This window comes from Chlorocebus sabaeus, chromosome 29 (assembly GCF_047675955.1).
Source record: "Chlorocebus sabaeus isolate Y175 chromosome 29, mChlSab1.0.hap1, whole genome shotgun sequence".
NCBI lineage: Eukaryota > Metazoa > Chordata > Mammalia > Primates > Cercopithecidae > Chlorocebus > Chlorocebus sabaeus.
Genome location: NC_132932.1, coordinates 22,854,561 through 23,123,894, shown reverse-complemented (window position 1 = coordinate 23,123,894; position 269,334 = coordinate 22,854,561). Strand labels below are relative to the sequence as shown.

Sequence of the window (269,334 nt, the reverse complement as noted above, 5' to 3'; positions counted from 1 at the left end):
GCACCAGGACCAACTGCTGACCCAGGTGCCAGTAAGTCACTGCCTCCACTGGAGCTGGGTGGTGGTATACGTTGGTATAACCTCCAAGGTGGCTCCCAGTGGCCAAGGACAATGCTCCAGGAAGGTATCAGCCTTTAGCTGCTGCACCAAATATGTGCTGGGGAGAGGCGTGCCTGCTGGTAGAGAAATCGGACAGGGCATCCTCCCCAGTTGCATCTGCCATGCCTGGTTTTCAGGATGTATCCCTAGTCCCACACAGGAAATATGCTCAGCTAGCACTGATGGTTTTCTGACTAGAGTGGGTCCTTCTTTTGAATAGAAATTTGCTATATAAAATTTGTTCAAGTCTTCGTACTGTTGCTCATAAACAAGAACAGCCATTGGGAGGGAAGTGTAGTGACAGGAAGTGTTTCTGCTGAGTGAGGGGCTCTGTGTGCTTTGGCAGAGCCTCAGTTTTGGTCTTTCCCCTCAGACTTCATTTAGATCCCAGGTCTTCGGGAGCCTTAGAGGTGCCAGGTCTGTGATTTCAAGTCAGGAGCTTAGGAATTAGTATTGCTGCATCACTGGAGGTCTGAGCCTATCAAAATCTCTGTCAGGAGGGTGAAGGTGGTGTTGGACAGTCTCTTTCTAGAAAGTCCCCAGTCTTTAGGGTGGGGCAGGGAGAGCTAGAGTGCCCTAAGGTTCTGTGAAGGATAGTGTTGGGGTTTGGTGAGCCTTCCCAGGACCAGCAAACTCTCCAGACCCCAAATCTGAGGCCAATTCCCCTCTGGCCTTCAGGGCTAGGAAGGTGCTGATCAGCATGCACGTGTACACATGCCCATCTCTAGGCAGATTCCACTGTGGAACACGAGCAGAACACAAATACTCTGAGGATAATAGGTTGGCTAGCGCCTTGGGACTCATCTCACTCTGCCCTTCACAAGACCCTTGTCTTCCCCTTAGAGGTGCAAGGCAAGTGTAGAGAGTACTGGAACTATAGTCGGAAACTCCAGTTCCAGTGCGGGCGTGGCCACAGATTGAGGGCTTCTAGGCAGGCCATTTTGCCTCTCTGAGCACCGGCTTTCCCTTTATATTGTGAAAGTATAAAAGTTAGAAAGTTTTGGCCAGACGTGGTGGCTCACACCTGTAATTCCAGCACTTTGGGAGGCTGAGGCAGGCAGATCACGAGGTCAGGAGTTCGAGACCAGCCCAACCAACATGGTGAAACCCCATCTCTACTAAAAATACAAAAATTAGCCTGGTGTGGTGGCATGTGCCTGTAAACCCAGCTACTCAGGAGGCTGAGGCAGGAGAATCACTTGAACCCAGGAGGTGGAGGTTGCAGTGAGCCAAGATCATGCCACTGCACTCCAGCCTGGGCAGGAGAGAGAGACTCCATCTCAAAAAAAATAAAAAATAAAATAAAAAATAAAAAGTTCCTTCTGGTGTAATTTGTGAGGTTGTTTTATACTTTGCTTGTGTATTACAGCAATACCTTGCAAATCTAGAACTCAACCCTGGAGGTCTCTCCTAGTTTCACTACAACCAGATTGGTAATAGAAAACACCTCTCAGCATCCAACTAACATCACAGATTTGAGCATATTGCATATTAGCAAACATTTAGGTCTCAGTCAAGACTACTGATTCTTACTTTGCATGCAATTTTAACAATTTTACTCTGAGTTTCAAGAGTAAATCAGAAGCTATAAATTAGAAAGGGACAAAATGCCTGCTAAAAGGCATATTGACAGGATAAAGGTGCTACAGAAAAACATAAAAGCACCCAAAAAGTCAAAAATCACCATTGTTTGGTGCAGCTTAGTTCACCTCAGTGGAGCCTGAGAAGAAGGCACAGTACTGTGTTCATGCTCACGAAACCAGGCTATGAACCCATTTGTCCATGAGATTCTGTTTATGAATGTGTGAAAGTACGTGTTACATTTTAGAAAAATATTCACACGCAAAAGAGTTAAATTTAAGAAAAGGAAAACAAAAACCAAGTAATACATATTCCTGTAAAAATTCACCTTGGTTTACCCAAAAACTCACATGGGGAACATCATCTCTGACAACTCTAGATCACCAGGATTTTATTCCAGAATTAATTTGAGCAAAAGAGCAGAGTGTAAAGTAAGAAATCTTATTCCTCTAAAGACAGCACTCTTTATTGTTTAAAAACGTGACATCGGTTTTCTGACAAATCATCAAGAAGAGTCACGCATGAAAGCATTTTCTCTGGTGCCGCCTTGCATGTCATTCCCTATGCACCACAAAATGAGACTCGCCTGTTTAGTCCGCTTTCCTGTGTTCCTTACACTCTCCGCTTGGCAATATTTGGGTTGGAAGCACCAGAAAGGAATACTTGAAAAGTATTTTTTCAAATATAAGTTCAATAAAAACATTTCTATGTATTAAGTTTTGCAAAACACATTAACTTTGGGAGGATTTTGATAGCCAATTAAGCCTTTCTATCCCTTCCTTTCCCAGACTCAGGCAAAAATGTTCTATGGATGAGTGAAGAACCAATTTTCTTCAGACCCCACCTGCATCTGGTCAGCTTTAGACCTAAAGAACAATTCAATTCAACACAATATGATGCAGTACATATTTATTGACAATCTACCTTGTGTCAGACATGTGCAAAGTCTTGGGAATACAATGACATAACAAGAGATAGCACCTGCCCTGCAGAAGCTAATGAGATACAGTGTGATAAATGTTCTCAGAGGTTTAAGGGCAGGAAGCTATAAATGCACTGGGTAAAACAGCAACTAATTCAGTTGTGAGGATATTAGACGTTTCTTAGGAAAATATTTCAATTCAGAACTAAAATTTTAGTATAAGCACAGGGTTTTATCATTAAAAATTGTATTCTCCTTCTGTGATTTTTCTCCAGTCAAAACAATCTACAATCCCAAATACATGTTTTAAAATAATATAAATGGGCCAGGCTTGGTGGCTCATGCCTGTAATTCCAAAACTTTGGGAGGTCAAAAGCTGGAGGATCACTTGAGCTCAGGAGTTCAAGACCAGCCTGGGGAACATGGCAAAACCCTGTCTCTACAAAAAAAGAAAAAAACATTAGCCAGGTGTGGTGGTGCACACCTGTAGTCCCAACTACTTGGGAGGCAGAGGCAGGAGAATTGCTTGAGCCTGGGAGATGGAGGTTACAGTAAGCCAAGATTGCACCATGCACTCCAGCTTGCGTGGTGGGAGTAAAATCCTGTCTCAAAAAATAAATAAGACAAAATAAATGGCTGGGAGGTGGGGTATGTCTAGGAAAGAATGAATACATTTATCACATGTTCTAAAACAAATCCTATCTGCCCACTTTCATATTGTTCCCATATATGGGTTTGTGTGCACACACCTTCAGCCTAATAAGGAACTGAGGGAATATTATAGGGTATCTGTGGTAAACAGATTCTAGCGGGGCCCCAATGACTATCACCTCCTGGTATTCATACCGTTGTGTTTAGTGTGGCAGAGGCAAAGCAAAGTGTTCACCAAATCTCTTTGGTATGACTACTTCCCAGATGCTTTAGGAAGATTACAATTCCCAGTCTTCTTGCAGTTAGGCAGAGCCATTGAGTCCTTCTAGCCAATAAAATAAAAATGGAAGTGACATATCACTTTCTGGTTGAGGCAATGAAAAGCTCACTGTGGATTCTCCAGGCTCTCTCTTCCCCTTGGGCAGTTAACACAGAGGCTGTGGGTTGGCATGCAGAGCCACAAGATCAAAGAATCCTGGCTCCCTGAACCACCCCATGAAGGACAGTTACTATGGGCAGTCAGCCAACCTATGCCAGATTTCACACACATGAGAAATTAACTTTATCTGTTAATCATCTGAAATTTTTATTTGTTACTGCAGCATAAACCTAGTCTGTGCTAATGCATTTGAATCACAAAGTGAAAATGGAATTGGCAAAAAGTAAGTAGACAGGCCAGACACAGTGGCTCATGCTTGTAATCCCAGCACTTTGGGAGGCCAAGGCAGGCAGATCACTTGAGTCTAAGAGTTCGAGACCAGCCTGGGCAACATGGTGAAACTCCATCTCTACAAAAATACAAAAATTAGCCAGGCATGGTGGTGGGCACCTGTAATCCCAGCTACTCGAGAGGCTGAGACATGAGGATCACTTGAGCTGGGGAGGCAGAGCCAAGATCACACCACTACAACCCAGCCTGGGCAAAAAAAAAAAAAAAGTTAAGTAGACAGAGGTAGGCAGTAGGCAGGGGCCAAGTTTTAAAGGCCATGTATACCATGCTATCGGGTTTCAAACTTTACCCTAAGAGCAAAGGGTTGCTTAGGATAATATTTGGCAGAGCAATGACATAATAAGACTAGCCCTTCAGAATGATTACTCTGGCTGTTTTTCTAGTAATATAAGCAAGAGCTCATGATAGCCTAACCTGGCATGAGTGACAGTGGGAATACAAGAAAATAGATGGATTTGAGAGTTACTAGAAAGGTAGAATTGATAAGATGTGGTGATTGATTTAAAGAGTAGGGCACTAGGAGAAGTTCAGGCTGACTTCTTGATTTCTGGCATGTGAAATGGACAGCTTGGTGTCATTCACTGATATAGGGTATGTAAGAGGAGGCTTGTGTTAGGTAGGAGGGGGCACACAGAGATCATGGCTTCACTTGGGGCATTTTGAGTTGGAAATGCCTTTAGATCTAGAACCAGGAAGATGCCTGGTCTGGAGATGTATATTGATGACTCATCAGCACATATGGTTGATGCATGAAACCATGGAAGTTCATGGTGTGGGTAAAAATAGCTAGCTACCTTCATCTGCCATCTATTCATATGTCTATCAGGAAAGGAATTTCTAAATGTTATGTAATGTGCCAGTAATATATGTATAATTCCCCCCAAATAGTGAAAATATCAACATTTATTTCTGTTTCTCCAAAAACCAAAATCAAGATTTTGCAATTCATTCATTGTGAGCCACTTTTGATTTCAGCCTGGGTCTTCACCATTTGCTCATATAGCTCAGTGACTCTGGCTTGAAGGAAGTTTTTCCGGCTCCATTTTTTTGCTCTTCCATTGTGAACTTCAATTTGAAAGATACATCCAGAAGCCCCTGATTCCTCCAAGGCAAATTTGATATTTAATCTGAGCCTGGGTCTCTGGTTAACCATCAAAGCAAGAGTAGGACTTACTCAGCATTTCCCATGAAATTGGTAAATGCTGTTTCATCAAATGTGTTCCAGAGCCGTGTATTTTTATTGTTGTTTTTAAAGACTAAGAAAGAAATCAAAAGACTTTATGAAAAAAGTATCCCCAAATTCATATATGGGGCCAGGAAAATTGAGAACAAACTATCCAGTGTTCTGCAAAGCCTAAATAAGGAAAATGGAAAAGAAATTTTAAAAAACTGATACTGACATGAAATTTCAGGTCACGTGGAGACTTCTGATCCCAGAGGATGATTTGAGCATTAACATTTTACTCAAACCAGCCATTCCTCACTGAAATTATCAAATAGATAAGATAAAAAATTCCATATGAATGCTGGAAACTGGGGAAGATGATCATCCCTAGAACTGCAACTCAGGGAGGGTTGATGAGATACAGCCCTGGTATTTCTCTGGCAGCAGTGGCTCTCATGATGACAGAAGAGAGCTGTGCACTGTGAGTGTCCTTCTTTGACTCTACCAGGAAGGTAGGGAGAGCACTCTGAAAATAAATAGTGTAACAAGTATTGAAATAGAGAGAGTAACTAATACAGGTTTACAATATTGCTTTTTCCTTCTGCCTTTAAAGATAGAATGATTCTTTACTTGTTCAATCAGCCATGATACTTCTCTGATTAGAGTGAATCAGATTAATTTCTTACTTAAAAAATGTATGAAATCATCTAAAGAAAAAAGGATCTAGGAGACCAGAAAAAAAGAGAAACAGCCAGGCAGCTGAAAGCAGTCTGTAGAGTTTGAGAGATCAGAAGATCAGAGGAACAGTTGCTGTGATAGCTGGGATTTTGCAAGGAAGAATGTGAAAAGACAGCTTTAAGAAGACTTGAGAGAGTGATGTTAGCAATATGGCAGAATGGGAGGTTCCAGCTCTCTTCCCCTAACAGAATACAGGGTTAGGCAACTATGCACAGATGAGAATAACTTTGTGGGAGCCCCAGAGCATAGCCGAGGTCCCAGCACCCTGGTGGAGCAAAGAATCTGTGCATAAACACATTTAAAAGGATAAGAACAGTTTCACTTTGTCTGCATCACCGCTCCCCCAAAGTGGCACAGCTTGATGCCAAGAGAGGCCTTCTTGACCTGTGACTTCTTCCATAGGGGAAAGGGAGAATGAAGTCAGTGCTCAGCTTCCCCATCCTTGCAAAATGCTGCCTAGGAGGCCCACTTCTATCTGCCCCATCTAGAACACTGAGGGGATCTGCAAGACTGAATTGTCTGTGGACAGCTAGAAGCCAGGAGAAGGGGAGAAAGTGCAGAACAACTGGCACACAGTCTTAACAGCCAGTCATGGATCTTGTGAACCAACACATAAACTCTACCAAGCAGCCCTCCCAAGACCCCTCCAGGACGACTCACTTGAGGACTCCCCTGAACCAGCCAACACACTTCCTGAGCACCTCATGCACCTCCCCATGGATGGCACCCTATGCATCCCTGTGCACAGCCTGCATGAGTTCTCACAAGCAGCACAAATATCTCAACAGCAGGTGTGGATTTTAGCAATCATCTCAACTTCACTGGCTTGGGTGAACCACCACAATCTTGATATTTCAGGACACTGCCCTAGAGAAAATAAACAGGAGAATTTCAATATAAAATGTAGCGCTGCAGGATCAAGAGAAGATACACAATCCTAAGGCTTGTCATCTAAGAGGGAACAAGAGGAGCAGTGTGGGTATATCCATAACAAAGAGATCTAAGATACCCCCAATATCTTTAGCCAGGCTCACTGGTGAAGTAAAGACTGGAAGACATGACTGCTTCTTCAAATGCAAAGATAGCAATGCAAAGCTTCAATGAATATGAAGAATCACAGAAATATACTACCAAAGGAACAAAATAAAGCTTCAGTGGCTGACCCCAGTGAAATGTAGATCTATGAATTGCTGACAAAAATTGAAAATAATCATCTTAAGCCCAGTGATCTACAAAAGTACACAGAGAAACAACTAAATGAAATCAGGAAAACAGTATATGAACAAAATGAGAAGTTCAGCAATAAGATAGGAATCATTTAAAAAAGAACCAAACATAAATTCTGAAGCTGAGGAATAAAATGTGTGAAAATTTCAATAGAAAGCTTCAATAGTAGACTCAGTCAAGCAGAAGAAAGAATCAGCAAACTCTAGGACAGATCATTTAAAATTATCCAGTTCAAGGAACAAAAAAAAGAAATAAACTTAAAAAAACTGACAGAATTTATGGGACATTATCAAGTGAATCAATATAGGCATTACAGGAATTCTAGAAGGATCAGGGCAGAAGAAAGGAGTGGAAAGCTTATTTTTTAAAAATGGGCTGGGCATAGTGGCTCGAGCCTGTAATCCTAGCACTTTGGGTAGCCGAGGCAGGCGGATTGCCTGAGCTCAGGAGTTTGAGACCAGCCTGGGCAACACACTGAAACCCTGTCTCTACTAAAATACAAAAAATTAGCTGGGCATGGTAGCATACACCTGTTGTCCCAGCTACTTGGGAGGCTGAGGCAGGAGAATTGCTTGAACCCAGGAGGCAGAGGTTCCAGTAAGTCAAGATCGCACCACTGCACTCCAGCCTGGATGACAGAGTGAGACTCCATCTTCTCCCACCAAAGAAAAAAAAAAAAAGATGACAGAATATCCCCCAAATCTGGAAAGGAAAATGAATATTCATCTCTATGAGGCCCAAAGAACTCCAAATAGTTGAGCATCAAGAAGTTTTTACTGAGACACATTATGATCAGGTTTTCAAAAACCAAAGACAAACTGAGAATTTTGAAAGCAGCAAGAGAAAAGTGACATCACATAGAAGAGAACTGCCACCCACCCCATTAAGACGATAAGCAGATTCTCAGCAGGTCAGGACAGTGGGATGATATTTTCAAAGTGCTGAAAGAAAAAAACTGCAAACCAAGAATACTATACCTGGCAAAATTGTCCTTCAAAAATGAAGAAGAGATAGACTTTCTTAGACAAGCAAAGGCTGAGAGCATTTATCACAAATAGATCTGCTTTATAAGAAATATTAAAAAGAGCTCTTCAAGTTGAGACAAAAGGACACGAATCAGCACCATGAAAACATATAAAGGTATAAAATTCACAGGTAAGTTAAGTATAGAGCCAAATTCAGAATATTCTAATATTGTAATGGTGGTGCATAAATCACTTTTAACTCTAATATAAGGTTAAAAGACAAAAATATTAAAATATGCAGTGATTTGTTAATGGTTACACAATGTAAAAAGCTGTAAATTGTGACCCTAATAACATAAAATTTGGGGGAATAAAAGTGTAGGGATTTTGTATGCAATCAAAAATTAAGTTTTCAGCTGAAATACATCATTATAACTATAATATGTTTTATGTAAACCTTATGGTAATCACAAAGAAAAAAACTAAAAGCTGGTTTTTTGAAAAGATAAACAAAATTGACAAACTTTAACCAAGTTAAGAAAGAGATGACCCAAACAAAATTATACATGAAGGAAGAGACATTACTATTGAAATTACAGAAATACAAAGGATCATAAGAGACTATGATGAACAATCATATGACAGCAAATTGGATAACCTAAAAGAAATAGATAAATTCCTAGAAATATACACCTACCAAGAATGAACCATGAAGAAAGAGAAAATATAAACAGACCAGTAATGAGAAAATAAGTTTAATCAGTAATCAAAAATTTCGAAAAAAACAAAAGCACAAGACCAGATTGTTTCAATGTTACCAATCATTTGTAAAGAATGAATTCCCATTCTTCTCAAACTCTTCTAAAATATTAAAAATGAAGGAACACATCCAAACTAATTCAAAGAGGCCAGCATTACCTTGCTATCAAAGTCAGCCAAGGACACTATAAGAAAAGGAGAGCATGGACCAATATTCCTAATTAATATAGATGCAAAAATCCTCAACAAAATCCCAGCAAACTGAATTCAACTGCCCATTAAAAGAATCATACACCATGATCAAGTGGAATGGTTCAACATATGCAAATCAATCAATGTGCTATATCGTATACTGCTGCAACTGCCCTGGCCAAGGGACCAAGTCCAGCAGTCTAGGCAGTTTGCCGATGGCTGACCCACCGCCCCCTCCCTTCCCACCTCCCTGAAGCCACCTGAGCTGCCACCTAGAGCCACAAGACTGCTGCTGCTGCAGTGGCTCCATCTGGATATCCAGCCTTGGCAGTCTCTGGGTGCTTGACCCACCACCCCACTCCATCACCCCTCCCTGAAACCACCTGAGCTGCTCCTGCCATGATCCCCCTAGCCCAGGGTCTCACCCTAGTGGCCTTTGCATTCTCTAGGTGCCCAGAACCACTCTAGCTGCTGCCTCCATGGGTGATTTGGTCCTGGGACACAGCACAGCTACTACATGTGTGCCTGCAAACAACTCCAAGGCCCCCCAGCACAGGGCCTTATCCCATTGCCATGTGTACCATAGGCTAATCACTGCAGCCAGGCTACTGCATGCTGTCAGCCCTGGCTCCACAGCTGTACATGCATAAGCAGTAGCCCTGTCCCCTGGCTTCTTCCCCCATTACTATGTTTGCACCCACAGCTAGCCCTTGCAGCTGCACATGCACATACATATCCAGTGTGCCTCCCAGATGCACCCTTCTACACACATAAAGACAGCCTCCAACCCCTTTCACCAGCTTGCACTTGGCCCCTGCACTTTTGCATGTGCAATCTGCCAGCCCACCCTGCCATCTGTGCACTCATAGTTGGCCCCAGGCCCTTCCTCTTACCCCAGTTCTTGCCACCATGCATGAGATGAGCCTGCAACTGGCCTCTGCTGTCATAGATGTGCCTGCAGCCAGCCACCATAGCATAACATGTGCACACCATTGGCCCTGGCCCCTGGCCACTGGACCCAGAGGTGCCACTGAGGAGCCTAACAGCCCTCACAGCCTCAACATAATTAAGGATAAAAATCATATGATCATCTCAGTAGATGCAGAAAAAATTTAACAAAATTCAGTATTCTTTAATGATAAAGACACTCAATGAATTAGGTATAGAAAGAATATGCCACATCATATATGGTAATAAAAATCATACATGATAAGCCCAAAGCTACCATTACACTCAACAGTGAAAAGCTGAAAACTTTTCCTCTAAGATCAGGAAGAAGATAAGAATGCCCACTCTCTATTCTATTTAACATAGTACTGGTAGTCCCAGCCAGAGCAATTAGGCAAGAAAAAGAAATAAAAGGTATTTAAACTGGAAAATAAGAAGTAAAATTGTCTTTGTTTGCTGATGACAGAATTTTATACATAGACTACACACACTGTTAGAAATAATAAATGAATTCAGTGAAGTTGAGAAATGTGAAATCAACATACAAAAATCAGTTGCATAATATACACTACCAAAGATCTATCCAAAAAAAAAAAAAAAAAAAAAAACAAGAAATTAAGAAAACAATTCCATTTGCCATAGTATCAAAATGAATAAAATACTTAGGCATAGATTTAACTAAGGAGGTGAAATATCTCTACACTGAAAACTATAAAACATCGATGAAAGAAATTAAAGTCGACACAAATGAAAAGATAAACCATATTCATGGATTAGAAAAATCAATATTGTTAAAATGTCTGTATTAGCCAGAGTGATCTACAAATTCAATGCAACCTCTATCAAAATTCCAATAGAATTTTTCACAGAAATATAAAAAGAATCCTAAAATTCATACAGAACCACAAAAGACCCCAAATAGCCAAAACAATCTTGAGTAAGAAGAACAAAGCTGAAACAAAATAGAGAATTCAGAATTAAGCCCACACATATACGGCCAACTAATTTCTGACAAGGGCACCAAGAATACACAATGGGAAAAGGATAGTCTCTTTAACAAATGGTGCTGAGAAAACTGTACATCTACAAGCAAAAGAATGAAATTGGACCCTAACCTTACACTATACATAAAAATCAACTCAAAACAGATTAAAGAATTAAGTGTAAGATCTAAAACCATGAAAGAAAACATAGGAAAAAGTTCCTTGACATTGGTCTTGGCAAGAATTTTTTGGCTATGATACCAAAAGTACAGGTAACAAAAGCAAAAATAAGCAAGATTACATCAAACTAAAAAGCATTTGCACAGAAAAAAAATGAAAAACATATGGATTGGGGGAAAATAGTTGCAAACCATATATTGCATAAGGGGTTAACACCTAAACTATATAAGGAACTCATTCAATTGCAAATGGCTAAAAGGTACAAGGAAAGGTGCTCAACAACACTAATCATCGTGAATGCAAATCAAAACCACAATGTGATATCACCTCACACCTATTACGATGGCTATGCAGTGACAGTGCACTTAAAAACAGTGATCATGCCACAGATCTCTTAAAAAAAAAAAAAAAGACAAGAGATAACAAAAGTTGACAAGGATGTGGAGAAAAAGGAACTCTTTTATACTCTTATTGGGAATGTAAATTAGTACAGCCACTATGGAAAACAGTATGGAAGTTCCCTCCGAAATTAAAAATAAAACTCATATGATTCAGCAATTCCACTTCATATCCACTCAAAGGATATGAAATCTGTATGTCAAAGAGATACCTGCACTCCCAGGTTCATCACAACATTATTCACAATAGCCAAGATGTGGAAACAACCTAAATGTCCATCAACAGATGAATAGATAAGGACATTACAGTATATGGCATATACCATATGGAATAGTATTCAGCCATAAAAAGAAGGAAATCCATGGATGGATTATGTTAACTTAATGTTCACTTAACATAAGTGAAATAAGACAGACACCAAAAGACAAATACTGCATGGTCTCACTTATATGTAGAATCTAAAATAGTCAAATTCATAAAAGCAGAGAGTAGAATGGTAATTGGCAGGGGCTTGTGGAAGGGAGAACTAGAGTGGTGATGGTTAAAGGGTGCGAACTTTCAGTTATGCAAGATGAGTAAGTTCTGAAGATCTACTCTGTAGCGTAGTGTCTATAGTTAACAATATTGTGTTGCACACTTAAAATTGCTAAGAGAATAGATCTTGTATTGTGTTCTTACCAAAGCAACAATGCTACTAATAACAAAGGGAATGGGAGGAAAAAACACGTAGTGAAACAGAAAGAGTAAGTAATTATATCTAAATATGTTTGAAAAATCAGTATGTGTTAAAGGTGACATTTTAATTCAGTAAGCCGGGCGAGGTGGCGGGCGCCTGTAGTCCCAGCTACTCCGGAGGCTGAGGCAGGAGAATGGCGTAAACCCGGGAGGCGGAGCTTGCAGTGAGCTGAGATCCGGCCACTGCAGTCCAGCCCGGGCTACAGAGCAAGACTCCGTCTCAAAAAAAAAAAAAAGTGTAAATTGTTGGCTAGATATTTAGTGGGAAATGTTACATATCAACTTCTTTCATTTCTATAAAATAAATTCCAGATGAGTTAAGGATTAGTTTGCAAGAAGAAAAAAAGTAAAGTAGAAAATTCAGTGATTTTTTAATATTAGAGTTGAGAATAATGCTAGAAAATTGGAAGGAAATGAATGATCAATTTGATTATATGTATTTTAAGAATATTGGTATAATAGGCAAACAACACACACACGTGCGCACACACACACACAAAGACAATTGACAAACTGGAAAATATATTTTAAATTCACAGAATAGATAAGGGATCAAAGATAGTGATAAATAACTCATTAATCAGAGGTAAATGCTAATAGAAAATTAGGCAACGAATACACTAAGAACTAAAAATTGCCAATAACTACATGAAAAGATCAGCGTCACTAGTAAGCAAAGAAATGCAAATTAAATAATAGGGGTATATCTTTTTATCTGTCAGATGGACACATTTCAATAATTATTTTTATCCAGAATTAATAAGAATAGAGCAAATGAATATCCATATGCTGATATTAAGAAATATAAACTGATGTAACCATCAAGAAGTTCAAGTATAATATGGAGGAGGTTAATTAATATACAAATTTAAATATATCTAAGTTCAATATGTTTGTCATTTTGACACATTTTTTTCTATTTCTAGAAATGTATCATAAGGAAATAATTGAAGTTATATATATATAGATGATTGTTACCGGTTCTTCTATAATGTAAGAAAACTGGAAACGTGTAACAGTAGGAGGTTAGTTAAATAAGTTATGATATAGACATACAATAAAATACCATGTAGCCAATAAATCATAAGACTTAGATCTACAGTTATTAATATAGAAAGATACAATTACGATATGGAATTCTCATTTGTGTGAATGAATATATATAAAAATACATAAAATAGATATAATTATGCAAGGACAAAACTGGAATAATATAATGAAAATGTTGATAATAGTAATTATTTTGAGGTTGTGGGATTAAAGGTGATTTTCACTTTCTTATGATTTTACATGCATTCTGAATTTTTCTACAATATGTCTATATTACTTTTATAATTAGAGAAATAAAGCTATTTTAATTTTAAAAATTGTTTTGACATCTAAAAAGTCATGGATATATATTTTGTCCGGGTGCGGTGGCTCGTGCCTATAATCCCTGCACTTTGGGAGGCCGAGGTGGGTGGATCACCTGAGGTCAGGAGTTCTAGACCAGCCTGACCAACATGATGAAACCCCGTCTCTACTAAAAGTACAAAAAATTAACTGAGCATGGTGGTGCGCACCAGTAATCCCAGCTACTCGGGTGTGTGAGGCAGGAGAATCGCTTGAACCCAGGAGGCAGAGTTTGCAGTGAGCCGAGATCACGCCACTGCACTCCAACCTGGGCAACAAGAGCAAAACTCCATCTCCAAAAAAAAAAAGTCATGGATATGTTTTACAAAAAAACATAAAATTTGCATGATTCTTTCTAAAGACTGAAAAAAGAAAGACTATTTAATTCAAGTTGTACAACAAACTTTTGGATGTATGAGAGCCTTAAGGCAGGATCACACAGTGCAGTTTTCTTTATGACAGTTTGTTGGAAGTCAATGGGTGCCAACCCAGTGCCAGGAACCAGGCTAAAGATGCTGCCTGTGACCTTTTTCCTGGGTATCTTGTGGAAGGTTCAGCATCTAATCATGCTAGATGAAGCCCTAAACTAATATCTACAGCTGTAGACCTAGATTATCGACCAGGTCTTGAAGCAAAAGTTGACCGCCCTGACTCTGGAGAGTATCGCTACTAACGGTTACAGGCCTGCCTGTTTTCAGAGTTCCAATCGTCCTGCAATTGTCCTGGTGACAGAATAACTCTTACCAGGATATTTTTTCTTTTAGTCAGAGTCTTAAGCATTTCTATAAATTCTGCTTTCTCCTGTTGCAGGCAATCCTGGCGGCAGAGCTTGTGGCTTTACAAAGTGAATAATGTCATCATTTGACCTCTGGAGAGAGCTCTGGTCTCATCTAATCATGTTTGGTTGCCTTTGGTTTCCTGGAGTTTCTAAAATTTTATCAACCCAATTCTGTCTATCCGTCTATCTTGGCCATTTCCCTTGGGGCTGCTCTGATCTACCTATTTATCTATCTATCTATCTACCTATTTATCTATCTATCTATCTATCTATCTATCATCTATCTATCTATTCTTTATTCTAAACTATAGGCATGTAGCTAGGCATGAGCTATATATCCGTTTCTTATTCTGAACTATAGGCTAGCCCTATCCTCTCTCAGTTCACAGGTAAACACATTTTCAACATATTTGTATTTCCAAAGTATTTCTCCAAATTTAGCCTAGTGGAGTCAGCTACAGAAAGACAGAAGTAAAATTTACAAAAGTAAAAATTCTAGGACTGCCAACAGCCTCCATTGTTCAGTCAGTAGAGACAGTCTGCCTTTCTCTTTCTGAATTTTATCTAAAGTGTGGTAGAGATGGCAAGGGGCCCCCTAAAATCTGCTATTCCTTTCTTCTAAAGAAATAGAGTTTGAGCTGGGTACCTGTTTTCCCAGTAAGACTAGACTTTCCAGACTCACTTGCATTTAGGTGTAGTGATGTAACTAAGTTCTTGCCAATGAACTGTGGGTAGAAATGATGATTCTGTTTGCAGATATGATGCATAATTCACTGAATGTACATGAACTTGCTCTTCTTCTCCCCAGCTGAAATGTTGATATGACAGCAACCCAACTTTGACCATGCAGATGATGATAACATCTTGGAGAATGGTAAGAAGAAAGGAACCTGAGCGCCGGAATGACTACATGAAGCAGTTTAGCCCTCATATCTGGATTGCCTGTCAGGAGAGCAAAATGAAGTTCTATATCTTTTAGTAGAAATATGATTGAATCTTTTTGTTACAGCAACTTAGCTTTTACCCTTGCTAACATACATAGGCCATAGGTTTCTCTCAGTCCCACATCTAGCCCAGACCTGCCTGTCTCCCCTCTAGTTTGAGTCATCCCATGACAGAAACACAGGTTCAGTTGCTCACCATTTGTAGAGTCCAATTAACAAGAGTAAGATCTAGTATAAAGAAAGTAACTTTTTATTCCAAAGCTAGGTTAGGGGGAGAAATACAGGCTTCCTGCCTTAAGGGAAACACCTTGCTTCTAAGGCACAAAGCAGGGGCTTTTAAAGGGGGGACTTGGCATGAATGGCATACAGAGGAAATGGCAAGCAGGTGGGGGCCTCCATGATTTGCTTTGGTGCCACTGGGTGGTTGAACTGGCGCCTCTGCAGGCAGAACTAGGTTGTAAAGGTGGCCCTTGTCTCCAGATACTCTCCAGGTAAGACAGAGTTTCACAGCGGGCATACTATGAGTTGTAAATTGACTCTTGTCTCTAGAGGCAATCTCCTGGTGGAAGAGGTTTCTGCTCTGGAGCTTCTAAGCACATGATTAGATAGCTTGCCCTGTAGGGAGTGTTTGATGAAGGGAAGGTAAAGGGTCATAATTGCATTTATAAAGAGCTAAGTAGGAAGTAGAGAACAGGGGAAAAGGAGGAAAGAGAAAAGAAGAAAAATAATTTTTAAAACATTAATTCTCTTTCTCTTAGAAAAATGGGGATACTCGGTTACAATCGCTTAGCATCCTAATCCTACTAATTTCTTACTATGTTCCCTCATAGCCCAGAGTGATATTTGCATTTTCTGTAATACTAGATCACCTTAAAACCTGCCAATAATACTTTGAGTATTTTGCATCGGTTTTCCTATCTTCCTTTTCATATCCATTTACATTGTGGCATTTTACATTGCCAGCAGTGTATGAAAGTTTCAGTTACTCCATTTCCTATCCAATACTTGGTATGATAAATCTTTTCCATTTTTGCCATTTTGGTAGGTGTGAGGATTAACTTGTGATTTTAATTTGCATTTTTCTGATGATGATTAATGATGTCGCACACTTTTTCATGTGCTTAGTGAACATTTGTATATCTTCTTTTGTGAAGTGTCTCTCCAGATCTTTTGACCATTTTAAATTGCTTATTACGAGAATTCTGTATAAAGTTGGTTCAGAAGTCTATTGTCACTGATACGGTTTGTCTGTGTCCCCACACAAATCTCATCTTGAATTGTAGTTCCCATAATCCCTACATGTCATGGGAGGGACCCAGTGGGAGGTAATTGAATCCTGGGGGTGCTTACCCTCATGCTTTTCTTATGACAGTGAGTTCTCACAAGATCTGATGGTTTTATAAGGCGCTTTTCCCCAACCTTCGCTCATAGTTCTCCTTCCTGCCACCATTTGAAGGACGTGTTTGCTTCCCCTTCCACTGTGATTGTGAGTTTCCTGAGGCCTTGCCAGCCCTGTGGAACTGTGAGTCAACTAAACCTCTTTCCTTTATAAATTACCCAGTCTCAGGCAGCTCTTTATAGCAGTGTGAGAACAGATTAGTACATTACATTGGTACTGCAGAGAGTGGGGTGCTTCTATAAAGATACCAAAAAATGTGGAAGTAATTTTGGAACTGGGTAACAGGCTGAGGTTGGAACAGTTTGGAGGGCTCAGAAGATGATAGGAAAATGAGGAAAAGTTTGGAACTTCCTAGAGACTTATTGAATGACTTTGACCAAAATGCTGATAGTGATATGGACAATGAAGTCCAGGCTGAGGTGGTCTTGGAGATGAGGAACTTTTTGGCAACCAACATAAAGGTGATCTTGCTATGCTTTAGCAAAGAGACTGGTAGCATATTACCCCTGCCCTAGAGATCTGTGGAACTTTGAACCTGAGAGAGATGATTTAGTGTATCTGGTGGAAGAAATTTCTAAGTGGCAAAGCGTTCAAGAGGAAGCAGAGCATAAAAGTTTGGAAACTTTGTAACCTGACAACACAATAGAAAAGAAAAATCCATTTTCTGGGGAGAAATTCAAGCCAGCTTTAGAAATTTGTATAAGCAATAAGGAACCGAATGCTAATCAGCAAGACAATGGGGAAAATGTCTCCAGGGCATGTTAGAGACCTTCATGGAAGCCTCTCCCATCACAGGCCCATCACAGGCCCAGAGGCCTAGGAGGGAGAAATGGTTTCATGGGCTAGGCCCAGGGCACCCCCTGCTCTATACAGCCTCAGGATGTGATGCCCTGAGTTTCAGCTGCTTCAGCTCCAGCTGTGGCTAAAGGATGCCAAGGTACAGCTCAGGGTGTTGCTTCAGAGGGTGCAAGCCCCAACCCTTGGTGGCTTACATGTGGTATTGGGCCTGGGGTGCACAGAAGTCAAGAGTTGAGGTTTGGGAACCTCCACCTAGATTTCAGAGGATGTATGGAAACCCCTGGCTGTCCAGGCAGAAGTATGCTGCAGGGATGGGGCTCTCATGGGGAACTTCTGCTAGGGCAGGGCAGAAGGGAAATGTGGAATTGGAGCCCCCACACAGAGTCCCCACTGAGGCAGTGGGAGCTCCTAGTGGAGCTATGAGAAGAGGACCACCATTCTCCAGACTCCAGAACCCACTGACAGCTTGCACCATGTACCGGGAAAAGCTGCAGACACTCAACACCAGCTGTGAAAGTAACCAGGAGGGTGCTATACCCTGAAAAGCCACAGGGATGGAGCTGCCCAAGGCTGTGGGAGCCCACCTCTTGCATCGGTGTGATTTGGATGTGAGACATGGAATCAAATGAGATCATTTTGGAACTTTCAGGTTTAATGACTGCTCTGTTGGATTTTGGACTTGCATGGGTCCTGTAGTCCCTTTGTTTTGGCCTACTTATCCCCTTTGGAACAGGTGTATTTACCCAATGCCTATACCCATTAGTTACTAGGAAGTAACTAACTTGTTTTTTATTTTACAGGATCATCGGTGAAAGGGACTTGCCTTGTCTCAGATGTGACTTTGGATTTGAACTTTTGAGTTAATGCTGGAATGCCTTAAGACTTTGGAGGACTGTTGGAAGGGCATGATTGTTTTTGAGCTGTGAAGACTTGAGATTTGGGAGGGGCTGGGGCAGAATGGTATGGTTTGGCTGTGTCCCCACCCAAATCTCATCTTGAATTGTAGTTCCCATACTGCCCACGTGTCTTGGGAGGGACCGGGTGGGAGGTAATTGAATTATGGAGGCAGTTACCCTCATGCTGTTCTCATGATAGTGAGTGAGTTCTCACAGGATCTGATGGTTTTAGAAGGGGATTTCCCCCCACTTTGCTCATACTTCTTCCTACACCCATGTGAAGAAGGACATGTTTGCTTCCCCTTCTGCCATGCATGTAAGTTTCCTGAGGCCTCCCCAGCCCTCAGGAACTGTGAATCAATTAAACCTGTTTCCTTTATAAATTACCCAGTCTTGGGCAGTTCTTTACAGCAGCATGAGAACAGACTAATACAGTCACAGATATATATTATGAATGTTTTTTCCAGTCTGTTTATCTTTTTATTTTTCTAAAGTATCTTTCTTTAGAGGAGCAGAAATGTTTAATTTTAATTAAGTCCAATTTTATCTTTTGGGGTTAGTGCTTTTTATGGCCTAAGAAATTATGAAGATATTTTCCTATTGTGTTAGTCCATTCTCACACTGCTAATAAAGACATACGTGAGACTGGGTAATTTATAAAGGAAAGAGGTTTAATTGACTCTCAGTTCTACATGGCTGGGGAGGCCTCATAGTCATAGCGGAATGCAAATCAGGAGCAAAGTCATGTCTTACATGGTGGCAGGCCAGAGCGCATGTGCAGAGGAACTTCTTTTTATAAAACCATCAGATCTTGTGAGAGTTACTTACTTTCAAGAGAAGAGCATGGGAAAAACCCACCCCCATGATTCAATTACCTCCCACTGGGTCCCTCCCATGACATGTGGAAATTATGGGAGCTACAATTTAACATGAGATTTGGCTGTGGACACAGCCAAACCATTTCACCTATATTTTCTTCCAAAAGCTTTAAGGTTTTAGCCTGTATGTCTAGGTCTATGATACTTTATTTTTCTTTTCTTTTTTTTTTTTTTTGAGATGGAGTCTCGCTCTGTTGCCCAGGCTGGAGTGCATTGGTCGATCTCAGCTCACTGCAAGCTCCACCTCCCGGGTTTATGCCATTCTCCTGCCTCAGCCTCCCAAGTAGCTGGGACTACAGGCGCCTGCCACCACGCCCGGCTAGTTTTTTGGGTTTTTTTTTTTTTGTATTTTTTAGTAGAGACGGGGTTTCACCATGTTAGCCAGGAGGGTCTCGATCTCCCGACCTCATGTGATCCACTTGTCTCGGCCTCCCAAAGTGCTGGGATTATAGGCTTGAGCCACCGTGCCCAGCTGATACTTTCTTTATTTTTTTGAGATAGAGTCTTGCTCTGGCATCCAGGCTGGAGTGTAGGGTTGTGATTATAGCTCTCTGCAGTCTCAAACTTTTGGGCTCAAGTGATCCTCCCACCTAAGCCTTTTAAGAAGCTAGTACTACAGGTGCATGACACCACACCTGGGTAATTTTTAACTTTTTTGTAGGGATGGGATCTCACTGTATTGGCCAGCCTGGTCTTGAACTCCTGGCCTGAAGTGATCCTCCTGCCTTGGACTATCAAAGTTTTGGGTTTACAGGCGTTAGCCATGGCACCCAGGCTATGATACATTTTGAATTAATTTTTATGTATGGTGTGAAGTAAAGGTCAAGGTTTATTTTTACTTTGCAGAAAACAACGTTTATTTCCCCACTGAATTACCTCAGTACCTTTGTTGGAAATAAATTGACCATGCTTTTACATGTAAGTCTATTTCTAGACTCTTTGGTTCCACTGAACTATGTAACATAATGCTAATTCCACACTGATTTGATAACTGTGTTTTACACATTAGACAGTATAAGTTGTCTCACTTTGTTCTTCTCTTTGTTTTGGCTATTCTAGGACTTTTGCATTTCTGTATAATTTTAGAATAAGCTGGTCAATTTTGAGAAAAAACCATGTTGAGATTTTTATTTGAATTACATTGAATGTATATATCAATTTAGGAAGAATGGATAGTATAACAATATTGAGTATATCTCCATTTATTTAGGTCTTTATTTTTTACATGCAATGTTTTCTAGTTTTCAGTATAAAAGTCTTGCATATCTTTTGTTGAAATACTTTATAAGTATTTTGTACTTTCTGAAGTCATTGTAAATGGCACTGCTTTTTATAGTTTTAATATTAAATGCTATGTTTAATAATTGTTCCTGGTACATAGAAACATAATTGATTTTTGTATATTGACTTTCTATCCCATGACCTTAGTAAATTTGCTTATAAGTTCCATTAGTTTTTTGGTTTTTTTTTTTTTTTACAGGTTCTTGGGATTTTCTACATATTCTCTCTCTTGTTTTCTGCACATAAACACAGTTTTATTTCTTGCTTTTTTTTTTTTTTTTCGAGACTGAGTCTTACTCTGTCAACCAGGATAGAGGACAGTGAATGGCGCGATCTTGGCTTACTGTAATATCCACCTCCTGGGTTCAAGCAATTCTTCTGCCTCAGCCTCCTAAGTAGCTGAGATTACAGGCACCTGCCACCACACATAGCTAATTTTTGTATTTTTAGTAGAAATAGGGTTTCACCGTGTTGACCAGGCTGGTCTCGGACTTCTGACCTCATGTGATCCACCTACCTTGGCCTCCCAAAGTGCTGGGATTACAGGCGTGAGCCACCACACTCAACCTATTTCTTGCTTTACAATCATTACTCCATGGATTGCTTTTTCTTGCTTTATCCCACTGATGTAAACTTAAAAAGCAGAAAAGCAGTTGTAAAGAATATGTCTTATATGTATATATATATTCCTATATATATAGTCCTATATATATATAGTCCTATATATATTCCTATATATATTTTCCTATATATATATTCCTATATATGTATTCCTTTTTTCCATATACATATATTCCTTTTTTCATATATATATATATATATTCCTTTTTCCCTGTCATATAGGTGTATTTTGGCCTCTGAAAACTTGAGTCTTCTCTGAAGTATTATATGTTCCTCATCTTCATTCTCCAGAATTAGAGACATACCTCTTTCCCATTCTTCTAGTTTCTATAAGGAGGGTTTTTCTCTTAACATTTCTAGCTAGTTGGATAGGTGGGTGGAATTACTTGACTTGTGAGTTGGCTTAGAAACTGGGCATGTGTATCATAGCCCCTTCCCCCACTTAGAAGCAGGGCAGCCTGCAGAAAATGTGTGTGTGAGTGCCCTGAGCCCCGTGGTAAGTTCAGTGTTACAGGCTCTGTCCCTGTAGGAAGAGGCTGTGGTAGTTCAGTTCTTTTTGGAATAGGTAGGTATATCTGATTACTTTGGGGTTCATTTAGTAGAGTCTATAGGCTGTCATCCTAAGTAGCATACTGTAACTTAACATTTTACAGCTCAGATCATATACTGACTGGCATTTGTTCTAATCCTTGTTTTATGCCTCAGTTTGTTTAGAACTCAGATGAAAAAGAGGGGTGGCTTTATTGGAACAAGACTCTCAAAGTCAGTACTTCCCTATTGTATTGCCCAGTATTGCCTAAGGCACCATCCTCTGTTTATCTAAAGACTTTTTCTCAATCATGGATGTACCTTAGGATAATTTGAGGGGCTTTAAAACATACCAAGGCCCAAGGCCCTAGCCTCTCCCCAGTAAATTAAATCAAAATGTAGGGGTTAGGACCAGACATACTATTAAAAAAAAAGTTGTCTAGATTCTAATGAACAGGAAGATCTGAGAACCACTCATCTAAACCATTTAAACTCTTCTACAAGGCCTCTATCTCTACTTTAGATCCTTGTATAGTTTTTGGGTCACCCTAATTTCCAACAGTAGGACATATGAAATACTGCCTTTTTATAGTTAAGTAGAACATCCTTTTCTTTTTATCTGATAATAAAGTCCACCACATTTCTATAGGTAAAGCTATAATCTACATCTTCAGGACTGATAAGTATAATTTAGCATCTGGGAGAATTAAAGTCACAGAGGGAATGTTAATACAGAAAGGTCATGATATTTCTGGATCAACCTGTCTTAGACCTGAATGAAAATCAGTGTTTATCATCCAGAAGAGAAAAATACCCTAATTGTTGATGGGCCTAACTGACAAAACACAATAGAGGGAGTAAAAACTGCTCAACTTGTATCACGTTTGACAGCTGAACACAGAAGCTATTCCAAAGTGGGCCTTAATGGAAATTACAGAAAGCTGTCAAGGACAAAGAGACAAATGCCACATGCTAATGTCCAAAGACACATGCCCAAGTCCCACTGTGAGGCTCTACCAAGTGCTACTCTAATCCCTGAATTCCCTCCTACTTCGTTCTCAAAGTTCCTGCACAAACATGCCAGTTGTTAGCATTTAACAAGGCCCCAAATTAAGAATCAACTGAGAAGTAAGACAAAAGATAAGAAATCTGGAAACCAAAATATCATCTCATTCCTGGAGAAGCCAATAATGGAAAATGTGACTCAGATCTCTTGGCAAAGGGGCTTCCATATTCTGAACCTCAGAAACAGGCAGACTTACCCACCCAGTCATCAAAGGCTTCAGACCACCCCGGCTTCACCCACAGAGCAGAATCTTTATCACTAAAGTCATGACGTGGTCAGGAGTGATTCAGAACATGAGCTCTGCAAGTTAGAGAAGAAGAGGAGAGGAAGTGACTGGTTGGCACATGATGCTCTCTCTAAACCAATGAATCAGATTGTTACTTCTTCTGCTCCGGGATAGAGTTAGTGGGAGATGGGGAGAAGCAGGAGTCTTGCGGTAATGGAGCTCTTTAGGAGAAAAATCTGGAACCTCTTAATGGTAAGAAAAAAAGTGAAAGTCACACAGTGTTTAAAAAACAAAATATTGGTTGGGTGCGGTGGCTCATGCCTGTAATCCCAGCGCTTGGGGAGGCCGACGTGGGCAGATCACCTGAGGTCAGGAGTTCAAGACCAGCCTGGCCAACATGGCGAAACTCCATCTCTACTAAAAATATAAAAATTAGCCGGGCGTGGTGGTGGGCACCTGTAATCCCAGCTACTCGGGAGGCTGAGATAGGAGAATTGTTTGAATCCAGGAGGCAGAGGTTGCAGTGAGCCAAGATCGTGCCACTGCACTCCAGGCTGGGTGACAGAGTGAGACTCTATCTCAAAACAACAACAACAGCAACAACAAAAACCCAGAAAAACAAAACAAAACAAAAAATTAATTCCAACAGAAATAATTTTAAAATTTAAGAAAAATAAAATTTAAGTGATGGAAATAAAGGCTAAAATTAGTCATTATATATACCTAAAGAGGGGAAAAAATGGATAAAATTCCAATAAAATGACTTAAAATAAAAGATAACAGTAGATAAGCTATAAAAATAAAATATAAAATTGAAATTTAGGTAGTTAGGTAAAAGAGAACAGAGGGAAAAATGCTGGAATCAAACTTGGAATGATTATATAATCACAACAGCAAATGGAAAATTCTAAATTCCCAGGAAGAATTTGATTGGCCTTCTCTGGTTTGGCTGCATGTCCTTGGTCCAATTAGCTGTGGCCAGTGGGGTAGGGCCACAATGTACAATGTGACTGATAGGTTCCATCTACAGTGGGTAAAGTAGAAATTACATGCAGAGCAGACACTACAAAAAGGTAAATATGACAGAACGATAAAGTGGTACAGAAATAGCATGGCCTTTAGAGCACAGTTCTGATATTCGTCAAGTTGCTTAACATCGCTAAGCCTCAATTTCTTCACCTGCAAATAGAAACATTATAACCTGACTTACAGTGTTAGTAGGTATATTAAACAAGAAAATATGTATAAAGTAAATAACACAGCTGCTCTAGGAATGTGCTGTCTTCTTCTTATTTTTTTCTTTTTAGACAGAGTCTCGCTCTGTTGCTCAGGCTGGAGTGCAGTAGCATGATCTCAGCTCACTGCAACCTCCACCTCCCGGGTTCAAGCAATTCTCTGCCTCAGCTTCCCAAGTAGCTGGGATTACAGGCGTGTGCCACCATGCCCAGCTAATTTTTGTATTTTTAGTAGGGACAGGGTTTCACCATCTTGAACTCCTGACCTCGTGATCCACCCGCCTTGGCCTCCCAAAGTGCTGGGATTACAGGCATAAGCCACCGCACCCGGCCTGGTGCTCTCTTCTTATGGAAGCGAACATAACAAATACTTCCTTCAGGTGGAGTGGGAGATGAAAAGCAGCTCCTAAAAGGAGCACTTCAGGCCTGAATCACTCCAAGTCCAAAGGTTCCCAGGGTTCCTTGGTCCCACAGCAATCCCAGAAGTTGGAACAACTGTTGCTTGCACACCACCATGCCTGGCTAATTTTTAACTTTTTTGTAGGGATGGGATCTCACGATATTGCCCAGCCTGGTTTCAAAGTCCTGGCCTCCCAAGGAGCCTTAACATCCCGGATATTTTATTCCTAGACCCCTGCCCTTGGCTTACCTCTGAAGCAGAGAGGAATCTTTAGGTCAAAGGCCCAGTAATTCAGCATCTTAAAACACTAGTGCTTCTTTCTACTAGACCCACTTCACCGTACTTGTCCTCAATCAGTCCCCTGCCTCTATGCTCTGACATCTCTTTAATGGTCCTGCTTCTGCTCTCTGCAACTCACCTTGATTTAATATTTGTCCCCGTTAGCTCATCTCTTGTTGTTTCTCATATAAATAGGTTTTTATCCTTGCTTCCTGCTCTTCGTGCTTTCACCTTCGTCAAGTAGGATCACACTCTCCCTATCAGCCCCTTGAGCCGAACCCTGGTGTTGCTCATCCGTCAGATCTGTAGCTAGCCCTGCTCAGTGCCGTAGGGGGAGATTTGAACAAAATCCAGTTATAAACTGGGGCCAGGCATGGTCTCATAAAGACAGACACTGCATGACTCTACTGGGACCCAATCTATTTGTCTCTATAGTAAAACGAGAAAGGAGAATTGGAGAAGGGGGTGCGAAGGTGAGGGATTGCATACCAATTTGAAGCTAAGCAGTGCCCATACTGACAGTCAAACACATCTGGCAACATATGTAGAGCTGGAAAATGTGCCCGTCAAGAGCCTATTTGGCCTGTAATCCCAGCACTTTGGGAAGCCAAGGCGGGCGGATCACTTGAGGTCAGGAGACCAGCCTGGCCAACATGGTGAAACTCCATCTCCACTAAAAATACAAAAAATTAGCCAGGTGTGGTGGTGGGCACCTGTAATCCCAGTTACTTGGGAGGCTGAGGCAGAAGAATCGTTTGAACCCAGGAGGCGGAGGTTGCAGTGAACCAAGACTGTGCCACTGCACTCCAGCCTGGGTGACAAGATTGAAACTCCATCTCAAAAAAAAAAAAAAAAAAGCCTATTTGTTTGAGGGACAGGAACCTCAGAAGAGAATATATCCTCAAGGAAGGGGAAGCCAGACAGACAAGCTTTATGGGAGAATAGCTAATGGCTATTCATATTAGAACTGCGATACATTCATGTCCCTACTTCTTTACCCTTTACCATGCAATGCTGAAAAACCCTCCCACTCCGATGCTGGGCCCAGCCTGTGAGATGGTAGCAGGCTGGATGTAAACAGGGACTTGAGTAAACTTTTTGACCTTTCCACCTGTGCTTTTGTTAGCTCTGCCTTCGCCTTGAGACCATGCCCAGGCTAGCCTGCTGGAGGGAGAATGTGGAGCAGAACTGATTCACCCCAGCCAACTCCAGACCTGTGCAGCTCCAACCAACAGCCAGCTATCCCCCAGTCCTGTGAATGAGACCTGAAGAGCTACCCAGACTACATCACCAACTGCAGACTTGTGAGCTCAGTAAATATGTATTATGTTAAGTCACTGATTTGGGGGTGGCTTTTTACACAGCATTATGTGCCAATACATAATTGAAACAGTAGCACGATCTTATGAGAGAAACAGTAGCACAATCTTATTAAGGTATAGTGATATCTACCAACCGTATTCATTTTCTGGTCTAGCTTCTACCTGGACTCATACTTGAAACCTATATTGAGGATGTTTTTAAGGCAGAACCAACAGAATTATTGGTTATTAGTCTAGGGGAAATAGCAGAGGATAAGCAAACTTGCTCTGGGATCCCATCTCCAGGAAGCAGTGCAGGCAGCAGGAGGGGCGTTCTGCACTTTCCAACAGAATATGGTGTTGCTTTGGTGTGTCAAAGCCTCCATTGCCTCAGGTGCAATGCCTGTGGGCACCAGTCCATGCCCAACAGAAGGGAGAGGAGGCCAGTAGGAGAGGCAATGCCAGAAGAAGTGATGTGCAAGGGTATAATGGAATTAGGAGTAGTAGAGCCGGGTGAAGGGAAGACAGTGGCTACTGCCATGTTGCAACTGGCCCAATTTTTCCCTGAGCATGTGTGAGACACTATCTGGGTGCAGACTCTGTAGAGACAACATCCTGCCCTATAGCTGAGGCCAGAAGCCAGGGAAGAAGCACTGTACATACAAACACTTTCATTTACAGTTACTGCCAGGTCATGATCCTTGTATCTCCTCCTTGGCAGGTATCTGTCAACAGACACAAGTCTCATTTCAATTCCATGTCAGTAATCCGATGTAAATTGCTGAACCTTTTTGTTGTTGTTATCATTAATCTATAGCTCCCAATAAACTTCACTTACTATTTATTAACCAAACAAGACAGCTCAGCATATCATGGGCATTGAGAATAGTCCTGCATTTCTCATGCCCCTTGGTAAATTTCTAATGTGACATCTAGAGAATGAATGCTGATGGAGGATGGAAAAAGGCTGCTTTGTGAATATACATGAACACACACACAGTGGGATGTAGTATAGCAGAAAGGCAAAGACCATGGGCATGAGAGGGAGACTGGGTTAGAATCCTAGCTCTGCCACTTGATTAACTGTATGACTGTGGACAAGTTACTCAGTGTTATGGCATTGCCTTTCCCTTATCTGAAAAACGGGCATAAGATCTGCCTCAGAGGATTGTTAATGAGAATTAAATGGGTTTATTCAGGCAAAATGTTTGGAAGAGCACCTAGCACATAATAAGCCTACAAGAGTTAGGTATTATTATTATCATCATTATTTGGTTACAGACACTGAATGTACAACTGTTCTGGAGAAGTGGGGTGTGTGTGTGTGTGTGTGTGTGTGTGTATAGCTGGCTGGAGGGGAAGTATATTGTCGTGAATTTACTGATGTACCATGGAATCAGAAGACGGAGAAACCTGGCTTAAGTCACCTGATTTAGGTGATCAGTCTGGCTTCTGGGCATTTGTTACAAAGTCAATGAACAGCAGTGCATTTCCAAGTGACTTGGGTGAACACTTAAGTGTGCAGTGAGGTACAGCAGACAATCTGATCTCAAACTCTGCCTCTGCCACAACAGGGATGCCTCTTTTCATAGCACTTCACAGATACTGTGATTTTTTAGAAAGGTTTGTAAAATCTTTGAAGGTTTGTGGTAACCCTATCTTTATCTGTGTTATTTTTCCAACAGCATGTGCTTTCTGTCTCTGTCACACTTTGGTAATTCTTACAATGTATTAAACTTTTTCATTACCATATCGGTTATGGTAATCTGTGATCAGTGATCTTTGATGTTACTATTCTGTTTTGGGGCGCCACTAACCATGCTTATATAAGATGGTGAACTTGATTGATAAATGTTGTGTGTGTTTTGACTGCTCCACTGCCTGGCCATCCCCCCCCTCAGGCTTCCCCATTTCCTGAGATACAACAATATTGAAATTAGGCCAATTAGTAACCCTACAATGGCCTCTAAATGTTCAAGTGAAAGAAGAGTCACAGGTCTCTCACTTTAAATCAGAAGCTAGAAATGATGAAGCTTAGTGAGGAAGGCTTTTTGAAAGCCAGGGTCGGTTGAAAACCCTCTTGCATCAGTTAGCTAAGTCGTGAATGCAAAGGAAAAGTCCTTGAAGGAAATTAAAAGTGCTGCTCCAGTGAATACACGAATGATAGAAAGTGAAGCAGATTTCTTGCTGATATGAAGAAAGTTTGAGTGGTCTGATGAACAAACAGCTGCATTACCTGAAGCCAAAGCCTAACCCAGAGTTGAGAGCGGTGAGAAAGCTGCGTAAGAAAAGTCTGAGGCTAGCAGGGGTGGATTCATGAGGTTTAAGAAGCCACTCCCATAACATAAACGTGCAAGGTGAAGAAGCAGCAGGTGCTGATGGAGAAGTAAGTTACCTAGAAGATCTAGCTAAGATTATTGATGAAGTTGGATACAATAAACAACAGATTTTCAATGTAGGCTACAGCCTTACACTGGAAGATGTCATCTGGGACTTTCCTAGTAGGAGAAGTCAATCTCTGGCTTCAAAGCTTCTAAGGATGGATTAACTCACCTGTTAGGCGTTAATACAGCTTAAGTTGAAGCCAATGCACACTGACCATTCCAAAAATTTTAGGGTCCTTAAGAATGATGCTAAATCTGCTCTGCTTGTGCTCTATAAATGGAACAAAGCCTGGATGACAGTATATCTGTGTATAGCATGGCTTTCTAAATATTTTAAGCCTACTGTTGAGATCTCCTGTTCAGAGAAAAAGATTCCTTTCACAATATTTCTGCTAACAATGCACCTCGTCATCCAGGAGCTCTGATAGAGATATGCAAGGAGATGAATGTTGTTTTCACACCTACTAAAATAACATCCATTCTTCAGCCCACGGATTAAGAAGTAATTTCTATTTTCAAGTCTATTACTCAAGAAATACATCTTGTAAGGCTACAGCTACCGTAGATAGTGATTCTGTTGATGGATCTGGGCAAAGTAAAGTGAAAATCTTCTGGAAAGGACTCAGTATTCTAGATACCTTTAAGAACATTTGTGATTCATGGGACGAAGTCAAAATAACAACATTAACAGGAGTTTAGAAGAAGTGGATTTCAACCCTCTTGGATGACTTTGAAGGGTTTAAGACTTCGGTGGAGAAAGTAATTGCAGATGTGGTGGAAATAACAGGAGAACTAGAAGTGGAGACTGAAGATGTGACTGAATTCCTGCAACCTCATAAAAAAGCTTGAACAGATGAGGAATTGCTTCTTACAGATGAACAAAGAAAGTGATTTCTTGAGCTAGAATCAACTCTTGGTGAAGATGCTGTGAACATTATTGTCATGGCAACAAAGGATTTAGAATATTATGTACACTTAATCGATAAAGCAGTGGTAGGATGAGAGGACTGACTCCAATTTTGAAGGAAGTTGTATGTAAAATGCTATCAACATTGCATGTGACAGAGAAATCCTTTGTGAAAGGAAGAGTCAACCCATACAGCAAACTTCAGTGTTGTCTTATTTTAAGAAATTGCCAGACACCCCAACCTTCAGCAACCCCACCCTGATCAGTCAGTGGCCATCAATATCAAGACCTTCCAGCAGCACAAATATTACCACTTGCTGAGGGGTCAGATAATCATTAGCATTTTTTAGTAGTAAAGTATTTTTAAATTAAGGTGTGTATTTTGTTTTTTTAAGACATGCTTCTACACATTTAATAGACTACAGCATAGTGTGAACACAACTCTTCTTCTTTTTAAGTTCCAGGGTACATGTGCAGGATGTGCAAGTTTGTTACATAGGTAATGTGTGCCACTATGATTTGCTGCACCTATCAACCCATCACCTAGGTATTAAGCACGACACACATTAGCTATTTTTCCTGATGCTCTCCCTCCTCCCCTCCCCCAGCAACAGGCCCCAGTATGTGTTGTTCGCCTCCTTGTGTCTATGTGTAAACACAACTTTTCTATACACTGGGAAACCCCCAAAATTTGTGTGACTTGTTTTACTGCAATATTTGCTTTATTGCAGTAAGTAGCCTGGAACAGAACCTGCAATATCTCTGAGGTGTGCCTGTGTGTGGTCGTTTGATCCTAGGTAAGTCAGTCAATGAGCCTCCTTCTTTTCAAATGGGAAAGAATACCTGCCCCTTCCCATAATAGGATTGTAGACTCCAGTGGGCCAAAGCATGTGACAAGTGGGTACTGTAGGCAAGGCCAGGCGCTGGTTCACTGAGCCTAAGAGGATGTTATTGGGGACTCAATCAACTCTTGACCATACTACTTCTTGAGCATCCATAACACCACTTGCTCAAAAAACCTATCCAAAATGTGGCAGCAGCAGAAGCTTGATTTGGGGTCTTCCATAAATAAACTTGAAGGTAGGCAGAAGGGCTTTCCATCCCCCAACTGGAAGGAGGATGAGTGTCATGTTTGAATCAGGTGGAAAGTGAAGGCTCCCATCAGGAGGCATCATCTAAGCATCCACGCTGTGACACTTTGGTTGGCCATGGGGTGTCAGTTTGCAGCTGGAAGACTTAAAAATCAACAATTCAACTTAAAAATAACCAAGGCCTTTTGCCAACACAGTGTGTCATGTTTATTGGGCTATTCACAGGTAAGCTTAAAATACAATGAAGAAAAAAGACCAGATGTCATCAGGAATGTCGAGAAACAAAATATTTAGCATTTCTTAGTTTCAAATGTTACCATTTCATTGCAGCTGAGGAATACAGGCCATTCATTGACATAACTGCAATGGGTGAGACTTATTTTTAGTAACAGGAAGCAAATACGTTTAACCAATGACTTTTAGGACAAGAAGCAAAAAAGAAAACAATATTTTCATGTAGCAAAGACAACAAAATCATTTATACAAACTAAAGTGATACAAAATACATTATAAAGAGAACACACATACAAAAGTCATTAAGTTGGTCAAATAGCAAAGGATGTCACAGAACACCACACTGAGAGCACATTGGTGTGAATTCATTTCAGTTATGAAAGTATGTCCAGAGTGTGTTACACATTTACTGAGGTAAAGGCACGATCACTTCAACATAATTAATGGGGAAGAATCCGGATTCCCCGTGTATCATTCCTTCATACCAGTTTTCATCTATTTGATTGGTTAGTGTAATGATGTCCCCTTCTTTAAATCCTAATTCTCCTTGGTTTTCTGGCTCAAAGTCATAGAGACCACGACAGCAGGGCTGGTCCATGGGAATGTTAGAACCTGTCCGCATGATATGGAGACAAAAAGTACAAGTTAACATGATAGATTATCCATGGGAAATTGGAAATGTGGAAAAACTTAGACAGACCCTTAACAGCAGGCCCTGCTTCCTTCCCACAACAAGGCCAGCTCCACCCAGCTCACGGGTGCTGTTTGTGGTCTCTGGCTGCCTCAGCTCTCCCAGTTGCCTGCGCTGACCCCATAAGCCCAGTGTCTGTCTTTTCAATACTCCCAGGCAGAGAAGTCATGCCCAGCCCATCTCCCAAAAGCAGTCACTCAGCTCCAACTGGAGTCCTAAGGGAGGGACAGAGGAATCACAAGGCCCACCTCCTTCTCTCTGGGAGCTTACAGTTTCTTTGTGGGGATTGGAAAATACACGAGAAACTTTTATTATTTATCTATCTGTTTTTGAGACAGAGTGTTGCTCTGTCGCCCAGGCTGGAGTGCAATGGTGTGATCCTGGCTTACTGGAACCTCTGGCTCCCAGGTTCAAGCAATTCTTGTGCCTTAGCCTCCCAAGCAGCTGGGACTACAGGTGTGCTCCACCACGCCTGGCTAATTTTTATATTTTTAGTACAGGTGGGGTTTCACCATATTGGACAGGATGGTCTCGAACTCCTGGCCTTAAGTGATCTGCTCACCTTGACCTCCCAAAGTATTGGGATTACAGGTGTGATCCACTGTGCATGGCCAAAGTACTTTTAGAGAACAAATATGAAGTGTGTATCACTCATGGTTCAGGAGCTCTGGGGAGAGGGTAGCAGGGAAGACCTTGGTGGTCAGCAAGATCTTCCTAGTGCATGGGCAGGATGAGGGCTGGGAGGAGAGAAACCAGGACAAGAAAGGCAAGAATATTTACAGACCAGAATTTACAGACAAGAATATTTACTGACGTCTATTCCCAGAATAACATCAAAAACAATTTTTTTCAAAACAAAAGCATGCTAATTGTAAAGAAAAAATACATGTATGCAAAATGGAGAAAGAAAAATCAGAGCTGTAACCCATTACCCCAGAGATAACTGGGCTAGCTTTCAGATTCCAGATGTCTTCATGATTACATTTGTGCATATATTTACATATAGTTGTTTTCATAAAAGATTCTTCTTGTACACACTAGGGTGAATATATTCCAATTTTACTTTTAGTTACTGACTAGCTGTCAACTCTAACAGTGTAACATTTCTTCAACTAGTCTCCTGTTGTTGGACATTTATGGTTCTTCCTTCTTTTCCTTCCTCCTCTTCTTTTCATCTCTTCTTTTCCTTCCTTCCTTCCTTCTTTCCTTCCTTCTCCCTCCCTGTTTTTCTCGACTTCTCTTCCTTTTGCTTCATTTCTTTCTGTTGTCTCTTTTATTCCCCCCTGGCTTTTATAGACAATTCTTTGGGGGGAAAAAAAAAAGCTTACACATAAATATCCACAAATGTGCACAATTAGTTCCTGAGGATAAATTCCAAGAAAAGGATTTCATGGTCATAGAACATGAATTTGTTCTAAAATATCTGACATTTAGTGTCAATTTATTTTTCTATTAGGGTTGGTGCAAAAGCAATCACAGTTTTTGCCATTACTTTCCATGGCAAAACCCATAATTACTTTTGCACCGACCTGATATCACTATTTTTCTTAAAATGTTTAGAAGTCCCTTTACACTACACATATTTACCCTTTATCTGTCATTTCTGGTACAAACATTATTCCCAACTTATCATCTCTTCTTGTTTTTTTTTTTTCTCATTTTGTTTTTGAAGTTTGTGCTGGCGGTAGGGCAGAGAAAGGGTTTCTGTTCTGTTGTGGCATGAATGCACAAATTTAAGAGTATAAACAGTCAAACTAATCACACTCCTATTCATGGTTTATTCTCCACAGTTCTATATAAATACTCAACTAAATTTTATTCTAGTATTTTTATTTATTTTTCATGTCAGAACTTTTACTTTTATAATCCATTTGGATTTTGGCAAAAAGAGGTAAATATCATATGCAGTTATACCAACATAATTAAATAATCCATATTTTCTCCAGTGATTTCAAGTATTGCCTTTATCTTTATCACATATTTAATTATCATGGGACTTAGATCTATTTTTGGATTTTCTATTTTGTCCCACTGACTCATTTTGGTAACAGTACCATATTGTTTTAAATACTGTAGCTTTATAATAAATGTTAATAGGCCAGGTGTGGTAGCTCAACACCTGTAATCCCAGCACTTTGGGAGGCCAAGGTGAGCAGTTCACTTGAGGCCAGGAGTTTGAGACCAGCCTGGCCAACATGGTGAAACCCCATCTCTAAAAATATAAAAGTTAGTCAGGTGTGGTAGCACATGTCTGTAATCCCAGCTACTCAGGGGGCTGAGGTGGGAGGATCACTTGAACCTGGGAGGTGGAGGTTGCAGTGAGCCAAGATCACACCACTACACTCCAGCCTGGGTGACAGAGTGAGACTCCATTTCAAAAACAAAAATAAATAAATAAATAAAATGTTAATAACTAGTAAAACTAGTTCATAGTCATTACTCTTATATTTCAATATTTCCTTGCTATTCTCATGAATTCATTTAACTAGGTATATTTTAGTATTAATGTGACATGTTTCTCTCACAAAAATCTCACTTCAGTTTTGACTGGTTCATATTTTTTTTCTTTGAGTATTAATAAGATTAATCTTAGGAGTTTTTTTTCTTAATAAGTGACTTTTGCCATCCTATTTGATGATTTCCATTTTTATTTCCTTTTTCTGTTATAAGACATTTTCCTCCCTCTAGACTTCAAGTGAGAATTGAAGCAAGTTCTGCCAGAGATTATGTTCTTTCCCCACCAAGTCTTCTAGGTCCAAGTAAAGAGAGAAGGTATGGGGTATTTCTATGGCTATCCAAATGAGATGCCCATTTGTCCTAGGGAGAGGTAGAGAGGTGACAGCATTGTGGGAGGAGGAAGAGAAGGATTGGGGCAGTGGAGATTCCTGGTGTGAGAAGGATTATATTATGTTTGTTTAGACAGCTTGAAATTCACAGAGTAGCGCCTGTTTCTCTAAGGAACAGGGCACTCTAAGGAGCCTTCATCAGCGAAGTTCCACAGGTTGTACCAAGGTGGCTTCCTGTTGCCTTCCTGTGGCAGTGGTTCTCAACTTGGTGGCACACTAAACAGCCCACTGCCCAGGTTGAACCCCAAACCAATGAAATCAGAAGCTCCAGCATCAGTATTGTTTGTTTCTCAGGTCCTTCCAATGTCCAGGGGAGGTTGACAACTACCAGTGAAATGATCCTCCCCTCTCCTTCCCCCAGGGAAGCGTTAAAGGTTAAAGAGACTCAGCTGGTGAGGAAAGGGAAGGGGGTAATGGTAGGGGAGCTCTTCTTCCTCTTCAGGGAGGCAGCTCCTGTCCCAGGTGATGACTTTGAAACTCTGCAATATAACCCCACCTGCAATATAACCTCTACGATCTACATGATGTTTCTAGCCTCTGGATGGCTCCTTCCATGACAGACCCCACCCCTCCCTAAGTCTGTGTATTCCTCTTGTCATAATGATGAAAGCTAGGGGGTAGAAGGCTGTAAATATCGGGGTTGAGTTTACTATTTTGAATTTGAACAGAACAACATTCAATGATTTCAAACAAAGCATAGGGGAATAGAGGGCTTACAATACAGAACTTTTCATTTTCCTTGGGTCATGGAGTACATATATGGGTGGATAGGCGGGGGCTGAGCACTGAAAAGGGCAACCTGAGCCATGAGTCAAAGTCTACTTTATTAATGTATACTGTTTTAATGTGGATTATAAAAATAATTCTTATTCTTTTAGCATTTCTCCCACTACTAGTTTTTAACAGAGTCAGGTACTAGTTTTTAACAGTCAGGTGCCAAACCACATGGTAGTCTTGGGAAACATTTCCTTGAACACAGAATGTTAATGCTAGAATGGAATTTGGCCGTCCTCCATGAGTCCTCCCCTTTTCAAAAAGAAGCCATCAATGCCTCTGAGAAGTCACAATGGCCTGGCCCCAGGGCTACTGGCTGAGCCAGAAACAGGAGGGCTCCAGGCCCCAGGCCATCACCTACCTTGCTCCATGTCACCTCCTACATGATACTACTAAGGGTTGCCCAGACATTTCATAGGCTGATACACTGACTACAGGCCTAATGATTGGTTGATTGATCGATAGATAAGATACATTTATATATTTCCCTCCTATTTACTCTATAAGCCACCTGTAATGACCAAAATGCTTAGTGGCAGGCATACACTCGTCCAAGTGTATGTACCACCTCCATGTGTAAACCAGGCCACCACCTCCATGTGTAAACCTGTTCTTGCTGCACACACACACAAAACAAATCATGGAAAAGCTGCATTACTCAATTCTCATGTCATTCATTCTTGGCAAGGAACCACTGCCACATTGCCCACTTTGATATTCTGAGAGCTGGAAAGAGACCAGCATTCCTATCACACTCCATCAGCACCTAAACCCAAGACAGGGCATCTCTCCAGAGACCACTGAGTAGAAAGACCCTGTTCGAGAGCCCCCTGACTCACGCAGTGCAAGTGCACCTGGCCCACCAGCCACCACTGGGCTGCCTAAAACACTAAGAGCAATTGGCACTTGCTAAGTAGGCACTTGGTAAATCCACCCCAACCAGAGCTCAGACTGGCTGCCCTGAATTACACATGCAGCCAGATGATATTCTGAAGTATCAATGCCTTTTTCATTCTGGGTCATTTCTGTTGCTTGGGGCCCTCAACCCAAGGAGCTGGGGCTTGCCTCTTTTACTTGAGGAGGAGGGTAGAACCCAGACATGAACAAAGCAGTCCATGTTTAGCTTTTAAGTTCCCAAATAAAACCATTTCAGTTGTGACACATTGTGAAAGCCAAGGCTTTTAGGCTTTCATGCTAGAGCCAGGTAGGCTTTTATAAGATTTAAGAGTGAGAGCGATAGAGAGAGAGGGAGAGAGAGAGAGAAACTCCTGGGTTCCAAGGAACTAGAGTTTGAAGAACTCAGAGCCTAGCATTTTGATTACAAGCCATGGAGAAGGAGGAGCTGTTTCCTGCCATCCAGAGAAGAGATACAAGCTCTTCCTGGAGGCAAGGAAATAGGGAAGGGGCCTGGAGTAAGAAGAGGATGAGCAAGAAAATTGAAATGCTCCTTGGATGCCACCCTGGGGAAGGGGGTCTTAGACTCCACTTTCCACAGAAATTCTGGGAGAAGGCAGCTATCAAAGTTCTCTGGACTAACACGGGGGCTGCAGCCCAGTGGAAACCATGTGGTGTCACTAAGTAGAGATGGGGCCTGAAGGCTGGTGGCTCCCTGTGAACTGTGAACAGTGAACAAATTCCCTCAAGTTCCCAGCAGGAATGCTGAGGGGTCACTGAGGCCAGAGACAGCCTGGGGGCAGTGACACAGTGTTCCAAATGCAGAGATTCAGCAACCCAGAGAAGAAGGCCTGGGCCACAGATGTCAGCAGGTCCTGACCCAGGCCCAAGGCCTCCTGGGACGAGTCACCTCAGCTGTGGAAGCGAGCTTCCCTACCTGACACCATGATGTTCTGTAAACTCCCCTCACATCCAGGCAACATCTTAGGACTGGATCAGTGGGAGGAGAGAACCTTCAAGAAAAACCAACAGCCCTGATAGGGAATTTCTACTCTGAATTGACTGTTTAAATCCGGAATCGCCTAAGTCATAAATGGATAGTCTACGCTTTCTATTGGAAGAGACTGAGCTACCTTGAAATGGCAAGGTTGTGCTTTTTTCCACCATTAGAAGAAATGGAAAAAAGATTTTAAAACTTTTATTTTTTTGGTCAACAGCAGAAATGGAAAAAAGATTAAGTTGTTTCCGCCATTGGTCAGGCTTGCAAGCAAGTTCAGTTCAGCTAAAGAGAAATTAAGTTGCTGCCCGCCTGAGTGACAGTGTGTGAATTTTCCCTTGACACAAAAGTCACCACGGATGGAGCCCCAGAGTCCAGGCAGAATGGGCTGGATTTCCTCAATGGAGGCTTTCCAACTCTGTTAGATATGAGCCTCTCCAAGAGAGCTGAATGCCTGGTTTCCCACCATCAGAAGCCAGCACCTCAGCTGAAAACATCTCGTAAGAAAAGACTGGTCCTAACCAGTGTCCCATCTTTGTTGACAACCCCCTCCCCTTTCCCCTGTGGTCCTGCAACTGGCAGTTCCTCGTCTACCTCCACCTCCTTGCTCTGTCGCATTCAGTAGCTGGCACCTGGAATCACTGGGCATAGTTGCACAGGAGCTCCCAGCTGGCTGCTGTGGATCTGGGTGCCCTTGAACAGGCGGCTGAAACCCCTGACTCTGGGCCGTCCAGTGAGACGGCTTCAGCCAGGGTTGCCCTCCCCAAGTGGCCCTGTGTTTATTTTCTCTTACTCCTGAGACCTGACTTCAACCAAACGTGACAGCCAAGGTGGGAAAACACAGTCTTCCTTGTTAAAGTATTGAAACAAAGATTATTTTAACAGAGAAAAGGGAGTGTCCCTGTTAAATATTTATTATTCAAGCTCTGTTCCACACCATTAGGAAAAAGAGAGAGAGAGAGAGACCCTACCCCAAGAGTTTAAGATGGCTGGTCAGTAAGTACTGTATCAGTAACACAGTAGGAGGTAGGAAAACTACGTTCCCCCTGAAATAAACTGAACTTCCCTCTTGGCATTAATATGGTTCAGTCCCTCTTATTTTAACAGCAGGAAAATTATTTGCAGTTCCCCTCCCCCAACTCCACTAATTTTTTTATATATATATATATATATGTATACACACACACACATATATATATACACACACATATATATATATACACATATATATATTTTGGCTAAAGTCTCTGCTGCTGCAAAGGGTTACTTGCATATGCAGAAATGCTGAGCACATTTTATTAAGGTAGAGGCAGTCCAGTCTACAATTCCTCAGCCCCACTCAGCTACAGGGATGAAATAATAACTCTCAGGTGTTAGTGTTTACCATGTGCCAGGACAATATTCTAAGTGCCTCAGAGATATTAGTGGATTTACGGATTTAATTCCCAGAGAAATTCTATGAGTAGGTACCACTATTTCCCCCAATATAAGGGATGGAGAAATTGAGGCATACAAATTTAACACAATTAAGCCACAGCACGGAGACTTGACCGTGGGCCAGGTCGAGAGTCCGTGCTCTTGATCCCTATGCCATATACCCCTCTGGAAATGGTTAGTTTGTGGTTTTATCCCTACTCTTTTTCTTCCTGTTTTCCTTTTTTTTGGAGACTGTCTTGCTCTGTCCCTCGAGCTGCAGTACAGTGCCCTGCTATTGGCCTGCAGCCTTGACCTCCTGGGCTCAAGCAATCCTTCTGCCTTAGCCTCCTAAGTACCTGGGACTACAGGCACCATCATGCCCGGATAATTTTGGTATTTTCTGTAGAGGTGGGGTCTCACTATGTTGCCCAGGCTGGTCTCAGACTCCAGGGCTTAAGTGATCCTCCTGCTTTGGCCTCTCAAAGTGCTGGAATTACAGGCATGAGCTACCACGCCCGGCCTTCTCCCACACCATTTCTGAGCCAACTCCAGCCAATGGGGTGGCCCATCAGCTGGGCTTGGAATGAGCCTTTGGGTCCTCAGTTTGGCATACCTCAGGATGCTCCCAGGCCTTGGAAGGATCTCTAAGAGCATTATCTACCTAAATCCTACCCAGATCCCCAGGAAGGTCTGTCCATGTCCCACCTAGCCTTGCCTGTCACACCTGAAGGATAACTTCCGGGCACTTAGTCTCTATCCTGTCTTCTTCAGCCTGAGTTCCAGCTTCAAAGTGAGCAGCTCAGGCTTCAGTTAAAAACAGTGCCCACTCCAGGTGGTGAATTAGACACCAGAGTAGAGATGGCATCAGAAGGGACTGGCATGTCTGCAGCCTGGCCTTCTCATTTTCTCTCTCTCTCCCATATGCCAGGATCTGGAAGCCTGTTCTCCAGGGCTCCACCTCTAACCCTGACTTTAAGGGAGGTGAAGGTGGAAGGACTGGTCAGTGGTGAAAGGGGCGTCCTTTTCTCTGTTGCACTAAAAATCACAGCTCTTTTGTGGAACTTGGGTTCTTTTCAGACCACCGAAGGAGCCCACTGTGCTCACTCCTTTGCTGGCCTTGACTGTGGGGACTTTGTGATCTGGAAGCATTCGGTCAGAGCATCCCCACTGAAAGGCAAACTATGACCCACCCCCACAGCTATTTTGAGGGGCAAAGGGGATGGAGAGAGAAGTAATTCACACAGTGCTGTCAACATAAGTCGCTGTTGGGGTACAAGGTATGGAGTCTCCCAGAAGCTACTGACCTGAGAAGGGCTCTTTGTCTTTTAGTAAATCCCCCAGACTGTTGTGTCTTTTGAGTGTTTTTGTTCCTGCTTTTTATAGTTTTTCTCTTGCCTCCCTTGTAGTCTGGCTGCGACCTGTCACTTTTTCCTGCCGTCAATGGCCTTCCCGAAGCAGTCCCTTGGGCCTTCCTAATCTGCTGGTTCCAGTCTGCTGTAGGCTGGGAAATCAGATAACCGATTATGTAACATTAACAGTGCTGCATTGTGGGCTCTTACTCTGTACCGAGTCCCTTGCCCAGTACCCCTAATTCACAAGATCCAATTTAATCCTTAGAATAATCCTGTGAGGTACTAATGAGAATCCGCATTCGTTAGATGACGAAATTGAGGCCCAAAGGTATGAACTGAGACAGGATTCGGGCTTCCCTCTGACTCCAAAGCCCACTTTGCAGTAAGGCAGGTAACACCCCTTTGGGCTGGGTGGGCTCATATTCTGCTCACTTCCTGGCCTGAAGTCAGGAAATCCAAACGTGTTCCCTTATTACTTACACCAGTTGTAGAGCAGCTGAGGAACAGACAGGAAGGTGGGGGGAGTCCACACCCCCGTCAGGAATGGGACCCCAAGTATCCTGGAAGCTTCGGTTCCAGAACCCAGGTGACCTTGAGGTTTGACTGTACCTGCACCATCCGACTACAGAGTTCATCTCCTACCATGGTGGGGTAGAAACCTGATTTGGAACTTTCAGGTTTATTTCTGGTTCCAATTCATTTTCAAACTCTCACCGAGTGTTTGAAAGCATGGAGCCGGGAGCATGGAGCCAGGCACCATGCTCAATCTGTGAGATACCATCTCCTCTGAGTTCAAACAGGCATATCTGGTTCAAACTCCCTTCAAAAAGTTTCTTTTTTCCCATTTATAATCTCAAATTGTTATAGCAGAATTCGTTTGAAGCACATACTTTCTCGCTATGTAACCCAGACACAACACTGGTGTCCAATGCGATAGATACCACAGACACTATCTGGTTCAACATCTCTAACATACTGTTTTTCTCCATGGGTAAGAGCGCACTGGACAGAAGCTTCAGATCTCTGCATCTTTGCTGTGGATTAGGTCATCTTTGGGTCCTGATTTCCTTATCTGGAAATTTTAAGTGTTGGTCTATGATGGTTAAGTTGTACACTACCAAGTAAAATCTAGTAAAAGTCTATGAACTGTCTTTCTAGAAATAACAGCCCTGTATTAATCCACAGGAGATGTGATTTATTGAAATTACTTGTCAATGGAACTCAAGCTTAACCATTAAAATCTGTAAAAATAAGCATGTGTGCTTCATGTTAAGCTTAATGCCAATCTTCCTCAATTTACTCGGGTTATATTAGATGGGTTTAACTAATAAAGTTGTGCCCTCCTCCACCTTACAAAACCATGACTTGTCTACTGAGATGACTTTTGCAGATAAATATCAAAACCTGCGGCCCATTTATTTATCAAAATAAACTTTCTGGCAGGTGACCCCTCTATTGCAACCAGATCCAATGTGTGTGGTTTGTTTTTGTTGCTGTTGTTGTTGTTTGTATTATTATTATTTTGCCACTCTGAGTTCTGGAAAACCAAAATGCAAACAGCAGCCTTCATTAGAGTTGGCTTTCTGGCCACTGGCATAGTGATCAGCTTGCAGATGATGCCTTGTCTGGCCTGCTCCTTGCTTTTTCACAATGTGGATTAGTTGCCAACATCTAAAAGTCAGGAGATGTCACATAAACATAGGGTTTCTGGCTAATCTTGAAAAATCAGAAAGGCTAGCTATGATGGGCCCACATTCTCAGGCAAGGGGCACTTGTCGTAGACTACTGGCCACCCCCTTCAGAAAGAACAAGTGTTTTCTAGTTGTTGAAGGACACACCTCTCTCTGTCATGATCCTGACTTGGAAGCTTAGAGTCAGCCATTTATCACCAGCCTTGCACTACCTTCTTACACTTTTCCTATGTCTCTCATTCCTATAATCTGGCATTCAAGTTTGCACTTGCAGCCACATCCACTGGATAACTCTAGGGGGTGTCATTCATATGGGTTCAGAGTCCCCTGGATGGTGCAACACCATTGTTGCCTGGTTTGTAATCCCAGGAAACAACTGACTTCTACTGTATTTTTTAAAACAAGTACATAAATTAATATTTAGATGATGGTATTTTACATTTTAGCTTACAGATCAAATGTATCATTATAAAGTATATGTTCAGATTTTAAAATATGCAGCAATTGAGATCATTTCAGCAAAGTCAAAATTCCCACAACTAAGTCGGAATTTATGTCTTATGGCTTTTCAAAACTCTTTTTACAGGCTATTTAGAATAATTGCAGAAAATCATTCCCTGCAGTGAGGAAAACTTCCCTCTCTAAATCTCCCTTCAGACTGGAAAATAACAGAGAGACTCTTCCTGTTCACCTCACCAATGGCTACTGATCAGCAATAATAATCATATTTCACACTTTAAGTTTTAAAGTATTTTTTAAAATATAGAAAATACTAAATGTTCAACCTATCCACGTTTCAAATTATTAAGAATGCTAAGTACTCACAAAAGATAACTACTGCAGCCACAGAATTTAGAGCTAGAAAGTACCTTGGAATGTATTAAGTCCAATCACTTCCTCTAGGAACAAGTTCAAATCGGTCTAGAGGTGCTAAGAAACTCACCCCAACTGATACAACTAAGAAGTTCCAGAATCTGAACTACAACATGGGACTCCTGTTTCCTTGTTTTTTTCTCTCTTGCCAATAACTCTGACTCTGAAGCACTACTGATAATACATAGAAATGGATCTGGGGGGAAAGCTGTTAGTGGGGAAGGGGAATAGAAGAAAAGAGGTGGAAGGAAAGAAAAGAAATGTAAGAAACAACCTGCTGACCGAACAATCACCATTGTCACTGCTCTGTGAAATTTTAATTTCCTCTACGGAAATGTAGGTTAAAAAAATTGCATGTATTTCTATTTGTAAAGTGTTCATCATCTTTAATTTTCAAACTTCATATTTCACTTTTGAATAAATATTTATTTTCTAATGTAATCCTAGACATTTTGTGCCAATGAGGGGAATGACTTAGGCTCAAGAAATTACTTCCAAGCTGCCTTAGAAGTGTCAAGAAATTTATAAAAGTCTCTTTTATACCTAAAGAGAGTTAGAATGTCTTAATACAAGCCATTTGGGAGATTTATTTCACCTCACTCTGATGTGCCTGTAGCACACATTTGGAATGCATATTTGTTAACTAATTTCAGTCTCCTATATGTTTAAAGCAGGTCCCAGTTTGGGGTATATTAACCCTTAGTTGTGATTACACAAAGTGGTACCCCTTTTAAGAGTTTCGGCAAGAAGAAAAAAAAAAACTTCATAAAAAATGAGTTGATAAAATACACTTTGTCCTCTAGTCTTTAAATATATAATTCAGGAGGTGACAACCTGGGACCCAATAAAAATTCCTCACGGGCGGGGAAGATACTTGAGCATGGGTCACAAGTTCCTACACTATTTTCTTCAAAATCAGTGGTTTTCTGGGAGCTACACAGGCACACGTTTCAGCTCAAGGATGTTTCTTGGCCTCCTTTTCTCTTTGGGGACAGAGGGGCAGCTTACACTGATGAAACAGCATGACCCTACACTCGTGGGCTTGAACAGGCAGTCGTTTCTCCCAGCCAGGACCTAGAGTTGGATTTTGTCTGCAATCTGTCATTTCAAGATGTGATTCTCCCCCTTCTCCATTTTGGCTCACTTTACTCATTTTCTTAACTACCTAGCAATGATATTATCAAAGATTCCATCTCAGTCCCACGATGCATTCTGCTTAATTGACTTATGTTCTTTCATCTCTCTCTTTTTCTCTTTAGAAAGAAGAAATGATGAAGAAAATGTTCTTGGAATTCATTTCTGGCAGTCTCATGAGCTTTGCTTTCATTTGTTAGAGAAATGCTTGACATTTTTCCTTTACTTTATAAACACTATGTGCAAATCATTCAGAATCCTAATGGAAAGTAATTTCCCATTAATGCAGGCTATAAATGTCATTTTCTTTTGAAACTGTGCCTCAAAAACAAACAGTACAGGACCCCCTTTACACTCACAAATCCTACCCACAAATCAAGGAAGCCCAGTGCTAGGTGTGTGAGATGGGGACTTGAAGCTACCACTGAGGGAAACTTAGAAGAGGCAGCCTAGGACAGGCACAGGCAAAAGACACACAGTGGCACACAGTAGAGTTTGCTGCAGTGGAGCATATGGGACACTGAGCCTTCTTAAAAGCCAGCTTCTGCACATCTGTGATCTCTGTCTGAACATCGCCCTTCTAGGAACTTAATCAGTCTAGGGACCCAGCTACTGGCCAAGAAAGAGGGGACAAAGTACTGACATGCGCGACCTCAGTGAGGAAGCCAAAGACCTCACTGTCTTCTGTTTTTCCCTTCCAAGTCAGATGCATTCAGCGGGCTCCCTTTGCAACCACTTGCTGACCACAGATTCCCCATAATCATGAATCTTGGAAATAAATCATTCCCAATGCTCCTGGCCATTTCATAACATTCCCTAGTATTCCTTCTTAATGACATAACATTAAATATCTATAAGGTAAAATGCCCAGCTCTGCTACTTCCTGGCTCTCTGGTCTTGAGAAGATCTCACTTAACCTCTCAGAGCCTCTACTTACTCATCTGTAAAATGGGGACTAAAAATAGTACTAGAGATGTATACAAAGTATTTATACAATATCTAACCCATAGTAAGTAGTCAATAAGTGTAGTTGCTATTATCACTATCTGTTTACTACTTTTTTAAATTATCACTTCCTTGGAGTACTGTTATGAGGATGAAATGAGTTATGTCTATGTCTACACAGCACCAAATACTAACTCCTGGCATACTGTTGGCACTCAAATGCTAGGTCCCTATGACCTTAAGGGATACTTTAATTCAAATACCTTTTCATTTTTATAAGGCTTAACATACTCTACACTGCCAGTCTGTGAGCTCAATCAAAGGAAAGTTGAGCTCTCTCTTTGGTGGCAAATGAGAGAATGGTGTCTTGGGAGCTTGACCTGAGGTCCTATCTCTAAGAACTACTCGGTTGCAAGCTGGAAAGGTAGAGACAATGGGGCAAGGACTGAGCCCTGGGGTTCTGGGTTCTCCTTTCCTACTGGCATTGAAGGAGGGAAGCTGAGGTTGAACTCACTGTGAAAAGTTTTAGTTAATTTGCTTATACCTAGCTGCTGCTGCTTCTTTTTTTTTTTTTAGACAGAGTTTCACTCTTGTTGCCCAGGCTGGAGTGCAAGGGTGTGATCTCGGCTCACCGCAACCTCACCGCAACCTCTGCCTCCCGGGTTTCAAGGAATTCTCCTGCCTCAGCCTCCCAAATAGCTTACAAATAGATTACAGGCATGCACCACCATGCCTGACTAATTTTGTATTTTTAGTAGAGATGGGGTTTCTCCATGTTGGTCAAGCTGGTCTCAAACTCCCGAACTCAGATGTTCCACCCGCCTTGGCCTCCCAAAGTGCTGGGATTACAGGCATCAGCCACCACAACAGGCTGAAACCCAGTGACCGTTAGATTATGGCAAAACATTTGAAAAACTTTTTGCCTATAATAACTCTGGAAGCAGACCACATACCAGCAGCGCTAATGAAAGAAGGTTAATAAAATCAGAAGGCTGGATGTTAGCTAAACCTTGGTATGTGTAGCAAGTTATTATAAGAAAGACAAAAGTTGCCCAGTCTGCAAGCAAAGATAAAAGAAAGAGCAGAGGTTGGTTCTTAATGCATTAGAAAAGCAAACTGCTTCTGTACCCCAAAGAAAACAAGATAAGCAGATTGCTCTTCCAAATCATTCTCAGAGACCTCCCTAAACCAAAGGAACTCAGTTGTGTGGCAAAGATGCAATGAAAGGTGTCACCTTCCTACTCAAATCTGCTGTCACCTTCCTACTCAAATCTGCTGTTTCAGGTGGTCTCAAGGTAGCCTCTGTAAGTTAAGAAAGTGAAGCATGGGTGAGACAAGGAAGGAAAGAAAGAAACGTTTTAAGAGCTATATCTAAGAAAGAACCTTGAATGTATTTACAGGCACATGGAACTGCCTGGAAGTATATAGATCAGAAGATCACTATGTTTTTTAAGAAATCAAGTTGTGGACAGTGTGGTGACTCACCTGTAATTCCAGCAGTTTGGGACGCTGAGGCAGGTGGATCACTCAAGGTCAGGAGTTCAAGACCAGTCTGGCCAACATAGTGAAGCCCCATCTCTACTAAAAATACAAAAATTGGCCAGGTGTGGTGGTGCATGCCTATAATACCAGCTACTTGGGAGGCTGAGGCACAAGAATTGCTTGAACCTGGGAAGCAGAGATTGCAGTGAGCCAAGATCCCACCACTGCACTCCAGCCTGGGTGACAGAGCAAGACTATCTCAAAAAAAAAAAAAAAAAAAAAGAAATCAAGTTGTGATAAGAAGTGTAAACCTAACCTGAAGACATCTGTATCTACTAAACTATAAGGAACCCACAAGGTCCCTGAGCAGCAATAAGCACAGATGTCAAAGAAGGCAGCCCTCCAAAGACCACTTACAATGTGGTCTTGGAAGACACATTTCTCAGAAAGCAAATCTAGGAGCTCACAGAATAAAAGACAAAAGCATCTCCCTGATCCAAAATCCAGAGAGCAGAACCAGGGTCTAATCAAGACACTTTCTTTACTGCCAGGGTAGGGCGTCCTTGAAACTTCTGTCCAGCAGGAGTCCATCATTGTTATGGACTGGTGTATGCAGTGTATTTCTATTTGCTATGGCCTGAATGTGTGTGTTCCCCCAAAATTCATCTGTTGAAATGTAATCTCCAATGCAATAGTATTAAGAGCTGGGACCTTTAGGAATTGATTAGGTAATGAGAATTAGTGACTTGGGGGTGATTAGGTCATGAGTAGGATTAGTGCCCTTATAAAAGGGACCTGAGGGAGCTCATTTGCTCCTTCTGCCATGTGAGGACATAGCTAGAAGATGTCATCTATGAGGAATGGGCCTCCACCAGGCACCAGTTCTGCTGGCACCTTGATTTTAGACATCTCAGCCCCCAGACTGTAAGTAAAAGCTACCCAGTCTAAGGTATTTTGTTACAGCAGCCCAAACAAAGATGCCATTACAACTGGATAGCAGCTGCCTAGCTAGAGGTTGTACTTCCCAAGTTGCTTTGCTACTAGGTGTGGCTGTTTGAGCGCTCATCCCTGGAATGTCTGTGTCATTTCCACCTGTGGGTATAAGAGGAAATATCTAGCCTAAATGTTTGTTCCTTCTCCCCTTCCTGCTGGCTTGAGTGGCAATAACTAGGAAGCCATATGATGAAGATGGCAGAGCTGCCATCAGCCTAGACCCCTGAGAGACTTTATGCATTAGAACCACCTATCTTCTTGGAATATTCTCCCTGGACTGTGGCAGGAGTGAGGAAATCCTATTTTACTGCATTTCGGTTTTGTGGGGTTTTTTGTTTTTTTTTTTTTGAAACAGAAACTAGTGTTAGCATAATACAATACAAAAAGTCTTTTGGACCAATAACAAGCAGCAAGAGAAACCTGAATGGACCAATAACAAGCAGCAAGACTGAAATGGTAATTTAAAAATTACCAAAAAAAAAAAAAAAATGTCCAGGACCAGAAGGATTCACAGCTGAATTCTATCAGACATTCAAAGAAGAGTTAGTACCAATCCTATTGACACTATTCCACAAGATACAGAAAGAAGGAATCCTCTCTAAATCATTCTAGGAAGCCAGTGTCACCCTAATACCAAAACCAGGAAAGGACATAGGAAAAAAAAAAGAAAACTACAGACCAATATCCCTGATGAACACAGATGCAAAAATCCTTAACAAAATACTAGCTAAATGAATCCAACAGCATATCCAAAAGATAATCCACCACAATCAAGTGGGTTTTATACCAGTGATGCAGGGATGGTTTAACATACGCAAGTCAATAAATGTGATACACCATATAAACAGAATTAAAAACAAAAAGTACATGATCATCTCAATGACACTGAAAAAGCATTCGCAAAATCCAGCATCTCTTCATGATTAAAAACCCTCAGCAAAATAGGCATACAGGGACATCCTTAATGTAATAAAAACCATCTATGACAAACCCACAGTCAACATAATACTGAATGGAGAGAAGTTGAAAGCATTTCCTCTGAGAACTGGAACAAGACAAGGATGCCCACTCTCACCACTTCTGCTCGACATAGTACTGGAAGTCCTAGCCAGAGCAATCAGACAAGAGAAAGAAATAAAGGGCATCCAAATCAGTATAGAGGAAGTCAAACTGTCACTGTTTGCTGATGATATAACTGTATACCTAGAAAACCCTAGAACCCAAAAGACTCCTCCAAAAAGCTCCTAGAACTGATAAATGAATTCAGCAAAGTTTCAGGATACAAAATTAATGTATATAAATCAGCAGCTCTGCTATATAACAACAGAGACCAAGCTGAGAATCAAATCAAGAACTCAACCCCTTTTATAATAATTGTAAAACAAAAACAAAAACTTAGGAATATACCTAACCAAAAAGGTAAAAGACCTCTACAAGGAAAACTACAAAACACTGCTGAAAGAAATCATAGATGTCACAAACAAATGGAAACACATCCCATGCTCATGGATGGGCAGAATCAATATTGTGAAGATAACCATACTGCCAAAAGCAGTCTACAAATTCACTGCAATTCCCATCATCAAAATATTGTCATCATTCTTCACAGAACTAGAAAAAACAATCCTAAAATTCATATGAAATCAAAAAAGAGCCCGTATAGCCAAAGCAAGACTAACCAAAAAGAATAAATCTGGAGGCATCACATTACCTGATTTCAAACTACCCTATAAGACCACAGTCACCAAAACAACATGGTACTGTTATAAAAATAGGCACATAGATCAATGGAACAGAATAGAGTACCCAGAAATAAACCCAAATACTTACAGCCAACTGATCTTCGACAAAGCAAACAAATGCGTAAAGTGGGGAAAGGACACCCTATTCAACAAATGGTGCTGGAATAATTGGCAAGCTATGTGTAGGAGAATGAAACTGGATTCTCATCTCTTACCTTATACAAAAATCAACTCAACATGGATCAAGGACTTAAATCTAAGATCTGAAACTATAAAAATTCTAGAAGATAACATCAGAAAAATCCTTCTAGACATTGACTTAGGCAAAGGCTTCATGACCAAGAACCCAAAAGCAAATGCAACAAAAACAAAGATAAATAGCCGGGACTTAATTAAACTAAAGAGCTTCTGCAGAGCAAAAGGAACAGTAAGAGTGTACAGACAACCCACGGAGTGGGAGAAAATCTTCACGATCTATACATCTGACAAAGGACTAATATCCAGAATCTACAAGACATGAATAGACAATTCTCAAAAGAAGATATACAAATGGCCAACAAACCTGGAAAAAATGCTCAACATCACTAATGATCAGAAAAATGCAAATCAAAACCGCAATGCGATACCAACTTACCCCTGCAAGAATGGCAATAATTAAAAAATAAAAAAATAATAGATGTTGGCGTGGATGGGTGAAAAGGGAACATTTCTACACTGCTGGTGAGAATGTAAACTAGTACAACCACTATGGAAAACTGTGTGGAGATTCCTTAAAGAACCAAAGGTAGAACTACCATTTGATCCAGCAATCCCACTACTGGGTATCTACCCAGAGAAAAAGAAGTCATTATACAAAAAAGACAGTTGCACACATATGTTTATAGCAGCGAAATTCGCAATTGCAAAAACATGGAACCAGCCCAAATGCCCATCAATGAGTGGATAAAAAATCTGTGGGGGGTGTGTGTGTGTGTGTGTGTGATACACACACACATATATTTGCAGCAACCTGGGTGGAATTGGAGACTATTATTCTAAGTGAAGAAACTCAGGAATGGAAAAACAAACATCATGTGTTCTCACCCATAAGCGGGAGCTAAGCTATGAGGATGCAAAGGCATACGAGTGATACAATGGACTTTGGGGACTTGAGAGAAAGGGTGGGAGGGGGTAAGGGATAAAAGACTACAAATTGGGTTCAGTGTATACTGCTCGGCTGATGGGTGCACTGAAATCTCACAAATCACCACTAAAGAGCTTACTCATGTAACCAAATACCACCTGTTCCTCAAAAACCTATGGAAAAAAATTAAAATATCAAAAAAAATAAAGAAAGGAAAGGGGGAGTGTTTCACATGGAAAGTTGAATCTCTCCCCCAACTACAGAAATATACAGGGTGAAAAAATAAGTAAATAAGAAGAGATAGAAAATTGTTATGGCACCAATGAATTCTACCTTGAAAACATATCTGCTTCATTAAAATCTTAAAAAACAAACAACAAAAAATAGTCTTCAGAGAATTGTAGCTGAGTATCCTCTTGATACATTTTTTATAAAATCAATTTTATTAACCTTCACTGAAACATTACATCAAAAAATGTAAACTGAAAACCAGTACCACATGCTATAAAGAGACTGTAACCATGAAAATAATTATGGAATAATATAATGGAAAATAGACAATTTTATTACATCCAAAAGGTACATTCTCTAGTCTGTAAATGACTTTTAACCGGAGGCCTCTCCTCTCTGTTAAAATTGAGCATTAAAAATACTCCAGCACAAAACTGTAGCTTATCTTCTTGAAATTGGAATGAATAAAAGAGAATTGAAAACAAGAATATTTTCTCATCATGTGATTTAAGATTGTTTGCCTGTATCCATTCAGCACCTAAAGCCATCTTGGGGAAGAGCAAAGATGCAACCAGTGAGATAAGTGGCATTGAATGTCTTAAGGGAAATTTCCATTAATATGGCACGATGAAGTACAAGACTGCAGCCTTCCTTTCATGTATCAAATCCCTATCACTTATAAAATAGGACTTTTTAAGGTTGCAAATAATGTTGGAAAATGAGACTAAATACTGCTGGTAGACCAGAAATTATGAGGAACACAAGAATGTCTGGAAGACGGAAAGCAGCAGATGGAGGAAATGAGGCTCAACATGGCTCCCAAAGCGGAATGCCATGACAGTGAAGTCTAAGGGCGCCCAAAGCTCAGTGTTAGTGGATCCTAAAAGCTGGCTGGCTTTCTGAGAAAAGAGCAGCCAGGTGAGTCCATTCATCCTGGGTTTGTACCAGTGCCGGGAGCCCTGGCAACTGCCTTCAGGAAGGTGTACTGACTGAGTGTGGGCACCTGAAACAGAAAGTCAGGGCAGCGCTGAAAACCAGAAACCAGTCCACTGCACTCAACAGAACATCCCTTATTCCCCCTTAACCACAGGAGGCAACCTCATAAGCACTCTCAAATAAAAAATTGTGCACAGAGCCAAGAATCATCAACGTATGAGAAACAACTTCATAAAGTAGACCCTAGATCCCAGCAAATACTCAAGGAGATAAGAATTAAGAGGAGATTTTTTAAAAAGTATAATTAAGGGCCAGGTGTGGTGGCTCACGCCTATAATCCCAGCACTTTGGGAGGCCGAAGTGGATGGATCACGACGTCAGGAGTTCACGACCAGCCTGGTCAACATGGTGAAACCCCGTCTCTACTAAAAATACAAAAATTAGCCAGGTGTGGTGATGGGCACCTGTAATCCCAGTTACTCAGGAGGCTGAGGCAGGAGAATCACTTGAACCTGGGAGGTGGAGGTTGTAGTGAGCCAAGATTGCACCATTGCACTCCAGCCTGGGTGACAAGAGCGAAACTCCATTTCAAATAATAATAATAAGAAGAAGTATAATTAATATTCTCATAAGAATATGAAGGGTCTAGTTACTTGTAAAATTTTTTTTAAATGTAAATTTGAACACTTATCATGGTAGGCAGAGCAGTAGCCTCCCCCAGAGATGTCTGCTTCCTAATCCTCAGAACCTGTGGATATGTTACCTTACACAGCAAAAGGGAATCTGAAGATGTGATTAAGTTACAGATTTTGAGATGGGGAGGTTACCTGGGTTTATGTGGGTAGGTTCAGTATAATCACAACAGTCCTTATAAGGGGGAAGCAGGAGAATCCGAGTTAGAGAAGGAGATCTGACAATGGAGGCAGGGAGATCTGAAGATGTCATGGCACCAGCTGGGAAGCTGGATCAAGGGGCAATGAGGCAAGGAATGCAAGCAGCCTCTAGAAGTCAGGAGAGGCAAGAAAATGGATTTCACCCTATCTGGAATGCGAACACCTTGATTTTAGGATTTCTGACCTCCAGAACTGTAAAATAGATCATACATTGTGCTATTTTAGACCACACAGTTTGTGGTATTTCATGGCAGCATCAATAGAGAACTAATACAATTGGAGTAAGAAATTCAATAGATATGCTAAATAAATAAATGGATCAAGGAATAAAGTAAGAAGGTGAAATGTCCTCAGAGGGCAGAATAGAAAGACAGAAGTACATAGAGCAAGGAGGAAAAGACGAGGCAAAGGAAGGACCAAAAGTTTCAACCTCTAGTAGTTGCTTACAAGGGCAAAAAGAAAGGGAATAGAGAAGGATATTTAAGGCATTAAAAAAAAAAAAAGAAAGAAAGAAAACAACAACAAAAAAACCCGCCTATAATCCTAGCACTTTAGAGGTCGAGGTGGAAGGAATGGTGAGCCCAGGAGTTGGAGACCAGCCTGAGCAACATGACAAAACCCCGTATCTTAAAAAAACAAGCAAACAAACAAAAAAAACCACACACGCTTTCCATGTTTTAAAAAATGCAAGTAATCAGACTAAAAGGGTCAATGAAAATGAGGAATAGGGAAGGGAATGTAGCCCACTTCCCATACTTCTGGATACAATTGCCAGGAGAAATAGACAAATCCATAACTATAATCAGAGATTTTAATACCTTCTGCCACAAAATTAATAGGAAAACATAGACGAAAAAATCAGTAAGAATATGGAAGACCTGAAGAACGCTATTAAATAATTTCACCTAATTGACATTTATAAAACACCCTACCCAGCAAGAATAGAACACACATTCTTCTCAAGTGTACACAGATTATTTACCAAGATGGATCATATTCTGGCCCATCAAGCAAGTCTCAAAAAATTTCAAAGGGTATGATTCATACAAAGTATGTTATTTGATTTTAAAAAAATGGAATCAGGTCGGGCGCGGTGGCTCAAGCCTGTAATCCCAGCACTTTGGGAGGCCGAGACGGGTGGATCACGAGGTCAGGAGATCGAGACCACCCTGACTAACACGGTGAAACCCCGTCTCTACTAAAAAATACAAAACACTAGCCGGGCGAGGTGGCGGGCACCTGTAGTCCCAGCTACTCGGGAGGCTGAGGCAGGAGAATGGCGTAAACCCAGGAGGCGGAGCTTGCAGTGAGCTGAGATCCGGCCACTGCACTCCAGCCTGGGCAACAGAGCGAGACTCTGTCTCAAAAATAAATAAATAAATAAATAAAAATTAAAAAATGGAATCAAATAGAAATCTAAAACCGAAAGAGATCTGAAAAATATCCACATATGTGGAAATGATATATGACACATTTCAAAAGAAACCAAGAGTTAAAGAGGTTATCAAAAGTAAAATTAGAAACAATTGTAAAAACGATGAAAGGGAAAACTCAGCATATCAGAGTGCATGAGATACTACTCAAGTGGTACTTAAGGGGAAATTGAGGGCACTTAACACATCGGAAAAGGCAAAAGGACTCAATGACAACAGAGAAAAATCAATGAGACAGAGAGCTGGGCTCTTTAAGAAGATTAATAAAACTGATAAATCTATAGCTAAAATGATTAAGAAAAGAAAAAGACAAAAATTACCAATTTCAAAAATGATTGAGAGAAGTAAATCACTACAAATTCTCTATATCTTAAAAGGATAATAACGGAATATTACGAACAACTTTATGCAATAAATTTGACAACTTAGATGAAAGGGATAAATTCCTTGAAACACACAAACTTCTAAAGTTCACTCAGGAAGACACGGATAACCTCAATTGCCTTCTATCTATAAAGATGTTGAATTTACAGTTTAAAGCCTTCATGCAGGAAAAAACAAATAAACAAAAAAAAGGAGTAACTTTACAGAGGAAAGCTGACCACTATTGCCTCAGCCAGCTGACCTAGGTCAGTATCAGCAGTGATTAATCTTGTTGATAGGGCATATTGTTTTGTTTAACGTTTCGGTTCAGGTGTACATGCACAGGTTTTTTACATGAGTAAACTGTGTGTCATGGGGATTTGGTGTACGGATTATTTCGATACTCAGGTGATCAGCATAGGACCGGATAGGTAGTTTTTCAATTCTCACCCTCTTCCCACCCTCCACCCTCAAGCAGTCCCCACTGGCTATTATTCCCTTCTTTGTGTCCATGTGTACTCAATGTTTAGCTCCCACTTACAAGTGAGAACATGCAGTATTTGGTTTTCTGTTCCTGAGTTAGTTCACTTGGGATCATGGTCTCCAGTTCCATCCACGTTGCTGCAAAGGACATGATCTCATTCTTTTTTATGACTGTGTAGTGTCCCATGGTGTATATGTTCGTCTTCTTTATCCAGTCTACCACTGATGGGCATTTAGTTTGATTCCATGCCTTTGCTATTGTGAATAGTGCTGAACATACACGTGTATCTGTCTTTATGGTAGAACGATTTATATTCCTTTGGGTATATACACAGTAAGGGGAACGCCGGGTCAAATGATAGTTCTGCTTTAAGTTGTGCGAGAAATTGCCAAACTTCTTTCCACAGTGGCTGAAGTAATCTACATTCCCACCAGCAGTGTATAAGCTGTCTCGTTTCTCTGCAGCCTTGCCAGCATCTATCATTTTTTGACTTTTTAATACCAGCCATTCTGACTAGTGTGAGATGGTAGGTGATGGGAAGAGAATGGCACTTTACCTCTGTGATCTTCTTCCCAGAAACCCACAACTCCAGTCTAACCATGTAAAGATATCAGACAAATCTCAATTGGGGGACATTCTACAAAATATGTAAACAGTACTCCCCAAAACTGTCAAGTTCATTAAAGATAAAGAGAGTCTTAGAAGCTGCCACAGCAAGAGGGGCCAAAGGAGATGTGATGACCAAATGCAATGTGCTATTCTGGATAGGATTCTAGAACAGAAAAAGCACAGTAGGTAAAAATTAAGGAAACGTGAATGAAGTATGGACTTTAGTTAATATAAATATATGTTCATTATTTATAGTAAATGTACCATACTAATAAAATGTTAATATAGAAGAATGGAGGAGTATATGGGAATGCCCTGTGCTATCGTCACAACTTTTCTGTAAGTCTAAAACTATTCTAAAATTTAAAATTAATTTTTAAAAACTTTCCCACAAAGAGTTTATCCTAGGGAAGAAAGGTTGATTTAACTAATAATGTAATTCACCATATTAACAAACTGAAAAAAAAACAAATGATCATCTCAACAGATACCAAAAAAAGGCATCTGACAAAATTCAAAGACTGTTTCTCATTAAAACTCTCTTCAAACTATTTATGACTAGAAGGGAATTCCCTCAATCTGATTTTTAAAATCTATGAAGGCCAGGCCTAGTGGCTCATGCCTGTAATCCCAACACTTTGGAAGGCCAAGGCAGGCGGATAGTTGGAACCCAGAAGTTCATGAGCAGCTTAGGCAACAGGGAGAATCCTCATCTTTACGAAAGATACAAAAATTAGCCAGGCTTGGTGGTGTGTGCCTGTAGTTCCAGCTACACAGGAGGCTAATGTGGGAGGATTTTTTGAGCCCGGCAGGTTGAGGTTACAACAAGCCATGACTGTGCCACTGCACTCCAGCCTGGGCAACGGGGCAAGATGCCGTCTCAAAAAAAAAAAAAAAAAATTATATGAAAAATCTACAGCTAAAATCATCCTTAATTATGAAGTACTGAATGCTTCTCCCTTAAAATCAGAGACAAAGCGAGGATGTCCACTCTAACCCTTTGTACTCAGCATGTTCTAGCAAGTGAAAAAAGGCAAGAAAAACAAAGGTATGCAGATATCAAGTAAAACTGTCTTCATTTACAGAGGACGTGAACATCTATGTAGAAAAACTATGAAATTTATTAAAAAACTACTAGACCTAAGATGTAAATTTAGCAACATGGCAGGATGCAAGATCAATATACAAAAATCAGTGGAATATTATGAATGCTAGAAACAAAAATTCAGAAATGGAAATTTTATTAAAATGCTATTTACAATTGCATAAAGATATAAAATACTTAGAGATTGATGCAAAAATTTAAAAGACCTGTATATATTCTAAAAATAGTGAAACACTGCTGAGAGAAATTCAAGAAGACCTAAATAAATGGGAAATAAAATAGATTGTGTTCAAGACTGGAACACTCAATATTGTTTTTTTGTTTTTGTTTTTGTTTTTTTGAGATAGAGTCTCGCTCTGTCATCCAGGCTAGAGTGTGGTGGTGCAATCTTGGCTCACCGCAAGCTCTGCCTCCCAGATTCACCCCATTTTCCTGCCTCAGCCTCCAGAGTAGCTGGGACTACAGGCACCTGCCACCATGCCTGGCTAATTTTTTGTATTTTTAGTAGAGACGGGGATTCACCATGTTAGCCAGGATGGTCTCGATCTCCTGACCTTGTGATCCGCCCGCCTCAGCCTCCCAAAGTGCTGGGATTACAGGCGTGAGCCACCGCGCCCGGCCTGAAACACTCAATATTGTTAAGCTATCAATACCTCTTAAATTGATTTACAGATTCACCCAATCCAAATAAAAATCTGAGCAGGATTTTTTTGAAACATTGAAAATTTGATCTCTAAAACTCACATGAAAATGCAAAGTAACTAGAATAGTCAAACGATTTTTAAAATGAAGACCAAAGTTAGAGGACTAACAGAACCTGACCTCAAAACCTACAAAGCTACAGTCATCAAGACAACAGCAATTGTATAAGAATAGAAATGCAATGATAGTATACTATGTGATACTGCTGTGAATATTATTTCTGTGCTCATGACATTGTAAACAAGTGTTAGAGGATAGAAAAACGGAAGTTTTGGATGAGGCCCCAGAACTGTTTTTGTTTGTTTCTTTGTTTTAACTGATATGCAGAAGACAACTTATGCAGGATTTGGAAACAAACGAAAACAGAAGAGATGAGGGAAGCCAATTTTGTAACTTTCAATCCCAGCCTACATCTATGGCATAAACAGGTCAGAAGATGGACATTAAAAAGGATTTTTAGAAAAATGTTTGGAGAGAGTGTGGAGGAGGCAGGATGTGTTGTGACCTTTTCATTTCACACCAAATCAAGAGAGAAGGACTTTTAAAAGATTCTTCAGGGAGCTTAAAATACATTCTCTGGGGACTTAAGAATAGAAGGGGTAGATGGGGAAAGAGAAAAAGCCAAAGACAACCTCTTTCCTGACACCAGTGTTCCCACTGCAACAGGCCAGAGCTTGGGGAGGAGTGAAAGCCAAACTTTAAATCAACATGATAGCTTTGACTGTGACATGGGTCTTAGCATTTTGACTACTGCACGAGCCTGCACTTACACACTCAAGTGACTGGAGAACTTATGTGACCCAAGAGTGGTCAGAGAAGCCATGGAGACTGCTCACATTTTCATCCAGAAGCAGGCAATTCAAAATAAGAGCAGGGAAAAAGGGGAGGAGGGCATTTTAAGAGTCCCACATGATGGAAGTGATGGTTATACAATGAATATTTATTTAACAATAACAGTGATTATAAGTAAATTGGAAGGGTGAAAGGAGGGAGAAGTCTATGGAAGACCAAGGGTTACGAAGCTAAGCCTTTATCTTCCATATCAGGAAATCAATACATTTATCCAAAACTGAAAAATCAAGAAATTGTAAAAAACAAGCATCATGAAGTTAAGTACCAAATAAATATGTAAAAGAGTTGAAAGTGTTTCCTCTGAGAGCAGAAAATAAGCACTGGGAAAGGAGTTGAAAGGGAAACTACCATTTCTCACGAAAAAGCTTGCACCATGTTTTTTTTAAAAATGTATACACATATGATAATTTATAGTTTTACTAATGAGAAAATTCATGGGGCCTGCCCATGTTTTCACACAGAGGTAGAGGTAACTACATTTGCATTTTTAAAACCACATACGCATATTACCATTTTCTTTTTAAACTACATATACGTATTACTCTGATAATTTTTGTTTTTAAATGGAAAAAAAAAAAACAACAAAAACCTTTAAGGATAGCAATAGGGATGGAAGAAAATTCACACTGTGCAGCTTATATGAGCAATGTGTGTTTGAAAGGGCAATTAGACACCCCTAGGCAAAATAAATGAATCTCAACTTAAGTCTCACATTTATACAAAAATTAACACAAACTGGATCACAGACTTAAGAAAAAACACAGGAGAGGCCGGGCATGGTAGCTCAACAACTGTAATCCCAGCACTTTGGGAGGCTGAGGCAGCCAGATCATTTGAGGTCAGGAGTTCGAGACCAGCCCAGCCAACACAGCAAAACCCCATCTCTACTAAAAATACAAAAATTAGCTGGGCATTGTGGTGTGCGTCTGTAGTCCCAGCTACTCGCGAGGCTGAGGCAGGAGAATCGCTTGAACCTGGGAGGCGGAGGTTGCAGTGAGCTGAGATTGCGCCACTCTACTCCAGCCTGGGCTACAGAGTGAGACACCGTCTCAAAAAAAAAAAAAGGAAAGAAAATAGAAGAAAATCTTTAGTATTTAGGGTTAGGCAAAGAATTCCTAGACTTCACACAATCTATAAAAGTAAAAATGAATACACTGGACTTCATAAGAATTAAAAATTTTGATCTGTGAAAGACCCTGTTAAAAGGATAAAAAGATAAGCTACAGAGAGAATATATTTGCAAATCACATATATAGAAAGAACTTGTATTTAGAATAAATCAAGCATTCTCAAGACTCAACAGTAAAAATGTAAACAATCCAATTAGAAAATGGACAAAAGACATGAAGAAACATTTCACCAAAGAGGATACACAGATGGCAAATAAACACATGAAAAGATATTCAACATCATTAGTCACTAAGGAAATGCAAATTAAACCCACAGTAAGATTCACTACACACCTATCAAAGTGGCTAAAATAAAAAATAGTGACAACACCAAATGCTGGCAGAGATGTGGAGAAACTGGATCACTAATGCATTGCTGGTGGGGATGTGAAACAGTAGCACAACTCTGAAAGATAGTTTGGGAATTTCTTTTCATTTACAAAAATAAATCCTCATGATAAAGATCTAAATATTAAGAAAAGATTATTCAAAGTAGTAGAAAACTATAGAAGAGTAACTCCAGGGATAGGAAGACTTTTCACAACAGGGCACAAAATGTAAAAGTCGTAAGCAAAAGACAGATACATTTGACTACATCAAAATAAAAGCTTCTGTATACTGGAAGAAAAACTAAACAAAGCAAACAACAGCAAAAGTAACAAAGAGACAAGGCACTCCATAAGCAAAGTTTAAAGATAAATGACAAACTGGGAAAAAAATTATTAATATCCCCATATGGAAAGAACTTGTATAAAACAACAAGACAAAGCAAACTACCCCCAAAAAACACAAATAAATGACATAAACAGACAATTCAGACACAAGGAAATACAAATTAAAATACAGAAAAGAAGGTTCACCCTCACTAATAATCATGGCAATGCAAATTAAGACGGGATACCATTTTTTTCTCATGAGTGCTTGGCAGAAATGGAAGTCTACTGGCATGGGTGTGGAGAAGCAGGTGTTCATGCTTTAATAGTAGCGTAGCCAGCACAGTGGATAACTGGAAAAAACCTTAATGTCCACTAATAGGGAAATGGTATAATAGAAAACTATGAAGCTGTTAAAACAGTGGGATAGATCTATATGCATGATATGGAAATAACTCCAAGAAACAGTGATACATTTTAAAAAGAAAACTGCCGAACAATATGCCTAGTATAATCTCGCATTTAAAAAACAGCAACAAGGCTGGGTACAGTGGCTCATACCTGTAATCCCAGCACTTCAGAAGGCTGAGGCGGAAGGATTGCTTGAGCCCAGGAGTTGCAGACCAGCCTGGGCAACAAAGTGAGACCTTGTCTCTACAAAAAAGAAAAAAATTAGCCTGGCAGGGTCACATATGCCTGTAGCTCCAGCTACATGGGAGGCTGAGGCAGGAGGATTACCTGAGCAGGAGGTTAAGGCTGCACTGAGCCATGTTCATGCCATTGCACTACAGCCTGGTGACCTTGTCTCAAAAAAGAAAAGAATAAAAAACAGAAAAAAATCCAAAACACTGTATTTATGTGTATATCTATGTACATCAATAGATATGACAATAGTTATACCAAATTTTTAACAGTGGCTACATCTGGGAAGTGAACTGGGATAGTGTGGGTAATCACAAGAGACTATAGAATGACTTACACCATTAAATCTTTTTTCTGTGTGACTATTTTACCAATTTTTTTGTTTGATTATTTTACTAAAAGACACATTTGCGTCACTTGTTTAATAAAAAGTAATGATGCAGCACTTAAGATAGTATCTAGCATATAACAGTTGCTCAAAAATGCTAATTTCAACTTAAAAATAAATTAAGAAAATATTTTCAAAGAGTTAAAAAAATAAAGGATGATGTAGCAATAATGGTTCTATGGCCAAGGTTCTAAATGCCACATTATGTAAGTGATAGAATTTTTCCCCAGGGAACAGAAAAAAAGGGGCACTTTTAGGGGAAAAGGGAACTTACCAAACAACCAAAGAAAGATATCCAGGGTCTGTGTGTATTCACCGACCCAGAAACAAGCGTAAGTAAGTGTTTCTAGAAGTGCTTTACTAAAGGCACACTTAGCATATTAGAATGGTAAACTTACCTGTCGTCTTCACTACAGAGGTGGTGGAAACCCCATTGAGCTCACTAGCACTCCTTTTCACAGGCCTTGGCTTGTATTCTCGTCTGGGGACACTGGATGCAGCTGATATTCTGTAACACACATCATAAGATGAGCCAGACATCTGATGTTTAAAGCTTTCCAAACACACATTCTCTCTGCCTTGTTGAGTATAGGAACTTAGGTTACAGCCAGTGGTCATGAAAGGGATGATTTTTACAAACTGACTCTTGAGTAGCCGAAAGTGATGGAGGTGATATCACAAATGTAGCTTTTCAACTCTCTATTTGAGCTTGTGAGTGAAATTCATCTTGAAGAAGACTAATTGGGCCAGGCATGGTGGCTCATGCTTGTAATCCCAGCACTTTGGGAGGCCAAGGCAGGCAGATCACCTGAGGTCAGGAGTTCAAGACCAGTCTGGCCAACATGGCGAAACCCCATCTCTACTAAAAATACAAAAATTAGCCTGGCGCCTGTAATCCCAGCTACTCCGGAGCCTTAGGCAGGAGAATCTCTTGAACCCGGAAGGCAGAGGTTGCAGTGAGCGGAGGTTGCAGTGAGTTGAGATCGCACCACAGAACTCCAGCCTGAGCAACAGAGCACGACTTCATCTCAAAAAAAAAGACTAATTTTCTTCATCAAGTCTCTGAGGCATCCAGCAAGTTCCTGGGACGCGGCCAGCATCCAGTGATGGGAGCTGCCTTCTCCCTCACTCTACTCTTATAGATTACAATAGAATTATGAAAATACACTCCTGTGAGTAATAGGTAAACTATCTGCCTGCAGAAGTGGATGTTTCAGGGACTTAACACATCTTTGTCTTCCCTGTGTAACTATGTCATTGATCTACGTAAAAATCCCTCGAAATTTATGCATTACCATAATCCTGTGTAAAACAATTTTCTGTTATCAAATCTAGTTTAAAAACAGGGTATTTTTAACCCAATATTCTAATAAGTAGGGTTGCCATGCAAACGGGGATACGATATTACTAATTTTCAGAAAAGTATAGACTACATCTATTATTAAAGTCACAAGGAACACAGAAACCTTTCTTTGATTGTTAAGAAAATATTTTTGACTCTTTCAATACCTGTCAATATTATGAACACAGCCTGAAATTTGTCAATATTTTGACTCTTTCAATACCAGTCAATAATATGAACATAGCCTGAAATTCATATTGGTGAAGTGAAAACATTATCTTTTTTTAAAAAACAGATATTTACATATTTTCCATAGAGCATCTCACTTTTTTCCATAGCTCTGGATGTTTTCCAACTCTTTGTGAATGGAGAGCTAAACTCTCATCAAATCAGCAGTGAAGCCAGGGTAGTTCTGTAGGAGTTGATGTCCCAGGTGGGAGAGCAACTTTGGTTAGTTGCCCTAAACACAGGTCACCAAAAAAGGGATTTAATGAAAAGAAAAAGGAGAAAAGCTGCCAGGTCTCTTTTCCCAGTTTTACCCTATTGGCCAAAGCCAGTACTTATTATCTCAGTCCCATCCCACATCCAACCATGAAAGCCAGTGAAAGAAAATTCAGAACAGAATGAGGTGGGGGAAAGGGGAGATGGAGAGATGGAGAGACAGACACATGGATTTCAATAGATGTTACCTCCACAGCCCTTGGCTTGTAAGAAACGTGGAGGCGCTTACCGCATCTGTAGCTTGCTCTGCAGCTCCTGCAGAATCTCTGTGGACTGTTTGTGATAGTCTAATGCTGCCTCTATGAACACGGCCAACTGGCTGACTTGTTCTACCTGCAGCAGAAGTGGAAAATTACTCCATGGAGGCCAGAACCTGTGTAATGTCCAGAAAGAGAGGAGACCAGCAACAAAGACCCAGCTTTGCAGGGAAGGCCAGCGTCTGCCTCGGCTCTGGTCCATTTCATTTAATTTCATCTAGGAGCTCTGTATAATAATCATATAGGTCATGGTATGGAGCTATAAATGCTGGAAAAACATGTTCAAAATTATTTGTGATTATGAATTTGATTTAACTCAATAAAATGCCTGTTTTTCCAATTAGATGATGATTTTTCTCAGGAGATTTTCTTTGCTATAAAGCTCATGGATCTGAAAACAGAGAGATAAAGCTCTTCCAGTTATAAATGAAGCCAACATTTAGCAAAGGAACTGCCTACTTAGTCAAGTGTCTCTACACGCACTTTCTAGCTAAGCCAAATCAAGACATTAAGTAAATTAAACAGTTAAGAACTGTAAATGAAACAGATAAGAAAGGGGGCTGGGAGCAATATGTGAATGGGGGTGAAGATTTCCCTGTCCCCTATACCCTTTTTGTTGCTATCCACTCAACATATTTTCCCTGAAACATAGAGCTAAAGGGAATGAACTATAAAGACACTGGCATCTCTGTTTCCCACAAATCAAGACATTCATGAAATTAATGACTAACTTACAATGAATTTTTTAAAGCTGTGTCTTATAATAAAAACCTGGATGATATGGGGCTGTATAATTTGAGGAAGAGCAATCTGAGGAAGGCCTGAGAGCTTTTCTGCTCCCCCACGTGTCTGACGGGCCGCTACAGGAAAGAGATTAAGCTTATTTCTGGAAGCCCCAGAGGCAAGCCCCAGAGGGTTGAGGTGATGGGCCTCTCCCAGCAAGAATCCAATCAACTACAGAGCTGGACAAAGACACAAATCAAAATCAATCCTACACTTCGCAGGTTTCCCCAAAGCCTATGCATCATTTCCATACTTCATTTTCTACTCAGCTTTAGGGCAAAGTCAGCCTGCTGATTCATTCACACAATCTCACCCTGCCTAACCAATCATGGACTTGTCAGCCTTCAAAGATCCAAGCTACTTTCATTTGTAGTTGCAAATCATTCTTTAGTTGCCTGTACTTAAATTTTTCTTACCCACTTATGCTATTTTAAACACGGGCTCAATATGCATGTAAGGTATACATGGAACTCCATGTGTGCCAAGCTGCGATCAGCATCCGAACAATGAAATCCTGTCGAGTTTCATTTACTTTACTATGCTCTGTGGCTGGAAAAGCAACAAGCCTAGCCTTAAATTTCCAAAAACCCAATAAACAAAACAAAGACAGCCTGGCCCCTACCAAATCCTAAGGATTTCTTAAATTTCACGTCTTTGGCTTTTACACATACTTTTAAATAAGTCCAGGGCCATGGCCTAGCACAATCAGAGTAGAATTTATTATAGAAACAATTTTTCTTCCTTACAGTGCTAGAGTGGTGTGCTTGGTAAAATCTATGCCATGCCTCTCTGCCTTTAGTAAAATTTATTTGTCCTGTCTTATTACCCACTTTATAAAATGCTTGTATTTTATAATTTTTAAAGAAATTGTGAAAGATAACTAAATGAGTATTTCTTGAAACATATTTGGGGTTGGGGAACGGGAAGGGGGCAAAGGGATTACGAGCTATCCTCTCTGTCGTGGCTAAAACACAAGGTGATATAATCTAGAGATGCATTCGTAACTGCTCATTGGGTGGCTGACTCTGGGAAGGAAATGAATCCTGAAAGCCCTTAAACCTTGGGAAATAATGGCAGCACTGCCCAATGCCTGCACCTAGTAGGTGCTCAGTACAAGTCCTGAAGGGGTGGCTACTAGGCTGTAAGTCTCTTGTTGACCAGGTGTGCTACGAGTAGATTATTTTCCTCCTTGAAAAAAATGGAAGCTTCCAACTGTCCCCCAGATCATGAGCATTGAGATGTGTGCTGTGGACCACGGGGACCAACACAGGTGGACTGAGCTTCCCAAACAACGATTAGAAATAAATACCTAGACAGGCAGAACCGAGATAAAGCAACAAACTCAGGCCTAGCAAGAGCCAAAACCTGACCAAAAGGTAAAACATTTCTGCCATTGTTGGAATTTTATCAGTCCATCTGTTGAATCAGAGAAAGTCACCTGGGATGGGAAGAAAGGCTTAATTCCACTTCTAGGTTGACACCTGGGCTGACACTTTGCTGGTGCCATCTATTCAGAGCAAAGTGTGACCTCACCCATGAAAATGTTCACATAATATATGCCGAGGAACTGGATTTCCAGAGAATCCACTCCCTTTTCTGAAAGTGAAGCACTCTAGCTCCTACAGATGGGCTCACACTCAGCTGATGTTTGAAGTGAGAAACTCATAATGCAAGCAGACTTCCACGTAGGTTAAAGGTCAAGGAGGCACAGGCCTTGGTGGCTGACATATGTGTGAAGTGAGGGCTGTGAAGCTACCTGGGAGATGCACAGGACCGTAAAACCAGAGGGGGCCTGAGGTAGACAGAATCACGGAGCCTGAAAAGATGTCCAAATCTTCATTCCCCAAACCTGCAAATATGTTACTTCACATAGCAAAAGGGACTTTGCAGTTATGATTGAGTTAAGGATCTTAACATGAGATTATTTTGGAATGTCTGAATGGCTCAACGTAATCATGAGGTCCTTTAAGAGGGAGACAGGAGTGCCAAGGTCAGAGAAGATGTGCCAATGGAAGCAGAGGTCAGAATGAGGTATGTGAAGATGCTGTGCCACTGGCTGTGAAGAGGGAGGAAGCGAAGAATGAGCCAAGAAATGCAGGTGGCCTGTAGAAGCTGGAAAAGGCAAAGAAGCAGCTTCTTCCTCCAGAGCCTCCACAACAAATGTGGCCCTACCCCCACCTTTATTTTAGGACTCTAGGCTGGAAGGCAATAAATGTGTGCTGCTTTAAGCTACAGTTTGTGGTCATTTGTTATGGCCCCAACAGGAAACTGATACAGAGCTATTTTAGCCCATCCTCAAACTACGCAAAAACCTAACAATGAGATTAGTGCTGCCCAGGGTCCCCCATTCATGGTGATGGGAGTTGTTGCCTGGAGACACATAGGAACCAAACTCAGGGGGTAATGGACCCATCGTGACTGGGCCTGGGGACTTCGCTGTTGGCTTGGCTGTATCCCAGGGCTTCTCACTCTCTTCTGAGGGATAACCCCAAAACAGGAATTAACTCAATTTACCTCCCATGGCAGACTACACACAATGTACAATCCACAAGTGACATACATGTGTCCTCTGTGGATACATTTCATTCCAAACCTCTCTTTAGCTGGAAACTAATGGATAATTAGCAGCATATATGGCCGTTGGGAGTACTTTAGTCCTGAGGATGGAAACAGAGAATAGATGTCCCCAACTACAGTGGACTAAGGATACTAAAAGTTTCTAGGAGTTGTGGAAACCTCAGGGACACTTGCATAAGATCTGAGCCATTAGCCTGGCCTTGAGGGCCAACTGCAAAGGGCTTAGGCTGTACCCAAAGGAAGAATGGCTCAAAGGACTGCATACTGTAACAAAGACTGTCTTAGGTCAACTCTGCAAGAGGACTATGGAAACTGGGGTGGCCAGAAGGAGCAGGGCTGAGAACTCTCCTCCTCTGACCCTTTAGCAATCACTTACCAGGGGACTTGGTGAGCAGCCGGGTGAGTAAGCAGAGAGTAGCACACCCTGAAGCTCATGGCGAGGACAGAGAGAGAACTGTGCTGTGAGCAGCTGGTGCCTGTCCAGACGCCTGGGGTCTGCAAGTGTGCTTGGCAAGCATGAATAAAGAAGTATACATCTTCAAAAGACAACAAGTCCTTCTCTTTAACAACTGAAAAGGCACATTTCCCATACAGGTCATCTTCAATTTACAGTTTAATAATACCAGTAATTTCTTGCTGTATCATGTCAAAGACCTCCATTCTCTGTGGATTCCTCAGAGAAGCTATGGAAAATTTCTCATGAATTTTGCAGTCTGGTTATAAACAGATGCATTTTCCAATGGGGCAAAAGCCTTTATTCAGAGTTTCTGAGAAAGTTTGAATAAGGCAATTAAATTAATAACATGGATAATAATCCCTTACACTTTTATTCTCCACTTTATCCTTTTAAAGAATTTCTCAAATGCAGTTGTTAATTTGCCTGATACCAGTCAGGTGAAATGATTTTCCCAGAGGCTTAGCAGAAGCAAAACTGGAAACAGAATTCAGGTATCTCACTCCTTGCTGGATATGCTTTCTATGAGTTCAGTACCTCCTAATGTATCTTATTCCACACATTACAGTCTCTGAAACATTAGTAATAATATAATAATGTGACAGAATTCTGTGGTCAAATAAGTTTGGTAAACTGCCAACTGTATTTTCTCTTAGGAATTAATCTTTCTTACTATCAAATAAAGACTCCGAAAAGTCTTGTGATAAAGAAACTCTGTTTAGTTTTATTTAACCCAGGGTTTCCCAAATGTGTTTGATGACAGAGACATTATTAATGCAAAACACACTAACATCCCATGGGATGGATTTTGGAAAATGCTACCCTAGACCAGTGGAAAGACCCCAGGAATCTGGAATCTAGTAATTCCATGGGTCTAAACCCATGGATGGAGGGAGGGTCCTGTAGCTGGGGAATGTATACCAAGAGAGCCAGGACTGCAGGTGCCTTTACTCACTGGACTGAAATAAGCATCTTCTATGGAATAATCTCTGATTTCTGCTAATGTCAAAGACCTACATTTGCTAATGGTAAGTTGTGAGGAATAAACTTCTCTGCAAAGACAGAAGAGGTGATAGTATATTAACAAACCTATGGGTGATATACTGTTCCCAAGACGGCAATGAAGGCTGGTAACCAGTCTGCTGACTTTCCCACACTTTTCTCCAAGACGGGGGCTGCCCTGGGTACCTCTCAGGACCCTGCCAGGCCCAACTTGGCCTGGCGAGAAATTAGTCATGGGACTGCCCCTCCTGGATCCCTGGAAAGTTGGAGAACTAAAACACCTCCTGGCTTGCATCACTGCCTATAGAATAATGATGCTGTTCAGCCTCAGGCAAAATGTGAAGAAATGCTCCATGTCTCCAATCCAGCTGCCACTCACAACACAACCAAAGGCTACAGTGTGGGGCCAAAGGAGACTCTTCTTCATTCTCCCATTCCCAGTTCTGCCAAAAATAGATAAGAAAATAGATACAACTTCTGCTTAGGAATGTTAGAGTGAGCACATCATATCTCTCCACCTCCCCTTCCTTTGGTGATTCATCTAACTGGTGAGATTGCAGGAGTGGCACCCACTTGGCCCTAATAATCAGGGTATCTGGACACTGCAAGGAAAGGCAGTAGGGGCCTGGCTGTGGGCTCCGGATTTCTCAAGAAAGTGGGTTTGTGAAGTGGCCACAAGATCGTGTGTCATTTGGCTTTGTGGTCTCTGCACCCGCTCTCCCTGCAGGGGCTCCAAGGTCTAGACTTCAGGCCAGGAATAGCTCACTGGACTTCTACTGTGGGCCCAGGCCCAAGCTGCCCCTTCCAACATGGCTTTCTAGAGAGCCCTGCTCTCTGAGCAAGGGGCTGGCATGTGATCCCATGTGGCTCCCCCGGTTTGTTTCTCAGTTGGGAGAATGCAGAGGTGAGGACAGATGAAAGACCACACCCTGGAAATTCCTGCAAATGGCCTGTTGGCCAGAAAACCCTAGGAAGTATTACATCTGGAGACCCAGGAAAGACCAAGTCTGTTAACTCCAGTCAGGGTTCTCCTCACATCAGACAGAGCTTTGGCAAACAGTTTCTTTTGAGGCATTCCCCAGTGAAGCTTTTATTGTGTCTAAGGCAGGACTAAGAGACATGAGGGCTAGAGAAGGCACCAGCTCTTCCCCCAGGGTGAGATTTCGGTCTTTGAATGGTCAGTGCCAAACAGAGATGGGCAGGTAGCACCAGAGCACCAAGCACACCCATCTCAGAGGATTTCCCTTCATTCGCTTTTCTCTGCTTATTCACTTTCTCTTTGGAGTGAATGCTTCTAAGTCCTCTCACCAGGCCCTCCTCCTCCTCCTCCTCCTCCTCTCATGGATGAGGCTGGGGATGCTCCCTAGTTAGTAGGATGGGCTGCTCTGCCTCAGTCACTGGCTCTGCAGGGTTGCGGCCAGCAAGGCTCCCACTCACCCAGCTTCAGCGTCTCAGGCTGTGTCTAGGTGGTGAGACAGGCTGGCTCTCCCCTAGAGCTGGCTGTCATCCACCGAAGAAGGTGCAAGGAGGAGAAAGTGTCATCGGGACTTTACGTCTAGGCCATGTCCTTCAGCAAAGTTGACCAGGAGGTCTGTATTTTACAACTTTCAAGTGTTCTCATCAGTTAAAGAGATGTCCCTTGATTCCAATCTGGCTTTTTTGTCACTTCCTCCATTGGTCAGAATCCAAAGGGTGAATGGCTGGGACTGATATCCCCACGGATATCTGATACTGTGATATCCCCACAGTAACAGAAGCATGTTCTACTTGTGTCTGGAGGAAGTGTCAGGGCCTCCGCTGCCTGCCACCAGGATTCCCTCGCAGCCACTTATTTGACAGTTTGTGCACCTTGTCTCCAGCAGGTACTAGATCAGGTGGAAACACTGTCCAATCCATCAGGCAGCAGCACCCAAAGACCCATTGTGTTTGACATGGTGATTAGAACAGGTCCCAGCCATCTTTAGTTTCTGCCAGGAAATCCAGCCCTCCCCCGCCACCCTGAAGCACAGCTCCTCATGCAGGACTTCCCCACCAGGAAAGGAAGCAACATGGCAACAAGAGGTTGAGTGACCAAGTTTGGACGTGCGGGTGGTGACTCAGAGGGAGCAGGAAGCCAGAGTCCCATGGGCTGCAGAGCCACCAGCTCTGGCCTGGTTGTTGGAGATGGATCAAACGCAGGGCCAAGGATTCAAGTACGCCCCATCCACCATGTATTGGCATTTTGTCTTTCTCCCAGCAAGTCACATTCTCTGTTTATCCCCAAGCACCAGGCAGTATTGGCATTTGCATGTCAGGTCCAAGGAGTGACCCGGAGGAGATTTTTCTCTACCTTGCCTGGTCAACAGGAGAGGACGGTCAGACCACCTGGCTATGGCACAGACACACTGACATGGGAAAGGCTGAGGTGGTGCCCTCTGATCTAATGTTGTTTACCCCAAGAAGAGAGTAAGATGGGCTTCTGAAGTCTACACAATCACTTCTGAGTCTCCTCAGCTATAAATCTGGGTAGGGGAAAAGGTAAATGCAAGGGCGCCATGACAGGGACCATCAGCAGCACCCCTTTAGCCTCTTTATCATGGGGTGTCAGTGAATGGTAGCTCTTGTCATTGTCATCATCATTATCACCATCGCTATCACCACCATTACCGCAAGAACCAGCAGCCAGGGCACCCCTAGTAGCCACCGCAGCTACAGACAGCAGGAGGGAGGGAGAAGGGAGGAAGGAAAGAGCCTAGTTTCCAGGCAGCCTGGGCGGTCCCTCTCCATTTCATAACACTGGTCTCCTCCCACCTCAATGGCAGAAGTAGAAGCCAGAAAACCCCTCCTTGTGAAGGTGAAGACCCCAGTATCCAGGCTGAGGGAGCAGCCCCGACTCCCCAGAGCTGAACAGGGGAAACCTCCACTCACCCGCAGGTCAATTTCCCACAGGAAGCCTTGGAGGAAACATGACAACCAGGCCGGAGCAAGGCCAGCACCAGGGCCCCTGCGGAGCTTGGGCTAGGAACCAGCTCTTACTTCTGCCGGGGCAGGGTGGGAGGGCTTAACCCATCTGTGACAGACAGAATACGTGTCACTGTCAAAACATGGACAAATGATTGAGCTTTTATAATGAAGGGATCCTTTTTGACTTTTGACTGACACTGAGGGGGAAAACTGAGGTCTCTTGAGTCAACTGCTAAGGCCAGCGTGGCTGAGACAGGCTTCCCTCAGGGAGCACTTTGCAAAAACCCATCATCGTGGTTCCCGCATGAAGGTAATAAATGGCACAAATGGGTCAGACAGCACATCTGACACAAGACACAATCTCAGAGTTTAAGCCATGAATGGGCCTGGAGCCAGCAGGGCAACATTCCATATGGCCCCTCAAGGAGTATGTGATACATGTCACACTTCAAATTACATTTTATAAAGACTTCAAAACAATATGGCAATCTGAAACAAAACAAAATAGCTGTTGCTTAGGGACAATTTCAAGAGGAAATTCATATATTTAAAGAAAAACAGAGATACCGAACTGTCACACCTCCTCCTATTCCCCCTCCTCCTAAAAAAAAAATTAAAAGGAGAAACACAGTAGAGTACTTTTCAGGCCTCAGTGGTTTAATGGGCATGGGAAATTTCAAATTGGCATATCCAGTTGGGAGAATTCATTCTCCAGGATGAATGTCTTGTCAGTATTGGACACAATCCCTCCACACATCACCATGGTAAATAAAAGGTGCTTAATGCATTTTGACTTGACTCAAAAGAAGAACTCAGTGTACCTTTAAATAAACTGTTACAAGTACAGCATGGTCTTGAGGATAAATAAACCTCCTGACTTGTTCCCACAGGTTTAAAAACTTAACAATTAGGTCCCATGCTAATACTGGGGCTGAGACAGCTCCTGGCATTGCTGAGGCCAGGCTGAGGGCAGGGGCTCAGGAGGGAGGCAGGTGGCTGACACCTCTTCCACTCAGGCAGTCAAAGTGCCAATGGCCCCTTAAACCCAAGGCCGAGCAGGGAGACCACCCCCAGCTGCATGTTGCCTGGTCAGGAGTCACCGTCCTCCTTAATTTCATTTCATTTGACTTTACTTGGACAAATAAAATCAAAGCAAATGGCAGGAACCACAGTACAATAGAAGATTGGTACTTCTGAGGGATAAGATCCAAGACCTTCACAATTCCCGAGCCCACAAGCACCACTACGGAACAGTTGAAAAATTTAGGTGCCTTGAATGTGGGCTATGACAGGTAAAGGCGTCAGAGAGCTGGGGGATGACAGCAGCTCTCCCCCACCCCCTCCACCAACTAAGAGAGCTGCTCTCCCTTAAACATCTGCCTTGCCAAGTACTTTTCAGTCTTAGCAAAATGGTAAATTACCACATGACCTGGACTTTTCATTCTCCTGTGAAACCACAAATGCTATGGCCTCACATACAAAAGTCAGTCTACTTCGCAATCTTCAGAGACAATCTCTGAAGCAATCCTGGGATAAACAGGACTCCTCAAGATTTAAGATACTGAGCCAGGGACTGGGCATGGTGGCTCACACCTGTAATCCCAGCACTTTGGGAGGCTGAGGCAGGTAGATGCCTTGAGCCCAAGAGTTCATGACCAGCCTGGGCAACATGGCAAAACTCCCATCTTGACAAAAAATTATCCGGGTTTGGTGGCATGCCTGTGGTCCCAGCTATCCACGAGGCTGAGGTGGGAGGATCACTTGAGCCTGGGAGGTCGAGGCTGCAGTGAGTCACAATCATGCCACTGCACTCCAGCCTGGGCAACAGAGTGAGACCCTGTCTCCAAAAAAGTATGTGAGTCAGGGCTTGCTGCATGTCTGAAGCAATCTCTGAGGCAGGACATGGGAGAAAATTCTGGAAACTTGCATAACAGCTAAGGCTTTAGAGCACGTTTGTCCAACCTGTGGCCCACAGGCCACATGTGGCCCAGGATGGGTTTGAATGTGGCCTAACACAAATTCATAAACTTTCTTAAAACGTTATGAGATTGGACAGGCGTAGTGGCTCACACCTTTAATCCCAGCACTTTGAGAGGCCGAGGTGGGCAGATCACTAGGTCAGGAGATCAAGACCCTTCTGGCCAACATGGTGAAACACCGTCTCTACTAAAAATATAAAAATTAGCTGGGTGTGGTGGCGCGTGGCTGTAATCCCGACTACTCAGAAGGCTGAGGCATGAGAATTGCTTGAACCCAGGAGGTGGAGGTTGTAGTGAGCCAAGATGGCGCCACTGCACTCCAGCCTGGTGACAGAGCAAGACTCTGTCTCAAAAAAAAAAAAAAAAAAAATTATGGAGTTTTTTTTGTGATTTTTTTTTTTTAAGCTCATCAGCTATTGTTAGGGTATTTTATGTGTGGCCCAGGAAAGACAAAAAATTGGGCACCCCTGCTTTGGAGCTTTTCAACATGCTGGTCATAGTCATATATTCAATGTTTCATTCATTTACATTAAAATCTCCTGTTTGGTTTAAATACTTACATCATTTTCTAAAAAATTAAACATGCTTCTTTCAGCCAACTCCTTTGACTCTTCAAATTTTTCTACCGCTTGTCTGACTTCTTCGTCTGGTATCTTACCTACTCGTTTCTTTTTATAATCGTAATCCAGGCGGCGGCCTTCCAGCTTTTTCAGGTGATGCTAAAAAAAGAGAAGGGAGTCCCTCAGAGAGGCGCTACATTCAAAACCTGGCACAAAAAAATTATTTATATTAAAATGGTCATTGCTTTTTCTCGGCCTAGATTCCAGAGGGCAGGAACCCACCTTACACTGCTGTTGGGAGCACCTCAGCACCTGATGGAGGCTCTCCTCACTTCAGGTGCTCAAAGAATATTTGTGGAATGAATGAATGAATGAATGAATGAATGAATGAACAGATAGGTGATAGAATAAATGAGTGTCTGTATGGAACATAAAGATGCAGTAGCCATGCTCAGATATTCTTTTCCAATGTTCTTTATACGATCCCTCACTTCAGCCTTCTCAATGTCCAGATAATTTCTAACCAGGTTAACCAAACAAAACATAGTAGGAACATTTCTTTTGGCACTATTGTCAACTCCTAAGTAGTAGACTATAAAATCACAAACTTCGGCCGGGCACAGTGGCTCAAGCCTGTAATCCCAGCACTTTGGGAGGCCGAGACGGGCGGATCACGAGGTCAGGAGATCGAGACCATCCTGGCTAACGCGTGAAACCCCGTCTCTACTAAAAAATACAAAAAACTAGCCGGGCGACATGGCGGGCGCCTGTAATCCCAGCTACTTGGGAGACTGAGGCAGGAGAATGGCGTAAACCCAGGAGGCGGAGCTTGCAGTGAGCTGAGATCCGGCCACTGCACTCCACCCTGGGTGGCAGAGCGAGACTATGTCTCAAAAAAAAAGAAAAAAAAAAAAAATCACAAACTTCTACAATCCCTTAGAATATTAATGGATCTCCATAAAGTTCCCAAACAATCAAGAAATAAGTTGTATAAAATGCTGTTAATGAATGCAAAGGAGAGAGATTCACAGACAACCTCTGAAATGGGAAAAACTCTAAACAATATTATAACCCCTTTAACAAAATCTAACAGAACTGTCTACTCATGGAACAGGCTGCCTTGCATAGCAGGTTTCCCATCATAGTTTGTGTCCAAGCAGAGAGACCCCGTGTCAGAACAGTGTCGAGTGGGAGAGCTATACAGGACAAGGGAGGGGTCCCTGGAGAGTTTATGGCTATAATCCTCAGAAATCAGACACTGGGTATCAAAAGTGTATGTAGAAACTGATCATCCCACTGAAGCACGAGGATAGCTTGCACTATTCATTTTAGCAGGAAGCACTGCTTCTAACTTTCATGACTCGGTGAAAAGAGCACCCAGAGAGTCAGAAGCATCTGTCTCCTATGCTGTGACTTTGGGCTGGTCCCTAATCCCTCTGTACCTCTACATGAACACCTGAAAGTCAGTCATATGTCAAATGAACAGGCTCCCGACCCCTGATTTCTGAGCGACATGGAGCATAGGCGAGACTGTGAAAGGCTTCCTAAACCTTGGACTCTTAACTTTCCATCATCCACATAATTTAAGTTTAGATTTACAGTTCTATATCAAACAGCATCTGAGTAACAAAATGGCATTTAGAAAATTATTTTTTGCATAGGGAACTGCAACATTTCAGAATAAGTGTATTTTACACATTTCACCCACTTACTACTCAGGACCACATATGTGTCTGTGGTTGGCCAGGTGGAAGAGCAAGGCTGACTTTTCATATGACCTTCCTCCATGATGACCACACAAGAAGAAATAAAACTTGCTATATGTCAGCAAAGGAGACATTTGGTTTTACAGCTGTGCATTTGGGGGAGATGTTTTGGCATCCCCAGAACCCAGACTGTCACTTCTCTAGAATCAACCATTCAAAAATAATTTGGAAAAACATCTCCTGTACCCAACCAACAGATACACCTACTAAGTACCCACAAAAATTAAAATAAAAAAAAATAAAATAGGCCAGGCGTAGTGGCTCACACCTGTAATCCCAGCACTTTGGGAGGCTGAGGCAGGCGGATCACGAGGTCAGGAGATCGAGACCATCCTGGCTAACATGGTGAAACCCCGTCTATACTAAAAATACAAAAAAATTAGCCAGGCGTGGTGGCGGGCGCCTGTAGTCCCCGCTACTCAGGAGGCTGAGACAGGAGAATGGCGTGAACCCGAGAGGTGGAGCTTGCAGTGAGCCGAGATCATGCCACTGCACTCCAGCCTGGGCAACAGAGCGAGACTCTGTCTCAAAAGAAATAAAAAATAAAAAATAAAATAATGTGTGAGCACAAACCATGTGGCAGGCTTGTGACTACAGGGAACAAACCACGATCCCTCACCCCAAGGAATGGACTGCTCAATATGAGCAGGAGGTAAGCAACAGTGCTCATGGCACAGGGGCACAGAAGGGGTACCCCACAGAGTCTAGCAAAAGAACAAACAGCTTCCCAAAGGAAAGCACATCCGAGCTAAGGGGTGAGGTGGCACAGCCAGGAGATGGGGTGAAAGGACAAAGACAGCAAATAGCGAGAAAGCACAAAGCAAAATGTCACCAGGGAGCTGGAAATGATTCAGTGAGGCTGGACGGAGTTCACATGGGGAAGGGGTGGCAATAAGGCCACAGAGGAAAGGAGGGGCCAGGCTGTGAAGGGCTGAGGGGCTGTATCTTCACCCCACCTCCGGTGGGCAGCCAGGAAGGTTTGCAGCTCAGGAAGGATGCCCTTGCTGTGGGCTAGAGAATGGACAGGAGGGAGTGAGATGTGACGCCAGGGGTCAAGGGCAGCTGTGCTGATGTGCGTAAATGTTAACAGGAAGAAGCCAACAGACAGAAAGGGAAAGAATGAAGGTACAGCAGAGAGGACGATGGATGTCACAACGGCCCTGAGGAGGTGAGAGATGACAAACCCGGCGGCCCAGTAGAGGACTTGAGAGCAACAAACATGTCCCTGGCTTGACAGCAACAGGAACATGTTCCCCCTGAGATGGAAGAAGAGGATGGTATGCATGACGGGGCCAAGGGCTGTGAAGGTGGGGAGTGGGATGTTTAGGGAGCTCCTGAATGGGTGCTTTCATTTCTCACTCAGACTTCCTGAATTCTCCCTCATACCCTTTGCTTTCAGCAGAAACTCTAAATGCAATGCCTGGACAGGCATCCAGGGCTTTCCGTGACTCTCAGTCTTTCCTCTCTCTATAGCACCTCTGCCCCTACACACCCTATCCCCTGGCCATACCACACAATTGAGGTTCCCGAGCCTGCCTGCTCTCACAGCCCTGGCCCTCTGGTCAGCTTGTGCTGGATATTTTGCCCACCTGAGTCTCCCAGTCTGCATGGCCAGCTTCTCCTCCTCTGGGAAGCCTTCCCTGACCCAGCCAGGCTGAGGGAGGTGCCTCTCCTTCATGTCCCTGGGCTAATCTCTCCAACAACTGTCAAAGTGCATGATATCTATTGACTTGTCTCTCTACCCTACACCTGTGAGTTTCACAAGGGCATGCACCTGGTCTTGGTTAGCCACATATGGCCAGTGCCCACCACAGTGGCAAGGCACAGCAGGCCCTCTATACACAGATGACGGATGAATAAATAAATCAACGAATGAACAAAGGAAGAACCAATAATCTGACATTCATCAGTTCCTTCTCTGGCCCCTGGAATATGAAGCCATCTCAAGGCCCACGGTCCAAGCAGGGAAGGCCACCCAAGCTCACACATCCCATCAGCCTCATCTCTGTCACACAGGCTAGACCAGTGGGGGTTCACACTTCCCCCTCGGGTTCTGGAAAAAATGGGCTAGAACGGTGGTTTTTGAACATTAGTGTGCATCAGAATTACCTGGAGGACTTTATAAAACACAGACTTGCTGGGCTTCACCCCCAAGATTTCTGATTCAGGAGGTAAGGGATGGGGCCCAAGAATTTGCATTTCTCACAAGTGATGCTGATGTTGCTGGTCCAGGGACCACACTTCGAGAATCAATAGGTCTGAAGAAGGGAAAACAGGATATGCCCAAGGTTCAAATGACCTCCAAGTTGAGATCATGCTGGAAGGTACCCGGAGGAACATCTTCTGTACATATCCATAAGAACGTGCTTGTACCTCCAGAGTAGAAGTCCCTGGTGGGGTAGAAGTCTCGGGGCTGTTTTCCCACATCTACAAAAATGCCACCATGCAAGTGGCATGCAATTATCTCCAGGTACCTGAAAATTCCCATGCATATCATTTTTAACAGTTTTCCAAATGAAAAATTCAGTTTCTAGGTATTGATTTTCTTGAGAAGTAATAGAAAATAATGACCACCAGGGCAATGCATCAAAATATGCAACTATGGTATGATTTTGATAATAAGAAATGCACTACAAAGTTATGTAATTACTTTGTTATGTGATAAATGGCTGCAGAAATATGGATTTTTAGCCTGGCTTTGAGCTGGCTTCAACTAGATACAGAATTTCCAGCTGAAAGAACATGCTTACATTCCCTCCCATTATCCTGCTTCATCTCCAGGGCAGACAGATCCTGGCACTCTTTCCCAGTGAGCCCAGGAAAATAGAACTGGGTTATTTTTACCCTACCCACAAGCATCGTAAGATGATGCTTTCAGTGAGTCCCTGCTGAAACATTCTAATGATTTTAAATATAAACATCATCTTAAGTAGCAACAGGTATATTTATAGCCTGGAAGACTTACCCCAATCTCTTTTAAATCTTTATCTTGTAGTAATTGAAGTGGATCAATAAAAGTTTGCTTTACATTAATATCAAGAGAGTCTTTCACCTCAGCCATTAGCTTCATGGATTCACCAACTTCTATCAATGCATTGCCTTGAATAGAAAACATAAATACAAAAGGTTCTTTGGGAGACTACTCCAGGTTTAACAGTGCTATTTATTTCATTCTTTACCAAAAGTTTGTGGATGATGGTGTAGCAAGGTCCTTGCTCCAGGACCTCTGAATCCTGGAACAGAATGAAAAAGAAAAAGCAAGGCTTCCTATTTTCTGCATTTCTTCTCTATGTTCTGCACGTTCACCACCACAGAAAATACAACTGAGGCTAGCAGACCGAAGTACTTACCATTTGGGCCACTAGATGGGGATAAAGATCCTTTTTAAGAAACTGGTAATTTGGGAATCTGGCACAGAGGGTTCCTTCTAGAAGCTTAAGAATAAAATCTCCTTATAAACAATTAAAGGATTCACTCATGGGGCTGTTAACCAGTAAAAATTACAATAGAAATAAACCAATAAAACATCTCAGCTTCTAGCTGTGGGATCTTCTCAAGGCTACTCCCTGTATCCTTCTAGAAGGTTCTAAGGCTCCCTGCCCTCTCTGATGTCAAAGAAAGCCTGCTGGTGTCACATGGGACATCCTGTCAGCAGGGTGGGATGGGGGTCTGCTGGTGCACTAGAGCCCAGGCCAGCCTTCCTGGCTTGGGTAGTGACAGGTAGTTTTTCCTGGATTACAGTGTGGTATCTCAGTCCAGTTAATCGGCAGTAATTTGCCATATTATTGCAGACCACGTGCCCTCTAGTTCTCTGTACAATGAGGGTTGCAGGGTCTCTAGAAAACATCCCTGGGAAATGCTGCACTAAAATGAACTATTTTTCCTATATTTGAGTTTTTCCAAATTGATCTTGTAAAAAGATGGAGATTGGGGTTGCTCAATTCCTAGGCTTAAAGAAAACTGTAAAGCCCAGCCTAAGTCTGACCTTTGAGTTGTTTCACCCACCAGGCGAGGGCATGGACAACTTATTCACCTGTAAAACAGAGATGGCAACATGTGCCTCACCTCCCTTAAAATAAAAAAAATAAAAAAATAAACGGAAAGATACTAGATAGGACCTTGCAAAACAGAAGTAGGAACCATTACTCTAAACTAAGGCTTCCCAGGACTCCACACGGCCCCAGTGGTAGCTTCATTCCTCCTCGGAAGCTAAATTTCATTAGCTCAACTCTCCAAAGTGTGTCTAAATAATTCCTAAATGAAGATGAAATATCCCTTCCTAGCCTGTGGACTATTTCCTGCCCAAATGGTGAGAAATGATATTTCTCACCATTTGGGAGCACAGTGTCCCATTTGGGTGATAGAAATGGTCACCATATACTGACCCCACACCCAGCCCCTCTGCCACCAGTGCCAGTGCCTCACAATGTCAGCTCATTTCACCTTGACAGAAACATTTTCAAATACGTTGGAGACTCCAAAGATGATGCTCTGAACATGGGCCGCCACCTCCCTGGAATCGACATTCCCTCTCCTTGCCTGAGACTTGCGCTGTCCAATTCCACGGGTGTGGGGCTCAGCCTCCACCCACTGAGGTTTCTGCACTGTAGGAAGTCCCAGCATGTGGCCCCCCCAAAAGAAAACATCCAACGGCACAGCCTCTTCCTTGGAACAGCAGAAATCCATCTGTTCCTGATGCCCTGCTGACATCAGCTCTCTTCCTTACCCCAAGTTTCTTTAGGTTGCTGGGCACATGGGAAGCTACCAAATTGTCTGGCTGTCACCAAGGCCAGATGCACGGCAGGAGTGTCCTTGGATGTCAGGACCTGCCTGGCAGTTTCACCTGCTCCCTTCACTGATGTGCCTTCAGAGTAAGAGATAGGCCATCTTGTCCCCATTGGCCCTTAGAAGAAAATAAAATTCACATTATACTGCTCTGAGGAATAATGCTACCCTTTGTCACTAATTAATTCATGTTTTAATGCTTGAGTTTTAAACATTTTTTCCGAAAGATATTTCCTTCAATTTCCTAGAATGATTACTGTGGCCAAATATTTGATTTCTCAACTTCCATCTCCTGCCTTGTTACCACTACATGAATAGCAAATATGCCAAATTCTTTTGGAATACTTAGTATATTAAATCCAATTAATCCTCAATTTAATTTATTAATTTAAATGAATCTCAATCAAAATGTAATGACTTTTTAAAATAAGAGGTACTTAAGTTTCACCTGGAAAAATAAAACCAGTAAGTGTGTCCGTGAACTTTTTGCAATACAACACCTAGATAAATTTTTAGTAAAATATATTAAAGTATGTTTTAAAACTTTAGTACTTAAAACAGTATGACACTGAATCAAAACAGGATATAGATCAAGAAACAGAAGAGAAAGACCATAAACAAACAACTTATAAAAATTAGTTTATAACAAAAGAATCATTTCAAATCATCAGGAGAAAGTTGGACTTTTCAATAAAGTACTGAAACAGCTATTTATTTGTTAGAAAACAAAATCAGAACCCTATTGCACTGTAGCTCCAATAAATGCAGGAGCTTGGAAGTTTAAAGAAAATATAGAATTCAAAAACAAGTATAAATAAATATGTATATCATTTGCCAGGGAGTGGGATGAAAAAGATTGTCTAAACATGATTCCAAAAAGCTAGAAACCATATAAGAAGACTAAAGAACTTCACTAAATAAAAAATAAAAATATCTCTCCATTGAAATGACCTTCATACACAAGGTCCGAAGGTAAATGCTTACCTGGGACAAAATTTCATCAACATACAAGACAGCCAATGAGCAAATATCCTGACCATTTAAAGAGCTCATGAGACAGGAGGGGGAATAATGGACCTCCTAATGCAAAAGCAGGCCAAGGACACAAACACACAATTCACAAAAATAATGACAAACAAATAAAAATTCCACCTCACACGTGATCCAAAAGATGGAGCTAAAACAGCAATGAGATATCATTTTTGTATACTACATATCAAATGATCAGTCATTTAAAAGTAAATTAAAAAGATAACCTCTAGGGTTAGGAACTGTGTAGGGAAACACCCTCACTCACTCCTGGCAACAGTGTCAAATGGGTGTAACCTTTCTGAAGGTAGGTTGGGACTATGCTTTCAAAACCTGAAAAATAAGCATAGCCTTTTTGTTTTTTTGAGACGGAGTCTCACTTTGTCGTCCAGGCTGGAGTGCAGTGGCGTGATCTCGGCTCACTACAATCTCCGTCTCCCAGGTTCACGTCATTCTCCTACCTCAGCCTCCCAAGTAGCTGGGACTACAGGTGCCCGCCACCACGCTGGCTAATTTTTTTTTGTATTTTTAGTGGAGACGGGGTTTCACTATATTAGCCAGGATGGTCTTGATCTCCTGACCTCGTGATCTGCCCACCTCGTCCTCCCAAAGTGCTGGGATTACAGGCGTGAGCCACCGCACCATGCCAAAAGAAGCATAGCCTTGACTCAGCAATTTTATACTAGAACTGTTATCTAAATTATGTCAAAGAATATAATTTTGGATATCCCCAAAGATTTACCTAGGAAAATAGTTATTGTAAATGCTATGTAAAATGTTTTTACAAAAAGAAACATTTATTTAGTAAATGGGATTGACTGAACAAACTATGATACATGGAATATTATGTAGCCATTAAAAACAATATCATGGAAGATTAATTATTTTATGATATGGATCATTATATAGTCAGTGTTACCGAAGAGTATATGTACTATAGCCTTAGTGTGGTTTTTAAAAGTACATATGAATACATTTAAGAACAAACAAGGCATAAAAGATACACAACAAGCCGAGTGCAGTGGCTCACTCCTGTAATCCCAGGAGTTTGGGAGGCCGAGGTGGGCAGATTGCTTGAGGTCAGGAGTTCAAAACCAGCCAGCCAACATGGTGAAATCCTGTCTCTATTAAAAATACAAAACATTAGCCAGGCATGGTGGCTTGAGACTATAATTCCAGCTACTTGGGAGGCTGAGGCATGAGAATTGTTTGAACCTGAAAGGCAGAGGTTGCAGTGAGCCAAGATCGCGCCACTGCACTCCAGCCTGGGCATAGACTTTGTCTCCTTAAAAAAAAAAAAAAAAAAAAAAAGATACACAACAGAGTTTAACTGGGCCTATCAGTGAGTATGGGATTATGGGTGATGTTAGCATTTTTCTTTATTTTACTTACCTATGTTTTCTAAACCTCCTGCAATTAACATGTATTACTTTGGTAATATGGAAAAATAATAAAGGTTGTTAAACTGAAGGGTTTGTGCATAACCTAAAACCATACTGGAGGAGTTCTCAGCTCCCCGAGGTGATCTCTGAATAACTCACCAAAGGTGGAGTCTTCCCCAAGCTCCTTCCCGTATTTCAGCATACAGTCCCCCAGCAAGCCTTCCGTCTGCGGGTATCCTGTGGTCTTCACCTGCCCTCGGATCTTTGACACAGTGTTCAGCATTCCTAGCTTAGCTCTGTATGCTTAAAAACATTGTCATTTGTAATTCTTTAAAGTTACAAGTTGGAGTGACAGGTACATAGCATTTAAAAAATGCAGCTGCCAAAATTGAGGTCACCTTAAACAAAATGCCAGAGACCTGAGGCCTGAAACAATTGTGTGTAAACTATTTAATTTTCTCACGTAATTTTCTAGGTTCTTTACAAAGGTGGGTGCTAAGTGCGCTGTTCCACAGCCACGATGAACCATAGAAATGAAGGCGCACATCAGCTGGGCGCAGTGGCTCACACCTGTAATCCCAGCACTTTGGGAGGCCAAGGCGGGCGGATCACCTGAGGTCAGGAGTTCAAGACCAGCCTGACCAACATGGAGAAACTCCATTTCTACTAAAAATTAAAAAAATTAGCCAGGCATGGTGGCACATGCCTGTAATCCTAGCTACTCAGGAGGCTGAGGCAGGAGAATTACTTGAACCCGGGAGGTGGAGGTTGCAGTGAGCCAAGATCGCCCCATTGCACTCCAGCCTGGGGGACGAGAGAGAGACTTAGTCTCAAAAAAAAGAAATGATGGCGCACATTGCTGACTTCAAATAATAGTGACCAGGCTTTTGTGAGCACCACCCCTTGAGTGAGACCCTTTGGAAAGCTTGCAGCTGCTAACACGTGAAGTCAGACACTGACACCTGTGTGACCCTGATATGCTTTTTTTTTGTTTGTTTAAATGTAAACAAAAATGGAATTGCCGAGGAGGATATTTCAAACAAGCAACCGGTCATTAACACACACCACATGTGCGTGCACGTGCGCGCACACACACACACACACTGTGCTCCCAAGGACTGATTCAGCCTAATGATTCTCAGTATTATGGGAGGCAGGTGCTGCTGTTTAGGAGGCAGAATCATAGGAGGAGACAGACCACCCACCCTTAGGGAATGCTAGCCTTGTGTGGCTGGTCCCAAGGTGCAGCTCAGCCCCTGCTCCCTAGGGAGGTGATGGGCATCACTGCGTCTTACCTTCCTTTCCTTCCTCTGACTCAGGCACTGAGTATTTACTCATTGTTGCAATGGGCCCTGTGCAACAACATACTGTGCTCATTACCGGGACTCCAGAGACAGCCTTTGCCCTCAAGGAGCTCAAAGTCTAGCTACTGGGAGGCAGAATATACAGGACGTAATTATGAAAATAAAGTCCCGTGTGGTGCAGGGCAAGGGAAAGGCAGCAATATGCTGAAGAAAGATGGAAAGTACAGAGAATAGTACAGAGAACAGCGTCAGTAACGTGTAGAACAAGGAATACTGTGGCATAATCAGTAGACAAGGCGAAGGCTTGTTTGACCTAAAAAGATATTAATACAGGACAAAGTGGGAGACAGCTATGGGAAAATGTGACTATGATTGAAAATGTGACTATGAAAATGTGACCAAGCTAAGGATTTGAGATTTCATCCTGTACATGAGAGAGTGAATCACATACTAGTTTGTGGTATTTGAGATACTTTTAGGTAGTCAAGAGATACATTTTTTTTCCTACTTTAATAATTTTGTACTTATTTTTAACGTATTTTAAATCAGTGCTTCTCAAATTTTTAATGTGTACGTAAATAATCCAAGGATCTTGTGAAAATGTAGAGTGATTCCCATTGGTCTGGATTGAGCTTAAGATTCCGCATTTCCAGCAATAAACCGCACTGTGCATAGTGATATTCACAGTGCCAGCTGTGAATGCCACTTACATTCACCTGACATTCACAGTGCTAGCCTTTTTTGTTGTTGTTTTGAAACAACAACTGTTGCCCAGGCTGTACTGCAGTGGTATGATCACGGCTCACTGCGGCCACAAACTCCTGGGCTCAAGCGATCCTCCCGCCTCAGCCTCCTGAATAAATAGGACTACAGACGCATTACCACATCTGGCTAATTTTGAAAATGTTTTGTAGACATAGAGTCTTGCTACATTGTCCAGGCTGGTCTCGAACTCTTGGCTTCAAGCAATCATTATGCCTTGGCCTCCCAAAGCGCTGGGATTACTGGCATAAGCCACTGTGCCTGGCCAGTGCTGGACTTTTGAACCTCACATTTATCCTCAAAGTATTTATCCTCCAGGTCCCCAGGCCCAAAGGCTTCACTCCCACACACCATACACACACTCTTTCTCTCTCTCTCTGTCTCTCTCTCTGCCCATCTTTCCCGCTGTTGGAGTGGGGTGTGGGATGCAGCAGGCATATGGGTGAGAGCCATTACACTGGATAAGAGATTGCTAGGGCTGCCTCTTCTCTAGGAATAACCAGAGACCTCTAGCCAGTGGACACTTTCATTGTTGGCCAACACCTCCTTTTCCCATTCAAGAGTCAGCTGGTTGAGGGTGAAACATTTGTTTGATTTCATAGTGTATTCCAGCACCCCAAAATCCTCTAGTGCAGAGAAAGCACTTAATAAATATTTGTTGACTGATATATCAGGAAAAGCAATCTGTGTGGCTGATTTCAATCACTCACGTGGCCAGGGAGGAGAAGATACATTTTTACGGTTTTCAAAGCTATTATCATCAACACAATTGTAAAGAACTTTAGACCTGCCTGGATACATCTGATAAAATTTATATTCTTAAATTTTTACTTTCTCAATTTTCAAATGGTTAGGTTTGTGCTGATTCCTACAGTCAAGGGAATCACAGGAACTCCACGCAAATAATAAATTCCTAAAAAGGAAAGGCGGCTTCAGAAATCCACAGAATTCAAGGCTTGGGCGCCCTCTATTGGTTCTTATAATTTACAACCTGGGAAAATCTCATCAATAGATGCTGCTTGGGGACCTAGAAACCCAGACCTTCAGTGGAGAAGCTGATGTGACACTGGATTTATGCAGTCTTTCGTATTCACTACATCTTGTTTCTCCAGCATTTAAGCCATGAAGAGAAAGCTCTTTCAAATTAACATATACCTCTATGTATATGGTACACAAGGGCAGAATTTTAAAAAAAAATTATGAAGAGGAATAAAGAGGAAATAAGGGAGTAAGAAAATATTTGCCAAATGTTTAGTGACTTTCTGAAGCAACTCATAAAAAAACCTTTGCTCAGTGCTCCCTTGTTGCTACGACCAGCACTCCATTCTGATGACGTCAATTGAAGTTCACAAATATAGCTGTTCTGTTTCTCATCGATAGGACTGAATGCAACTACCTTTGGTCACTGGAGACTCAGCTTTAAAAACTGAATTTCATTATTGGGACACAGATGACATTGTTTCTACATTATGTCAACTAAACACCAAGTAAACATGGATTATTGTGACAGCAAATGAACAAGAGAATATTTCAACTTTACCTGGATTTGGCTGAAGATATTCAGTGGTTTTTGAAAGAATTTCTGCAACAGCTTTATTGGTAACATCTATTTTCTTAAAAGCAAAATTTTAAAAAGTTAGTAAATGACAAACTCAATAAATTCACAAAAGAACAGAGGAGTAATTTTCATTAATTTAATTTTGCTAACACCATTATGATGATTTTAATCCAAATGAACGTTTTCAACATTTTTGGGAGATGCAATATTTTCTCACTTTCTGATTTTTGGAACATCACTTCCTTCCAGTGATGTTGGAGAACATTAATTTACTTTTCCTTTTAACATTAAAATGAATATTAAGGTAATATTTAGAAAATCTGGAAAAGTTATTATGCTCCACTAGATTATCAGATACACTTGGAAGTCTCTCAAAACCAACACTACACATGAACCAAACTCTCCTTATCTGCTGGGTGAACTTGAATTTCTAGACTTATATAAGGATGCCACAATAATGATCCATATTAGCAACTGCCCCAGTAATCAACAATAAAAGAATCATAATCATTAGTATTATAATACAATGAACATACTCATTTGTGCTAGGTCAGATGTTAACATCAAAGTTTTCTACAAACGTTCCCCGAAAGTTAACCCTTTCTGGTTAAGACTGAATCTTTCCTTCTGCAAAACCATTCCTGGACTTTCTGGTTCTTAGTTAACCAGAGGTCTAATATGGGAATAAACAATAAAGTTAAAATGCAAGTTGCAATAGCTTTATTTATACCATCAATAGGCCAAAAGAAAATGTAAAGAAAAATATCTCATTCATAAAAGCAATAAAAATGCAATAACAAAGAATAACCATTATGAGAAATTCACAACACCTATTTGAAAAACCACATTCTTAGATGGGAAAACTCAATTTTGGAAAGATATGCATTCTTCCCAAATTAACATGCAAAATTCATTCAAATCCCATCATAATTTCAATTTTTTCTTTTTTTTGTTAAAATTTGGCAAAGTGATAAAGTGAGTCTTGATACTATATACATGATTTAAAATATCAACCTAAAAAAAACCAGACTATAAAACGACTAACATATAGAGGACAGTATTTTGAAATACTGGAGTGGGAAGAAACTTCTAACCAGGACCTGAAATTCAAATGTCATAAATAAAAAGACCAAAATTCCGACTCCATAAAAACTCAGAAACTGAACATGAAAAGATACAGTATGTGACATTTGCCAAAAGTGGCAAACAAAAATATACAAAGGACAAAGGGTTAGTATCCATAATATTCAAAACTCCCGTTTAAACAAACAAGAAAGAAGGAAAAGGCCAGGCATGGTGGCACACACCTGTAATCCCAGTACTTTGGGAGGCTGAGGCAGGTGGATCACCTGAGGTCAGGAGTTCAAGATTTGGCTGGCCAACATGGTGAAACCCTATCTCTACAAAAATGCAAAAATTAGCCGGGCATGATGATGGGTGTCTGTAATCCCAGCTACTCGGGAGGCTGAGGTGGGAGAATCGCTTGAACCTGGAAGGAGAAGGTTGCAGTGAGCCGAGATCACACCACTACACTCCAGCCTGGGCAACAGAGCGAGACTCCATGTCTTAAAAAGAAAGAAGGTAAAGAGGAAAAACACAAGCTGCCTACAAAGATTTGAAAAAAATATTCAGAACTGTAAATAAAAAGGAGATACTTTACATTCTCCAGATTGATAAAAGCATTTTTAAAATCAGTTATACTCAATATCAGGTATTATATGGGTGTGGAGTAATGGGTCATTTCATACACAACAGGAATGCAAAATGATATGTTTTTGGAGGTCAAGGGAGAAGTTCTTATTAATGGACATATTAATGAGCCAGGTATTATACTTCTAAGGATTTAACCTTTTAGAAACACACCAGCAAATTGCAGTGAAGGAAAAACATGTTTGTTAGGCCATCTTATGTAATATTGAAAATGGAAATCAATAGGAGACTGATTGGATACATTATGAAACATCCAAGTAAAGGAATACTCTTTCATCATAAGGAAAAAAAATAAGGAGGATCGACATTCAAAGTACATACAAAGGAAGAAAGCAAGCTGCAGAGTGATTTATAATAGAAGACAGATCATTTTTGTAATTTAGAGAACTATGATCCTGCCAGGGTCACAAGTTTGCAAGCAAGCAATCTTATCCTGCCTGAAATCGCATTTGTTCCCCTTAGCTAAATACATTAATTTGGACTAAATAAATTAATCTGGAGCCCCAGGAAAGTTTTAAAAGACAGTATAGAAATGATAAAAAAAAAAAAAAAGGAGTCAAACCTATATTACTGATACGCGTGTGCTGTGTGTGCAAGTGGGCATGTGCGTGTGCGTTTGGCCTAGTAACAAGTTTTGTGACTGAGATCTCTTTGGTACGTTCAGCTATTTGCCAAGATCGTTAAAATGTTTAAGAGAATCCGATAACCTAGACATTTATGTCTTATTAGTCACAAGAAATGTTAAGGGCTTAGGAAAATGCTGTTAATAGATTTTATGTGAAGTTTGAGGGAGTCCTATACATTGCCTTTGTGATTATAGCTTGAAATGTCTAAGGGAATTTACTTAATTATAGAACTGGTGGTAAATATTTAAGGATTGAATCTGTTACGCTTATGTGTTAATTAATGCAACCTTGAATGAAAATTAACTATAATGATTATCATCTTATAGCAAAATTACTAAATTTGGAAATAAGATTCGTAAGTTCAGCTTAAAGCTTAAGAAAACTGAGGATTTTAGATTTATAATGTAACAAATTAGATATTAGTTAAAACATAGTGTTCCCTTTGATATATACAACACTTTTTGGACATGAAAAGCCATCAGAAAGCTGAGTCACTTCTGAAAGAAGATGATGATGATGATGATGAGAGGAATTAGAATGGGGACATTTTCTACTTCAGATCTTTTTTTATATCTTTTGAAACAAAAAAGCCCAAGAAACAAATGACCAAAAACTTGCAAGGGCCTCGTAGGCCCTGACATGCACATACTGGAGCTGCCTCCACACCAGCTCAAGCATCAAAACTAGAAATAAACCCTTTACAAATTGAAGAGTAAATATGCTGGCTAATGTGGAGTCAAGATGAGCATTAAAAACAAACAAACAAACAAAAAAACAACAAAAACTCATGTAGCTTAAAAACAAACAAAATCTCCCTCCTAGAATAACTAAGGACACTATTTTGTGTGTGTGTGTGTGTGTGTGTGTGTGTGTGTGTGTATGTGTCTGTTCACATCTACCAAATGCTATGAAAATATCTTGCCAAACCATTAAGAAAAATAGAGGAAAGCAGAGTGGTAAAAATTATTTTTGTGAAGTCAACCTGGTATGGCAGCATCTTGGTTAGTTAAATCTGGAATTTCTGTTTAATGCTGGCACCCTGCCCATGAGGTGTCCCAAGGGCTGTGCCACTGACTCCCTCAGGCCCAGCCCCTGAGTAAGACAGCTGCTAGCAACTCACATTTCTGACACTTATATACGGCATTCTCTTTAAAAAATGCTATCAGTGGGCATATCCTCTTTCTTCTTCTTTATGTAATTTATTTGTGTTTTTCCTTTTTCTCCCTCTTGGCCACACTCGGTAGAGGTTTGTTGCTTTACAGTTTTTCTAAAGCTCTTGGCTTTGTAGTTTCGATCTTTTGTGATTATTGTTTTCTATTTTATTAATCTCTGTTTTTATCCATATTGATTTCTACCTTCTACCTAGAGTAATTTAACTTGCTGTTATTTTCCTAGCTTCTTGGATTGCATGATTTATTCACTTTCTCCCAACATTTATTTTCTTTAAATACATTTACAGTTTAGCCACATATCACAGGCTTTGACATAAAGAATTGTCACTCATGCCTAAATAACGTCATTTTACTTTCCATTTCCTCTTTAAACTAAGAATTACTCTTACATATTTTTAAATTTCCAAACATCCAGAATTTAGAAGCTCTACCTTCCCTTATACTTCTTGTGTTCTATGGTATCACTTGGGGAAATTTATCGAGTTTTTTTTTTTCTATAACCTAGTACATAATTGATTACCGTATTTGTCCCAAAGGAATTTGAAAACTATGCACATTCTCCATTTGGGGAATGCAGATATCTATATTTATTTATAATCAAAGTTATTAATCATATTTTATGCAAATCCTCCATGAGCCTATTGATTATTGTCAGTTTAATCTATTATTTTATGAGAGAGGTATGTGAAGTCTACTTATATTTTTATCAACTCTCCATTTATTTCTGACAGCTTCTACCTTACAAATTCAAATGCTATGTTATGTAGTGCAGAATGGTTCATAACCATCATAATTTCCTGATAGACTACACTGACTGTATCTTTTTATAATTAAAAAGCTTTTTAAATTTAGTGCTTTTCTTGCATCAAATTTTATTATGATTTTACTATTGCTCCTCTATTTTTATATTGTTAGCATTAATTATAGAATATTTTTTCCCACTACTTTGGCATTTCTGTATCATTTTTAGGTGGGTCTAATATCATCTAATGCATCTCTTCTGGAAGGTTTTTAAAACTTCTGGTCATCTATTATGTTTCCATACTTTTCACTGCTGCAATAAAACAGATAATAGACTTTATGTTTCTTCTGTAACTCACTGGGGTTTTTGGAGGTAAAAGCAGGTAAGCAAGAAGGATCTCAATCCATTAACTGAAACTAAAACTCTTGAAAAATGCTTTAAAATTTAACATTTCAACTAAATCATTTTGTTAGTAACAAAGCTATACATCACATATTTGTATATTAAGAGTTTTTTAAAGTAATTTAAGGTATGTCAATGGTGTGAACATGTTTCCATGGTTTAAAGGTTCAGAAATTAAGTTTTTTCAAAAGCAAAAACAAAATAAGCTTTTCCCCCTCAAGGCATTAACATTTCTAAGGCCGGGCGCGGTGGCTCAAGCCTATAATCCCAGCACTTTGGGAGGCCGAGACGGGTGGATCACGAGGTCAGGAGATCCAGACCATCCTGGCTAACATGGTGAAACCCCGTCTCTACTAAAAGATACAAAAAAAAAAAACAGCCGGGCGAGGTGGAGGGCGCCTGTAGTCCCAGCTACTCGGGAGGCTGAGGCAGGAGAATGGCGTGAACCTGGGAGGTGGAGCTTGCAGTGAGCTGAGATCCGGCCACTGCACTCCAGCCTGGGCGACAGAGCGAGACTCTGTCTCAAAAAAAAAAAAAAAAAAAAAAACATTTCTAGACACTCAATAGCTCTCATCCAGAGAACAGAGAACTCCCTGGAAGATGAGCTGGCCAGAGCCAAGGTATCCTGAGGAGATACTCTCCCGGGCGGTGGACAGCCTGGGGCTGGACTTCCTCCCCCAGTACCTGCTGACATCTCTGCTACCTACTGTGTCTGCAGCCTTGATGTTACACCTGAGGGTGGATGCCTTGTGTCATTTCCTCCCTCTCTCCTTTAACAGAGGGGGCGGGGCGGGTGTCTTAATTATTAAAACAAGGCTATGTTTAAAGGGTCCAGACAATGAGGAAAGAAACAGTATGTTGTTAATACTGGTGGTTCTAGTTCTGCCTCCACATGGGCAACTCCACACAGCTGACTGGGAAACATGTTAAGGGACAGAGACGATACCATTTTCCTTTGGAGCATGTTACAATCATTTCTGTCCCACGCCCTTCATATTTTTTGTAAGTTATTTCAAATATGTTAATGTTTGCATAATTCTCACAAAATCCATTTGAGACAAGCAGGGCACACTTATCATCTCTGTATCAGTTCAAAAAGATGAATTCACTTATCCAAGTTCCCACACTCTGGTTCTAGTGGCAGAACCAGGATAAAAGTTGTTTGCTATGCAGCTCCTGCAACACACGGGAGCAGAACCCGAGTCTTCCACATGGTAAATAAATCATTATGCATTTGAAAAATCTTGTCCCAGAAATACATTTTGATTCTCCAAAATATATACTACCAATTACTTTGGCCTTGCAGTAACTGCCAAGATTGCCCATCTTTTGCACATTCAGACTTCTGTCCACTAGAGGGTACCAGTTAGCCACATCGATCTCATTACTCGACCTGCGCAAACTGGATATAGCTACAGGGGGAGGATCTGATTTGGGCTGGGACGTGGGAAAGCATTGCCTCGTAGATTGCATAATCCACACCTATATTTAAACATCCTAGATTTCCACTCGAATATCCTTTACAATAGCAGTATATCTCATATCACAATGAAAGTCAGTTTCTAATCAATTTACAAATTAAAATGCTCTCTTACCCTTTCCATGTCAAGAAATTCATCGTCTAGTTTAGTTCCTTCAGCACCACTTATTTTTTCACTAAATAGCTGCAGAAATAAACATAAATAATTGCACTGTACAATGATTTCTCGTCACAGTTTTTTACCTAAATTATTAAAAACAGAAACAAACTGGGATTCAACTTGTTGGATTTTTTGAACTAAGTCCTTTAAGAAAATTGTTGGAAGGGGTAACCATATCTAAAGGCATAGGAAGACATACATTTCTCATGCAGTCAACAGATATTTATTGTGTACCTACTATGTGTAAAACACATGGTAAGTGCTGTAGGACAAAGACACGAGAGATACTTGTCATCAAGGAACACACAGTTCACCCAAAGAGTCAACACACATTCAACTAAAAAGCAAGGAAAGAATAAGAACCATTAAAAAATAATAGTACTAGAGACAAATTATTGTAAATGCACTAAGTGGTAGTCACTTCAGTGATGCACAGAATGGACTTTGAGAACCCACAGCACTGGGAGTGAGTTCATGCAGGATCTGTTTCCTAGAAGATGTGGCATTTGAGCTGGCATTTCAAGGACAGGGAACATTTCATCGGGCAGCATTGAAGAAAAGGCCTTCTGGGATGAGGCACCATGGAAAAAAGAGCCAGGGGCAGGAATGGATTCGGCAAGTTTTCTCAGCCCCGGCTCTATTGATATTTATAGCAGATAATTATCTGTTGTGGGGGCTGTCCTGTGCACTGCAAGATGTTTAGCAGCATCCTCGGTCTCTACTTGCTAAAGGCCAGTACTGCAAGCATGGACACACACACACACACACACACACACACTTGTAACAACCAAAAATGTTGCCCAAGAGCTGAGGACAATTTGTGTATGGCCAATGTGCTCAAAAAACATCAATAAATTGTGTTTAACTGTGAAAACTAGCACACAAGGGAGAATGGACGAAAATAAAATCTGAAACTCACGCAACGCCCGGAGCACACAGATTCTCAAATGCCAAGCTAAAGGGTACAAGGTAGAGATCCCTAAAGAGTCTTCATCAAACACAGAGAAACCCTTTGAAAAGCAAGTCTGCCACCAGTAGGGTTGGATTAAAGAACAAGGAAGACAAATTGGAAGAAAAAAATATGTTCAATCATTTTCTTTAGCAAAATACATTAACATAATCTACACCTTTAAAATAGTAATATGAATATTCAAATTCATAGTAAGGGAGGTGCCATCAATTAATGGTGAAAAGATTGCAGGTTGTTTTAAATGCAAATGTAGTTACTACTACTATTACACACATGCGGTATTACTATTTAATAGGAACAATATAAGTGGAGACGGTATTTTACTTAAATTCGAAGTGTGAGAAGGAATTTCTTGAAGACAATAGCTAAGAAGACTACAAAATTGGCCAGCGTTCTCCATCCTCCCTGTCCTGCGTCTTTACAGTTTCTCCCAGCTAGAGTTGGAGTCTATCTCCCCACCTAGTAAATCTGGGCTGGGCTTGTAACTTGTTTTGACCCCACAGAAACAAGCCTAGCTAGGCAGGAAAAGATCTTGTGCGCTTCCACTCACTCTCTAGAAACACTGTTGCTACCCTGTGAACAAGCCCAGGCAAATTAACTGAATGGAGAGAAACAAGTGGCCCAGACACCCGCCAAGGTACAACCAGTCCACCCTCAGAATCAGAGCCACTCAGCTGACCTGCAGGTGACTGCAGTAACGTGAGAGACCCCAGCCACGATCAGCCCCATCTGCTGAGGCATGGGAACAGGAGTCCAATAAACGGTATTGCTTTAAACCACTGAATTGGGGTGGTTTGCTACATAATAGAAGTTATCTGGTACACTGGACAAGAATCCTTACTTTTCAGATTGAGTACAGAAGTCAGAGAGAATTATCCTAATGCCTTGACACAAGGCATAACTTCCAATAGAAAAAATCAAGAATTTCATTTCCACACACCAAGCAGTGTTGTAACAGATGTATCCATCAGCAGTTAACTCTCCTAAACATTTTTGTTGTTGTTATTCAGTAGTGAAATCATCCAACATATTGGTTCTTAACTTTGGAGGTAACAGCCTGAGAATCTAAGGAAAGTTACACAATCTCTCCTGGGGTGAGGAGTGGCACCTCCACGTTTTGTTGCCATGGTAGATTGCAAAAGTGGTCACAGGCTTTGCACCTCCTCCCATTAAGAAGTCTATTTTTCCACCCTTCCACTTGCTTTGGCCAACAGAAGAGTGTAAACCACACTGTATAGCTATAAAGTCCCAATCAGTACTCTACAAAGAGGCTCTACAGATACTTCTGCTCACTCTGTGAGGTCCACTCTAACTACTTCCACCTAAGTCTGGGCTGCCTTGTTGGAGAATGAAAGATCATGTGGATCAGAGATCAGCCATCCCACCTGAGCAACCTCAGACCATCATGCCCTCAGCTCACCTGGCAGCTGACCGGCAACAGGTGACTGAACCCAGCAGCGATCAGCCACACCAGCACATGCACCCACCCGTGCTCCCAGCCCAAATTGCTGACCCACAGAATCATAAACTAAATGAACATTTTTTTTGTCTTAAGTCACTGTGTTTTGGGATGGTGGGTTATATAGCAAAAGCCGACTGATACAGAGGCCTGCCATTTCCTATGACTATTGAAACCACAGAAGCCCACACGTAGATCCACGTTTTAAAATAACTATTTGAAAATCCCTTTGGCTTGGAGAGTTAGACCCGAAATCTCTTTAATCCGAACCAGTTCTCACTCATTCAGGTTTTACTTGTTCTATTTTCAGAAACCAAAATGTCTAATAGAAGGAGTAGTGTTTCTACTTTCAAGAACAGAAACTAGTGACATGAATATATCTTGTTTGAAAAGACAACATATGGGATCATTTTCAACAGGAGTCACAGGTAAGAGTCATCATTCGTTTCTGCTTTTCCTGAATTTCCCAGTGATGTTTAGCTGTTTTGATACATTAAGTATAAATACACACATAGCATTAGCTGTTTAGGCCACTCAATTACATTTCAGAGGTCAGTCAAGGAACAAATATTGTTTGTTGAGCATCTACTATGTGCAGGGACATGACTGGTACTTGGAATAGAAAGATAAAAAAGAGACGTGATTCCTACAGGGCACCTGGCCTCATTCCAGGGTTACAGGGTTATTTCCTTTAGGTGCGGGAAGCTAAATATAAATACTCAAGCTTCTATTTCTGGTAAGATGACTATTCAAATTCAACTCTGATGCACTCCCTATGCTCTGAATACAAATCAAGGATAGCTTAAATATCAAAATATGTACTCCTTATGCCTTCAATATGTAGCAAGGATAGATTAAATATCAAAAAAAAAGAAAACCAGAAAGATAAGCAATGCTCAAAACCAGAATAAACATTTTTGTGAACCTGAAAATGAACAGAAACACAACATGATGAACAAGGTTGAGGCCTCAGGCCTGCTGGGCTTCTTGCCTGCACACAGGCTATGACAGCCAGCAGTCTGGTTCCCGCTGAATACAAATCGATCTAAAATAGTGCTCCATGAGACCACAGTCTGGGTTCAAGTTCTGCTTACAGCTGGGGATGGAAAAGCAAATGAGGCTGGAAAAAAAAATTCGGATGTAAATCTCTGTCTGATGCTACCACATGTGGCAATCTGCAGGTCCAAGGAGACTGAAGGACAAAGAATAAGTCAAGTCACACCTCCTCCCCACTCCAGCTCTGTGACTGGATCCAGATGTCCCCAGCATCACCACAGAATGGAAACCACAGTTTTGTACTGGGGCCTTGGAAAGCTGGGTGGAAGAAGCCACAATCACTAGACCGAAGTGAGCACAAAAGAGGTTAAAATTAAAATTCATCCTAGATCTAAATTCTAAGGCACATGAATAAAATATAACACCAAGAAAGAGAGCCAACAAAATCACATAACATAACATAATATAACATAACATAACATAACATAACATGAATTCACTTCTAGTGAAAACGATTTTATGAAACAATGTAATAAAGACTTTTTAATGTATGTTTAGGATATTATTAAAATGATAAAGGAATAACTTCTATTAATGAAGAGCAAGCAATTATACAAAAGGACAGAAATTTTAAAGATAGACATAAAACATTAGAAACAAAAAGTATTGTATAGCTGGGCACGGTGGCTCGCACCTGTAATCCCAGCACTTTGAGAGGCCGAGGTGGGCAGATCATGAGGTCAGGAGATCGAGACCATCCTGGCTAACACAGTGAAACCCCGTCTCCACTAAAAATACAAAAAATTAGCCGGGCATAGTGGCGGGCGCCTGTAGTCCCAGCTACCTGGGAGGCTGAGGCAGGAGAATGGCGTGAACCCGGGAGGCCGAGCTTGCAGTGAGCCGAGATCGCGTCACTGCACTCCAGCCTGGGTGGCAGAGCGAGACTCCGTCTCAAAAAAAAAAAAAAAAAAAGTATTATATAGTCATAAAAATGAAAAACCCAATAGATGGGACAAACTCCAGCCTGGGCACAATCAGGAAAGAACTGGCAAGCTGGAAAATATTAAGGAATTTACTCAAAGAACATAAACAGAGACGAAGAGTTTTTTTAATGAAATATCAGTTAATCGATATGAAGGATAAGTGAGAGATTCCAAGATATATCCAACAGGCGCTCCAGAAAAAAGAACAGAATACAGGAGTATCAATATTTACAAGTAAAATGGCTCTTTTCTCTTCTGTAATTGAAGGAAGTTAGGAGTCTACAGTTTGGAAGTACACTCAAGTACCATGCAAGATGAATATTAACTCACACCCAGACACAGCAAAATCTCAAGAATAAACAATCCTAAAACTATCACAGGGGCAAAAAACATCCAGAGCAACAATAAGACTGACAGCAGATTTCTCTTCTGCAACAGCAGATGCCAGGGACAATGAAAGAACAGCGTCAAAGTGCTAAAAAGAAATCAGCTAGGCACAGGATTACAGATCATGCCTATAATCACAGCACTTCGGGAGGCTGAGGCAGGTGGATCACCTGAGGTCAGGTGTTCGAGACCAGCCTGGCCAACATGGTGAAACCCTGTCTCTACTAAAAATACAAAAATTAGCCGGGTGTGGTGGCGCAATAAAAATCTAGAATTTTGTCTCTCCCTAAACTGTTGTTGAAGAGCAAGGCCGGGTGCAGTGGCTCACGCCTGTAATCCCAACAGTTTGGCAGGCTAAAGTGGCATATCACATGAGGTCAGGGGTTAGAGACCAGCCTGGCCAATATGGAGAAACCCCGTCTACCAAAAACACAAAATTAGCTGGGCGTAGTGGCACATGCCTGTAATCCCAGCTACTCAGGAGGCTGAGGCAGGAGAATCGTTTGAACCCGGGAGATGAAGGTTGAGGTGAGCCGGGATCACGCCATTGCACTCCAGTCTGGGCAACAAGAGTGAAATTCCATCTCAAAAAAAAAAAAAAAAAAAAAATCAGCTGTATGTGGTGGCACATGCCTGTAATCTCAGCCACTCAGAAGGCTGAGGTGGGAGAATCACTTGAACTCAGGAGGCAGAGGTTGCAGTGAGCTGAGATTACACTACAAAATAAAGACATATTCGGACTTCACAGATTCAAATAACAGTGATGCTAAAGTATTACATCAAGGAAATAAAAACCAAACTAAGAGGGAAAGTATGGACCATAGGAAACAATGGTGAGAACAGAAATTGAGAAACTATGGTGGTAAATTTATCATTGAGTAAAGACAAACAAACAAGCAAAAACCAATGTGTCTGAGTTTACACAAGGGTAAAATTAAAATCTTAAGCAATAATAACACAGAAATGGGGAAGAGTGTTGAGTGAATATTTCAAGCACACTAAGATTCATGTGTGTTCAGAAGGAGTTGAGAAATGGGTATAACTTTAGACATAATTAAAATAATGCACAGCAGGTATCTGTGTTATATAACTAATGGTAACTCCTAAAAACACAAAACTATGATACCCATATAGTACTATGCATGTTATAACATAGTATCCATACCAGCACACTGTTAGAAAACCAGTATTTTTCAATCCAAAAGAAAACAAGGGAGAATAGAGGGAGAGGGAGGAAGAAGGAATGGCAAATAGAAACCACAAAATCAGATAGTAATAAGTCTAAATAGATCAGTAATGATTATCTATATAACTGGATTAAATTCAACATAACAATAATAGAGTGAATTTTAACAAGCTAGTTATATATATCTTATAAGAGTCACAACTAAAACACAACACATAGAAAGACTGAAAAGACAAAATGTACATACTGGGAAAATGCTAATCAAAATAAAGCCTGTAACAATAATATCAGACAAGAACTACCTTTCTTTGTTTTTTTGTTTGTTTGTTTGTTTGTTTTTGTTTTTGAGACAGGGTCTTGCTTTGTTGCCCAGGCTGGAGTACAGCGGTGTGATCTCAGGAATAGCTGGGACCACAGGGCACACCAGCATGCCTGGCTAATTTTTGTATTTTTGTAGAGATGGGATTTCTCTATGTTGCCCAGGCTGGTCTTGAGCTCCCAGGTTCAAGCAATCCTCCTGCCTCCACCTTCCAAAGTGCTGGGATTTCAGATGTGAGCCACTGTGCCTGACCTAAGAAATACCTTCCTAAGGCAAAGCATTAATAGGAATAGAGACTCAATGTAATAATAAAAGGAGCAATCCACCAAAATTTTTATAATAATGATATTGTTTCCACTAATAGTATAACCTCCAAAAAATATAAAGCAAAACTGAAATAGTGATACTGATAAACCCACAATTACAGCAGGAGATTTAATACAAACAACTCCATCAGAAAACTGACATATCAAACATGATAAAAAATTGAAAAAGATATGGATTATCTGAATGACCAAAATAATAACCTTGGTCAAATATTATGCACATATACATATATCCCCTCAGCCAATAAATTTAAAAAATGTATATTCAGAGAGAACATTACAAAAACTGACCATATATTATGCTGCTGCAAAATATTATAAGTAGTGGCAAAAACCACAATTACTTTTGCACCAACCTAATACTAGGTAACAAAGTCAATCAATACCATATAGAGCGTGTTTATTAGGTTTTGGGGTTTTTTAACCATAATGCAATTAAATTAGGAACCAACAATAAAAATAAGTATGTCAGCACAAAATTTTAAAATTCTGTCCTAAATAACAGATTAAAAAGAAAACTCCAATAGAAATTACCAAAAAATTTAACAATAAAAATATTATACATCAAAATCTGTAGTATGCAGCTAAACAGATTAAAAAGAAAACCCCAACAGAAATTACCAAAAAATTTAACAACAAAAACACTATACATCAAAATCTGTGGTATACAGCTAAAGCTGTATTCAGAAATCAACATATAACCTTAAATACATTTCAAAGAACACCTCAATTTAATGTTTCAAACTGACACCATGTCATCCAATCTAAGTTCTAAAACATCTAATATCTCAAGTTGGAAAGTCTACCAACTGTGCCAATTTGCTAGAGATGCAAAGATCAGTCACTCTTACAGGCCCATTGGAAAGCAGAAACACAAACAGCAATCCACAATGAGATCAATACTATTCTGTAATAGAGATGCAGAACTTGCCATTAAAACCCAGATGGAAGGAAGCAATTATATAAATGAGAATGTGCCAAGAAAGTTCCAGAACAAAGCCTAGAAGGATATACAGAGTTCGACAGGGAGATAAGAAGAAAAGTGGCAATTCTAGAAAGAATAGCATAAGCAAATAAATGGTTGATTAAAAAATAGAGTCCAAATTGATCAGTAATGATTATCTACATAATTGGATTACATTCAACATATTAAATAATACTAGAGTGGATTTTAAAAATCCAGCTATATGCAGCTTCTAAGAGATGCATACAACATAACAGGAAACAGCATAATAATTCAGCAAGGGTAACGGATATGAACGACTCAGCTTAAATGAAAAGGAGCAGACAGGCATACATGCAGGGGCCAGACCAAGGGGCTAAACTTAATTCTGGGGACAATGGAGACTTTTAGAAAGGCGAGTGATAAGAACAGATCTGAGTTTCAGAAAGATTAGTCAAGTGGGTCATGAGATAATGGACTGGAGAGGAACCAGAAGGTAGACAAGCAGATCGGTTAGGCAATGACAGGGGACACATAGTTTGAAGAGGTGAAGGTGGAGTGGGGAAAAATGCCAAAATTACATTCTAAAACCCTCTTAATTACCTTCTTCAGCATCAAACACAAGCTACCCTCACTCATCTATTCAGCTTCCCCATCACAAATACTACACCTGACCTTTGCTCACTAGACAGAAGTTGCAAATCAAAAATACAAATGGGTGGCTACTCAACGTGGCTTGTGTGTTCTTCCCCCAGTGGAAAAGAAGATTTATGCTGCAAATTAGACCTCTCTCAGGTTGCCTTGGTGCTACAGTCAGAGATAAAACCCTTGTTCACCATCTACTTCTTGGCCGCTTTAATTTTCTCAGTAACAGGAAAATGAAAACTATTTTCAAAGACTACAACTGAGCAGTGACAAATTATAAAAGAAATTTATTTGGGAAACATGAAGCTTTTGCATTTGGTGTTTTGTCTAGATGTGTTGGATTTTTAATGGTAAATGTTAACACAGCCTTGGCTGCCTTCTTGTGCAAATATCTGTTTTCAAAGAAACCTTGGCGTCTCCATCTTCTTCCCTTTCATGAAGCAAGAAATTAAACAGCAAGAAAGCCAGAACCCAGAAGAAAATGTAAAAAAGCAAAATTTATAACTTAGGATTTTAGAAAATGCTCTAGAATAGTATTTTCCAGTATGTGTGCCACAAAACACTAGCTCCATGGGATGTACCTAAGGGCCAGGCAAAGTAAAACAAACAAAAAACCAAAAAGAGCTCTTGACTATATATATTTGGAAACACAGGGAAAACAAAATTAAGCAGATTTCTTTACTAAAACATTTTCAGAGGCTTTAAAGTGGTAATGGAGGGCTGGGCACAGTGGCTCATGTCTGTAATCTCAGCACTTTGGAAGGCCGCAGCGGGCGGATCACCTGAGGTCAGGAGTTTGAGACCAGCCTGGCCAACATGGTGAAACCCCATCTCTAGTAAAAATACAAAAATTAGCCAGGCATGGTGGTGCACACCTGTAGTCCCAACTACTCAAGAGGCTGAGGCACAAGAATCACTTGAACCCGGGAGGCGGAGGTTGCAGTGAGTTGAAATCACGCCACTGCACTCCAGCCTGGGTGACAGAGCAAGACTCCATCTCAAAAAAAAATAAATAAAATAAAATGGTAATGAGCACTGTGGATTTCCAAAGGGGCACATATATGTAAGATGTGGCATTTTCCACAATCATTGGGCTGTGGAAGTTGTCTAACAGGAAAATCTCCAAGGACTGGTGTTCTAAGGAACACACTTTGAGAAGCCCTGTGCCAAAAATGTCACCGTTTTGAAAGGTTCCTTTTTCTTCTTTCAACCAGTTGGCAGTCATGCTCTGTTGTTATCAGCTTGGAGAATATGGCAATGCAATTTTAAGTATCAATAGTAAAGGTAATATGTAAGTTGTTAACATTAGGGAAAGATGAGTGAAGGGTATATGTGAACTCTCTGTACTAGTTTTGCAACTTCCCTTTCTGTAAGTCTAAAATTTTTTCAAATTTCAAAGTTTAAAGAGATCTCTGAGGTCTTCAGAGCAACCAAGGCAGCCAGGATCTGAGGGGCCAAAATCGAGAGGAAGGGAAATGCATTGAGGTGAGTGATACATCTATAGCTGACTGTTCTCTTTGGGAAATGTTCTGTCTTACAACATAGGACATAAAGTCTGAGCAGAAAGCACCAGCCTGGAACTTGCAGCAGTCTCACTAGGTTGTGTAAGAGAAAAATTTGAATACACTGTAACCAAGGGAACCGGGATATAAGAGGCCAAATTTCTGGGAAAAAGGGAAACGTAAAGAAGCAAGCCTGACAAGCTATGTTCAATTTCCTCTTCAGGCTTTTGAAATTCCTAAGCTGAATACACAAGGCAGAATGATAAGAAACCAGCACAAAGAGGCTCCTAGAAGGCTAAATATCTAAACAGATATTTCTGCAGTATCACAGTGATCAAGAGACAAAAATTGGAGTTCAGGACTGCCCAAAAAGGAAAAACATCCGGAGATTTTAATTCATTCCTGAATGCCTAAACCCTAGGAGCAAAAGCAAGCAAGGGGACATGCCCTCAGAAAGCCTAGAACGCAAACTTCAATCATTTCAGTCCATCTGTAGCAAAGTTATAAGCCTTTACCCTCATTATCTGCCAGAATAAAACTAGATAATCTCTGGAGGAAGATACATTATTCAGACCTGCTACAATCCTTCACACACAATATGTGCCATTCAAATAAAAATCATTTGGCATACCAGGATACTGAACCAACAATGGAAAACTAAGAAAAGAATAGATGATCCAACTGGTAATCCCAATATTGACATCTGAAATGATTTTTAATGTAACTATGACAAATATGTTGAATAAAATAAATGACAATGTAAAATTTTTATCAAAAATTGGAATACATAAAAAGAAAGCAAATGAAAAGTACAGATGAAAATTCAATAACTAAAATTAAGAACCCAACAGAAGTGTTTAATAACAATTAGACATGACAACTGAGAGAATATGTGAACTGGAAGTTCAGTCAGTAGAAAGTATCTAAATTGAAACATAAAGGGAAAGAAGATGAAAAACACAAAAAAGCACTATAAGCACATCAGACATGGTGAAAATACCTAACACAAGTGTATTTTAGAGTTCAGAAAAATGAGAGAGAAACAATATTTGAAGAGGAGATGGACAATAATTATTCAAAATAGAAAAAAGACACCAAGCTACAGATTGAAACTTCTCTATGAATACCAAGCAGGATAAATATGAAGATAAACATACCTAGGCACATTATAGTTAAACTGCTGAAGACCAAAGACAAAGAGAAATTTTAAAGCAATCAAAGAGAAAGATACACATTGCATTCAAAGAAGCAGCAAAAAGATTCTTAGCTGATGTTGCAAGAGAAACCAAGGAGCTACAAAACAATGAAATCACATCTTTAAAACGCTGGCAGAAAATATCTGCCAATCTAAGATTCTATTCCCTGTCAATGAATATATGCTTCATAAACAGTCAAAGAAATCTTCAGACAAAAGCATTGAGAGAATTCCTCACAATAAACATTAAAAGAAACACTAAAAGGAGTTCTTTAAAAAATTATATATATAGTGTGTGTGTATGTATTATATATACACACATTTATGTAATATATGTGAATTTATATATAAAACAATATATAAATGGAAACACACACATACATAAAATTTTGTATTATATATACATGCACATATATAAATGGAAACAGATGGAAATAAGAAAATAGGGAAAGAAATGAAGAGCTCCAGAAAGTTAAATCTAAGTGAATATTCACAGCTTAAAATAAAAGTAATGTCTTATGAGGTTTTAAATGTATGTAGAATTTCAAAAACATAAAAATGATAGCACAAAAGCCACCACTAAGGGAGTCAAGTGAGACTCTTGTTGTATGGTCTATTCTATTGCTTGGAAGTGATACAGTACTAATTTAATGAAGACTCCTCCACATTAAAAAATGTGTGTTATAATTTCTAGGATTTCTTTTTAAATAATTATAATATATAACTAGCAAGCTACTACAGTAGTAAAATGGAATAATTCTTTAAAGTGATTAATCCAAATGAAGGCAAGAAAGGAGAAAGAAGCAATGAATGAGATAAATAGAAAACAAATAATAACATAGCAGATTTAAATGTAAAAATATCAATAATTACATTAAATGAAAATGGACTAAATATTCCAATTAAAAGACAAGAAGCATCAGCCAAGATTTAAAAATAAAAAAAAAAAAAAGCTACACTAAAGCTACACTATATCCTGCCAATAAGAGATGCTCACTAAAGGTAATAACATGAAAGGAAAATAAACAGGTGCGAAAAGATACATCAGAAAAGCACTAACATTGATTTCTGGAGGAGGAGGCAGAGCAAGATGGCTCAAAAGAACCCTCCAACAATCATCTCCTCTGCAGGAACACCAAATTGAACAACTATCCACACAAGAAAGCATCTTCGTAAGAACCAAAAACCAGGTGAGCAATCACAGTACCTGATTTTAACTTTGTGTCAAAGAAAGAGGCACTGAAGAGGGTAGGAAAGACAGTTTTGAATTGCTGACACTACTCCTCCATCCCCCAGCAGTGCAGCATGGCATGGAGAGAGAATCTGTGCACTTGGGGGAGGAAGGGCAAAGTAATTTTGGGAATTTGCATTGGAACTCAGTGCTGCCCTGTCACAGTGGAAAGCAACACAGGCCTTTCCCAGTGTTTCCCACCGGCTTTGGCCAGTGCCCATGGAGGGAGCACTTAGACTAGCCCTAGCCAAAGGGCAATCATCCATCCCAGCAGTCAGAAACAGAAACTGAATTCTGGCTAGCCCCACCACTGTGGGATAAAGTGTTCTGGGGTCCTAAGTAAACTTGAAAGGCAGTCTAGGCCACAAGGACTGCAATTCCTGGACAAATACTGGTGCTATGCTGGGCCTACAGCCAGTGGAACTAGGGTGCATGCAACCCAGGAAACTTTATTAATAGAGAACCTTCCAGGGAGTCACCAGCTGGAGTGGCCAAGGGAGTGCTTGCATCACCCCTTCCCCAACTCCAGGCAATGCAGCTCACAGTTCTGTGAGAAGAGGGAAGTGTAAAGAGGACTTTGTCTTGCAATTTGGATACCAGCTCCGTCACAGTAAAATAAAGCAGAAAGCAAAGTCCTAAAGCCCCCATTTCAGGCCACAGCTTCCGGACAACATTTCTAGACCCATCCTGGTACAGAAAAGAACTCACTACCCTGAAGGAAAGGACCCAGTGTCACAGAATTCACTACCTGCTGACTAATGAGCCCTTGGGCCTTGAATAAACACCATCCGTAGCCAGGCAGCAGTCATCACAGGCCTTGGCAAGACCTAGTACTGTGCTGGTTTCATGTGTGACCCAGCACATTCTCAGCTACAGTAGCCACAGGGAAAGGCTCCTTCTGCTTGAAGAAAGGAAAGGGAAGTGTAAAAAGAATTTCATCTTGTGACTTGGGTACCAGCAGAGCCACAGTATACTAAAGCACCAAGAGGACTTCTCATTTCCTCAATTCCAGGCCTTAGCTGCTGGAGGGCATTCCTTAACCCACCATGGGCCAGAAGGGAACCCACTGCATTGAAAGGAGAAACCCCGACCTGGCAGGACTCACTATCTGCTGAATAAAGAGCCCTTGGGCCTTGAATAAACATCAGCAGTAGCCAAGCTATAGTTGCCATGGGCCTGGGGCAGTGATTGTCTGGGCAGAGACTCCTTCTCCTTCAGGAAAGGAGAGAAAAGAGAGGTCTTTGTCTTGCAACTTGGGTAGCAGCTCAGCCACAGTAAAGCACCAAGCAGATTCCTACAGCCCCCGATTCCAGGCCCTAGCTCCTGAACTGCATTTCTAGATCCACCCTGGGCCAGAAGGAAATCCACTGCCCTGAAGGAAAAGATCTAGTTCTGGCAGGAATCAACTTTTGCTGACTGAAGAGTCCTTGGCCCTTGAATAAACATCAGCAGAATTCAGGAAACAGTGGTAATAGAACTTGGGCAAGACCCAGTACTGCTCTGGCTTCAGGTGTGACACAGCACAATCTCAGCAGTGATGGTCACAAGAGTGCTTGTATCACCCCTCCAATAACTCCAAGAAACTCAGCATGGAGAGACAGATTGTATTGGTTTGGAGGAAAGTAAGGGAAGAGAACAAGAGACTCTGCCTGGTAATCCAAGGAATTCTCCCAGATCTTACCCAAGACCACTGAGGCATTTCCTCTACAAGACTGGAAGACTCACAGAGTTACTGGGCTTAGGGCACTCCCTAATGAACATATAGCTGCAGTGACCAAAAACTTCGATCAAATGCTCAATTCCCTTTAAATACTTGGAAAGCCTTCTGAAGAAGGATAGGTATAAACATGCCCAGATTGTGAAGATTAGAATAAATATGTAACTCTTCAATGCCCAGACATCAATGAACATCCACAAGTATCAAGACCATCCAGAAAAACAAGACCTCACCAAATGAAGTAAATAAGGTACCAGTGACCAATTCTAGAGTGATGGAGATACGTGACCTTTCAGACAAAGAATTCAAAAGAGCTGTTTTGAAGAAGCTCAATGAAATCCAAGATAACACAGTGAAGGAATTCAGAATCCTATCAGATAAATTTAACAAAGAGATTAAAACATTAAAAAGAACCAAGCATAAATTCTGGAGCTGAAAAGTTCAACTGACAAACTGAAGAATGCATCAGTCTCTAAACAGCAGAACTGATCAAGCAGAGGAATGAATTAGCGAGCCTATTTCAAAATATACACAGAAGACAAAAGGAAAAAGAGTAATAAAGAATAAAGCAAACCTAACAAGATCTAGACAATATCTTCAAAAGCTAAATCTAAGAGTTACTGACCTTAAAGAGGAGGTAGAGAATGAGATCAGGATAGAAAGGTTATTCACAGAGATAATAATAGAGAACTTTCCAAACCTAGAGAAAGATGTCAATATTCAAGTTCAAAAAGGGTATAGAACACCAAGCAGATTTAACTCAAATAAGACTACTTCAAGACATTTAATAATCAAACCCCCAAAAGTAAAGAATACAAAAAGGATCCTAAAAGCAGCAAGATAAAAGAAAAAAAATCACATATAAAAAATCTCCATTATGTCTGGCAGCAGATTTCTCAGTAAAAACCTTTCAGACTGGAAGAGAGTGCTATGATACATTTAAAGAGCTGAAGGAAAAAGATTTTATCCTGGAATATTATATCCTGCAAAAATATCCTTCAAACATGAAGGAGAAATAAAGACTTTCCCAGACAAACAAAAGCTGAAATATTTCATCAACACCAGACCTATGCTAATGGGAGCTTTTCACTCCCTAATACTCACCATGCTAATGGGAGCTTTTCGATCTGAAAGAAAAGAACATTAATGAGCTAAATTATCTGAAGGAACAAAATTCACTGGTAACAGTAAGTACATAGACAAATACAGACTATAATAACACTGTAGTTGTGGTGTGTAAACTACTCATTAGCATTTCAATAAAGAAACATTAGACCTAACCTGCACTATAGAACAAATGGACCTCATAGATATTTACAGAACATTTCATCCAACAGCTGCAGAATACACATTCTTCTCCTCAGCAATCATTCTCAAGGATAAATCGTATCAAGTATCTTCTCTGACCACAATGGAATAAAACTAGAAATCAATAATAGAAACTTTAAAAACTATACAAACACATGAAAATTAAACAATATGCTACTGAAGGACCAGTGGGTCAATGAAGAAATGAAGAAGAAAATTTGAAAATTCCTTGAAACAAATGAAAGTGGAAATACAACACATGAAAACCTATGGGATACAGCAAAAGCAGTACTAACAGGAAAATTTATAGCAATAAGCCCCTACATCAAAAAAGCAGAAAAATTTCAAATAAATAACCTAATGATGCATCTAAATAACTAGAAAAGCAAGAGCAAACCAAACCCAAAGTTAGTAAAGAAAAAAAATAAAAATCAGGCAGAAATAAAACTGAAACAGAAAAGGTAATATAAAAGGTCAACAAAACAAAGAGTTGGTTTTTTGAAAAGATGAACAAAATTGACAAACCTTTAGCCAGACTAAAAAAAAGAGAGAAGACTCAAATAAAATCGAGGATGAAAAAGGAGACATTAAAACAAATGTCTGAAAAGATGAACAAAATTGACAAACCTTTAGCCAGACTAAAAAAAAGAGAGAAGACTCAAATAAAATCGAGGATGAAAAAGGAGACATTAAAACCATTACTACAGAAATTCAAAGGATCGTTAGAGACTACTGTGAGCAATAATATGCCAATAAATTGGAAAACCTATAAGAAATAGATAAATTCCTAGACATGTACAACCTACCAATATTAAACCATGAAGAAATCCAAAGTCTGAATAGACTAATGACAAGTAACGAGATCAAACCTCTCATTTGATCTCGTTTGAAATACAAAATCTTCTGGCAAGACAAGCCTGGGACAGGATGGCTTCACTGCTGAATTCTACCAAACATTTAAAGAGGAACTAATACCAATCCTGCTCAAATCATACTAAAAAATAGAGGAGGAGGGAAGACTTCCAAACTCCTTCTATGAGGCCAGTATTACCCTGATACCTAAACCAGTCAAAGATACATCAACAAACAAACAAACAAAACAACAACAATAAAACTACAGGCCAATATCTCTCATGAACATCAATGCAAAAATCCCCAACAAACTACTAGCAAACTGAATTTGACAACACAAGAAAAAGATTATTCATCATGACCAAGTGGGATTCACCCCAGGAATGCAAGAATGGTTCAATATATGCAAATCAATTAGTGATACATCATATCAACAGAATAAAGGACAAAAACCACTGATCATTTCAATTGATGCTGAAAAATCATTTGATAAAATTCAATGTCCCTTCATTATAAAAACCCTCAAAAAACTGGATATCAAAGGAACATACCTCCACACAATAAATGCCATATACAACAGACTCATAGCTGGTATCATACCGAGTGAGGAAGAAATGCAAGTCTGTCCTGTAAGATAAAGGACAAGACAAGGATGCCCACTTTCACTACTGTTATTCGACATAGTACTGCAGTAATCCGATGATAAAGAAAAAGAAGTAGCTACAGTAATTAGATGATAAAGAAAAAAAAAGGCATCTAAATTGGAAAGGAAAAAGTCAAATTATCTGTTTGCAAATAACATGATCTTATATTTGGAAAAATCTAAAGACTCCACCAAAAGCTATTAGAACCAATAAACAAATTCAATAAACTTGTAGGATACAAAATCAACATACAAAAATCAGTAGAATTTCTATATGTCCACAAGAAACAATCTGAAAAGAAATCAATAAAGTAATCACATTTACAATTGCTACAAATTAAATAAAATACCTAAGAATTAACCCAAGAAGTTAAATATCTCTACATTGAAAAAGATAAAAACACTGATGCAAAAAATTGAAGAGGACACCAGAAATAGAAAGATAGTCCATGTTCATGAATTGGAAGAATCAATATTGTTAAAATTTCATATCTACCAAAGCAAGCTACAAACTCAATGCAACTTTTATCAAAATACCAATGACGTTCTTCACAGAAATAGAGAAAATAATCCTAAAACTTATATGGAATCACAAAAGACCCACAATAGCCAAAGCCATCCTGAGCAAAAAGAATAAAACTGGAGTAATCACATTACCTGACTTCAAATTATACTACAGAGCTGTAGTAACCAAACAGCATGGTACTGACGTAAAAAACAGACACACAGACCAATGGAACAGAACAGAGAACCCAGGGATAAATCCATACATCTACAGTGAACTCCTTTTCAACAAAGGTGCCAAGAACATATATTGGGGAAAGGACAGTCTTTTCAATAAATGATGCTGGGAAAACTGGGTATCCATATGCAGAAGAGTGAAACTAGATCCCTAGCTCTCACCATATACAAAAATCAAATCAAAATGGATTAAAGACTTAAATCTAAGACCTCAAACTGCGAAACTACTATAAGAAAACATTGGGGGAACTCTCCAGGACACTAATTTTGGCAAAAATTTCTTGAGTAATACCCTAAAAGCACAGGCAACCAAAGCAAAAATGGACAGATAGGATCACATCAAGTTAAAAAGCTTCTGCATAGCAAAGGCTTTTCAACATTAACAAAGTGAAAAGACAGCCCAGAGAATGGGAGAAAATATTTACAAACTATCCATCTGACAAGGGATTAATAACTAGAATATAAGGAGGTCAAACAACTCTATTAGGAAAAAGAATCTAATAAAATTTAAAAATGAGCAAAAGATCTGAATAGACATTTCTCAAAAGAAGGCATACAAATGGCTAGCAGGTATATGAAAAGATGCTCAACATCACTGATGACCAGAGATGCAAATCAAAACTACAATGACATATCTTAGCCCAGTTAAAATGGCTTTTATCCAAAAGATAGGCAATAACGAATGCTGGCAAGGAGAAAGGGGAACCCTCATACACCCTTGGTAAGGATGTACAACCACGATGGAAAACAGTTTGGAATTTCCTCAAAAAAAAAAAAAAAAATAGAATTACCATATGATCCAGCAATCCCACTACTAGGAAAGAAGACAGGAAATCAGTGTATCAAAGAGATATCTGCTGCCCATATTTATTGCTACATTATTCACAACAGCCAAGATTTGGAAACAATCTAAGTGTCCATCAACAGATGAATGGATGGAGAAAATGTGGTACATATTCAGCCATAAAAAAGAATGAGATCCTGTCATTTGCAACAACACAGATGGAACTGGAGGACATTATGTTAAGTGAAATAAGCCAGGCACAGAAAGACAAACATCACCTGTTCTCACTCATTTGTGGGAACTAAAAATTTAAACAATTGAACTCACAGAGACAGAGTAGAAGGATGGTCACCAGAGGCTGGGAAGGGTAGTAGGGGAGTAGAGGGAATCGGGACGGTTAATGGGCACAAAAACATAGTCAGATAAAATGAATAAGATCTAATATTTGATATCATAATAGAGTGGCTACAGTCAGCAATAATTTGTTGTACATTTTAGAGTAACTGAGGAAGTACAATTAGAATGTTCGTAACACAAAGAAATAAGTGCTTGAGGTGATGAATACCCCATTTACCCTGACAATCATTACACATTGTAATAATCCTTACTCATTATATGCCTATATCAAAATATCTGATATATGCCATAAATACTTACACCTCTATGTACCCATAAAAATTTTAAATCTGAAAAAAGAAAACACTAACATCAACAATAAAAACCTTTAGAATCTATACTAATATTGTACAAAATAGACTTTTATACAGAAAACATTATTACTAGAATAAACAACATTTAAACAATTGTAAAAAGTCAATTTAAGAGAGACATACCAATCCTAAATCTTTAAGCACTTAGTAACGTAGCCTTACAATGTATAAAGCATAATCTTATAAAACTAAAACTAGAAACAATTTCAAATATTTTTAAATTTTTTAATACACCTCTTTCAGCAACTTATAAAACAAGCAGATGAAAATAATCAGTAGATGAATATGACTTGAACCATCATATGTAGAACACTACAGCAAATAACTACAAAATAAAGATTATTTTCAAGGAGACATGGAACAGTTACCAAAATGGACCATATGCTGAATCAGAAAGCACATTTCTAACAATTTCAAAGACCAAAATCATTCAGGGTAGGTTCCCTGACCACAAAAATTAATATAGAAATCAATATCTGAAAATTTTCCAATTATTTGGAAATTGAACAACATATGCATAAACAGCCTGAGTCGAAGATGAAGATTAGAGAATATTTTTAAATAAGGAATACAAATATATAGGTATACCTAAGCTTGTGAGATGCAGCTAAAGCTGTTGTTTGGGAATTTTATAGCTTTAAATCACCAGTTCTCAAATTATTTGATTTCAGGTATCCCTTCTATTCTTAAAAAATAATTTAAGACCCCTGCTTTATACCATACATCAAAAATAATTCCTCATTGACCTTAAAATAATGTTTAAGGTAAAAATGTTTAAGGTAAAGATTCTAGAATCTTATGATATATACAAGATAACGTAACCCCAGCATAGGAGACATCTCAACCAGACCCCAAAATACTAACTCTCAAGAAAAGGATTAATATGTTGTACTTCATTAAACCTAAGAGAAGACTGGGAGAGTGAAAAATCAAGCTATAGAGTAGAAGATATTTTCCACACATCTATCTGACAAAGAATCACATTCAAATATTAAAAAGAACTCCAAAAAGTCACGAAGAAAAAGGCAAATAGATTCAATATTTTCAAAAACAGTCAAAAGAGCCTTGTATAGGCAATTTCACAAAAAGAAGATTTCTGCTATGGCTTGAATGTTTGCGTCCCCTCAAAATTCATAAATTGAAATTCTAACTGCCCAATGATACTATTAGGAGGTAGAGTCTTCAGAAGATGATAGGCCATGAAGGTATTATAGATCCCTCTGGAATGGAATTAGTGACCACATAAAAGAGACTTCAGAGAGCTCTCCCCCTCTTCTACCATAGAGGGACATAGCAAGAAGATTGCCATCTATGAACCAGGAAGGCCCTTATCAGACACCAAATCTGCTAGTGCAGTGATCATGGACTTACCAGCCTCCAGAAGCTAAGAAATATTTGTTAATTAAGCTATCTAGTCTACGGTATTTTTGTTGTGGCAGCCTGCAGCGACTAAGACAATAATCCAAATGGCCAATAAGCATATGAAAATGTTTTCACCTAATTATAATCATGGAAATACAAATTAACCACAATGAGATGCCACTACATTACTATCAGAATGGCCAAAATTACTTTAAAACAACAACACAAGTGTTTCCAAGAATTAATGGTGCAACTGGAACACTCATACACTATTGGTAGGAGTATACATTGGTGCGACTATTTTGTAAAACAGTTTGGCAGAATCTACTAAAGCTGAACATAAAAATAACCATACCCTATGACTCAGCAATTCTGCTAGTATATACCCAGCAGAAATTCCCACATATGTGCACCAAAATCCATATAAAAATAGTATTATTCACAGTAACCAAAAACTAGAAACAACTCAAATGCCCATATTAATTAATAATTATACTGTGGCTATTTCTACAATACAACACTATGTAGTACTATAATGAAAAAGAATTAACTGCTCCTATAGTATGTAACAACATGGGTAAATTTCAGACATAACATTGAATGAAAGAAGCTCAAGATATTTACATCTAATTACATAAAGTTCAAAAAAGAGAACATACTGCATTATTCCATTCACACAATATTCAAAAACAGGAAAAACTAATCCACGGTGATAGAAGCTGGTGTGGTAGTTACTTGTAAATTAAGGTTATAAGGGATCCTCTTGTGTGCCACTAATGTTCTATATCTTGAATTGATCACATGAATGTGTCACTTTGTTAAAATATATCATATTGTACACTTACGGTCTGTCACTTTCCTGTATGTACATTTTATTTCAATTTTTAAAATATTAAACTACCCCTTCCATGAACCCTGCATTCAATGTTTTTAAAATTTACATTGATTGTTTTTATCCTGATTTATTTTTCTAGAAGGATGTTTAACAAGCAATGCTGGACCACTTCGTCCCTATCTGTCTGAATAGTAGAAATAATGTTCATGTCTGACATTCCGCATCTGGAAGTCTCTGTTCAGCAGAATCACAACAAAACCATACGGAGTCTAATAACCTATACTCAAGGGAACAAAAATTCCAGGGTCTATTATATTGTGACTGTACTCCCTGCACACTAAATGCTACCTCAAAATTTAATCATTATAGCAGCATGATAAAAAATTAATTAATCTCACTTCCAGGAAGTAAATAGATAAAACACATACAGTAAATATTACAGAAATTGAATCAAGATGGTGGACCAAATACACATATCTTCTCTGTGTACCACATTCCTCTCTATATATATCTATATAGCTATATCTATATAGAGAGAGGCATATGACACATCCATAACAGCTGAAAAACAAGAAAGGGTGCCAGCAACAGATCATAAATGGTGAGAAATTCCTAGAAGACAGAAAGCAGATGGGATTAGAGAGCTGAGGGTAAAGCCAACCAATATATGCATGGTAGAAAACTGCTCCCAAGATAAAAGTTGATACAGAGACATTCCAAGTGTAAACAATGTAAAAATAGGCCGGGCGCGGTGGCTCAAGCCTGTAATCCCAGCACTTTGGGAGGCCGAGACGGGCGGATCACGAGGTCAGGAGATCGAGACCATCCTGGCTAACATGGTGAAACCCCGTCTCTACTAAAAAAATACAAAAAAACTAGCCGGGCGAGGTGGCGGGCGCCTGTAGTCCCAGCTACTGGGGAGGCTGAGGCAGGAGAATGGCGTAAACCCGGGAGGCGGAGCTTGCAGTGAGCTGAGATCCGGCCACTGCACTCCAACCTGGGCGACAGAGCGAGACTCCGTCTCAAAAAAAAAAAAAAAAAAAAAAAACAATGTAAAAATAAAAAGAACAGAGTAAGCCTGGAGAATCATCAGGGGACTTAATAAAATAACAGTACGGTGGAAAGCCATAAGGATCAACAGAGCCCCTCCACCCCCATCCCCACATGCCATCTCTATACCCAAAGGCAAATTCTTTAGTTAAAGCATCTTGATTGAAATCTCTGCTCCACTGCAACTGTGAACCTCTCTGTGCCTCCAATTCCTTATCTACAAAACGTGGATTATAACAGTATCTGCCTTGTAAGGATTACTGTATGGAAAGTATTTGGAACAGTATCTGACACTGTTAAGTCCCATTAAATATTAGCCATTAATATTATCAACTAAGCAACAGGCAGCTGGGGTGTTTGTCCCCAGACTGAAGTCTGCACCCACACTCTAAAGAGAGTGGACTTTGCTGATGGCCCCAAAGTGGATGTGAAGATCTGAGAGAAGCTAGAGATCCTTCCAAACATTCCAACAGATAGAAGGGGCAACATGAAGAGGCAGCCCTGCCCAAGAGCCAAGCCCTGCATTCCAGGGTAAAACCCTTCTTTCCAGCCTTCCTGTCTGAGTCCTCCTTGGCCACTGACCCTAGTATAAAACTGATCGCCACACCGACCCCTATACTCAGTCCTTCCAGTAAGGAAGGAAGACTGTTAGGTAAACAGACCAAAACCTACCCCAGCTACCTACAGTGATGGGTCTAGTCCTTCATTCCAATACACTGACAATCAGAAACCACAGAAATTTTAGGAAAACCAGGAGCATGACAGGAAATGTCAAAGAGGAAACTTTAGAATGACCCAAAGGAAACAGAGATAATCAAAGTATAGAGGGAAACTTTTTAAAGTTTTCATTAATACCTAATAGGAAAATTTGAGAAGATTTCATATGCACAAAACAAGAAAAGACTACTATGAAAAATGAAGGGAGGAAAACTCAGTAAAAAAAGAGTGAGCACAGAACGGATAAAATTGAAATCAGAATTACTTATTAAAAAGGCAGAGTTGGCTGGGCGCAGTGGCTCACACCTGTAATCCCAGTACTTTGGGAGGCTGAGGTGGGCGGGTGACAAAGTCCGAAGTTCGAGACCAGCCTGACCAACGTGGTGAAACCCCATCTCTACTAAAAATACAAACATTATCTGGGCATGGTGGCACATGCCTGTAATTTCAGCTACTCAAGAGGCTGAGGCAGGAGAATCGCTTGAACCCGGAGGCAGAGGTTGCAGTGAGCCGAGATCATGGCACTGCACTCCAGCCTGGGCGACAGAGCAAGACTCTGTCTCAAAAAAAAAAAGGCAGAATCAAGAACATGTCCCAGTATAGGAACATGAGACGAAATAGAAAAAGGTTTGGCCCCACCCTGTCTTGGCTGAGTGTGCCCAGGACCCCACACTTTCTGGATGCCCTGCCCACCATATCCAGAAAAAGTCCTGCTGTCCTCAGGCTCAGCTTTGGGCTTCCTGCAGGAGCTGATTCTAAGTGTGGACCCACTCTGGGAAAATGGGTTCCAACTAGAATAAATGTTCCGAATCCGTACAGGGGCTGACCCCTCTGTGCTCTCACAAATAGAAATTAGTAGCTGCTCAGTAACAGCTTGGTCTGGTAGGATCTACTTGTACTTACTTTTTGCACATCCTATCTTTTTTTCAGAAAGGACATCTACGATTTGGCCCGTGTGGCTTCCTACAGTTTGCATCATACTGAGCAAAACCTCTCCCAGTTGGGCAATGCCCTTCTCTAGTTTCCAGCACTGATGCCAGTTTTAAAATATTTGTAATTTTTTTGCCCATTTTCAATTACGGTTGATAGATGAGATTGATATCTTCCCCATAAATTTCTATGTTTCTTAAAAAGCTTGTCAACATGTACCCAATGATCATTAATTGGAGGTTTCTACGAATCTGACCTTTTAAAAAGTTTGATTCTAACTGGTATTTTGTTTTTGATTCATTTCATAGCAAAATGTGGTCTTTCAGGAGATTCTTTTTAGAACAGCCTGAATGGTTAAGGCAGAGCCTTTGAAAGTGAATTAATCATGAAGGCTGCTTTCTTTCTCGGACCTCGTGTTCCCAGATCTCAACTGTGTCTGGGGGCCAGACTACAAACGTGTCCATGTAGGAACATGAAGTTTCATGGGGATTTGGGACAGAGTTAATCTTTTCCTTTCTTCCTTTGGGGAGATTTATTCTGTTATGTACCTTGTTCATTGACCTAGGCCTGATAAGGACAATGTCGAGTAGCTCTTTAGATGAGTTTAAAAGATCAGATTGTATAATAGAATGACTGAATGGGTTTTGAGCCACATGAAATAATTTGGCTAGAAAAAGGTAAGTCATTCTCCTCAAGCCATCCTGTCCAACCTAGGAAAGTTTAATCACCTTCAAAAGGATGTAGAAGGTTGAAGCTGATAATGTTTTATTCTTAAAGTTCACCAATAAATATGGGTCTAAAGACTGTTCTGGCACAAATAATATACCTGAGGTTTTTTTTAAAGAATATGCAAGAACAACTTGTTTTAAATTAAAAAACTGTATAATTAGGCTTTGATCTATGATAATGTCTGCTTTTTTTTTTTTACATAGATGGTATTTTTCAAAAACTAAAAAATACAAAATGTAAAATATTACCAAATTTTATCAAAACTTTGACTTAATTATAAGAATTAAGAGGCAAAGTTCCCTCCATTCCTGGGTTTAATCAACCTGAGACAATTCTTTCCACCTTTTACCTAAATATACATATACAAACACATGTTTTTCTTTTACAAAAGTACAGTAAGTTACACATACTTTTCTGCAACCGTCCCCAGAGAAAAGACTTTGCATTCGGGTATTTGTTTAACAACAACAACAAAATTAGTGCCTTCTATGCATCAAGCTAAGTACAGTATTTGAAGGTCATTCTATTCCTTCCTCAATACTCTGGAAATACTGCAATTTCTGCTGCTTTCTGACATTTAATGTTGCTGAGAACAAGTCTGAGGGGAACATGTGTAAGTAACTATTTTTCTGAATTTTTTGTTTTTAGGACCTGGGGTTAATTTTTATTGTCTTAAATTTTATTCATTTTTCTTATAAAATATATTTTAAATTTCTTCTTTATGAAGTCAAGTGTTCTTTTCCCATTAAATTTGCTTGGTCTGTAGGGTGCCCCTATGAATATCAGAATCAGGTCAATGGATCTGTGAATTTTTAAAAATACATAGACACAAAGGTTTAGAATCTTTTGGCCTAAGCCAATAAGTGGGAGGGAGAGAGGGAGAGAGGGGAAGACAGAGAGAGACTGCTGCACTAGAAGTAACTCCACTCCTGTTTTGACCGATTTTCTGCTGCTGTAACAGAATAACAGCAATTGGGTAATTTATAGAGAAAAGATAGTTATTTGGCTCACAGTTTTGGAGGCCAGTAAGTCCAAGAGCATGGCACCAGCATCTGGCAAGGGTAAATCCCATGGCAGAAAACAGAAGGTGGGAGGGAGCACATTAGATAGAGAGAAAATACGGGCCAAACTCTCTCCATTCATGGGAGAAAGACCTCATGACCTAATCACCTCCTAAAGGCCCACCTTTTAATACTGTTACAGTAGCAATTGAGTTTCCAACACAATCTATGGGAACATATTGAAACACAGCACCCCCAACATCAAGGCAGATCAAAGGCTGGTAAACCCTGGGACCAGAAGTGGGTCCCAAGTTAAGGAGATACTTCCCAAGAGGATCCTTAAAGAGGTTAGTGCCACCAGAAATAAAAAAAGCACATTGCATGAGTCAAGTAAATACTAACCAGAGGGAAGACAAATTGGCCCAGCAAGGAAATGGGACACTTGCAATTAAGTCAGCTCTGAACACCTGCCAGGCACCAGGGAGATCAAAGCCATACTGCAATCACCAAAGAAGTAGAAACTTCCCTGCCCCACTTTCCCCTCCTTTCATCCTACACTTCAGATCCAGAGGGCAAGAAACTCTGGGGTAGAAGACTCAAAGGGAGCACACATCCTCCCTGTGGCAGTGCCCTACCTGAGGCCAATCCAGCTGGGGAGGGGGAGAAAATTAATGTCAAGTCAGCACTCAACTTGTGATTATCACATAGAAGTGGAAATGCTAATGACTGAACTGAAACTGTTATATGATTTAAAGCAGTAATCTTTAAACTGGAAACACATGGATACTGAACATGAATAGTTTTAAGTGAATGTATTTCCAGATCCTCAGCCTCCGTATATGCTCTTTCCTATTAACCGATTCGTCTTCAGAAGCTCCTATATTAACCCCTTCCATCATTTTACAAAATAAAAGCACAGCCCTCACCCATTCCAAGTTTCTAGGTATTGTCCTGGGGTGTGAAAACTCCTATGCATCTTCAACCTTTCCCACTCACATCAACATTTACATGTACTCAAGCCTGTCATATTCTAGAATGTAACCTTCCATTATTTCCCCATATTCTACTCAGGCTACCAACTTCTCTAGTCCATATTCCTCAGAACTGCCTCTTAAGGAGCCATAGGCATGGACTATCCCCATTTTCTCACTTCCCATTCATTTCTCAACCTATGTAAGTCCAACACTGTTAGCTGGCCACTTGATAAACACTCTCCTCTTCCTCACTAACAGAACCCAAATTTTGCTTACAGTGCCAATGTGCCCAGCCCAGGCAATGGATCACTATGCCAGGACAATCCCTGCTTTCCCAGCATTCCTGTGACTACAGGTCATATGTCTCATTGTGGCCAATGAGACCTAAGTAGTTAGCTGCAGGTGGGGATTTCTTGGAAGTTACTGGTTTCCTGATTTGAAGATGCCACTCTTCCTCCCTTCTTCCTATCTTGAACATGAACATGTATCAATCAGCTTGAGATCATAAGGAACAAGCTTCAAGAATTTGCAAGAAGACCCTGATGATCATTAAGTTCTTGAAAAAACACCAGCAGCCTCCTATCTCTGGACTTCATGCTAGATGAGAAAAATGAGCCTAGCTCTGTAAGCTACTATGGTTAGATTTTCTTTAACTTGCAGCCAAACTCATTCCTAACTGATACACCTTACAATCTGGCTCCATTAAAACTGCTCTCATCATTGACCATCCAATTCCTTCATACCCAGGATACATTCAGGCTCCTAGCTTAGATTATCTGAGACATTCTAAATCTACTGTCCACTCTCATCTTGAAACCACCCCTTCCCTTGGCCTCTGTGGTCTAAATATCATCCTTTCCTCCCTAGACACGTCTCAATTACCTTTATAATTTCTTTTTCTCAACCAGTGTTATAACCTTGGCCTTCTATCATGCTTGCCCTAAATAATCTCCTTGGATGATTTTGTCTATTACCATGAACTCGTTAATCACCTGTGTTGCTACTGACTTCAAAATCCATAACTCCAACTCAAACTTCTCAAACTTCAATTTTTTCACATCCAATTGCCTTTTGGAAATTTTCTTTGGATATTCCAAAGATACTTCAAACACAATTGATAAACTCATCATTCCACTTGTTTGCCTATCTTCCCTTCTCTCAGTTAGTGGAATCACCACACCCACACAGTTGATAATGTCTGGAAACTAAAAGCTGTCCTAGACCTAAGAAAATTTTAACAGATTCTCAGAAATATATATAGAATTTAGATGTTTTTAAAAACAGCCAATAAGTCAGAAACTTGTATGTGCTGAAGTTTTCAGAAAAAAAGATGGATTCAATCAACACCTTCCAAATAAAAAATTTCAGGGCCACAAATGCTGCATAGAGCTCCCTAACATATATGCCTTCCATCTCTCTCTCTCTCTCTCTCTCCCTCACACACACACGCACACACACACACACACACACATCACCCCAAGTGCTATCCATTATACATCCCAAACATCTCTTGACTCCATTTTATTTTCTCCATTCCCATAAACATATCCTCAGTCCAGGCTACCATCATCTCATCTCTGAACTGCTCTAACAGCCTCCTAACTGACTCCTCAAATTCTTCCTCCACACCACTGCCAACGAGTTATCCAAAACACACATTGAATAATGCCATTCCCCAAAGTGATTCAGTGATTCCATCACCTTTAAAATAAAATCCATACTCAACACAGTGTACTATGCCTTCCATGCTCTGCCTGCCACTTATCTCTCTCCAGTCTCATTCATTGCCCTCCTCATAAACACCTCACACTTCTCCATTCCTAAACTCTTGGTCACTCAGAATCACCCTATTCCTTTCTGCCTTTTTATATGCTGTTCCCATTGCCTGAAAGTTTTTCCATATAGCTAACTTCTGCACAGCCTTTGAAGGTCATTAGGACTCCTCAGACCTAGTTGGCTGCCCCCTCTGCAAATCTCCTTAATATATTAAAGACTTACACAGCACATAACCATTCAGCACTGAAATTTGTTGATGTGCTTCCCACAGTGGCCTATGAGATGCCTGGGGACAGGATCTTACTCATGATGGTCTTACTCATGAATATTACTCATTATGGTATCCTCAGCACTAGAAGGGTGCACACCAAGTAGTAGGCCCTCTGACCAGCGACTGCTCTAGAAGATGAACTGAAGGATCCCTGAAATAATCTGTGGGCATGTTAAGGATTCTGTTTGAATTTCTAGTACTGACACTTTTCTCCGATAAAAGTCAAAGAAAATTGGATCTTGTAGGATAGCAAACATGATAATATTGTTTTGCTTAAGTATAGGTGTGGGTGAGGGTTTGTTACTATTTGCTGTCTTTCTTTGTTTTGGAAGGAAATAAATGTAATGTCTGTAACCATGTGATCTCCTGGCCTAGGTGCCTTCAGTAAAGTTTAAAAGGTAAAAAAGAATTTCTCATCGTATAATTGCTAGATGGCAAATTAACAAATAATGAAAAAGAGGAATCATGATGATTAACTGAAGAAAAGCCAACCTGTCATTTTAGTAGTTTCAGTGTAAGAAAAAAGCACAAAATTAGTGACTTAAAATTTTGTCTAGATTGCCTTACAAGAATTACATGGGACATAATCCCAGAAAATTAAGGGGCAAAAATCCTCTTACTGAAAAAAAAAACAGTTGACCTGAGGAGGGGCCAGGGAGGTTCAAAATGACTGACTAGAAGTATCTGGCACTTGCCACCTCTCCAAAGAAGAACCAAAATAGGAAACAGAGAATCACATTTCAAATGGAATATCTAAAAGAAAACACTGGAATTTAGCAGAGAAGTTACAGGAACCACCTGAGGCACAGAAAGTAAGGGAAAGCAAGGCGGCCAGTTCAGCTGGCATCACCTGGGAGCCTGGAGAGGCTCCCAGTGCAGAGAAAGGGTAAGAAATCCCAAGAAGTCCACATTCCCACCATTGACTCCTGCAATCTTAGCCATGGAAGAACCTCTCTACGCTCCCGGGCCCTGAGACTAGCATAAGGAGCTGCCTAGAGATTGTGCAAAGGCCTTGCTCCAGAAAGGGAACTAACGGTGCTCTACACACTCCCCTGATACCTAAGCAACTGCAGAACAGCACCATTTTGAGTGCCTAACCTCAACCAGGGCATCCTGCCCCGGGACGCCATAGCCCCTGCATCTCAACATGCCTGAAGCACCACTAACAACCCCCTACACCGGAGGACTGCAGCAGCATAATGTTGGTTGGACCCAGCAGTGCAGCAGAGTCCCTAGCACTCTAGTTCACTCAAGAGTCCCACACCACAGGGAGTGGGTGGTGCAGCACACCAGGGAAGCCACTGCTGTGCTGCTGAAACAAGGGGAGCCAATGTGCATGTTCCCCAAAGCCTGATAGCTGTTTGCCTGTGTGGCCACTGTGCACTAGTACGCACTCTGAGGATAGGCTCCCTTGCCCACTGTCATCATTGCTGTTGCTGCTGCTGCTGAGGACTGATGTGTACACTCCCAAGAGCCTGAAAGCTGCCCAAGTGCCTAGGGTCACTCCTACTAACAGCCACCACCCCCCACCTCGCCCCACCCACTGAGCAGCAGGGATGCTGTGCAATTATCTGAACCTTGGGGACAAGCTCTTCCCACCCACCACCACAGATTGCCCCACCACAGCCTGAACTTGTGCATACCACCAGAAGGTTAAGGACAGGACCACCTAGCCTGGCACAACCACCCCCTGACCTGAGTGCCTGAGCACATCACCGAGGGGCCTGGGGATCACTCTACCCAGTCCACCACCACTGGTATCTTTGTACTCCTGGGGACCTGAGGAGGGGCCACTCAGCCCATCGCAGCCATCATTAACATCAGCAAGTACTGTCTGGAAGCCTAAGGGCTGTCCTGCCACTGGTACTACTATCTCCCATGCTACACACACTGCCCAGGGGCCTCAGGACCTGCCCACTCATCCAGCCCACTGCTGCCACTGCTGGAATCTGAGCAAGCCACCTGGAGGCCCAAGAATCAGCCTGCCTGGACCTGCTAACACTGGTGCCCATGTACACTGCCCAGCAGCCTAATGGCCAGCATAGTTGGCCCACCCCTGCCACCACTGGGCACAAAGGACTGGCCCACGTGCTGGGGCCAGCAAAGGTATCCCCAGCAAAGCATCACCACAGCCTTCACTAACCACCACAGCCTGGCCACTGAGAAAATCACAGACACCATGCTGTTCACAATCAAATAAATCATACAGAGACTACACCATTGTCTGCACCCAGAATCAAAGCTAAAGCACTATACCTAACCATCAACATAAACATATTTTTAGGAAAATGTCTTCCCCCGCTAAAGTCAATCCAAAAAAATAGAAGTGACTGTTACATCAGATGTGCAGATATCAACATAAAAACACAAGAAACATGAAAAAGCAAGGAAATATGATGCCTCCAAAGGAACACAATAATTTTCTAGTAACAGATTCCAATGAAATAGAAATTTTTTAAATACCAGAAAAAAATTCAAAATAATGATATTAAGGAAGCTCAGTAAGATACAACAGCACACAGATAAACAATACAAAGATCCCAGAAAAACAACTCAGAATGTGAATGAGAAATTCACTAAAGAGATATATATGAAAAAAAGAACCAAACAGAAATCCTGGAACTGAAGGATTCAATATATGAAATAAAAAATTCATTTAAGAGATTCAACAATAGACTAAGCATAAGAATTCCAGAACTTAAACACAAGTGTTTTGAAATAACCCAATCAGACAAAAAAGTAAAAAAGGAATGAATAAGAATCAACAAAGCCTACATGACATATGGGATGCCATAAAGTGATCAAATATCCAAATTTTGGATGATCCAGAAAATGAAAAGAAAGATAAAGGCATAGAAAACATATTTAACAAAATACGTTTTGTTAAATACGCTTGTTAAAACCTGAAAATTTCCCAAGTCTAGCAAGAGATTAAGACATCCAGATACAGGAATCTCAGTGATCCCCAAATAGATATGGATATAACCTGAAAAGGTCTTCTCTGTAGCATACTGCCAAAAGCCAAAGATAGAGAATTCTAAAAACATCAAGAGAAAAGCATCTAGTCACATAAGGGAACTGCCCCTCATCAGACTAATAACAGATTTCTCAGTGGAAAGATAACAGGCAAGGAGAGAATGAACTTGAGGTTTATGTTCAAAGTGCTGAAAGACAAAAAAGCTGACAGCCAAAAATACTATACCTAGCAAAGTTATCTTTCATAAAATAAGAAGAAATAAAGTCTTTCCCAGACAACCAAAATCAGAGAGAATTCATCACTACTAAACCAGCTCTATAAGAAATGCTTAAGGGAGCCCTAAATCTGGAAGTGAGAGTATGATAGCTACCATCATGAAAACACACAAAAGAATAAAACTCACTGGTAGAGCAAAAACCCAAATGAGGAAAAAAAAAGAGATTCAAATGTTACCACTGCAGAAGACCTGCAAGTGGCAATGATAAACAGTAAGAGAGGAACAAAGAACCACAAAACCAGAAGACAATTCACAAAATGATGAGAATCAGTCCTCGTATATCAATAATAACTTGAAAGTAAACAGATTAAATTTTCCACTTAAAAAATATAGACTGGCTGAATTAAAAAACATTACCCAACTATATGCCACCTATAAGAAACTCATTTCACCTGTAAAGACACATATAAACTAAAAGTCAAGGGATGGAAAAAGATATTCTGCACAAACAGAAACCAAAAGTGAGCAGGAATAACTATATTTATGTCAGATAAAACAGACTTTAAGTCAAAAACAGTAAAAAAAAGCAAAGAACATCATTATATAATGATAAGGGGATCAATAAAGAAAATGAAATAACAAATCTAAATGTATGTGCACCAAAACTGAAGCACCCAGATATATAAAGCAAATATTATTATATCTAAAGGGAGAGTTAGACTCCAATACAATAATAGTGGAAGACTTTACCCAACTATCAACATTAGACAGATCATCTAAGCAAAAAATTAGCAAAGAAACATTGGATTTAAACTGCACTTTAGACCAAATGAACCTAACAGACATTTACAGAAAATTTCACCCAATAGCTGCATCCAAATTGGAAAAGAGGAAGTCAAACTGTTCCTCTTTACAGATGACAAGATCTTATATTTAGAAAAACCTAAAGACTACACCAAAAAAACTCTAACATCTGATAAATTCAGTACAGTTTCAGGCTACAAAATCAACCTGCAAAAATCAGTAGCATTTCTTTACACCTATAATAAACTAGCTGAAAAAGAAATCAAGAAGGCAATCCCATTTACAGTAGTTACCAAAGAAATACCTAGGAATAAATTTAACCAAGGAGGTGAAAGATCTCTACAAGGAAAATTACAAAACATTGATGAAAGAAATTGAAGAGGACACAAGTAAATGGAAAGACATTCTATGATCATGAGTTAGAAGGGTTAATACTGCTGTTGGTTTTTGTTTGTTTGTTTGTTTGTTTGTTTTTTATGTTCAGGGGTACATGTGCAGGTTTGTTATAAGACAAACTCCTGTCACTGGGGTTTTTTGTACAGATTATTTCATCACCCAGGTATTAAGCCTAGTACCTATTAGTTATTTTTCCCGATCCTCTCCTTCCTCCAACCCTCCACACTCTGGAAGGTCCAGTGTCTGTTGTTCCCCTCTAAGAGTCCATGTGTTCTCATTATTTAGCTCTCACTCATAAGTGGGAACATGTGGTTTTGGTTTTTTGTTCCTGTGTTACCTTGTTAAAGATAATGGTCTCCAGCTCCATTCATGTTCCTGCAAATGACATGATCTCATTCTTTTTTATGGCTGCATAGTATTCCGTGGTATGTATGTACCACATTTTCTTTATTCAATCTAGCACTGGTTGGTGGGCATTTAGATTGATTCCATGTCTTTGTTATTGCAAACAGTGCTGCACTGAACATACGTGTGCATGTGTCTTTATGACAGAACAATTTATGTTTCTCTGGGTATACCCCAAGAATGGGATTGCTGGGCCAAATGGCAGTTCTATTTTTAGCTCTCTGAGGAATCACCACACTGCTTTCCACAATGATTGAACTAATTCCACCAATAGTATATAAGTATTCCTTTTTCTCCGCAACCTCACCAGCATCTGTGATTTTTTGACTTTTTAATAATAGCCAGGAAGAATCAATACTGTTAAAATGAACATACTACCTAAAGCAATCCACATATTCAGTGCAATCCCTATTAAAATACCGATGACATTTTTTATAGAAATAGAAACATCAGTCATATGGAACCAAAAAAAGAGCCCAAATAGCCAATGCAATCCTGAGCAAAAAGAACAAAGTTAGAAGCATCACACTACCTGATGTCAAAATACATTACAAAACTATAATAACCAAAGCATCATGGTATTAGCATATAAACAGTCACACAGACCAACGGAACAGAATAGAGAACCCAGAAATAAATCCACATATTTACAGCCAACTGATTTTTGACAGAGATGCCCAAAACATACACTGGGGAAAGGACACCCTCTTCAATAAACGATGATCAGAAAACTGGGTATCCATATGCAGAAGAATGAAATTGGACCCCTATCTCTCACCATAACCCAAAATCAACTCAAAATAGATTTAAAACTTCAACATAAGACCCAAAACTATGAACTACCAGAAGAAAACTTAGGGGAAACACTCCAGGACATTGTTCTAGACAAACATTTTATGGCTAAGATCTCAGAAGCATGGGTGAGAAAAACAGAAGTAAACAAATGGAGCTATATTAAAGTAAAAAGTTTTTGCACATCAAAGGAAACAATCAACAGAGTGAAGAGGCAACCTGTTGAATGGGAGAACATATTCACAAACTATTCATCTAACAAGAAACTAACATCCAGAATTTACAAAGAAACTCAACTCAACAGCAAAACACACACACACACACAATCTCATTTAAAATAGCATATTGAGTAGACATTTCTCAGAAGAAGATATACGGCCGGGCGCGGTGGCTCAAGCCTGTAATCCCAGCACTTTGGGAGGCCGAGGCGGGTGGATCACGAGGTCAGGAGATCGAGACCATCCTGGCTAACACCGTGAAACCCCGTCTCTACTAAAAACACAAAAAACTAGCCGGGCGTGGTGGCGGGCGCCTGTAGTCCCAGCTACTCGGAGGCTGAGGCAGGAGAATGGCGTAAACCCGGGAGGCGGAGCTTGCAGTGAGCCGAGATCACGCCACTGCACTCCAGCCTGGGTGACACAGCGAGACTCCGTCTCAAAAAAAAAAAAAAAAAAAAAAGAAGATATACAAGTGGCTAAAAGATATATGAAAAAATGCTTACCATCACTAGTCATCAGGAAAATGCAAATCAAAAACACAATGGAGATATTTTATTAAATTAGAATGGCTATTAACAAAAAGACAAAAAATAACAGATGCTAATAAAATGTGAAAAAAAGAGAACTCCTATACACTCCTAGTGGGAATGTAAATTAATATAGCCATTATGGAAAACAGTATGGAGATCTCTCAAAAAACTAAACATAGAACTATACAATCCAACAATCCCACTATTTGGTATTTATTCAAAGGAAAAGAAATCAGTCTATCAAAGAGATACATGCACTCCCATGTTTACTGCAACATCATTCACAATGGCAAAGATACAGAATCATGTGTTCATCAACAAATAAATGGATAAAGAAAGTGTGGAATATATACACAATGGAATACTATTCAACCATAAAGAAGAATACAATCCTGTTATTTGCAGCAACATGGTTGGAAGTGGAGGTCATTATGTTAAGTAAAATAAGTCAGGCACAAAGAAAAACATCATATATTCTCACTCATATGTGGGAGCTAAAACAACTGATCTCATGCAGGCAGAACAGAATAACAGTTACTAGGTGCTAAGAAGGGTGTGTTGCAGGGTGAGGGGATGAAGAAAGGTTAGCTAATGAGTACAAACATACAGTTAGATAGAATAAGTTTCAATGTTCGCTAACAGAGTAGGGCGACTATAGTTAACAACAATGTATTGTATGTTTCCAAACAGCAAAAGAGAATGACCCGAAATGTTCCCAGCACATGGAAATGATAAATACACAAGGCGGTAGATACCCTAAATACCCTGGCTTGACCATTACAGTATGCATGTAGCAAAATATTACATGTACTCCATAAACACGTACAAATGTTATGGATCAATAAAAATAATTTTAAGCAGTTGAACAGAAAGTTACATGTGAAAGGCATGGATCCATTTGATTTCACTTTGAAAATGAGAAGATGCATTCTTCATGAGAACACAACTAAGAATACAGAATTTGGGTTAAAAGAAGAAAACAGCCAATAAGTCAGCAACTTGTATGTGTTGAAACTTTTAGGAGGAAAGGATGATTCAACCAACACCTTGCAAATAAAAACTTGCAGGGCTGCAAGGCTCCACAGAGCTCCCTGTATAGTATAGTATTCACTGTCACATTCTCTCACACCAATGATGTTCACTTCTCAATACTACAAGAAAAGCCAGACTTAAGCAAAACTTCCAAACAGGTGGAGAAGAAATCATCTGTATAGTATGACCAGTTTCTACTAACTTTTTTTCACTTCCTCTGGGTTTTTGCTGTTTTTTTAATATAAGATTGCTGAACACCAAATATGATCTTCCCCGTTCACTGTGTTGGAGGGTTCTGGTGTTTGCATGGGCAGTTGTTGCTTTTTGCCAACAACACATTGTTTTCAGGGAGGAGAATCCTCACTGATTTCACACACTCATTTGTTTTTGGAGACCAGGCCACTGGGAAATGAGAGGAAGGAAGGAAGGAAGGAAGGAAGGAAGGAAGGAAGGGAGGGAGGGAGGGAGGGAGGGAGGGGAGGGAGGGAGGGAGGGAGGGGAGGGAGGAAGAGAAAGAAAGAAAGGAGAGAGGAGGGAGGCAGGGGAGAAGGAGGACAGAGAGAAAAAAAGGACAATAGTTTAGGCTATGTTGGATGCATAAATTAAGGTTGGATCTCCATCTAGAGATAAGGGCCGAACATTTCCATTATTTCATAAAAGCTTCCCAACCTCAGCCTCAGGGAGCCAAAAACTGCTAATGTGAACTCATTCCTAACTCAAAAGTTAAGGTGAGAAAGCCTCACTGCCCTCTGGGAAGGCTTGGGGATTTCCCCAACTCTGCCTGGGGGCCTCATGTAAGAAAAGTCAGTCTTGGGCAGGTTCCTGGGAGATGGCATTCAGCACCTTCTTGGTCGCTACTCCACACACCCCTCCCGGGCAGCCCACCCCGCACCACTTTCTAGGCAAACTCTCCCACAGGACTCTGTCTTCCAAACTCTTCTGAGGGGCAGGGGTCTCTACAGTGCTCATTTGTTTCCACGAGGTCGTTTTAGCCCAAGGTTAAAGGGCTAAAATCAAATGAGATGTCATTTATATTGCAGCAAACAAATAGTAACAATGGAATATACTGTTGGTCTATTTTGAGATGCTGATAAGAAAAAAGAAAAGGTAGAAATAAATGTCATTCTTTTCCTTCTTGTGAAAACTTTCATGACCTTGCTCAACACTTTACAACTGTACTTCCTTTACAAGATATGTCCTTGAAACATCACATGTAAATCTATTTTTTATAATTCAAAACATTTTAAATTTACTTTAGAAACTGGCTTGTTGAAAGGCATCATCAAAGAATCCTTTGGTAAAATGAAAGGGCGTTAATGATTTCTTCGTCATATATATTCAGATTTGGGTGTATAAGCTTTTCTTAAAATGCTGAACATGTCTATGATTTAGGATGAAAGGTAATTAAGTGTTTTTAAAAATAGATTTCAACTGAACTTGCTCTAGCCTACACAGATTTTTTTCCTACAGTCACACAGTTTCAACAGGATATTTGGATCAGAAAAAGACCCTTTTGTGGTCTCAGAGCATGTTTTAAAGCCTGCATATATTTTGCCTCTTCTTTGTCAAACTGAAATTATCGACTTAAGAAATTTAGTAATTTTGCTTTTCAAAAAACAGCTATAATGACAAAGTAAGAAAAAGAACTTCCGATCAGTAGCTTAAACTCAATTCTAGAGTTAAATTAACATAGTAACAGTATTGTGACCATGAGCATGGGAACGCCCAAGAAAGAGCCAACAGATTTGCCAAAATGAGGTCAGCAAAGCCTGCCTCTTCCTTTATCAACTGTGCAGAGAAGGGAAGTGAAGAGGTACATAATCTCCACGCCAGCATTTATGGAAGATGGAGTTTGAGGGAAACTATAAACAAACAATATTTTGGTATCTGGGTTTTAAACTCTCATTATGGTTGTTCATTCCACTACAGTGCAAATAATACCAAAGATGAAAGTTTCAAGCAAATAATCTGGCTCTCCATTAGGATAAGCTCGCCTCTGATGGCTCCTCTAATTTTGAAAATGTTGGTGTCCTCCAGGGTTTTCAACCCTTCCCTCATCTCTTCTCCCACATTCTCTCCTGGGAAACTGCATACACTCTCAAAGGATGTGCTTACCATCAAATACCTAGATTGTGATCTTTAGCCCCAAATCTCACCCCAGAGTTCCAGACGCATGTTTCCAGCTGTCTCCTAGATGTCCCAATTCTGAACCCATTATTTCCCTCCCTTTCTCAGTGCCTGTTCCTCTCTGTGTCCTCTCCCCGACATAGCACCAACTACTCAGGTGATAGGAAAAGTGGCTAGAATGAGACCTCAGATATTATGACCTCTAGCCTTGACCTCAAAAATGCATATAAATCCAAAATTAGTTCAACTTGACTTTGGAAATTAATCAGACACAACACATAAGCAAACACTGTCCCAGAATCTCCTTTATTTGCCATTAATTCCCAACTGACCCACGGGCCACAGTTCTTAGAAGTAGCAACAAAATAAGCATTTCAATTTTCACACTGTTGTAGGAGGAGCTAATCTGAACAGTTGGCTGCTTAGACTCTGCTGGTTATTTGCCTATTGTCTCTCAGCCCCAACCCCACTCATCTGCCTCCACTCAGTGATTCTACTCTGCAATCTACATTTCTCAGGCTTCCTTGCTGCTGGCTTCTGGTTATGTTGTGACAGTGGAAAGAAAGAGCTGGGAAGAAAGGACTCTGCTCCTGCTTTTAGCCTTGACGGTCATCCTTCTAGCAGTGGGTAAAGCAGGAGCGCTGTGGTATCTCCTGCGCCATTCCATTCCCAGCTCTCCCCTCCCCCTCATCAGTACCACCCAAGGTAGCTCCTCCTCTGAGCACCTGGATTTTGTATCGCCATCTCTTCCCTTTTATCACCCAGCACCTAGAGGTAGTGTCCATTTTTAATTTTTTCAAACTTCCAGACCCTGTAGAACCAGATCCCTGTATGAAATCTCTTCCATGTAAAATACTTAGCAAGGTTCTTGTATCCTAACTGGACCCTGGCTAATGAAAGAAAATCTCCTTTCCTCTATGGTTTGTTTTCTTTGTTGAAAAGCTGAGGTTTGGCCGGGCGCGGTGGCTCAAGCCTGTGATCCCAGCACTTTGGGAGGTTGAGACGGGCGGATCACGAGGTCAGGAGATCGAGACCATCCTGGCTAACACGGTGAAACCCCGTTTCTACTAAAAAAATACAAAAAACTAGCCGGGCGAGGTGGCGGGCACCTGTAGTCCCAGCTACTCGGGAGGCTGAGGCAGGAGAATGGCGTAAACCCGGGAGGTGGAGCTTGCAGTGAGCTGAGATCCGGCCACTGCACTCCAGCCTGGGTGACAGAGCGAGACTCCGTCTCAAAAAAAAAAAAAAAAAAAAAAAAAGTTGAGGTTTTGGTGGGGCGCAGTGGCTCACGCCTGTAATCCCAGCACTTTGGGAGGCTGAGGCGGGCGGATCACAAGGTCAGGAGATAGAGACCATCCTGGCTAACAGGGTGAAACCCGGTCTCTACTAAAAATACAAAAAATTAGCCAGGCGTGGTGGCGGGCGCCTGTAGTCCCGGCTACTCGGGAGGCTGAGGCAGGAGAATGGCGTGAACCCGGGAGGCGGAGCTTGCAGTGAGCCCAGATCACGCCACTGCACTCCAGCCTGAGCAACAGAGCGAGACTCCGTCTCAAAAAAAAAAAACAACAAGTTGAGGTTTTGCTCATAAAATATCACTTTCCATTGCAGATAGCTCTACATTTGGTTACCGACTATTCTGCCATGGAGACTGCTTTTCAGACTGGAAAGGGAAGAATAAATATCAGTAAGAGGAAACACACCTCAGAAAGAGGCCAGCTGGAATTGCAGGAATTTCGGGTGCATGATCCACTTCAGATTCTAAATTCAAATTTATACTGAGTATTTAACAGGTTAAGAGAAATACAGGCCTCTTTATTTTTTGCTTAATTTTTATTGCATATGTTTAAGATATACAACATAATATTTTACTCTATATATAGATAGTGAAATGATTACTACACTCAAGCCAATTAGCATATCTGTCATCTCACATAGTTGTCTGTGTTGTGAGGGTGGGTGGGAGGGGTAAGAGCATCTAAAATCTACCATCTTAGCAAATTTCCAGTATTCAATATAGTAAATGCCTATTTTAAATGTTTGTTTTTCCTCTCTAGGGACACAATACATTTTAAGACTCAACAAAGAAGACTCTTACTCCTGACACCTGTCCTTCCTTCAGCCCCTTCCTCAACAACCCAACAGCCCATGGAGCTCTGTCATCTCTGAAGCATGTAGCTGTCTGTACCCATCCTCACCTCCACTGCAGCAACCTCAGTCTAATTCACCAGCACCTATGCCTTGGAAGACAGCTTTCTCCCACTTTTCCAAGGCATGATGCTGGGATAATTTAGTTTCGGCAAAGAAAATTATGAAACTTACCTCTCAGCACACACAAATTATTAACAGGTAGATTACACCTTAAGGGAGATAGTTTTCCCTAAATCTCTCATGTTTCTGCAAGTCTTGAAGGCAGAAGCTCTGCTTTTTTTGTGTTCTTTGCTGTCTCTTCACGGATATTTGTATGGCAAACAGTCTTAGAAGATACAGTGTCTCTCCCCAAGGAAAATGACAAACTTGTTTACTGTCCAGTATACAAAGACAATTTCTCCCTCTGGGCAAAGGTCAGGCAAGCTTGCAGCCCATTATGAAAGACTTGGGTTCCCTAGGCTCAGGGCTCCTCACCTCTAACACAGTTCACTCCAGGTGTACAAGTCACATGACCCTCTACACATTTGCTCTGTGGGAATTTGGGCTCTGGGAACTGGCACAAGAAGATGCTGATACTCTGGCCAAGTCATTTGTCTCTGACCTGGGAGTCTTGTGTCTTCTGCCAACATTTGTGACACTGAGGCAGGCTAACTTGTTAGCTTGCAAGTAAGGCAAAATTTCAGACACTCCACAGTTCTTGACTTACAATATTAAATGTGAAAAACAAAACTATAAAGCTTTAGAAGATGAAATAAAGAGTAGCTTCATAATCTGGAATTGAAAAAGATGTCTAAAATAGATACATATAAATACTTATATGTATAGATACTTACCATATAGGGAAAAGAAGGATAAACTTGACTACACTAAAATTAAGAACTTCCACTGACCAACAGATACCACCAACAGAGTGGAAGAGGAAGTCCTAGCCAGAGCAATTAGACAAGAGAAAGAAATAAAAGAAATCCAAATAGGAAAAGAAGTGAAAGTACTTCTCTTCACTGATGATATGATTCTATAACTAGAAAACCCTAGAGACTCCACCAAAAGGCTCCTAGAACTGATAAACAACTTCAGTAAAGTTTCAGAATACAAAATCAACGCACAAAAATCAGTAGCATTTCTACACTCCAATAACATTCAAGCTGAGAGCCAAATCAAGAATGCAATCCTGTTTACAACAGTCACACAAAAAATTACCTAGGAATGCATCTAACCAAGAAAGTGAAACATGTCTATGAGAAGAACTATAAAACGCTGCTGAAAGAAATTATAGATGATACAAACAAATGGAAAAACATTCCATGCTCATGGTTTGGAAGAATCAATATCGTTCAAATGTCCAAACTGCCCAAAGCAATCTAAAGATTCAACTCCATCTCTATCAAACTAGCAACATCATTTTTCACAGATCTAGAGAAAACTATTCTAAAATTCATATGGAACCTAAAAAGTGCCCAAATAGCCAAAGCAATCACCAGCAAAAAGAACAAAGCTGGAGGCATCATATTGCCAGACTTCAAACAGTACTATAAGGCTACAGTAACCAAAACATCATGGTGCTGGTACAAAAACAGATATGTAGACCAATGGAAAAGAACAGACAACCTGGAAATAAAGCTGCACACACAGGAATAGCTGGCTAGCCACATGCAAAATAATTAAATTGGACTACCACCTTCCACCATATACAAAAATTAACTGAAGATGGATTAAAGATTTAAATATAACACCTCAAACTATAAGAATTCTAGAAGAAAACCCAGGAAACACCATTATGGACATCAGCCTTAGGAAAGAATTTATGGCTAAGTCCTCAAAAGCAATTGCAACAAAAACAAAATCTTGACCAGTGGGACCTAATTAAACTAAAGAGCTTCTGCACAGCAAAAGAAACTATCAACAGAGTAAACAGACACTCCACAGAATGGGAGAAAATATTTGCAAACTGCATCCAACAAAGGTCTAATATCCAGAATTTATAAGGAACTTAAACAATGGAACAAGCAAAAAACAAATAACCCCATTGAAAAATGGGCAAAATACATGAATAGATACTTTTCAAAAGAAGATGTACAAGCAACCAAAAAACATGCAAAAAATGCTCCACATCTCTAATCATCAGAGAAATGCAAATCAAAACCACAATGAGATACCATCTCACTCCAGTCAGAAAGGCTATTATTAAAAAGTCAAAAAACATCTGATAATGGTGAGGCTGTGGAGAAAAGAGAACACTTATGCACTGTTAGTTCGACTGCTGTGGAAAGCAGTTTGGAGATTTCTCAAAGAACTTAAAACGAAACTACCATTCAACCCAGCAATCCCATTACTGGGCATATACCCAAAGGAAAATAAATCATTCTACCCAAAGGACACATGCACATGTATGTTCATCGTATCACTATTCACAATAGCAAAGATAGGTTCACATCGACAGTGGATTGGATAAAGAAACTGTGGTACTTACACACCATGGAATACTATGCAGCCATAAAAAGAATGAAATAATGTCCTTTGCAGCAACACAGATGCAGCTAGAGGCCATTATCCTAAGCAAGTTAACACAGGAACAGAAAACCAAATACTGCATGTTCTCACTTAAAGTGGGAGCTAAATATTGGGTACTCGTGGACACAAAGATGGTAACAATAGACACTGGGGACTACTAGAAGTGGCAGGGAGAATTGGGGGTAAGGGTTGAAAAACTAACTTTTGAGTAATATGCTCAGTACCTGGGTGACAAGATTAACTGCACCCCAAACCTCAGCATTAACTGTACCCCAAACCTCAGCATCATGCAATATACACATATAAAAAACCTGCACATGTACCCCCGAATCTAAAATAAAGGTTAAAATTATTTTTAAAAGAAGAGAGATCGATCTGCAAAATAAATAATTTTGACATAAAACCAATATGGGCTTATATCCGGAATGAATATATATTCTACAAATCAATAAGAAGACAGAAAAAGAGAAAAATGGACAAAATAGTTGGGCAGACCCTTCACAACAGGGGAAATCCAAATGACCAATAAACATATGAAAAGGTTCTCAACCTCAATCAAAATGAGGGAAACACAAATGAAACTCATGGCCAGGCATGGTGGCTCATGCCTGTAATCCCAGCACTTTGGGAGGGTGAGGCAGGTGGATTACCTGAGGTTAGGAGTTCAAGACCAGCCTGGCCAACATGGTGAAATCCTGTCTCTACTAAAAATACAAAAATTAGCCAGGCATGGTGGTGGGGGCCTGTAAACCCAGCTACTCGGGAGGCTGAGACAGAAGAATTGCTTGAACCTGGGTAACGGAGTTTGCAGTGAGCCGAGATCGCGCCACTGCACTCCAGACTGGGCGACAGGGCAAGACTCTATTTCAAAAAAAAAGAAAAGAAAGAAAGTCACATGGAAAACTGTGTCATCATCTAGCAATGAACACCAGATGAACCATCAATTCTATTTTTAGACACAAGTCTTCTAGGAGACCATGTATGAGTATGTTCATAGCAGCATTATTTGTAATAGCCAAAAACTGAAAAGACCCCAGAAGCCTACCAACAGGAAAATAGCTCAATAAAGTATGGTATAGTTATACGATGGTATTCTATACCACCATAAAAATGAACTACTGTTATGCAGAACAACATGGATGGATCTTAAAAAAATAAAAATGTTGAGTGAAAAGAGTCAAACGCAAAAGTACATATGGCCCTATTTTTAGAAGTTCAAAAATAGGCAAAATTCAATTCACAGTATTTAGGAATGCCTCCTGATATAGTCTGGGTCTTTGTCCCCATCCAAATCTCATGTGAAATAGTATCCCCAATGCTGCAAGTGGGGCCTGGTGGGAGGTGCTGGATCATGGGGCAGCCCCTCATGGCTTCGTGCTGTCTTGGTCATAGTGAGTTTTCATGAGATCTGGTGATTTAAAAGTGTATGGCACCTTCCCCCACCCTTGTTCTGCTTTGCCATGTGACGTGCCTGCTGCCCCTTCGCCTTCCGCTGTGATTGTAATCTTCCCGAAGCCTCCCTAGAAGCCAAGCAGATGCCAGCACCGTGCTTCCTGTACAGCCTACAGAACTATAGCCAATTAAATCTCTTTTTTTATAAAGTACTCAGTCTCAGGTATTTCTTTATAGCAATGCAAGAATGGCGTAATACACCTACTTAGGTTGTAAAACTATAGATAAAAGCAATAAGTCATTGCCAGAAAACATACTATTAGTAGTTATTTTGCTGGGAAAGAAGAGGATGTCACTATAAAAAGGTACATGGGAGCTTCTGGGATGCTAGCAATGTCCTAGTTCTTGCCCTTAATGGGGTAACATTAGTGTTCACTTTATAATAATCCAACAGTCTGTACACTTATGTTTTATGCCCACAGAAAACAAGAGACTCAAGAAATGCATGCTCATCATGAAATTGAGCCTTGCCAGTACCCCAGAAGCCCCCCATGGATCCCTTTCTAACACAACCTCCAACCTCCTCTCATAGCCTATTACTACGCTGACTTTAATTCCCTGAGTGTACATCACTAAATACCATGATTTATCTTGGTCTGTTTTTTATTTTTCCTGGAATGAAACCAACTGAATATTTGCATTAGAGTCTGAAAACCGTTCTTGATAAATCAATTTATTACTGTGATGTATATGTTTCCTTCAACATAACGATATTTTTTAAATATGTGAATTAAACATAGTTCAGCAGAAACAAAGATAATGTTCCATAACTTCACGAGTGTGTGTGAAGACACATTGAGAACACCAGTTTAAAATCAGCAAAACATTATCCATGACATTAACTCAGTGATGATAATTTGAATTTTATTAGATTTGTAATTTTATTTGCATTTAATTTGAAATGTTTGGAGTTCATAGTTGTCTTAAAGCTATAAGCATAAATTAACACTTAGTTTTATGTTTATACATATTTAAGTAGCAATATAATAAAACTAAATTTAAGTCAATACACCAAAAAGTCCCTTACAGAAAGGGGTCCTTAATTCACATAGGTTTGAGAAACCTGCCTAGGCATCAGCTCCCATTCCCTTCCCCTCCCCATCCCACCTGCGTGGGCTCCCTTTACCCCAGGACAAAATATCCTGCTACATAAATCCAGGCACCATCAAGAAAAGCACTTCCCAAAGCATCCGTGACATCTCTGTGAAATGATGTCAAGCACTCAACCTGCTAGTGCTGGAATTCATTCCGATTCCATTTGTCATACATGTGATCAAAGCTGGAGAACAAAATAAGACACAGGTAATTAAGCAAAGTGTGAACACCGCTGATTTGAGCCAGAGGACAATTCTTTGAAATGCTAATGACAATAATCCAAAACTCATGCCTTGACTTCACTCTCACTTATGAACTCGGGCATAGAATTCACTCACCCGGGTAGATTTGTTTCCTCTGGCTGCTATAAAAAATTACTAAAAACTTAGTGGCAAAACAATACAGACTTATTTTCTTACAGCTCTAGAGGTCAGAAGTCTAAAATCAGTCTTCCAGGGCTAAAATCAAGGTGCTGGCAGGCCTGGTTCCTTCTGGAGGCTCCAGGAGACAGGATCCGTGTCCTTGCCTTTTCTGGCTTCTAGAGGTCATGTGCATTCCTTGGACCCTGATCTCTCCTTCACATCACTCCAATCTCTTGCTTCCATCCTCACATTGCCTTCTCATATAAGATATCACTCACAGGTCCTAGGGATTAGGACATGGACATCTTGGGGGTGAGGGGAATTTCCCAGCCTGACACACCCAACAAGCAGAGTGACCTACGACAGCTGTGAATAAGAGGGACCCACTTCTCCTTTGCTTAAATGTCAAGGGGTCAAAAGGTGCTCACAAACACCTGCCTCATGCAGTTTCTGTGTGAATGGATCCTAAACTGCAAAGCACTACCATTTATGCCTATAGATAGAGAAACACAACATTTCTGCAATCATCTCATCCTTTTAAACTGGGTAAGAACTCAAAGAATTTGCTTCTGCTTTTGAAAAACTTATTTTGAAATAGTGTCTGGTTTACAGAGAAGTTGCGAGCATATGACAAAAGAATTCCCCAATGCTACAAAGAGTGCTCCAATAGACTTTGCCAGATTCCCTCAATTTTATCTCGTCTATTTTACCAATTTTTTCTCTCTCTCTTTTTCTCCCTCCAACCCACCCTTTCCACCCTCTCTCTCTCTCCCTCCACTAAATCATTTTGAGGACAAATTGCAGATATGATGCCCCCTTTCCCCCTAAACATTTCATTGTGTATTTCCAGTGCAACTTAGCTTCTAAGCGGGTTTGGAAAACAGAGGGCTGAATTGTCAGTGGGAAAAGTTTCCAAAGGAGATATTCTTCTTTAGGTCTGGAAATCCAAAGGAGACAAGTCCTTGTTCTGGAAAGTGGGAAGTGTCACAACTCATTATATTGCAAAAAATTATTTTTCACATAATATTATCCCAAACTCCGGGCACTGAGATTTTTGCCCTTGATCCACTGATGAGCAAGTACTTATAATACGCAATCTCTACACATCCACTACAGGGAAGCTCAGTGAAACTGGCTACTGAACAGCACAGATGGAAGGAACGAAGCATGGAAAATAATCCTCATGGACTAGTTGTTTCTCCTTGTCTTTTCTACGTCCTAACATAAAGTGAATTGAAACACCCTCTAGGATAAGAGCTATGCCATAGCTATCAGTGTTCTGCAATTGTGTGTATCCCATAATCGTTCATTTACGATGATCAGTCATTTATGATGATCATCCATTTATGATCCTTATTCATTTATGATTTTCTGCTCAGGTTGCTCTTAGGGTTAGATGGAAAAATTCCATTCAGCAAAGATTTGTTGAGCACCTACTGTGCCCTGGGTCAAGTGGGAAGTAGAAATGAATGGAGGGTCATGATTTAGTGGGAAAGACAGATGCATCAACCACAAAGAGCAAAGCAGCATGAAGTATAGTCTGCAGTAGAGCATGAGGGAAGTGTTCTCAGTGGTAGAAAAGACTTCCTAAAGGAAGGAGGGGAGGGATGATGCCTTGAAGCAGCATTTGGGAAGTCTAGGAGAGGGGCAAGGGTTTTCCCAGATGAAAAAGAAGCCTGAGCCGAGATGTCCAGCATGGATGGATGCAGATGTCCAGCATGTCTAGGGATAGAGGGTGACTAATCCGGTTTGGCTCAACAGTGGAGGGTTTGAGTGCAGTTGGGGCCTGAAAAGGACGTGGAATAAGATCATGAAACCTCTTGACACCATGTCTTATCTTTCCATGGTCTTTATTCTGTAGCTATAGTTGAACTTACGGAAAACAAATTTCCTTTTCACTGCCAAGTAATTAACATCCCACAAGTTAAATGTTCAAAACCTTGACCTCGTTCTAGCGATTAAACAATTTCTCAAAGACCCTTCCAACCCCACACCTCTCAGCTCCATGCTGTGATAAATGCATCACTAGCAGAAGGTAGGGCGGGAAAGGCATTGCGAATACACACAGCAGACAAACACAGATTCACAGCAGGAACAGTACAACTTTTGTGCAAAGTTGACCCAGACCATCTCATTATGCAGTGGTTGAAACCTGTCTGAAAAGGAGTGTGTGGATTTGTCATGAGGACCTATGTAAATATATTTCCAAAAGATTATTTTCAAATGGCTCTACAGTTTAGAAGAAAAAAAAAGGTATAACCATTTTAAAATGTGGGAAGCAGGAACAATATTGCTGGCAGCTTATTCATCTAGTTAATGAGTACTCTAAGGAGTCCATCCAGAATAGCACCTCATCTGGAGGAAGCTGGTAGGGAGAGGCAGGGAGGGAGGCAGCCAGGCAAAGGTGGGAAAACAGAGCGCTGACTACACTGAGAGTCTTGGAGGGGATGGAGGAATAGGGAGGCCAGGAAGGCAGGAATGGGAAGGAAGGAAGAGAGAAGGAGGAGGGTAAAGGTTAGGGAGAAATGATGCTGCCCTACCACCATTCTGCCTGGCACCTTTTGTTTGGCTCCCTTACACGGGCAGGAACAGAGGACCTTTCCAATTCTAATGTGCAGGAAAGCCCAATCTGAAAACCAGGAGTAGCTTTTCTGACACCAGGAGCAAAGAAAGCAGCGCACTTCCAGGCTCTGATTGCCGCACAAAAGCAAATTATTTGGGAACACCACAAGCACTTATGAGACTTCTCACCCTAGCAGTAGTTTCGAAATGAAAACTACCCAGACCTTGCAGCAAACAATTAAATTGATATTAAATAAACGGAGCTGTTAAGGCAAATGAAAAGAGTATTAAGCACATTTTTTTCTTAATTGACTTAAACATCTTTATCTTACACTATCAAGGAGCTAATGGCAATGCATCTGGGTTACAGAAAAGCGATCTCACCCTCAGTCCCACCAAGACCTTGGCAATAAGAGTTCCAGAAGAATTTAAAAATCACCCATTAATGGATAGAAGCAGGGATGGGGTCAAGTCACCTTAAATAGCAGGTGGTATTTATCCCCCTTGAGAGGACCTGTCAAGGCTCTCCTTGCCTTCTGAGGTGACCTAGGTCTGAAGACCCTTGTCAGTGCGAAAATCCACTGCAGTTTATAGTGCTGACATGGTGCAAAAACTCACAGAGTGACTGTCCATCCAAGGTCTGGCTCCTAGTAGGTCCAGTATTGTTCCAAATGTCAAACTCCCCTCTTACCCTGTATCCTGAAAGCTTGTGCAACCCTAAGGTCTGATACCATACCAGCCCTGTCCAGGGTGGGGATGGTAGGAGGAAATGCCCAGGAAGCATGGTAAATGTCAAGGGTGTGGCTTCCTGGGAGCCAAGGTGTGCTGGGTGAGGGAACCAGCAGGTGCACAGTACACTGGGAGAGAGAAAACTGGAAACGTTGTGATCCTGGAGACGAAGCAGCTGACAGAGATGCTCTAGAGCCCAAGAGAAATAGGAGTTTCTAGACTTTTAGATTTCATAAGTAGTAAATACCCACGGTAGTAGTAATAGTTATTATTATTACTGTATACAAAGTATTTTCAACTTTTTTCATTTTCCCAGGAAAGGACACAACCTTTTTAACTATTGCTGCTGTTTTCATTTTAAAAAGGAACTTTTAATACTAAAATTATAGGAGGAACATAATATCTGACATCACATAAATTCAGATTTGAAGGAAATTTACTTTTTTTCCTTATTCTTATTTTTTCTCATTTTGTTAAGAACCAGCGAACACTTTGAAGAAAGCCAAAAGTTTACATCTGGAGCTGGAGGGTTCTGTGACTGCACACCAGGCACTCTGCCAGCCCTATTTCTGCCTGTAATCCTGCAGGTCACTTGCCAGAGGCAGTACCTTCTATAAAGAGAAAAGCCTAAGGCACCATCACGGGCATCCCAGGACCTACCTAATCCATTCTTTTGATTGGCCAGCTTTTTTTTTTTCATTGTACTTTAAGTTCTAGGGTACATGTGCACAACGTGCAGCTTTGTCACATATGTATACATGTGCCATGCTGGTGTGCTGCACCCATTAACTCATCATTTACATTAAGTATATCTCCTAATGCTATCCCTCCCCACTCCCCCAACCCCACGACAGGCCCTGGTGTGTGATGTTCCCCACCCTGTGTCCAAGTGTTCTCATTGTTCAATTCCCACCTATGATTGAGAACATCTGATTGGCCAGCTTTCTTTTGGGAAAGCCTGAATGCTGTACCCCTGCTTGGTGGTGGATATGCTCTAAGTATGGATATGCTTTGCAAACCCAGAGAAAGGATTAATTGATTGCCTTCCTTTTTTCACTTTGGCTGCCAGGAAGCTCAACATCAAATCTGAGTATCCACATAGCAACATCATGCACCCTTTTACATGTATATTGACACATAAATACATTTGCACATGCCTCTACAAGCTTTGACTTTTCCATAAAATATTTACATGTTCCCGGATCACGATTTATGACTCTTATTTACATTGTACTTTTTAATTTTTAGCAAGTTGCTTCAAATCTTATATGGGACAAGGGAATAAATAAAATTTTTTAAAATTAGGACTATAAAATTTTGCTACAGCAATTCCCTGATAGGCAATGGCTGTGGCAAACACAATGTCTTTACATAGTAACCAAACTCCAAAGCAAAAATTATTTAGGCCACTAGGTTAGACATTAGATTCCAAACTTATATAAGCAAAGCTAATTTTTCCCCCAAAAGATATAATATAGTGGGCCATCAGCTGAATTTAAAATTCACACAGCTTCCAAACAATAAGAGGCACTTTTCTCTTCCACGAACAAAGACGTTTTATTCATACATGAATAAAGCAAAGATTCTTTCTATTCTATCTACATGAAGCAATCCTGCATTTCTATACAAAATGAGGTATTTTGCACCAGGCAGAGCTATATTACAGAATTGCTGTGCATTCTGGATGAAGTTGTCTGATGATGGCACATGCATTGAATAACAAAAAGCACTTTGTATCAGCAAAAAAAAAAAAAAAAAAAAAAGAATCCTTAAGCCTTCCATGACACTCTCTTCTGTTTTTCCCTCAACACAAGGCATTGATGGGTGAACACATACATTAATATATTCACTTCGAATCTAGCACTAGGCATGCTCCCTAAAGGATGGCAAAAGTGTGTGGGCCCAAAGTGAAAGGCCCAAATCAAAGAAATGAACTCCACACCAAACATATTTGTGCAGTGTTTTGGTTTAATTTTTCCAAGGGTATAATTTAAAATAGGCTTTGTGAAACTGGTGGGGGTGAGGGGAGGATTCTCTTCAAAGTGATTGTAAACTCCTTCAAGGCAGTAACTGGGTAATTTATACTTATTCTAGAGTTAAATCCCTGAAGTATTCATATTTCTGAATAATTAGGGAGGCATCATAAAAATAGCATACTCTTTAAAGATCTTTGCCCTCTTCCTTTCTCCAGAAGTTTAAATCATCTTCTTAAAAGGTTTAATATGATTCTTATATCAGAAACCAGCACTGACCAACCTGGTAAATTTAACAGAAACCAGCGTTTATCACACCAATAAAACTGGATTTGACATATGAAGTCTTCACTTGAAAACTAAGTTCTTCCTTTCTCCTATTATTGAGCAATAAATTACCGAGAAGTTCTGGTCTACTAAATAGGAAGAAGTGAGGTTGCAGAAAATATAAACCAGTTTAAAGCCAGAAAGCCACAGCAATCATTTAGAAGCAAAACACGAAGTCATGAGCTTCCTTCATCATAATAGTCGTTGTCTATCCCCAGCCTCCAGTCCTCTCCAAAGTCGGTGGGACATCTAAGAACGTGCCCCCAGGATTCTGCCCTCACTCCACGAGACGAGGCAGGGCATGCCTGCCCATTCCTCCCCTCCACAGCAGGTCAGCCTTCATTCCCCATCTTCTTTATCCAGGACAAGGCTTGCCCAAAATAGCCTGTTCCAAAGGCAATTCCCCTGCTCTCACTTTTCTGTCCCATCACTTTCTCAAGAAAAATATGTATTTTTTAAATGTGTAGTTTCTTAATGCACACTAAAATGCTCAATGTATGTAAAAACATTCATTCCATAAGCCTTACCAATTGCTCAATGCACAGTAAGATCCTGGGTGAGAAGCCTTACAATCACCTCTAATCAGTCTCCCTGTTTCTACCTCCGCCCCTCTGAAATCTATTCTCAAAGGAGCAACCAGAATGATCTTTTAAAAATGTAAGCCCAGCGGTGGCTTACGCCTGTAATCCCAGCACTTTGGGAGGCTGAGGCAGGCGGATCATGAGGTCAGGAGATCGAGACCATCCCGGCCAACATGGTGAAACCCCGTCTCTACTAAAAATACAAAAATTAGCTAGGCGTGGTGGTGTGTGCCTGCAGTCCCAGCTACTCGGGAGGCTGAGGCAGGAGAATTGCTTGAACCCGGGAGGTGGAGGTTGCAGTGAGGCACTGCACTCCAGCCTGGTGACAGAGCAAGACTCCATCTCAATTAATCAATCAATAAAATAAAATAAAATTGCACCTGGACCCCATATCCCACCTCTAGCACCCTTGATCCATTTTCTTTTTCTCCAAAGTACTTACCGTGTAATATACTCATTTTGAGCTTACCATATGATATACATGGGTTTTGCTCATAGATATATTCCAAGCACCTAGAAATGTGTCTGGTACATAGTGGGTGGGCACTGAATAAATATTTTTTCAATAAATAAATGAGTAAGGCCAAGTGCAGTGGCTCACGCCTATAATTCCAGCACTTTGGGAGGCCAAGGTGGGTGGATCACCCGAGGTCAGGAGTTCGAGACCAGTCTGGCCAACATGGTGAAACCCCATCTTCTACTAAAACTACAAAAATTAGCCAGGCATGGTGACATGCACCTGTAATCCCAGCTACTCGGGAGGCTGAGGCAGGAGAATCACTTGAACCCAGAAGGCGGAGTTGCAGTGAGCTGAGAACACACGACTGCACTCCAGCCTGGGCAACAGAGTGAGACTCTCAGAAAAATAAAAGAAAATAATAATAAAGGAATGAATACCTGGAAGATCCAAGATGAATCACTAAAAAAGTAATGAAAACCAACAAAAGATATCAGTAAAGGTCATTCATTAAAAATAAGTGTACAAAGGACGGGCACGGTGGCTCACGCCTGTAATCCCAGCACTTTGGGAGGCCGAGGCGGGCAGATCATGAGGTCAGGAGATCAAGATCCTGGCTAACATGGTGAAACCCTGTCTCTACTAAAAAAATACAAAAAAATTATCTGGGCGTGGTGGCGGGCGCCTGTAGTCCCAGCTACTTGGGAGGCTGAGGCAGGAGAATGGCGTGAACCCAGGAGGCGGAGCTTGCAGTGGGCGGAGATCGTGCTACTGCACTCCAGCCTGAGCACAGCAAGATTCTGTCTCAAAAAAAAAAAAAAAAAAGTGTACACAAAAACAGGTTTTCAAACCTCAGTAATAACCAATCAGGAAAGTGAATTTTTTTTTTTTTTTTTTTAGCAAAAGAGAATGATTTCTATAAACAAAACCTGTTATGGTAAAGAGATGGGGCAGAGCCGCGATGCTCCCCAGCCCTCAGTCACTCCTCGGGAGCCTTTATTGCTAAAGGAGTGGAAGTTTGAAAACCTATGCATCAGAAAACGCACAGGAGAAAAGGGCCAATTCACACCAGAAACAAGAAATTTTAAAAACGTAGAATATTTAAGAATTTGCCAGACCTCTACTGAAATGAAACCTACAAAATTTTTCTGAGGGACATAAAAAGATTCAAAAGTAAGTGGCAAGACATGCCACATTCCTAAGTGGGAAGACTAATTTCTAACAAGTCACAGACAAGACTACAACACAGCCAAAAATAATTATGTTAATATTAAAGGAATCCTAAAGCTCATCTAGAAACAAAAATGTAAAAAATATCAGGAAAATGCCGAAAAACAAGAGTAACGTGCCGGAGCAGGCCCTATCAGATGTGTCCCGCAGAGCACAGTAACTACAAGTAGGTGGCAGAAAGTGCCAGAATCAACAGAATGAGCAATTAACAAAAGAGAAAGCTCAGAAATATAGCCAATATATAGGGTCCCACTTCATAATACAGGTAGCATTTACAATAGGAAGAGGTCAGATTATCCCATAAATTTGCTAACCATATTCATCACATTCAGGGGAAAAAAAATGTTACAACCAAAGCTTTAAAAAAAATTCAGATGAATGGTTTAAATATTTTTAAATGAAAACATAAAAATAAAACCACCACATGTAGGTGAACATTTGTGTAATCTCAGAGTAGGAATGCCTTTCTAAACAGGATTTCAGAAGTCAAGACCTATAATGGCAAAGGCTAATAAAATCAACTACAAAAAAAAAAAAAAAAAAAAAAAAAAACCTATATGTTAAAAAACAAATATGGGAAAAGATTAATAAACCCTATTACAGTAAAATAATTTCTTTTTACCAAAAGACATCTTTAGGCTTTAGAGAGTGAAAAGATAAACTACAGAGCAAGAGAAGATATTTGTACAACATATAACAACAAAGGGCTAGTGTCCAGAATATGTAAAGAACTGCTACAAATAAATAAAAGAAAACTAATTTCTTAAAAACGGAAAAATACTTGAACAAACATGTCACTAAAAAGGAAATTCAGGCCAGGCACAGTGGCTCACGCCTCTAATCCCAGCACTTTGGGAGGCCAAGGCAGGCAGATCACCTGAGGTCAGGAGTTTGTGACCAGCCTGGCCAACATTTAGTGCAACCATGTCTCTACTAAAAAATACAAAAATTAGCTGAGTGTGGTGGCACACACCTGTAATCCCAGCTACTTGGGAGGCTGAGGTGGGAGAATCGCTTGAACTTAGGAGGGAGAGGTTGCAGTGAGCCGACGTCGCATCACTGCACCCCAGCCTGGGCGAGAGAGTGAGACTCCATCTCTTTAAAAAAAAAAAAAAGGAAATTCAACTGGCCAATAAATAAATGAAAGAATGTACAACCTTGTGACTGCCAGGGAATGCAAAATTAAAATCCCAATGAGATATCACTTACATACTCACCAGATGGGCAAAAATCAGAAAGACCAATAATACCACGGATTGGCAAGGATGTAAAATAATGGGAACTCTCACGTCCTGCAGATTGGAGTACAATCCCATATTATTTGATGAGGTCTGGCCGTTATCTAGTAAAGTTAAAGAAAAAGTGAAGACGCCGATGTCCTTTAGCCAGTGAGTGCACTACAAGGTCAACTTAGAGAAGCCTGTGGAATGTGCACCAGGAAACACGGCCATAATATTTGCTGCAGCAGTTTTCATAATAGTCTCAAACCCAGGACAATACCAATGACCATGAACAGGAGAACAGATACATACATAAGCGGTGTATTTATACAATGAATTTCTAGATTGCCAATAAAATGAGCTCTGGCTATATGCAACTATATGGATATGCCTCATATCGAGATAAGACCCAATTTTAAAATACGGTATAATCCCATGTATAAAATGGGTAAAAACAGGCAAAACTAAACTATCTTGTTTAGAGATGTGTACATATTGGTGGTAAAACTGTAATTATAAAGAAAGAAATTATTATAAAAGTCAGGATAGTTATGTTAGTTGTCTATTACTCTGCTAAAAAATTACCCCCAAACTCAGCAGCTTAAAACAGCTCACATGGCTGTTATCTCACACAGTTTCTGAGAGTCAGGAATCCAAGAGCAGCTTAGGTGGGTGATTCTGGCCCAGGATTTCTCATGAGCCTGCAGTTAAGCTGTGGGCCAGTGCTGCAGTGATCTGAAAGGTGGAGCATCTGCCTCCCAGCTCACCAACATGGTTGTTGGCAGGCCTCAGTTCTCCAAGGGCTTTTGGAAGGAGGGCCTCAGTTCCTGGATACCGGGGCCTCTCCACAAGGCTGCCTGAGTGTTGTCAAGACATGGCAACTGGCTTCCCCCAAAGTGATTCATCCGCGAGAGAGTAAGTGAGCCCAAGATGGGAGCCACAGTCTTTTATAACCCAATCTGGAATGTAACATCCCACTGTTTTTATCATATTGTTGGTCACACTGGCCCACCTTGGAACAATCCTGGGTGGGTATGAAGACCAGAAGGAGAGAATCACTGGGGGCCATCTGTGAAGTTGGCTACCACAATTGTGACTTCTTCTAGAAAGTTGGGTGTAGACTGTATTAGGAAGGAACACACAGGGAACTTCTGGGAAACTGGCAAGATTCTGTTGCTTGAATTGGTGGTTGTACAGTTGTTAACTTCATAATTATTTGATAAACTGTACATTTATATTCTATGCACTGTTCCAAATCTATGTCAGATTCCACAATAAAAATGTAAACAGAAAAGCCTATTTAAATTTCAAATGACTAACAGGAAAATTATTTGCAGCAATTCAACAATCATATGTAAAATGTGTAAAGAGTTCTTAGAAATCAGTAAGAGACAAACACCACAATGGAAATAAACAGTGATTCATAAAATAACAAAAAAGGTGGATAAGAATGTAACATTTCATCTTACAGTTAAAGAAATGACAATTAAAATAGTGATTTTAAAATATGATATTCAGCCTAGTGTTAATAAAGACATGGGGAAATCCGCCTTTTCTTACACTACTTGAGGGGGAAATTTTCTGGAACATAACTTGGTGATGCATAACAGAAGTCCTTAAAATATCCAATGCTGACTCAGCAACTTTATTTCAGGATTACTTTTTTTCCCTAGGAAATTGCCAAAGACAGTAGCATGAAATCACTAATTATACTTGTTCTAGTTGGGAACACAAACGTGAAATCAGGTTTCCAGGACTGGAATCCCAGCTGCAATACTTATTTTTCACTTCAGGTATATTGTTTTGTACCTCAGTCCCCTCATCTGTAAAACCGGGGGAGAAGAAAATACCTACCCCGTAAGGTTGTTGAGGCTTAGGTCAAATAATGCATAAAAACATCTTAAACTCATAATCTGAGACAGCAAGTACTCAATAAATCTTACTTACTGTTATTAGTGAAAATTGGTAACAACTTAAATATCCAACAATTAGAAAACTTTAAATAAATTGTAGTTTTTCCATATTATACAGCTTCTAAAAATTATGATGTGGATCTATATTTTCATAGAAATATCATCACAACATATTAAGTGAGAAATGCAGGTTAGAAGCCAGTACATTTAATTTTTGCATTTTTATAAACATATGTAAATATAATAATATTGGGTATATATCCAATATTAAGAGTAACAATATAGGGTAATGAGATGTGGATAATGGTTTTGCTGGGTTTTTTTTGTATTTTATAAAGTTTTTTTTTCTTTGTTTTTGTATTTTATAATGTTTCATCAATTAACATAAGTGATGTATGAAATACATGATTAATTTAAAAACAATCCAAAATAACAAACAGAAAAATCAAGAGGTATGAAATACAGTGGATTTTCATTATTAAAAGTAATTATGTTCTATTAAGTCACTACAAACACTCAATTAATGAATACTGAACCACTGCTTTAGCCTAAAGGAAATAGAAGTTAGGTTCTTTCAAGTCTCTGGTCACATAAGCCTCTGATATATATATGGGGAGTTGATCCGAATTCATAAGAAAAATACTAATACTCCAAAGGATGGCTAGGCCAAGGGTATGAACAAGTCATAACAGGAGAAATACAATTAGCAAATAAACCCATGAGAAAACCTTGAGCCCCTAAACTGGGCAACATAGTGAAACCTCCTCTCAACAAAATATATATATTTTTTAATTAGCCAGGCAAGGTGGAGCATGCCTGTACTCCTAGCTACTCGGGAGGCTGAGGGAGGAGGATCTCTTGAGCCCCAGAAGGTCGAGGCTACAGTGAGCCATGATGGCACCACTGCACTCCAACCCGGGTGACAGACTGAGACTTTGCCACAAAACAAAACAAAAACCTCAGGCCCATTCATTTATTCACATCCATCTGTTTATTCATTCACACAGGCATACATATAAGGTACCTCTAAATGTGTACAGCTGGGTGCTCCAAAAGTCACAGATATAAGGCGTTAAGTCCTATTCCTGGGTAATTTGGGAGACACACGCTGAATCCAGGAAGTATGCACACGTGGGTGTGGAGGCCTCGGCCTCCCCTGTTTCCTACTGTGTGTGGGGTGCCTCCACTCACCATTACACCAAACATGACAGTGGTTACTCGCTTGCCCTGGGACACCGAAGGAAGGTGCTGCTGATTGTGATCACCAACTCAGCAAACCCTTAGGCTCCGGGATGCTGATCTGCTGTCCATTTCCACACACTGATGAGGGGAAGGCATCCCACCCAGGTGAAGGGCATTCCTAAAAAGTCAGTAGACCCTTGGGAAAAGGCTATAATTTAGACACATAGTTGTCACTTGATCTAAAGACATATCACTTCTTCCAACAACTTGAAACTATTCTTCAGATTAAGTTTATATTATTCCTAGAGTAAAGCTTAGTCAAATAGCTGCAATTAACATTATTTATAAAACACCTATTTTTCTAATGAGTTATTAGGTTCCCTTCCTTTCCTGCAAACTGTGTCTAGAAAGAAGCCAGTAAGTTTTTTGTTTTTTTTTAGACGGAGTCTCACTCTCGCCCAGGCAGGAGTGCGGTGGCGCGATGTCGGCTCACTGCAACCTCAGCTTCCCGGGTTCAAGAGATTCTCCTGCCACAGCCTCCAAGTAGCTGGGATTACAGGCGTGGGCCTCTACACTTGACTAATTTTTGTATTTTTAATAGAAACAGGGTTTCACCATGTTGGCCAGGCTGGTCACGAACTCCTGACCTCAGGTGATCTGCCCGCCTAGGCCTCCCAAAGTGCTAGGATTACAGACGCGAGCCACCGCACCTGGCCAGAAGCCAGTAAGTCTTAAATGCAAGATGCGTTTTCTCATGTGTAGGATGAGTAACTGAGATCTTGCATCCAAACATGAAATTGAATAAACTGACCTTTCAATATCTGTTCCTCTTGTGATGCTAATAATCTCACTCTGAATTCCACCTCTAACCTTCCCAAGAATATTAAACAGGATCATGATTAGCAAAGTGAATTTTTTTTAAATATATAAGTCAGGAAGAGAAAAAAATATTAGCACAGAAAGTACTTTTATGATGTATTAATACTTCACGAATCTAAAATTAAAGTTCAGTTTATGTATGAAATATAGCATAACTTGAGTTACTTAAGTTTCATAAAATGCAAAAATAGTTTTTCCAGACAATAATCACAAATTTAATCCATTTACTTTCATAAATGTCATAAAGTTGTTAATTATGCTATAAACAGTGTTACAAGCTGTTGGCCTTCAAAGACTTGCAGAGTTCTTGCTTATTTCTGAGAAGCATATAACTCTGGAACACTAAAAACTTCAGGTGAAAATAGTTTAAAACTGTAATATTTTCTGGTCTAAAGGTCATTAACAGCATAAGCCAATTCCAAAAAGTACTAAGTTTCAAGGATACAGAGAGGACAAGAAAAAATATCCCAAAATCCACAGTTATAACTCTTTTCAAAGGGCCTTCTTAGCCCCTGTCTTCTAGAAAGCAGAGCCTGAGACAAGGATTAAAGTGATGACAACTTATTGTGCGAGGTACTAGCCCAGAACAGTAAGAGCGAGGAAAGAGAGAGCAAGGCCAAGAAAGAGTCCAAGGATTGTGTGATAAAGGGTGTAACTGCACCAGCCACCTTCAAAACAAGCCAGGCCACCAGGCAAGTATGTCTATCAGCACACAGGACTTTCTTAGAAAGAGCTGCAAGAAGAAACTGCACCTCAGAGTAGTCCCTGGAAGGGAGAAAGGAAGGGAAATTGATCTGTCCAGTGCCATCCTATCCTTTCCCATTGGTTAAGATTCACCATAGGAGCCAAAGACCCAACACTTCCGGGTTTCACTCTCCAGCCCTTGGACAGCCACTCGAGAAGCCAAGTTCTAGGCCCCTGGTGCGGCACTTCATCCAAGACCAATGGTGGAGAGAGATGTGGCACTTGACAGGGCTCAGCATGTGGGGCCTGAAGGCCACATTGGTCCAGGGCTTCATCGATGAACTCCAGCCTGCTCTGTAAACTCCAGCGAAACTGTGGTCAGGGAGGAGGGTCTCAAAAGAAGGCAGCAACAAAACACACACCTAAAAATGCCTGCAAAGCTTATTATTATCAATATACCTTATTACTATCATTATATCCAATACAGAAGCATTGACACCAGGGATTTATTTCCTTATCTCAAATTTCCAAGTAACTTGCCCAATCAAGGACAGCACAATGACCACCTCAGACCAGCTGTGGTTACTCTATAACATATTGGGAACCACAATAAAGTCAAGCTCCATGTTATTGACGGGAGATTAGGGTCTGGACTCAGAATATGGGTGCACCTTCCAGAATGATTCCATCTGAGCTGGCATTTGTTCAGCCCCTCATTATAATCAAGTAGCTGCCACATTAGCAGTCAACAGGACTTCCCAACCTTCTCCCTTTCAGATGATCTTCTCCAGTGTCCTGTGTCCATTTTTCAGCAGACTGGGACCTATTCCTGAAATAATGCAGCTTTTAAATATCAGGGAGTTGCAAGGCTTTGGGGTTCTTGTGTCATCTTCCAGGATTTTATTCAGATCTCATTCTGTGGCCAGGCCCTACTGTGTAATTGTTGTGTATTTGTTCGTTCTAAGGTCCTGTGTACTGATAGAATTTTATATACTTTACTCAGGTTGCAGTGACACTAGTTAAAACACTAATAATCATTTACTCAGGTTTACAGTTGGCACGATTCTTGGTATTTATCATTCAGTGGTCATTTCATTGACTATTAATCACTGAGTCTCCAAGGCTGGAGCAGTTACCACACATGCTAGGCACTCAGTAAACATTTATTTAGTGAATGACATTTGTTTCTTTGGTCGGATTTGGATCTTAGTGAGAACCGGATGACTAATTGAAATATGATTACATGTATGACTACCCTTTAAAATGTTTAAGGGAAATTAACAGAATTTATAAATAGTATTAATTGAGGGATTTAATTGGTTAAATTTATAAACTAAACATTGTTCAAAGACAAGTGCTTTTCATTTTAACATAAATATCAGATTTACAAATGAATTTATAAGATTTGTAAGTTATTTTTTAAAGTTTAATGTAGAATCAGTTTCACATTTATGACTTCAAAGAGTTAAGTATTTAATAAAATACTGCTAACTAAATCTCCCTTTCTGGGCCTTAGACATTAAAAAACCTAGGGGTAAGAAAGATAGAGACCCTTATCATGAGAGGCAAGATATGTATAAAATGCTGTAAGAACACGGAGAATGAAGCAACCGATTCCCCACCCTGAGCAGGTGGGGGAAGAGGAAGGAAAAGGGGGTAAAAATTCCTAAAATTTCTAAAGCAGCAGGTAATGCTTCAACAGAATCTTAAAGGAGGAGAAAGCAAAACACCAGGAGGACAATAGAGGGAGGTGGAGGAGAAGCTTATTTCAGCAGAAGGAAGAACATGGGCCTGGTCCAGAGGGATAACCCAACAGGGCGTGGTATGGAAACTGCCAAGTAGCTCAGATGGCTAGAGCTCGGCCAGCAGACACAAGGGCTTGACAATCAATGGGAAGCAGTACAAGTTTATACTGAAGGATTTTCAGTAGGGGGCGACTATTCCTGTTTTAGGAAGATCCCTCTGGCCACAGTGGGATGGCCTGGAGTGGGAGAGAAAATAGGTGGGAGAGGTGGCAATGTAGATGATAAGTAACGTGGCCCCACCCTGAGGAGTGATGGTGGTGCAGAGAGAGATTGACAGATCTTAGAGCACTTAAGAGGTAAAAATCTACAGAACGTAGAGAGATAAGGGTGTGGAGTGAGTCCCTAGCACAATGCCAAGTGAATCACTGAGGACACTCAAAAGTGTTGAATGAATGGTAAATAAAATAATGGCAACAATAACAAAACACAGCATTTGGTGGAAGTTACTATATATTGAGCCCTTTGCCAAGAGCTTTGCCTTTATTATCTAATTTTATCTTCATGTCCATCCTTCAAGGAAGATATGCTTAATTTCCAGAAACTAAGACACATGAAAGGTGGATTACTTGCCCAAGCTCACCCACCTAATCAAGAGAGGAGTCGGGATTGAAGCGGAAGTAATCAGCTCCAGAGTGCTATGCCCAAAGATGAAGGTTGGTTTTATAGTTTCTAGTAAATTGGAGTGATGAAAATGTTTGGATGGATTTAAAAAATATATTTTTTGAAAACTAATTTGAGGTGTGTGGGGGTGTCCAAGTAGAGCTGTCCAGATAGGCTGCCTAAAGCTCAAGAGAAATGTCAGGACAGGAATTATGAACAGGTGATCACATGGGTTATCATGAGAGTCATGGTATCACACACGAAACATGAACCAAGTGAAAAGACTAGATGACCAATAGCAAACTCCTCGTGATCACTGATTTTAAAAAGTTGGACAGAGAAAGAGAGGCCAGAAAATAAAACATAGTGAACAGAGAGTTAAGAGTTTAACCAGCAGTGGTGTGGTAGGAATCACAGTAGAAGACGTTTCCAGAAGAAGATGGTCAAAATGCACAACAAAGCAGAGCTGCCAAAAATAAAGACACAAATGCCTGCTGGATTCATCTTTTAGGAAGACGTTGGTAACTTAACTGAAGTAGATCCATTGTGTGACGGAGGGGGCAGTAAATTACATTGGTTGACAGTGATACATGATCAGGAAGTGAAAGCAGTGGGTAGAGATATGCTTTCTAAAAGTCCAGCAATGAAGAAAAGAGTGAGACACGGGAGGTCTAAGGGGAGACAGAGTCAAGGGGAGGATTTAAGCAATAAGATTTAAACTTGCTTAATTGTAACCTGCATGGACCTTGGGGGACTGAACAAAGGAGTTCAAATGTGGGAATAAAGATAAGAGACAAAAAAATATGTTTGGAAGAAGGGGTCGGGGGCACCTTGCCTCTAGTGGAGAAGGGCCCTGAGCTTTACAAAGCTCTCTGTATTTATTGATAAAAGAGATAGCGAGAAGGGGGGCGTGGAAGAAGAGGTCAGCTGCTCAGGTCCAGAGGTCCAGAGTAGGCTTGCAAGACTGCATTCCTCGAACAATAGGCTCTAGATGACCCAGTAGATAACCTCAAGGTAAGTGTCAGTAAAGGAGAGCATGAAGATGGGGGGGTGGGCAAGAAGGTAGGACTAATACCATGAGGTCTTGGGGCTGTAAAGGGTCTTCAAGAGCCATGACAAAGAGTGGAAGAGGAAGCCATTCAAGAACATAATAAAGGATTAATGACTTATCTTGAAGCTGAAGCCATAAATATGTAACATTAGCACAATTACAAGATTTTCTCCAGCAGTTCCTGGCAGCCCCTGGATAGGAGAGAAGACAGATGTTAGAGGGCTCCAAGGCTTGAGGTTGGCAAAAGACATAGGAAAGATAGTGGAGGGAGCAGTTTGCAGGGGTCTGTGAGAAAGGGAGCTGCCCTGCATGGGATCTGGGCAGGCAGGAAAGGAAGAGAAGTCCTAAGATATCCAGCCTGGGGAAAAGAGCTTCAGGTAAAGACCAGGCCTGTCAATACTGCTGAGCTACAGGACAAATAGCAAGTTGAGTGGAACTTTCCTCCTGACCTGGAATCACAGTTAAGGTCCGAAGCTAATGACTGAAAGCTCACAACAGTCCACAGTCAGAGTCACCGACAAGTTTCTAGCCATGATGCCAGCTACTACAGCACAACTTTCCAAGAGGTGTCAAAACTGGTCCCCTGCTCTTACCACTCCCCTGCCTCCCACTCAATCAATATAAGAGAGGAAATCAACATAAAGAGAGGAAAAGAAGGACCCTTCAGTGTGACAAAAGTGACATGTAACACCTAAGCCAGAAAGACAAGGTTCAAGTCCCAGATCTGCCAACTTATAAACCGTGTGATGTAGGGCTATATATATACATCCACTCTGGTCCTCGGATTCCTCATTTATAAAATGAGGATAATGTCTACTTGAAATGGTTATCACCAAGATTAAACCAATTAAAATATTTAACATTCTTAGAACTGCACTATGTAAATATTAGCTATTTTTCTTTTTCTTTTTTTTTTTTTTTTTTTTGAGACATAATCTCACTCTGTTGCCCAGGCTGGAGTGCAGTGGCACAATCTCAGGTCACTGCAACCTCCACTTCCTGGGTTCAAGCGATTCTCCCACCTCAGCATCCCGAGCAGCTGAGACTACAGGCACACGCACCACCACGCCCAGCTAATTTTTATATTTTTAGTAGAGACGGGGTTTTGCAATGTTGGCCAGGCTGGTCTCCAATTCCTGGCCTCAAGTGATCTGCCCGCCCTGGTCTCCCAAAGTGCTGGGATTACAGGCATGAGCTACTGTACCTGGCCAGTGGGTTTTTAAATGACATTAAATTCAATTCAAGGTAAATGGAAGACACAAATCCATATCCATGTTTCTTTGCCTCCTTTCTTCTCCCCGCTCCCTTTTTTTTTTTTAAACAAAGCTTTTCTCTAATGACTATGTATCATGGGAGCCATTAAAACTGTATTACACATACACACACACAAACACACACATATAAAAATTTGTACTTAGAACTGTTGAAATCCTTTGATGTACAAATTTTAAATCTCAGAGTAGAGTCTATCATAAAGTAAGTCCATTCCTAAATACAGAAAGACAACTTAACATGGAAAAAGATGTTTAACACAACACTTTTTTTTTTTGAGACCAAGTCTCAGTCTGTCACCCAGGCTGGAGTGCAGTGGCATGATCTTGGTTCACTGTCCGCCTCCCGGGTTCAAGTGATTCTCCTGCCTCAGCCTCCCAAGTACTTACGAATTCAGGTATGCACCACCACGCCCAGCTAACTTCTTTGTATTTTTAGAAGAGACGGGGTTTTACCATTTTGGCCAGTCTGGTCGTGAATTCCTGACCTCAAGTGATCCACCCACCTCAGTCTCCCAAAGTGCTGAGATTGCAGGCATGAGCCACCACACCTGAACTATTAGCTACTTTTCTTATTCCCTCACATTCTCATAGGAAACTGATGAGGATGCTTTCCCTTTCTCAAAGCCAATTCGGAGGGACTCCAAAAAAACCACTTGCAAAGACTAGAGTTGCCTTCAGGGAAGGAATACCATTCTCTATGGCCCTCAGAGGGTATGAAAGAAGACTCCAGTGGTTTCCCTGAGTCAACAAGAAGGTGCAAGTTGGGAGAGCAGCAGGAGAGGAGCCATGGCCTGTCCAGACAGCTTCAAGGGTAAGAGAAACAGCACCAGGAAAAGAGGGTGGGACTATATACCACAGATGGGACCACGGGAAGACACAGATGCCACACCAGCATCAGACAGAACTGGGGGGATCAGAGCAAGACTAGGAACCCCAACACACCCTCCGCAGGTGGGAGACACATAGAACTAAGCCTCTCCAGCTGTCCTTCCTGTGCCCAGCACCAAGGGAAGGAGCATCTGGAAAAGGGAGAGGGAGGAGGTGCACAGAGCCTGACCACAGCACCCTCTTCCGCTACCAGCAGCCAGGATCCCATCTTTGCCCATGCTGCTGAGGACAAACTGTCAATCAGGGTAGAAACTGATGTTTTCAAAACAAAAAGGGGCCAGGTATGGTGGGTCACATCTGTAATCCCCACACTTTGGGAGGCTGAGGCAGGCGAGTCACTTGAGGCCAGGAGTTCAAGACCAGCCTGGCCAACATGGCGAAACCCTGTCTCTACTAAAAGTGCAAAAATTAGCCAGACACGGTGGCACGGGCCTATTGTCCCAGGTACTTAGGAGACTGAGGCAGGAGAATCATTGAACCCGGGAGTCAGAGGTTACAGTGAGCCAAGATGGCACCATTGCACTCCAGCCTGGGTGACAGAGAAAGAGAGAAAGACTTACCTCAAAAAAAAAAAAAAAAAGGGGGACTAAGTCATACAGAAATAAAAAGGTTTTAAAACTTAAACATGGCAGGAAATACATGGCTCCAGTCAAAAGATTCTCAAGAGTCCTACTCCACAGAAGCAGAGAAGAATTTGCTTCAGCACAGTGGAAAGCAGTGATTAGCAAAAATAAAACCAATTCCTATGTGTGTGCAAAGCTGAGACCTCTCAATAAATAAGCCAAATATAAAAGATCTTCAGGCTGCAGGTTCTCCATGGTCACCCTCACTCAACCTGTTCCAGTGACCGAGCCCATGAGAAACTAGCCCCGTGGGCACAGGCTCATTCCCTCCAGTGGCTGAGCTCTGCCATTCCTCCTGCCACCCAAAGCCTGGCATAGCTGCAGCAAGCCTTGGGCAGGAGACCCACCCAAACCTGGCCCATGCATCCAGTATGCAGAATTAGGCTTCTGCCCTAGTTTCCTGATTATATCCCAGCTTCCCTCTGGAAAAGTTCTGGCCATCTGGCTCATGCCCTAACAACAACTCAAGCCTTCTCCAATCCTCTCTCCCTGAGAACTGAACTCTTCCCCTATTGGATCCCTCCCAATTGAAGTTTCTATTCTTCCTCTTAGAGCCATGGTGGCACTCCCTCTCCCAGTGGCTGCCCCCATTATAATACCCCTGGGGTGTTTGGCCAAGGCCAAAGTCACAACATCCTCTTGGATATCCCACTAGAACTGCTGAAGACTCTTTACAGGAGAAGCCCCACAACCTGGCCTGACCTCTGGTCTCCAGGCTTACCCTCCCTGCCGCCCAGCAGTTCTGGTACTTAACAGTCAAGACCACATGGGTTATGATTACATGGGGGGTTACAAATTGGAAAGTTGCTGCAACAGAACCAGAGGAATCGCTCAGGGCAGGAGCTCACAGGATGGAATTTAAGAACTCAGGTTAAAGCAGGTCTGGGTTGGTGCCAAAGCTCCAGTCTGGCTATGGGATGGGTGGATGTAATGGAGGAGGTGAAGGCCACCAGCATGGAGGAGGGCCATGAACTAAGACACTAAGGACTCACTTGCTGAGCCACGGATCCCCCAAGACAGAGCTGGTGTGTCACAGTGACATGGCTGGAAAGAGGATCATTTAATCTTGCCTCAGAGGAGGGAGACCAGAAAGGTGTACATGTGTTTTTTTTTGTTTAACATTTTACTATGAAAGATTTTAAATATACCACAAAACCTTTGTAATGAACCGCCATGTCGCCATCACCCAGCTTCAACAGTTATTAAAGTTTTGCCCCCCTTATATTCCCTGGATCCCCTCCCTGGTGCCCCTCCACCACCACCACCACCACTGGATTATTTTAAAGCAAATCACAGACATCGTTATCATTTCATTTGTAAATACTGCAACATGGATCTCTAGCGGATAAGCACTCTTTTTTAAAAAAATAACCAAGAACCAACAATCAAACCTAATGAAATTAAAGAACAGTTCTTTAAAATCATCTAATATCCCATCTATGATCCTGTTTCCATATTAAACTCATAAATGCCTTTTGACAGATGGGTTGTTTGAATCCAGATGAAAATAAGGTTCACTTGTTGCATTGGATTGATTTGTCCCTGTCCCACTTTGGTTTCTCCTAGAAACTGACCCTGAGGCAATGATTTCAGTGCAAATGGTTTATTTGGGAGGTGACCCCAGTGAAACTGGTAGGGGAACCAGAAAATGAGACAGTGGGAGGAGCACCAACAAAGGGTGCATTACTGCTGGGGGCAAATGAAGCTCAGTCTCTCTGGGCAACTCTGAAAAACAGTGTGGGGCATCACTGAGAGTTTCCCCAACCCTAGGGATAGAGGGAAGGAAGCTGGGGTATTTGTCCACCAGCTCTCCATCCATCTTTGGCCGAGCACTGCTTCCAGAGACGTTAACTCTCTAGGTCATTACTTCTCGGGCACTCTGCTCCGCTTACCATGTGTAATCTTGGGGAAAGAATAAATGCCCTTGGGGAAAGGGTCACAGGTGTTCCTGGCACACAGCCTCCAGCAAGCTGTAGAGGTAGAAGTGGAGTGAAGGTAGGCAGAACATCAATTGCATCTGCCACAGTCCCTTCAAAGTCTCTTTCATTAACACCACTTCCCTCCCGTCTTTTTTTCCCCATGTATTTACTGAAGAAATGTGGCCTCTTTTAGAATTTCAACATTCTGAATCCAGTGGATTTCATTCCCATAGTGTTGTTTGATATGAACCCCTATCTTCCATACTTTCTTTTTTTTTTTTTTTTTGGGGAAGGAGTCTTGCTGTATCATCAGGCTGGAGTGCAGTGGCAATCTTGGCTCACTGCAACCTCCGATTCCCAGGTTCAAGCAGTCTCCTGCCTCAGCCTTCCGAGTAGCTGGGATTACAGGTGCGTGCCACGACACTCGGCTAATTTTTGTATTTTTAGTAGAGATGGGGGTTTCGCCTTCTTGGCCAGGATGGTCTCGGTCTCGATCTCCTGACCTCGTGACCCGCCAGCCTAGGCCTCCCAAAGTGCTGGGATTACAGGCATGAGCCACCGCGCTGGCCCATACTTTCTATAAATTAAATAGTTGGAAGATTGATCAGATCACAATTCTATTTTTTGGCAAGAAACCTACAGGTAAGTCTGTGTCCTTCCTAAACCACTACATAGGAAGTATGGGCTTCTAACAACTAAAGGTTTGCCTGGCTTGAAAGAAGCTTGAGCCTCCTCTCATTGGTTGGTTATGTGGCTTGATTCAGCATATTCCCAAGCCGACCAACTTCTTCCGCATGCCATGGAAGCTGGACAAACATGAAGTGAACAAGTCAGGCTCTGTGTCACTCAAAGGCCTTGCCAGCAGATTTCAAGCAGGGTTTGCTTGTGACTTGGAACAAACATCTGAAGATGGCATTGATTCTTCCACTCCTTACAGCACCTTTCAAACACCAAGCCCCTTCTGAAACCAACTTGTACACCAGAACAGTGCAAGACCACGTGAATTTCTGACTTTGATTTTCAGATGTGTGAATCCATTTACACTTTAGCTACCACGAATTCCAAAGCAGAGAGGTGTTCAGATTCTCTAAATCTTACCTATACCATTTCACAAGAAAAGTCTGCCTTACTGCACTGTAATGCAGACAGTACAGGCAAAAAAAGAAAGCCAAGACTCTTGAAGGAATGCTAACATTAAATTTAGAGGACAATTCGGTCCAATAAAGTGTTTCATACAAAAGTGACAAGTTGAAGTTCTTTAGCCATCGGTATTTAGGAAGGAGCTTCATTGTATTTTGGTTAATTTTCCAAGGTCCTTTCCACTTGCCTCCAATCAAGCTTTTTGCAGAATGGAGTCCACACTGTCCAATTCACTCATTCAAGAGACACTTATTGACCAGGTGAGCTTAGGGACTCTGTCTCCAAAATATACATAAGGACTTGTAATGTCTTACTTTTCTCTGTACCCACAGGCTTCTCCGACTGTCCCCAGCACACATTAGACATTAGACATTAGTTCTTTGTCAGTCATCACTCCTTGCTTCCCACTTTTCACCATGAAGATCTACACCTTCTTTCAGTGCTTCTGTGCTGATGAGAATGGCTTTTCTAAGTTCATTGTTCTTCCCCAACTACTCCCCTTTAACATTTTCCCATTTATTACCTGTTGGGATGTCCAGGTAAGGCACATATTAGCTGGTTTGCATATTATCCCAGCAAAGATTCAATCCATTCATTCATCTTCTGATTTAAGAGAGTCCTCAATGTCTATGACACTGCTCATTGGGAAAATGGTCTTATTCACTTAAAAGCTCCTGACCAGTATGTAACTAAAAGTAAACAAATTCCAAAGGATGATATTGCCCTTGTGAGAGCTTAGTCTGTTTTCCCTGATGTGCAGGTGCTATCCTGCCCAGGTAAAAAGCCGGTGACCACTGTCATATACTGTGCTAGGCTAAACTAGGTTGTAGGGGGCCAACTGTGACATCACAGAGGCAACGCATCACTTCAGGGCCAAGGAAATGAGCACTCAATTCCTGTTTGTCTTCAGGGCACCCTTTGCCCTTGGTGGATATTTGAGACTCACAAATAACATTTCCTATCCATGACATTTACCAGAAAAAAACAAATTGTAATCTGGCCACCTTGGCTTCCTCTCTGAGAGGAGGCTGAGCCCTCCTGATGAGTCCTCAGTGTCCCTCTGGCATTTACCCACCAGTGACTGGCATATAAGAAGTCACTGGGACAATGCAGTGTGTAAGAGCAAAACCTCTGCTAATGAGGGTCAGCAGAAAACAAAACAAAACAAAACAAAACAAAAAAATGCAAAATCACTAAAGGGGCAGTGTTAACACAATCCCACAGCAGAAGGAAGCCAGTTTAGACCCACAGAGAAGGGGAGTCCAAACGCCAAGCGCGGAGACCCCTAAGGGGCCCCAACCTCATCCATCCCCCTGAGGTCGGTTCCCACACAAGTTCGTCAACCTCCTCCCAATCTCTTAGCTGACCTCTGGGGCCATACAACTCTGTCACCAACGATGCGATTCCCCCTGCCTGGCAAAAATGTCCAGGCCACAGAGACAGTATTTGGTTCCGTTTTATCCATCTATCTATCAACCATCTATCATCTATCATCTATCTGTCATCTATCAGCTTCTGACAATTCCTACTAAACTGCACCAACAATAGGCACAAACTTGTCCCACAGGCTGTTCTCTATTCCCTAAATAGGCCTAACTTCCCCACCTGCATTCACCTGGAAAGGTTCAGCCTCTTCATTTTAGAGATAGAGGCCCAGAGGGGTTAGTGACTTTCCCAAGATCACACAGCAGAAGCAGGCTGAAATCCAAAAGTATTGTGCCCTAAGGACACTGGACTATTTAATACTAAAGGATCTTTATGTTTTTAGTTATGGAAGAATAATGTCATTTGCAAACATAAACTTGCCCTTGGGCTAGCAAATGCTGGTTATGGATGGGGTAACAGATCCCGCAGGAGGTGGGGTGGTTAGGGAGAGTCCTTACCCCCATCAAAGGAAGCAGTAAAGATCCTGGAAAAGCAAACCGGATGAGGGTGGAAACGGGAAATGGGACCAGGATGGGGAAGTGAAGGTTCACAGCAGTTACTCCTGGATCATGGAAATTTGAGGTGGTTTTTATCTTCTTCCTTTAGGTTTACTGTGCAGCTTGAGTTTTCTTCACATGTAGGTATTCATTGACATGAATAAGAAAAGCAGATCAATGAGCATGATTCCCAGAGTCAAACCCAAGAACCAGCCTCATGACCTTCGAGTCACAAAAGATGTAACACCTGTCTGTCAGAATGTAGTCAGAAGAAATGAAGCCTTCCATAAACTGAAAAACAGATGGCTATCTATTACAAGGCACCCATTCTGCTACACAAGCTGAGCTGCCATAAGCTGCTAGCACAAGCAAAGCTGGACTCTCAGGACCCCCATTCAACCCTGGTGCACAGCACTATAGCTTCAGAACTATCCAGAATCTTTGTCCAAAAGCCAACACTGTCTTCTGGGTCAGGGAGGCAGATCAGCAACAGTGCCTGGATGCTCACTTAAGTCCCATGAAAACTAATAAAAGTGGAGGGAAGGGGTAGCAGCAGTTATGAACAATAAAACGTTGGCCATATGCCCAAATCAGAAGGATCTTCTACTGACAGGAAGGAATTCAGATGTATAGTCAGTGGCTAGTGAACATCAGCCACAAAACCCAAAGTGGCTGCAGCGGTAGCTGGGCAGGGGGTGACAACTGTGCCACATGGAAGGGAGCACACCGTCCTGCAGCAGATTTGTGTACTTACCATATAATTTTCCAGCAGGCGGCTGTCAAATCACCAGCTCTCACCAACTCAGGATAGCAGAGTTTTCCCACGCATGGAAGTAAAGTGTATTGAGGAAGAGGCGTCTTTTTCTAATTCATGCAAAGAGCACCACACTGGCTAACAGTGACCCACAGACACCCTGACCCCATGGACTGCTCCTCCACAAAAGCCTCAAGGAATCCCATCCAAATGACATAAGCACTCCCAGGTCAAGTCTCTTGGTCTCCCCAATAACTTTAGTTCCACATTCATCACAAATCTGCAGCTCCTAGGCAGGAACTCAGCCTGGAGCACAGATGCCCAGGCTAACTGCATTATGAGGTATGCAACCTCCTCACCAGGCAGGTATATGGATCCATGAAAGACTGGTCAGAGTCAGCCTCGGGTTCTGCAGGACACACATCTATTTTTTATTTATCAGAAATGGATAGTGAGAGAAGAGGCCAGGCACAGTGGCTCACACCTGTAATCCCAGCACTTTGGGAAGCCAACGCAGGCAGATCATGAGGTCAGGAGATCAAGACCATCTTGGCCAACATGGTGAAACTCTATCTCTACTAAAATACAAAAAAAAAAAAAAAAAAATAGCCAGGCTTGGTGGCGAGTGCCTGTAATCCCAGCTACTTGGGAGGCTGAGCCAGGGGAACCGGTTGAACCCAGGAGGCGGAGGTTGCGGTGAGCGGAGATCACGCCACTGCACTCCAGCCTGGCAACAGAGCAAGACTCTGTCTCAAAAAAAAAGAAAGAAAGAAAGAAAAAGAAATGGACAGTGAGAGGAGAGAAAAACTGTCAGCCAAAAAGAGTTTCCTGGGATGGGCCGCAGACCAGGAATATCCCATTGGCGGTGCCACCAACTCAGCCCCTGGTCTCAGATATGAGAAGGCATTGTGCCAGGGTCAGTGGTACACTGTAAATAGCCAGTGTATCATGTCCGTGTGCCAACACTAGGTCTATTCATGGATAAGGAAGGAGAAACACAACAGTCTGATGCCTATGACCAGAATTTGAAGCATAAGAGGACAAAAACAATTCCTCAAAAAAAAAGCAAAAACATTCCTGCACATAGATTTGTTGCAGGAAAGTACAGAAACTTCTTTGGGTTCCCAATAGAAAATAAGGGCACATTCCCCCAAAATAGTCCACATACCAAACACAAGAGGCAAACATATCAAACAGTAGACTGAGGGAAAAAAGAGACTGCAGAGAAAATAAAAACATGGTACCCAAATTATAAGACATGCAAGGCACAGAGGAACACACCAAAGACGAATAAGAGGAAACAATCAGGCCAAGCTAAAAGATGGGACGACTGAACTAGTCATGTTATCAAATTGATGTCATTGCGGGAAAAGAATAAGAAGGAACAAGAAAGAAAAAAACCAGGTAAACTGGTTAAAAATTCTTCAAGATTAAAACATTTAAGAATAACCCAGCAATTCCACCAAGGGTATAAACTCCAAATAATTGAAAACAGGATGCAAATACTTGTACATGAGTATTGTATGGACTGAATATTTATGTCCTCCCAAATTCATTTGTTGAAGCTCTAACTCCTAATGTGGTTGTATTTGGAAGCAGGGCTTTGGGGAGGTTATCAGATTCAGAAGAGGAACAAGGGTAGGGACCCCATGATGGGACTGGTGTGCTTATAAAGAAGAGAAAGAGAAGCCAGAGTGCTCTCTCTCTCTCTCTCAGAGTGCGCTCTCTCTCTCTCTCTCTCTCTCTCTCTCTCTCTCTCTGCCATGTGAAGACACAGGGAGAAGGTAGCCATCTGCAAGCCAATAAGAAGCCCCCTTCCAATAGCCAAATTTTCCAATGCCTTGATCTTGAACTTCCCAGCCTCCATAACTGAAAAATAAACATCTGTTATTTAAGCCACCCAGTTTCCAGTATTTTGTTATAGCAGTCTGAGCTGACTAGGGTAAGTATTCACTGCAACACTATGCCCAATAACTAAAAGGGAGAAAAATCCAAATGTCCACAATGGATAACTGAATAGACAAATTATAGTATATTTATACAATGGAGTATTATTCAGTCATGAAAAGGAATAAAGTACTGAAACAGGCTACAATATGGATGAATATCAAAAACATTGTGCTAAGTAAAAGAAGCAAAACACAAAAGGTCACATATTGTACAATTCCATTCATATAAAATATACAGAATAAGTAAATCCACAGAGACAGAGGATAGATCAGTGATTCCCAGGAGCTGGGTAGAGGGGGAAATGAGGAGTAACTGCTTAAAGGGTATGAGGTTTTACTTTGGGGTGATGAAAATGTTTTCAAACTAGATAGAGATGATCATTGTACAACACTGTGACTGTACTAAATGCCACTGGATTATCCATCTTAAAATGGCAAACTTTATGTTACGTAAATTTCAATTTAAAAAAAAAAAGCAGTATAGGAGACATAACTACCAAATGCAATGTATGGTCTTTGGTTAGATCCAGGTTTGTACAGGCTGGCCATAAAAGACATTTGGGGAAGATTAGGGAAATTTGAAGGCTGGGCATTAGAGGACATAAAAAATCATTGTTAGGTGTGATAATGGTAGCATGGTTAAGTAGAGAAAGGCCCTTATTTTTCAGACGTGCATACTGAAGTATTTGGGAATGAAATGTTATGTGGTCTGTTAAAATGCTTCAAGAATAAAACAAGATAAAGCAAAGATGGCAAAATGTTAACACCTGTTAATCTATGTTATGGGGTAGAGGTCTTCGTAGTATTTTTCTCTTTAGTTTTCTGTATATATATAATTTCTCATAATAGGAAGTAAAAAACAAATCCACAGGGGAGCCAGTGAAAAGTAAACTTCTGGCTAGGCATGGTGGCTCATGCCTATAATCTCAGCACTTTGAGAGGCCAAGGAGGGAGAATGGCTTGAGCCCAGGAGTTCGAGACCAGCCTGGACAATACAGTGAGACCCGACTCTATTAAAAAAATGCAAAAAAAAAAAAAAAAAAAAAAAAAAAAAACAAAACTAGCCAGGTGTGGTGGCATACGCCTGTACTTCCAGCGACTTGGGAAGCTGAGGCAGGAGGACTGCTTGAGCCTGGGAGGTAGAGGCTACAGGGAGCCATGATCATGCCACTGTACTCTACCCTGGGCAACAAAGCAAGACCCCACCTCAAAAAAATAAATGAATAAATAAACTTCACACACTTTACAATGCTAAAAAATGCAATCAATGGAAAAAGAGGAGAATTCAGAAACGGAGCAAAAAATTACCTAAAAACAAAAATCATCGCAAAGAACACAACACTTTTTTGTTATTCTTCCCAGATTTGTTAAGGCAACTACATTAACAGATGAAGGAACACGGAAGAAACATTCAACCCATGTATAACTATTTCCTCCCAAAATAAAACTCACACAAATAGTATCCAAACAATAAATAAGCACTTACCAGAAAAACAACTTTCCTCAGTTGAAAACAGACTTTTTCAGTTTGCATGGTTCATCGTATATTAAGCAAAATCAATGGAAAGAGATTCACTGTTAGACATGTTCTGGTGACATATTTTAGTCTCAAGGACACATAAGGAGTCATCAGAATTCAAAGGTGAGAAAATAGGAGAGAGAGAGATTATCCGCAAGGGAATACAAATCAGGATGGCCTCAATATTTACCCCCAACAGGAGGTTTTGGAAGATAATGCAGCAATATCTACATTTTAATATTTAAACACTTGTGACTTTAAAACTACTATATTAAGAAACATTGTTGTTCTCAACAGAAGGCAACCAAAAAAAATGTTTTAAATATGCAAAGTCTCAGAAAACATATGGTGTACCCTTCTTGAAGAATGTACTTGAAAATGTGCTTCATGTCAGAGACAGTTGGAAAACCTAAGAACTCAAAATGGCAAAGTGAGCATCAACTAAGTTTAATATAAATGCATGCATAATTTATAACAGGATTATGAAGAGAAATACAAAAGAAAATCACTGAGGTTATTTGTGAAATGCTGACTTGTATAGTACTAGATTGGATTGCCAAAAGTCTTAGGAAATAGAAGAAAAGAAAAGACATACAGAAAAACAATCAAAACAAAGAAATGTGGGATTGTCTATCAGGGAGAGTGAAAAAAAAAACCTATTTTTACTGACTTCACCGATTTCATAAATATAGATTTAATACGGATTTTTTAAAAACTTAATAGGATCCACTACTAGAATTAGAAATGGCATAACTATGATCCAAACAAAAGTACAAGTTAAAAGTAAATGTAATGATAATGTAAAGACAGAACTGAAAGCAAAAAACAAGGAAAACGAAACGGCAGATGACAAGACATACCACTATGTCAACAGTACATATGGTTTAGATTTCCTCATTAAATAATAGGCAAAGACAATCAAAATTGGTTCAAACATAAATTATCTGCTCCTTAAAAACACTTTAAAGTAACACCATAGTATTACACCAAAAGATGAGGGCAAATGTGAGGAAAAAATTAAATTAGGGGGCAATATTTGTATCATTCTGAGTATAAGAAGAAGGCAGAAAATGGGGTTAAAGAGGGTCACTTGAGATTGCTGAAAGATACAATCAGTAGTGGACCCTTGTAAACACTGAAGCTTTTGCATCAAGACATGGTAAGCCATTAAAACACACAAAGATGACAATAGGCTCTTGATTCAAAACACAGATCTCAGTCCTTTTCTCTCTAGCACCAACATTCTCCCTGGAACGGCCATAGGACTATAAAACCGGGAAGTATCTAGATCAGCTTTACAAACCAGGACAACTCCCAAGTACCCGGCAGCAGCTTTGAGAAATTTCTGAAAGACAGAAAGCAGGCAGGAATTCCTAAGGATTGATCTCACTGGTCATTCTGGCACACACGGTGGGACATGAAAAGGGCCATGGGGGTGGGAATCCTACAGATGCCCCTATTAACAGCACTTGTGGTAGTTACTGATAAGGGTAGCATGACTTCTCTAACTTTGGGCAGACCCACAAAAAGAAAAGGAACTCTTGGCACGGCAAGGAAAGAAGCCCTACCAGAGATTTCCTCTGGCTGCATCTATTAATTTCTATGAATATTGAGTGTCTACTGTGTGACAAGTACTGGGGCTGGGAACACAAAAGTAAACAAATCACACAGGAAGCCTGTCCTCACCATGACGGTGCTATCTAACACATAGCCACTGGCCACATGTGGTCTTTTAAATTTACGTTTTAATTTATCAAAAGTAAATAAAAGTTTAGAAATCCATCTCACTTGCACTAGCCACATTTCAAATGCTCAGTAGTCGTGCATATTGAGTGGCTATCATACCAGGCAGCTCAGATCCAAGAACATTTCCATCAGCACAGAAAGTTTGCACTGGGCCACACTGGTCCAGAGCAAGGCCCTCCATTTGCAAAGCTAAACTATTTGAGAATAAAAAGCTAAACTATTTCCTTTGAGAAAGCTAAACTATCAATCTGAAGCTCTCCCTTCTCACCCTGTCTAGGCTAACAACAGACTATATCTCACCTGCTGAAACTAGACACACTAAAGTCACTTTCTTTGAAGAGCACAGGAGAAAATAATCCAACACATGAAGAAACTCAGTCATTTAAAATAAGAGAACCAACTGGAGAAATCAAAGTAAGTATGACCATAAGAAACAAACTCATAGAAGGCAAGGGAAGGAAAAGTCAAAACAGTGCACTGATTCCGATTTCCAGGCTGGATTCCTGATGACATTGCCCCCTGGAAGAAGGAAAAATTGAGATCAAGATTTCTATTTCTAGAACAGAATTGTTCACACTAAAAATGGTATAGCATCCAGCTTGCATATCAAAGGAAACCAAATCGGAGACTTAGAAGGCAAACTTGAGAAAATTCTCTCAAAACTTAAGAAGGCTCGGCTGAGCGCGGTGCCTCACACCTGTAATCCCAGCACTCTGGGAGGCTGAGGCGGGTGGATCACCTGAGATCAGGAGGTCAAGACCACCCTGGCCATGATGAAACCCCATCTCTACTGAAAATACAAAAAATTAGCCTGGCATGGTGGTGCGTGCCTGTAATCCCAGTTACTCGGGAGGCTGAGGCAGGAGAATCACTTGAACCCGGGAGGCAGAAGTTGCAGTGAACCGAGATCGCGCCACTGCACTCCAGCCTGGGCAACAACAGCAAAACTTTGTCTCAAAAAAAAAAAAAAAAAAAACAACTTAAGAAGGCTCAACAGATTAGTATGTTTGTAGAAAGAAAAGAGATTTGGAAAATAAACCCTGGGGAAGGCAGTATACATTAATAACAAGATTTCCACTGGTATAGAAAAGAACAGAATGTATAAAAAGTAAGGTCTACTTTATATCCCAAAAAATGGATTTAATTTGTGACAAAAACTGCAAACTGTAAAACAATACACAAAAAAGCTTGCAACAACCACAAAGGATCAGGTAAATAAACCATTACAAGATACATGATGATGGATTAATATATTTAATATATAAAGGTAAATTTGAAAATGACAATTTAAAAATGGAAAGTATCAAAAGGCAATTCACAAAAGAAATGCAAATGATCAGCACATACGTAAAATCAATATATACAAATTTTTTAAATAGATCACAAGAGCAAACATTTCAAAAGATTGGCAAGACCCAGTGTTGGCAAGGAAATGGCAAACAGGTACTCTGACAGAAACACTATTGGTGAGAAGACAAGTTGCTTATCTTTCTGTTAAGTAATAAATTGGAAATGACTCCCCCCTCTTTACTGCCATCTTCTTTTAATAAGAAAATTTAAAATGACTCCTTCCCACAACAGATTTCAGTGCCTCTCTAGTGGTTTTTTGTAATATTTACCTTTCAAGTAGAACTGTCTCCAGTAGAAAATATTAAATCCAAGAGCACAGCCTTTTGGAGAGAGAAATAGCAAGAGTAGCTTTCTTTCAATGCAACCCAAATTACATATTTCTCTGCACATGTCAAAAGAGGTGTTTTGTCAGGGAAAAAAAATGATCAATCCTTTAGTCTCCAAAATCTTTGTACAGGGTTAGGGAATGAAGTTCTGCCATCATAATGCACCACTGCGCTCTTTCAGATATATGATTAAAGATTGCATTGTTTCCTTTTGCCAATCTGAAATTTCAGCTCTTAAGAAATATTTTCGCCTGGTTTAATGTAACTCAAGTCAAGTACAAATAAAGCAAGCCATTTCTGAAGAGAACTAAACCAAACCAGCAGGGAGAAGTAGCAAGTTAAATGCAGCTCCACCTCAATAAAACAAAGCTGACAAATTACTAGAAATCCATTGCCCACCTAATGCCCTAGTGCCAAATCTCCTGATTCCTAAAGTCATCTGTTGAAAAACAATTTCAGCAAATAATTATTTCAGCATGTTTCCACTCCCTGTGATAGGAATTATTTCTCTCTTTTTTTTTTTTCTTTTTATTTTTTGGAGACAGAATCTCTCTCTATCCCCCAGGCTGGAGTGCAGTGGCACGATCTCAGCTCACAGAAACCTCCCCCTCCTGGGTTCAAGCGATTCTCCTGCTTCAGCCTCCCGAGTAGCTAGGATTACAGGTGGCTGCCACCACGCCCGCTAATTTTTGTATTTTCCGTAGAGACGGAGTTTCACCATGTTGGCCAGCCTGGTCTCGAACTCCTGACCTCAGGTGATCCACCCACCTCGGCCTCCCAAAGTGCTGGGACGACAGGTGTGAGCCACCGTACCCATCCAGCAATTATTTCTCTTAATCCAAAAAGAACAAACAGGCACCAGGCAAGAAGGCACGCACCAATAAATGTACAGCTGCCTCTCAATATCCATGAGGGATTGGTTCCAGGACTCCCATGGGATACCCAAATCCTTGAATGGTCAAGCCTCTGATGTAAAATGGAGCCGCACTTGCATATAATCTATGCACATTTTTGCATATATAGCACTTTAAATTGTCTCCAGATTACTTATAATAACTAATATAATGTAAATGCTATATAAATAGTTGCTATTCTGTATTGTCTAGGGAATGATGACAAGAAAAAGTCTGCATATGTTCAACCCAGATGTTTCGATGTTTTTCTCAAATTTTTCTGACCTTCTTTTGGTTGACTCCACAAATGTGGAACCCATGGATACTGAGGGCTGGCTCAACTTCCAAGTTGTATTCCACCTCAGCCACTGTGAGAGGCACAGAGCAGAGGGGAGGCCCGAACCTTGCAATCCTCCCAGGCTCATGCTGGCCCCACAAGGTAACAACTGTGTGATTTGAAAAGAGTTGCATAATGTCCGTGTGCCTCAGTTTTCTCATCTATAAAATTGGGAGGGCGGCATCTTCTTCATAAACTGTGAGAACTTTATAAAACCTGAAAAGTATGCTGGGTACAGGGGTGCTATTTTATTTTTAGAACAAACAGTGATAAAAATGGAGTTTTGCCATTATTTATTATAACAGTGTAGAAATATGAATTTATATCAACAGACTCCAAAGGAACAAAAAGATGAAAGTAATAATTGAAGGGTGATAGAATTAAAGAGGATGTTTTTAACCCTAAAATAGATTGCATTTTTGTTGTAACAGTTGTCAAATAAATAAAAATTGGGGAAATAATTTGATGCCCGAAGAAACAACTAAGTAGTTTCCATCCAAAGAATCTTCATCTTATATCACAATAAACATGGTAAATTTTATTACACTGACAAAGAACCTGGAGAAACTCAATGAATAATAACAAAATAATAAAAATTAGCATTTCTTTGGCAATTACAACATGGCAAGCATTCTACCAAGTGCTCTACACATATCAGTTCAATTCATTCCCATCACAAGTCTGGGAAGGAGGTATTATTATTATCTTCATTTTACAGAAGAGGAAACTCAGGCATAATAAGTAGTGTGCCCAAGATCACAGAGTGGGTAGGTGGTAGAGACAGCCTTCCACCTTAGACAGGAGGGCAGATGCTGTCAGTGCCCCACCGATGGCCCCCAGGACTCACTTCTACAAGATCAAGTCTGTTACTACAAACACCTGCAAATTTCAGTCTGGAGGCCTTTTTACCCCCTAACCAAAGGAACAACATTAGCCCATGTGCCAGGCAACTGGAAGTGCCAGAGAGTTAACGTCCCAGAAGCAGTCCTCAGCCAATGATGGGCAGGGCAGTTGGTGGATAAATCCCCCAGCTTCCTGCCTTTGCTGGGATAACTCTCTGGTGGCTTCTATGCTGTCCGTGAGAGTTCCCTAGGAAGAATGAGCTCCAGTTACCATCCACAGTAAGTAACTTGATTAATAGTGCACCTTGATTGGTTTCCATCTCCTCCCCGTCTCTCTCCCTACTCCCATGCTAGTTTTCCTGGGATCACTGCAAGAATAACATCAACACCACACACACACACACACACACACACACACACACACTCTCTCTCTCTCTCTCTCTCTCTCTCTACCTCTACACAAATCGAGGTCTGCTTACAGTAGAGAGCAAACCAAGAAAACAAGCTGCGCAGCCCAGTTATACTACCCCACACTCTAACCATCAGGCTATACCCACTATATGAATGAAACAACAGGGGATTCCCCCTTCAGAGCCAATCCCAAATATACTCAGCCTTTGAAGGGTCCTGAAAATATGCACCTGGTCCTTACATCATAAATTAAGTGCAGACCTTAGTTCACGCAGTACGGAAATGTGTGATACCATGGAGGCGCAGAAAGGATTTGAGAGACATAAGTCATCACCTAAGCAGGCTTTCTGCTCCCCAGGGACCCAGAGAAGAGTAGAAAGAGGACATTTTTAAAGACAGTTGGTTTATACGGATGAAGCTTGGTAACATTTGGTTTTAAGAAGCAGAATTTCATTTTCTGTTCCAGGCAGGAGGTCAGTGCAGAAAGTTACCAGCTAGCATTTATTATATGTTTATTGCGGGCCAAGCCCTGTGCTAAGCACCTCACGTGCATTAGCTCATTTAATCCCCAAAGTTGAGTCCACCATATTGGAGCTGCTCTTTACCCTAGTATATGGAAGAGAAGAGTGAGGCTTACATAGGATATGTGACTTGTTCACCATCACACAGCTACCAAAATGGCTGAGCTGGGAATCCAGCCAGATCTCTCTGATTCTGAACCCAACTCTTAACCAATATGCTAAATGATTACTATACTAAAGCTCCCATTAATTAAACCATATATCATGTATAAAGCACCTAAGATACACAATTTCTAAGCTTCAGCACAACATTACAAGTTAGAATTGAGCCAAACACTTTGTAAGCTGCACAAACCCATCAGCCCTTTGAGGTATTAACTCCAATTTGCAGGTAAGAAAACTGAGGCACTGAAAGACATTTCTCCAAAGTCCCCAGCAAGTGCCAGTGCAGACAGCAAACCAGACTCAGCTCTCCCCACCTGGCTGGGGCTTCCAGTTCCACTGTGCTCTTCATATTACCTGCAGAAAGACACTTTCTCCTCCTCTGCAATCCTTGCTGAATCCCAAATCTCTGTGCTTAGACGTAACTATGACTCATGTACACCTTCTACCTGCTCAGAGGAAGCCCAACAGTTGCCCTCCTGTATGTTCAGCCCCTGCCATGATCTGCAAGTTCCCCTAAAGTCCCATCTTCTCAGAATGACTAGACCCTGTCCCTTCAGCTTTTGGTTTAATGAATTGGCCCTCATTCTCTGTTCATTCCCTGGGACACATGCCATCTCCCTCACCCACCTCACATCCACATACTCTCACTGCTGAAAGTCTCCCCAAAGAGGCCTAAGTGAGCAAATCCATAGCCCTATCAAAATAAAAATATCTCATGGATTATATCTTCTTTTACCTAAGTCTATGCGGCTTTTCATTCTCAGAGAAGTAAATCAAATAAATCCAGTAATCTTTGTTGCCGCAAAATCTATGCTGGTCTTCTGATAGTACACTCCTTATTTTGATGACAAACTCCAAAAAATTTTTCAATTAGGACAATTTTGGCTGATTTACATTCAAAAAGAACCCCTTCTAAGTCTCCTAAGGAGAATAAATGCGCCATATTTCTTTAAGTATGCATGTCTGGCAAATCAAAAGGGTACCATCTGGTTCACATAATTTCTGCATAGAATTTCTGAAAAGCCTATAGAACATATATGGTCCACGCCTGCTCCAATAGATGCCAAAACATTCCATTGCTATTGTACAAACTGACTGAAGTTAACTGAGGCTAAAACTGGTCACGGTCCTTTTAAAAGAATATGAAGATCAATTAATTCCCTCAGAACACAGCTCACAAATTATAATCTACATACTTATTTGATTAAGTCACGTGAGAGAAGAAAGATAAACATGAAAATGACATCACCCCCAAGAATAATTTTCGAGCTCTGGGAAAAGTAAGTAGAGAATTGGCAAGAAAAGCAAATTGGGACTCTTTCAAAATGAAGCGAAGGAGAAGGCAAGATGAAGTTGGAATTATTAAAACAAGAAAGGAAAGATGATAGAAATGAAGTAAACCCAGCCAGGAGAACAAGCAGTGTTTCCCTGGTGAGAAATTACAATGAAATGCACAGCAAAATGCCAAACAACCTGCAACCCAAAAATGCTTCTTGAGTTCCTCTATCTAAGTAAATGAGAGTCCCCATCCTAGTAAACATATCACGGTCATTCTTCCCCAGTACTGTAATATCTGGCTAGAAGAGTTTGGTGTGGGACAGCCAAGTGAGGCATTAGCAGAGGTGACTTTTTGGTACTTGTATCTCCTGAACTACAAAGTAAGAATGTATTCCAGAGTGAGGCCCTCCCCACGTCACCAGGATGAAAAAGAACTGTTAAGCATTGAGGATCCTCCAAAAATGCACAACCAAACTGCATATTCAGACAAAACGCTTCTAGTGTTCTATGCAGGGCTTCAGAAGCATGCATACCACCAATTCCCCAGACTTATAGTCCAGAAAAACTGTTGGCAAACTTTTTCTGTCAAGGGCCACATAGTACTATTTCAGGCGTTGTGCTCCACGCAGTCTCTTGTTACAACTACTCAACTCTGCCCTTGTAATACAAAAGCAGCCACAGTCAACATGTAGGTAAATGAGCATGGCTGTGTTCCAATAAAACTTTATGTATGAACACTGAAACCTGAATTTCATGTGACTATCATGTGTTTTAAATATTTTCATTCTTTTGATTTTTTCAACCATTAGAAGAAACTATAAAAACCACTCTTAGCTCACAAGCTGTACAATAAAACAGGCAGTGGGCCATATCTGGCCCACAGGCCAAATTTTGCCAACCCTTGTTTTAGAATATTCTATGTAATACAGAGTGTAAACAGGTGACATCTGGCTCCAATGAATGATGAAAGCACCTCAAATGTATATAAGGATTCAGATTCATAGGAAAGAGGCTAGAGAATTAGCAACAGATTTATTTCGTGCAACGGTGACAAATACAAACACAAATATTTATCTCATGCAATGGTAACAAATACTGTACTGTACTTGCCTTGGAATCACACAAGCCTGCTCTTGAGTCCTGGAAAGACCACTTTCCAACTGTATAACCTTCAGAAAATTTTACTTGACCTTGCCAAGGCTCAATTCCCTCCTTCGTAGGAGGATAAAAATAATACTATTTTTATCTATTTTTTGATAGTTATACTATTTGATATACCATTTGACAGTTTATACTATTTTTTGATAGTTATTATGAGGATTAAATGAGACCCTTCCACTAAAACACTTTGTATAGCATCCACCACATCTGCAAAATAAATCTAACCAGTATTATGATCAATACTCACCTAATGGTTGGTTAATTGACTGCAAAACATTTTTCCTGGATATGAAGATAAAATGTTTAGAAATCCTGACTTCTAATTATTTATTTATAAAAGACAAAGCTCCAAACAAAGTAGATGCCAGAGTTAAATACAAAAACGAATACAATAAAGAAAATTTTAATTTTGGTGCAGCATCCCAACTCTTCAGCAATCAGTAGTCTACAGACCTCAGATTTCTGTGCGCTGTGAGTGCAAAGTCATGAGAAAAGAATGCAAGCATTCATTACTTCACTCAGCAAGCATTCCTCAAGACTTGTATAAGCAGTATCTGATAGACAGGCACAGGAAGTAACCAAAATAATTTCAATACAACAGGTGACAATTTGTTTTAGGCAATGACTGTTTTTTCTTGGAAAATGCACTTGGTGACCTCAATGTGAATAGCAGAGATCCAGGATGGGTAAAATTCAAGAATGCTAGTTAACTTTTTATTTATACATTTATTTATTTATTTATTTTTGAGACGGAAGTTCGCTGTGTCACCCAGGCTGGAGTACAATGGCGTGATCTAGGCTCGCTGAAACCTCTGTCTCCCAGGTTCAAGCTACTCTCCTGCCTCAGCCTCCCAAGTAGCTGGGATTACAGGCACACAACACCACACTCGGTTAATTTTTTATATTTTTAGTAGAGACGGGGTTTCACCATGTTGGCCAGGCTGGTCTCGAACTCCTGGCCTCATGTGATCTGCCTGCCTCGGCCTCCCAAAGTGCTTGGATTACAAGTGTGAGCCACTGTGCCCAGCCTGGTTAACTTTTTTAAAACAAATGTTTACAAAAAATTATAGTGTTTTATATATATAGTTATATTACAGTTATATAAATTTATTAAAATAGGTTTTATGATGCATCACTTTTGCATTGAGCTAAGGCTCAATGAGACCACCAAGAATGGGATTATATCTGCCTTATAACATTCTAAAGAATACCTATTCTTGCATCCTGTTCTCAAAAGATTCCTAAATACGTCATTACAAGCAAAGCACTCCCTCCATCTCATTTCTTGCCAGCCTTTGCTCAGCCTACTTGTGAGGCTGCCCACCCATTTCAAAGCCTGCCTTCTGCTACTCTGCCCACCCAGCATCGACAAATCTGTATCATGACTTGACAGCTCTCTGCCCTTATCTCCTATCATGCTATAGGTCTCACATTCTGCCAGCCAAGCTCCTTCAAGGGATTAACACAACAGTACATGGACAAGCGCTCCGTTCACTACTAGCCAATCTGCCTTCCAATAAGGTTTACAGGAACATCCTCAAACAAAAAGTCAGGAATTATCTCTACAGAGACCACATGCAGCTCCTAAGCAAATACTGGCCACGCTATGGGTGAGCAGGTAATATCCTTCCACTATTCAAAATTGAGAAAAAGGCAACCTGAAGATGAACTATCCAAGCAATATACGCTTACCTAACACTCTGGAAAAAAAAAAAAATGTGCCAGCCATTTGGCAGTGGGTCATAATAATTAATCACACGTTTCTTTGGCCTGCACAGCTTTTTAAAAATTTAAATTAATTGCCAATATTTCAAAACTAGGACATTTCATAGAAAATCTGGATTTTTAGCATCCCCCCTCCAAAAAAATCAAGAGGATCTAGGCAAAGAATAGGCTGAAGGTAAATAGAAGTAGGACATTCAGGCCCCAATTCACCATCACTGCTACCTGCTGAATGTTCACTCGGCATTTAGCATATAATCACTGCACAACTACTATGTGCCAGGCAGTGTTTGAGGGACTTGGGATACCACAGGGATAAATAGGACAAGAGATTATCAGACAGTAATGTCTGCTAAGAAGGGATTGGGTAGCACAGAGGACTTCTGCTTCAGGGATGATGGAGTAGATATACTTTTCTCCATTCCTCACACTAACTACAATTTAAAACCCTGGGCATTATATAGAACACAAACATAAGACGACTCTGAAAGGTGGACAGAAGAAGGCACTCAAGCTTGGGACCCTGGGACCCAAGAAAGGACATGGTCATGGGTTCCCTCAGTTTTATTTTTCCCTCAAGTGTCCAAGATTTGGAGCTGAAGAAGCCAGCAACATGGAAATACCCATGGGCATAAAAAAAGTCCCAACAGGCCGGGCGCAGTGGCTCACGCCTGTAATGCCAGCACTTTGGAGGGCCGAGACAGGCGGATCACGAGGTCAGGAGATTGAGACCATCCTGGCTAACATGGTGAAACCCCGTCTCTACTAAAAATACAAAAAATTAGCCAGGCGTGATGGCGGGCGCCTGTAGTCCCAGGAACTCTGGAGGCTGAGGCAGGAGAATGGCGTGAACCCGGGAGGCGGAGCTTGCAGTGAGCTGAGATCTGGCCACTGCACTCCAGCCTGGGTGACAGAGCGAGACTCCGTCTCAAAAAAAAAAAAAAAAAAAAGCCCCAACAAAGATCTGCTGTCTCTAAGCCAAGGGACCAAGCAAGGGGCAGCCTAAGAATAAAGAAAACATTTAGACAGTAACTGCTCTACTCCAGCCACACACCACAAAGAAAACAAAATGTGGCCGTACCCTCATCCACACCAGCAAAGGATGAATGGGAGCCCAGACTTCTACCCTTGCCAGGCTGAAATGAGGTAACCAACAGCCCCCTCCCCTCCTCACCCCTGGGGCAGTGTCAGAGAAGGCCAAGTAGACCCATAAGGCAGTAACAACACCCACCCCCGGGCCCCCGCACCTTTGGTGGTGGTGGAGAGCATGTGGGGAGCCTGAACTTTCGGCTCAGTCAGCAGTAATGACGTGCCCTTCCTCCTCCCCACTGGGGTGATGTCAGAGGATGCCTAGTGGAGAGTCAGAACTACCTGGTGGTAATGAGGCTGCCCCTCCCATGGTGTCAGTTGAGGCCAAATGCAGAGTAGTAACAAGGCACTCCTACCCCTCCCAACCAGAGACCTGGAGTGGAGGCCTAATGGCGGGAACTCTCACTCCCCCTCAACAATAATGAGACCTCACCTTGAGTGTCAGTGGAGTCTGAGAGGAGACTTCCGTCACCTGGAAGTAACAAGGCAGTGCCCCTACCAGAGCAATGTCAAAGAAAACAAGCAAAATCAGACAATTTAATTAAGATCCAGAGTCTCATAATATCATAGCCCCAAATGCCCAGATGTTAATTTTTTAAAAAATCATGCCAAGACCCAGAAAGATTTCTAGTTGAATGAGAAAAGACAATCACTAGATGCCAACACCAAGATCATAGAACCATTACAATGATCTGACAAAGTTTCTAAAGAAGCCAACAAGCCACTGTGAAGATGCTAGAAGCAGTGAAAAATAGAAAGTCCTAGCACAGAAATGGAACATATGAAGAAGAGCTAAATGGAAATTTTAGAACTGAAAAATATAATAACTGAAATAAAAAATTAGCTTATATCTCACCCACAGAATGCAGAAACAGAAAAAAAAAAAGTCAACTGGAAGATAGATCAATAAAAATTACCCAATCTGAACAACAGAGAGAAAATAAACTGTGGGGAAAAAATGAGAAAAAGAACAAAGCTGCAGGGACATGAGGCACCACAACAAAAGACCTAACATTCATGTTATTAGCATTCCAAAAAGAGAAGGGAAAAAAAGGCAGGACTGGTAAAGCACTTAACAGTGGTTGAAAACTTTCCAAATTTGGCAAAAGACAGCCTACAGATTCAAGAAGCTACAGAAATCCCAAACAGGATAAAGCAAAAGAAATCCAGCAGGGCACAGTGGTTCAAGCCTGTAATCCCAGCACTTTGGGAGGCTGAGTCAGGCGGATCACCTGAGGTCAGGAGTTCAAAATGAGCCTGGCCAACATGGTGAAACCCCGTCTCTACTAAAAGTACAAAAATTAGCTAGGTGTGGTGGCACGCATCTGTAATCCCAGCTACTCAGGAGGCTGAGGCAGGAGAATCGCTTGAACCAGAGAGGCGAAGGTTGCAGTGAGCCAAGATCACACCACTGCACTCCAGCCTGAGTGACAAGAGCGAGACTCTGTCCCCCCCCCCAAAAAAAAAGAAAAGAGAAAAGAAATCCACACTAAGACACATCATAGTCAAACTTCTAAAATCTAAAGACAAAGAAAAAATATCTTGAAACCAGTGAGAGAAATGACACCTAACCTACAGAGAAAAACAATTTGAATTATAGCAGACTTCTCATCAGAAATCACTGTTAAATGAAATACTGTAGACAAATTTAATCGAGTTTATTTGAGGAAAGGGCAATTCATGAATCAGGCAGCACTCAGAACCAGAAAAGGTTCAGAGACCTCTGTCCAGTAGTATGACTAGTGAATTTTATAGGCCAGACACAGAAGCAAAGTCATGAAACCACTGGATTGGCTACAGCTAGGCATCTGCTTTATTTGAGCCGGGTGTGATGAGTTACTTGCCTTATTTGAGTATAGTCTAATCAGCTAGCTGCCTGTGATTGGCTGAAACTTGGCTGTTTGTTATAGTGCTAAGTTAGCTTTTAATTTGTTTACATACTGTTTGGTTGTGGTTCATCAAGTAGAAACTCAAAGAATGAAAACAGCCTCAAGGTAATAACCTCCTGCTTATTTAATTTAACCTTACAAAAGCCAGGAGAAAGTGGCAGAATATTTTTCAATTGCTTAAAGAAAAGAACCGTCAACCCAGAATCTTATATCCAAAGTAAATATCCTCAGAAATGAAGGAGAAATCAAGATGTCCTCAGATGAAGGAAAACTAAGAGAATTGTTACCAGCAGACCTACTAAGAGAATTTGTTACCAGCAGACCTACCCTAAAAGAAGGGCTAGAGAAGGTTCTCTAAACTAAAAGTAACAATAAAAAACAGAATCTTGGCACATCGGGAAAGAAAAAAGTACATGATAAGCAAAAGTATGGGTAAACATAACAGACTCCTTTCCATAAGTATTCTAAATTATATGTGATGGTTATAGCCCAATTTTAATACTGTCTAATGTGTTTCTAAATGTATATAGAAGAAATATTTAATGAAATTATATTATAAATAAGGAAGGCCAATGGAAGACAAAGAGAGGTTAGTTTTCTGCACTTCACTTGAACTGATAAAATGATGGCATCAGTAGACTTTGATAAGTCTAGTGTATGTATATATACACACAGTATATATACAGTGTATAATAAGTTCATTGTCAGCCATGATAAATGCAGTACAAAGAGGTGTACTCAAAAACACTATATAAACCAAAATGGAATACTAAAAAATTTCACCTAACACACAGGAATACAGGAAAGAAAAGAAATTAAAAACAGAGTAACAAACAAATGAATACCCCCAAAATAAAATGGCAGGCTTTAGTGCTAACATATAAGTAATTACATTAAATGTAAGTGGTCTATATATACCAGTTAAAAGGAAGACAGGCAGAGTAGATTACAAAGCATAACCTAACTATATACTGTCTATAAAAAACAAACTTCAGGCTGGGCTCAGTGGCTCATGCCTGTAATCCCTGCACTTAGAGAGGCCAAAGTGGGCAGATAACTTGAGGTCAGGAGTTGAAGACCAATCCTTGGCCAATGTGACAAAATCTTATCTCTACCAAAAATACAAAAATTAGCCTGACGTGGTGGCACATGCCTGTAATCCCAGCTACTTGGGAGGCTGAGGCAGAAGAATCACTTGAACCCAGGAGGCAGAGGTTGCAGTGAGCTGAGATTACGCCACTGCACTCCAGCCTGGGTGACAGAGTGAGACTCCGCTCAAAAATGCAAACAAAAAACTTCAAATATAGCAACATAGGCAGGTTGAAAGTCAAAAAATGTATACATTATGCAAGCATTAATCCAAAGACAACAGGAGAAAAGAAAAAGAAAGTAGGATTGGCTATATTAATATCAGATAAAGTAGACTTCAGAGGAAAGAAAATTATCAGAGACAGAGAGAAACATTATATGACAATAAAAGAGTGAGTGCACCAAGTAGACATAGCAATCCTAAATGTGTAGGCATCAAACAGCAGAGCTGCAAATTATGTAAAGCAAAACTGGTAACAATGAAAGAAGAAAGAGACAAATCCATAATATAGTTGGAGACTTATCTCAACAATTAATAGAACTAGACAGAAAATCAGTAAGAATATAGAAGAACTCAGTAACACTATCAACCAACAAGAGCTAATCAATATTTAGATGATTTATTTGGAACACTCCACTCAACAACAACAGATACACATTGTTTTAATGTACCCATAGAACATATACCAAGATAGACCATATCCTGAGTCATAAAATAAACCTCAAAAAATTTAAAAGAACTGAAATCACACAGAATGTTACATAATGACAATGAACTCAAAGTAGAAATCGATAATAAGAAAAATCCCAAACACTTGGAAACTAAAAAAAATCTTCTAAATAGTCCATGAATCAAATAAAAAGTCTGAAGGCAAGTCAAAAATACATTCAATTGAATGAAAATTAAAATACAACATATCATAATTAATGAGGCACAACTGAAGCAGAGATAAAAGGAAAGAATATAGCACTAACTTTGTACATTAGAAGACAGAAAAGGTCTCAAATCAATAATCTCATTTCCCTCAAGAACCTGGTGTGGAAGGAAAATATGCAGATAAACTAAGGAAGCAGAAGGAAGAAAATAATAAGGATAAGGGCAGAAATCAATGAGACTGAAAAGAGCAAAACAATGGAGAAAATAAAACAAAGGGCTAGTCATGTGAAAAGATCAATAAAACTGACAAATCTTTACCAGGACTGAAAAAGAAAAAGAGAAGACAAAAATTACCAATATCAGGAATGAAAGATGAGATATTACTATAGCCCTGCAGACAACAAAACAATAATAAGGGAATACTATAAATAACTCTCATGCCTAAATCTGATCACTTAATTCAAATGAACCAATTCCTTGAAAAACACAAACTGATAAAACTCACTCAATAAAAAATAGATAATTTGAATAACACTATATCACTATTAAGGACATTAAACGTGTAATTTGAAATTTCCCAAATGAGAAATCACCAGGCCTAGATGGTTTCACTGGAAAATTCTCTGAATTGTCTAGAGAATTAATACCAATACTACATAATCTCCTTCAGAAAACAGAACAGGAAAGAACACTTCCCAGTTAATTTTATTAAGGTATTAAAACTAGACAAATTACAAAAAAAAAAAAAACTACCAAAGGCCAATATCCCTCATGGATATAGACACCAAAAAAATACAACAAAACATTAGCAAACAGAATTGATCAGTATCTTTAAAAAAGTAGACATCACGACCAAGTGGGTTTTGCTGGTTTGATTTTTGAAAATCAATTAATGCAATCTGCCACATTAACAGGCTAAAGAAGAAAAATTACACAATTATATCAATTGATGCACATTTGACAAAACTCAATACTCATTCATGATAAAAATTCAGAAAAGTAGAAATAGAGGGAAATTTCCTCACCATGATTAAGAGCATCTACAAAAATCCTACAGTGAACACCACACTTAATAGTGAAAGACTGAATAATTTCCTCCTAAGATGGGGAACAAGGCAAAGATGTCAACTCTCACTACTCCTATTCAAATAATGCTAGAAGTTCTAGACAGTGCAATAAGGCAAGAAAATGAAATAAATAGCCTACAGATTGGAAACGAAGAAATAAAACTGTCCCTATTCACAGATGACATAACTGTTTATATAGAAAATCCCAAAGAATCTAAAAAACAAAAACAAAAAATCCTAGAACTAATAAATATATTCAGCAAGGTCACAGGACACAAGATAAACATACAAAAACAATTATATCTTCATACACTAGCAATAAATGCATGGACACCTAAATTGAAAATATAATACCTGGCCAGGCACGGTGGCTCACGCCTGTAATCCCAGCACTTTGGGAGGCTGAGGCGGGCAGATCATGAGGTCAGGAGATGGAGACCATCCTGGCTAACATGGTGAAACCCCGTCTCTACTAAAAATATTTTTAAAAATTAGCCGGGTGTGGTGGTGGGTACCTGTAGTCCCAGCTACTCAGGAGGCTGAGGCAGGAGAATGGCATGAACCCGGGAGGCGGATCTTGCAGTGAGCCGAGATCGTGCCACTGCACTCCAGCCTGGGCGACAGAGCGAGATTCCGTCTCAAAAAAAAAGAAAAAAGAAAATACAATACCTTTTACAATCACTAAAAGAAAAGGCATGAATACTTAGCTACAAATTTAATAAAACATGCACACGATCTATGTGCTGACAACTACAAAATGCTGATGAGAGAAATCAAAGAGCAAAATACACACAGAGATACACCATATCCATTGATTAGAAGACTTACAACAGGAAACACATCAATACTTATCAATGCTTTCCAAATGGATATACAGGTTTAATGCAATTCCCATCTATCAAAACTCCAGCAAGATTTTTTCATGTAGACAAGATTATTCTAAGATTTACACAAAAAGACAAAATAACTAGAAGAGCTAAAACAATTCTGGAAAAGAATAATGTGGGACAAGTCAGTCTACCTGATACAAGACTTAGAATATAGATACAGTCATCAAAACTGGATAGTATTGGCCAAGGGACAGATATATAGGTCAATGGAACAGAATAGGGAAGGCATAAATAGATCCACAGAAATATGCCCAGTTGATTTTGACAAAGATGCTAAAGCAATTCAATGGAGGAGGGATAGCCTTTGCAACACATGGTACTGGAGTAAGTAGACATCCACAGGCAAAGAAAAAAACCTAAGTCTCACACTTTATTAAAAAAAATTAATTCAGAATGGATTACAGACTAAAATGTAAAACATAAAACTATATAACTTTCAGAAATAGACATAGGAGAAAATCTTCATGATCTCTGACTAAGCAAAGGTTCTTAGACTCCAAAAGTATGAGCCATATACGGAGAAATTCTTAAATTGGACTTCATCAAAATGTAAAACTTTTGCTCTATAAAAGATCTGATTCAAGAGGATGAAAAGACAAGACTCAAACTGGTAGAAAACATTTGCAAACACATATCCAACAGAGGACTAATATCTATAATATACAAAGAATTTACAACGCAACAGTTTTTTAAAAACCCAATTAGAAAGCAGGCTAAAGACATGAACAGACATTTTCCATAAGAGGAGATACACAAAGCCAATAAGCATATGCAAAGCTATTCAACATCACAAGCAATTAGGGAAATGCAAATTAAAACCACAATGACATATCACTACACATCTACCAGAAAGGCTAAAATTAAAAAGAATGACAATAAATAATGGAGAGGATGTGGAGAAATTGAAACTGTCACACATAACTCGTGGGAATGTAATACGATACAGCCACTCTGGAAAAGAGGTTGATAAGTTTCTTAAAAACCTAAACAGATTCAGCCTAGCATGCATGTCCCCTTGATACTTGCAAAGTAGTTCCTTTCCTCTGGGATAAATGTCCAGGAGTGCAATGTTAGATTATATGTAGATATATATATCTAACATATATATATGTGTGTGTGTGTGTGTGTGTATATCCAGTTGGGTGCATGTTTCCATCTTGGGGCCTTTGTGGTTGCTGTTCCCTCAGCCTAGCATGCCTTTCCCCGTGTGTGTGTGTGTGTGTGTGTGTGTGTGTGTGTGTGTGTATATATATAATCTAACAATTGCACTCCTGGACATTTACACCAGAGAAACACACACTTATATTCACAGGAAAATCTGTGCATAAATATTTATAGCAGCTTTATTCATAATAACCCCAAATTGGAAGCAATCCTAAAGTCCTTCCACAGGTTAATAGTTAAACAAACTGTGATACATCCATACCATGGAGTACTACTCAGCAATAAAAAGGAACAAACTATTGATATACACAACAACCTGAGTGAATATAGTATTACACTGACACTTTTTTAAAGCCATTCACAAAACGTCACAGACTGTATGATTCCATCTATATAATATTCCTGTAATGACAAAATTATAGAAATGAAGAAAAAAATAGTAGTTGCCAGGGGTTAAGAAGGGAGTGGAGGCAGGAGGGAAGTGGGTATGTCTATAAAGGGTGAAACAAGGGATCTTTGTGGTAATGGACCTGTTCTATATCCTGACTGTATCAATAAAAACATCCTAGTTGTGATATGTACACTAGTTTTTCACAGTGTTACCACTGGGGGAAACTGAACAAAGGATACAAGAGATTGGTATTATTTCTTTTTTTTCTTTTTTTTTTTTGAGATGGAGACTCGCTCTGTCACCCAGGCTGGAGTGCAGTGGCTGGATCTCAGCTCACTGCAAGCTCCGCCTCCCGGGTTTAGGCCATTCTCCTGCCTCAGCCTCCCGAGTAGCTGGGACTACAGGCGCCCGCCACCTCGCCTGGCTAGTTTTTTGTATTTTTTAGTAGAGATGGGGTTTCACCGTGTTAGCCAGGATGGTGTCCATCTCCTGACCTCGTGATCCACCCGTCTCGGCCTCCCAAAGTGCTGGGATTACAGGCTTGAGCCACCGCGCCCGGCCGAGATTGGTATTATTTCTTATAATCGCGTGTGAATCTGCAATTACCTCAAAATAAAATGTTTAATTAAAAACACATAGAATAAAGGAACCCAATTATATTAAAAAACAATTATCAAAATATTGAAAATATTAAAATATTTGTGATAGGAAAAAAAAATCCACCCAACTGGATAACAGACAAGAAAGGGCAAATGTCTATTTGAATTGAATAGCCAGGAAAGACCTCTCTTAAGAGCAGACCTTGATCTGTGCTGTGATGTGAATGACAAGAAGGAACTACTTTGCAAGAATCAAGGGGAAAGGCATGCTAGGCTAAGGGAACGGCTACCACAAAGGCCCTAAGATAGAATGACCTTACTTAGAATACCGAGGGAGAAAAAAGAGGCTAAACATCATCAGGAGAGGAATGGGAGAGGCCAAGTCAAGTGAAGTTTCACAGGCCCAAAGAGGAAGCTTAGGTTTTATTTTAAATTCAACTGGAAGCCGCTAAAGACAAACAAACAGAAGAATGACATGGTCTGAGATACATGTTTTTATTTTTTATTTATTTATTTATTTTTGAGACAAGAGTCTTGCTCTGTCACCCAAGCTGGAGTGCACTGGCGCAATCTTGGCTCACTGCAACCTCCGCCTCCTAGGTTCAAGCGATTCTTCTACCTCAGCCTCCGGAGTCGCTGGGATTACAAGCACGCACCACGATGCCCGGTTAATTTTTGTATGTTTAGTAGAGACGAGATTTCGCCATGCTGGCCAGGCTGGTCTCCAACTCCTGACCTCAGGTGATTCGCATTCCCCCGCCTTGGCCTCCTAAAGTTCTTTTTTTTTTTTTTTCCACATAAGCTGTTTTTTTTTTTTTTTTTTTTAATACTTTAAGTTCTAGGGTACATGTGCACAACATGCAGGTTTGTTACATATGTAGACATGTTTGGCCTCCTAAAGTTCTAAAGGATTACAGGTGTGGGCCACCGCACCTGGCCTGAGATACATTTTTTAAAAGAATATCCTGGCCATTGTGGGCAAATGAATTGTAGCTGGTCTGGAAATTGGTTAGGAGGCTACTACAATCATGGGGGCAAGAAATGATGGATAGGACCAGGATGATAGTAGCAGAGATGGAGAAAAGCAAATGGTTGTATTTTGAAAGTAGAACCAAGAGGAAAGGCTTGCTGATTAATTGGGAATAAGGGAAAGAAATGTCAAGGATGAGTCCTGGTTTTTGTTTTACTTTGGTTTGTTTTGTTTTACTTCAGAAATCACAAGAAGAAAAACAGTTTGGGGTAGAGATAATTAAGAGTTCATATTTGAACATCTTAAATTTGAGATTTTTTAAATATCCAAAGACAGAGGTGATGCAGGTACTTAGATTTATGAGTCTGTATCCAGGAGAAGCATCTGGGCTAGAAATATAATTTAGAGATAAATCAATGTATAGATTGTGTGTCAATCTGTGCAGTTGAGGAAGCCACCTTGGGAGCATGCAAAGTTAGAAAAGAGAAAGTGCCCAAGCCAGGGCCTGGGGTATTCCAGGATTTAGAGTCAAGGGCATGAGAAGGACCCATGAAAAGACACCTGAAGGAATAGTCACTGAGTCCAGAGGAACACTGAGCAAGTATAGAAGGAGTTGTAAGCAGAACCCATGAAAAGACACCTGAAGGAACAGCCACTGAGTCCAGAGGAACACTGAGCAAGTATAGAAGGAGTTGTAAGCAGAGAATAGTCCACTGGGTCAAATGCTGTTGAGAGCTCAGATGGAGAAGTGACCATGAGATTTGACAATGTAGAGGTCACTCAAGACCTAGGCAAGCATGGTCTCAGAGCACAAGAAAAGAAAACCAATTTGAATAGGTTGAGAAGACAATACATAAGAAAGCAGATGGCCGGGCGCGGTGGCTCACACCTGTAATCCCAGCACTTTGGGAGGTCGAGGTGGGCGGATCACCTGAGGTCAGGAGTTTGAGACCAGCCTGGCCAACATGGTGAAACCCCATCTCTACTAAAAATACAAATATTAACCGGTGGCGCATGCCTGTAGCCTCAGGTACTAGGTAGGCTGAGGCTGAAGAATCGCTTGAACCCGGAGGCAGAGGTTGCAGTGAGCTGAGATCGTGCCACTGCACTCCAGCCTAAGCAACAGAATGAAACTCTGTCTCAAAAAAAAGAAAGAAAGAAAGAAAGCAGACATGGGACAGCAAATAACCTTCTCACATATTTAAATAGGACAGGGGTGAAGAGGGACCTAAGATCAAGGGAAGGTTTCCTCCTCTCCTTTTTCAAGACAGGAGATACTAGAGAGGACGTCTGTATGCTGATGGCATCAAGCTAAAAAAGACATCAGAGAAAATTATCTCCCAATTTAATGTATTTTTCCAGCAGTAAGTAAAAAGAACTACAATCTGGGCACAAATTATACTATATTATAATCTGCCCAGACTATAATATAACCTTACTGTAATGTAATCTTACCATAGCACAGCTGTAGTAAAGTCACAGATACACCCAAAGAGGAGATGGTAAGGGGAAGCTTTTATTGACAAAAAGGATAAGCTCATATAAGCTGCTTGGAAAGAGTTCATTTTTTCCAGAAGCTCAAAGCCAGACTCGGCATCAGTTCATTGGTGGCGATGCCATTACTAGGCAAGGGTTCTTTCAAGAGCATCTTATCTGAATTGCTACAGTTCTAAAGAATGTCTAATGATAAACCTGGTCATAGAAATGTAAGCATATGTGCAGAACATTCAGTCATGAAAAGAATGAGATATGTGAAAGATGTGAAGGAATTTCTTGTGGAGTTATTTTAGAAAGTCCTTGACATAGCCTTATCTCGGATATGCAAGCATGAGCCCGTCTCCTTAATGCTTCCCTGTCTCAAATTTGTCTGAGTCTGACAGAACAGATTTTTTCCTCATATCTGCAACTTTCACACTTCCCCTTTTAATGAAGATCTTTCTTCGGAGAAAGATCGATCAGCCTGTAGTCAGGTTTTGAATGCCCCTGGGTGCTGGGATGGACCTGTCCTGGATAGATACTCTTATACAACATCAGGGGCAGGTGATTATGAGCTGGAAGTCAGTTATCAAGCCATTTTAGCCACATTTGAGCAACAAGAAGGCCATAAGGAGAAGCTCTCAGGCTTTATCTGTCTGGATGTCATCAAGTTTGATTTTGTCTGTTCCATAGATGTCGGCTATCATTTTAAGACACTGGACAAACATCACTCTATTAGAAGCTGCATTTCTGCAGAAATTTGACAGACATTAGGTACATATTTTTAAAAGGAAAATACAAAGTAAAAACAACAGGAGTATGACAAATCTACTTTATGCAATGGTTCTGCCAAGCCTAAGGGCAATCAACCAAACAAATCAAAAGACCATGGAGAAACTGGGTAAGACTTGCCATAGCCATTGAGTAGTATTCTATGACTGGGTTAAATTAAAGCAGACAGTGCTAACTCTGTAAAAGGGACCACTAGTACAATATGAACAAAAAGTTGTTAGGGATATTACCAAAGCTACTCAGTAGGTGGACTAAAGGATTTCTTAGATCAGGTTTTGTTAAGTTACCCGTAATTGTTACTGATTGTAAAATTTTAATTATGGCATTATCCTGTCAAGTCAAAAAGGGAGGCATTACAAGGGGTAAGAATCTCATTATGATGTCTTGTTCCAGCGGCTTTGGGAAACACTGTCCACAACATGAAGTCAGCAATTTTGCAGTCTAAATGCCCCCTGGCTATGGCATCAGGCGGTTTGGTGAACTTTCTGTGTGGCCCACATATCAGGCGCAAGGCTTGTCCCTTGTAATTTATATTAAGTTGTTTAGTTTTAGCTTACAGCACTTTAGAAAAGAACGGTTTCCATTGTTAGTAATTCTATTTAAAAACTCTATAGGAGAAAATTGGATTAGAGGAACCTAGAAGAATTTAAGATCCAATCCCTTCTACAAGTATATAATAAAACCTGAAAACAATTCACAAGACTACATCTAATAAAGGGTATATCATTGTCACCCTAATTTTACCAAAGTACTCAGAGCAAGACTAATTTGTATGTAAAATAAATTAGTTTTATCAGATTTGTTCTGAGTATTTACGTAAGTACAGTGAGAACAGTGATTGAATCTCAGATTGAACTTTCTTTTTTTTAACTTTTGAAGCAAGAAGGCCAAATCAAGGTGGGCTTCAGATTTTATCCGAAGTACCTACAAGAATTTTTAAATATGATGTCTAAGTCAAACCTTGCTAATACAATTAATATTTTAAATTGTATCTTGTTATTTAAAAAAGAGATTTTTATCAAAATTATGTAAATACATTATCATAAAATAAAAAATACTCATGAATAGTTTTTTTTTAATTTTAGAGAGATAAGGTAGGGAGAAAAAGCAAACATTTTAATATTATTTACAAGAGTAAACATAACCAAATTGCTATAGGTACCTTAAGAGAAAAGTTTCCTTAAATCCGGAAAATAAAATATTAAAGAATTAGCAATATTTTAAATGAAAGTAATAAAAATCATAATCCATTATCAGTTTAGTCCCATGTAATTCATTGTTGCTCTGTTTGATCTCAGTTAGCAGTTTCATGACTATGTCAGTTATTTTAATTAGAGTTTTGGAAATTTGTACTTAATCTATTGATTTTTAAGTTATCAGTAACATATTCAAGGCTACTTCTCAGTCTTTTCCATGAATCTGACTGCAGATGACTTCATGAGAAAAATTAAAACTGTGGATGACAAAAATTTAGAATAGCCATGGTTAAAAATTCGATGAGAATTCATTGTAACCAACAATTAACAAGGAAATTTAGTTACTTCTATTGGGTACAATATTTTAAGATAACAACCAGAATTATGATTCACAGCATCATACCAAGACCATCAGACTCTCATACAGTTTACATAGTTTTTAGAATATTCATATCAACACACCCACACACAGAGTTTTTTAAAGACGAACAATCCTTATTAAAGATGATGCAGTTTTTCTAAATAATCAAAAAACTAATAAAGACAGCACAAAGCACAGTAAACTCTTAATAAAACATGAAAGCTCTGTTTCCCAGGCCATTTACTGAAAAGGCAAAGAAAAACCTCCTGCGATACGAGTACTTCTTCCTTTGGGAATCCCATGTAGATAAACTGGAAGTCAAACCTGATGAAATGGTATTTGAATTCAATTAGACACTGGAAAAGTATGTGTCCAAGGTTATGAGTATATATCATATTATAGAAGAATAATGTAAACAAGGAAACCAGTACCTTGAGCAGTGGAATGCTTGGCTTTTAGAAAAATTAAAGGCACATGAAATTGCCTGGTTATATGGAACAATTTAGACACATCAAGAAAAGCCAAAGCCAGGCGTGGTGGCATCCATCTTTAGTCCCAGTTACTTAGGACACTAAAGTGAGAGGATCGTTTAAGCCCAGGAGGTCAAGGCTGCAGTGAGCTATGAACACACGACTGCACTCCAGCCTGGGCGACACAGCAAGACCCAGTCAAGGAAGGAAAGAAGGAAGGTAGGAAGGAAGGAAGGGAGGGAGGGAGGAAGGAACAGAGGGAAGGAAGGGACAGAAGAGAGAGAGAGAAAGGAGGGAAGGGAAGAGAAGGGAAGGGAAGGGAAGGGAAGGAAGGGGAGGGGAAATGAGGGGAGGGGAGGGGAGGGGAGGGGAGGCCACAATAACAGAGTGAGAACTGGAGGGGTGGAGGGGAAACAGCCATAGGAACTGATGAAAAACTTGTGAGTGAGAGAGTCACCACTCCAGTTAAACAAGAAGGTGTACCTTTTCAAGGAGAGAAGGAAGAAGAGTGGAAGGCAATAATGCATGACCTGCAAATTGTATGTCGTGAGATGTGGCAAAAAGCCGAACTCTTGAGATGTGACTCTGGAAAGCTTTAAGAGCAAAACTCTATCTCAAGAAATGAAATTATCATTTTAAATGAAGAAGGCAGCACTTTCAGTTTGAAATTAGGCAGAAACCGTAAAACATGAAAAAAAGCTGTAGTTCAGAAGACGGTTGAAAATACAAAGAAATCGATTTCAGAATTAAAATCAAATCCTGTTGCAAGTTTTTACTAGGAGTAGATCAACATTCTGAGAAAATCTTGTTGCTCTGGTCCTGCATCAGTCTATCCCTGATACCAAGGCTAAATTCTTAAATTCCCTTCCAATCCCAGCCAACCTGATGATACACAAAACTCCCTTTACAAGACCCATCTTTTATAAATCCTCCACGACTTGTTTGACCTGCCATCATTTTCTTAAACCCTAGTGTGATGGCTAATGTTCAGTGTCAACTTGATTGGATTGAAGAATGCAAAGTATTGTTTCTGGGTGTGTCTATAAGGGTGTTGCTAAAGGAGATTAACTTTTGAGCCAGTGGACTGGGAGAGGCAGACCCACCCTCGATCTGGGTGGACACCATCTAATCAGCTGATAGAGTAGCTAGAATAAACCAGGCAGAAGAATGTGGAAAGACTAGACTGGCTGAGTCTTCTGGCCTTCATCTTTCTCCCATGCTGGATGCTTCCTGCCCTCAAACATTGGACTCCAAGTTCTTAAGCTTTTGGACTCTTGGACTTAAACCAGTGGTTTGCCAGGGGATCTCGGGCCTTGGGCCCAGACTGAAGGCTGCACTGTTGGCTTCCCTACTTTTGAGGTTTGGGGACTCAGACGGGCTTCCTTGCTCCTCAGCTTGCAGATGGCCTATCGTGGGACTTCACCTTGTGATTGTGTGAGTCAATACTCCTGAATAAACTCCCTTTCATATATACATCTAGCCTATTAGTACTATCCCTCTGGAGAATACACCCTTCTTTGTCCTACAGTGAAATTTATCCAGGAGAGAAGAAACAATAGTGCAGAGAAGAGATGCAACAATAGCAAAGTCCCTGAGAAAATGAGAGGAGATGGGATTGGAAGCACAGTGGTGTGACTAGCCAGGTGTGTCTTCCACTGTTGCACTGGAGAAGCACTGAAGCACTACATATGAGCTCACAAGACCCTCCAGAGTTTTGATTTGTAGCCCACAAGGAAGAAAGGTGGACAAGGATGAGATGTGACTCGGATATCAGATTCACTAGGGAGGACTCAGTCATCCAGCCTGAAATAGCAGCAGCCTCTAAGCAGCAGCCTCTACCACTGACAGATGATTTGAACAGGCAAAGTACTTAGTAGCAATACTGTTTGAGGAAGATGTAGCCAGGGACAGGGAAGAGACCCCATTATCCACTGGATTTGGAAGTCAGAAGGGGCGACACCTGGCTCAGAAAGGTCACTAGCTGCTGGTGCTGTGTGTGGTAAAAACAGTGGGATGACCCTGGAAATTGGGAAGGAATTCCCATGAGGAAGGCATTTCAAAGAAATGGAATAGTTAGAATTGGAAACAATGCCTCCCTGATCTCGTAATAGTACTTCTCTCAGACTCTCCCCCCAGCTCAACACTTTTCCAGGTTTCTACTGAAAAGCAAAATCTAACTATCCACATTTTGCTGATAAAGATTCTCCAGAATATGTTCACCATTTAGCCGAACACTGTGTCACTTGTTTCCTGACAGTTTTATTTTCTGGGTAAAGCATGCCAATAATAGCTTCCCCAAATACACATGACATACCCCCACACACACTTAACTTTGGGAAATTAATTTATATTCAATTTGTTAATAAAGCTGAAAAATTAAACTAAAGCAATAGGAAAAAAAAATCCCTGCTTTCAAATGCATTTTTTAATCAAATTCCAAGTGATACCGTGAGTTACATTTACTTTATAGAACAAAAAGTCCCCAGTGGTAAGAAATACTTAGATTGCATTATATCCTTAAGATATTTTAAAAAATCAAAATCAGGCGGGGCGCGGTGGCTCAAGCCTGTAATCCCAGCACTTTGGGAGGCCGAGACGGGCGGATCACGGGGTCAGGAGATCGAGACCATCCTGGCTAACACAGTGAAGCCCCGTCTCTACTAAAAAATACAAAAAACTAGCCAGGCGAGGTGGCGGGTGCCTGTAGTGCCAGCTACTTGGGAGGCTGAGGCGGGAGAATGGTGTAAACCCGGGAGGCGGAGCTTACAGTGAGCTGAGATCCGGTCACTGCACTCCAGCCTGGGGGACAGAGCGAAACTCCGTCTCAAAAAAAAAAAAAAAATTCTTTTTAAACAGCTATCTTCACACCCTGACTTTAAAGAAAAAAACAGATCAATTAATTTATCAAGCAATCTATGTGAAAAGGAGCAAGAATGTTTTAGCTTTAATATGTTTTCTGATGCGTCTAAGAGAAAAAAATAAATCATTATGGATTTTGCAAAGTGCATTTTTATCTTTCTCTCTAATGAGATAGTGAAACAAGAGACATTCATTGCCTCCCTAGGGAATCTCATGATTTACAAAGAATATCCTTCTCTGAAGCATTTACCCCTAAATGGCCAGCTGTACAGTCAGTGATTACAGGGAATATGTCCAGGCCCCTCATGACCCCTTATCATTTTTCTGGCTAATGCATTAAAAGAGAAAGGGGAAAAAGTTGTAAAAAAGCACTGTGTTCGAAGTTTCCCTTCTTTCTGCCCTACAAGCACTGTCCTTTAATCTCTGGCATGTGTTGCTGAGTCACATGACAGAAGTTAAAAGGCAGAAAGAAGTAAATTTAGCATGGAGCCCACAAGTGTCATCAGTAGATGGTTAGTCTTGGGAGAGAAGGAGAGGAGGAGAAGAGATGAAACTGGTCCCTGGGCTTTTATGGGATGCGGAACAAGAACGCTGGAAGACAAGAAGGTCCAGAAATGGAAAGAATATGGCTATTGGTACTTTCCAGGTCAGAGCACACACAGGTGTGCCCTGAACTTCCTTCTTCAACAATAAATGCTGTCAAGAAAAATTACTATGAAATAAGCATACAAATACAAATCAGTGAGTGGTAACACAAACGTAATTATTGTAAGCTATATTTTTATTGGTGAGGCACCACGTTTAACAAGAAACCACAATGCCATAGCTATGCTATTTGTATTTATTTATAACAGCTCAAGCTACATCTCTACCAGAAAAGTAAACAGCTCTGTCAAAAAAAAATCTTGTCAAGAGAAAAAATATTTAACTATGCACTTGAAAAATTTGGGTTCTAGTCTCAAATGTTGAAACTTAGAATTAAATTTTTTTGTTAACTCAACTTATATTCTTCCCATTTTAGCGTATTTCTTCCTCTTTCCTGTTGGTCTCCGTGCGCTGCCAAAATGATGCATAATCCCCAGGGTTTACGGTTGTTCATTCTCTGTAAAGCAGGGTTTTTTCCCCCAGAGATAGGGAAGGTATCAGGAAAAAAGGAACAGTTAACCAGGTTATAGTTAATTTTACCTTGCCTATCTTTCAGAAACCTAATCTCAGTTTGCCATGGTCCTAGATCCCTTATCTGTAAAAGGTCCACTTTATCATCTTTGTCTTACTCTGAAATGCTTAAAGTAAATTACTTAAGAATTTCAGCACTAGGCCGGGCGCGGTGGCTCAAGCCTGTAATCCCAGCACTTTGGGAGGCCGAGACGGGCGGATCACGAGGTCAGGAGATCGAGACCATCCTGGCTAACATGGTGAAACCCCGTCTCTACTAAAAAATACAAAAAACTAGCCGGACGAAGTGGCGGGTGCCTGTAGTCCCAGCTACTCGGGAGGCTGAGGCAGGAGAATGGCGTGAACCCGAGAGGAGGAGATTGCAGTGAGCTGAGATCCGGCCACTGCACTCCAGCCTGGGTGACAGAGCAAGACTCCGTCTCAAAAAAAAAAAAAAAAGAATTTCAGCACTGAGATGTCTACATACATACACATCCAGAGACACAGAGACATACGCATATCACTTTATTGAGATATATTTCACATACCATACAATTCTCTTAAAGTGTAAAATCCAATGGTTTTTAGCATATTCACAGAGTTGTGAAACCATTGCCACAATCAATTTTATAACAGAAACATAGCTTCTAAATTCCCTGAGTCATCATACAGATAGAAACCAAGGTCCACATGGGTTAAGTTATGTTCCCAAGGTTACAGAGCTGGTCAGTGGCTGAGCCAGACCTAGATCCCTGGAAATTATTTTAGCCATTGACATCATCTGGGGCTCCCTTCCCCTGCCCGGGGAAAATTCTGCATGAATTAAAACCTGCTGTTAAAATGTTGTCTGAGAAAAACATCTGGCATTTTTTATTATTGCGCTCCCTCATATTATATTAAACCGATCTGACTTCTCCACCAAATTGTTGCACTGCAAGATTTCTTAGAAAGACTTCTAGAACATATTAAAACATATCTACTGAGTACTTTTAACCACAAAACATGGCTAGGAAACCCAGAGAGAATCTGTGATGTCTCTCCTTTCAGGTAAAGACATAAATTATTTCAGCTCTTGCAAAAAATAAAAAAAAAAAAACTAAATTAGACCTTCTGCTCATTTCATTTTTAATGGACTGATTACAGATAGTTAAACCAAACTACCCATGATTAGCAAAATAATTCTCCAATGCCAATAACTTCCAAGGATTTCAATCATTCATTCTGGTTACTGGTCAGAAACCAACTTAAATCACCCAAGGGCTTACATTATCTCTGAGATTTGCTTATCTTTCAGATTTGCTCCTATGAAGTCCATAACCAATAAAGGAAAAGTTTTTGAAAGAGGAGGCTTATTTCCTGCTAATGCTAAGGAAGCCAGTGTAACAAGCACAGCCAGCGATTACTCTGGCACTGCCCTGCCCACAGCAGCACTCGGCCTCCTGGCTGTACCAGCTGAGAGCACTCCACAATACCTAGCTCACAGAAGCACTTGTTGATTGCTCCTGCCTTTAAATGCCCCCCTTCCATGATGTTCTTCTCTCTCCTGTAACCTACCAGTTTTTTCTTTCCTGTGTTGTGCCACCCCAAAATTTCATCTATTCAATAAATATTTATTGAGTCGTCACTGCTCATCAAGTATTGGGCTAAACATTGTCCCTAAATGTGGGTGCTCTCTAGAGTCTGTCTTTAACTCACTGTGCCTTTTCTCACTTTTGTCTACACACACATTTTTAAATCTCCGTTTAGGCTGGAAATCACCAAAAATCTGTAGCTCCAGTACCAGCCTCACCCCCTGAGCTCCAGGTCAGGATACGCACCCCAACCCAGGCCAGTGACATCTGAATGTCCCAGAGACCCCTCAAAGTCCCTGGGTTCAGCGGTGAATCCATCATCTCCACCCTCGCATGAATAGCCTCTCCTCCAGGGCCCCTTAACACCCTGAATAGCAGCACTGTCTACCCAGTGCCCACAGCCATAAACAGCATCACCCAGTTTCCATATGGAAAGAGTGGGAGTGAGGGGACAGCAGTGCCCTTCAACCTGGAATTGGGGCTAGAGGAAGAGTATCTTCTAATTCCAGTTGCTTTCTATGGGCCAACTTGTGGGAGAAGCAGGATGAGACCTCACCACAAATGTGGACGTTGAATGAAATCTGTCTACCCTGGCTCTAGCAAAATGGGGGCTGGGGTTGGGGAGAGAGGTGGTGAGAAGCAACAGACCCAGCGGTGCTGGTGGGGAACAGGTTTTACAACATGAGCTCTGCCATAGCTGGAAGAGCCTGCAATGTTGACGTTGAAAAACAAATTTGCTTGTCATCAACACACACACACACACACACACACACACACACATCAATTTCATGACACACACACACACATCAATTTCATGTCTCCCCGACTGTTTTCCTGTTTCCTCTGCTCAGAACTGCTTTCCTCCTATCCTCCCACACCCTCAACCATAATTCCTCCTCATACTTAATTCTCAAATGACATGTCTCCTCCTCCGGGAAGCTCTCCCTGACGCCCCCACTGTGTTATTTGCCATCCTCTGTGCGTGGAGGTGTGTCTAGCACTGTTTGTTTACGTGTCTGTCTCCGTGTCTCCCCTGCAGGCTGTCAGCTCTTTGAGAGCAGAAGCCTAATGCCCAGCCGCAGGCCCACACCGGGAAGACGGTGGGGAGGGGAAGGACTGCGGTGGAGAGCCCCAGCCAGGGAGCCGGGCACAGTCCAGCCGGGACCATTTCGAGGCGCGCGCGGGGAGCTCAGCGGGACCCAGCCAAGCGCCAAATACACAGCATCTCTGGAGACGCCGGTGGCCGGTGGAGGATGGGCCCCCCACGAGGCCCTCCCAACCAAACGGCTGGAGACTAGGGGGAGGCCCTGTAGGCATCGAACTCCCTGTGGTCGTCCTCCCCTTGCGTGGGGTAGGGGCCTCCCCACGCCCACTCCGTCTCCGCCGCCCGAGTCCCCGCGGCCGCCACCTCTGCCCTCCGCGACGCAGAATCTCTCCGATTTACAACGGCCCAGGGCAGAGCCGGGGGCCAGGGAATGGGAAGGAGAAGGCGCCAAGACGCCGAGGAGAAACAGGCGGCCCCTCACCCCACCCTCGCGCCCTCCTAGGCGGGAAGAAATTGAGCCTCGAGAGAGGCCCTTCAGGGAACAGGAGTCCCAAAGGCCCAGGAGCCTCGGGGGGCCGCAGCCTCCGCGTCCCCCTCCCTCCTTCCCTCCTCTGCGCCTCCCTACCTGGCTGGCTTTGTGGAACTGCTTCTTCAGCCCGGCCACCGACATCGCGACTGCGACCGGCTGGGGCGAGGTGGTCTCAAGGCTCGGCCGGGCCACGCGGCCGCGACACGCTCGGGGAGCGGGAGCCCGGGCCGGTCCCCGCGCGGCTGGGCTCCGCCGAGCCCGCCTCCCACGGCCACGGCCACAGCCACAGCCGCTGTCACACTCGCACACACGCGCGCACGCCGATGGCAACACTGCGTTCCAAAGCCCCTGCACAGCCCATTGGCCAAGCCGCGGCGATATGCAAATGAAGTCGTTGGGGCCGCCCACGCTTCATTGTTGCGTGGAGACCTAGGCGACTGGAGCCGCGCAGAAGACCGGCCTGGGAAGCTGGGCGTGGGGATGGATGTCCTGGGGGTCGGGGGAGCACAGCCGCACAGTGCCTCTTGCTGGGCGCGGGACGGTATAGATCTAGCTCTGAGATTGTCATGGGTACCGGGAGAGAGATCAGTTCTCTCTGCTTCTGGGTCTTGGTGCGAAACCGGCTGTGGCTCACAGGCAACATCGCCTCCCTCCGGCGCATTTTCGCTAGGTGTATGTTTAAGAAAGGAAGGCTCCGAAATGCGCCTAGGGAGGGAGAAATGCAACTGGATGGGGGACCTGTGGGAGGAGGAAGCGGTCTGTGGGTGACGGGCTTTCTTCTCTCTCCCGCGCGGTGCTCTGGGTGCAACATCTGCTCAGATGATTTAGGTCTTCTGGGAGCCCTAGAGTTACGGAGTAATTTTCTAATAAATACGGTGCTAGCCCACTTGGTGCTCTGAGCCCACTGTCAACTGCACTAAAAGCAACTATCTCCAAGGTGCCGTAAACAGCTCATTGCAAATCCGGGGGAGTCCACCAGACCAGGGACCCAGCTCCCTCAGTAACCCCTACCAGCTGTGTCAGTTACAGTCCATTTGCACAGGGTCCAGAGGTCGGCGCACTCGACAGCCAAGCCCAGCCAGGGACCTAGAGCATTGCGTTGACCTCTTGTCAGAGCTGTCCCCAGTAGATACAGCATCTTCGCTGAATCGGTCTTCCAAAGGTCCCGAGGATTCCTAAGACCTAGAACATACATTTGACAACGCTTCACACTGAAAAACAAAAACATTTCCCACCTTCAGTCTCTTTTTGGGCCCTTACCAGGTCCCATCTGGGGTGACCAGCAGTCCTGTCTGCCCTGGACACTTCGGGTATATGCCTGTGCCCTGGTGTCCACCTGCCATAACATTTCTCCAGACAAAAGTCATGCAGTTCCTACCCTAGCCGTTAGCTCCCAGTGCCCAGCTAGTCCTAACCCTGACTTCATCCTAGTGACAACTGGGCAAGTGAGTACACACCTCTCTGGGCCTTGGTTTCCTCACTTCCATTTGGAGCATGTAGACTGGAATAAACAGTGTTCCTCCTCTGATACTGGGAAAAAAATGCCTGAACTTAGTGGAGGTCCTGGGATAAGGACAGCCAGTCAGAGGGTTAATGAACATGACTTGGGTGAGTGCTGTGGGCTTACCTGCCTGACACCAGCCACTGATAGATAACTAAAAAGTGTGAGGGTGGTGACAGCTGGGTCAGAATGGCAGAGCAAGATGACCTGTCCACACAACAGTCCAAACGCCTCTCAACAGTAGGCTGCACTGCAGGCCAACCACTATGTAAGGCAGAAAGCCAGCTGCAGCTGGAGTCCAGGACTGGCGGGTCTCTCTTGTCCTGGGCTATTCAGGGCTGCTCAGCTTCTTCTTTCTGCATGCTTCAGAGGGGTTTAAATAGCACCGGTTTTATGGTGCCTCCCCCTAGACCAATCTGGCTCTGTGCCCTTTGGGAGGGGGGGTGCTTTTTTTCAATAGCTTATTGGCATTTCCTCCACAGTCGTTAGTACATTCAAGTTTCCCACTTCAGTTAATTTTGGTAATTTATCTTCTTCATTAATCAAATATAGAGTTGCAGATCATACTTTTTAAACTTCAGAATCTTTCATATACATTTTCTTCTTTGTAAAAGTTTTTGTGGTTTGTCTTAATTTTTGCAGTGAATAGATTCATTGGAGGTTTGCTGATTTTATTGGTCTTTCAAAATATTTTTGAATGTACTCAATCATTGCTATAGAATTTTCTCTCATTGATTTTTCTTTCATTATTCTTACACATTCCTTCCTTCAGTGTTGTTCAGAAGACTAGTGAGAGTTCGAAGGTTTTAACAATAGAAACTGACTCTAGCTAACGTACGCTGGAAAATAATGTATTGGAGAAGGATGTCAGGCAGCCCAGAGATTCACAGGAGGGGTGTACAGAACAAGGTGGAGGGGATGAGCAGCAAGTAAGAATCAGAGCACTGAGATCCACAGGGTGTCCAGGAAAAGCTTTATTGGGATGCGCTGGCTCTGTCACTGAACACTGGCCATGGCTACCAAAATATGAAGGCTGCCCTTTCAGGCAGTGACTCCAGCTGCAAAGTAGCAGGGGCAGCATCTGATTGGTGGATTCACTCCATGGCAGATTTCCGTACTATAGGAAGAAGCTTCAGAGGTTAGGCAGCCAAATTTTATGTATATATAATATATACATTCTTTAATATATATCATATGTTAGAGAACATAGATATTAGAGAATATATATAAAATATTATATGTGAGCAACAACAAATGCCCATTAAAGTGTATTTGGGTATCCTTAATCTCTTATGTCTTTTATTTATTTTTTCAAAACTATACATTTTCCTCCTGAGTATGGCTTTGGTTTCATACCTTGTTTTCATGAATAATATGGATCTCCTATTTTCTAATTACACGCCTGTAGTCATTACAGTTTTGAGTTCCTCTTTGATCCAAATATTATTCAGGACAATTTTTTAAAAAGCTTTTCTAGGCCGGGCATGGTGGCTCACGCCTGCAATTTCCAGCTCTTTGGGAGGCCGAGGTGGGCGGATCACGAGGTCAGGAGATCGAGACCATCCTGGCTAACACGGTGAAACTCTGTCTCTACTAAAAACACAAAAAATTAGCCAGGCGTGGTGGCAGGCACCTGTAGTCCCAGCTACTCAGGTGGCTGAGGCAGGAGAAGGGCACGAACCTGGGAGGCGGAGCTTGCAGTGAGCAGAGATCGCACCACTGCACTCCAGCCTGGGCAACAGAGTGAGACTCGGTCTCAAAAAAAAAAAAAAAAAAACACAAAAATTAGCTGGGCATGGTGGTGCACGCCTGTAGTCCCAGCTACTCGGGAGGCTGAGGCAGGAGAATCGCTTGAACCCAGGAGGTGGAGGTTGCAGTGAGCCGAGATCATGCCACTGCACTCTAGCCTGGGTGACAGAGTGAGACTCTGTCTAAAAACAAACAAACAAACCAAAAAACTTTTTCTAGGTGGTTTGAATTTTTAAAATTTATTCTATGTTAAATTCTAGACTCGTGATACTATTGTTAAATAACATATCTTGAAAAGGTTTTTTGTTAAACATAGCCTGTTGTTTCATTGTAAACACATATGATAGGGGTTGGAAATACTGTTCATTTTCCATTTCAAACGTACAGATATTTAGTTCATCTGTAACAGGAGTGTGTATTCTACACAGCTTCTAGCTCAGAGGAAGATTTCCAAGTCATGCTAGCTACAGCCCCCTTGGCCAGCTCAAGGCTTTCCCCTTCACATCACCATCACCCTTCAATCACCAAGGGCCCACAGCTCCTCTGTTTACGGAAGGGGTGTACAAGTGTATACAAGTATCCTAGACTGTTTGACAGATTTGTCTACTATGGAATAAAACTGATGGGGACTGGGAAGTGTCCTGAGGCACAGACACACATCCCTATGAACTGAAGGAATTTTGGGCATTTGGTGATCTTCACAAGTCAATGACAAGAAGGACACTGTGGTTGTCTCTGGCACTCTGCCAGATGGCCCATATTCTGGCAGAGGTTTGAGTGTTCTCTTATGCTCTTTTTCTTTTTTTCTTTTTTTTTTTTTTTTTTTGGAGATGGAGTCTCGCTCTGTCGCCCAGGCTGGAGTGAGGTGGCGCAAACTTGGCTCACTGCAACCTCCACCTCCTGGGTTCAGGTTATTCTCCTGTCTCAGCCTCCGAAGTAGCTGAGACTACAGGCGCACGCCACCATGCCCGGCTAATTTTTTTGTGTTTTGGTAGAGACCAGGTTTTTCTGAGCTGAGGCAATCAGCCCACCTCAGCCTCCCAAAGTGCTGGAATTACTGGTGTGAGCCACTGCTCCCAGCCCATGCTCTTTTTCTTGTGGCCTTTGACTCACCTCCTTTCTCTTTTCTGGTCCACAGAGTGCTATGCTAGTACACATTGACATTCATCTGTCTTATGCCTAGACCAGCTTTTGAGTCTAATGAGTATTTGCATTCTATAGCGAGTGACTCATATCTATCTGGGGGGCAGGGTCGGGGGGCAGAAGAATTCTGGGTAGGAGTTAGAAAGGGAGGGAAGCATGCTTACTAATGTTCAAAATATCCCATCATATATCTCATAAATCAGGTCTGAGCATGTTCAAATGCTCTGTGTTTCAATATTTTTCTACTTTATTTGTCAAAGATAGAGTGGTATGATATTCTTCTCTACAATCTCTTGCTACAATTGTGATTATGTCTGTTGCATGTTATATTTGGGACTTTTTCTCTAAACATTTCAGTGCTATGGTATTCTACTTATGGGTATTTATTATTGTCATATTTTCCTTGTCGATTTTTTCTTTTATCTGTAGAAAAAAAACATATTTTCTCCTACTTACAGCTTTTTGCCTTCTGTTTTACTTTGCCACATACCCATATTTGTATCCTTACTTTTTGTGTATATGTGCTTATCTCTTAATTGGTGCTTTACTTTTCATTTTGTTGTAGACACGTGCTCTTATAAACAGAATAAAATTTAATTTTGTTTCTGGACCAAAATATGTCTTTGCCTTTTCCTAGAGAGATTTAAGCATTTATATTTATTACAAAAAGAAAAATATTGTCAGCCAGACGCGGTGGCTGAAGCCTGTAATCCCAGCACTTTGGGAGGCCAAGACGGGTGGATCACGAGGTCAGGAGATCGAGACCATCCTGGCTAACACGGTGAAACTCCGTCTGTACTAAAAATACAAAAAACTAGCTGGGCGAGGTGGCGGGCGCCTGTAGTCCCAGCTGCTCGGGAGGCTGAGGCAGGAGAATGGCATAAACCCGGGAGGTGGAGCTTGCAGTGAGCTGAGATCCGGCCACTGCACTCCAGCCTGGGCAACAGAGCGAGACTCTGTCTCAAAAAAAAAAAAAAGGAAAATATTGTCGTCGTGTGGTATGTTATTGTTTTTCTTATACATAGTTCCTTTTTGCGGTTTTTTTTGGGGGGGGGTTTGTTGTTGTCGTTGTTTTGAGACAGGATCTTGCTCTGTTACCCAGGCTCTGGAGTGCAATGGCACAATCATGGCTCACTGCAGCCGCAACCTGGGCTCATGTGATCCTCCCACCTCTCCCTCCCAAGTAGCTGGGACTACAGGCACATGCCACCACACTAAGCTAATTTTTTAATTTTTTGTACAATGGGGTCTCACTATGTTGCCCAGGCTGGTCTCAAACTCCTGGGCCCAAGTGATTCTCCTGCCTTGGCCTCCCAAAATGTTGAGATTATAGGCATAAGCCATTATGCCCAGCCATAGTTCTTTCTTCTATGATTATTATCTATCTATTATTCAGATTTTCTTTGCTTTTTCTTCCTCTTTGCTTTTGGAAATTGTTCATCTAATCTTTACTCAATGAGTGATTACCACTTACCTAAAATATATTTGAATTTATATTCTCTATCAGCATCAATAATTAAACACTTAATGGAAGCCACAGCATGACTAGAATGAGCCATGGTCAGGGCACATCCACTAGGGTCACCTCATCACCTCCTTCTACTCAGGCCGCCTCCTGCTCCATATGAGAACCCTTGGGCAGAGACCAGAATGGGCCCAGTACCTTTCGTCTGAAACAGCAAATGAACCAGGAGGAGACTAGGGTGCAGAGTGTTGGTTTTAAGACATGAGGGCAAAGATGGAGTGAAGACAATTTAAAAACAAATTTTGAGATAAAAGAATTGTGAACTTGTTTTAAATTCAAAATATTTTCATAAGTATATATTTTCTATTATACAATAACATTTAAAGAAAATTGGGAAATTATCAAAAAGTAAAAGGATGGAAAAACTACCTTTGGAATCATATCTGAAGCAATCACTCTTAATATTTTGGTATATTTTGCTTGTAGAGATTCTTCCTGTGCAAAATTTAAGCATAACAGTGTCATGACTATACAGTTCTCTTAGTTAACTGAGCATTTCCTATATTGTCTGGTCTTCACACGCAACATTTTAATGACCACTTAAACCAATGTAGATATATCAAATTATAATTGTTTATTTTCCATTAATACACAGTTAAAGGTTCCCACCCCCATATTTTTCATGATTTAAATAATGCCACATTAAACATCTTTTTCCATATTAAAGTTTTCTTTCTATATTTAGGAATGGACTTTCCTCAGAATGGACTCCACTCTGAGATGTAAAATCAGTGCATCAAAGAATTTGAACAATCCTAAATACTATATATATACACACACACACACACATATATATATATATCTAAAAAATGCAGTTTTCATTGCTCCCATGATACACAGTCATTAGAGAAGCATCTTGTAAAAAAAAAAAAAAAAGAAAAAAAAAAAAGGCAGGGGGAGAAGAAAGGAGGCAAAGAAACATGGATATGGGATTTGTGTCTTCTATTTGCCTGAATTGAATTTAATGTCATTAAAAAACTCATTGGCCAAGTGCAATGGCTCACACCTGTAATCCCAGTGTACTTCGGGAAGCCAAAGCGGGTGGATCACTTGAGGCCAGGAGTTGGAGACTAGACTGGGCGACACAGCGAAACCCCATCTCTACCCAAAATACAAAAAAATTAGTCAGGCGTGGTGGTGCACGCCTGTAGTCCCAGCTACTCAGAGGCTGAGGTGGGAGAATCACTCGAACTTGGGAGGCGGAGGTTGCAGTGAGCTGAGATTGCGCCACTGCATTCCTGCCTGGGCGATGGAGTGAGACCTGTCTCAAAAAAAAAAAAAAAAAAAAAACCACAAAAAACAAACAAAAAACAACAACAACAACTCATCAACATGTAGCCTAACACAAGCTCCAGATTGCAGTGCCTAGCAGACCTCGGAGAGCCAAGTTCAAATACTGAACTGATGCCTTCTATTAACCTTAAAATGTTAGGTTAACCTTGACCTCTCTACTTCTAGCTTTCTCTCCCTCTTTCTCTTCCTGGAAAAAAAAAAAGAAAAATATCTCTCACCCAAACTTTCTTCTCAGGAGGCCTCTTGGCTTACTTGTGCATGAAAGGGTGGGGCTTTGGCCCACTAACTGCATAACAATTGTGCAGTGTGCCAAGTATTTAGATAAACCAGATCTAGAAGCATTATTTCTCTCAGTTGAATTCCCTTACATACCTGGCTGCAACAGAAAGCTGAAAGCACAGATACCGTTTTTGCTTTCCTTGTAACTTCATAAGTGGTTTTTTTTCCCCCCACATCTGGGAAAGATGTGTGCCCACCGATGAGGTAACAGCAGACATGATGAATCCCAGATGTTGAACATGGCAATTTGCCTTGAACTCACAAGATCACAACTGGGAGCAAATGTATAGATTTTCTTTGCTTATTGTTTTACATGAAGCTGAGGGAAAATCAATTGACTGTTAAGAAAAGGCCAGAAAGACTTTTCATTTTAAAATGTAGAGGAAAAATCTGAAGTATTTTTATTTGTTTAAAAATGAGGATGGGGCTGGGTGTAGAGGCTCAAGCCTGTAGTCCCAGCACTTTGGGAGGCCAAGGCAGGCCAATCACTTGGGGCCAGGAGTTCGAGACCACCCTGGCCAAATAGCGAAACCCTGTCCCTACTCAAAAATACAATTAGTTGGGTGAGGGCGGGCGTGGTGGATCACGCCTGTAATCCCAGCGCTTTGGGAGGCCGAGGCGGGCGGATCACGAGGTCAGGAGATTGAGACCATCCTGGCTAACAAGGTGAAACCCCATCTCTACTAAAAATACAAAAATTAGCGGGGCGTGGTGGCGGGCGCCTGTCGTCCCAGCTACTTGGGAGGCTGAGGCAGGAGAATGGGGTGAACCTGGGAGGCGGAGCTTGCAGTGAGCCGAGATAGCACCACTGCACTCCAGCTGGGTGACAGAGCGAGACTCTGTCTCAAAAAAAAAAAAAAAAAAAAAAAAAAGGATGGGGTAAAGGGCACACTGCACAACTGCTATGCATCTCAACAGTAAAGGCAAAAGGGAATTAATGCATATCACAGTTATCTACAATACTTGACTCTGCTTTTCCGGAACCTATAAACAAACATTCAATTAGAATTCTGGGTCATGCTGTAATTCCAACTAGCCTTTGTCAGTTACATAGGTGCCGTTTTACATTTCCATATTTTACCCCAGAGGATTTATTTTTCACTTCTGATAGAGATGCATCAAGTTTGTGTTGGGGATGAGGAATTAGCCGAGCGACGCAGATGGCCTTCATAAACCCCTGCTGCCACCTTGTGGTGTCGCTGAGAAGCGACAGAGGTAAGCCTTTCTGAACCATGAGTCTATAGTGGTTAGTTTCATGTCATTTAGTTCTACCTTTAAAAAAAAGCACACTAGCATCTTGAGTCTTGACACAACAGCTCATTTTAATGGTGTGGTGTGCAAAAACGTTGCCACAGAAATTTTCAGTTCTTACTGGAAGAATCTCAAGAAGGGCTGTCCCATCCCTGTGGCATTAGCCAGATAGGTAGAAGAACACATAGAGAATGGTGTCATGCTACCAGAGGAAGAATTCCGAGAAAAAGGAAGTGACCACTAGAGTCAATTGTTACAACAGCAGCCCCTGGTATAGTGAGGTGGCTCACACCTGTAATCCCAGCACTTTGGGAGGCCAAGGCAAGAGGATCATTTGAGCCCAGGAGTTCAAGGCAGCAGTGAGCTATTATTGCACTCCAGCCTGGGCAATGGAGAGAGACTCTGTCTCTAAAAATCAACAAAAACAACAAAAAGCACACAATGCCATCATTTTCTATCTATTCCTTCTACTCACTTTACTCCCTTTCGTAGCACTTTATCTACCTGATGTTTTAGTATATATATGTATATATATATACACATACATATATATATATTTTAGGTTGTCATTTATGTCCCACTACCAGAGTGAGTGAAAGCACTGTTAAGCAGCACTTCCCAATAGAACTTTCTATGATCATGGAAATGTTCTCTATCTTTGCTGTCCAATACTGGCAACCACTACCCAACTGTGGCTACCAATCACTGAAAAGTTGATAATGGAGGCTTTCCATTTTTAATTTAATTTTAATTAATTGAAATTTAAATAGCTACACGTGGCTAGTGCTACTGTGTTGGACAACGCAGTTTTAGAAGGGCAAGGGAATTAATCTGCTTTATTTACTGCAGCCTCCCAATACCAGAGAATAGCTGGAGTCCTAGAGCTGCTCAATAAACATAAATATTCAGTTAATGAATAAGTAACTAACCACGAATAGAGCAGATGAGCACCTAAAGTAATGTATCAGATTTAACATGAAGTTGAGAGTGATGATTAAAGAAGAGTAGTGGTAAAAGTAGGTGGTGTTGAAGGGCCAAGAAAATGTGAGAGGTCATTGTCATGTTGTGCATTCAGGGGGATGTGAGCAGTGGTCCTGCTAGTACTGACCTCCATGGAACGGTGTGTTTGCTCTGCAGCCAGAGGTTGCACTAACAGCTGGGAATCCTGCCGTGATGGTCAGCAGGGGAGGGAACACAGGAAATACGGTCTTCTCATGGGAACATCTGGCTAGGTGTCCACAGCAGCCGTCACGAAAGACAGGAAGTTCCCATCTAATGTGGCCTTGTCCCTGATCTTGTGGGAGTCCTGGCCCCTTAAGAGCACTATGAGATTGATAACAATGTCCTCACAGGTGTTGTAGGACCCAAGGAAGTTCTGTTAAATGCACGAGACATTTAATTAGTAGCATTATTACCTATGGCTTGATCCTTCTCAGGTCACTGGTCAGGGTTGCATAGAAATCTGTGGCTTTCATTGGCCATGGGAGATTGTTGCCCTAGATCCCAACAGTCCAAGCTTGCTAAACTCCTCTACCTGTCTACTCCAGGCACCAACTGGAACTAATGCTTTAACTGTGCCCATTGTCCCCATTTCCCTTTGAGAAAAAAATGTCAAATTCTTTTTATAAAATACGCTAAATGAATTCATTGAAGACACCAATCATCAAGACTCAGAGGCATTTTATGGAATTATATTTTACTAAATTATTCTAAGAAAATCCAGAAAGAATGACATATTTAATTTTAAGGCCAAAATGCTTGCTGGGCTACTAAAAAGTGTGCTTTTTCCACCCATTTTTCTATGAGTCATAGAAAAAATAAATAAATCCCCAGATTGACTTTGTATTTCTCTTTTCAACTGTCCTTATGAAAAGAAACTGTGGTTCTCTTTTAGTGTAAGATGCTGCTGCATTTGCAAAGGTAGCAGCAATGTACTTAGCATCTGGTATTTCAAGAATCTCCCCCTTGTGCTATGTGTGCCTCTAATCATACAAGAAAAGTTTAGACTGTGTCTATCCCTGGGTTCATTTGCATTTTAGTTAGTCTATTGCTGTTAGGATTATGGTCTACAGGGGGCAGCGAGGGACCTGAAAGTGAAACAGTGGAGCTTTAATATGCACACTGTCTGGGGTGATTCCATCGCTCTCTAAAGCAGTGCTTTACAACCTTTAATGTGCACGTGGATTCCGTGGGGCACTGGTTAGAACACAGGTTGTGATTCCCTGGGTCTGCACAAGGGCCCAAGGCCTAAGCCTCTGCATTTCTACCAAACTCCAAGGTGATGACAGTGCTGCTGGCCCAGGACCACAGTTAGTAGCAAGGTTGTACGTGACAAGTCCCCATCAGTCTCACAGAAACCCAGGATGCAGCTTTTCTACCTAACATACCTTCGTTACATGAATAGTGAACATGCACAGCCAACAGCTCCTGAGTTCGATAAACTGACTGGATGGAAAACAGCTGAGTACCAGATATGTCTTTCCCTTGGCCATGGGGATGGCATTTTCTCTCTTCTGGGTTAGCATCTCTGCTGGTAAACTTCAGAGGCTGATATCATCATCACTCTGTCCCTGGTGAATATAAAATTCTGAGCCTGATTTTGCCAGATTTTTTCCAAGGAATAGAATATGCCCCAACCCATGAAGCACAGAACTAGTGGCCTGCAGCCACCTTCCACAGCCCAGGCCATAGGAGGCCCCTGGACGTGAGAGGAGAAAGAATTCACAGTGTGCACAGAACATACCAGGTCCATGGTGCACTCTCATGGCCACTCTTTGAGATATGCGTGACCAAGTCAGGGATGAGGAGACAGAGTTCAGAAAGATGAAATGTTACGCAACAAAATGTGATTGACCTGCCTCACAGGCTGTGGCTACAGAAGCCCGCACATTGACCTGGAGAGAACCAGGACCTGGGTGCACTTGATTATTCCTTGCTCTAAAGCACACTAGGTTTCATTCATTGGTTCCTTTATTTGACACACATTTATTAAGCGCCTAAAAGTGTCTGGCCTTGTGCTGGGAGCCAAGTCAGTAGAGATGAAGGTTTTTATTCTATAGAAGCTCACATTTGAAACACATGGGCAGGTTTCCGTAAAGTGTCCCATGTGGTCTTAGGAAAAGCAAGAGTCTAGAGAAGTGGCTGGAGTCTAGTGAGTCCCTGCCTCTGACTCCTTCAAGTGCTTTTCCCTGACCAGAGAAATGCAAGACTATTCATTTGGTATTACATGGTATGTATTTGGAGACTGGATTACTTTGTGCCTTAATGTGATCTTTATTTCACTGTAGTGATGGATGGCTTTATTCTCCTCCCTACCAGACCCTGAGCTGGAAAATTTGGCATAGTAAACCTGTGTTAGACCCACTGGCACTGTCCTATCCTTGTGGCTTTGCCTGACTCCTGACCCTTTCCTACCCACTCCCACTGGGGAAGGAGAGCCAGTGCAGGTGAAGTGATGGAGGACTTTCAGGGTGCCGACACACACACTCCACACCCAGCCTCCTCGTGCTCTGCCAGCTCACTTTGATCAAGCTTCTGGAAGACGAAGTTTACCTTGCCTGCTTCTGTACACACACACCCCTAGCTAGTACAGAACCTGACAAACTCTGCCCACACACAAAACAATTTTCGAGAAGCCATTGAATGACTTAAACCATGGGTTTGCAGAGCAGGAAGGGACTGACTTTAAAGTTCATTTCATTTTAGGGAAAACTGATGTAAGCTGTATGAAATCAGGATACTGTTTACCCTTAGGGGAGGCAGTCGTGACAGGAACGGGTCAGGATGAAGCCGTGGGTGCTGCTAATATTTGAGTTCTCAGTCTGTGTGCACACGAGGGTTAATTTTGTGAAAGTCCATTGTGTCCTATTCTTAAAATATGTGCGCTTTTCTATATGCGTGAAGAAACTACATTAAGTTCATAGCTTTTGACTAGATCTAGCAGCAAGTTTTAAAAGAGGAATTAAATAATAATGCTTAAATCAATGACAATGCACAAATGCCCTGAATTTTCTCCTTTGCAGGTCCATCACTTCTGTTTAAAAACAAAACAAATCACCAATCACCTAATCCTGGCCACCCCTGTGCAGTACATTTAAGGCTCAAAACTTCAAAAACAACCCGTCCCCTCCTGTTTTCCATTCTGCTTTTGCCCTTCCCCCGACTGACACTTGTTGGATGACCTCACCTGATTTCTATATAGAAAATTGTGTCCAGCTGGTGTTAGTTCCCTCCAGCCCGCTCATCTCCACTTGAATGTGATCCTGGGAACGCGTGTTTTCCTCTGATACTTCCTTCTGATTGTGAGGAAAGGGACCGCCATCTCATCTTCTCTCTGCAGCTCACTTCCAGGAAAGTTTGGCCCTCACACCTCCCCCTAGGAGGGGAGCATGCCCACCCTAAGGCAACAAATGCTGAATGTTCCAGACCTGGCCCCAGCTCATTTTCCAAGTTCTTCAATTTCAGGAAAATAATTTGAGACTCTTCTCTACCTTTGAAGGACATTGGTAGGGTTCTTTCCTGGGATTTGTGAGTTTATCTTTTATACAGTCTTGACCCTTTGATTTTTGTCTTACATTTTCTTGATTTCCCAATATGGGGTCTAATTTTAAGTGGCTCTGGAAGTTTGGATGTTCAGGCTCTTGCAAATAATTTGATTGAATGGACTGAAACACTCGAGTTTCCCTGAATACCTGAAACTTCTTAACTCTCTAAACTGAGTACTTGGCTATGCAGTCTGACTCCAAGGTCCAGCTCTTGTTTTTCTGTTCTTCACAAGACCCAGATAAAGTGCGTAGGAGAGAAGTACTAGGTGCCACCCGATCTGGGTCCCAACTTGCTGGAGGGCCCTGGAGAAGCTGTTCGTGTAAAAGCCAAAGCATCGATTCCCTTAATGACACATTTTTCTAAAATTTACAGTTGTATGATCTAGTTCACATATGACATAAGATTCCCACAGGCACTTAACCTAGGGAGTGAAGTGTAAGTGTGCTTCCTTGAGTAGGCACCTTGTTCAATGCACAACCCATGCTTTTGGAGATTTTGGGTAACTTTTGATCATATCAATGACTATTTTTTAGCCAGTCCTTCTAAGGATACTTCAACTTTTGTCTCTAGTACACATTTAACAAATTCCTAGAATTTATATCCAATATATCAGATGTATCTCTTTGAAGTGTCTTATTTCCACTTTGCTGCCTAAAAATTGATTTTATAGAACTTGCTACACCTTAGAAAACTATTAAGCAAGTCGTGGCATACAGAGGGTTTATACCAAATTAATGAGGCCTGCCCAAATAGAATGAAAAGAGGCAAGAGCTATAACATAAGTTCATTCAGCTCCTTTGCACTTTTATTTATTTATTTGTGTACCTTTAAAAACAAAGAATTAGGGATCATAAAATTCTAATTGATACATCCAACATTATTTACTTAAATTTAAAAAATATTTTTGTAATTTTTTTCCCTCCTCTATTTTCTTCCTAGAGCCCACCCCCTCTAGGCTAAGATAATTGAACAAGATGCTAATAATATTACCCAAGTCTTAGAAGAAGATAGACACTTTTCAGGATAATAAAACACAGGAGATATGCCAACAGCACAAGATATCTGATATATTTTAGGTAATCCACCTGGAGACCAGATGACCATAATGGCCTTTTTCCATCCCACCTGCAGGATCTGAGGCTCCCTTTACCCTGTCTCCAGCAGTGGGTCTGGACAAAACAGGAAAACCCACTCCAAAGGGCTAATCCACAGAATGACAATGCACAGCCAGGGCCAGGGCCCAGGGAAAAGATGAGGGGTAAAAGGGCTGAGAGCAAGAGATGGAACGGAAGAGATCCAAGGGCATCTCTTTCTGCCTCTGCCCTGACAGAGTCATTACGGACTATGGGCACATGTGGAAGAGATACTGAGGAGACAGAGAAATATGATTGACTATAAAGGATGCCCCCAAACTTGGAATAAGGCCTACTACTCAGAAATGGTACATGGGGATAAGCTGAGTAGACTAATCCTTAACCACTCCTTTTACCCCAAATATAATCATGACAAAACAACATTTCGGTTAACAATGGACCACATATGCAATGGTGGTCCCATAAGATTTTAATACTGTTTTTGTTTCTTTGCTGCTTGTTTGTTTTTAGAGACAAGTCTCACTCTGTTACTCAGGCTGGAATGCAGTGATGTGATCACAGCTCGCTGCAGCCTCCAACTCCTGGCCTGTAGCAATCTGCTCACCTTACCTCCCAATAAGTAGCTAGAATTACAGGTGCAAGCCACCACACTCAGATAATCTTTTAAAACATTTTTGCAGAGATGGGGTTTCATTATGTTGCCCAGGCTGGTCTCAAACTCCTGGCCTCAAACGATCCTCCTCCCTCGCCTCCCAAAACTCTGGGATTATAGGTATAAGACACTGCACCAGGCCTAATACTGTATTTTTACTGTACCTTATTTATGTTTAGATACACGAATACTTACCATTGTGTTATAATTGCCTACAGTATTCAATATAGTAACATGCTGTACAGGTCTGTAGCCTAGGAACAATGGGCCACACTGTATAGGCTAGGTGTATAGTAGACTAGACCATTTAGGTTTGTACACGCATACCCTCATCATCACCTCATGATGCATTTCTCAGAACCTCATTGTTAATTAAGCATGACTTTAGACTGATTCTATCACTTGAACAATGAAGTTAAGAATTGATTGAAGGAGGTTTTTCACTTAACCAAGGCAGATGGAACACCGTGTTTACCGCCACTTCTTCCCAAAATCTCATAGAAGGACAGTAAAGGAATAAGAAGGAGAATGAGAGAGATGACAGACCAGAGATGTCAATCAAATTTGGGAAAATGTAAAGCAGTTGTATGAATGGTACCGACTTAGCTGTGAAAGCAGAAATCTGACTGCCTGCAGGGGAAGAGAAACTGGTAAAAAGAAACTGACTCCCAGCCCAGAAGCCTGGGAAGTTTCAGGAATTGAGACACAAGCATTTGCAAAGGGAAAGGACAGGACAGGTTAAGCAGTGCGAGTGAGTCCCTAAAAGCAGAACTCACTACAGGAGGGCTGTCTGTAAGGGAAAACCAGGAAACTCGGATGTTACTTCAGTCTGTGTGACAGCATCAGAAATGTGTAAGACTTTTTTCAGAATGTTCGGGGCTGAATCAGTGATAATTAATGTCTATAAAACTCAATAAATAAAAAGTAAGACAATTATTTAAAATGGTATAAGTTAAATAAAATCATACATGCTCTAGCTATGAACAGTATTTTCATAATCATAATGACAACACAACATCTTCACTTGACAAAAAAAAATGTGATATAGGCTGGGAGCAGTGGCTCATGCCTGTAATCACATCACTTTGGGAGGCCAAGGTGGGCAGATCACCTGAGGTCAGAAGTTCTAGACCAGCCTGGCCAACATGGTGAAACCCCATCTCTACTAAAAATACAAAAAGTTAGCCAGGCGTGGTGGCAGGCACCTGTAGTCCCAGCTACTCAAGAGGTTGAGGCAGGAGATTCACGTGAACTCAGGAAGTGTAGGTTGCAGTGAGCCGAGATAGCACCACTGCACTCCAGGGTAGGCGATAGAGTGAGCCTCCGTCTCAAAAAAAAAGTGATATAACTTCATTGGGAGGATGGGGAGAGGGAATGTATGGTGGTTTAGAAAGCATAATAGAATTCCAATCATAAAGTCAATAGATGATTTCTAAAATTTCAAAAATCATAAGCAGTAGTATAAACATGTTGTACAGAAATATTAAGATTTGAAAAAGAGAGACAGAAGAAAATCTTAGAAGAGTTTAAAGCATTTCTTCTGAGTAGTGAAGATGGGAAGCAGAAATTGAGGTTCCAGGAGACTAGACTAGAGGACTACCTACTTTCCTATAAGTCACTCAGTATCATTTGTCTTTTAAAATTATACACATATATTGCTTTGGTCAGAATTAAATTACTTTTTAAAAGGGAATTTGTTAGGCTTTTTTAAAATTAAGTGTGTGTGCACATGCATGTGTGCTTTTGGTTGAGAAAGAATTAGACCACTACTTTGCTGCTCCCAATCACCAGCAGATGTGTGGAATTCTTCATGGTATAAGAGGAGGATTGGAAGAGACCACAACATGTGACCAACCTAGCAGCGGACCAGTAAGACTGATTTGGTCTGCCGGCTACTCCTTCCTTTTCTATAACTTAAAGTGCATAGCTGCCTAGAATTAGAGAGCTGTGTTGCAGGGTCTAGCTATATTTGTTTGAATTCCATCGAACTGAGCCAAGCGGTACCTGCCTCGGAAGTTAAACACATTGGTTCTCAGGGGTGAAAATAGCCCCAGGACAGGTGGTAATGTTGCATGGAAGGAGAAAAGATTATTTAGAGATAGCAGTGGTATCTGTGCTAGAGCTACTGAAAAGGCACCTGGTTTGAGAATGGATGTGTCAATTGAGGACTGGGATCACACCTTATTTTGCAATATGGAAGATGCTTCCCACACAGGCCTCCCAGAACATATGCAAGAGGAAGTAGCCCATACAAACTAGTGGGTACAACTTCACTGTAGGGTGTAACTCTTTTTTAAAAGTTGAGTCAACTTCTAGAAGGATGGAAAATCTATAAACAAAATTGAGCTGGCCTTCCACATTTGCTGGTGTACTGACTAAGTGGGCTTCTTGGGTGCTTAATTAGTGTTTACACAGTATTTTGTTCATCCTTAATTTTAACCCATATATATATTCGTTTTAAAGGGAGTTTCTTATAGATAACATATAATTGGTTCTTCCTTTTTAAAATTCAATCTGACAATATCTTTTAGTTGGAGGCTTAGACCATTTACATTTAATGTAATCATTAATAAGTTTGGGTTTAAATCTACCATCTTTCTATTTGTTTTCTATTTCTCCCATTTGTTCTTCATTCCCTTTTCCCTCTTTTTCCATCTTCATCTGTGTTAATTATTACTTTTTAGGATTCCATTTCATTTCAACAATTAGCTTATCAACTATAGCTTTTCGTTGTGTTTTGTTTTAGTAGCTGCTTTAGGTTTATAATATTCATCTTTAACAACATCACAGTCTCCTACAAATAATATCTACCACTTCACATATTACGTATGAAACTTACAACAGGGTACTTCTATTTTTCCCTCCCATCCTTCATGTTCTTCTTTTCTTACTTTTTATGTCTATATATACCATAAACTACATAATATACTTTATTTGCTTTAAACAGTCAATTATTTCAAAATAAATTTTTAATGAAAAAATTGTATCTTTTTCTTTTCTTTTTTTTTTTTTTTTTGAAATGGAGTCTTGCTCTGTTGCCCACGCTGGAGTGCAGTGGTATGATCTTGGCTCACTGCAAGCTCCGCCTCCTGGGTTCACACCATTCTCCTGCCTCATTCTCCCGAGTAGCTGGGACTACAGGCGCCCGCCACCATGCCCAGTTAATTGTTTGTATTTTCAGTAGAGACTGGGTTTCACCGTGTTAGCCAGGATGGTCTTGATCTCCTGACCTTGTGATCCGCCCATCTCGGCCTCCCAAAGTGCTGGGATTACAGGCATGCGCCACTGCGCCCGGCCGTCTATCTTATATTTACCCATGTTTACCATTTCCAGTGCTCTTTTTTCTTTTTCTTTTGTTCAAGTCTCAATTTCCATCTGGTGTCATTTTCCTTCTGTCTAAAAAAATTCCTGTTACATCTTTTGTGGTGCAGGTCTACTGGCAATGAATTATCTCAGCTTTTTTGTATGGGAAAAAATTTTATTCCATACTTGTTTATGAAAGATACCTTCAGTGGGTATAAAATTCTAGGTTGACAGATTTCTTTCAGCGCTTGAAACAAACCATTCCATTTTCTTCTGGCTTGCATATTTTATAACCCAGTAGTCTACAATTTTTCTTCTCCTAGCTTTGTTCCCTTGTTTGTAGTGTTCCTCTAATTTCTGGGAGTCTTTTGAATTTTTTTAATCCCTCATTTTCAGCAATTTTACTCTGATGTTCCTTACTGTAGTTTTCTTTGTCCTTTTTGGGGTTTGTTGAGTGTATTAGCTCAACAATATACCATAGATCGGTGGCTTAAACAAAAGACATGTATTTCTCCCTATTCTAGAGGCTGGGAAGTTCAAGACCAAGGTGCTGGTAGATTTGGTTCCTGGTGAGGGCTCTCTCTCTCATTTGCAGACAGCCAACTTCTTGCAATGTTTTTACATTGAAGATAGAGAGACAGAGAGAGAGAATGAAAGAGAGGCTGCACTTGAGAGAAAGCAAGCCCACTCTGGTGACTTTCTTCTTATAAGGACACTAACTCCATCATAAGGGGCCCACCCTCATGAACTCATCTAAACCTAATTATCTCCCAAAGGCCTTCACCTCCAAATGCATCACATTAGGGATTAGGGCTTCAGTATAGGAATTTGAGGGGAACACATTCAGTACATAACACAAAACCTCTTGGATATGTATGTTTATATTTTAAAATAAATTTGGAAAACTTGGGACATTATTGCTTCAAATATTTTTTATTGCCCTCTCCCTTTCTGCAACTCCTATTACACAATTCTCACAGGCTTTTTCTCAGTGCGATTCTGTCTGCCTTCTAGCTAGAGTGATTTTTTTTCTTAGAATCATTTACTGAGTTTTCTGCACTATTTTTTTTTATTATAGTGGAGAGTTTTCCTTCCCCATTTTTTTTTCAAATTTTCAATGTATTTATTTATTTATTTATTTTTATTTTATTTTATTTTATTTTTTTAGATCAAGTCCCACTCTGTCACCCAGGCAGAGAGCAATGATGCGATCTCAGCTCACTGTAACCTCCGACTCCTGGGTTCAAGTGATTCTCCTGCCTCAGTCTCCCGAGTAGCTGGGATTACAGAAATGTGCCACCACACTCAGTTAATTTTTTTTGTATTTTTAGTAGAGACGGGATTTCACCATGTTGGCCAGTGTGGTCTCGAACTCCTGACCTCAGGTAATCCACCGACTTTGGTCCCCCAAAGTGCTGGGAGTGAAGATGTAAGCCACCGCGCCCAGCCTTTTCAAAATACTTTAATGAGAAGCCAGTAGAGGCTGCATTGGGAATTGCTGACCAGACATTAATTTTGAACCAGAAGTTACCATCTTGCAGCCAGGCACAGTGGCTCACACCTATAATCCCAGCACTTTGGGAGTTCGAGGGACGCAGGTCACTTGAGGTCGGGAGTTTGAGACCAGCCTGGCCAACATGGCAAAACCCCGTCTCTACCAAAAAATAGAAAAATTAGCTGGACATGGTGTCACATGCCTATAGTCCAGCTACTCCGAGGCTGAGGCAGAAGAATCACTTAAATCTGAGAGGCAGAAGTTACAGTGAGCTGAGATGATGCCACTGCACTCCAGTCTGGGTAACACAGTGAGACTCTTTCTCAAAAAAAAGTTACTACCTTGCATTTCTGATTATTTTTAAGATTTCTATCTTCTGTCCAACAATTATGTAATGCATGGCCTTCTATAATTTACCTCTTCATTGCAATTACACCATTTACTTATGTAAAAATATGTTCTTTGTTCCATTACTTTTTTTTTTTTTTGAGATGGAGTCTCAATCTGTCACCCAGGTTGGAGTGCAGTGGCGCAATCTCGGCTCACTGCAATCTCCGCCTCCTAGGTTCATGCCATTCTCCTGCCTCAGCCTCCCGAGTAGCTGGGACTACAGGTGTGTGCCACCACACCCAGTTAATTTTTTGTATTATGATGAGGTTTCACCGTGTTAGCCAGGATGGTCTCTATCTCCTGACTTCATGATTTCGCTCACCTCAGCCTCCCAAAGTGCTGGAATTACAGGCATGAGCCACCATGCCCAGCCTGCTCCATTAAAATTTGTTGCATTTAATGCCATTTTATCTGATATTCACATTTCTGATTATTTATTTATTTACATATATATATAGAGAGAGAGAGAGACAGGGTCTTGCTCTGTTGCCCAAGCTGGAGTACAGTGGCACAATCACAGCTCACTGCAGCATTGACCTCCCAACCTCCAGTGATCCTCCCACTTCAGCCTCCCAAGTAGCTGGAAACCACAGACCCTCACCCTTTCTTTTTTTTAATGCCTGATATATTCTCCTACCCTTTTATTAATTGTTTCATAATACATCATACCTTAAGTTGTCTCTTGTCATAGCACAAAATTGGATTTTATATATTGAATCAATATTTTGATAAAGGAGTTTAACATTTAGTTGTACATTTAAACTTACAGCAACTGGCATACTTGGGTCTAATTTTACCATCTCTTTTCTTTCTTTTCCTTCCTTCCTTCCTTCCTTCCTTCCTTCCTTCCTTCCTTCCTTCCTTCCTTCCTTCCTTCCTTCCGTCCCTCCCTCCCTCTTTCTCTCTCTCTCTTTCTTTCTCTCTCTCTCTCTTCTCTTTTCTTTTCTTCCTTCCTTCCTTCCTTCCTTCCTTCCTTCCTTCCTTCCTTCCTTCCATCCTTTCTTTCTTTTTCTGTTTTCTTCTTTCGATGGAGTATTGCTCTGTTGCCCAGGCTGGACTGCAGTGGTGCGATCTCTGCTCTGGGTTCAAGCAATTCTCCTGCCTCAGCCTCCCAAGTACCTGGAATTACAGGCATCTGCCACCATGCTCAGCTAATTTTTGTATTTTGAGTAGAGACGAGGTTTCATTATGTTGGCCAGGCTGGTCTCAAACTCCTGACCTCAAGTGAGCCAACTGCCTCGGCCTCCCAAAGTGCTGGGATTACAGGCGTGAACCACCGCACCCAAACTAATTTTATTATCTTGTTCTCTGCTTTTTACCTGCTAAGCTTCCTTATTGTTTCTTGAAATGCTCATTTCCCTCGAGTTCCGTGTTTTTCTTCCTTCTCTGCTTGCTCCTTCTTAGTCTCATTCACAAGCTCCTCTTTCTTTTTCCATTCCTAAAATATTGGGATTTCTCAGGATGCTTCCTTGGCTCTTTTCACTCTATATTCTTATTATTTGGAAACATCTCATCTATTTCTTGGACCTTAATTGTTATTTATATACTGTTCACTGTTCACAAATCTATATGTCTGGTTGTGATAATAGGCAAGTTTCTTAAAACTCCTGTTCTCTGTTTCTTTGTCTGTAAATTGGAGGTACTATCTCATGGGGACATAGTAAGAATTAAGAGAATTAACAAAATATTCAAATTAATACCTAGCTCTTAATACGTACTACATAAGCGTTAGGCATGATTAATACTGTTATTGTTGTCATAGCTCTGAGCGATCTCCTGAGCTGTAATTTACATGTGCGAGAGTGCTGTATATCACTACTTGGATGTTTCATAAGCATCTCAAACCCAACATGTCTGTTAATGACCTCATCATCTTCTCTCCCAAACTTGATTCTATTTCAGTAAATGTCACTGTCTGGCTGCCCAAACCAGAAACATGGTTTTTGCCATGACTGCCACAAATAAAAAGCCCTAACTGCAGTGAGTCTGCCCTACTTTTTACACTTTCCTGTTGTGCACACATGTACATATGCACACATATGTGTAAATTTGTATGAAGAGTAGGCAGCTTTTCATACATATAAATTGAGTGAGGGGCCTCAGGTGGTGGAAATGATATTAGAAAGCTGGAAACAGGCACGTTCAGGAAATGGGAAGTCGTTTAGAGGGAGAGAGCTGAGTAGAAAGTTCAGGATCAGGTTGAGGGGATTATAATTCAGGTAGGATGAGGAGACTGTGATCCTTTAACCTGGTCCAATCTTGGTCCATTGTTATGCTAATGTAGTTGCATCTACTGTAGCCTCATTTTGGTGAGTCTGGCAGCTGTTTAGTAGGTACTGCTTGAAGATGGGACTTGATCCATGGAAAAGGAATCAATGAAGTAAAAAAAAAAAAAATGTGATTAAGCACCTAAGTGAGGAGACAAACATCTAGATGACCTTCAAAAGACTGTTAGCAGAAGCTCTCTGATTAAAATCTGCAAGGCTGGACCAGCCACCTATGTGATAGGTTGTGTGGACTGTGCCTCTAGACTGAGAGCTCGCGGTGCTGTGAGCAGATGACTGTGGGAGAGGGTACTGGCCCTCGTGCCTCCGAGGGCCCAAAACTGTGATGTCCCAAATGAAGAGTGAATGAAAGCCAGACACTGGTTTAATGCTCCCATTCAGATGTGTAACAGTTCTCAGTAGACTCAGAGAAAATGGCAAGGATACTAAAATTTTAGAATGGAATAGAAAAATCTGACACCTAGAAACATTAATTTTCTGTGTTGGCACTGTTCCTTCCCAACGCTGTGTCCATTTATTTCTTGTCTCAGTAATTCATCAAGACCTGCTTGTCCCATTCCAAGTGATTTCTGTCATCCCCCTAAGAGTTTAGTCACAGAGGACTGCATTTGGGCAACAGCACAGTCAATTGCTTTTCTATTAAGGATGTGAGCATCCTTACTTACATGTGCACACACGAACATGCCAAAAATACCAAACTCATTAAGCCCAATTAGCACGATCCCTAAGGTGCACACACATGGTCACCTTACGGGTTTGGGTGGATCATCCATTTCCTCCTGTGAGTTTTCCTGACTCCCTGCTCTCCCTCTCATAACAGTCGCTGTGGCCTGTTCATTTCCCAGTGTGCCTTACAGGAAACTGTTTGACCTGCACGGTCTTAGAAAATTTTGTTGCCCGTAGTGTGCTGCCTCTTCCTGAAGAAGGCAGCAATGTCCCAGCACAAACTCAAGCCCTCAAAGAGGGAAACATTTACAAGGATTCTATTAGATAAAACTTTGCCCAATATGAAGTCTCCTCCCGATTTCGTACATGTCCCAAATTCCTTAACAATGAACCAAATCCCATGAGCCAAACAAAGAACCAGGAGTATTTAATTCACCTAATTTTCTTCCTTAACATTCCATTGCAGACGTACCTATCAGGCTTCCTGCAACGTTTTGCTCTACCTGCAACCCTACAACCTGATAGGGGCCTTGTTAATTCAACTGGGATAAGGACAATTCAGATCAACCCGATTATCTGGGCAGAGAACAACCACTCTGTGAACAACCACCATTGACTTTCAGAGGGAATACCAGACCTCTCCCAAGAAAGGGGAACTCACTTCAAATATTTACTGTCTCATTGTGGAACCCGGCAGGATTCGCTTCAATTCTGAGTAATCCTCCTTTAAGATCCCCTGCAGCAGGTGGATGATGGTGTCTTAGTTTTGTCTCCATGGTTCACACATCATGGGAAGCAGATTAGATGAGCGAGAAATACTCATTTTTCCCATCAAGTATGCTCACCCCTGCCTCCCAGTAGAGCTAAGAAATGATCTGAAAGATGGAGATTGGAAAGCATTGCAGGCAGAAGTAGAGCATGTGCAAAGGCCTTGTGGCAGAAAAGGCTACAGAGCTGAAGGAAAATCAGCATCCTGGGCCACAAAGTCAGAGGAAGTATGGTGTGAAATGAGGCTGGAGCAGTAGACGGAGCCAGACAGTATCGGTCCCATTAAAGACCTGGGTCTGAACGCAAAATATAAAGGGAAATCATTGAAAAATTGTAAAGCAGTAAGCAGAGGAGTGGCCTGATCTTATTGGCAGCCTCTGTGGAGGAACTCTGGGATGGAGAACAGATTGGGGGGGCGCTGGTGTGGAGGCAATGTTTCAGACATTAGGGTGGGTGAGTTGAGCCAGGGCAGTCTGGGAGGTAGAGAGAAGTGGACGGATTCCAGAGACAGTCTCAGGTAAAAGTGACAGAATTTGGTGATGGATTGAATGAAGGAAAGGGGGTGTCAGTCACGATTCCTCGCCCCTGAGGCTGCCAAGAGCTTAGCTCAGCTTTTCTCCTTCTCAGCTGCCTTTTCTGGAACAGGCAGATCCTCCAAAGGGAAAAGTAGCCCCAGATGCTAAGCTCATGTTTCAGGTGTTCCTTTGCCTCCAAGATCTCGGCACTGTCATTTTTCACTGCTTTTTGGGGGGTCTCCAATGCCTCAAGAAAACTTTATACTTAGTCGAGTTTTTCTAGTTGTCTATGGGGGAAGTTTGGCCTAGGCTGCCTGGCCTGTCCTTACCTGAAATGGAAGATGCAGCCTACGTAGTCTGTGTCCAGCTCAGAGATTTCCCTCTCTCCCTCTCTTTCTGCTCCCTCACAGCAATTACTGAGCTCTGAGAGTCAGGAGACACAAATCCTTGCCCAGAGCCTACCACTTACCTTCCCCAACCTTCCCCATGATCCTGGGCGTGTGCGTCCCCTCCCCACTGGGAGACTGTTTTCCCACGTGGTGTCTTCCTCCAATGCCTCGTGGTGTGAGGTGGGATGCAGGTACACTGTGATGTTTGTTTGGGGTGATGTGGCCCACGATCCATCAGACCCCTGTGTGAGCCACGTTCTGTAGTCTCTGCCACTGGCTCTGACACCAGAGACTAAAGCGGATCAGGCTCTATGGAAACTTTGAGGCAGTCACTCCACACAATCTGATGTTCCCGGAGCCCCCTCCAGCCTCACAGTGGCAGATCCAGGTTTCATGGACTTGAAGCTTATATAACTTGAGAAAGTTACATCTCTTCTATCTCTTTAAGAAAAAGAATACCACAGGACAAAAAACAGTTAGAAAGGAAAAGGAAATGTCAACAATTCAAATTGAAGAGCTCATACATATCTAGATTAATCTAGGTTCAGACAGAAGGCACAATTCACAAAAGGATTTGGACAGGGAAAGTTTAATACAGAGAGTGATTAACTACTAAGGGGTAAAGAGAACACTAAAGAACACAGGGATCATGGTTAAAGGGCACAGCCATGACCTCCAGAGCTGAGAGTACTCAAGGAAAAAAACCAATTTGGAAGAACCCCTGCAGGGCTGAGATTCAGACCTCCATAGAGAGTGCTGTGGGTGTGGCCCACTGACTGGTGTTGTTTGCTGAGGTGTCACAGGCCCAGTCTGGCAAACAGTAAAACCACCTGCCTAAGTGTGGACTAGACTTGCTGGGAAGCCACCCACAGTGGGTACTGGGAGGTTGCCTATCAGGGTACCTGGGCACCCTGGTACCACCCTCACAGACACACTCAGGAACAATACCTTGCATCCTTCAGTCCAATCAAGATTACTCAGTATTAACCATCACAAGTCCACCCCTTGTCAACCCTGTTGGAATTCACTGGAAGCTACCCACTAGGATGTCCCTGAAACTTGCTGGGTTAAGCACCATGGGGTATGGCCAAAAGCCCCAGAAATAAGAAAATAAGAAAATGCACCAGAAACAGGAAGGGAAGCTCCTTTGTCCTCCAGTGTCCCTCCTGCTTCCTTCTCTGGCAAAACTCCACATTATGCCAGCTGGTAAGGGGGCCATATTAACAGGGTCTGGTTCCAGGATCATAAGGCAGAACAAAGAAGGGTGGGTGAGAGCTGAGAGGCAACAAACTGACAACTGAAACAAATGCAAACCAAAACCACAATGAGATAACCTCACTCCTGGTGGGATGGCTACTATCAAAAAATCAAAAAATAAAGATAGCCAGTGGTTGGTGAGGATGTGGAGACAATGGAACCCTCACACACTGTTGGTGGGAATGTAAATTAGTACAGCCATTATGGAAAACAGTATTGCGGTTCCTCCAAAAATTAAAAATAGAACTACCATGTCCCCAGCAATCCCACTTTTAGGTATAAATCCAAAGGAAATACAATCATGATCTCAAAAGATACCTGCACTTCCATGTCCATTGCAGTATTATGCACAGTACCCAAGATGTGGAATCAAGCTATGTGTCCATCAGTGGATGAACAGATAAAGAAATTGGGAGGCCGAGGTGGGCAGATCACTTGAGGTCAGGAGTTTAAGACTACCCTCGCCAACATGGCAAAACCCTGTCTCTACTAAAAATACAAAAATTAGCCAGGTATTGTGGCAGGCGCCTGTAGTCCCAGCTACTCGGGAGACTCACTTGAACCCTGGAGGTGGAGGTATCATGAGCTGAGATCATGCCACTGCACTCCATCCTGGGTAGAAGAGCAAGATTCTGTTTCAAAAAAAAAAAAAGATAAAGAAAAGATGGTGTGTATATACAATGAAATATTGGCCAGGCGTGGTGGCTCACACCTGTAATCCCAGCACTTTGCAGATCTCCTGAGCTCAGGAGTTCGAGACCAGCCTAGGCAACATTGTGAATCCCTATCTCTACTAAAATACAAAAAAAAAAAAAAAAATTAGCCGGGCATGGTGGCCCACACCTGTGATCCCAGCTACTCAGGAGGCTGAAGCAGAATAATTGCTTGAACCCGGGAGGAGGGTGCAGTGAGCCAAGATGGTGCCACTGCACTCCAGCCTGGGCAACAGAGTGAGACTCTGTCTCAAAAAAAAAAAGAAGAAAGAAATATTATTTACCCTTTAAAAAGAAGGAAATCGGCCAAGCGCAGTGGCTCACGCCTATAGTCCCAACACTTTGGGAGGCTGAGGCAGATGGATCACAATGTCAGGAGTTTGAGACCAGCCTGACCGACATGGTGAAACTCTGTCTCTACTAAAAATACAAAACTTTGCTGGATGTGGTGGCACGCGCCTGTAGTCCCAGCTGCTCAGGAGGCTGAAGCAGGAGAATCACTTGAACCCGGGAGGCAGAGGTTGCAGTGAGTCAAAATCACACCACTGCACTCTAGCCTGGACAACACAGCAAGACCCCATCTCAAAAAAAAAGAAGAAGGAAATCCTGCCCTTTGCAACAACATGGATGAAGCTGGAGGACATTATGCTAAGTGGAACAAGCCAGACAAAGAGGGACAAATACTGCCTGATCTCACTTATATGTGGAATTTTTTTTTAAGTCAAATGAAAAAACAGAGTAGGATGGTTACTAGGGGCTAGGGGAAAAGGTGTTGGTCAAAGGGTACAAACTTTCCATTGTAAGATGGTTAAGTTCTGGAGATCTAATGTCCAGCATGGTGACTATAGTTAATATTGTATACTTGAAATTTGCTGGCTGGGCGTAATGGCTCACACCTGTAAGCCCAGCACTTTGGGAGGCCGAGGTGAGCAGATCACCTGAAGTCAGGGGTTCAAGACCAGCCTGACAAACATGGTGAAACCACGTCTCTACTAAAAATACAAAAATTAGCTGGACGTGGTGGCAGACGACTGTAATCCCAGCTACTTGGGAGGGTGAGGTAGGAGAATCACTTGAACTCAGGAGGTGGAGGTTGCAGTGAGCCAAGATTGTGCCACTGCACTCCAGCCTGGGCGATGAAGCGAGACTCCATCTCAAAAATAAATAAATAAATAAATAAATTTGCTGAGAGGGTGATCTCAAGTGTTCTCACCACATGATCAAAAAGGTAACTATGTGAGGTACTTGATATGTTAATTAGCTTGACTGTGCTAATCATTTCACAATAATATATGTATAGCAAAACATCATCATTTTGTTTTTTTTGAGACGGAGTCTTGCTCTGTCACCCAGGCTGGAGTGCAGTGGCGCGATCCTAGCTCACTGCAACCTCTGCCTCCCGGGTTCAAGCAATTCTCCTGCCTCAGCCTCCCGAGTAGCTGGGATTACAGATGCCCGCCACCACACCCGGCTAATCTTTGTATTTTTAGTAGAGACGGGGTTTCACCATGTTGGCCAGGATGGTCTCGATCTCTTGACCTCGTGATCCACCCGCCTCGGACTCCCAAAGTGCTAGGATTACACATGAGCCACCGTGCCCGACCGATAATGAGCTTTTTTCATATGTTTGTTGGTTGCATAAATGTCTTCTTCTGAGATTGTCTGTTCCACTTTTTGATGGAGTTGTTTTTTTCTTGTAAATTTGTTTAAATTCCTTGTAGGTTCTGGATATTAGACCTTTGTCAGATGGGTAGATTGCAAAAATCTTCTCCCAATCTATAGGTTGCCTGAAAGACATAAGAAACAGTAAAAGGTCATCAGGTGATAGGCTCCCAATTTCTTTTAAAAAGATGAATTTGTACAGAATAGGGGCTTTTCACTCGCTTTGGGCTTTTATACCTTTCAGAAAGAATAATGTGAGAAGTAGGATAGCCTCTTACTTAAAAGTAAAAAGATGACTATTCTTGGTTGTCTGAGATTCGGAGACATTTTTCTTTGTTCAGGCAAATCCCTCTCATGCTTCCTCCTTATGAGGGCACCAGACTCAGTACCTTAGTGGTCTCTGAGCGTCATTTGTTTGTGCAAGTACAGGAGCCAAGATACTGGAAAATGACTTTAAAAACTCTTCTGTGGTACCCAGAAACTCACACAAACCACAGATTGTATAGAAGAGTGTGTCTCTTGGAGCAGGCTGGGTGACGGTACAGAATGAGAAGAGAAAGGGGCCTGCAGTGGGCGCGGAGAGGCAGCAACAAGGTTGATAATCCTTGGTGACATGTTAACCAAAACAGCATGGTACTGGTACCAAAACAGACATATAAACCAAAGGAAGAGAACAGAAACCTCAAAAAGAACTCCACACATTTACAACCATCTGATCTTCGACACCCCTGACAAAAACAAGCAATGGGGAAAGGATTCCCTGTTTAATAAATGGTGCTGGGAAAACTGGCTAGCCATATGCCAAAAACTGAAACCAGTTTCCTTCCTTACACCTTTTGCAAAAATTAACTCAAGATGAATTAAAGACTTAAATGTCAAACCCCAAACCGTAACAACCCTAGAAGAAAGTCAGGCAATACCATTCAGGACATAGGCATGGGCAAAGACTTCATGACTCAAACATCAAAAGCAATCGCAACAAGAGCTAAAATTGACAAATGGGATCTAATTAAACTAAAGAGCTTCTGCACAGCAAAAGAAACCAACATCAGGTGAACACATTACTTTTAAGGAGCAGTTTGAGAAGTGAGGCGGCCTCTTGGGATAAACATCTAGACCCCTCCCAAGGGACAATTTGAGAGGCAACAGCAGTCACCACAACTCCAGCAGTATTTTTTTTTTTTTTTTTTAGGACATGGTTTCACGAACACAAAATCATATCACATAGAGATATTTTTATCTTCTTTCATCAACCGTATCACTTCTTTCAAACATAAAATAACTTTTGAAACAGGGACAACTGTGGTCATAATCACTATTTCTCCCCAAGCTGAGCCTACTTAAGAGAACAGTGCATATTGGCAGGTTCTGCTCATATCTGACAATCCCAGACAGCAAGCAGGAGGGCAACGAATGATTTTCCAAGCTCGGTTCCCACCCTAACCCAAACCCATCTCCCATTACAGGATCTGCATTCTGGGCCACTCTCACTCGGATGGAAAACTGGAAAAGTTTGGCATGTTGTTAACTATGTTGTTATTCATGGTCCATCTTCCACCCACCCACCCTAGCCAGCTTTCCTATATGTTCCTGGGTATAAAACAGCACTTACCAGTACTGAGAGTTTACGGCTTTTTTTTTAAAGTTACTCTTAGTGTGGGCTTGGGGACAGGGAAGAGGGGGAGCATCCATCACGTGGGAAGGGAAACAAGGCCCACAGAAGTTTACTTGCTTCAGCCAAGTCACCCCCAGCCACCTGGTATTCTCAGATCTGGCTATGCCTATCTCCCTACATTCGCTGGCATCTTACTTATATTTATACTTTTTCCTCTATCACAAGAAAGAACTCAACTATCACTCAAAATCCAGATGCAATTTTAAAATAATTATAATTTTACAATTGTTTTTAAAAATTGTATGATAAAAAAATAAAAAAAGACAAACTGGGCTGGATGTGGTGGCTCACACCTGTAATCCCAGCACTTTGGGAGGCCGAGGCGGGCGGATCACAAGGTCAGGAGATCGAGACCATCCTGGCTAACACGGTGAAACCCCATCTCTCCTAAAAAATACAAAAAAATTAGCCAGGCATGGTGGTGGGTGCCTATAGTCCCAGCTACTCGAGAGGCTGAGGCAGGAGAATGGTGTGAACTCAGGAGGCAGAGCTTGCAGTGAGCCAAGATCATGCCACTGCACCCCAGCCTGGGAGGCAGAACTTGTAGTGAGCAGAGATCCGGCGTCTCAAAAAAAAAGACAAACTGGAAAAATATTTGCAATTTTTATTACAGACAGTGGGTTTCCATGCCTAATATATCGAGACCCTAAAAATTCTACACACCAACAATATCTAAGTAGTAATATACTAAGAAAAAAAAAAATACCACTTGCAGCAGCCACTGGTGCCTCCGAGCGCCAGAGAAAGGCTGAGGAACAGGTGGAGGTGGGAGAATCCATGAGCTATGCTTTATCGCTGGGCCTTTGTCCTGGGCTGAACTGTGCCCACCTTCCCCGCAAATTCATATGTTGAAGTCCTAACCTCAAGTACCTCAGAATAGGACTGTATTTGGGATAGTGTCCTTAAGGAGTTAACTAAGTTTAAATGAGGTTACTAGGATGTGTCCTAATCCAGTATGACTGATGTCCTTCCGAGAAGAAGAAACTTGGACATTCACATGCACAGAAGGAAGACCATGTGAAGACTCAGAGAGAAGGCAGCCCTCTCCTGACAGGCTTCAGGAGAAACCAGCCCTACCAACACCTGCAGCACAGACTTCAGCTTGGAGGACTGAGAAAATAAATTTCCGTTGTTTTAGGCCACCCACACTAGCACGTTGTGATGGCTGTCCAGGTAAACAAATAGAGCCCTGAACCTAAAGAATTACACAAGAGGCTGGGCGCGGTGGCTCACGCCTGTAATCTCAGCACTTTGGGAGGCTGAGGCCGGCGGATCACCTGAGGTGGGGAGTTCAAGACCAGCCTGACCACCATGGAGAAACCCGTCTCTACTAAAAATTCAAAATACTTGCCGGGCGTGGTGGCGCATGCCTGTAATCCCAGCTACTCAGGAAGCTGAGGAAGCTGAGGCAGGAGAATTGCTTGAACCCAGGAGGCGGAGGTTGCAGTGAGCGGAGATCAGGCCATTGCACTCTACCCTAGGGAACAAGAGCGAAACTCCCTCTCAAAAAACAATGACAACAACAAAAATACATCACACAAGACTCTCTCTCACCTTCTATCTTCATGTCTCCCAATTGTTGACTTTCCTAGAAACATGGCCACTGGCGGCTTTTGTGTCCCAAAAAAGGGTACGGGTGTTTCCAACATAGGTCAAATCTCCATTGATTGACCAATCACTTAAGGGTGTTGCAGGCTGATTGACTCAGGTTGGGTAAAATGCCCACTCTCTACCAATCAAAGGTGCTACCTGCCACAGACACTCAACTTGCTACTTTAAAACAAGCCAGAGGGGTCGGGCGCCGTGGCTCACGCCTGTAATCCCAGCACTCTGGGAGGCCGGGGCAGGCGGATCACGAAGTCAGAACATCAAGACCGCGGTGAAACCCCGTCTCTACTAAAAATACAAAAAATTAGCCGCGTGCTGTGGTGGGCGCCTGTAGTCCCAGCTACTCGGGAGAATGAGGCAGGAGAATGGTGTGAACCCGGGAGGCGGAGCTTGCAGTGAGCCGAGGTCGCACCACTGCACTCCAGTCTGGGCGACAACAGCGAGACTCCGTCTCAAAACAAAAACAAAACAAAACAACAACAACAAAAAAGCCAGAGGCCAGAGCGGTGGCTCACGCCTGTAATCCCAGCACTTTGGGAGGCTGAGGAGGGCGGATCACGAGGTCAGGAGATTGAGACCATCCTGGCTAACACGGTGAAACCCCGTCTCTACTAAAAATACAAAAAAAATTGCCTGGGCATGGTGGCGGGCACCTGTGGTCCCAGCTACTTGGGAGGCTGAGGCAGGAGAATGGTGTCAACCCAGGAGGCGGAGCTTGCAGTGAGCCGAGATCGCGCCACTGACTCCAGCCTGGGCGACAGAGGGAGACTCCGTCTCAACAACAACAATAAAAAAAAAAACAAGCCAGAGTTCCCACCTGACATTTGTTACTCTCTGACATTCCAAAGTGCCACCCAGAGCAGAGCCACTTACATGAACAGGTGAGACAGTCAATGACCAGTGGACTCTGGAAATCCAGGAAGACATACAAGGTCCCAAAATGTCCCACTTGACCACAACCGTTCACTATGCCTCAAATATACTCTTGGCATGTTGCTTTTTAGAGCATCTCCTGCAATACACCTTCTTTTAAAACACACACACGCCTAGTAGTGGTCGCAGGTGGAATTAATTGTTACTATGTTATTAATTTCTTGGTTGCCTTCTTTTTTCTCTGTAGGAGAATCAGAGAGTCCTAGAGACTGTGGGGAAAGCCCAAGCAAAAGGGAAGTGAGATGCAAGAGTTTCACAAACTTAAAACTTTCATTGGACTACCTCTCTCTTTGAGCACGAAAAAGTCCTGGAAAGGATTTTTTTGGTGTAAAATACAGAGTCATCATCAATATGTGGACTTCTCATTTGAAACAGCACCTTAATCTAGGAGTCCTGATGTATTCCTAGATTTGCAAAAAGCAAAATTCACAAGTTCTTTATAATTGTGCCTCTCTTGGTACTGTAATTTAACTATGTTCCCCAAAAGAAAAAGCCAAAGAAATATCACAATATAGAGCTTCTATCTCCTACCACCAATTTAAAGTTGGGTACAAAAGCCCTGTCTTTCCCAGATTACCAGCTTTTAGAAGTTTCTGATTTCAAGGTTTTATTTGTAACAAGTAGCAGCCAACTTCATGTGGCCTGATCTGCAGAAAGCAGGTTGAGAATGGACCTAAACCTAAATGGTGGTCAAGTCCCAGGAGAGCAACTAGGGCAAATGATGGCAAAAAGGGTGACAGGAGTGGGTAAGGGGTGGGGTCAAAGGAACCAGGGCTAAGAATTTGAGAAAACGAGACCGGTATGGCAGGGACTCCCTTCTGCACCTAGCCCTGACTGAAGCTGGGTGCCGATGGGATTTGGCAGTGCTTCTAAAAATGTCCCCATGGATCCCCTGATGGCTTCTCATTCTCCTGGTTGACTTATTTAAAATATAGATTCCTGAGCTACCCCTCATCCAGAGCCACCTTCCCCAACCAGACTCAATGAATCCAAATCTGTAGGGTCAGGGCTCAAGTAAAAGTGTTGTCACAGCACCCCCGCAATGATTTTTATGCATGCAAATTTTTAGAACTTTTCTGAAGTAGAGGTTTGCACCTTCAGAGAAAGTAAGTAGATGCACCTAGGTAGAGGGGTAGTCTTGATATCAAAACAGCAATCAAGAGAAATACTTTTCCAACTTAGCAGAGCTGGAAAATTTTGTCCATAAACCCCTGCTTCATGCCCGAAACTTAGCCTTTCCAAGCTCCCCATTCCTGGTCTCCTGGTATTCCTACCCAGGGCTCAGTTTGACTCCTGCATTCCAGACGTGAGGTGGGAAGTCCTCAGATTCTCCTCCCATAACTACATAGGGACTTAGAGTAAGGTCACTCCTCCTGGAAGACTGGCCTACGATGAGGTATTCCCATGCCAACGCTGAGCTGTTTGCTCCAGCTTGTTGAGTGGGTTATTTTGACTCCCATTCTGTGTGTCTCTCTGCTGGTGCAGGGGAACTGATGCCCTGGCCTCGACTGCTGCCTTTTGGAGTTCTTTTCATCTGAACCACATCTGGAGACTGTTCTTTGCCTGGCTGAATATTTGCTTGAGACTCCATCCAACCAGCCTCATCCTAAGTGCCTATCAGGTGTGAAACCTAGTACTTAGTAGTTGCTCATTCAAATGTGTGGGAAGGATGGGTGCAGGAATGGGTAGATGCATGGATAGATGGATGAATTGATGGATAGGCTGATGGGATGAATTGATAGATGTGTTGTCCCTTCCCTTCTAACTAGCCCCTTTGCCTACCAGGTGGGGACATGGCATTGATCTAAGGTGGATTCACAAGACCATAGCTCTGTATTGGTTCTGCTGTCATTCTTGGGCAGCCTCTGGTAAACCACTTCCATTAGGGCAATAAGAACAGCTGTGTAACTTTAGACCACTAGCCTGTGACTCCAGATGATGGAGATAATGGCTGTCAACCCCTAGATCCTGGCTATTCCTTTGGGTGGCTTACATATTCAATAACAAATTGATCCCCTCTATGCTTCACTTTGATACCTTGAAACATGGCCTCATTCTGAGGCTCATTATGTAGCCAAATTGAAACTTTAGATCTTTTCACATGAAAAAAAAAAAAAATCACTGCAGTTGCAAACATTAAACATTTGAAGGAAACCAACCACACACTTACTCAAAAGAGCTCTGTCTCAGCTTCTCCATCTGTAAAACTAGGCCCAGTCCCCAGATCCCTCAGGATGAACCAGCAGCTCCCAATGCCAGGAAAGTGCTTCAACAATATCAGGTGAGCTGTACAAATGAGAGGTAATTTGACAAGTCAGTCAGCACAGAGCAGCCAGTCAAGTCAATGCAGAGTGCACTAATGCACTTAAAAGCCCAGAAGCAAGCCCAGGCTGAGTAATAATGGCCTAAACACCACTAGGGATTTCCCAAGTCTAATTTCCACCCCTGATGGCATGGTGTTCCATCTCCATTGGGTTAATTAGGGCCCGGTGGAGACAGAATCTGACAGAAAGGCTCACCCTGGCCTTGGTCTAGATTTATGGGGAAGAGAAGTTGCCAAGAAGGCAAATTAGACATCAATGGGGCTTCCCCCAGGATGACAAGGTCTCAGGGACATTAAGACTGTGAGATTGGAAGTGACTATAGATCAGTGCTATGCAGAGAGACTTGGAGGTATGGGGGTTAACGTAAGGGCTTTCCCGTTTGCTAGGCATGTGGTCCTGGTCCACGTCACCATTCAAATCCTTAGTTTCTTCATCTGTAACATATAGCTAATGTTACCTAACTCAAAAGATTGTTGTGAAAAATGAAATATATGTAAATTGGTAGTATTGAGTCTGGCACAAAATGACTACCCAATCAATGGTGGTTATTTTTAGATTATGTTGTTGTTGATATGTTCTACTGCAGTGAAATAGTCACACAATTTACAAGCCCTGAGAAGTGAAGATCTGTTTATCATTCAGACTCAAAGACTCAGCCTAGTCCTGAATGGGACATATGCTACTCTAGGGAAGACTTATTTACATGGGACGTATCTGTCTATGATGGCCACTTTTCTCATCAGCTTCCTGAAATAACCAGCCTCTTCAGCCAGAATTTAGACCATTTATCTCTCCTCCAAGCATTCCATAATATCAGCTCTGGATGTTTTTCCCCATTTCTAACCATCACTTTCCCACCAGTGCCGTGAGCCACATTGGACCAACAGCTAGGAGAGCCAGGTTCTATGCTGCCTCCAAGTACAGAGGAGCCCATGCCTCTCTCCCCATCATCCTTATTGCCAGCTTTTCCCAGAATCAGCTTATATACATAATATTCCTGTTTCTGATTCTCTGCTCTTATCCAGTTGCTGGAGGTTGAAGTTATAATTTTCAACTCAACGGAAGTAGAGCAAAGAACTTTCTACTGACTACAACTGTCTACTGACTATAGCTGTCCAACATATATAGACATACATATACATACATGCATTCATACATGCATTGCACGAGAGAAAGTCAAAGGGTCAAAGTCTGTAAACTTGATGTAACTTAAGCTTACATCAAGTTCATAAATTAGAAGACATTATTATTAAGATTTTAATTCCTCCCCAAATTAATCTATAGATTAATATCAATCAAAATCTCAAAGGACATTTTTGTGGAAACAGATGGGCTAATTATAAAATATACGTGGAAATGCAAGGACCTAGAGTAGTTAAAGCAATCTTAAAAAAGAAGAACAAAGGTTTGAACCCGGGAGACAGAGGTTGCAGTGAGCCAAGATTGCGCCACTGCCCTCCAGCCTGGGCAACACGAGTCTCTGTCTCAAAAAAAAGAACAAAGCTTTAGAACACACACTACCTGATTTCAAATTTTACTATAAAGCTACAGGAGTCAAGATAATGTGGTAGTCATGTAATAAGGGAAAAATAGGTTAATGGAAGAGAACAGAGTCCATAAATAGGCCCACAAATATACAGACAATTGATTTTCAAAGAAGGCACCAAGGTAATTCAATGGAGGCAAAGAAAATCTTTCAATAAATGGAGCTGAAACAATGGGATAAACGTACAGAAAAACATATGAGCCTTGACCCCTATTGTATGCCACACATAAAATTAAACTGAGATTGATTATAGCTCTAAATATAAAAGCTAAAACTACCAAGTTTTAGTATGAAAAAAAAAAAAGAATAGGTAAAGATTTCCTAGAAAGGACACAGAAATCACTAAACGTAAAAGGAAATTTTGATAAACTGGACAGCATTGAAATCAAACTAATCTGCTTATCAAAAGACACCATTGATCAAGACCAGCCTGGTCAACATGGCAAAACCTCCTCTCCACAAAAAAAAAAATTAGCCGGGCATGGTGGCAGGCACCTGTAATCCCAGCTACTTGGGAGGCTGAGGCAGGAGCATTGTTTGAACTCAAGAGGCGGAAGTTGCAGTGAGCTGAGATTGCACTACTGTACTCCAGCCTGGGTGACAGAGTGAGACTCTGCCTCAAAAAAAGAAAAAAGAAAAGAAAAGAAATGACACCACTGAGAAAATGAAATGAAAAGGAGAATATATGTATTGTAATTATTTTTCTCCACTGTATTGTAATTATTTTTCAGAGAAATGGTTACAATACATATATTTGACAAAAGACTTATATTCAGAATATATAAAGAAATCCTACAAATCTATAGTGAATAGGCAAACAGCCCAATTAAAAATGGCAAAAGATTGAACAGACAGGCAGGGCGTGGTGGCTCACACCTGTAATCCCAGCACTTTGGGAGGCCAAGGCGGACAGATCATGAGGTCAAGAGATCAAGACCATCCTGGCCAACGTGGTGAAACCCTGTGTCTACTAAATAAATAAATAAATAAATAAATAAATAAATAAATAAATACAAAAATTAACTGGGCGTGGTGGCACACGCCTGTAGTCTCAGCTACTCAGGAGGCTGAGGCACGAGAATTGCTTGAACCCAGGAGGCAGAGGTTGCAGTGAGCTGAGATCACACCACTGCATTCCAGCCTGGTGACAGAGCGAGAGTCCGTCTCAAAAAAAAAAAGAAAAAAAAATTGAACAGACATTTCATAAAAGAAGGTATGCAAATAACCACTAAGCACATGAAAAGATGCTCAGCATCATTTGCCATCAGAGAAATGCAGTGACAGTCGTCATGAGATAACATCGCACATCCACCAGAATGGCTACAGTGAAAATGATTTACAACTGCCGAATTTTGGCAAGAATGTGGAGCAACTGGAACTCTCATCCATTGTGGGTAGGAAGATAAAAGGAAACAACTACTTTAAAACTGGTTTGGCAGTTTCTTATAATGTTAAACATACAACCATTCTATGACATGCTAAGTATTTACTCAAGAAAAACAAAAACACTTTTCCTTAAAGAGATTTTTATGCGAATGTTTATAGCAACTTTATTTCAATAGCCAAAACAATCAAATGTCCATCAATAGGAGAATGGATAAGCCGATTGTAATATATTCACATAATGGACTATATCTTGGTAATAAAAATGAATGTAACAACTGATACATGCCAAAACATGGCTGAATCTCAAAAATGTTATTTTGCATAAACAAAGCTAGATGCAAAAGAGCACATACAATATTTTCCATTTATATGAAGTTCAAGAACAGGCATAAATTGGTAGGGCGCAGTGGCTCATGACTGTAATGCCAGCACTTTGGGAAGCCAAGGTGGGAGGATTGCTGGAGGCCTGGAGTTCAAAACCAGCCTAGCCAACATAGCAAGATCCTCTCTCTACAAAAATTTTTAAAATTAGCTGAGCACGGTGGTGTGTTCCTATAGTCCCAGCTACTTGAGAGGCTGAGACGGGAGGACCGCTTGGGCCCAGGAATTACAGTAACCCTGTCTCTACAAAAATAGAAGAGACACAATTAACCTGTGGTGATAGAATTCAGAACAGTAATTACCCTTGGGGCACAGGAATTTACTAAGAGAAGGCATGAGGGAACTTTATGGGCCGATGAAAATATTTTATTTATATCTTGATTGTATGATAGTTACATGGGTATAGACATTGATCAAATCTCTTCAGTTTTGCTGTATGTAAATTTTACCTAGCAAAGAAAAAGACCCTTTTTAATTACTAATCTAATCTATTAATTAGAATTAAACACATACTTAATTCTAATTAGTAGATTGGCTTTTTCACAATGGGATATGTTAGCAATTCAGAAGCTACTTTCTGAATTCTAGGCTGGAGAAAATTAGTAAATTTATTGAGGAAAATGGAAGCCAGATTTCTCACTGCTGAAGAGAGTTACAAATATGGAAAGGGAAATCCCAGAATAAATCTTGTAGTGTTGGATTGGAATAGAGGTATCAGTATCAATGATCTATACTATATGCCTTTTAATTTATAGATATAAATATAGAGCTAGAGATAGGTAGGTAGGTAGGTAGGTAGGTAGGTAGATAGGAGGGTGGGGGGAGAGAGAGAGAGAGAGAAAGAGAGAAATAATGGCTCCTTGGAGAAAAGGCTAATTTCAGGGATGGGGCAGGGAAAGTGTAATATGGACCTGAAACATCTTGTTTCAACAGAGAAGACTGATGTATTCTAAATATGATGGGAACATGTCTAAAGGACACAGAAGCCTACCTGAAGAGGCCCCCACTGGCCAAATCTTAAACAACTTGGGAATCAAGCTAAATAATTATGAGAAAACAATTTGAGCATCAAATTGGATGAATTATTGCCCACTGAATAAAATAAGAACCCACACATCCACTCTGATTTAAATATATACACACAGACAATGTTTCCTTACACATAGAGGAAATAATAAACATGGAAGAAAAGACAGAGTTTTAAAATTATCAATGGATGCTGGAATTACTGGGTGAAAGTTTGATAACTAACAGGATATTTACCTAATCTCAAAATATCTCCCCTAAATTACTTACTAATCACAAAAGGAAAATAATAACTTTACAGGAAAAAAAAAGTTGGTAGACGCCTTCTTAACAAAGTGGCCAAAGTTAACATCATGAATACTGGGACAAACTGACATCATGTTATGATACACAGACAGTAACACAGCATCATACTGTGGTGTGTCTGCCAAAAATGAAAAACCTAGATCCAGTCACAAAGAAACAGCAAGCAAACTTCAATAGAGGAACATTCTGCAAAATAACTGACCTCTACCTTTCAAAAATGTCGAAGTCACAAAAAGCAGAAAAGACGGAGGAACTGTCATAGATTACAGAAACTAAAGATTCGCGACAACTAAGTGCAAAGAACGATTCTGGATTCGATTCAGGACCAGAAAAGAATAGCTACAAAGGACGTAGTTGGGACAATTGACAAAAGTGAAAGCGGACTGTGGATTGATAGATAATTTTGTAACATTGTTAAACTTCCCTATTGTTATCACTATAATACAATCATGTAAGAAAATGTCCTGGTTCTTAGGAAATACACACTGAAGCATTTAGGAATAAAGAAACCAGCGTGTCTGCTACTTTCTCTCAAATGGTTCAAATAATAATAGTAATAAGCATATATATAATACATACATGAGAGAGAGTGATTAAGCAAATGGGTGCAATGTACAAACTGTTGGTGAATCTAAAGTCTATACAGAAGCTCTTTGTACTACATTTGCATCTTTTCTGAAAATTTGAAATTATATAAAAATAAAAAGTTTTTAAAATTAGTTCTTTTGACTCTGGATTCTTCTTACATATAGCAAGAATGAAATTTTTTTTTACTCCATTCCCATACCTCCAAACTCATGGGGTAAAAAATAAAGAAAAGAGGTTATCTTCGATGAGTCCACGCTGTCCAAGTCTATGAATCTAGATAGAGACAAGAGATCCTGCAGAGAGCCACCATGTATTTCAACACATGAGAATCTCCAGCTGGGTTTCCCGGGAAGCAGAATCTGAGACAGGGTTGAAAATACAGGACCTTGGCAGGGAGCGGTGGCTCACGCCTGTAATCCTAGCACTTTGGGAGGGCAAGATGGGCAGATCACCAGGTCAGGAGATCGAGACCATCCTGGCTAACATGGTGAAACCACATCTCTACTAAAAATACAAAAAAATTAGCCGGGTATGGTGGCAGGCGCCTGTAGTCCCAGCTACAGGAGGCTGAGGCAAGAGGCTGAGGCAGTCTTGCTCTGGGTAACAGAGAGAGACTCCATCTCAAAAAAAAGAAAGAAGAAAAAAAGAAAAGAAACTACAGGACCTTTACTGGGGAGTGTTTTTATAGGATCATCACCTGGGGAAGGGGAGAAAAAGGAGCAAGACAGGGCAGAGAAGGGAATTGAACTGTAATGCTGTCTTGACAAAGGCCTCATTTCTACCCACAGGGATGTCTGGAGTTGGGATGGCCCTTCAGAGATGTCCTGAGTTCAGGTGAGGGGGCTGGACTTTTTATTTGTTTGTTTGTTTATTTATTAAAGAGACAGAGTCCTGTTCTGTTGTCCAGGCTGGAGTGCAGTGGTGATCACAGCTCACTGCAGCCTCAAATTCCTGGGCTCAAGACATCCTCCCACCTCAGCCTCCCCAGCAGCTGAGACTACAGGTGAGTGCCACCACACGTGACTAATTTGGTTTTTTGTTTGTTTGTTTTGCTTTGTTTGTTTTGCTTTGTTTGTTTGTTTTGCTTTGTTTGTTTGTTTTGTTTGAGACGGAGTCTCGCTCTGTCACCCAGGCTGGAGTGCAGTGGTGCTATCTCGGCTCACTGCAAACTCCACCTCCCGGGTTCACACCATTCTCCTGCCTCAGCTTCCCAAATAGCTGGGACTACAGGTGCCCGCCACCACGCCAGGCTAATATTTTTTATTTTTAGTAGAGATGGGGTTTCACCATCTTAGCCAGGATGGTCTCGATCTCCTAACCTCGTGATCTGCCCGCCTCAGCCTCCCAAAGTGCTAGGATTACAGGTGTGAGCCACCACACCCGGCTGTTTTTTTTTTAATTATTATTATTTTTTTGTAAAGCTGGAGGTTGGAGGGGGTGCCTACCATATTGCTGAAACTGATCTTGAACTCCTGGCCTCAAGTGATCCTCCTGCTACAGCCTCCCGAAGTGCTGGGATTACAGGTATAAGCCATTGGGCCCAGCTGGGGCTGGACTTTTATATCCCTGCATCAACCATCCATTGCATACAAGCTTCCCTAGGAAGAAGGCATGACCCTGGGCACTGCAACTCTCTCCAGACAAGGCAATTCCAAAGAAAGCTGACGGCTGAGGGCTGCTTGCTGGCAGCACTCCTAGGCACTGGACAAACAAGTCCTTTAGTCCTGAGCAGGGATCTGGATGGCATGTCCATTACAATGTGTTTTTTAGAACCTCTGAATGAGCAGAGTATATATTCTCCCAAAAGTAAGTGTCATCGTTGTGAAAAGGTCCTTTGGGATAGAGGTGGAAGTCCAGAGGGTTCTAGTTCAATGCCATGGGCCATTTCTACATCCTAAGTTGATGACATGGCCAACAGGAAGAGGAAGGTAATAGAGGAAAGCAGTGATGGTCGGATCACAACAGAGGGAGACTGGGACTTAAAGCACTCTCCATTAATAACCACAGACTCCTGAATGCTGACAGCTGTGGGGAGAATTGCCCCAAGGGCAAAAAAAAAATTAAATGAGAGAAAATTGGAGACCCTAAAACTTTCTACTACATTTTGGTAGTTAGATAACCACATTCAAAGAAAAAGATGAAACATAAACAGGATCTTTGCATAAAAAACGCAAAGTAAATCACAATAGAAATTATCCAAAGACATAGGGGAAGAGTTTCTACAGTCTTCCATTATCTCAATAAAATTATGGAACAATATGATTTCTCCGAAAAGAAAGAAACTGAAGAGAAGAGATGCAACAGACAGAAGCATTCAAAGTGCAGATGACAAGACAACAAAGAAAGATGAAAAATGAACTGCAGACCGTGGGAAAGAAATGAAAAAAAAAAACACAGGGCCATGTAATTTTGGCTGAAATGTGGTAGAGTTCATGTGGATACGTTTAAGGAAATCATCCAAAATGAAACAGAAAAAATAAGGATATTTAAAATGATTGCAGAAATATAGGTATGAAAAGCAGAGGAAATCAAACATATAACTAATTCGGTGTTCCTAAAAAAGAGAACAGAACAAAATCAAGATATCAAAGAAACTTTTTGTCTGCATTGAATACATAAATCTTGAGATGCAAAGACCCCCTGCAAGGGAAGAAAATGATACAGAATGACTAATACCACGACATATGCTGGTGAAGATAATAAACTGGAATTATAAAGCAAGAATCTTGGCCGGGCGCGGTGACTCAGGCCCATAATCCCAGCACTTCGGGAGGCCAAGGCGGGCAGATCACAAGGTCAGGAGATCGAGACCATCCTGGCTAACACAGTGAAACCCCGTCTCTACTAAAAATATAAAAAATTAGCCTGGCCTGGTGGCGGGTGCTTGTAGTCCCAGCTACTTGGGAGGCTGAGGCAGGAGAATTGCTTGAACCCGGGAGGCAGAGGTTGCAGTGAGCTAGGATCGCGCCACTGCACTCTAGCCTGGTTGACAGAGCAAGACTCCGTCTCAAAAAAAAAAAAAAAAAAAATCTTATGGGCATCCAGATGGCAAAAGCCAATCATAAACATGGATGATGGATACAGAAAGTCAGGCTGTCCCAGTATTGATGATATTGATGTTAACTTATGATCACTTTGTTAAGAAGGTGTCTATCAACTTTTTTTTCCTATGAAGTTATTTTCTCTAGAAACACTTTTTTGAGAAATGTCTACAAAAGTGTAGAGAAAAGACAAATTTAGTGACAAAATTTATAACCAGCCTGAATGTCCTCTAAATAAAAAAGTAACAGAGCAACATTCTCAAGCACACAAGCAAAAACTTAGGAATTATAACACCCAGGAGATGAGTCAAAAGAAGCAACCCAGGAATAGAAAAATATGTCGAGAGGATTGATGTTGAGCATCGAAATCATTTAAATAATAGTAACTAGTTAACATTTGTTGTTATCTATAAAGCATTGTTTTGAGCTTTATAGATACTAAATCATTTAATCTTTACATTAACTCCATAGGGTAGATACAGGACCACCATCTTGCACAACTCTAGTGGATACCATTGATCCAGACAAAGGGAGTTGTTTGTCGTGTTTGATTTTAGGGTTGGGGTTTTAGATTTGTTGGTAAATAGAAAGGAACAAGCCAAGGCAGGAGAAGAAACAAGAGAAGTTGCAGAAAACAGAATCGTTATAACAAATCCTCAAGAGAGACCCAGTTCAGAAGCAGGTGTGAGGACAGACTTAGGAAGACGCAGATACATTTCTAAGCTAAGCAGGAAAGTGAAGATAAAGCACTTTTAAATAGCAGGCAAGGAAATTGGACTGCAGATTCTTGGACATCTAAAAGCTTAAAAATATGCTTTAATTGAGACAAAATTCTCTGCCGTTCCAAATCCCAGTTCATTTTGTGACTTGTGAACATAGGTGAGTTTCTTTCACATGGTACAGAAGACATGGTAAGGAGCTAGACATGCCGGAGGTGGTGTGCGGTGAGGCCCTGACACTTGTTGGTGAAGAGTGGGCTTGTCACAAGTCCTGGCTGGGCTCCCAAACCCCACGCAAAGCTGTGAGCCTTTCCAACATCACAACCCAGCGAGCAACTTGTCTTGGAATCAGGACAATGTAGTAGCTCAGCTCTTGTCACTTTCCAGTCTGCCTTTGAACCTGAATCTGAGGGATTGGCAGCAGCCCATGTAGACTGACAACAACACTCTTCATGTTTTATTAATACATTTTTCTCTATTACTTTCTTGTATATTCAAGATTCTCAAAACTAATTGATTTTATCAGAGCCAGCTAGCAACAAAAAGTGGGGCTGAGGGGAACAGCATAATTCAGTCACAGTGACTGCCTGAGGTTCCAGGCTTTTCTTTGCACTTGGTCCCGGCAAGTTTTACAGCAGGAACACAGCTTCCCTCCCTCTTCCTTAACAGGGTCCTCCTTCCTGCTGTGGGGTACACATCCTGTTTCAAGGAGTTATGGACTTCGGTCCCTTTTAAAATCTTTCATACCATTCTTCTTATGCCAGGACTTCTTAACCCTGGCACTAATGACATCTTGGGCTGGATAATCTTTCATTGTGGCTGAGAGTGGAAGAGATCTTGTCCATCATAGGATGTTTAGCAGCATCCCTGGCTTCTACCCACTAGATACAAGAAGCACCTCAAATCCCACCACTTATGACAACCAAAAATGTCTCTAGATAGTTCCAGATATCCCCTCGGGGCAAAGTTGCCTCTGGTTGAGAACCACCATCTTAAACTGAAATCTTAGAAAACATTTTAAACATTTTGTAACTATTACACACTCTATAGCCAGGCTATTTAATCCCAAGTCAAAGATTTTGTAAAAACCTGGGGATGACGTGTAATCCCAGTGTTCAACTGTCTCCCTAGGCATCTGCCCATCTCTCTGTATTTGCAAATTACAATACTCATTGATCCTTCCTTTCATAGATTCCATTATCCATTCATATTTTGACTCTAAGAGATGTTTGCTCGAATCGTGTCTGCGGTGCCTAATGGTATCAGTAATTTAAAAGCTTCCTGCCAGCAGGCATTTCCCACTATTGACCGTGGTGTTCTGGAAAACGTATGTTGCTTTTGCAAGAGTATAGTTGGGTCCCCCACTCCATTCCAAAGCTTCAGGTGTCATCTTTTCTACAAACTAAGTAATTGGGCATTGAGAGTTTGTATTCACTTTTTGAAATTTTAGTCTCATGGAGATGCTGAGCAGACAGTTTCTCATGCTGCAGCTCCAGGATAGAAACAGCAGCAGCAACGGAATTTCTGGATTGAAAATAACAGAAAAAGATTATTACCTTTTCTCTGCCTTCTCCTATCCATTCCAAATGGGGTTTCTTTTCTTTCTTTCTTTCTTTCTTTTTTTTTTTTTTTTTTGGAGATGGATTCTCACTCTGTCACCCAGGCTGGAGTGCAGTGGTGCAATCTTGGCTCACTGCAACCTCCGCCTCCTGGGTTCAAGAGATTCTCCTGCCTCAGCCTCCTGAGTAGCTGGGATTACAGGCTCGCACCACCACATCTGGCTGATTTTTGTATTTTTAGTAGATATGGGGTTTCACCATGTTGGTCAGACTGGTCTTGAACTCCTGACCTCATGATCCGCCCACCTCAGCCTCTCAAAGTGCTGGGATTACAGGCGTGGGCCACCGCGCCTGGCCTGGGTTTTCTTTTTTAAGCTGTTAGGATGTGTTTTAATTTCGAATAGATTTTGTGATTCTAGCAGTGTTTGGAAATCATTTTATTTATACATTGCATTTTACTATATTAGCAAAAACCATTTTTTGTTTTCTTGAAAAATTTTTGTAATCTGTAAATGCCTCCATATAGTAGAAGTGAGTCCCCACAGTTTTTCTTAGAGAGGCAAAAAGAGTATATTCTTTGCAGCTGATTTGCCTATTACACTAAGTGGATTTTGCAAAGGCTTCCCCTCTGAACCAACTACTTCTCTGTCCATTTTTTCTACCGTAACTCAGTGACACGTACTGTATGTTCCAGTCTTAACAACCAGGTCATAGCTGTGAGCATTATCCCTCTGTCTCTGGGAAATTTTTCAGCTCCTCTGTCATTTTCTCTGTCATTCATTCAAGTAGATTAATCCAGTCTCCAATACAGGAGCAAAGTGTGCCTTTCAAAATACAAACCGACCTCCACCACACTGCCGACTTGAACATCCTTCGGGACTTCCGGTTGCTCCTTGGGGAAAGGTGAAGCTCTTTCCCATGACCTGTGAAGCCTGACAGTCTCCTCTTGCCTTCCTCTCCAGCCTCGTCTTGCACCAAGCGATCCCTCCTCTCCTGGCTCTCTCTGCCCCTCTCCTAGTCCCCCATGCCCAGTGTCCTCTTCACTGCCTGGTGCTCCTAACCAGAATGGGCACCCTTTCCCACCTAAGCTAACTGCTTAATGAACTGCTACTCATTCTTAGGTTTCAGCTCAAGCACAACCTGACATTCTCTGACAGTCTTCACTAGGATCTCTCTTCCAGTTAAAGGCCCTGATTGGACCAGATACCAGGTACCATGGCAAGACCTTCATAACACTTGTTCCTGTTGCAACTTTACCATTTGTGTGATCATTTGTTAACCTCTGTCCCCCCAAGAGGATAACATCTGTAACAGCAGAGACTGTGTCAGTTTTTACTCATATCTGTATCCCAAGTGCCTCACTAATTATGGGAAGAGTCTATCTTCTTAGGACTCCAATGGATCCACTTTTCCTTACACGACTGTCACGGTTTTAGCTCAGACCAGAACCTTTTCTCACTTGTGCCAGAGAAGTAAAGCTTTGGCTTGTTTGGATTATAATCAACTAGAGGAAGAAGGTAGTGGCTATGGAGAAGTTGAAGGATCTGGGATGGTATTTTGGAAATGGAACAACAGGACTTGCAAAGGAAGTGAATGAGGCAGGATGGAGAAGGGGAGGAATCAAGACCTTTCATTTTCCCCTCCAGGTCCTTCAGTCCAAACTCCTTATGTGAAACCTTGCATGGGCCTTCAACCTCTGGCTCCTAATTGCCTAGAAAGCCTCATTTCTCACCTCTTCCCTTGGTCCCTTTCCACATGCATTCCCCTAATGCAAGCTGTAGCCACAATGAACACTGTGCAGGTCCCTGGACTCTGCATGCTCTCACTGTTCACTGCACCTCACCCTTCATCCAATTAATGCTTGCTGGTCCTTCATCCTCACCAGAAGCTGCCTCCTCAGGGAAAATGAGGCTGGACAGGTGCCCCTCCTTTGTGCTGTCTTCTGTCCTATACTGACTCTGTTGTCACCTACACCCTGCATTGGTATTTTCTGTTTATTTACATCTCCCCCACTAGATTATAAGTTCCTTGGGGGCAGGGATGACATCTTATTCATTGTCACATCCTTCAAACCAGCACAGTGCTTGACATGCAGTGAAAGTTCAATACACATTACATAGATGCATAAAGAATGGGGCTAGCTAAGAGGCTCAGAGAAACTGCCTGACCTGCTCCAAGTCACTGAACAGAAAGTGGCAGAGCTAGAATTGAAATCTATATAAACAAAGATAGTCTTTCTATTTTCTTTTATTTTCTTTCTTTCTTTTTTTTGTTTGTTTTGGGTTTTTTTTTTTTTTTTTTTTTTTTTTTTGAGATGGAGTCTTGCTCTGTTCCCCAGGCTGGAGTGCAATCTCGGCTCACTGCAACCTCCACCTTCCGAGTTCAAACGATTATCCTGCCTCAGCCTCCCGAGTAGCTGGGATTATAGGCACGCACCACCACACCCGGCTAATTTTTTGTATCTTTAGTAGAGATGGGGTTTCACCATGCTGGCCAGTCAGGTCTCGAACTCCTGACCTCATGATCTGCCTGCCTCGGCCTCCCAAAGTGCTGGGACTACAGGCGTGAGCCACTGTGCCCAGCCTAGTCTTTCCATTTTCTTACCCCATCTCCTAGCGGTGAAAATAATGGAAATAAGGCACCTATTTGTGGATAAAGGAGAGAAATTCTGGGAGAGCAGTTTAATCGGTCTCTTCATTCCCAGAACTGATACTGACAGCCAAAAGGGAACTGGGAGGAAGCAGATGTTATTTTCCAGGAAGGGTGGTCTGGGTGAAGAGCCAGTGCAGGGCAGGATGGGGGTCTACTGGCACAGTCTTGGCAGGCAGCACCCGGGATCCAGAACAGACAGGTCGTGTGGGAGGGCACTAGACCCAGGGAACCACATCCAGCATGGCCCTTCCTCAGCCACGCAGCACCTTGGGCTGCAGTGGAGACAGGTGGATGTGTCAGACACAGACTCTCAGACATCTCAGGCTTACAAGGTCTGTCCTAAATAGTTAGTCCAACCTCTGGCTCAACACCTGCATCTTATCCCAGCACTTCTTGAGCATGTCCCTCATTACAGGCCCTTTGTTGAGCACATTTTCCCCCTTGGAAAGAAAACAGCCCTGCTGAATTGTGAAAAATAAAACACACACAGAGAAAATAAAACACACACATATTTTTATTCTGCTGTGAATGTACACCTAGAAATATGATTTTTAAAAACGAACATGTGTAGACAAGTAGTATACTGCCTTTATTCAAAGGCTGCTTTAAAACCCAGAGATCAGCGCGGTCGCTCATGCCTGTAATCCCAGGACTTTGGGAGACTGAGGTGGGCAGATCATGAGGTCAGGAGTTTGAGACCAGCCTGGCCAATATGGTGAAACCCCAACTCTACCAAAGATACAAAAATTGGCTGGGCATGGTGGCACATGCCTGTAATCCCAGCTACTCAGGTGACTGAGGCAGAAGAATCACTTGAACCCGGGAGGCGAAGGTTGCAGTGAGCTGAGATCAGGCCGCTGCACTCTAGCCTGGGCGACAGAGTGAGACCCTGTCTCAAAAAAAAAAACAAAAAACAACAAAAAAAACAACAACCCAGAGATCTATACCCCTTTTGACTTTTGAATGTGGAATTGTTTTCTTTCTTCCGTAAACATCTAAAAAGGTAAGACCCTCTGGCCCAAAAATTTCCACACATAATGCTATACTTCTAAATGGATTTATGAAAAGCCTCAGAACGTTTGCTTTCTTGCTACTGCTGAAAGCTGCTGGCTATGATGTCTCTGCCCCACAAAAAATGTGGGGTTTTATTTTAAAATTAGATCCTCTGGTTAATTTAAAGATTATGCCAAGTGTATGTTCCAAATCCCCTCATTCCATCTGACCTGCAGGAACACATCTGCTCCGTGTTCGCTCCACCCCGACTTCTGACGGTGGCATATGTCTGATTCCTTTGATTAAAGAGAAGGGTTTGTTAGGATGTCATGTACAGTATATCAAAGGAGATCAGGCACCCGTCTGCAAGTCAGATGACAAAAGGGGTGATCAGGACGGGTACGGCTAAGCAGACGCTGTGAAGAGCCAGCTCAGGGGAATGAGTCATAATTTGGAAAAGTGTTTGTTAACGATGGTTTTGGTAATAATCACACACAAGTCCCAGGGTCTGCAATGTTCAGTGGAGCAAAGTAATTTCCCAAACATCCATCTGTCCCAGGTACAGAACTCCAACCAAATTGTAGAACCAGCATGGCAAGGGAGATTCTACAACATTTGGCAATAATTTTCCAAACTGAGATTTGTCCAGCTGTTCAGTGGATGGATCTAGCATGATGAAAAGCTTTGTTTCTGAACAGCAAGGCTGCCTGAGAACATCATTGTCTTTGTATTCTAAAGAAAATATACATTTTCTATATATTTGTTGAATTTCTAGAGTAATTGGCTTCCACACTGGCCCATCACTCTGACTCTCTGTATCTCATGGAATGTGTGCTGTTCACCTTGGTGCTGAGAGATGAGAACAGAAGTAATGCTTCCTGGCCGGGTGCGGTGGCTCACACTGGTAATCCCATCAATTTGGGAGGCTGAGGTGGGTGGATCACCTGAGGTCAGGAGTTCAAGACCAGCCTGGCCAACATGGTGAAACTCCATCTCTACTAAAAATACAAAAATTAGCCAGGTGTGGCGATGGGTGCCTGTCATCCCAGCTACTTGGGAGGCTGAGGTAGGAGAATCTCTTGAACCCAGGAGGTGGAGGTTGCAGTGAGCCAAGATCGCGCCATTGCACTCCAGCCTGGACAACAAGAGCAAAATTCCATCTGAAAAAAATAAATAAATAATGCTTCCTGCACAGAGCTACTTTTAGGAATGCTAAATCCTCTCTACTTAAACTGTGAGGTTCTAAGTTTCCTGTGGAAACTTGTTAGAAATGCAGAATCTTGGGCCTCACCCCTGATCTACTGAATAAAACCACCCTTTTTTTTTTTTTTTTTTTTCCCCTGAGATGGAGTCTCGCTCTGTCGCCCAGGCTGGAATGCAATAACGCAATCTTGGCTTACTGCGAGCTCCGTCTCCTGGATTCACGCCATTCTCCTGCCTCAGCCTCCTGAGTAGCTGGGACTACAGGCACCTGCCACCACACCTGGCTAATTTTTTGTAGTTTTAGTAGAGACAGGATTTCACCGTGTTACCCGGGATGGTCTCGATCTCCTGACCTCATAATGTGCCCACCTCAGCCTCCCAAAGTGCTGGGATTACAGGTGTGAGCCACCACACCCGGCCCAAAACCCACATTTTAACAAACGGTCAGCTTTGTAGGCCCCAAGATTGGACCTTTTCAGACATTCTTTACTTTCTGTAGCCTGATCTTTTTTTATTAGAGGAAATGACTTTCTGTCATTTATTAAAAATACAAATCGAGTACTTTGTAAACTGTTTTTGTGCGCCACTCTTTTTTCAAAACATGTTTAGTAAGTGACTAATAGCCAGGTGCAGTGACTCCCATCTGTAATCCCAGCACTTTGTAGGGTGGAGGCAGAAGGATCACTTGAGGCCAGGAGTTTAAGACCAGCCTGGGCAACATATCAAGACCACATCTCAAAAAATAAAAACAAAAAATAGCTGGTGTGGTGGCATGCACCTGTAATTCTGGCTACTCAGAAGGCCAAAGTGGGAGGATCTCTTGAGTCCAAGAGGTCAAGGCTGCAGTAAGCCACGATCACACTACTGCACCCCAACCTGGATAACAGAGTGAGACCCTATCTCTAAAAAACATAAAATAAATATAAAGCAGGTATTTTGTGAACTGTTTTTGTGTGGCACTCTTTTTTCAAAACATAGTTAGAAAATGACTAGTATGTGTCAAACCCAGTACTAGAGGTTGGGATGAAACAATGATTGTAAAAGGATCTGCCCCTGGGAACTTCAATTCTACTACAATTGATGTATTTTAGAGAAAGCCTTTAGTTTTCTCTCTGAGACTTTAGGGTTCACATATCTCTTCTAATGCTTCTGTGTCCTCTTTGTTTCCTGGTGGGTCATCTTTTAACAAACAGTGTTGCAATGTGGAGAGTGGCTGGGTTCATGGCTGTCTGTCCTCGGCCCCTTGGGAGAGCTCCTTCATGCCCCATGGGTGCTGGCTGCAGCTGCTCCCTTTCACACCTGAGGCTGGGGGCAAGTTTCCTGTTCTTTGTTCTCTGCAGGCCCCCAACCCAATTCTCTAGGCAACTGGAAGATCCTCAACCCAGCACTGCTAGGGAGAAATGTTCCCTTGCAAGTATGAATATTGTTTTCAGAATATCAGGGAGAAAAAGCAGAATGCTCTTCTGGGGCTTAAGTCCTGCCTGTGCATAAAGCAGCAAGGAAGATCCAAGGGTAGATTTTAGGTGTCTCCTTTATCTTAGCCCCGGCATCCTCTACTGAAGAGAACACATGCTGTGGGAAAGCCAGAGGCAAGGCGCCGCTAGGAGGGAAATGGTTAGTCCTGCTGGCAAAGCAGTGAGCTAGGGGCGGTTGGTGGGGGACCAGCCAAGGCTGTTTCCCACTTAGGGTTCTTTTTACACTAAAAGGCACAGAGAAGTTCGCTGTAAATCCAGCCCCACTGGAGTTGTATTCAGTACCAACTCCTCCCAGGTACTGACACATGCTTAATTCTTATCCTGAGTTCCTGAAGCTGATGGAGATTTTGTTCTATTTATAAATCTTCATGGATATTTAATAAAAATATGGGAGAGAGCCCAGGTGTTTTTACTTTACTTTATCCATTTTTATAAAATCAAGGGACTGCCTTTAAAGAAAATAAATACATAAATATTGATAAAAGCACTTATTTAATACTTTAAAGAATGTCTGCTCTAAAACAAAAGCCAAAATTATGTTAAATGGCAAAAAGCTAGAAGCAGTCCCTCTAGGCAAAGGAACAGAAAACAGAGATTCTCTATTTCCTACCTTCATTCTTTTCTTCCTCTTCAACAGTTATTGAGCATCTACTAACTCCCAGATGCTAAGTGCTGGGATACAAACTCGTATAAAAAATGATGCCTGCTCCCAAGGAGTTTACTATCTTCCAGTTACTATTGTCATCATTTAGGAAGTTTCTTCTAATGCAGTAAGCATTAAACCTGGGAGACCAGATTTAAGACAAAGCTTTCAGAGAGGGTGGAGTCAGAGTATAAGGATAGCAAGAAACACCGTTCTTCGTTTCTTCACCAAGCCACTGGATCGAACCAGCCCTGAAGCCCACCACACTACTGCCAGTCTTCAATTTACAAAAGTCAAATAATCCCTTTATTGTTTGGGCTACTTTCAGTTGGGCTTTTTGTTTCTTGACCTTGAACAAAACTTATACACAGGGGATTCCTTTCCTGGAAAAGAGACAGGGCTAATTGACCTCTGAGGACACCTCCTACCTCCAAACATTTCACAGGCAAGTTAAACATCCCCATCAAAGATCACGCCTGAGCAAACAAATTACATATTTTACTCTAAATTCAAGAAGCTAAAATGGATACTCAGATCCTGTGGGCTTTCGGAGTGCTTTCTCCTCAAATAAATACGTGTTGCATAAAGGACTAAATACAGTCTGGGGAGCAGACAGAAGGAAGAAGAGGCTTGGCTAAGGCCTCTGAGATTCGATAGTTAACAATACACTTAATTTGCCCAGTGTTTGACACTGTCATAGCAATGCCCCATTTGCTTATAAATGTCGTCTTGTTTGGCAGCAGCAGCCCTGCTGTTTCTCAGACATGTCAGGATCCTGGCCATAAATGATGATTCAGGTCTCAGAAAGCCTAGGGTCTACCTTTCTCTTAAATTCCTCAAGGTGACTTTCCAGTGTTGTAGGCAGCCTCCCCATCATGTGTATTTTGCACACAGGGCTCATGCCAGAGCCCTACAGTGGACTAAAATAATGTTAAGTTCTTGGATCCAAGATAACAGTTTTGTTTGTTTGTTTGTTTTTGAAACAGAGTCTCCTTCTGTAGCCCAGGCTGGAGTGCAGTGGCACGATCTCAGCTCACGGCAATCTCCACCTCCTGAGTTCAAGTGATTCTCCTGCCTCAACCTCCTGAGTAGCTGGGACTACAGGCGCCCACCACCACGCCTAGCTAATTTTTTGTATTTTAGTAGAGACGGGGATTCACCGTGTTAGCCAGGATGGTCTGGATCTCCTGACCTCGTGATCTGCCCACCTCGGCCTCTGAAAGTGCTGGGATTACAGGTGTGAGCCACCATGCCCAGCCTATTTTTAAAATAAATAAATATAGGTGAAAACGTGACTGCCCACATGAATATTTTTCCTCCATCTTGGTTCTTTTATCTTCTCTGGCTGAGAGAGTGAGCTGAATTATGAACCTGAATTTGAACCTAAATATGCTCGTTACAGTTCCCAAAATGCTGATGCCAGGTCCTACTTCTTTTTTTTTTTTTTTTTTTTTTTTTGAGACAGAGTCTCGCCCTGTCGCCCAGGTTGGAGGGCAGTAGTGTAATCTCGGCTCGCTGCAAGCTCCGCCTCCCGGGTTCACGCCATTCTCCTGCCTCAGCCTCCTGAGTAGCTGGGACTACAGGCGCCCGCCACCACAGCCCGGCTAATTTCTTGGGTTTTTTTTTTTTTTAGTAGAGACTGGGTTTCACCGTGTTAGCCAAGATGGTCTCGATCTCCTGACCTCGTGATCCGCCTACCTCGGCCTCCCAAAGAGCTGGGATTACAGGCGTGAGCCACCGCGTCTGGCCCCCCTATTTCTTCTAGAGCATGGAGGTGGAGGGGAATTTTTATCCCTCCCTTTCTACCTTCCTCCCTTCCTCCCTTCCTCCCTCCTTTCCTTCCTTCCTTCTCTCTCTCCTTTTCTTTCTTTCTCCTCTCTCTCTCTGTCTCTCTGTCTCTCTCTCTCTCTCTCTCTCTCTCTGCACGGTAGCTCATGCCTGTAATCCCAGCACTTTGGGAGGCTGAGGCGGGCAGATCAGCAGGTCAGTAGATCGAGACCATCCTGCCTAATATGGTGAAACCCCGGCTCTACTAAAAATACAAAAAACTAGCCGGGTGAGGTGGTGGGCGCCTGTACTCCCAGCTACTCAGGAGACTGAGGCAGGAGAATGGTGTGAACCCGGAAAGCTACACTTGCAGTGAGCCAATATCGCGCCACTGCACTCCAGCCTGGGAGACAGAGCAAGACTATGTCTCAAAAAAAAAAAAAAAAATTGTAATAATAATAATAAACAATGATATCAACAGTTAATTTACAGACTAACAAATGAAAATAGTGAAAAGTTGTTTTGCTTACCCTTACTAATAATCAAATAAATGGGAATTTAAACAATTAAAGATTATCATTTTCTACTTTCACATCAACAGAAAGTTAAAAAGATTGAGAATACCAAATTTGGGTGGGGGTGTGGAGAAATAGGCTTTCTCAGGCTTTGTAGGTGAGGGTAGAGATTAAAACAATCTTCCTGGAGGGCAATTTGCCAACATCTTTTAAAAACTTTAAAAATGTGCATACCATTTGACCTGTGACCCGTAATTATCTTCCTAGGAACTTATCCTAAGAAATTCATCATGTATACATGAGTAGATTTGTTTATGGATAACAGTTGTAAGCAAGCTTAATGTCCAATAGTAGGATTGGTTAAATGATTTTTGGCAGACCTACAGGAAGGAATACTAAACTACCATTAAAAAATAATGTAAAAGAAAATGTACTGCCATGTGAAAAGATTCATGATATATTCTTACATGGATAAATTACAAAACACTATGTGTAACATGTAATGTAAAAGAGTGCTTACCTCTGGGGAGCCAGTTGTTTTTACTTTCTTTTTGCATTTTCTTTACATTGTCCATTTTTTAAATAAATAAATACTGATTTGTAATAAAAAAATGCGTAGTAAATGGTTTTTGCTTGTTTGTTTTTTCAGATGGAGCCTCACTCTGTCACCCAGGCTAGAGTGCAGTGGCGTGATCTTGGCTCACTGCAACCTCCTCCTTTTTGGGTTCAAGCGATTCTCCTGCCTCAGCCTCCTGAGTGGCTGGGACTACAGGTGCCGCCACCACATCCAGCTAATTTTTGTATTTTTAGTAGAGACGGGGTTTCACCATATGGGTCAGGCTGGTCTTGAACTCCTGACCTCAGGTGATCCGCCTGCCTCAGCCTCCCAAAGTGCTGGGATTACAGGCGTGAGCCACCGTGCCTGGCCGCTATTTGAAAAATTACTATTGTTTGGAGATACCAAACATTTGAGAAATAAAATGCCATATTCTTAAATATTCCAGTTCTCTAAGATCTCTCCAACCTGTGGGTATAAATGGAGACACATTATGAATCATCATTCCTGTTTCAAAGTCTCTGGACCCGTTTGCTGAGCTATTCTTCCTGGTTCCCTCAAAACCTCCTCATGGAGTTACTTCTGGGAAGAGAGTTGGGGTATCACAGGGACTCACCTTCTTGAGCTCCATCCCCGTCCAGGTCTGCTGCTATGAAGCCACTTGAGGGCGCCTCCCCACTGTGACTGTGACACTGTGACCAAAGGGACCTGCCCAAACAGGATGCATGCCTGGGGACAATATCTCTTTGAGCTCCAAATAGCAAGCCAAGGCACCTGGTATCCTCACCTGCTGAGCCCCTGCCAGAAGTGAGGAGATGTCCCTCTGTCCTACTCTGGTCACACTTTGACACTTGGACCCCATTATCCCCCAGAATCCCTACCACCTCCCCAAACATTCCTCCCACTCCAGTCTTTTGATGAACCTCACACAAGGGTGCTGAAGTCCAGCCCCATCAGAGCCTGCTGTTTTTGAGACCTTCTTATCCTCCCTCTCGCCCCGCCCCCCCACCTCCCATGCTGGCTTAAGACCCCTCTGTCCTGTAGCCAGAAAAGACAGGGCACAAGCACTAGGAAAAATCGTATGATTACTCTCCCAGTTTAACAGTGGACAAAGGTTTATTGCACTCCTACTGTCCGCAAAGGACGTTGGACATGGGGATGAGCACAGCCCCGGGGAACTTCCACCCAACTCACACCCCAGCAGGGAGGTGTTTGTGTCACATTCATCATCTGGCTAGGGAGAGACAGAGTTTGTGGTGAATACCCACATTCTTAGCCTAAGATTCACCTGCTAATTGCATCTTCTAATGTTGTCCAAGTTTTGCTAGGTGACACCTCCTCTAAGGAAGCTGTGCCTTCCTTAGGGTAGCCCCCAGGACACCTTGTTGCCAACAGGCCTCAGTTTCCCTAGAGATCTCGGTTCCTACACTAACTGCCAAGCACTGGAAAGGTGGACCCAAGATGGGGCACAGTGGGGCCAGTGCTCAGGAAAGCAGGCTCCTCTGGTGCAGAGAATGCCCGCCAGAGAACATGCCCGCCGACCTGGGCTCCCTTTTGGCCATTGATCGGGAAACCTGTCCCACGTCTGCGGCAGCCATGAGGCCTGGAGGACAGGGCCTGGTGCTGCCTGGCAATGAGCGACCCAGGTATTTGGTAAGTCCGGGAGCCCGAGGACTGGGCATAGGGTGGGGCCTGTCTCCAGTCAGTGTTGAGGGAACAGGAAATTCCTATTGGCAGGATGACCTCATGCTGACAGTGCTAGGGCACGCCCGCGCCCGACAGGGGTTAATCTCAGAGAGGCAGTGCCTTGTCCCAGGACAGGGCCGAGGCCACCGCCCGCGGATTCCTCAGAGGAGGGTGCAGGGAGCATCTCTGGAGGTTTAGAAGCTTTAATTACTTGCAGACTCCAGAGCACGGATCCCGTTCAGTCGGGCCACCGCTCATCTAACCCCTTCTTCCATGTCCTCATGTAAGGTTTTTGGGCTCTCCTGCAGGTGCCTAGGGAAACTCGGATCCCGCACCCCACAGGGCTGTAAAATCAGCTCCTTCCCGTGCAGCCCAAGTTCCGCAGGGCTTGGAGGCAGGGTGGGTTCCCTCTGCTGGTGCACTCCCTGTCCTCGCCTTGGACCAGGCAGTTCCCTGTAACTCAAGAGTCCGCGATCAGGAGTTGCTCAGCGCGGGAACGTTCCCTGCAAGACTGGGGACTGCGGCCGGGACACTTGGGCCGGGGCCAAGGGCGGGGTTGCGCGGTCTCCAAGCTTGGCTTGGCTTGGCTTGCGCCGCGCAGTCGGTGGTGTTGCCAGCTACTCCTGGAATCGCCCCGCGAGTGGTAGGCGAGGGGGTGCGAGTGGGAACGAGACGTGGTAGGGGAGCCTCCTGGAAAAGGCGGTCGTGTCTCAAGCCCTGTCCCCTCCCCCCACCACTCCCAGGTGCAGGTGGTGTGTGTGCCTCAGTGCAGACCGGTCCAGGCCTGTCCGGGCAAGCATCTCCCTCCTCCTCACCCCTACCCCTGCTCCCCAGTCCTCCTTGGTCCCTCCCCTTCCCGGTGAGATGACAGAAGCCACTGGGCACTAAGCATCAGAGGTGAATTGCGGGGGCAGGGCGCAAAACAAGAGCCTTCCTTTCTCAAATTGGGCTTAGAGAGTGCTACAGTTGGTGTGGGCTTCCATTCCATGTTTGTGATCTCTACTGGTCTGTGGCAGGAATGCAACAGTAGACAGGTGGACCTAAGGATGGACAGATAGACTGATGAACTGACTGTCCTCCCTGCCTCCAGTCCAGGTCTGGAGAGGTGGGGGAAGCAGCCTCCCCATATCTTCCAGTCCTGGAAGGGTAGAGGGGCCAGAAGCAAATTCCTTGACTCCTCCAGCAACACGTAGGAGGGGCAGAGGTGGAGTCAGCGGTGACCTGACCTGGCAGAGAGAGGTAGTAAAAGCACTCTTGCTCTCCCAGGAAGGCAACTCAGAACTTCCAGTCACAGAAAAATAGGAAATGGAGCATGGAGTGTCTCAGACTAGAGAATGAACCCTGGGGAGGTTGATGCTTGGCCAGAGGTGTTAGGGGAAGGTGACTTTTAAGCCTTCAGACTTTGTCTGCTTAGTACTTGCTTTTATTTTTGGTTCCTTAGATGCTTAACCTGAGTGATGTGTGTAAAAGATGTAACTCTTCTAAGCAATGAGGAAAAATAGGGAAGGAAACAGTAACTGAGATCTGAGCAAAGCGCCTGGAGAAAGCAAATAGGCCCAGCACTCGCCTGCAGCTTCCCGAGGCTTTGTTCACCGCTGTGTCTTCAGCAACTAGAATAGTGCCTGGCAATAGAAGACCCCCAGTAGCTATTTGTTGAATGAATGAATGAGAAGGAAGGCGAACCTCCAGACCCACCTGTTTCCATCTCTCAGCCGAGTCACCATCTTGCTGTGAGCTAGTCCCTGACTCAGCCCAGCTCTCTGCCATGTGCCACTCCTTCTCATCCCCTGAGCCATTAATAGGAGGTTGCAGTGAGCGCCACCGCACTCCAGCCTGGGCGACAGAGCGAGACTCCGTCTCAAAAATAAATAAATAAATAAATAAATAAATAAATAAATAAATAAAAATAAAACTCCACTGATGGCTGTCATGCAGCAGGAATGGCAGGTAGTGGGGCAGACACTGTGAGTCAGACAGAATCTCTGCCCTCTGGGCATTCCCAGTCCAGTGGGGAAAATGGACAAGAGATAGATGTCATCAGTGGGGTGAACTGTGTGGGGAGAGGATGTGCATGCCTGTGCAGAGGGACACAAGTGACAAGTGACAGGGGCTGTGTGAGCCCAAGGAGACCTCACCCAGTGCTTAGGAGCAGGACTTTGTGAGTTCCAGGCAGATCCAGGCTTGAATGTCAGCTCCACCCTGGTATAACATCGGGCAAGTTACTTAAGCTACACTTCATTTCTTGTCTACCAAATGGACGCGATGCCCTCTTCATAATCTGGTGTGAGATGAAATTGATATAATTCATGTTAAATACTCAGCCAGGGCCAGATACTGAATGTTAGTGATTCTCGTTAAAGGAGCATTCTTGTTAAGGTATTAAAGAGAAGGTGACGTGACTTAAAGGAGGACAAGGAGCAAAAAAGAGAGTAACTTGGTGACTCTAAGTGAAGTTATGGTAACTAAGCATGCCTGTAGAAGGAGAAAAGCTAAGACAAAGGAGGGAAAGAGAAAATGCCCTTTGAGGGAGAGAGAAAGAGAAAGAGAAAATGTCTGATGAGCAGAGTAGGCTTCGGTTTCATGGGATGAGATGGAGAGAAACCTACCAGGAAAAGAATAAGAATTAATGGGATCTGTCCAGAGCCCAGTTATTAGGCTAAAAATCTAATATTTTAATGAGTCACTCAACAGTGTTCTAGTTAGGAGTGAGAGCTAAGAAGGTAAATAATGGGGCTAGTCTGAAAGTGGGGCTGATCGGGAGGTGCTAGAGGACGAGACAGGCCTAAGAGAGAGAATCCTCATTGTGTTGTTAAAGAGATTGACCACCAATTCAAGGAGCTGGCACAGAGCCTGGCGTGTAGTAGTGATCCCATAAATATTTATTGATGCATACATGAAGGAATACACGAGATGAACCTATTCTCTAGAAAACCACTGAAGACAGATGTAGGGGACTCTGATCATTGTCTACTAAACCTGTTTGCTAATAGAAGGACCCCAGTGCCTTGACCTCAAGACAAACATCATGGTTGGCCTAAACCATTTAGAGTAATGCTGTTCTCCTTTGTTTTGGTCAATGAGGCATAAATGAATTCTGGCGCCCAGCCCTTCAGTCAAAAGACATGGGTTTTTTGTTTTTTTGTGTCTACTCTCTCCTTCCACCTTGGGCCATTAGTGTCAAAATATGATATCTGGGCTGGGCGTGGTGGCTCACGCCTGTAATCCCAGCACTTTGGGAGGCCAAGGCGGGCCAATCACGAGGTCAGGAGATCAAGACCATCCTGGCTAACATGGTGAAACCCCGTCTCTACTGAAAATACAAAAAATTAGCCGGGTGTGGTGGCGGGCACCTGTAGTCCCAGCTATTTGGGAGGCTGAGGCAGGAGAATGGCGTGAACCCAGGAGGCGGAACTTGCAGTGAGCCGAGATTGCGCCATGCCACTGCACTCCAGCCTGGGCGACAGAGCAAGACTCCGTGTCAAAAAAAAAAAAAAAAAAAAAACTAAACTAAACTAAACATGGTATCTGAAGCTGCAGCAGCCTTTGTTGCAACCGCAGGGAGACAAGCAATGGACAAAAATTCAAAGTGCTGGGAATGGGAAAGTATAGAAACAGAAAGACCAAGGGTCCTCGATGGCATGGATGAGCTGCACCAGTCCTGGTACCACCTAGCTTTAGACTTCTTGTTAAGTAAATGATAAATTTGATTTTTGATTAAGCCATTGGTGAGTTAGCTGTTACTTCCAGCTGAACACATCCTAACTGATACAATGGGCAGGGCCACTGTGTTATATAATTCCTGTGGTAGTCTATGTGGAAGTACCCCAAGAGTTGTGTAGAATGGCCTCTTCTCAACTGGGGATGGCTGATAGCCTGGAAATAGGACCTTAAGGTTTTGAGGACTTTGAAAAGTGGGTTTATAAGAATGCAGAAGACAACACTTCAAGCTCCGAGGTTCCCAGGATGCTCTCCTGGGGATTTTCACCACCTCTATTCCCAGGCCCTCCCTCATCCACTCGCTGCCTACAGTTTCTACAGTTCAGCCAAAGAATTAGGAAGCCAATCCTCTCCCTTTGCCTTGAACCTGCAGTCTTCACTAGTGACTCTCTAGAGTCTCCATAACTTTCTTTGGGGAGGTACCCCTCCCCTTCCACATGGAGAAAGGCAGGCACAGCCGGTGCAGACAATACTCCCCTTATGGCCAGCAACCTTCTCATGGCTCCTTCTGCTGAGGGATGGAGGAAGAGGTAGTCTCCAGGAGCAGGATTGGTCCTTGCACGTCCCAAGATTAGTGGCCACCCTTGCTGGCAGCCCCCCAGTCTTGATTCACTCAAGATTGAGATGCTTATTAACTGCAGTTCCAAGACAACAGGAAAATCCCTGTCTCTCATCATCTTAATGCCTTGATTAGTTATCTTTTGTACCTGTGGGTACATATTCAGAGTCACACTAGCTGCATGTTCAGCTTTCTCTCCCTGCCAGATTAGAAAACTTGCAAGTTGGAGGTGCAACTATACAATATTTAATGACTATTTTAGTACTTGGGGTCAGATTTCTCTTCTGTATATATGCACCATGGGTCTAACCCCACTTTAGAAAATTACTGTCCTGCTGATCATTTTAGTCTAACCTTGGAATGGCTGTGGACTCTATGTGTATGTGTGTGTGGTGGGAAAGTACTTTTGGATTGTCTTAATTTTGTGAAGGACTAAAGTCTGCAAGGACCCTAGACCACCCCAGATGAATAATGTAGTTCCAATAGGAGGAACCAAAATCCTAACCACAAAGTAATTCTCCTGGACCTCCTGGACCTCACTTGTTCCTTTCCTGTAGCATGTAGAAAGCTACCTTGTGGGCCTGGCATGGTGGTTCATGCCTGTAATCCCAGCATTTGGGAGGCTGAGGCAGGTGGATCACTTGAGGTCAGGAGTTCGAGACCAGCTGGCCAACATGATGAAACCCCATCTCTACTAAAAAAACAAAAAAATTAGGCAGGCGTGGTGGCAGGCACCTGTAGTCCCAGCTACTCGGGAGGCTGAGGCAGGGGGATGACGTGAACTCGGGAGGTGGAGGTTGCAGTAAGCTGAGATTGCACCACTGCACTCGAGCCTGGACAACAGAGTAAGACTGTCTCAGAAAAAACAAACAAACAAACAAACAAAAAAACCAGAAAGCTACCTTGTTGGCACAGGCCAAACTACCATTGCATCATCAGGACCCAGCACAGTGATAGGCACCCAGTAGGTCCTCAATGAATATTTAAGGAATATACCAGTGTTGACGTCAAGCTCATTCAGTAGTGTCAGAATCTGTGTTTAAAATCCCCTGCTTTTCCTAGAGAGTATATTAATGATAGCTAATAGTGTCATAGGTAGAACATCCTTTGCCTAAGATACATAGAGATTAATTCCTTAAGTCCGTATAAAGAACTACAATCAAGTAGGGCAGGAGTTGAAAGGCATCATTAGGATATTTCAGATGGAGGTCACTGTTGATCTGGGAGAAGGGCAGTTTCAGGAGGACTATTGAGAGAGGAGATCAGATCTCTGTGGGTTGGGAGACAAATGGGGAACCAGGAGTGTAGAGAATCCAGGATAGACAAGTCTTTGAAGAAGCTTCATTGTGAAGGGAGAAAGGGAGCAGGATTTCTCAGGGCATCTGGCATTTTTCTAATGCCCTTCTCTTCCATTCCTTCCCTTACCTGGCATCTAAAACAACAGAAGTGAAGTCAGCTTAACAAAACACACCCAGAAATATCACCCTGGGCCGGCCTCCTCACCCCACCTGACCCCCAACAGAAGGAAGACCGTGTAGCAAAACATCATACTTTGTATGAAGATCCAAGTCTTCTGAAGGTTTCCTCTTTCCTCCCTCCAAAAAGTCCTACCTGGTCATTGCCTCAGAAACACAAGGGCAAGTAATGTTTGACCTTTTTTTTGGTCCAAGAACCCCTTGATAACCTGACGGTACTTATGGAAGGGAAACTGCCTATAATATGCAGATGCACAGAATATTACATCTATCAAACGGGGCTCAGACACAAATCCCTGACCTCAGGGCTAGGAATCACAACTACTACTGCAAGAAAGAGGGTGCCTTAAATACACGTTGTCTGGAAGATTCCTAAGAAACTCCTTCATTGCTCAAAGAAAGCCCGTGGAAGGAAGCTTTATCAAATTCACAAATGTACTTGCTTCCCTTGTTAAATCCATAAGGGCTTCCTAGGGGAGAGAAAAGTTTGGGAACTGGTTCTCAATCAGGCACAGGTGTGACTAGGCCCAGCCCTACCCCATCTCTCTGAAACGTGGGTGGAGATGATGGAGGATTTTGTCTGGCCCCCCAGCTCTGAACACTGTCTGCTCCACTGGCTGAAAGGAGGCTGCCAATCTGGCAGGGAAGCCAGAAATGGGGGCTCTGGGTCTGGGGCAGCCGCATGCTTGCCAGGGAGAGACTCAGCATTAGGCAGGGGTCCTGAGACCAACTATACTGGCACCCCCCCAGGAGAAGGGAACATGATCACACCTTCATCCATCTAAGCTGCATCTTCACTGAGTCTTTGTACCTGCACAGGCTGTGAGCCATGCAGTTCTGCTCTAATTCTAGCATGAGCCAGACTGAGGGTAGCCCAGGAACTCAGCTTTGTTGACCTGAAGATTATTTTTTCCCCTCCAGTAGTTTTACTTCTGTCTCCTCTTCAAGCTAAAGTTTTCAGGTCCGTGGGCAGCTTTTTGGAGGCTTCTGTGCAAATGTTTTTGGCGGTGAAAGCTATCCATAACATCTCGAATTAGAACTGTGTATTTTTAAATCCCTAATTGGTTCAATACCAACATGGAGAGACACACAGAGACACTCTGCTAAGTGGCACCCTTACTACTGGGAATGTGGAATTTAATACATTCATCATTTAAATCATTAAATTCTCACCAAAACATGCAAAGCAGCAATAGATTCTGTTCACTAGTCACTTTTCCTGATCCTGGAACAGCCTGGCTCTGAGCCTGAAGAGGTCCGTTGCTGTGACTTCACCCTTGTGCAGGGAGATGGCGTCATAAGGTGGTCTTAAAGTGCAGGTTGACCTATGCTGAGTCCAAGCTCCAACACCCCCAGATAGGAGTCCCCGGAAGTCACCTCCCCTCTCTGAGGCACAGTGTGATGGAAAGGACAGCATCCAGCTTGCAATACTGGATGAATTAAATCAGACACAATCCACCACGCACCCAACCACAGTGCCTAGCATTTCAACAAGGGTGCTAAGAAGATGTGATTTCTCTCTAAGCTGGAAGGGGTTCTGTAGGAGTGCTGGACCACACACGAGGCTGGCTCGGGCATGCTTTTGCATTTGTGAGGCAGAGACAGCAGATGGCACAGTGCAGGGCAAGGCAGGGCAGACACGTGGTTCTAGTGGGTGAGCAGCAGGCAGCTCCCCTTGCTGAATCTTGGATCTCTATGTGGTTTGTGAAGGGGTTGAGGCAGGAGGGGGAGGCTAGGGCAGAATTGTAAGAGCTTTGCCTTCAGCAACTAAAGAAATGACACCTCAATTAAAAAGAACTGTCTGGAATGTAGAAAGGTCAGGAACTTTGGGGGAAAGTAGTCGAGTCATTTTGGAATTTATAGTTGAAGCAAGTGCAGCCTGGGTTGAGCAGGGGAGGTTTCTGAGTGAAGCATAACTAGGCTTGAATCCCAGCTTGACCAGTAAGCTGAGGCAGGGTGAGGGTTGGTTGCCTCATTGGAGGAATCAGAATAATAACAGCTACCCTGGGGACTGTGATGAGATTGTGCAGACAAGGCACCTTGCTCAGAAGCACCTGTCACTCTCAGGCAACAGTAGGTCAGGAATCCCTTGGGTCAGGAAAGCAGAATGCCAAATACTATGGAGAAAACACAGGCTTAACCGTGGCTTTACCTAAGGGAAAATATTTCTTGAAAAAGGAAATCCTGGAGGTAACGTTTTGAATAATGCAAGTTAGCACCAATTTAGGAAAGCCACGTGGGAAGTTCTCTCATTAGCTCAGGTATTAAAAGCCCATGTCCCACAGATGGAAGGCGGTCACACTTCTTCTTCTTTGCCACTCTCCCATCTTCCAACTTGCCTCCCACCCTGCTTCCCCATTCAACTACCATCCCACCTCCCCCTTTACCTTGTTCAGTGACGTTTATTTGGTGTCTACACTGTCTACACTCACTTGCCACTTAATTCCTCCTCAACCAATTCGCCCACTCCCCCACCCCTCTAAGGCTGTCCTTGCCAAGGCCACATAGGGACCCATAGCCTCTCCATACATAATTCTTACCTTCCCTGGCCTAGGCAGCATTTCTGTTCAGTTCAGAAAACATTTATTATATACTTGCCCTGTTCAGGACACAGGAAATCCTTAAGTGACTGTCTTCCTCTTTCTTTTTTTTTTTTTTTTTTGAGACGGAGTCTCACTCTGTCGCCCAGGCTAGAGTGCAGTGGTGCAATCTCGGCTCATTGCAACCTCCACCTCCTGGGGTTCAAGCGATTCTCCCGCTTCAGTCTCCAGAGTAGCTGGGATTACAGGCACCTGCCATCATGCCCGGCTCATTTCTGTATTTTTTTGTAGAGACGGGGTTTCACCATGTCAGCTAGGCTGGTCTTAAACTCCTGACCTCAGGTGATCCGCCAGCCTCAGTCTCCCAAACTGCTGGGATTATAGGCGTGAGCCACCGCCCCAGGCCCACTTCCTTTTTCTTAAAATTCCCTTTGCTCTTGACTTTTACAGCACTTTCCTCTCTTCCTCCCGTCTCTTCTGCGGGTTCATCTTGCCCAGTCACTCTTTAAGTGGACTTCCATCTTGACTCTCTTCTCATCCCAATTAACAGACTCTTTCCAAGAAAGTTCACCATCAAATCCAGCCCAGATCTCTCTCCTCAGCTGTTGACCCTCATTTCCTGCTTCCAAGGGACATTTTCTTTTTTTTTTTTTTTTTTTTTAATTTATTTATTATTATTATACTTTAAGTTGTAGGGTACATGTGCATAACGTGCAGGTTTGTTACATATGTATACTTGTGCCATGTTGGTGTGCTGCACCCATCAACTCGTCATTTACATCAGGTATAACTCCCAATGCAATCCCTCCCCCCTCCCCCCTCCCCATGATAGGCCCCGGTGTGTGATGTTCCCCTTCCCGAGTCCAAGTGATCTCATTGTTCAGTTCCCACATATGAGTGAGAACATGCGGTGTTTGGTTTTCTGTTCTTGTGATAGTTTGCTAAGAATGATGGTTTCCAGCTGCATCCATGTCCCTACAAAGGACACAAACTCATCCTTTTTTATGGCTGCATAGTATTCCATGGTGTATATGTGCCACATTTTCTTAATCCAATCTGTCACTGATGGACATTTGGGTTGATTCCAAGTCTTTGCTATTGTGAATAGTGCTGCGATAAACATACGTGTGCATGTGTCTTTATAGCAGCATAATTTATAATCCTTTGGGTATATACCCAGTAATGGGATGGCTGGGTCATATGGTACATCTAGTTCTAGGTCCTTGAGGAATCGCCATACTGTTTTCCATAATGGTTGAACTAGTTTACAATCCCACCAACAGTGTAAAAGTGTTCCTATTTCTCCACATCCTCTCCAGCACCTGTTGTTTCCTGACTTTTGAATGATCGCCATTCTAACTGGTGTGAGATGGTATCTCATTGTGGTTTTGATTTGCATTTCTCTGATGGCCAGTGATGATGAGCATTTTTTCATGTGTCTGTTGGCTGTATGAATGTCTTCTTTTGAGAAATGTCTGTTCATATCCTTTGCCCACTTTTTGATGGGGTTGTTTGTTTTTTTCTTGTAAATTTGTTTGAGTTCTTTGTAGGTTCTGGATATTAGCCCTTTGTCAGATGAGTAGATTGCAAAAATTTTCTCCCATTCTGTAGGTTGCCTGTTCACTCTGATGGTAGTTTCTTTTGCTGTGCAGAAGCTCTTTAGTTTAATGAGATCCCATTTGTTAATTTTTGCTTTTGCTGCTGTTGCTTTTGGTGTTTTAGACATGAAGTCTTTGCCCATGCCTATGTCCTGAATGGTACTACCTAGGTTTTCCTCTAGGATTTTTATGGTATTAGGTCTAACATTTAAGTCTCTAATCCATCTTGAATTAATTTTCGTATAAGGAGTAAGGAAAGGATCCAGTTTCAGCTTTCTACTTATGGCTAGCCAATTTTCCCAGCACCATTTATTAAATAGGGAATCCTTTCCCCATTTCTTGTTTCTCTCAGGTTTGTCAAAGATCAGATGGCTGTAGATGTGTGGTATTATTTCTGAGGACTCTGTTCTGTTCCATTGGTCTATATCTCTGTTTTGGTACCAGTACCATGCTGTTTTGGTTACTGTAGCCTTGTAGTATAGTTTGAAGTCAGGTAGCGTGATGCCTCCAGCTTTGTTCTTTTGACTTAGGATTGTCTTGGAGATGCGGGCTCTTTTTTGGTTCCATATGAACTTTAAAGCAGTTTTCTCCAATTCTGTGAAGAAGCTCATTGGTAGCTTGATGGGAATGGCATTGAATCTATAAATTACCTTGGGCAGTATGGCCATTTTCACGATATTGATTCTTCCTATCCATGAGCATGGTATGTTCTTCCATTTGTTTGTGTCCTCTTTTATTTCACTGAGCAGTGGTTTGTAGTTCTCCTTGAAGAGGTCCTTTACATCCCTTGTAAGTTGGATTCCTAGGTATTTTATTCTCTTTGAAGCAATTGTGAATGGAAGTTCATTCCTGATTTGGCTCTCTGTTTGTCTGTTACTGGTGTATAAAAATGCTTGTGATTTTTGCACATTAATTTTGTATCCTGAGACTTTGCTGAAGTTGCTTATCAGCTTAAGGAGATTTTGGGCTGAGACAATGGGGTTTTCTAAATAAACAATCATGTCATCTGCAAACAGGGACAATTTGACTTCTTCTTTTCCTAACTGAATCCCCTTGATTTCTTTCTCTTGCCTGATTGCCCTAGCCAGAACTTCCAACACTATGTTGAATAGGAGTGGTGAGAGAGGGCATCCCTGTCTTGTGCCAGTTTTCAAAGGGAGTTTTTCCAGTTTTTGCCCATTCAGTATGATATTGGCTGTGGGTTTGTCATAAATAGCTCTTATTATTTTGAGGTACGTTCCATCAATACCGAATTTATTGAGCGTTTTTAGTATGAAGGGCTGTTGAATTTTGTCAAAAGCCTTTTCTGCATCTATTGAGATAATGATGTGGTTCTTGTCTTTGGTTCTGTTTATATGCTGGATTATGTTTATTGATTTACGAATGTTGAACCAGCCTTGCATCCCAGGGATGAAGCCCACTTGATCATGGTGGATAAGCTTTTTGATGTGTTGCTGAATCCGGTTTGCCAGTATTTTATTGAGGATTTTTGCATCGATGTTCATCAGGGATATTGGTCTAAAATTCTCTTTTTTTGTTGTGTCTCTGCCAGGCTTTGGTATCAGGATGATGTTGGCCTCATAAAATGAGTTAGGGAAGATTCCCTCTTTTTCTATTGATTGGAATAGTTTCAGAAGGAATGGTACCAACTCCTCCTTGTACCTCTGGTAGAATTCCGCTGTGAATCCATCTGGTCCTGGACTTTTTTTGGTTGGTAGGCTATTAATTATTGCCTCAATTTCAGAGCCTGCTATTGGTCTATTCAGGGATTCAACTTCTTCCTGGTTTAGTCTTGGAAGAGTGTAAGTGTCCAGGAAATTATCCATTTCTTCTAGATTTTCCAGTTTATTTGCGTAGAGGTGTTTATAGTATTCTCTGATGGTAGTTTGTATTTCTGTGGGGTCGGTGGTGATATCCCCTTTATCATTTTTTATTGCGTCGATTTGATTCTTCTCTCTTTTCTTCTTTATTAGTCTTGCTAGTGGTCTGTCAATTTTGTTGATCTTTTCAAAAAACCAACTCCTGGATTCATTGATTTTTTGGAGGGTTTTTTGTGTCTCTATCTCCTTCAGTTCTGCTCTGATCTTAGTTATTTCTTGCCTTCTGCTAGCTTTTGAATGTGTTTGCTCTTGCTTCTCTAGTTCTTTTAATTGCGATGTTAGAGTGTCAATTTTAGATCTTTCCTGCTTTCTCTTGTGGGCATTTAGTGCTATAAATTTCCCTCTACACACTGCTTTAAATGTGTCCCAGAGATTCTGGTATGTTGTATCTTTGTTCTCATTGGTTTCAAAGAACATCTTTATTTCTGCCTTCATTTCGTTATGTAGCCAATAGTCATTCAGGAGCAGGTTGTTCAGTTTCCATGTAGTTGAGCGGTTTTGATTGAGTTTCTTAGTCCTGAGTTCTAGTTTGATTGCACTGTGGTCTGAGAGACAGTTTGTTATAATTTCTGTTCTTGTACATTTGCTGAGGAGTGCTTTACTTCCAATTACGTGGTCAATTTTGGAGTAAGTACGATGTGGTACTGAGAAGAATGTATATTCTGTTGATTTGGGGTGGAGAGTTCTATAGCTGTCTATTAGGTCTGCTTGCTGCAGAGATGAGTTCAATTCCTGGATATCCTTGTTAACTTTCTGTCTCGTTGATCTGTCTAATGTTGACAGTGGAGTGTTGAAGTCTCCCATTATTATAGTATGGGAGTCTAAGTCTCTTTGTAAGTCTCTAAGGACTTGCTTTATGAATCTGGGTGCTCCTGTATTGGGTGCATATATATTTAGGATAGTTAGCTCTTCCTGTTGAATTGATCCCTTTACCATTATGTAATGGCCTTCTTTGTCTCTTTTGATCTTTGATGGTTTAAAGTCTGTTTTATCAGAGACTAGTATTGCAACCCCCGCTTTTTTTTGTTCTCCATTTGCTTGGTAAATCTTCCTCCATCCCTTTATTTTGAGCCTATGTATGTCTCTACGTGTGAGATGGGTCTCCTGAATACAGCAGACTGATGGGTCTTGACTCTTTATCCAGCTTGCCAGTCTGTGTCTTTTAATTGGAGCATTTAGTCCATTTACATTTAAGGTTAAGATTATTATGTGTGAACTTGATCCTGCCATTATGATATTAACTGGTTATTTTGCTCGTTAGTTGATGCAGTTTCTTCCTAGCCTTGATAGTCTTTACATTTTGGCATGTTTTTGCAATGGCTGGTACCGGTTGTTCCTTTCCATGTTTAGTGCTTCCTTCAGGGTCTCTTGTAAGGCAGGCCTAGTGGTGACAAAATCTCTAAGCATTTGCTTATCTGTAAAGGATTTTATTTCTCCTTCACTTATGAAACTTAGTTTGGCTGGATATAAAATTCTGGGTTTAAAATTCTTTTCTTTAAGAATGTTGAATATTGGCCCCCACTCTCTTCTGGCTTGAAGAGTTTCTGCCGAGAGATCTGCTGTTAGTCTGATGGGCTTCCCTTTGTGGGTAACCCGACCTTTCTCTCTGGCTGCCCTTAAGATTTTTTCCTTCATTTCAACTTTGGTGAATCTGGCAATTATGTGTCTTGGAGTTGCTCTTCTCGAGGAGTATCTTTGTGGCGTTCTCTGTATTTCCTGGATTTGAATGTTGGCCTGCCCTACTAGGTTGGGGAAGTTCTCCTGGATGATATCCTGAAGAGTGTTTTCCAACTTGGTTCCATTTTCCCCCTCACTTTCGGGTACCCCAATCAGACGTAGATTTGGTCTTTTTACATAATCCCATACTTCTTGCAGGCTTTGTTCATT

The 269,334-nt window shown here is 41.5% G+C and overlaps 1 protein-coding gene across 3 annotated transcripts; it reads right to left on the bottom strand.

Moving 5' to 3' along the window:
* Positions 1-30,861: 30,861 nt before the first annotated feature.
* On the bottom strand, positions 30,862-198,956 carry SH3GL3 (SH3 domain containing GRB2 like 3, endophilin A3). Of its 3 annotated transcripts, XR_005236873.2 has the most exons (10): positions 198,718-198,956; positions 91,557-91,625; positions 85,292-85,364; positions 81,845-81,988; positions 77,455-77,588; positions 72,724-72,882; positions 62,398-62,501; positions 60,724-60,833; positions 39,835-40,031; positions 30,862-31,524 (listed from the first exon to the last, which is right to left on the bottom strand). XR_005236873.2 is itself a non-coding variant. In XM_007990210.3 (9 exons), exons 1-9 carry the CDS (start codon positions 198,760-198,762, stop codon positions 31,319-31,321), a joined length of 1,044 nt encoding a protein of 347 aa, XP_007988401.1. In that variant the 5' UTR covers positions 198,763-198,956; the 3' UTR covers positions 30,862-31,318. The 3 variants fall into 3 exon arrangements, 2 of the variants coding, with proteins under 2 accessions (XP_007988401.1, XP_037843732.1); XM_007990210.3 differs by lacking the exon at positions 39,835-40,031; XM_037987804.2 differs by lacking the exon at positions 39,835-40,031 and having other exon boundaries at positions 81,845-81,981.
* Positions 198,957-269,334: the final 70,378 nt, after the last annotated feature.

Excerpts from the sequence above, each read along its gene's own strand:
- SH3GL3 (XM_007990210.3), bottom strand. The coding sequence starts at position 198,762 with ATGTCGGTGGCCGGGCTGAAGAAGCAGTTCCACAAAGCCAGCCAG. Across the intron at positions 91,626-198,717 it reads AGTTCCACAAAGCCAGCCAG|CTATTTAGTGAAAAAATAAG; the intron begins GTAGGGAGGCGC and ends TTATTTCTGCAG. Across the intron at positions 60,834-62,397 it reads CAGAGCAAGCTACAGATGCG|AATATCAGCTGCATCCAGTG; the intron begins GTAAGCGCCTCC and ends TGTGTGTTACAG.